The sequence below is a fragment of the Chrysoperla carnea genome, chromosome 1 (assembly GCF_905475395.1).
Source record: "Chrysoperla carnea chromosome 1, inChrCarn1.1, whole genome shotgun sequence".
NCBI lineage: Eukaryota > Metazoa > Arthropoda > Insecta > Neuroptera > Chrysopidae > Chrysoperla > Chrysoperla carnea.
Window position 1 is genome coordinate 110,561,175 of NC_058337.1, and position 288,358 is coordinate 110,849,532.

General features: G+C 29.0%; 2 protein-coding genes across 2 annotated transcripts; both read right to left on the bottom strand.

Annotated features, from left to right (window-relative positions):
* Window positions 1-17,177: 17,177 nt before the first annotated feature.
* LOC123302133 lies at window positions 17,178-238,665 on the bottom strand. The gene is made up of 6 exons (XM_044884939.1): window positions 238,177-238,665; window positions 76,911-77,291; window positions 72,025-72,154; window positions 24,619-24,797; window positions 17,370-17,387; window positions 17,178-17,283 (listed from the first exon to the last, which is right to left on the bottom strand). Exons 1-6 carry the CDS (start codon window positions 238,223-238,225, stop codon window positions 17,186-17,188), a joined length of 855 nt encoding a protein of 284 aa, XP_044740874.1. The 5' UTR covers window positions 238,226-238,665; the 3' UTR covers window positions 17,178-17,185.
* Window positions 238,666-280,239: 41,574 nt separating this feature from the next.
* LOC123293466 (cytochrome P450 6j1-like) lies at window positions 280,240-283,295 on the bottom strand. The gene is made up of 7 exons (XM_044874303.1): window positions 283,265-283,295; window positions 282,981-283,122; window positions 281,934-282,607; window positions 281,114-281,335; window positions 280,794-281,045; window positions 280,625-280,724; window positions 280,240-280,369 (listed from the first exon to the last, which is right to left on the bottom strand). Exons 1-7 carry the CDS (start codon window positions 283,293-283,295, stop codon window positions 280,363-280,365), a joined length of 1,428 nt encoding a protein of 475 aa, XP_044730238.1. The 3' UTR covers window positions 280,240-280,362.
* Between the last annotated feature and the right edge of the window lie 5,063 nt (window positions 283,296-288,358).

The window sequence follows — 288,358 nt, forward strand, 5'->3', positions numbered from 1 at the left end:
ACGTAAAAGATGCATTTCCACGAATTTGGGTGAGATTTCACTTAAATGGCTTTTATAATAATATAAACTATTATTATATTATATATTATTGTTATTTTTGGAGTCGGTGTCAGCCAAAGAAACAACTGTGACATAACAGTTTGCTACATTAACTTGGCTGACACCGACTCCAAAAATAACAATAATTGTAACTACATTGTATTATCGTTACTTTTTAGTGCATATTAATTTGTTGTGGAATAGTTTATTTTTGAAGTCGGTTTTTTTTAAGGTTTTTTATTATTAATAAATTGCAGTTCTTGTACAACTACATTCAAAAATTTTTGTTTATTTATGTTCACAGGCTGTCCAAGTTATACAAGCAGAACTTCATCAAATGATAGCCAACATTAAAATAATGAAATTTTTCAGTACACTTTTAACAAGGTATGTGTCGTTTTATATATACACGGCTCTAAAATTTTGGAAAAAAAAAACATTTTTGTGAGTATTGACAAAAAAGCTGTTTGGAAAAATTGAAAATTGGGCGCACAATAAGAACTAAGGATTCTTCGTGATTTAAAGTTATGGTCATAAATTAAAAAAACCAACAAGTTTTAAATTTCAATTTTGAAAAAATATTATACCACTGGCTTCATTGAAAATTCAATATCCGCTGATTGTCGTAATTAATCCAAGAACCTGAAACCTAGCCGAACCTGGCTGTGAAAAATCATTTTTTTTTCAAAACTTTTCTAATTTATTAAGAATAATGAAATTTACATCTTATAAATATATAGGAGACTTTCTATAGATATAGATAGTCACTCATCACGATATCTCTGGAAGACCTAGAGACTTGAAATTTGGCAGGAATATTCCTTTTGCCAAGTAGAGGTCAGCTAAGAACGGATTTTACGAAATTCCACCCACAAGGGGGGTTGCGGGGGTGTTCATGAATAAAAAATTCATATTTTTCAATTATGGCTTTTAATAGTTCAAAACTTGGTCAGAATGTTTTAAATTACATTTAGAAATTTTTTTAACCTTCGGAGGGTAGAAAGGTGTAGCTAGAATGTGGGAAGGAAATATCGAATATTTACAAATATACCTAAGTGGGGTATAAAATAAAAGAGCATGACGTGTACATTACAAAACTGTTATCCAACGCAAGGAAATGTGGAGGGAGGGGTGCAAGTGGGGATGTTGCCCAGCAAAGCGGGTAGTTCCCAGATAGTATGTACATATATGAGCTTAAACACATATAGTCTGTTTTTTTTTTATTTGATCAATAGGGTAAAAAATAATTTATAATTAATGCACTTACCTGTTTAATCCAAATCATATCTGGAATATAAATTATAAATTGATTTGAAAAGAATTGGGCATACGCATAGTTGTTGGGTTTTTTCAAAATTAACTAAAAGTAACTTCATGGAACCATAAATTTATTTAAGCATTGAATAAAAATCCACCAAACAATTTGACTCGAGTAGGTTTTCGAGTATAGGTTAGAAAATATTGTTTCCTCTAAAAAAAATGAAAAACCACACTGTATGGTTCCTCGGAGTTTAGATAGTTACTAATTACCTTTATATTTTATATTTTTGTTTTAAATGCGTATACCCAAATTCAAATAAAAAACAAACAAATAAAGTTTAATTCAATTTTAAATATTTTTTTTATTTAACATTATATTACATTTACAATAGTAATTTTTTTTTTAATATTTACATTTTTTTTTTTTTTTGTGTGAATTTTGATTCACATATACAATATAATAGAATAATTTATATATAATATATATAAATTGATTAATTCATTTTTTTTTTCTAAATTTTTTTAAAATCATTTCTTTGCAAAAAATACCCTGTTGCGTTTGGCACCAAAATGTGCTCAATTCTTTTTTTTTTTTTGTTATTTTAATTTTTATAAAATCTTAATATTTAATATATATAATTATTTTAACATTAAATTTTTTTTTTAAATGCAACAGAATTTTATTTTATCTTTTTTGCTTTTTAGGTAATTGATTTGAGTGTATAAATTAGGCCTGTAGCTTAGTATTTTACGGGAAATAATATTATTAAAGTGTTTTAAAAAAAATGTTATGAATTCAATTTTGTAATAGAACCGAATTTTTCTACATTTTTATAAAAGAAGACTGACGTTGCACGTTGATTTTAATGCATGATTTTTACAGAGATAGTTTGTAATAGAAATAGATTTCTAATGTGCGTTGAAATTTACAAAAACACACGTTTGGCGCAACGTAAGATTTCAGACTAAAGAGAAAAAGTATTTTATAAAATTATCAAAAGTATACAAACTAAGAAGAAATCTGTTCACTTTCCGTACAGTTTTGAAATTAAAATTTCTCCACTTTCATCTGGTGGGATAATCTTATGTGATCGCTTTTGTTCTTTCATTCCCAAAAGAACAAGAGGGCTTAGAAAATGGACAAAATAAATAGTTCGATACAATACAAATCCATCACCTATACTTGTATAAAAGTATTCGTAAAAGAGCCATTTTATAACAAAGCCTAAATTTATGTTTAGAACCTTATTTCGTGAAACATTTCATTGCATTTTTACTTGCTGTTACATAACCTAGCCTAACCTTCGTGTTGTTAGTTGCAAATAATAGTAATTATTCCACTATACCGCCTTCAATTCTAAGGAAAATAAAAATTTGATTTAATAGAAAAACAATTTCCCTTCGGAAGAAAATTTATTATTTGATTTTTTTGCAAATTAAGTTGCAAACCAGTCTGATAAACAAGAGCTCAAACACATTTTTCAATGAACAATGAGTTGAGGTAATTGTACAAAAAATGAATGGATTATCAAACATGAAACGAATTACACTGGCAAAGTTTTTACCCATCGACCTTCAAACCTGAACTGAACCTGATTCCAGACTGAAAATCGTGTCAGCTGCACTGCATGGCGAAGATTAATAAAGCCCATCCCAATTAATTAACTCAAACTAAAAATAATTAGTATACCGTACTGTCGATCTAGGCTCAATATCAAAGTTAATTCAGAGGATTACAATACATTTTCAATATGCTCCTGCCTGGAAAATATGACATATAATAAAAATCGAATACAACTCAATTTTATATCAATCTAAAATCACTTAAACTATAGTTTAGTGCAAGAAGTAATAAACTATTGTTGAATGTTTAATCTCAATCAAAGAATCGAAGAAAACTTCAAGCATTGAGATAAATAAATAAATAAACTAAAATATTCATGTAAACAACTAGTAAATTGAGTCACGATTTAATTATTTAAAAAAAATAATATAATAAAAACAAACTTTATCGGAAAAATAAGAAAACACGAAGATATTGAACTAGAAAAATAAAAAAATTGCAAATATTTATAGGTAAAAAGTACATTTACAAGCAAGCAAGAAAAAAGTAGAACATTGATAATAAAACAAAATGGGATATAAAAATGTTTACGATTTACGAATACACTTCCACTATATTTGGATGAATTCAATTCAATTTCATGTTTTTATTATTATGTCTTTTTGTATGTTTCTACTGATAAATACTTGTATGAATGAAAAGAATGAACGTATCAAAAAATTTGAAATATAAAAAAATGCTTTTTAAAGTGGACGAATTTAAAAATAGAAAAATAAGTTTTCAATATTTTGGGTTTTACATGGCGTTATGCAGTCTGTGTGCCAATATGTTTTATGGCTCTTAAAATATTTTCAATTACAAGGTGCATATATTAAATACGATCAACTAGATTTTCGTTTCTTTTGGGTTCGAATTTTATTGAAATTGAAGAAAAAAACCTATATTTTATTTATTTTTTAATATTCTTAAAATGTGAAAAATCAAAAGGAAAAACATTTTTATTTATTTATTTTCACAAAAACAATTTTAAGAGTAAATATGATCCAACAATAACAAAAAATTAATTAAAATAGAAATCTGTACGTAGGTAATAATTTAATTGGAATAGAAATCTGTTTTCGCCATGCACACTCCTCAAGTCAATGGAATCTAAGATTTTCAAATTAAAAGAGAATCTATCTAATTTATATGTTGCAAACCGTAATTCTGCCTATATTTTTTACAATATTTTCGTTAATGTTGAGTTCAAATTAGCTTCATAAATGATTTCTATTAAAATTGAAGATTAAATATTTTTCTATTGTTTTTCGTACCTACTTTATAAGAGGCTTAGGAAAATCGTAAAATTGAGAAAAATTTTAGAGAGTTTAGATTGTCAGCCATAAAAATTAAAATCCAATTTAATAAATTTTAGTTTAAGCAAGGTATATGCTCCCCAAGCCGGAATTATATTTTTTCGAAACAAAATGTAATTGATTTCCATCGTTTCTTACGCGGATAGAAAGAATTTTTTTATCTCATGTTTACATTCATGTACGTGATAATACGTGCCAGTAGTTGTTATATTAACACAGATACACGTAGATGGTACACCCAGTTGTTATATAGGCTATATAGGAAAATGAAAATAAATTTTTAATGCAATTTTTTTACTGTTTTATCATCTTCAAACTGAATTCATTTAATTTACATATTTGTGTTTGAGACTAAATAATAATATTAATAATAATAATAATATTATATAATATAATAATAATAAAAAAGAAAATGAAAGACTGAAAAAATTATCATTATATTTTATGAAAAACTTTTGTTTTATATTTCTCTATCTTTTGTTTTTCTTTTTTACTGTTTTTATTAAATAATTCTCTGTGTAGAAAATGTAGGTGAAATAAGTAGGTTTTCTTTTTTCCAAGAAAATATACACTTATAAACTCTCTAAGATCTAAGATATTTCTTTTCTTTTTGAAATTAAGTAGTGATTTAAGCTAACATTAAGATAATTAACTTCCCAGTGGAAGCTCATGTAATGGGGCCGATTTTGAAAATCTCCAGTTTTACATATTTCCGCGGTTTCAGGGCCGCAATATCCAAATCAAACCTTTTCAAGGTGATGTCTGTGTGAGTGTGTGTACGTATGCCTGGGCTTATTCGACGCGTTATCACGTATTTAAGAACTGAAAGAGTTTTCTCAAGAGAACAAGTCCAGCCAATTTTTAAATGGTGAAAAAAAAAACTGTATGAACATTATTTATCTATGAAGATAATGATCGTTCCAGCAAAATCAGTACATGTTCGAAGAATAATCTTTGAATGCTAACATGACTTTTTTAAATGTTTTTTCCCTTTTGGGAAGTTAGTCGTGTGGACTACAGGGGTAGCACTCACAGTACCACACCAACTATATGTACTGCCAATTTATATTTTTTTATATTCAAGAAATATAAATTTTAATTGCCAAACATTTTTTTCGAACAGCGCAAGGTATTCTAATAAATAACAAACTTTGCTCAAATTATTTTATTGTGGCTGTGATTAAAAATTTGGTATTACTATTAAACAATGATTTTTAATTAAGACAGATAAAAATTCCACGAAGTAATGTTTCACCTCTTTCTAAGTTCAAAAAAGAAAGAACTATTCAAAATTTAGCCACCTTAAAATACACTCTCGAATACGTTTCCATCTCTCACACTATTGAGTTAACGGAAATAGATGGGTGTTTGTTTTCAAAACGTTTTATTTGCCTTTTTTTGGTGTGCCAATTTTCCATTTCTCTTCTACCCATTTTTTGTTGAAAATATCATGGGTATACATGATTTTTAAGCTTATTGCATCTCTGCAGCCTCTTCGAATTCAGCTAGACAGTTATAAATCTGTGAGTTAAGTAAGTATCAAGAAAAAACTTTTTAGGGATGCTAATTTTCCTGTATTTTTACCCTCTTTGAGGTCAAACTATCATGCTTACCTGCATGCATTTCTTAAGAGTTTGCCTACCGATATTCCCATACCAAATGGATTTTGAGGATTGACTGTTTGACTGTCAATGTTAAGAAAGTGATTTCAGAAATATGATAAGATAAAAATCCTAAATCAACAAAAAAAGAACACCAAACTATAAAATGCTGGTGTTGAGGGAAAATGTGACTTCAGTGATAGAGCTTTACTGCTCATGAGATTTTTGTTATAGGTAGTACGAAGTTAAACTAAAAAATACTTGTTATGTCTTTCTTATAGTAAAATATGTTATACAATCCTCTTAATGCTCTTCATCTTCCCATTTTTAGTTATATAATTATAAAATAACCAGCTAGAAGGTCTTAAAATTGATTAATTTTATCAGAAAATCTAGAATGAAAGAAAATGGTTGTAATTTATAGAAAAACTGTAAATTCCAACGTTTCTCAATAAAGATTTCAAACGTAACTAAATATTTTGTCTTGTTCGTACATTTTCGACACACATTTTGATACCTGTATTCAAAAATATTCTGGCAATATTGATGCGTTTCGTAAGAAATTTATTTGTTTATCCTTTTCACTCACAAATACTCCGTTTGTTGGAAATCTAACTTGAAACTTTACTTCATGTTCATAATATTAATTTAATAAGTATACATGCATTTGTTATTCAAAAGATATGTTAAACTTTGGATCATTGGGGCGTTCAAAAAGGTTTACCGGAAGTCCGCAATCCATTCACAAATATACAGGTCAATAAGTCAATCTATCTCCATAGCCTCAAGATCATTTTTTTACCCTCAAGATCAAGAGATCAAAACAAACGCTTTTCTTCGTTAAAAGAGTAGCAGACTTAAAATAACCAACATAATGAAGATTTAATCCATATTGTTTTTATAATTAGTGTAGAATAAAATTTAAGGCTTCTATTTTTGGATAAACATTATTTAGTATTCAAAAGTTTTGTTAATTTATACGAAAATTTTAGTAAATAGTATAATTGAATGAAATTTTTTTTTTTTTTTTTTTTTTTTTTTTTCAATTATGAAATAGTTAAATTAAAACACGAAATATTATCGAATCGACAATATGAAAGTTAGAATTATGAAAAATGTCAAACAATATTATACGAACAATGGAAATAAATTAAAAATTATTTTTCATTATACGAAACAAAAAACAAAAAAATCTATAAACTTTAATTAAAAATTATAAACAAAAAGTTTTTTAAATTAAAACTAATTAAATTTAATATTTGAACTGTATTCGTTTTTTTTTTATATAACTGAAGAAATAAAAACATCACTTGACAGTTTTGGAAAATTAACCTTTTTTATAAAATAAATATTTTCCAGAAAAAATTTCAGTTGTTATAGTGTGAATAATTTAACGTGATCTGCGGTGATACCTCCTTACTAACGTACTTTAGCAAACAATCGGGTAGGGAACCGTAAACAAAAATTTACTTTACCGAATTGAAAAGTTCCAATTTAACCCAAGGAAACTGTTTTCTCATGAGGTAAAACGAAAAGTTGGAAAAATCTGGTAATTAAAATTTAATAACGTCTAGACAACTCATAGTACCAATGACATAGACTACGTACAATACGTAGGCCGACGCCTAAAGCACATGCTTTATAAATATCGATGAGACTTTCATAATTTGCCAGTATCCAGACTGTCATGTAGAACTACCGTTTTTTAGAATGTGGGACAAATGCGGGATGTTCTTCCTGTTAGAATTACAAAATAACAGAAAAGCCTTCAATTATAAGTTTGGATATTGGAAAATAGTATATTACACGCGTAGGGAGGAAAAGTAAAGAATGTCTCAGATTTCATGTTCATTTTCATGTTTCAGATTTAATGTGAAAAACATGAGATCTGAGACATTCTTTACTTGCTTCCGTGGTGTGTATACTATTTGTCACCCTGACGAAGGCAGATAGCGGCAACTTCAGTTTGCAAAGCGGGACGAAGGCTGACACTTTCGGCAGGGTAGTGAGAAAAAACTTTTCGATCCTCGTAAAAGAGAACATTGCACCCTGGTGCCGAGAACTGTCTTATGTATGTAAGAAGTTGTCCAGCAGTTTCTGTAATTAGTAGGTTTCAACGTTGATGTAATTTGTAGGTCAGTTTTTTAGACGTGGGTCTGTCAACTTTCATAAAACTTTTTAAATTCAATAGTGTAAAAAGTTAAATTTATTGTAAATTTTTTCTAAAATGATCCAATTCAGGTAAAATGAGAATCCACTTTCTTACAGAATGAAATAAAATTTTGAGTAGATGATTAGAAAAAATGTACCAGTTATGAAAACTGACTCATTTTAAATCGTAACTTAAAATCTTTCCCTAGAGACTTTTTATAAATATGCAGCTGTGTGTGTATTATTTGTATATGTGTACATACGTTGTCTAAGTATTAAATACAATAACACGTCTGATATGACAAACAGTGTACGTAGTATATAAGAGCATATTTGAATTACCTAAGCTATACCGGACATAATTCTCCTTTTAAAAAATTTTTTTTTATACCATGCATATCTGTAATATGCAAGGTATATTAAGTTTATTATACCATGCATTTATGTAATATGAAAGGTATATTAAGTTTAGTCCCAAGTTTGTAACGCTTAAAAATATTGACGCTAAGCAAAAAATTTTGGTATAGGTGTTCATAAATTCACCTAATTAGTCCATTTCCGGTTGTCTGTCTGTCCGTCTGTCATCACGATTACTCAAAAATGAAAAGAGATTTTTATATCGTACTGAGTAAAAATTGAGGTTAAGTTGAGGTCTTGGGTCCGTAGGACCCATCTTGTAAACCGTTTGAGATAGAATAAAAGTTTAAGTATAAAAAATATTCCTTATAAAAAAATAACCGGCTTCTGTTTGAAACATTTTTTCGTAAATATCACTGTTTATCCGTGAGGGTGCAAATTAGGCGTAAATTATATAGTTATAATTATGGGAATATCAGTTATGTATATGTGACATGAATGTATGTGTAATGTGATAGAGTCATCAACACTGTCTATGCTTGGTATTTCAACAATTAACTCAGTCAATTGTTTGTTTTCACTTGTTTTTTTAAACAGTGTCTGTTTTTAACTAGACAAATAAAAAATAAGCATTAGGGTGCCCTATAAAATATCCTGTGTAATAAATTTCAGTAGTGAAATTTTATACATAATACGACCTTCAATTATAATCATAAACACACAAAAAAGAAGAATTTTTCCCATTAACCTCCCATGTGTACTTTAATGTTCTTGAATAAATAAAATATTCTTTATACTTTTTAACTTTGGTATCACATAGTTTCTTTTTTTTATGTACTTTCCTCTCTCATTGTTTTACTTAAATATGCTTGAGCTTTGTATGAAAAAAAAAAAACATTGTAATACACACGCAATCAACAATATAGCAGTGTACACTTTTGATTAAAAAAATTGATTATATGAGAACAAAGTTCGATCTTGTAGAAGTTCGTATTCATGTACACAACTACGATTTATTTCTTATGTGAGATCTTTCAAGCCGCAAACTTTTTGATGTTTTCGAGGCACAATCAGACTTTGTTTTTACATGCCTCTGATATATCTTTAATCTCAGATCAGTCATAAGCCAAGTAAACACGTGAAAGAGACAAAAAATCCGAGTTTCAATCGGCTTACGATTGGATTTGTTTCATTAAGTAAAGGTAATGTAATGCCAAAACATTAAATGCTTCATCTACTAACGTGGTTGAAAATGTAATTAGCTGATTTTCCTGAAATTTTCAGGGCTTTGTATTAATAAAGAAACGGTCTTTTAAATGTAAAAGTAACGTAAGTTACCTTTTTAGCTGGAAAATCTATAAAGTACACATTTTCTTTCCTATATGAAAAGTTCTAAATTTGCTATGTGTTCATTTCCAATTTTGCTATTTGGTTTCGTTGGCGGTGTATTAAAAAATTACCCGAATTAAGTGGACCAAAATTTGTCCTTATAAATTTCTCTATCGAAGCAGGCATACTTAGCAATAAACCCCCGTTCTAAATTAAATGAGTATACATTCTGATGCATCAACGATTTCAACGTGGGGTTATTAAAAAGATAGTTCCTGTTACTTATATTGACACTCTAAATATTTTAATGACATCTTTGAGATTTAACAATCCGATCCAAAAAATAGAAACGATTTTTTACCCGGCTGAGTCAGTAGGAGGATTGTGCTTTCCAATTTCGTGTGTGTATGCATATTACTTTGGCACATTATATCGCCTAAGCCGTTTGATGGATTTTAGCTTGAAAAGGTGCTTGAGAGGTGTTAGATTCGATTTAAATGAGAGATGACATTTAATAAGAGTGCGACACTACTTATATAAAAATAAGGAGAACTACCCGACTGCGATAGAAGGAGGGGTCTCATTAAATACTAAGCTTAGCGGGGTCATCATTGAACAAGTATTTGTAGTAAATCTTAACTAAAAAGTGTTAAATAAAAAAAAATAAAATAAAAAATACATTGCGAATTTAAAAGTCGGCATTCATTAAAATCTAGACGAAATCAAATCTTTTCGATTTTAATTTGCCTCGGCAGTTAAAGTCGTTATGTAAACTACTGGACTTGCATTTTCTTCCTTTTAAATATTATTTTTTATTTCATTACTTCTCACTTTGTTTTTATTCGAGATTTTCGTCTCAATCCTACAAATAAATTGTTTAAATTTTATGAATCCAATTTTTATATTAAAAATTTTAATAGACAAAATACATTCAAGTAAATTTTATTCATTTCGGATAAATGCGTATTTCGATCAATAGTCTTACTAAGTATTTTTCACTATTTCCGCGTCGTACTCTTTGAAATAGCAAGAAAGTTTAGTTATACTCAATCATTATATACCTATTAATACATCTTTAACATTCAATCTTTGTTTATAAATAATAACCAATAATAAAAGTGTATTAAAAATATAAGTTTGTCGATCACATATCAATCTAAATTGGTCCAAGTTTTTCTCAACATGTGTATCCAAACAAATACACAAGTAACGTGTACTATATTTTTTTTATAACTTTCATATTTTGACAAACAAAATGAACACAGAAAAAGAAAACTTTTTAGTTATATACACACACGAATTTCATCATTTTCATCTCTTTTTATTCCTTTTATTATATCATACTAAAAAAAAAAGAAAAAACTTCTTTTTTGCACATACATAATATTGCCCCTTTTTATGATACATAAAATGTGGCATAACAATGATAACAAAAAAATAAAAATACAACAAACACATGTCGTTTTGGTAACAAACATTGTCAAAAAAAAGACGAAATAACCTTTGTTATTGTTATGATTATTAGTATGAAGCTTTTATATATTATGCACGTGAAGTACACCGTTCTTACTGTTAGAGGTGAGTAACTTGCCTAGTATGGTCCAATTTGACTTTGAATACGGTGAATAATTAATTTTAATAAATTTGAATGAATAAAATAGTACCTATATGAGGATCGTTTGGCATTATGTTTGGTACTTCTAAGCTTATTGAGGTCAGTTCTAATGTTGGGTGAGTAAAAAAACTTTTTATTACGCTTAAATAAGCTTATGAATGTATAAAACAAAGACAGGACAAGCATCGAATACCCTAATAAACTAGGGCAAATATAATTCGCTTTTTCTAATTCGCTTTCTTTTAATAAAAAAAAGCATGTTCATGTTGCTCACATTTAATATATACTCCTATAGTGAACCCCTTTCGAGAAAAACGCAAACGAAAAATCGAGAAAAAAAGCAAAACAAATTTTGTTTTGGAATTTGATGAAACCCAATGGATGGAATATTTTGATCCAAAAATTATAAAACTCAGGTTAATTTAATGATTGGACGCAGAGTTTCTAAGATATCGCAAAATTTGGATCCATTTTAGTCCGTATCTCAAAAACTATTCTACCAGTCATCAAATGCACCCAATTTTTTAACTTTTTATGTCAAAATTACCTTATATACTGAGTTTTATTGAAATTGAAGATAAAAAATGTCTCGATATTTTGCAATTTATTTAAAAGGTACTCATTTGAAGAAATCGAGAAAATCGCAGAAAAATTTTGTTTTGGAATTTGATGAAACTCAGTGGATGGGTTAATTTTGATCCAAAAAGTATAAAAATCAGGTTAATTTATTTATCTATGGACCTATAGAAAGTATCATAGGCAAAACTTCATTTTCAAAAAGCGTTCCCCACCAAAAATTAAAATCCGTAAAATTGTCAACAAAAAGAAGGATAAGTGAGGGCTGTAGCGTGATAGTCTTTGTTTTTAAAGGAGCAATTGTCCAGCAAAGTGGGCGGGTATCTGCTAGTCATTTATAAAATTATCTTCTTTTAATGTATACAAAATAATTTGACTGGTGACCATCTCAGATGGCTATAATAAGTCGACAAAAAAACAGTTTACTTTTAATTATTTTTTGTATTTTTGCAATAAAATAACAAATACTGGATTTAGGTTATCCATCAAAAAGATATTTGTTGCATACCTAAGCACTCATTTACTAAAGATATTCAAGAGGCAGTTAAAACAGTGCCGCCATTTTTAGGCAAATAGCTATGAGTAGGAAGTATAGTAAGTAATAAACTTATATTTTTTTAACTATCTCTTGCGCAATTCTAACATTTAATAATTTGTTATTTCGTCAGACCGCCAACCTATCCAAACCTTTTTCAATCATGTGACAACAGCAAAGAAAACTTTGTTCCAGTTTTGAATTATATTAGACGCGAATAAAACTAAAACATATTCTTTCTCTATAAATAAACAATTTTTATTCAAATAATTTATTTAAACAAAATTTTCTAATTTCATTTGTTTGCTAATGTTATTCATGCGGAACAAATGTAATGAAATATATATATATAAAGGAGTACAACGAAAGAAAACAGAAATTTCTCTTATATATGAATATAGGAAAAAAAGTTTTCGGTATTTTACAAATTGAAAAACAAGAACTACATAGTCATCAAAACATGTGTGGGTCCTGTGTAGCTGAGATCAATTATGATATTGATGATGATGATGATCCAAAAGATAATACATTACAAAAATCAACCTAAAAACTTTATTTTCGACGTATTTTAGAGAAATGCTGATACTCGAATTCAGAAAGAACCTTTCAAAAATGCTCAATACTAGAAATTAAAAACTGATGTAGTAAATTATTTAAAAAATATTAACACCTAGTAACTAGGCTTATTGTTAAAATAATAAAACCTTAAAAAAAGTTGACCCAATACGCTAGTAAAGTAGAGCGCCATCTCGTGTTTTATTTTGTAAACAATGGTTTTGTTTCCTTTTTAATTCTAATTCATGAGAATATCTAGGAAAACGGAAAAATTGCAATTCTGGTGTTTTTACAATTAACAATCCCAATACGCTAGTAAAGTAGAGCGCCATGTCGTGTTTTATTTTGTAAGTAGTTATTTGGTTTTCGCTCTAATTCATAAGAATATCCAGGAAAACAGAAAAATTTTCATTCTGGATTATTACTGGGTGTGTTTTCACAACTCACAATACAACACTTTCGATTCGATCGTTTTTTACTCATTAAATCATTATTAAATTCCACTTGTAACATATGACAGTGACATTTCAGCCCGAGAGCTGGTAGATATTTTTAGGTAAGTGCAAAGATACCGTCCAGCCAGGTCTGCATTTTTGCATTATGAGAGAGATATCTGACGAATTTTCAGAATGCTTCAAACACCTACCCAAAAATGTCTTCAGCTCTCTTGTTATTTCTACTAACAAAAAATAAAATAGGATGGTGCAAAGGTCTTCTGTCAAAATTACTTTTGTTCTCTTCTCTGATTTTCTTCTCGAATGATTCTGAACTTTTCAGTTCGACGAATTAATGTTCACTCATAGAAATTTATTATTGATTATAGCAGAGTGAGTTTCGTTTGAAAAAATTGTCATCAATACTTTGTTGGACAATTATCAAGCGACTCAAACAAGCTGTAAAAAAGTTTCCGGGTGTCATATATGAGACAAAGCTATTGAGAAATGTATATTGTTTACTGAAATAGAGGTAAATATCATGAGAGGTCAGGATTACATCTCCGATGCTTCCAGAAGAGAGGAATCTTTCAATAGAAATTTCGAGGTACAATTTCCAATAGAATACACAGTCATTATTAGAGAATGAATGGGTGTCCCTTCTTGTATTTCATGAAAAAATAATTTTAATTGTCATTGACATTGGAAACATTTTTGAAATGATACTAGCTTTGAGTTATTTTCGCACGTATTATTCGAATTCGAGTATGAACGTTAGTAAGTTTACATAACATTATATACGAACAAAAAGAAAAACGACATACATAGGAAAAAGAAAAAGTTATGTGAAAAATTTTCCAACAAGAGATGTGAAAGTTTTACGAAATGCATTTAACCAGTTGACCTTGTACGTATGTGAGACTTTTACAGTTCAAATATGTTTTGGAAAAGGAACGATTTTCTCCATCATTTTTTTTGTTCGCTTTTGTGTTGGAATATTTTTAGAATAATAAAAAACTTGTTAACCTTGAAAGTATAATAGAAAAAAATCCTACATATTAACATACTTTTGATATTTGACGCGATAAGTTTTCTATATTGTTTTAGATGCCTGGGTTAGTGAAGTGCAAATAATTTTCTGTCCTAATACTAGCTATCCCATTAAATGTTGACTCGCAACAAACGAACCTCAACCGAATCTCCGCAGGACTATTTAAAGTACCGCTAGCTAAAGTTTTTTCTATTTATTTGACTTTGAACAGAATCATTTAATCATTTATGTAATAATACTGACTGTATCTATAAATAAATTTTATAAATTTTTTTTTTTAATTTTAAAATATAGGCAATATTATAACTTTGAAGACACAAATACTGTGTGAAAATTTGATAAATGATGCTTGCGATCATGACTTTTCACAAATAATCCACAAAAGATATTTTTTGTAAAGTTGTCGAAATTATAATTTTATCATTTGAAAAAAATCTAATAAAAAAGTAACGTGAAGTCTCATTTCCAGTCTGAGATTAAGGCCTGTTCAATTTCTAATGGTCGTTGGGATTATTTTTTATGTCCATTTTGTTTATATTTAAATTATAGTTCTTTAAACTTTTTCTTTACCATAGAACTAGTAACGAGCTCCACACTACACTAGCATTTTATCGGTCTTTACAGAGATTCGTAAAACTAGAACTAACAGATTCAAGTTTTTTTTGGAATATAATTTTATGTTTTTCTATAATTTTTATCTTTTTGAATTAGAAAAGAATCTTAGCTATTGATTAGATATTTACAATTATTGTAAACTGATTTAAATAGTTTGATAGTTTAAGCATCTTTAGAAACAATAAAATAAATAAAATTGGCATGAAAATATTGTAAAGTGACCCGATTCTCAGTTTCGCTAGGTGTATTTACATGGTTCAAACATGTGTCAACTGAAAAATGGAAAAAAACAAAATTGAATTCATTCCAAGAACATTATTTCAAATTTTTTTATGATTTTTTAAAGAAAGGCCTTGTATTTTTATTTACAAAAGATTAAAATTTTTCAATTTTATATGTTTCGATATATACAAAGCTATTTCAGTATGTCAAATTGTAACTTTAACTTGTTAATATTTTTATTTTCTTTTTACAACTCAGTTTGATTTTTGTGTTTAAATTTATGGAATATTCAAAAAATTATATTTTATAAAAAAAAATGTCTAAATTCACGATTTAAATAACTTACAAATAAATATTACAAAAAAATATCATAGAGACATTAAATGTTTCTTTAAAAAAGTATTATTTTAATAAGCTTGGCATGTTAGAAGACATTATTATTTCTTAGAAAAATCTTTTTGAGTTAGTTTGTTCTTTGAAAAATTATTAAATACAATAGAATTACGTACACAGATGTGGATAGTAAACTTAGGTGGCTTGCGGTGATTAAAAAATCATTATCATATTTACAATGAACTATAAAAACTAATTGGTACAGCTGCTCATATTTTGACATGGAGTCAATTCCATTGTATCTTCACGGTGGAAAAGCAGAGAAGTAATAAATTTTAAAATAACAGCATTGTAATTTTAATGTCATTTATTCTAGCATTTCCACTTTTCCCACCAAGCTTCATAATCATGTGCATATGATTTAAAGGCTGTTCGCATTGAAATTGATAAATTTGGGTCTACGATGTCTCAAATACTCATAGCTTTTGAAATTTTTGTCAAGGATTAAAAAGATCGTAAATAAAGAACCAACTTTTCAATGTATACCACACTACCTGTCAAAAATACAGCATATTATTTACATATTTAAGAAAAAACTTTTTGGAGGAAAATTTTACCGTCTATAATAGGTATCAGTTTCCAGTTTTTGAAAAAAATGACATTATTTTAACAGAAAATATAAAAGCGCATGTCACATAAAGAACAGGGTGACTTTCTAGGCGAAATCAAATTCTTTTTTTTTTTTGAGTACCAACATGGAAAGCTCTTTTCATCCGAAAATTTCTGTCTATTTTTCGGAAATTCTTTACCATTCTAATACTTTGAACAGCCAAATATAATACACTGCTATATAATATACTTAATATACTGCTGGGAAGTAACAAAGGATTCAAAATTAGCGAATGCATTTAAAGGAAGATCTCAAAAGAAGCTAACCTAAGAAATATTTCCCAATTTTCCTAGTAAAAAAAAGCTAACCTAAGAAATATTTCCCAATTTTCCTAGTAAAAAAAAGCTAACCTAAGAAATATTTCCCCAGTAGTGTATACTCGATGAAAATCTAAATTGGCCATAAATATTTGTTTTATCCACTGTAGTCATTTTAATAGAAAACTTACCAAAACAATAGATCGTACTGGTTTTTTGAACGTTAAAAATGTAGTTCAAAAAAGAAAATCAATTTAATTATATTTTGTTATAAAAAATTGTTTTCTTCTGCTCACAAAAAAGAGAAAAAAAACTTCAATAAAGAATATTCCTTAAATTTAATTTAAAAAACTTTATTTTTTTAATATTTATACGCATTTTATTTACAAAATATTAATAAATATTTCTGTCCTTTTTGATAAAAATCAAAAATAATTACAAAAAACTTTTATTTTTTTTACTTTATATATCAATTTTCTTATCTACAAATTTCATTTCTTTATATATAATTTTTATTATTAAAAAAATTGTTTTAGGTATATATATATATATTATTTTATTTATTGTACAAATTTTTTGGATTTATATATATCTTTTTTTTTTTGCAAATATATTTTATTTATTTACTTCTTAATAAATTTATTTCTTTTATATAAAAACTAAATTTTAACAGTGGAATGTTTCTGTGAATTTTAATAATTGATAAATGACTAAAGGAACTGCACTTAATATATGATAACCACTTGTTTTCAGTTTTTCACTACCTGCAAAGAAAAATATAAAGGAAAAATTACTTACTTAAAATGTTCATATTTCTGAGAAAATTTGTAAAATTGTTTGGTGTACTTACCACTGTAGTAGTCGCTTCCTGAAACAAATAAGCAAGTTTACTTAGCAAAAAAAAAAGTATTCTAATTTAAAGAAAATACGACAAGAAGGTGTTGACTTCACTAAAATGTAGCGTAAACGTTTAAAATTTTTGAAATGCTTTTTTGAAGAAGTCATTTTGAATTTCAATTAAAATGTTTTCTTATGCAAAAAGTAATTTTGATAGAAAACACAGGCTTTTAATCAAAAGTTCTAAATGTTAATCTGATATATATTAAAATGGTGAAAGTTTGGATGGATGTTTGTTATATTATAGTCTGGAAAAGGCTACTTTTTATCCCCATAAAATGTATGGTTCCCGTGTGATATATTTGTTTTAATTTTTCATAGTGTGGTAGTTTAGGTGTAAAAAAATGACATAGACTAATTTTTATCCAGAAAAATGCGTGGTCCCTCCTATGGGATAGCATACATGAACGGTGTTCTTTAAAGGGTTTTGTCTAAGTTCGTGAAGTAGATTTTTGGCGCATTTTTCTCGAGAAGGCTTGATTAATTTACACTGTAATGATAAAAAGTCTCAAAAAAAAGGTAAATGGGTGTTATAAGTTCGACCGCTATGTGTGTGTGTATCTGTCTGTGTGTCTGTTTGTGGCATCGTAGTGATTAAACGGTAGAACCGATTTTAATTTTTTTGGTTTTGGTTTTCGTTTGGTTTCGTAATTTAACGGAGAGTGTTCTTAGCTATGTTTCAAGTGCGAGTTTGGGGGTGCGTACCCGGAAAATTTGTCAGGGTTTTTTTTTTTAATTTTGTAAATTTCACTTGAGTTTTTTAATTTATATTTTCACAATTGAGAAATTTCTATCCCCAACAAGTTTTTATCCATACCAAAAAGTTTCTTGAAATTAGCGCATTGGATTAATTATGATCGAAATATGTTCAATTACTCTCGAAATAAAAATTAACGAATATTGTCTTTTTCTACTTAAATTTAATCATCCAAAATATAATTAATCGATAAGTTAGTTATTAGACGTAGTTGACCAAATGCTCGATTGTAGTTATACTAACATATTTATAGGTATATTTTCTTTTGTTTTTTTTTATAATGATAAATCACATTCTTTACCACTCGATCAAATATAGGTTAATGTGTGAAACTAAACTGCCAAAATATAAAACATTCATAACTACCCCCTTACATTATCCGCTTTTTATTTATGGTATTATAATTTACGTTGGAATATTTTATTATTCCTCTATATATTATACCTACTAACAAAAAATTTCTTGAAAGACTATGTTTCGGGAATCTTCAGGTGTTAATTTTAAATTTATTTGTTAATCAACGAAATTGGGGTTTGATCATTGCTGAGAGGGTTGAAATTGGAATAATATCTGTGACAGAATGAATAAAATATAGACAATGGCTGGAATTGCAAGTATTAAAAGGATGGAAAATTAGAATTAACTTGACCTAAAAAAAAGGACCTTTTACATGTGACACTCCGTTTGAAATTTCAATTTGCATCATTATCAAGTTAACCTTTATTTATTCTTCATAAAGGGGACAGAAAGAATCTTCGAATATTCACTTAAAAACTTTTTATGAAAAAGATAAAAACTTTAAATAAAAAGAATGCATTTTTAATTAATTTCATGGAACTATTAATTTCTGCAATCACTAGTGATTTCTTAATCATACAATATCTGTTATTTTTAATGTATCAATTTAAGCTTGCCAAAGTGGTCCTAGGTAAAATAAAAATTGTCATTGTTTTATAATAAACAGAAGGAACTTGTTGAAAAACTTATTGCCAAGTCTGTTACCAATTCTTATAACTAAAGATGACTTTGATCTTCACAGTTATACCTATACATGAGTAACATATTTTCTTTGCATATACGAAATAATTCTCTGTAAATGTGGCATAAAAACTTTTCAAATGGTTAGCTATAAACTAACAAAACCTATTCTTACTGTTTCTTCTCATCTGCCTTAAATCTTTGTGGTACTTTATGTCATTTTACGGTGATCTGATTCTATTATTTCAAACTAACCGAACAAACTACAATGTTAACTAAGACATGGAGATTGTGTGGCGTTCACATCAAATTTGTTTTCTTTCTTTGAATAAAAATATAATATCTATGCTACACATTACACTACACTAAGTCAGTGTATATTTCGTTTTGTAATGCTATTATCATTCTCCATAATTGGATTGTTGCATGAAAAATAACTAATTTTTTGTTTATTGTGTATATAACAAAAAAATGTTTTGTAAAAAAATTTAAATATGGACAAAAATTCAATTTTTATGTTTTTTTGTCGAACTTAAACAACAACTCTAAAAGCAGAAATTTACATGTTCATATTATTTTAAAAAACACGAGAAAATTTTCAAATTCAACTACTGAATCCATTTGTTTTAATAGAAAATAATCAGATTATTGAAGCATTTATTTGATTCAATGAACAGGCTACAACGTAGCTATACAGAATTCAAGTGAATTTTAGAAAAGTTAATAAATCCCGATGTAACAGAGTCGTATAGGGCACAAACAGTGTCAAAAATCTTTACCCATCCTTTGGGTATATACTGTATTAGATTACTAACATACTCTTATTTTATTACTAACATACTCAGGATATCCCTAATAGCTGGACCTACTAGAAGCTATGAATTTCTTTCGAATTCTAAGGAGAAAAGTCCTTTGACGTTCGTCTTTCAAACTAAATCTTTCAACTACTGAATTGAACATTTTCTTTTATCGTTTTCATTTACAAGAAATGATCGACAATAGTTTTAGGAAATAAAGCTTACTACAATATATCATTATTAGCTTACGACTATTTATTCGCGAATTTTTAATATTTACAGAAAACTTTACATTGAGAATTTTAAGATACCAAATTCAAACTTTATGTTTTAAAATATTGAACGTAAATTTCTTTTTTTCATAATAAACCAAAAACAAATATTTTCCAAAACTTTACTTACTGTACAAATTAAAGTTATTTTACTAATCGTCTAGCAATTCATAAAATTCACAACGATATTTAATGAAGCTTTAATCGTAACGTTGTATCTAACCTAAAGTCTATGGTAAAGTGATTTTTATCATTCTGTAAATAAAAGTTATTGCGATAACCGAAGTCAGAAATCATTTTTTACTCATTAATCTTGACTTTCTCTATCAAGAGTTGAAAATGCACATTACAAAGTTCCAAAACTAACCGAAGTTAATTGATTAAACAAAGAAATAATTACAAACGAACCTCGGTAGTTGATTATTTTTTGCAATAAATTTTTGATTTCCACACAATCATAGATAATATAATATATTCGTAAAGGTTTAAAAAAATATCACTGTATATCTTCACAATTATTCACAAAAATCAGCAAATTCATTTGCCACACATAAGATGTTGATTAATGGCACCCGCAGGGAGCTTAATTTGATTCAGTAAATATGTATGTATTTTCTAAGTGAAATGTCGAGAATGATTGTAGACATTAGACAATTACATGACTTGATGTAAACTAAAAGCTTGTATAGCATGAAGAATTTAAATCCAAGAGTATTTCCCAGGATACCATGAATGACTGTTAAAAGTTTTTACCGTATGCATCTGTTAAAAATAATCAGAAAATATTTCTCACCTGAGGTATATGTAAAAGGGAATCACATATAAAATAGTTTTGTAAAATAATTTTTATTTAAAAGAATACCAAGAATTGTTTTAACATTATAAAAAAAGATAGAAAAAAATCAGTTTGCATACTTTATTTATTTGTGTATTTGTCATTTAAGCTAAACTCCTGAATCGATTGTAAGCGATTCTTTTTACCTATAAAGGTTGAATTTAAGAAGTTTGTGCTAAAACTATTTTACAGAGTGACAAAAAGGGAAATATACAGGGTGGACGAAAGGAGTGTGTGATTTTAAATTTGTTTTTAGTGCAAGCTTTTATTTATCTTGCAATATGTATGTATTTACAAAACCAAGCGTGTTCAGGAGGATTCTTGCAACTCAATTTTGAAGCTGATATCTTTTATCTGAACAGATCGAGCTGAAATTTTGCATGCACATGAAAATCAAATGACAATGTATTTGTATGGTAAGCATTATGTGATTTTCCCATCGCTTCCACCATATTTAAAATACATATATTTTCTCTAGTTTTAAATTAAAAATTTTAATAAAAAATAATTTTGAAGGGACAAGCTTTTATTATACTAAAAAGTAGCAAATATAATATTTTTTGCCACACTCATAGACCACTGTTCGTAGAAGCCGGGTTTTATACTTTTTAGTGCAATAAAAGGATGTCCCTAAAAATGTACTTTTTATGAAGAATATTTTAAAAATATTTTTTTATAATTTAAAAATATATAAATATCATTTTAAGAAAATTGTACAAATTGAATTTTTATAGTAAATAAAGTAAATTGTAAATTGTAGTACCAAATAAAGTTAATCAAGTAGGTTATGTATAGTCAGGTCTAACTACATGCATTTTTATCTTTCGAAATTAACTGAAAGTGAGTATGAGTGAGAGAAGTGAGAGAAACTGTATCAGCATAATCTACCATCAATATTTCAAGCACTCCAAGAACGGAGTAAACAAAAAATTGAAAAAGAACTATTTATGAAGAATACGCCTGGATGGATGTGATATTACGGGAGTTCTTATTGGAACTCATTTAAATTTAGTTGTGTTCTAGAATGCTTTTTTATGATTTTTAGCAATAAAATTATTTTTCGTAGGTACTTGGATAAATTTTGTTATTTATTTTAAAAAAAATTTCTTAATTTACAACTGGTTTCGGATTTTTTAAAATCCTTTTTCAAGTATTCATTAAAAAATAAAATTTTAACTGGAGCCAACATACATGAAAAAATTATTTTATAAACTGAAATAAAATAAATTAAAAATAAATAAAAGAAAATTAAAAATAATTAATTTTTATTTTAAACTTTATTTAAAAAAATAATTCATGATATTAATAAAAATTTTAATTTTTAACAATGTTGTTAAAAATGCAATTTACTTAATTTAGTTAAAATACAATTTGTTATTCACTTGAAAATACATATATTTTCTTTTTTTATGTATTTGAAGACGATAAAACAAGGTTATAGAAAAATTGATTGGTTTTGCAGCGTTTTTAAAATCGCACACTCCCTTGCTTCATTCTGTACACAGATTCTATAATTTTGAAGCTAAAACAAAATGTTTATATTTTGAATCTGTAAAATAACGACAGAAACTTTAATCTATAAAAGGGAATGTTTGAAGATATCGAGATGCATTTGCTTTAGATGTCATTTAGATGTCAACCGCTAATTCAAACTGATGATGACTATATGGTAGTCGAAATACGCATTTTTAATGTACAAAAATTGATCTAGGAAATTGGGGCAAAATCGAAATCTATTTCGAAATATCCTAGAGTTCTCATTTACTATCTTTGATAATATTTATAAGTAGGTTTAATCTTAAAAGTTATGTATAATATACAATAGGTAGGTACTGCTGTGGGTTGTTTACCAAACTAAACTATGATTCGAAAAACGTAACATTTTTCATTTTGCTTTTAAAGGACAAAGAGATATAAACGTACATATAGCTCGCAAATACATAAATCATTCATTAAAATCGAAAAAAAAGGCTCGAAGCACAACAGAATAAATTAGGTTTTAGGCAGGAGTGGTCGAACAAAATTGAAAAATTATTTTCTGATTTGTATGCCATCATATTTCATCATATTTTTTAGTTCAATCAAATGTCATTTTTATTAAATACCTATATAAAGATTTTTATATCTTAAAAAAAGGTGAATTGCAAATCAATTAATTAAAATTTTTTTTTAAAATACCGATTTCAATTTATTTATAAATTAAGAGCCACTTTTTTTTTATTGAATCAATCAATCATTTTTCATTCATTGATATCTAGAAATACCTACGTCATATATATATAGAAATGTATAAATAAATAATTACTTAACGGATAACGTGAAATAAATGTGAATATAAACGGATACAAAATAAACAAACAGAGGCAGCTATTGAACTCTACACGAAGTCTCATTTGAACATTTAGATTAAAATATTGAATATGCCAAGAGTGGCTCTAACTATAGGTCTGAATTTTCTTAATCAGTGGTTCTATAACTTTTTGTCTCGAACTCTAGTACACATGGGGGAGGGAAGCCATGTAATAGCAGGGACAATTATTGTATACCTGGTCTACCTATGGTTTTTTTAATACTTGCATTTCACTGTTCTAGTCTAGTTATTTACTATTGTCGACCTCAATTTTCTTCTTATTGACTGACCTTATTTGACTAATTTATTTTCAGCTCCGTTTTTCAACGATTTCTTTCGTCTCGATATGACCCACTTTGGGAGATAGCCGTGACTATAATTTTGATTTGTTCAATATACTACTTAACTACACTTGTAGCTCAATCTCTATTACACTATTTCTATCCGCCATGATAAAAAATATGCTAAAAGATTGAAACGACAACGTATATGGCTAAGGTTTCACAAACGTCCATTTTACCATCCATTTCAAACATAATCCGTTGAAATTTTGAACAAAGCGCGGATACAGCCCTCAAAAAAGGTGATGGGCACGGCACAGTCACTCAGCCAAATATAGTATGCATTCCTACAAGGGAGATGTTTGCAAGATTTTGTGCAGTGTATAGTTCCACGGGGAAAAGATGCGGGGCCCGTGTTCCATGAAACACGACCAACACTGGTAGCTCAGTCACTGGTTGTATTATATATATAAAAAGAGACAAAGAGTCGAAAAATTAACAATTAATATTTTTATGCTTATATTAATAGATATATTCAAAGAATTTGACATAATGTCTTGCATAAAATTGCACGTTGAAAAAAAAACTTCTACTGTGTATATCTTTATTCGAAATATTAGATACTTCCTCTATTTTTTAATCGTACAAATAATGTACAAGTAAGAGTTCAAAGTCATCTACTAGGTCAGTTAGAATTCAACATTTTGGCAATCAGTAGAAACCCAGGCAACTTTTGCACTATTAATGCAGCTCAATTGGCAGGGTGAAATACCAACAAGTTTTCAATGGAAAATTAACAAATAAAAATGCTTGATTACATTTCGTTCTTCGAAAGGTCTTGTAATTTCACTCTTTAAATTCATGCCACATTTGGAATTTAACTCCATGTAGCTAATAATGATCTATGAATAAATACAACAAACATTACCTACCTTCTGGATAATAAACACGACTTGTTCTTTTTTTATAATTTGTATTTGGTATTGACATTTCACAGTCAAATACTGACGCTGATGTTAATTCTGTTTCACTAACCGTTGCTGTTACAGTTACATCATATCGTCCATCATTTCGTAATCGTGACGTTACCTCTGCATCGGGAATTGACTTTCTGCAACAAAATTACATATCACATGTCATTAATGATTTTATTTTAACACAAATACACATTTAGTTATATTATGGTATGTGGTGGATATATACAGTGTGATAATCACAGATTCTAATTTATTACATAAATAGACAGGCAACTCTACTGAACATGAAATGTTGTTCAAAAAGCCCCCTAGAGTAAGGCACTTCCAGTGAACTATTTGAAATATTAATCATTAAAAACTTTTATCCAACAGATTTATTCTTAGTGGACAAAAGCCTATTATATACACTTAAATAGTTGTGTATATTAGGTCCAATAATTGAACCTTGCGGTATTCCACAGATCTCATATAAATGCTGAATTTTTCTGAAAATTCTCTAAAACTGAGTTTGATTAAAATTAACGAACTGTATACTATTTATATAATGTATATTATATTTCTTTGTGTTTATGGTGCAGGAACTAAAACGTTAAAGGAACACATACATAAAACGATACGTTTGTAGTATATAGACCGTGAGCCCATAATAACAGTTCTATGATTCTTTCTGCCCCTTACTTAGATACTTTAGATATTATTTATAAGTTTGGTAATTGAGAAATATGAAGATTTAGGTGTGATTTGAGTCTAAAATTTATGGAAATCGAGTTTTTTTTATTTTCGACGATATATGTATACAAATCAAGTACAAGGTATTTGCAAATATCAAAAGAGCTTAAAATAGTATTGAAAATTGCATTTCAATCCTTCGAGATTTGCAAGTATCTTTTACCATAAAAGGCAGGTAAAAAACATCGTGTAAATCGAAAAATGAAATCGACAAACTAAATTTCCATAAATTTGACACTCGAGCCATGATCAAAATTTTATATTCTTTATAACCAAACTTACCTTCAACAGTCATTCATATAGCAGACAAAAACAATCATAGAAATTTTGCTTCATTTTGAATTCACGGTCTTATATGTGTATAGAGCAACAAATACATATATATGTCTCTTGATAATTTTGTGAAAATGTAGGGCACGTCAGAATGTTACTACGTATATGGTTCACATTACGGATAAATTTTCTTCTATATACACATTGAACTAAAAAAAAAAAATGAACATACTGATGTATGTATACATAGTTTGAAATTGTTCATTTTAAATTTAATTAAAGAATTTATTACAATTATTTCATTTATTAAAGTATTTAGATTATGCAGAAAATTTATTTACAGTCAAATCATCCATCTATGAGGTATTTACCAAACGGCGCCGTTCAACTAGCGACGTGAATGATATTCAGTCGTAACGTATAATACAACATTTAATGAACTTTCTGGCTGCTGATTAGGCCATTCATGAAATAATCGATTCAGCATTTGAAAAATAGTCTACTAAGTTCTATTTTATGTACAATTCTTATATCATCAATTTTCCCTGGAATTTTTTTTATGTCCAACGACCCACGATCCATTTTAAGTATGCTTACCAAAACCCTTCAATGTCGGCAAACATCACCGAAAAGTATATTTGACGACCTTGCCTTGATTTTCATGGAGCCTCGAATTTAAATTACGTGGGCATTTTTTCTTCTTGTAATCAAGAAGAATTAAGGGATAGACACTTTTAATTTTACAACTTTAATTAAATACATGAAAATAAACATAATTTTATGTTATAATCACCAATAATTTTTATAAACATTTCTATTCTTTAAAAAAAAAAAGAATAAGATAAGGATATATACAATTTTTTTTATTATTTCCCGGCTAGAAATCATTCCTAGAGTTTTTTGTTTGTTTTTTTTTTTTTGTTTTTGTTTTTTTTGTTTTGTTTTGTTTTTTTTTTTTTTTTTTGTTTAATATTATACTGCGTGTTTAACTATGGTCATATACGCAGTGTCAGTAGGTAATTTATTGTCAATTATTATTTATTGTTATTATTGATATAGTTTTCTTAAGATCTATAGCTGTAAATTATTCCTAGAGTTTGGTGTTATATTTATCTTGGCTTACAAATTAAGGTTACTCTGTTGGCATATTCAGATTTGTATGATGCATGCCTGCATTTGTCGTCATTGTCGAACAGTAAAAAAAATGTGTTATTTTATTTTTTCCAATGTCGTGTAAAAAAATTGATTCTAAAGAAAAGAATACGAATTTTAACATCTTTGTTATATTTTTTACACGATTTTATTTTTTATTTCTGATATAATAAATGTCTTCTATTGATCACATGTTATGGTTGGTTGTACCTCGAAAACACAATACGTCATACGTTCTACCTTCCTTACATATATCCAAAATATATATATATAGAATATAAATCCCAAATGATACTTTTGTATATTTGATATGATTATATAAGACGCTTACGACATGTTTTAAGTTTATTTATTAAAGTTGATCTAAGAAAGCAGGACGGCAGCTCTATATGGAATTCATTTTCATACGGTTTGTTGTGTAGGCATTAGTGATGTGCCAGATCAGGAAAATAATACAGATATGCGGATACCGACATGAACTTTGCTTCATGGCATCAAATTTCAATTGGATGGCCGCTCATAAACTAGCTTAGAATAAAATACGATATTTTAGAATAATGTTTTCGATATGCCTACCTATAGTATGCATATGAACTTAGCTCTTGACTTCTTCTAAAGAGGGAACTTTTTAAAATTATATACACTTTAAAACGAAGTGAAACACATGAAACTACTAATATCCATTGGTATGAAATTGGGTACATTCAAATGCTTATTTTATGTCATTTTTCTCTAAATATGAGGGCCTAAGAAGAAAATGCCTGGCTGGACTAAAGCGTAAAGTCTACATAATGCGAAAACGATACATGGCTTCACTGTTTCTAGTGAGAGTCATTGAATGTGTTAAAGATATTTTGTTTAACATAGCTGAGGCAGAATAACGCGTAGAAAATGTGAAAAATTTCTCCGTAAGTATAATTTTAAACTATGTAGTATTTTCTATGGGATTAAGGAGTCATTAGATTTCCCCGGGATTAAACCAATTATATACGCCCACTTGAAATCCAACATACATATGCTCGATGAAAATTCCAAAGTACAAGTTGGAAAGTTACATGCAAACCAGCCACGGTGATCTCAGAAATTAGTTTGTCAATAAATCTGATAACTTATATTAAATTTAAGCTAACCAATTTCCTTCTGCCCCGGAATCACTAGATCCACTGAAAATTGATAATTCATTCAATATATAATCCCATACTCTTTCTTTTTAGGAACCTTCTTTATATAATAGCAAAAGCAACATTAAAATCGGTTCTCACAAAGAAAAACAGTCGAGCTATTTTTTGTGGGTTAAAAAAGGTCCTTAAAGTATTCGTTAAAAAATAAACGGATGTGGATACGGAGTGCGAGTATTCGGTACATCACTAGACGATGTATATGAGTAATATTTTGTTCTATTTATTGTTATAATAATCGGTGTTTAAATATAATATCAAAATATTACATTTCATTGTTCTGATTTCCTGTCATTTATATGAACTTTAATATGGAAAGTGAAGGTTAGTTAAATTTTATTTTTAGAAAAAAATGAAAAGGAAAATGTATACGTCTTACAATACTTTATCTATCAAACATACAGAAGTTAGAAAGAGGTCATAAAGAAGTTGAATCAGTGATATGTGTGAAATATTCTGATATCCTGACTGTGGAAATCTAAAATATCGAAATAATAAAATGCAAGTTGAAAGTATGAATTTAGTTATATAATAATAATTAATACATTACATGTATCCATGTTATGTAAATACGTATTCCGATTAGCATGTAGTCATCATTAGTATGAATAAGCGTATCATAATTACTCTTATAAACAGTGTATGTTACTCGTTGCTAACTTTGCAAATTTTCGCAAATAAAATAAAAGCCGAAAGCGATTAGTGAAATTGAATTCATCATTTGCACAAACCTGGTAAATCCTGGTTTAAAAAAGAAGAAATTGATCTTAGAAAGAAGACATAACAGATCCAAGTTATAACACCAGGACCAGGACCTAATCAAATGATAGATACCGATTATATAATGACAATTCCTAAATGTACTTATATGCGGGAAAGTGTCTTTTTCTAGCACGGTGTTGAAATTTAAAAAACAGATACTACTGTGACCTTAAACCCAAAAATGACTATCAAGAAAAATGGTTAATTTGGCCTACAAAGCACTAAGCACAACGTTATTGTATTCGCAAAGTCCGTGGCTCTAGATAATTTTTTCTCGAAATGAGGCGAGGCGTGATGATGGGGGGTGACACTCATATTGTTACGGCTGGTTTTCGTAATTTATCGATGTAAGCCTTAAATTATGAATACACTGTGTCTAAAAGGAGAAAGAGGCTTTTTCTCGTACAAGTCCATTGAGAAACGTCATTATTTTAACGTTATACATCATCCCATGAAATCCTGTTGTTATAACTTGGATCATCCTGTATATCATATTCTTCTCAGACAACCCTGAATACATTTAAATTATAAAAATTTCTTCTTTTGAATATTTTATAAATTAAATAAAAATGATATTGATTGTCAAGGGATTGTAAAATACAATTTATTCAATCCTTACTTAAATGGAAGATAAAATTGGTGTTTGGTGGATACCGCCAACCAACCTCCGCCTAATATTTCTCAGCCTATATATTCTCTTTAGCCTTGTATGGAAGCTAGTTTATTCTCCAGTATTGTGCTTGTGGTCCGAGTGGCTGTTCTGGGGGTGTGAACTGTTAAGGTCTAATCATCCTTAATCTCAAGTGACAGAGACATCGTTTTCTTCACCTCTTCAGTAGGGCAGCTTCTCCAATTATCATGATGAATTGGTAAACAAAGTCATTCATTGTGAACTAAGGCAATGTGACCCGTTGTGATTTCAAAAAGTGGGTCAGTCTACCCCTGACCCCTATTCCATGAACCAATCGGAGCTTTTTAAGAACAGTAAGAGCTCTCGCCAACGTACTTTGTATCGGGAAGTTGTTAAGGAAAGAACTCTAAGAACTCATGGTAAGAACTGTACAAAGATAGAGAAAATAAAACATCGTTTCTTCACACCTACTGGCAGCTCATGCAATAATTGTTATGTACTGGTAGGTTCATATTTTGCTTATAGAGGGAGTTACGAGGCCTTTTAAAGTGAGGTAGGACTTCTGCTTCCATCAAATGATGGCTGTTCTTAAAATTTCTTCATTGAGAAGTAACCTCCAGTTTGTACAGGAAACTCCCAGATGACTAGTGATACTTGTGCCCGACAGCCAATACTTAGCAGTTTGCAATCACCAGTTACATTCTTTTCATAAATTACTTTGAAAAAATAATGTTACACATTCTATTTTTAGACGGTCTACAGAATCCACAAAGTGCTTCTGTTTTAATCCCAACAAAAATAAATTAAACCTCTTTTAAACGTATTTTATTGTAGTCTGTTAGTTTGTACATAGAGGTAGATAAAATCGTATGCTTATGTTGATAACATTATAGGGGATTTAAATTTTAATTTCTCAAATACATGTTTGACCTTTTTTTCAGCTTATAATTTTCTAAATGGACATATTTCTTGGCGGAAATAAGTTCATTAAGATTATGAGCTGAAAAAAGAAAAAACTTTATGCATCATATGCAATAGTATACATATAAAAATATTTGAACATTTGAGAAATGCTCAAGGTATAATATGCCATTGCAATTGTGAGTCTTTCCAGCTAAGAGATACTCTATCTAGTGTTCCAGAAAAAATACTTATTTGACATAAATAAATAATATTTTTCAATATTCGTTATTTGGTTTTTATGATTTAAATTTCATTGATTGTTCAAAATATATTTTGACACAAAACAGGTGTTTGATTATAAATTAAATAAATTAGATATAAACGATTTTACTTGACCAGAAGCACAAAAATGGTCAATATAAAATAACAGTTTACATTTCATTTTTCAATTCTGTAAAAAATTATTATATTTTAAGACTTGAGATGACGATTCGATGCATTTTTTGATTGAATTAAATTCACCGGATAAATATGTAGCCAGAGAGTCGCTCGTGTATTACTGACTCATTTCGTTCACGATGTTGGGGGAAAGGCGTTAGTGAATGCTTAATTTCGTTTCGCTTTTGACTAATTTGTAGTCAAAATAGGAATTTATAATACTAATGAAAGCATATCAAGAAGTTGGGAAGTATTGGAAATTTCATTTCGCTCATCGAGATTTTACTTTTGGTTAGATCAACTAATATAAATAATGCAGAGCTTAATTTGTCCATTTAAAAAGAATTCTCAGAATCTATGTCGAATTTAAGTCAATATTTCTCAAACACTGTGTAATTTAACAGTAAAAAGATGAATATTTTAATTCAAACAGAAATGCACATTTAAATTATAAAAGTTCAACTTAACTACAGAGTCAGGCACTTACGGAGTAAGAAATCTGTTAGTTCGTTTTTTACATGAAATATAAATACAAGAAATATTTGCCAATGATTAATACTTTATTTATTCAAGATTAAGCCATTGGGCTAAGAATAAAATAATATTCCGTGCAAATAATTTCCTCAGCTGCAAATTATACCCATTCTAACAAACCAATGTTCAGTTTAATGGTTTGAACCATTAAACTGTTGTTTAACCTGTTGTATTTGAGCATCACTTTAATTGCATCCTAGATATCATTATTCCTGGATGATTAGCATAATAATTGTACTTCACACACCGCAAAATATAGTATGATGGAAAATAATTTTTGGATAGAAACCCTTCCGTGTGTAAAAGAATGCGGAGAAAGGCTTGTGGTGTTTCGCCTTTACTCATCTCCCCCTTGTCCGTTTTCCCTAAAATGATAATTTTTGTACCCGTGTCAAAGGAAACACAAAGCACCGAGACGAGTACAGAAAAGCTTCATATCTGCATTATCGTGATTACTTGTAGTTCAGTAGCTTTTGTGACATATATAAAACATATCTTATTATTAACGATTAATTTCCCTTTTTTGTTGTAATCAACATGAAGATAATTGTTATGCCACTTTGATTTCAGCCACAACAATGGGATACTTGTAAAGTAAGGCGAGAATTGGAAAGTTTTACTTCGGGTAGCTTTGGCGAGTACTCTCGTTTCAGGTTTTACGGGTTTAATAATTTGATAAATTAAATATTTATTAAACATTTTGATACTTTAAATGATAAGTTTTCTATATTTTCCGACACCGAACGTATATTGACCCATTTCTTTCACCAGCAATATGATCACTCAATTTCTGAAATATTGAACTTCAAAAACATGTTACATAGAAAACAGGAAATCTTTGACTCAAGATATATTTGTTTGAACCAAGATTATTTTTACTTGAAATAAGAATTTAAAGGGAAGAAAAAAATTCTTGGTGCGAGAAAAAAACTTTTTTTTCTTGGTGTAATTAAATGTTCCTTGTCTTAAGCAGAGTTTCGTTCTCCTTTTAATATTATTAAGTTAAGAAAATCATTTTATCTAAAAATAAGCCTCACCCTATATTTACTGAATATGAAATAAACTTTCTACCTTCTATTACTACTTTTCCACCTTATTTCATTGTTTACTTTAATTAAATTCAACATGATATTCTGAAATAAAATAGCAGGGAATGAAAATGGAATACTGTGTTTAGGATTACGTAAATTAACTGTATATGATAAAGAATGTACTTCCGCCATTTAGTAAAATGAAAAAAAAGAGTATATTTCCTGAAAATTTAATTTCAACTTTCAAGTTTCTCATACAGTTAATATTTTTAATATTTTGCTGTAATTTTCTCGACTATTGTCGGGAATAAAAAGAAATAAAAATTTTTAATGCAAGGTAATTATATTAAAGCATACAAAATTTGGCATAGTTAAAGAATAATTTTAAAGGATTTATTTACCTCCCAAGAGACATTTAAGCTCTTCATTCATATACTATCGTAGTGCCTCTTAATGGAGAAGGCACACGAAAATATAAAAATGTGATCTTGGAAGGAATCAGCTAATAACTTTATGTAAAATACTAATATTATAGGTGAAGCTGCCGAAGGGTGTAGAATTTAGTAAATGTAATACTTTTGTGAAGTTTATTATAATTTTTAGTTAAACAACGCATGTTATATGCTAATTGAAGCCTAAAAAAATGAAAAATGACAAGTGACTACCATATGAATAGAGTTGGAATGATAACAATGAAAAGAAGAAGATCATTTACTAGATACATCCCTTAAAATTCAGTAGGTACATTCGAAAGGGAATGAAATTTCTCAACAAAGTAGATAAAGTTGGAAAATATATACAGAGAACCTACTGACAACATTAAAAGGTACAAAAATTGAAAATTTCCTGAAAAAAAAAAATCAATGAAAAACAAAAAATAGGCCACAAAAAATTATATTTTTGCACTGAAAAAAGGAAGTTTGAGCTTGTAAAAAAGACCAACGTGGAAATTCCTGCAAAACTGCCATTGGTTATATGAGAAGTATTGTTCACCTATCTTTCTCTAGCATTTCAACATGGTGTCACATATGACGAGCTTACAGAGTAATAACAAAAATGTAATTTGTAGAAACTGTTCATCTCATATATCTAGAGATTCTTACAATGCGGATGCTGCGATAATACTACAAATGATGATTATGATTATAATAACAATGATGATACTACAGGTTATGTAGAAGCTAGTTACACTTGTCCATAATGCACTAAATTACAGGAGTTGTTTTATTATTTAAATAGGTTCAGTATCATGTACTGAATGTAAATGCATATAATCCTTACAAATATAGGCAGGGGAAGTGCCTGCATTTTAAGGAAAAACTTTTTAGGCTATATCTCCATAACTGTCTACTTTGGAACACAAATGGTAATAACCTCTAATTATTGTAGATAATTAAATTACTTATCTTTTTTGTAAACTAATTTGTTTTTTCTATAACTAACCGTTTATGACTTATACGACTTTGACGATTTACTTATTGACTCTTTGACCGATATGTCTTCTAATATTTGTTTAAACAAGAAAATTCTAATAACTTAACTTTTAAATCAACAAATTTCCTAAAACTCTTACTTTAAATTTTTTTCTAAAATAAATATTTAAGAAGTTATAACGCGTTTAATGATGCAACCACCGAGTGCAAGAATAATAAGAAAGAAGTAAACATAACGTAATAATAAAAATGGAATATATATAAGAAAAATCTTAACGTTAGTAAAGCAGCGACCACCCCTTGAAAATTTTTTTAAGGTTAAAAAGAAAATTGACCAAAAAGATAGGAAATTTAATTATCTACAAAAAAGGTTATTACCATTTTTGGCTTAAAGCGCACGGATAGGCCGTAATGGTTTTTACTCAAAATGGCAGCACTTCCCCCTCTTTTACATTCACTATGTAATAAACCAATTTTTAGAAAAAAATTACTCCTGCAAATTTGTGCAAGAAAAAATTCTCAACTATCTGTAGATTTAAAAGTTAAGTTATTATCATTTTCTTTTTTAAACAAATACTAGCTGTTAAACCCGCTTCGCTGGGTTGTTTTTGCACATTTAAATATCAAAATTGTTAAATGAAAGACTTTTTTTTTATTTTCTCTGTGTGTACGGAACAGTAAGATTTTTTTGGCCGATCCCAATATTATGTCTACACTCTCTGTGTGTACGGAAAAGTAAGGGAAAGATCGGTAGAAACCCATGGAACATTCCAGAATATTCGAGAAAGTTCTAGAAAATTCGATAGAAATCCATAGAACATTCCAGAATGTTCGAGAAAATTCTAGAAAATTCGATAGAAATCCATAGAACATTCCAGAATGTTCGAGAAAATTCTGGAAAATTCGACAGAAACCCATGGAACATTCCAGATTGTTCGAGAAAGTTTGATAAAATTCAATAAAATCCATACAACATTCGAGAAATCCATAGGACATAGAAAATTCGATAGAAATCCATAGGACATTCCAGAATGTTCGAGAAAATTCTAGAAAATTCGATAGAAATCCATGGAACATTCCAGAATTTTCGAGAAAAATCGAAAGACATTTGCGCCAGTAGCGCCATCTAGTGAAAATTGTACTATTGACAGTGGCGCCATCTATTGAAAATTATTAGAACTAAATAATCGAAAGACATTTGCGCCAGTAGCGCCATTTAGTGAAAATTGTACTATTGACAGTGGCGCCATCTATTGAAAATTATTAGAACTATTTTTTAATCTATTTTCTATGAATTCCTAGATCATTTTTAATTCCACCCACACCAAACTCCCTTATTCACAATGCACCCCCACCAAACTCCCTTATTCACAATGGGAGCCTAGGGGCTACCCAATGACATAATCCCCTACCGAAGGTCAATGGTTAGTTTTAGGGAAAATCGGGGACATACAAACAAACACTCTCTTTTTATATATATAGATTAGAAAATATATCGGTCAAATAATCAATAAATAAATCGTCCTAGTCGTATAAGTCATAAACGGTTAGTGTTACAAAAAAAAAAAAATTATGTACAAAAAAAATAGGTAGGTAATTTAATTTTCTACAAAAAAGATTCATACCATTTTTTGTGCAAAGTGCACGGTTATGGAGATACAGCCAAAAAAGGTTTTCCTTAAAATGGAGGCACTTACTCCGCCAATTTTTGTGCATTTATATTACAAGGATTTTGCGCATTTACATTCAGTACGTGATACTCAACTCATTTACATAATAAAATAGCTCCTGTTATTTAATGCACAAAATAATTCTCTGTAGTCTGAAGTATGATGATTATTATGATTATAGTGGTGTGGATTTTACAAGAAATAGTTGCAACAATTTAAATTTGTCTACGTGTTTAGTGTAGGTATACGATATGATACGCTACGTAACGTACGTAGAATAACATAACATATTCTACGTATAGACAAGTGGTGTGGCTGTAAAGAACAAATATGCGGTTTAAAACACTGTTTGCTTTAAATTGATTTTAAACATATTGTGTGTATGTATATGTATGAATGTTACTGTTTGTAAGTTGTTAGTTATTGGAGTTAGTAAGTGGTACAAGTACAGAGCTGGGAGCTAGATTAGGTAGATAGTATAAGAGGAAATGACATTTAGAAACAGGAATTGTAAGCAATGGCATTGTCTAACAATCAGTTAAATATTTTATTGGATTTTACAATCAAGTAAGAATATCAGATACATCAATCATCGTTATCTTCGGTAAATCAAAGGTTTTTTTAACAAATTTTTGGCGTCTGACGTACCGCGTACGTCGTTTTAATCGAAATCGTTTCATTCCATCAAATATCAGTTCTTTCAAAACATATTTTTGATACCATAGAAACAACAAAACAAAATTTAAAATTTTTTTTGTTTTTGGAAGTTCAAATTGCCCCTTTTTTATTTTTAACCCCCGAACCAAAAAAATGGGGTGCTATATGTTTGACCGCTATGTCTGTCTGTCTGTTTGTGGCAGGGTTCCGTATCTGGAACAACTTAAAAATAGGCAATGATCCTCAAAGTCGGTTCAGTTTGGAGAAGGCTTTAATGAAAAAGGTAATTTAATGTAGAGTTTTCCTAGATATTTTTCAAGTGCGAGGGTTCTATACTCGAACAAATTCTCGGGTTTTTTAAATCTTGTTGTTGTAAAAAAAATTGTTTCAAGTTTTGGAAAAATATTTAGAAAAAAAAAACAGTTTATTTTTGATAAATAAATAAAAAATATAATAATAATGGGGCTTAACCTCCGTTTTTGTGACGCATGCCTAATCACAGAGGCCACCCACATCATTATTTGTTAATATTTATTTAATCAATTACAAACATATACAATTACATTTTTGATGTGGGTGGAGTCGGTTACTTCGTTCTTATCCAAGCGACGACAATGTGATCAAATCTGCACTCCCATTAATTATAAATTGTTCACACTGCCGCTGCCTGGTTTCGAACCCGCAACCTAAGTCTAAATAATCCTACGTTCTAAAACTAGCGCTTTAAACCGCACGGCCATTTAGACTCTCATACCTTTATTTTTGATACCTTGGAAATAAAAAATGCTTAACATTGAAACATTTTCTTAAGGAATTAATATGCAGTATTCCACGTAAGTCTCTTAAAACTACTGATGTGTATTGATGTTTTTGTGAACAATTCTTGCATTTTTTTGAATTAACAAAGTTTCGTCCCTTTTTGAGAGTATATTCTTTTTAGCATCACCAAAAAATTTTAACGATGCAATTGAGAAACGAAAACTGTGTACATCTATTTACATGGTGCAAAACTTACCTACAGGAGTAGAATGCAGTTAGTATGTTTAAGAGAGGAAGTGTAGTCCCGTTTTGAAAAAATCCGAGGGAGACGATAAGGTTATTTATAACACTCGTCCATCATAGAGCCAATTTCATTTGGACATAAAATATCTCAACGTGGAGTAGAGTATCCAGTTTTTTTAATCGTTTCTTCCTAGACTAAATAGAGCTATTTGACTGCTGATGTTGTTTAGTTTAGAACGGATAAATGCACAAAATCGTTTTGTTACAATATATTGTTAATGTTGTGTGTTCTACTATGCGTCTCAAAAAAAGTGTCTAAAAATTTTAAAACAAGATTAACATTTGTATAAAATTTAGTTCAAAATGATTTGATTTATGAGTATACCAAGAATATTTGTATGTATCACTGATTTAGATTAGTTAAAAAGACCAAGAGCTGTTTTTTTATAGTTAAAGCCGTCTTAATGCCTGAGGTATTTGCTTTATAGGAAATAATAGGATGTCTTAAATCTCCTCCCTCTATATCGATACTATGTACACGCCATTCTTTGTAAACTTTTCTCTATAAACAAATTCTTCGCTTTACTCTTCTTCTCCACATATTGTTGGATTTTTTCGTATCGCATTCATATACAGTAAAAACAAAACTATTTTTGCTTGGAAATATGTTATAAATATTGTGAATAATTTTGACATGATTTTTTTATTCAAAAATCTGTAATTTCCAATGATTCAGTCAATATAGACGAAAAAAAGGCCGGACCTGGAAAAAATTACAATGGTGACTCTGAGGTTATAGATCGTTAGGGGGGCATGTAAATAACTTTAAAAAAAATTAAGAGAATTTTTCGTTCCGCTGTTTTTGAGAAAATCCAAAAAAATGGGAAAAAAAAATTTGGAACGCGTTTTTCTCGGAATCTATTGGTTTAAGGGAAAAGTTTTTCAAATAAAAAATGTAGAAGACACTGTCAGCTACATTTTATGTCATTGGAGCAACGTCATACGAGTTAAATTACAAAAAGTAGGTGACGTTAAAGTATCAAAAAAAGGGTTTTTCACGATTTTACGATTTTCATTAAGAAAAAATGATGTTTTTGTAAAAGTGTAAATGAGAAAGTTGTTTGACTCAAAATTAGCTTCAACTTTTATTTAAACAATTTTTATGAAAAACTTACCGTTTCCGAGCTATAGTAAAACAATGTATGTTTAAAATAAACCAAGAAAATAAAAAGGAAATCAAGTACTCCTTTTCAAAATTTTAAAAAACTTAACTTTCAGATTTTTTAGCAAGCTGTATTTCAAAAACGGTAAGTTTTACAAAAAAATTGTTTAAATAAAAGTTGAAGCTAATTTGGAGTCAAACAACTCTTTTATTTACACTTTTACAAAAAAATCATTTTTTCTTAATGAAAACCGTGGAAAACCCTTTTTTTGATACTTTAACGCCACCTACTTTTTGTAATTTAACTCGTATGACGTTGCTCCAATGACATAAAATGTAGCTGACAGTGTCTCCTACATTTTTTATTTGAAAAACTTTTCCCTTAAATCAATAGATTCCGAGAAAAACGCATTCCAAATTTTTTTCCCCATTTTTTTGGATTTTCTCAAAAACAGCGGAACGAAAAATTCTCTTAATTTTTTTTAAAGTTATTTACATGCCCCCCTAACGATCTATAACCTCAGATCCACCATTGTAATTTTTTCCAGTCAAAATGCCAGATTTACTGTACCACAATAGTGCTAAGGTATTTGGTGATGCTTCCATGGTAACTGAAGTATTTTGAGATGTTTTGAGACATCTTGTACGAATAAACATACAATAAATAAATAGATTTTGTTCGGTCACTATAGAATACAGATTAATTTCGTCGAAAATACTCAAGTGTATTTCTTCTACATCTTGGTATTAATAACATTAAATTAGATATCATTTTATAAATGAGAATTATCTCAAAAATAAAGTGCACTAAGGTAAACTATATGCAAAGTGTGTAATCCATTTTCATTGCGATAACTTTACTTTCTACTAGAAGTGCTTGGAGAAAATAATGGTATTTTGAAAATAGCAGGAAATTCATGTTGAGAGAATTTAAGCATTCAAAGACATTTTGTACGAGAGAGCTTTCGAAATATTACCTGAAAAAAAAACAGATTTCAAAATGGCTGGAATATATTTTCCGATATATAATTTATTTTCGTATTGAAATCAGGTAGGGGGGGAAACAAGCATGGCACATGAAAGGATTTGCGCTCATTGCATTTTTTTAAGACATTCCTAAGAAAAATGTTACAAAAACTGATGAATTTAAAACGCTTTTACAAAAAAATTTTTTTACAAACATTTTTCATATTCTTTTAGTAATAGAAATTATAATTACCCGATAGCTTTACCGTTGGTAAAACCGCGCTACATATAACTCTAATAATTCAAAACACAAATTCATTTTAGTAAGGTTGTAGTTTTAATATGATTTAGTTAACACGATAGTCTTACCGTTGATAACACCTAATAATTCAAAAAACTAGTTTTTACATCATTTTAATAAAGTTGTAGTTTTAATAATTTATTTTAACATAATTAAAGAATGTAACTTTAATTTGCTATGCAGAAATTAAGTTCTTTTACTAGCGCGTATCCCGCTATTTTACTAGCGTCAGGTGCAAAGTTTTAAACACAAGGTTTTGGTGTTTTTATGAGAAACATTTTTGCTATTTCAGCATAGTGCCCGAAAATTCTAAATTTTTGTACACTTATTAAGAATGTTCTAATCGATTACCAAAATTTGAAGTCGATTTCCCGTCTATGTCTCGAGATAAACTTAATTATAATACGATGATGAACACGGAGGGCATTAGAGATGTAGTATTATTAACAAGTAATTTATTCTAAAAAAAGCTGACTGTCAGAACTGCCCAAAAAACTGTATTTGTTCTGAGTTTAAGAAAAAAACTTCTTGAGTTTGCTGAGATATAATAATACAAAGTTAAACAAGTTATGAAAGAATATATAAGCTGAAGAATTGAACAGAAACAACTATAGAAGAGTATTTTATGTTGTAACAGAAAAAACTATAGTATTGTGTGTGTGTGAAGCCTCCTCTTCCACTCGTACAGTATTCAACAAAAAAGTATACCACCTTTGACCGCAAGCTCATCTTTTCTTAACGATTGTGTATCAAGCCCTTCAGATCTAGTTGAATTTTTTTTCAATAGTTATATTACCCTTTTAATTTTTCTCTCATAATCTGTTAAAGATACAGAAAACACTTAAATAGCAAAAAATTTGTTCGAAACAATTTGGCGAAAACACCCAACTTGACAGAAATTATTCAAAGAATCTGACGCCTGCAGCTCCTAAGAATGCCGTTTCCACACACGTGTTCCAAAATTAATGTTTCTGTGTACCCTATCACACCCTTGATTATCGATTATTCCAATGCTCCCGGTATATAATGAGACAAAACTAAGGACATTCTATATCACAGAGGTTAAATTACAGAAATGTTAAAGAGATTTATCTTAATTATTCAGGTTATAACAAACACGTATCCTTATCATAAAAGTACTTACATCTGAAGTAATGTTGACATATAAGAAGATGAATTAGTTTTTTTTTTTTATTCAGTATCTATAGGTATATGCATGCTACTTAAGCTGATAATGAAGACATATTTCTTTGCACTCTTTCATGACGACAAGTGAGTGAATTCTTTAAATCTTTTATTTTTTTCTTTTTTTTTTTTTTTTTTTAAATAGAATTACTGAATAAGTATTATTATAGTAACAGGATGACATTTAAATAATATATTTATGATTAACCTAAATTAAATGTTCATCTGCATTTGAGTTTGATTCTAGGCCAGAGTCAGGACTTAAAAATTTTAATGCTTACAACATCCATTCAAGGTTGATTTTAAAAGAAAATTATGCCGCTGATGAGAATTGAAGTTTAAAAAGAGGGCTACCATGGTGATCAAAAATTGAATATGTATTTCCGTTTTTATAAATTCCTATATTCTGCTTTATCGTCAAAAATAGTGCTAAGCGCGAACTTCGAATTCGAACAAAATTTAAAGGCAAGTTTAAATAGTATATTAATTGATAGGGGTAGTTTCAATTTCATGTCTTTAAGGATCGGCTATTTTAAAGGTATTTAATTGTCATTACTTTTTGTTTTTGTTTACTTTTAATCATGCATACGATATTTATTTACATCATGGTCTCTCGATTATGTTTTTAATATGATACATACAGGCCTAAACTAAATATTGACAAATATCTTGTCTAGTAATCTTAATTAAAGTGAATTGAAAAAAATACACTCGAACCCGGACTTCTTGGATTCATTTTCGTTTTATTGATTGTTTTAAAAAATTTTGAAGTTTGATTAAGTGTCAATTTTAAATATGGAAATTTCCTTTTGAAAAAGCACGGATGTCAAGGAGAAATATAGTCATTAGTAAGAGGCGTGAAGAAAAATAATAATGTGAGATGGGGGTCACCTTCCATGCCTGAGAGAACAATAATGATATTCCAAACTCCTTCCACATAACGACATTCCTAAACTGATATGAAATTTCCCTCTGTCTACCTTTTTATATCTCATATAAAATAAGCCGTTATACATCCGCTACCCTGGGTAATTTCAAATCTATACACCCATTTTATAACCACATTATAGCCTTCACTTCCCTTGCCCTTACTTATCCCCCTTTTTGTTAAAACACAATTTCATGTGTTTTAATTTTTTGGTTGAAAATAAAGATAGCCCTCTTAATAATGTTTCAATGGTAAGTATCGGTGTGAGCGCCATGCTGTGTACTGTATTAAGGGAACAGTAATATTAACAATGGTTATGGCGGACTAGGCAATGCAGTATGGGCGTCAAGCACATACTGGTTGGCGATACCCACAAAACTTCCGGTTGGTAGCCTTTTTAATACTATGATCTTAATTTTGCAATCATAGATACTATAGTGTCTGCCTCTATACTATACCAGCACTGTAGTCAACGCCATGCATTTCTATCAGTATAGTTGATTAAAAACTGATGGATTTCCATGTATCTCAAACTTACATCTCCTTTATCACCACCTTTGAAGTTAAATTCTCAAAAATTCTTCTTTATAGTATACACCAACAGTGTCAACAAAACCGATATGCAAATTGGCACGACCTCAGAAGTGTGGATTCTGCGTTGATATGTCAGACAGTCAGTTAGTCAGTTATTTTTTTTTTTATAGAAAGGCATATTGACAAAAAATGAAGAATAGTAACAAGAAACGTGGTTTATTGGACGCGTGGTCTACTCAAAAAAATATCAAAATTACAAAATGTGACGCAATTTATGACATAATATTAACAATTACACTGTTTTAATTTAGATTTTTTTTTTCGTATCGCTTTCTTGAGATCCATATTAAATGGTTTCAAAATATTTCATTTAAGAGGGTTAGAAAGGTTTAGTTTTTCATCATGGTCGAAACCAAATTTTGCATCTGAAACGAAGAGTCTCGAATGTGGATATAGGAGTAAGAATTTTTAGTTCAAATAAATTTCTTGATTGAGTAAACAGTTTTTATTTCATTTAAAAGATATTTTTCTTATGTTTTCCTTTGATAAAACCCCAAAAATAAAACAATAACATATTTATTTTTTCGTTCGTGTGTTTTCTGTATCTATAAATTATTGTTATAAGAAAATTAAAAACACTTGAAATGAAACACAAGAACACACACAAAACAACAAACGATATAAAACCATTATCACTGAACAACATTCACTTCCGTACCAACAAACATATAGAGATAATCCCTAGATTGTAATTTTATTAAAAGAGGTATATATGTATTTTGTTTGTATATCTATATCTATCTATATGTACGGAAAAAGATACAATGAATATATTCTACGTCAATGTTGTTTGTGCTGGTCATGATCGGAGTGGAGAATGCAAAAATGGTTACTTTTATTTTGAATTGTTAAAGAAGCCTTCGAATTATTGCAATTACTGATGACGCAAGGTAGTCAGTATGAATATGACAGTCATGAGCAGTTTTAAATCTGAGAATTAACAAAATTATTTAAAAAATTAAAAAGCCCGACTGAGTTAAATATAAACTGAAAAGAAAAAAAAAACGAGGCCAGCAGTTAACATAGCGACGTTAACAATCGGGACCCATAAAAATCTACACCGACTCGAATCTTCACAATAATGGGTCCCGATTCTTAAAGTCGTTATATAAACTTTTTTTCTTTTCAGTTTATATTTAGCTCAGTCGTGTCTTTTGTTAGTTTAAATAATTTTTATTTTATTTTACCCTTTTTTGTAAAAATTTAGTAAAGAATTCGTCTGGTGGTCGCCCTATTGATTTTTCATTGCTGCCATATCTTTAGTAGCACTCGCAAGGTCAACACAAATAGATTGACATAAGAATCATCAAAATCGGATGACGCGTTTGGTCTCTAGTGTGCCACATAGAAACACATTTACCATTTTTTCATATTATGGCATCTGGTGGTCGCCAAATTAATTTAACATTACTGTCATATATTCAGTGGCACTCGCAAAGGTATAGAGAAATCGATTGACGTAAGAATCATGAAAATAGGCCGACGCGTTAGTCTTTACTATGCCACATAGGAACAGATATAGACTGATAAACACATTACCACTCCTTTGCATTGCTCAGTTGGGTAATAATAGCAGTAATCTATCGAATGGTTAGACCATTAAAAGAGTGCGCTTGGAATGACAACTAAGTTCGTTTATATTTTTGAATAGTTTTGAAACAAATTACTATGGTTTCCTGACTATTTCTACTTCCTTTACCGACTATTCAATTTCACCGTAATTGTGATTTGATATAAGTTATCAAGTCACCATAACTGCTAAAATTCTCAAACTAATAAAAATATGCATGAATTTTAATGAAAATTGTTAAGGAATTCCACAAGAGAAAAATGGGAAAAGGAACCAACAGACAAGGCAGGGAAACAAGGCTTAACACTTACAGAAATATTTTTTAAATATTAATAGTTTAAATAAAAAATACGCTCATATAAGTAGCTGAGCTGAAACGTAAAAATATTCGTCATAAATTTTTGACCCTTTTGAATCTATCACTTTCCATACTTTGTCAAGTAGGTATAAGTTTTGTTTGAATCATTTTTTTCGAAAACTAAATAGATTCAGCAGAATTTCATTCGTTTTTTGTCACATTTTAATAGATTATCTACACAATTTTGTGAAGGAAATTCTCAAGGAAGGTTCAGGAAGTTCTTAAGGAAGGTATGGACGTGCATTTCCCGAACAAAAATTTACTCACCAGTTTTTACATACTCCACTTCGACCAATACCTCTATAACTTTACAAGATGAAATCAGTTGTTAGAAAATAACAAACATTACGTCGAGTTATGTAAGCGCAACAGTCAAGAGACTAATGTAGAAATTAGAGAAATATATGTGATGATTTTATTTATATATGGAATGTAGTAAGTTTATGGAATGAAATCTATGTTATCTACTATGTATAAATGAAGTCATTTATTCTTCAACTTAAAGGTTTTTTCATGTTTATTTAATAACAGAATTTGTTCTCAAAGAACATTGTTGTTAGTTTCTACTTTATTAATATTATGTAAGTAATAAATATTTCAAACGTAGAGGCATTACAAGAAATTCTTATATACTTTTGTAAATTAATTCGAAAGAGCTAACTTTATTAACTATTTAAGAAATCAGTGTTGTTGCCATGAGTCATCAAAAACTTGAGAAACATCGTTTTAGACGATTAACATCCGTTTTGTCGATTGTAGAGTAAAATGATTTTTCAGTTTTAATTAATCTTTATCTCAGAATTTTCTAATAACTACTATTCATCAATTTTTGTTTCCTAAATAGTGCCCTTGCTTAATGTTGTTGGACCGCCTAAGAACTATGTCTATACAGATTTTTTAATTAGCGAATTGCATAAGTCCATCCATTCTACTTAATAGATGTCAAAAATGCTTATCGTTAAAATTTATATTTGTATGTATGTATGTGTCTATACGTTTATGTGTCTGTAAAGTCTCTAGCGGTTGCAATTTAAGTCCGATTTGAATAAAATTTGGTATCAAGAAGGATTTTCGTATTTGAAAGGTCAAGTACAAAATTTTGATTACTTTTGTATTTTTTGATCAGTTTTAAGCATTAATTTTCGATATAAAAATTCTTGAAAACTTAGAATGCAAAATTTTGATTTTTAGGAAAAAGTGTTATTTTTTTCAATTTCTGAGGAATTCATGCGCTACGAGTTTTTTGTTATTATAGTAAGTTTGAAAGCATTCATCGTTTAACACTATAGTTATTTATAGTATAATTAACGTAGGAGTGATTTTGAAAGAACTAATGACTCGTCACTGTTTATTTTTTGCAATATAATTGGTTGAATGAAAATAGAAGGTAAAAATTTATTAACTTTTTTTTTTAACTTTTCAATTTTATATCTATAGAAAAAGCATGACCTTAAATAAACACCACTTATTCTGCTTTACACTCAGTGATGATGCTTTTTTAAATTGAAAATCATTCGGATGGCGTGTATCTTGATTTCACATATTTTTTTGTGGAAATAATTGGAAAAAATAGTCATAACACAAAAAATAATCATACCACATGCTTCATAATAGCCCAACATTCTTTGGGCTCGTTTTTTATTCATATTTTCCACAAATATATAGATTTATGCACGGTATCGAATAACAACGGAGAGTGGAAAGGGTTTGTTGAATTTCGTTTCGTACCCCCTTGAACAATAAGTAGTCAGGGGCTTTTGGAATGTGTTATAACATAATTTTTTTCTGTTTCTTTTGGAAATCTTCAGCGGTTCCAATAAGTACAGATAAGCGGTTCCAATAAGTCGATTATAGAAATTTGAAGTGGATTACTAAGGTAAAAACTCTTCTTTTAACGTTTATCAAGCTTTGATTGTCTCTAAAATTCCTCCAAATTGAGTTACATGATTAAAAATCTTTGTTTAGGTTCGAACAGCATCAAAAATTGACGGTGTCGACTTTTCATCACCTTCTCCCTTTTATGTCGAAATATCATAAATTTAAGGGGTTTTTAATACATTGCGCACCTTTACATCTCAAAAAGCACGCATCTGATGAGGAAGAAATAAGATCTTAGTAATGGTGTTCTGGTGCTCACGACTTTTTTCCCTATTTTAAAGAATACTCGTAAGATAAAAATTTCATATGTAAAGATGTTGTGGCGACATTTTTTTTCTTTTTTAACTTTCAGTTAGAAGAAAATATATATGTAAGCTTAGGAAAATGGGTAAAATGTCTTTTAAATATTCATATCCTATTTACGCTCATTTCTGTAAGACATACTGAACAACATTTTTTTGCATTACTTATAAAGGTAATGGATTCTCGGTTGCATGTTTATTACTCTAGTTTTTCTTACCTTTTTTATGTTTATAATTTTCTTCAATGCATTATTGCTTAAAATGTTTTTCTCACATATTTTAAATTACCTACAGTTTTATAAATTCTCTATTTACGATCGATATAAACAATTTTCTAATATACCAACCATTTCTTTATTTAGGTTTCATTTTTAAACGTAGCTCATAGTTGCTAGGAGATACAGACATAGTACAAGAGAAAATTTCTTTATTTAAAAACCATCGACAAATTTTTCGGGTACAGAACCCTCAACTCGCACTTGAAACATATATAACAACACTCCTCATTAAATTACCGTTTTCGTTAAAGCATTTTGAAGATCGTCGCCAATTTTTTTGTTTTTTTCGGGTACGGAACCGATGGATGAAAATCGCACTTGAAACATAGCTACGAAAACTCTCCGTTTAATTATCTTTCAAACACAGACAGAAACACACAAAGACAGACACACCACACACATAGCGGTCAAACACCCCCTTTTTTAGTTAGGGGGTTAATAAATAGGAGAGTTGTTCATCTTAACAAGCCCTAAAATTTTAGATCGAATAAAATGAACACAATTTCGAATAAAATAAACACATTCAGCAAAAATCTTAAACAAAATTCGGCTTTTTTGTGTTTTATTGATAGCAAATATTCGAATAAGTGAATACAAATATAGCCTCCCTATTAAAATATGAAAGTTTATCATAAAAGAAAAATACCCTTCGAAGTAAAATATTTTTATAAAGTCCCTTATTGAATAAGAAAATTTGGCTCCAGATTTCGGCCAAATGTATATGGTCTTCGAAAGAATCTTTAGAACAAAAACTTTGCTGCTTGTTAGACGAATGATTTTAACTTTTCCTCTTTCTCTTACCAACAATAAACAAGAGTTGACTCTTAAAATGCCTCGTTTTCCAGTTTAAACTCAAGGTACAAGAAGTTCATTCTCTAAAATTTTTGTGAAACTCTCTCTGTATAAACTGAAGTTATAATAACATTTATAAGTCTTTAGGACCAGGTATAGATATGCTTTTCAATTTCCAACCTGATTTGATATGCTTTTTCAATTTTTTAACTTCTATGCTGGATGACTGGTTTTGCATGATTAATGTTAATGTTTCTTTTAAACCTTAGTTAATAAGCTATAACGTCTCTGATAAGTAAGAGTCGTCTTAAATCCATCTCGATATCCGTACTTTGTACATCTTTCTTCAATCTTTGGGAATGTTTTCAAGAAATTTTCACTAATTTTTAGCTATGCATGCAGAACCTTCAAAATCTACGCTAAATTCATGCTAGTTCAAATTTTATTTTCCTATTATGAATATTTTGTTCGATGTTTTTGGATTAGTTTTCAATATGTTTTTTTTTGGTATGTACTTGTATTAATAAAACAAAAACTATGTATATGAGGAATATTATCCTATTAAAAAAGTTCACATATTATAAATTTCATTTAACAAATGCATACAATTTTTTCTGCTTTTTCTGTTGTTTGAATTTTTTTGTTTGCTTTTGTTTCGTAATACATTTTTTCCAGAACTTCCAAAAAATAAAAAATTACAACTCAAAGTGATTGCTTTTTGTTTTATGTTATGTTATAAATTATTTTAGTTTATTATATGAATGTAAAAAGCTGTACATATATGCATGTATAAAAAATTCCTATTGGGGAGATGTTCGTTTGTTTTATATAGATTGATCCCGAAATTCGATTTACACTTTTTTTGTTTATAATGAAAAAAATAATTCTTTTTTAGTGAATTAACTTTTGACCGTAACGTTATGGTGGACGTTTTACTATGAATTCAAAAGTGAATTTCCGAGATTATTTGATTTACTTTTTGAAAAATTGTAATCTGACAATATTTACTTATAATAGCTATTTATACATGTTACATCTGACATATTTACAAATTTTTTAAAAATAAAAATATATTAGTTAAATAATTTTTATCCACTTGACCTTCAAATGTAAATAAAAATAGTTTTAGTAAAATAATATGTTTTTACAAAATATTGAACAAGTTGTTACTTTGTTTTTGTTACCTGTAATTACGTAATAAGCAACCAGTATATAAACCTGTAAATTTTGTAATTATACCATGTATATATGAAATATACATAGTATTATAAGTTTAGTCCCAAGTTTGTAACGCTTAAAAATATTGATGCTACAAAAAAAAAATTGGTATAGGTGTTCATAAAATCACCTAAATAATCCATTTCCGGGTGTCCGTCCGTCCGTCCGTCCGTCCGGCCGTCCGGCCGTCCGTCTGTGGTCACGATTACTCAAAAACGAAAAGAGATATCAAGCTGCAATTTTTACAGCGTGCTTAGGACGTAAAAAGTGAGGTCAAGTTCGTAAATGAGCAACATGGGTCAATTGGGTCATGGGTCCGTAGTACCCATCTTGTAAACCGTTAGAGATAGAATAAAAGTTTAAATGTAAAAAATGTTCCTTACAAAAAAATAAACAACTTTTGTTTGAAACATTTTTTTGTAAACATCACTGTTTACCCACGAGGGCGTTAATTAGGTACAAATTTTATAGTATGTATTAATATAGGAATATCAAAGTGAATATCTTTTGTTATTTACATGACGTCAAAAAAAACAAACGATTGCGCATCAACACTTGCGCATTATATGAGAATATCAGTTAAATATGTCAGATATGTATGTATGTGAAATGTGACAGAGTTATCAACACTGCCTATACATGGTATTTCAACAATTAACTCAGTCAATTGTTTGTTTTCACTTGTTTTAACTTTATGTTCTGAAGATTCTTTTAAGTGGATTATGCAAAAATGAACAAAAATAAATATAACATTTGTCGTTTTAACAATGAATGATATAGATAAGTTTCTTGTTTCCGTTTCTTGTTAATATATATGAGAAAACAAACTTGTCAAGTACCGCGCTGTCAAGGATTTTCTTTTACTATTATAAATAAAATCATATACCTAAACTGTCCGTCATTACAAAATAAATCCGCAAAACGTTTTTTGTGGATTGATTGAGAAAGATATTGCAAGGATCTAACATTACTGAACATATAAATTAGAAACTACTTATTTTAACTCAAACGAAACTCAAAGAATGGTGTTCAAACACTCAAGAATCCATGAAAATAAAAAAAGCTGGCAAATTACCTAAAATGTGAGCATGTGATCAACTAAACATGCCAAAACCAATTCTTGAGGTTCCGTAAAACACAATTAAATCTCAATTGAAACGAGCACAACTGTGTTCATACTAAAAACTACGATAAATTTAATTACAAAATGCACGAGATCTATCTCACAGGGAACGATCTTAATAGATTTTGTCATGCAGGACTTATTGATAGGTTAGGTTAGAGTGCCCCGACCACTACTCCATGAACCATTTGGAGCTGTTTTAAAACAGTAGCAGAGCTATGACGTCGACGTACTTTACTTCGGAGATGTCGTCAAAGAGAGGCTGGCTCAAGTAAGTTCAGCTCCTCATGACAAGAGCTGGGCAATGACAGAAAAGATGAGACATTGTCTTCTCCTCCTCACCGCTGTGACAGCTCTTGCAGTAGTCGTGATACACTGCCCGGCCCAGGCGTTCAGCATGTCTGCCGCCCAACCAGTGTCCTGTAATTGCCACAACAAATTTGCGAACAGAGGCCCTTGAAAGTGATATAAAATCTTCGGAACGCCTGCGATTGTACTCAGACCATATCTGTCTTGTTGTACCATAAGTACGTTCCTCCCCCCATCTAAGATTGGCCCTTTTTAATATATCCCCTTTCAGTATAGAGTACTTGCAGTTCGCAAACGGAACTTATTGATAATACGAAAGCTTCTCTTTCTTAGACTCTCCTAATTCAAATATTATCTAGCTCACTGCCAGAAAAATTTATTCTGGTCCAACTTGTATGTGTACAAAATTTATTTAGGGGAGATGTTTGTTTTATATATCATATACGAGCCAACACATAACTTCAATAAAATATTGTATACAAATGTAAAAATGTTACATTTTTTTCATTTTTATGTTTTTTTATGCCTGAATATGTTAAGAAAAGTTATTGCCAGACAAATACAATTCAATGCATCATCTAAAATGTTTTATATGGTGTATTCTTGGGACTATTCAAAATGTCTAGACTAAAGGGTTAACAAATTTGAGGCTTAATGCATAAAAATTGTAAAATAAAAATATTTTTTAACACATAAATGTTAAAACAGCAATGCATAAATGCATAAATGTAAGGAACACCAAAATTAGTCATAAATGTCAATCCAAAAATGTTTAAAAATTATTCCTTCAAAAATTTGTCAATAAAAATTTTTTTCGTAAACAAACGGTAGATTCACAGTTATCAACTTGAAAAAAAAAAAAATTTTTTTAAACTGTTGAGTGTTGATAGATTGAAAATTCCTTATTCGAAAATAGATAAAATTATATGAGGATAGAAAAAGTTACAACGACATATTTCATTTGAAAACTGAAGATAAGGTTAGGTTTGATTATATTGGCTGTCCACGAAGGACACACTTAGGCTATAGAGCCCATTGTGATAAATGTAATTTACCACCTTTCCGCTGATAATTTCTCTTACCAGCTCCTCCATTTCAGATGCTGTGCACCTCCTTCATGCATATACCATACACTACACACACCAGCCCATCACAACTATTCATTAAATTAATTTTGTTGCGACGGCGGGAATCGAACTCGCTACCCTAAGCCTACCGCGGACGAAATTACGCCTTAATCAAGTGAGCTAATAGGGCGAAAACTGAAAGTTATTTATCGAGCACGAGCAAAATTCTCATAACGGAAGTGCAGACGGGTTAATTGGAAATGTTTGCCTTTCAAATTCAAAGGTGTCTATTTTGAGCAACATCGAAAGAGTACTTATCGAATTCTAGACTGATAAATACATTACAAAATATTCTCAACAATTTTTTGTTGATGAATTTAAAAAACAAACTTCCTAAAATAAGTTTCATTTTAAATCAAAAAACCTAATCGAAAAAGTACTTAAAAGCAAATAATCATAATATAAAAACAAATAAGCATAAAATCGAAAAAAAAGAAGAATAAACTTCTGCTCTATGTAACAAAATAAATAAAAAAAAAAAATATATCAAAAAGAAATTTTGAAATCGAATATTATCATCATAACTTTTTGTTTGCTGGCTTTAACACAACAAATGATTAGTAAACTTCATTTCCTTTTCATCTTTGTAATACACTTTTGAGACAAAAATAAAATGGGTTGTAGATTTGTTGTACGTACGTATCAAATGTTAAGACAGAAAATCAAATTGAACGTAATTTAATATTACAATTTATTTACATCACAAAACTTTGATTTTTCTTGTTTGTTCCTTTTGATATTCGATTTTTATCTTATTATTATATATAATCATAATTTTTGTATAGATTATTATTATTTCTGATAAAAGAGCTCTTGTTTTCGCCCGAAAAAAAGAAAACTTACGTTTTGAGGTGTCTAAAACTTTTAACAGTATGTTAATAAACTTTATTAACTTGTGTTTGTGTAATAACTATTCTATCATTTTCTGTTTATTAATAATATTAATAAAATGGAAATATTTATCTTAACCAAAATTGTAGAATTTAATTCACTACAATTTATCCGCATAGAACGATATAAATTGATCGAATAGAATAAACACAAGTATTTTAGAAATACGTTAATTGTGGCAAATAGGAATTTTCCATTATAAAATGTATGAGTAGTAATTAATCAAAAGAATTATATATTTTATTATTTTAAGTAAATAATATTTTTACTAAATGTTTCACAAACTACTTAATCTAAAGTGAAGCCTTCTGTGAATTAAAAAGGAATGCTTAAATTATGACTTAACACAACAAAAGATTAGTACCTCTAAACTTTATTTCCTTTTCATCTTTGTAACACACATTTGACACAAATGATATGGTTTGTAGGTTTGTTGAAGGTACCTTTCATATGGAAAGCGAATGGACTGTTATTTAATACTTATTACAATTTATTTACATCACAAAACTTTGATTTTTATGATACTAGATTTTCATCCAGTAATTTTATATAATTTGTAATTTTATATCTGTATAGATTATTATTGTTTCTCATAGAAAGTTATTGTTTTCGCCTCAAAAATAGAAATTTTTGGTCCATTTTTGTTAGACTCCAATTTGAAAAAAAAAACAATGCATTATAACATACCAAAAATTCCAATAAGAAAGGATCAAGATTATTTTATCATAAAAATCGAATTTTTAAACTTTGTGGCGTCATAAAAATCGAAAAAATTTAATTTTGCATCACATGCATCACATGAAAATTTTATCCAATTTATATAAACCAAATATGTAATCCTACTAAGTTTGGGGCATACTTTTCAAATTTGTAATAAAAATTAACGTAGCGTAAATAGTTTTCAAGAATGTGGAGTTCTGGTCCCGGAATTAAGCACATTAGTGATAGCAAGCAAAAAAGAATGACCCATAATTAGTGGATTTCAAAAAAAATTCTGATGAGATCAGATTAGGGTTGCCTGTGTTATATTACTGAAGTTTTTGGTCCATTTTTTTCGGTCTATTTCTCCCGAAACCCATTATGTGGTTCTAATTATGTTTTCTTTTTCTTCTTGTTGCTCTAATATTTACGATATTAATGTTCCAAATCAGGTAAAAATATTTATGGACTTAAATATTTATACAAAATATATAATAATTTAACTTTTGATGTGGTCCCTACTGGTCATATCTACCTGTTGTTATTTTATATGTGTAGATAAATGTGATGGTTTGGCTTTAGGTGCTGAATATCCAACACTCTTGTGATATTATTAGAACTTTGTGAACAAAGTATTACAAAGACAGTTTCTTTTTATGTATAATATATCATTTGTGAAAACATAAAAAAATGGTCACAAGTTAGGTTTTTCATTAGGATACCGTATAATTTTACTGAATTTTTGAAAATCAAGCACATGGATACATGTAATGAATGTTATATCAAGGTTTGAACTTAATTCTTGGTTTCATATTTTATTTGTAGGAAGGATTCAGAAAGGAAACAGGAATCGTTACATTATTTCAAAACGTTTGTATTGTTTAATTTACATCAGAAATAACATTATTTTCGATATTGAATTTTTCAGGCGACCTACTCTTTCATTTTTTTCACTCTCAAAGAAATTCTATTCCGAAGCCATCTTTTCATGAAATCATTTTCGAATGTTTGAAGAAATATACTTCAATGATTCTCTTTACTTTTTATACCCTGTGCATATAACGAAGTATATCAAGGTAGACGAATTTTAGTCTTGTAACTCTTAAAAATGTGGTTGCTACGAAAATTTTGGTAAAGGTGTTCATAAAATCACCGAAAGAGTCCATTTCCGGTTGTCTATTTATACGTCTGAAATTTTTATGCTGTGCTTAGGCCGTAATACAATACAACTTGTAAAACCGTTAGAGATCGAAAAAAAGTTTAAAAGTAAACAATTTTCCTTAACTTAAATATATTGTGTAGTACCAGTATAAAAGAACGTACGCGATATTAAGTTGTAGGCTGTGTTACGAGCTTTATTTAGGTCCATTTTAAGAAGAGCATCCGAGTATGTGTCTAACATTATTTCGATATGAAAATTTGTAATATTTTGCCCTTCCCAAATCTCATAGAGTCCCAGAGAGGTCAGAAAGGCCCGTAGCTGTTTAGTTTACCATACGGTGTAAGTGTAATGGTAACATCAATGTAAAAATTTCAAAAAACAATTTTCGTAATTTCCATGACATTTTTTTCCATTATAGAATTTCTACAAAATCTAGCTAACTTTGTATTATGGAGGGAAATGTTTCATGTTTTCAAGTTGAAAATAGATCAGTTGAACATAAAGTTTCCCGAAGTCAAGAAATTAAACCAAACAAACTAAAACTTTCGAACCCTATTAAGAAGATTGCCATTAAATGTGCAAAAGGCAAATACTCTATAGAGTAGTAGAAGTAGTAGTATAGATGAAGTATATTATTATTTAATCTTTTTGTGTAGAGTATAAAATATAGAATACGTACACTCCCGCCCACCTATATATAATACACACTTTGTGTTGCTTTGTTTTGTGGAAATAATGGGTATTATTTTTCAAACAGTTTTCTCTTCTTCACGAAAAGAGAAGAGAAATATAAAAGTTTTTGAAACAATCAATTGTTCTTTTTAAAAAATATTATAAAAGTGAGTAAGTACTAACAACAGTTTAGAATAGAAAGAAGAAGACGTTTAGTAATATTTCATAGAAAGTTTTCTATGTGTGTGCGCTCATTCATTCAATATTTTATTCTTTGCATAACCATCATACAACAACGGTTAGTATTATTTTACAATATTATAAATTGCTTTTGTGCAATTGTTATTGGAATCTATGATGCACAATTGTAGCAACTAGCGATTTGACCCGAGCGATAATCATGTGAAAAACTGTTAAGGTGATTGTAAACCAACAGTATTGTAAAAAAGGTTTTTTTTATTGCACGGTACATACATAAACCAAATACATGCTTTGTATTCAAATCATGTGTTATTTTTATCTTTACAATACCACGCAACTACAAAAATATAAAATATATTGTGTGCAAGTCATGCTTATAAATTTGATAATATAGATATCGCTCTTCAATCATCAATACTCTAACTATAGCCGCCTCTGTTCATCTTATGATGGATCTTCGATGAACTCATAATTAAATTAAAATTTTGTTTTTATATCATCGTCAACCTTAAAATTTTATGGTGTTATTATAATCTACAAGATTGTCTAAATATTTAAGGTAGTTTTTTATCACACTCTAGATTTTTTGATATAGAAATATCCAATTGAAAATATATATATGATTTATCATTTTCTCAGCTAACTTTGAAGGATAAAATAATAATAAAAAGCCCGATGACCTAAGGATTCTTTGTGATGTTTTGAAACTTTGTTAATCAAAAAAATGTATCTATAAAGTTTTATTGAAATTCCTAGTATTATTCAATCCTTGTATATCTCCTTAAACCATAAATATGAGCTACATGAGAGGAAAGGTATTAGGCCTCTCAATTGTTTAATCTTATTATAAACAGTTAGGTCTAGAATATCCTGGCAAATTACAAAAAAATATTTCAAAAATGATTATTAGTTCAATACAAAAATCCTAAATAAACAAACAAACAAATAACTGAAAAAATATCAAAAATTGATTACATTTTGATAAATAATAATAATAATAATATTTTGTTAATGTATAGAACAAAAAATATCCATAATACAAAAAAAGCAAAAATAAAATTATTGTACTCCATTGAACCAATACCGGTAGCTAATTTTACATGGTACGAGCGAGTAAGACGGATATGTAAGGCAATGAAATGGCGTTTATTTATAATGAGGATCTTACAGGCTAATATGTTCAAATAATGAAATCGAAAACCATTCATTTCTTATGGAAACACTAAAAAAGTGCCACAGAATAGACCATAGAAACTGTCAAAAGTAATTATCCAAATTATATCAGTTTTGACAAAAAAATATCTCCGAATTTCCGAAAATGATAGGTGTTTACGCCGGAATTCGGACTTTGAACTTATCTTCAAATCCGACTCTGGTTTTTGGTGTTTACACAAATTTTGTTTAAAGAGAATTAAATCTATTTTTTTTTTGTTTTGAACGGAGATATTCTGTCTCCTTTTAATTGAGTAATTGCCCTTTTTGCGCAATTTTTGTTACTTATCAAGAGTCAGTCAACGTGAACAGTTCGTTCTCTTTGTGAATTTAAAGCGGACAGTGTGTCCCTCATTTTTGTGCTGTACAACAGTAATGTAATCAGATAGTGCGTCTGTATACCAAGGACAGTGCGTCCTCATCTTCTATATGTGTTATTAGTTCGTACGTATAATTAACGTTCGGTAAACGGTCTACTTATCAAGTTACTACTTCAAACTAGTTCACTATAATATCCTATAATTATCCCTCCTTTTATCCAAATTACGTGGGTGAAACCAGAAGAAGTTTGAAGATTATTACCGGAGTAGGCGTTCAAAAGGTTAGTGCAAAAACCATTTCATTTCATTCACATTTTTCCGTATAAATTTATTCAAGAAGTATTCCGACTTTGGATATTACGTTTATTAGCCAAAGCCACTACATTTTTTGGTCCTTCGAAGCGGATTGTGAGCCTGGGGAATACGTTTTTGCATGATTTATGCGGAAAATTGTCGAATTTTTGAGAAAAAATTGGAGATAAAAAAACGTGTAAAAAACGCGCGAAAAGATATTTTTTATGATATAACTTGTTTTCGCCAGCAAACAAGCTTGCTAGATAGTTTTATCGTGTGCGCATGTCTACAACGTGAGAGTGAGACAACATTACATACCAATGATATGCGCAGTAGTTACTTAAAACACTGTTTTATTGAGTGAATAAACAGATATTTTTGTTTCACAATATTAAAATTTTCGACGGATTCAAGTCGGTGGTTATTGTTTATATTGTTTGAGTATTATTATCATTATCATTTTTCTGTAGATTTGGACATTATTGAGTTTTTGATGGAATAAATACTTTTTACAATATTTATTTCGAAGTAAAGTAAATGGTTATTTAAAATTGGTTACTTGTATTTAAGTTAACACACACTTATTGAGTGCGTATTGTTTGTGTACATGATAATCAAAGTGTTGATCTTTGTGTACGAAATATTTATTTCAAATCAACCATTTAATCGTTTGTTTACAAAATACTATTTAGTCTATTTGTGTATTTCTTGTTTACGTACACCTGCTGTCACTGATTATTGACAATAATGGCTGAAGCTAAATTAAAATCAAAATTAAAGGTTTTAACTTCGAAAAAGCAAACCCTTTTCAAACGAGTACAGCTATTATTTGATAAAAGTCAAAACATTGCAGATGAGACAATTGTGAATGATTTTCTTATCAGATATTCGACTTTGAACGATACCTGTAATGAGTTTAAGCTCCTAGTTGATGATATAAATTTAATAAATTTAGAACTAGATCCTGAATTTGAGCCAAATTGTCAAGAATTGAACGTTATTGATGAATTGTTTTGTCACATTAAATCCGTAGCTGATTCTCTTAAGGTGAAAAAATCCGAGCAAGTAAATGAATCGGTGAAATCGATTGGGGATATAGTTTCTCCTAGGCTACCTAAAATTACGATTCCATCGTTTGATGGCAACCCGTTAAGATGGCCTATATTTTATGCTACTTTCAAATCATTGGTGCATGAAAACATAAAATTAGATAGTATTTCCAAATTACATTATTTATTAGGAAGTTTAACTCACAATGCACTCGCTTTATGTAGTGGGGTACCTCCTACACCTGAAAATTATTCAATTATGTGGGATTCATTAATTGATAAATATCAAGATGCACGGCAGATAGCCTTTATGTATTTGGATCAAATTTTGAAATTCAAACCTTTTTCAGTGGAAAGTGGTCAAAATTTAAACTTATTTGTTGAAAAATTTGATAGTGCCGTTAATGCTTTAAAGGAAGTAAAGGTGGGAGAGTTATCCGATTTTATTTTAATGACAATTGCCTTACAAAAATTAGATGTGCATACACAGAAGTTATTTGAACAGTCATTGGCTAAAGGGGTCATTCCCACTTACAATGAACTTTCCGTTTTTATCAAAACCCAAGCGAAAATACTGAGTCGAACTAGTGGTTCAGCTAATTCCAGTAAGCAAGCAAATTCTAAGGCGGTGATGCATTCATTTGCTATTAGTGCCGATTCAAATTCATCCGATGTTATGAGTAATAATACGTATGAGAAATTAATTTGTCCAAAATGTAAGGGAAATCATAAACTATTCAAGTGTCATAAATTTATGTCTTTAACGCCTACGGAACGAGTCCATGTGGTTAAAGCACATAATTTATGTTTCAACTGTTTGCATTCCAATCACGGTGTAAAGAATTGTAGTTCAAACTCGAGCTGTCGTAAATGTTCAAAACGCCATCATACGCTTTTACATTTTCATCATAAGTCAGATGCCAATGGTAAAGATAATTCAGAAGTTTTAAAGGGTAATCCCTCCACATCGAGTGTGTCAGTTGAATCCAAGCCATCTCCTCCGGTGAGTTTGTGTTCGACATCAGAATTAGTGCAATCGAAATATACTGTATTATTGGCTACAGCTCAAGTACATGTTGTATCTCATTTTGGAGAAAATTTTTTATTTAGATTTTTGATTGACAGTGCAAGTCAATGCAATTTCATAACTCAGAGGTGTTGTCAAAGACTCAAGTTACCAGTGAATCGAGCGTGTCTGACCGTGTCAGGAATTGGTGTTTCCGAAAAACGCGTCAACGGACAAGCTCAATTAAAATTTTATAGTAAATATGATATTCACAATAAATACACGATGGATGTTTTAATAGTTGATAAAATTACGGATCAGTTGCCAACCTGTGTGATTGATAGTGAAGTGTGTGATACATTTAAAAATTTGCGTTTGGCAGATGATGAATTTTATCGACCGAGTGAGATTGATGGAATGATAGGCGCCGAGTTAGTGCCCTACATTCTGAAAGGACTTCGAATCACAGGTCCGGACTCGCCAGTCGCCCTTGATTCGACGTTAGGTTTTATTATTATGGGTAAAGCGAAAGCTGAAGTCACTAATAACATTATTCAATCTTATTGTTGTGTTAACTCTCCCCTTAATATGGATCAACTCATCCAACAATTTTGGGATATAGAGGAAGTGCCAAACGGTACCGTGTTAAACGCAGACGATTTAGAGTGCGAAAAATTATTTGCGGCGTCTGTTAAGCGAGACGTAAGTGGTCGATATGAGGTAGCTTTACCATTTAAAAAGATTTTTTCTGATTTAGGAGACTCTTATACTTCTGCTTTAAGACGATTCCAAAACTTAGAAAAACGATTCGCCTCTATGCCTTTGTTTAAAAAACAATATATGGAAGTTATACGTGACTATTTCGACCAAGGTCATCTGAAGACCATAAGTGGTCTACATCCTAAATCATGTGGCTACTTTATTCCTCATCACGGGGTTTTTAAGGCTAGCTCCAGTTCTACACCATTACGAGTGGTTTTCGATGCGTCCGCGAAAACCGATAATGGAATATCTTTAAACGATGCTTTATATACCGGTCCGAAATTACAAACTGATATTTTTGACATTCTACTTAATTTTCGTTTATTTCAATTTGCTATGACATCAGATGTGAAACAGATGTATAGACAAATTAAATTGTGTCCTCCTCATCAAAAATATCAATGTATTTTGTGGAGGTTTTCTGATGAAGAACCTATTCAAATTTGCCAATTAACCACGGTTGCCTTTGGGGTTAAGAGTTCTCCCTACTTAGCTTTACGCACTTTACGCCAATTAGCTGACGATGAAGCGAAAAAATTTCCTTTAGCGTCCGAGATAATATTACGTGATATCTATATCGATGACATAATTTGTTCTGTGGCCGAAAAGTCGATCGCGCATAACATTTATCGTGAATTAGTCGGTTTATTCCGAGCAGGAGGCATGGAACTAGTAAAATGGGCGACTAATTTACGTGAGTTATCTGATGAAATTCCTGATCATGCTCGTTCAAATCAAACTTTGGAATTCCCTACGGAGTTTTTGAAGGTGCTTGGCTTGCAGTGGCAAGCAAATAGCGACGTTCTAAGCTTTTCTATTAGTGTTGAAAATTTAGAATGTACAAAAAGAAATATTTTGAAAACTGTAATGCGTATCTGGGACCCTTTAGGCTTGCTTGTTCCGGTATCTTTACATATGAAATTACTAATTCAAGAATTGTGGCTACTCAAACTTGAGTGGGATGAACCTATTCCAAATTATTTACAAAATATTTGGAAAGTCTTTCAAAATGAGTTAAACGACTTAAGTCAAATAAAAATTCCACGTCATATTGGATTTAAAACGGGTTCTTCGCTAGAATTGTTGGCATTTTGCGATGCATCGTCCAAAGCATATGCCGCAGTTATATATTCCAGGATTATAGATCCGGACCGTCATATACAACTTCATATATTATGTGCTAAATCCAAAGTGGCTCCAGTTAAAACAATTTTAACTATCCCTCGTTTAGAGTTATGTGCGACATTATTATTAGCAAAACTTTTGAAGTGTGTTATTGCCCAATATTCGAATCGAGTGAATATTACTAATGTGTTTGCGTTTTACGATTCAATGGTAGTGCTTAATTGGATCAATGGTTCCCCCCATAAGTGGAAGACTTTTGTAGCTAACCGTGTATCAAAAATTCAATCTTTAATTGATGTGTCGTCGTGGTATCATATTTCTAGTAGCGATAATCCAGCGGATTGTGCGTCTCGAGGATTATCACCGAAAGAATTTCTTGAACATCCGTTGTGGTTGAGTGGACCATCATGGTGTTCGCGTGATAGGTCAGAGTGGCCTCTAAAACCCTTTACAAAAAATATTGAGCAAGAAGTTGTCTGTGAGGCTAAGACAATTTCGTTACCCGTTTTCGAAGAGGAAGAGCATCCTCTTTATTCATTAATTAATCGTTGCGGTTCTTGGTTAAAATTAATACGATCAACCGTATTTGTGTTGCGATTCGCTAGAATATTGCCAAAACGGGAAAATATTATAGTTACAGATTTAACCAAAGCCGAGAATTACTTAATTTCTAGTGTTCAACGTGTTCATTTTCGAGAAGAGTTTCGTTTATTGAAGAATGACAAACTGTGTTCCGAAAATACGCTTTCTGAATCCTTTCATACAGGATAACATTATTCGGGTAGGAGGTCGTTTAGTCAATGCGGTGATTGCTTACGACCAACAACATCCCATGCTACTCCCCAAAAGAGATCATTTTGTTGATTTATTAATCGATTATAATCATCGATTCAATTTACATGCCGGACCTCATTTATTATTGTCCGTATTGCGTCAAAAATATTGGATTTTAGCCGCGAGAGGAACGGTCCGTTTTCGTGTACAAAAGTGTAATACTTGTTTTAAAACTAAACCGCGTTCACACGCACCAATTATGGCTGATTTACCCAGTGTCAGAGTATCTCAAGCTAAGGCATTTACTCATACCGGTGTCGATTATGGTGGTCCATTCTATATAACGTTAAGTAGGCATCGTGGAGTACGATCCCAAAAGGCTTACATCTGTCTTTTTACATGTTTGACAACCCGAGCGGTTCATTTAGAATTGGCATCAGATTTAAGTACGGATGTTTTTTTAGCTGCGTTCAAGCGTTTTCTATCTAGACGTGGGCCGTGTTCTACAATTTATTCTGACTCAGGTACAAATTTTATTGGTGCTAAACGATATTTAAATGAGTTGTATGAATTTGTTCAATCTAATCTCTACCAATCAGCTATAAATTCAGAGTTGTCTTGTCGACGTATTATTTGGCGATTGAATCCACCCACTGGGAGCCATTTCGGAGGAGCTTGGGAGAGTATGATAAAATCAGTTAAGACTCACTTAACTAGAGTTATTGGGGATCAAATTTTATCATATGAGGAATTTTCAACCGTGCTTATACAAATTGAAGCCTTGTTAAATTCACGCCCATTAGTCTGGCAATCTTCAGATGCGGCCGAGGGTTTGCCGTTAACCCCGGCTCATTTTTTAACGTTAACCCCTTTACAAAGTTTACCCGCATATAATGTACTTGATAAGCCATTAAATAGGTTACAAAGAAAGGAATTGCTTGATAGTTTGGTCCAATCGTATTGGAAACGATGGCACCAAGAATATTTAGGCGAGTTACAAACGCGACAAAAATGGAATACTCCAACCTGTCCTGTAACTCCGGGTACTTTAGTTTTAATTAAAAACGATAATTTACCGCCACTTCAATGGCTTACCGGTGTAATAGAAGAGGTATTTCCGGGAAATGATAACATTATTCGCGTCGCCACGGTCAAAACCAAAAATGGAGTATATAAAAGACCAGTGGTGAAGCTGTGCCCTCTACCGTCCCAATAATTCTTTAAAGATTTTACAAACGGAATCATACGGCTCAATAAGTGTTAAGGACGGATGATCCTAAATTTGAATCTACCAGTTTATTTATTTATTGGTTTTATTTTTTTTATTATTAAGTTACAGAGTTCTTTTTTTTTTACTTAATTTTAAAACAGTGTTTTAAGGTGGGGGGAATGTTTACGCCGGAATTCGGACTTTGAACTTATCTTCAAATCCGACTCTGGTTTTTGGTGTTTACACAAATTTTGTTTAAAGAGAATTAAATCTATTTTTTTTTTGTTTTGAACGGAGATATTCTGTCTCCTTTTAATTGAGTAATTGCCCTTTTTGCGCAATTTTTGTTACTTATCAAGAGTCAGTCAACGTGAACAGTTCGTTCTCTTTGTGAATTTAAAGCGGACAGTGTGTCCCTCATTTTTGTGCTGTACAACAGTAATGTAATCAGATAGTGCGTCTGTATACCAAGGACAGTGCGTCCTCATCTTCTATATGTGTTATTAGTTCGTACGTATAATTAACGTTCGGTAAACGGTCTACTTATCAAGTTACTACTTCAAACTAGTTCACTATAATATCCTATAATTATCCCTCCTTTTATCCAAATTACGTGGGTGAAACCAGAAGAAGTTTGAAGATTATTACCGGAGTAGGCGTTCAAAAGGTTAGTGCAAAAACCATTTCATTTCATTCACATTTTTCCGTATAAATTTATTCAAGAAGTATTCCGACTTTGGATATTACGTTTATTAGCCAAAGCCACTACAATAGGTATAACGATTACAAGTGGAGAAAGCATGAAAACTAAGAATAGTAGTAAGAAAAAAAATTTCCATAATAAATGTTATCAGATTTTGGGTTTTAAAATATATTTGGCGTAACCTAAAAGAAAATGATCCATAACCAGCGACCTGGTCAGGTTTCGCAAGGAAAATATTGGCATTCAAATTCGGAATTCCCAAGTAATAACCCTCTAGTATTCTAACAAAACTCGATTCAAGAAGGCAATTTGCAAATTTTTGTACGTATTTATAGAATTATAGAATTTATAGTTTACAAAATTTACGAAATTGGATGGTGATAACCGTTTCAAAACCCATTGTCCTTCAAAGTTTTTATTATTTAACTGCTTTAACCGATTGCAAACGGTTTAGATTGGTCATTCTGGGCCATTGTGGTGGCACAAAAGTTAGTAAATATTGGAGTTATTAGAGGGAGAGCTAAAATAGAAAGTCGAAAAAAAAAATAAACAGCCTCATCATAAATCTTACGGCTGAGTATGTCTTTTTTACCACCATTGATACCAAAGTTATTTGGTCGAAGATGAATGCATTGTCTTTGCTCTGCCTTAAACCATTTAAGTAACTACAAAACAATATGATTAAACGCGACTGCAAAAAACTTTAAGTGCCACTTTAACGGCGATTGAAGAGGGTATAAACATCTATCCTCATGGTATAAACAAACAAAAAACCATAGATATAATTCTTTTAATTATATTTTCTAAGGTAATGTTTACACCCACCTCCTTAGTTCATATTTAAATCATTAAAGGGCAGTTCAGTGTTTTGTAGCCACGAATAATCAAGGAATTCGCATCACTAATTCTAGTACTAACGTTCCTATATTACAAATATCATTTTAATGAATAGTACCAATTTTTTGAAAAAATTCTTAAAATAATTAAAAGTTAACACTTTTTTGGGATAGAATCTTAACTCTAAGGATCCACTTGAATACTCTTTTCGATTTCTTGAATAATCTTTGCATTAATTAAATACATTTATTTAATAACAAACATTACACGCTAGTCTTGCACGTCCATACATTACTTAAAACTACCTATCATTACCATTCCACTGTTGGACATCGAACCAAAGCCTCTCACATACATATATACAAAATTATAAATGTCATGTAATGTAATTAATGACGGAAATAAATGAATAATAACAGTAAAAACAAAGCAATAACAAATCAACAAATAAATAGAAAAATTGAAAACAAAACATATTTTTTTATGTTGTCATTAAATAAATACTCTGAATTTTACCAATAAATAAAATATATTTTATGTTTATAGAGTGTGTATAGTTTGAGTGTAAAGATTGTGAAAGAATTCATTCAAAAAATGATGAACTATTTAGACATTTTCTTCCAACCGCGGTGTGCTTAGGGTAGGGGGTTCGATTCCCGCCGTCGCAACAAAATTAATTTAATTTGTAGTAGTGATGGGCTGGTGTAATGCATGATATATGCATGAAGGAGGTGCACTCAGCCTCTGAAATTGAGGAGCAAGTTTAGCACATATCATCACAATGGGTTCTATAGCCTAAGTGTGTCCTTCTTGGACAGCCAATATAACCTAACCTAACCTAGACATTTTTTGTTTCGTAGGTTGATTAAGTTATGCTTAGTCTATGATTTGAAGAAATATGATGTATTTTTGCTTAGTCTATGACAGCCCACCGTACATATAATGAAAAAAAAAGTTACAATTAAAATTAAAATAAAAACATGGTACCTACATGAAAATTTTTTAAATTTGTATTTTTGTCTGCTTTTTAGGGCTATGTTTACAATTTTAAGTCTCTAGTTTACCAGGAAGTTAGTTTAAAATCAATTACAAAATTCCATCCGAACCCTAAACACATTTTCATGCATGGTCATCCACTTCTGACCTGTGGGTCAAATTTCAAGTCTTTGGCTCAAGCAACATATTTCTAGGTGCACCCTATATTTAAGTAATGCTTTTGTTTTTGGTAATAATAATTTTGTTGTGTTTTATAAAAACAAAACAGATATAAATTATTTAAAAACAATAAAATGGTTGTTATAATTTACTTTAATAATGGGTACGAACTAATTTTAGAAAATATTTGAATTTTGGTTAAAATGATATTCATTAAAATTGTACGTGTAACATTCAAATTGTTAGTAATAAAACGAAGGAATATTGTGCAGTAAGTACCAAAAGCTGTACATAAGCTCGAGGTTGAGTTGCTTATCCTTTAACAAAACTTTCTACAGCCTAAATATTTTAGTTTGAATTTTTTCTCAAACGTCGAGTACAATGTAGTTGAAAAGTTAATTCTAAATGAAATATAGCTAAATATAGCTCTGGTTTCCTTAAAGAAAAATGACGTATTAAGGTATTTGTTTCCAAACAAGATTGTAAAAAAGTTTTGGTTTATTACGGTACATACATAAACCAAATATATGCTTTGTAGTCCAATAATGTGTTATTTTTAGCCTGACAGTGCCACACAACTACAAAAATATATAATAAATTGTGAGCTTATAAGTTTGATAATATATGTACATATCGCTCCAATCATCAATACTCTAACTAGTCGTCTCTGTTTATCAAAAGATTGATCTTTGATGAAGTCATAATTAAATTAAAATTTTGTTTTTATATCATCGAAAACCTAATATTTTTATGGTATTATTATAAACTACAAGATTGTTTTAATATTTTAGATAGTTTTTTATCACACTCTCTAGAATTTTTTGATATAGAAATATCCAATTGAAAAGGATAACTTATATGATTCATAATTTTTGCAGCCAAATTTGAACGGTAAAATAATAATAAAAAGCCCGATGACCTGGGAATTTGTTGTGATTTTTGAAAACTTTGTTAATCTAAAAAAGTTTTTATAAAGTTTTCTTGAAATCCCTAGTATTATTCAATCCTTGCATATCTCCTTAAATGTTGAAATGCATTGAGCCGTTTGGAAGATACGAGGTAATAAAGAAATTTTCTTACAAATATACATACATACGTACATACATACATACATACATACAAATTGCGCCCGGAAAACATTACCACTCCTTGAAAGTCGAGTAAAAAGTTTCATATGAAAAATTTGCCAAATCTGGAACATCCAGTATAGTGTAAAGTATAATTGCAATGTCATTATTTGAAGATATAAAAGATATCCGTAGATATGAAATTATTGGTAATGTTTAAAACTAATGGTCAACATTATCACACAAATTTTCTTCAAATATGATCCTTTTCGTGAATAATATTATTTTAGATTATCTTTCGAGCAGCAGCATACGTGTTTATTGTAAGTACTGCTCTCTGTTATCTACTTTAGTCCATACTTTACTGGCTTAAAGTATTTGTGTATGAAAATATTATTTGCATATGATGACTAAATTTCAGGACTTTTAGTAAATGGGTCAAATAGAGTCATATCGTTCGATGTTATTAGCTTTTTAGAAAAAGGAATTGATATATTTAGATAAGAGGTCAGTTTCTGAAATATACTACAATCAATAAATCTAGGCTACGTGGAACAAAGAAGTTGCTGATTTTGACAACGCTGTAAAAAAAATATCATCAATTTTGTATTCGTGGAAGGGCGGTTACATTTTTATTTTCATTCTAATAACATGGTGGCTATTTTCAGTTATTTTTAATGCGATTCATACAATTCGATTGCTGGTTTAAACGGGACAGACTTGAAGATCATCTTCATGGAAGTCATTCTTTTGATAGGCAGACATCTGTTAGATTCGAAAATTGAAAATGCACAGTAACAGATTTGCATGCGTTCTAGTAAAATAACATCAAGTGTTGACAGCCTTCTTAAAACAGCCAGGCTATTTTTTTAAATTTTGGCATAATAATTTCAGTTTTCATGAGGAAATCGATTATATTGACCACTCATTGTTTAATTTTTTCAATTTCAAGTCAATTGTTGCATGCTCTCTAAATTTTGTTTTCTTGTAACAAATTTTATCGTTATTCATTCTGTAAATTGTATGAAAATAGATAAATGTTTCTCAAGAAATCTTCAAGCATTTCATCAAGCTTTTATTTCATTTATGAAGATTTTTTATTTCATTTTGATTTCTAGGAATTCCAATTTCCTAGAATGTTGTTATAGAAGCCTTTATACCTTTCATATTTTCTAGGATTTAATAAAAGGCTTTAATAATTTACATCCAATCTGATTTCAAAACATTTTTATGATTTTATTTCAAAACATTTTTATGATATGATTTTTTATGAAGTTAAAATATAAAAAAATATAGCTTAGAAAACTATATAACCTTCTTTCAATAGTTGCTGCACTGCCCAAGACTTCAATCGAACACAGCTAAGGTAAGTATTTTCTATCGGTTATTCTGTTTTCTAGCCACTTTCTGTATTATTTTAGACATAACATAAAAATATTTTAAATTCACAGATAAAAAATTTATTTATGTGAAAATAGATCGTAATCTCTTTTATTATTTTGGAAGCGCTGGGAGTGATGTATCATCTATTTAAGCGGGAAAAGTGCTGATAATCTTCAAACGTCTTATGTCATAAATCGATTTAACAAACATATGGGGAAATACGATGCTATCGCATGCAAAGTGTGCTTGCAAAAGAAATTCACTTTTGTTTGTTGCACAAGATCGATTTAGTTGTTTTACTTTGATATTTCTTGAAGTAGGTTAAAATTAAAATTATTTAGAAATTACAGATTATGAAAACGATAAAAATGTCAGTTAATTGAAGCTGACACGTTTTAAATATTGATTAAAGTTTGAACTTTATACAAAGAAATTTTTTATGAGGTGTGAATGCACTTTTATATGCAATTTATTGTTTCGACCGTAGTAATTAGGGTAATAAAATTTATACTTGAAAGTTAGCTTTAATTTCTTTATTTTATTGCGTTAAAAATAAACTATTTTCAAAAGGATAAATAATTTGGAGAATACATTCCAAACTTGAAATAAATTACTGGATTGCAGTAAAGCCTTAACGAAAATTCACAAAAAACCGTACCTAGCCCAAAGATTGTGAGATTGTTCAAAACATTATCATACATGAAATCCAAAAAGTTCTCAACAACCCAATACCTGGAAAAAAATTTTCTCGAGACAAAGATCACAAAAACGGGTTTTTTGAGATTTTCAGCAAAACAGCAGTTTTATCATGAAACTAGTTCGAAACGAAAATTGTAGATCAGACAATTCAATATAAAAAATGTCGCAATATTTTTTCCCCTAAGAGCCTCCTATTAGCCAAAAAGTTGGAAGAATTGTAATCGTCATAATATGTATAAGTACACCACGTAGGTATTATCACTACAAGCTGCATTTAAAGTAAAAATATTTTTAGATCGGGCAATGTAACTTAGGTTAGGTTAGGGTAATAACTCTTTCAACTTTTTTAATCGTTATATCTCAGAAACGGTGGCTCTTAGGAAAAACAGGATTGATACATTTTTTATATTTAACTAATTGATTTACAATTTTTGTCTGAACTAATTTTATGATAAAACCTACCATTTTGCTTAAAACCGCGGTATACCCGTTTTTGTGACTTTGTTTTATGAGGACTCTTTAAATTTCATTTATCATGGTGTTTTGATCAATCCTACCAACTTAGATCTGAATGCGAATTTTTGTACCTACACTCCTATTTTTTAATTTGACTGGATAATTGGATCAGAATAATAATAGTATCATAGAAACCGATTGTTGTAATTAATTTGTCTTTAAATTAACAATAACAACAATAAATCGTTTGTCTGTGTCCCACTTTCCCTTCCTTATAGTGATTTCAAAGGAAATACAATTATTTATTAAATATAATATGTTTTTGATGTTTGAATGTTTTGATATTCATCAAGTGATATAATTTAAATATAATAAAAATAAAATTGAAAATCATAGTTGCATGAAATAAAATGTTAATAGCATTTTATAATACATAACATAACAATATTATGAAAAAAATGACTGCATATGTGTATATAAATGTTTTTCAAAAAACATGTTCTGTTATTATACCGTGTGTGCGTCATAACGAAGAATTATCCAGGAATTGTTACAGTGGATCTTGAACTCGCAATTATATTATTTGACGAATGTTTTTTTATACCATTCGTCTCTAATTCTTTGCTATTTATGTATACTTATACCATGTATATGAAATATGTCAAGGTATACTAAGTTTAGTCCCAAGTTGGTAACGCTTAAAAATATTGACGCCACGAATAAAATTTTGGTATAGTTGTTCATAAAACCACGAAATTAGTCCATTTTCGGCTGTCTGTCCGTCCGTCTATCCGCCTGTCTGTCTGTCAACACGAGAGTTCAAAAACGAAAAAAATGAGTCTGATTTTGTAAGCCGTTAGAGATAGAACAAAAATTTAAGTGTAAAAAATGTTCCTTATAAAAAAATGAACAACTTTGGTTTGACACATTTTTTCTTAAATAACACTGTTTCTCGTGAGGGAATAAATTAGGCGAAATTATATAGTACTAGCTGTGAACTACAGTGCTGGATTTACACTAGGGGCTTTCGGGGCTAGTGCCCAGGGCGGTAAATTTTCTAGGGCGGCAAAATTTTGAAAGTGAGAAAACATTTTCTATACAATATATAATTAACTAATTCTTTTAAATAAAGATTTTATCTTTCAAGAAATATAATTTATGCATTATGTATCAAATTAAAATTTTGTATATTATAATATATTAAATTTAAGTGAAAACTATGAAAATATAATTAATTTATTTCCATAAAGGTTTGAACAAATAAAATTTGATACTTTTTTTTCTGAAATCGATAAATTAATATAGTTTTTTTTGAAGAATTACAAAAATTTTTTTTCCTCTTGTTTATTGAGAACTCTGGACATAAAGCTGAAGATTTGCTAGTTGCTGTATTATCTGTTCTTCAGTTTTTTGATCTTGATCTCTCAGATTGTCGAAGTCAGTCATATGATAACGCGAATAATGTATCAGGGATTTCATTCTTTCATACAGTACAAACTTTATACAACTTTTTTACTGCATCGACGCATCGCTGGGAAGTCTTACAGTCTCATACTGAAAAAAGAATTGCGTTAAAAACTTTATCTGCAACCAGATGGTCAGCTCGTTATGAACCGGTTCTTTTTTCTGCAATTAATTAGTTACTCTAATTCTTAAAAAATAAGATATCAAAACTATTAAAATAAAATTTCAGTCATAGGGCGGCATTTTCTTCAGTGCCCCAGGGCGGCAGACATTTAAATCCGGCCCTGGTGAACTACCCGCTTTGCTGGGCAACATCCCTACTTGCACCCCTCCCTCCACATTTCCTTGCGTGGGATAACAGTTTTGTAATGTACACGTCATGCTCTTTTATTTGATACCCCACTTAGGTATATTTGTAAATATTCGATAATTCCTTCCCACTTTCTCGCTACACCTTTCTACCCTCCGAAGGTTAAAAGTAGATAAAAACAATAGATCTTTGAAGCTGGTTGTATATCGTGTCAATATTTGAGCTTAATCGATGCACAAGTTTTAGTTTTTGAAGCATATCCCTTTCAACCCCTATTTCAACCCCTTACTCTACTATAATATGGATGTATTATACATAAAAACCTTCCTCTTGAATCACTCTATCTATTAAAAACCGCATCACCGCATCAAAATCCGTTGCGTAGTTTCAAAGATTTAAGCATACAAAGGGACATAGGTACATAGGGACATAGGGACAGAGAAAGCGACTTGTTTTATACTATGTGTATTTTATAAGTGTGTGTGACATATATGTATGTATGTATGTTGGTCTATCTTTCTTTATTTATATGATTAAAAATACAAACGATTGCATAATCAATATTGTCTTTACATGGTATTTCAACAATTAACTCAGCCAATTGTAACATAAATTAAAATCTGTTAAAATCATTATACTAGACTCGTATTTGTATGTGTAACGTTACATTTTAATTTCTTAGAAAAAACTTGATATTTTAAAGAAGCCGAAAAAGTATAAAATACTTCGACTGATGACTTATGAATTAATGCTCTATAAAATTAGTTTACTTATGGCCATCTTCCATATATTAAATATTAAAAATAAATCACTATAGAAACAAAAGAGGGAACATACTGTATATCAGTGACTATATTATTTTTGAAATTGTCAATTTAAAAAATTTGCAGCATCATACAAAGGATCAACAGTACTGAGATAGTTCTTTGAATACATTTTCGATTAAATTACCTCTAAAACAAACATAAATCAAAATCGGTTCATTCGTTTAGACACACAGATACACAGACACACAAATACGTTAATCTTTTTACATCTCTCTTTGTTATATGATTATTTTAATACTTTATACCTATTTTTGAAACTACCACGTAAAAAAATTAAATTAGACTGAAAAATTGTAAGCTCCAAATTTATAAACAAATTAAATTTATTTAAACATCTCACATAAATTTACAGAAAAAAACAAAACAGTATCCAAATGTGTCCCCTAATGATTATACTAATGCATAAAAATTGTTATATTCCATCTCTCTCGATGCCTAAGAAAAGTATCATCCTTCGTAAACACATATTCACAAAATAACGTCCTGTATATAAAGTAATAAAGTAACAAAAAAAAGGCAAAAAAAAAAGATATCATGATATTGCATGCATGTTCTCTGTTTTAGTATAGTAGTAGAATACATATTATATAACAAACTACCTGGACTTTTTGTCAGGATCATTGTAGATGGTAATGTGCGGCTGGGGATACACAGCGGTCGCTCGACAGGAGATATTTACCACCCCTAAAAGTGGTGGACTTTGACGTAGTACGAGCTGCTGTTCTGGTTCTATAACAAACAATACAAAAACACCATCTTTATAAATAGATCCCAATTCTCCTCTATACATATTTATTTACGTATTCTGTGTAATATGCTTTTAATAGTGATGTAACGAAAAAATTTTGTACGCTGTATAATGCTGTTTCAAGCATAGTCTGTTTTAAGTTGAGAAAAATATGTTCCGTAAAGGGGATAATCTTGATGACGAATTGGCCTTATTACCCTTAAAAATGTAAATTATAAGACGCCTATCTCCTTTTGGTAAAACAAAGTTTTATATGTAATCTCTATGGTGATACCCACGTAAGACTTCACTAGTGGGTATCTTCCTCTTTGTTTAATTAGGAATTTTCAACGTTCATATTTTGCATACAAGTAAAGATTTTAAAAAATAAACTTTACTTTTCTATTCATGAAGTGAGAATTCTTCATATGAAGTGATAAAAAAATTTATTCCGATCCCCTTTTGTACAAATAATACTAATTTGTGTAAGTCAGATAGATATTAGCTATACAATTCAAACGGTTGTCAATCTGGAAACTATTTTGATCCCGAGAAGGCATCTCAAAGACCATTTGGCCAACAAAACTAAACACCTTTCTGGAAGTAACTTTTTAAATTTTACGACCAAAAACAAGTAGAAATCCGTAAATATCACTGGATACTGGTTTGTTAAAATTGATGTTTTTTAAATATTTTGATAAAACTCTATAACGTATAATTCGTTATCAAGATAATGTTGAAAACATATTTACGATCTCATTTACAAAAGTTCTCGTTGGAAAATAGACCGTAAGATAATGAGAGTAAAGGAAAAACAAAAATTGACACAAATTTTCAGATTGATTTTCTTAAGAAACGTTGTAACTTCCTGAGTTTTACTAGCGTTATGCAAATAATATATATTTTTGAGCTTGCCAAATGAAAAAGCACTTTTTCAAAATATAGGCCACGAAGAAACTTAAAAATTTCTGCTCATTTTAGTTAAAATTGATTCAATTTTCAGCTTCTCCAAGGTATTCGTTGCGTCGTATCTATTCGTTGTTTACAAAACCGACAATTGCATATGTGTCTAGATTATTTTAAAACGACTGAAATTTTATTTCAAGAACGTTAAAAAATATTACCAGTGTTTTTTTTAAATAATTTCGTTACATCACTATAATTTAAAATGAAAAAAAAACGAATTTAGTATCACACCAAAATGCTCGTTAGAAATAGACCAAAATATATCTTTTATCCTTTATTTTATAAAAACCATACATACTACCTACATTTTGGTATATCATTAAAAACCAATTCCAATTTTAAACGTTATGATTTTTATTACGTCATATTCATTATTTTCTATAATAATCATGCAACCCCCAATAGTTATACAGGGTGGTTTCATTTATTATAGCAGCACTTCATCAAATAATACTATACTTAATCAAATGATGGCTGCTTAGAAAAATTAAAAATTTGACTTTCTGTGCTCTGGTTATACGGCATTGCATGAACTTATTGTATTTGCAATAAAGCTAGTGGGTCTAAAGATTTTTTTTCGAAACGGCGTGATAGCACGCCGCGGGTTTTCATAATTTCGCACCATAAGTTTAAGTTTTAGATGAAGAATCCTTAGCTCTGTATCTAGGAGGATTCTTTCCCAATTTTAAGTTAGAAATTGTCATTATTTTACGATATCTTTTATTTGATGAAGCTCTGCTGCTGTTATATCTTAGACCACCCTGTAGAAGAGAATTTAACTTCAATATAAAATTTACACTTGGAAATGTATTCACAGTTAAAGTATTTTTTTTAAATTGTCGTAGTATGGAAATTTATAATATGAATGTTTAACATCACTGAGCGTATCTAATTTGAATATTGGGTGGCATCAACTCTAATAGACAAGTTTGGAAAAGAAATAAACGATGAGAAAAAAGTGATCAAATTATAAGACTAAACTTTTGTTTTCGAGGTATGTCTCGGAAAATTGAACTTTTTGGATTGATGTTATTTATGAAATTAAAAAAAAAAGTTTACAGGCTAGCCAGTTTTTAGTTTCGTCACCGGAAACCAAAACGGAATACTTTTAGATCATTACCGTGTGTCTTTTTGCTTTTTCATGGCCTATTTTTACATGAATCTATTTTACGAAAGCTTGAATAAAAAAAGTTTGTAGAGTGAATTATGTGCCGTATCAAATAGGTTTTTGAAGGTCTAAAAATAAAAACTCACTATGTAGAGCCTAAGTCATGATTTTCAGAAAACCCTGAACGAAAATTGGATCCCACTTTCAAGGTCTCTGGTTTTACGCAAAATTTATAATTGGGTAAACCTACTGGATTTTGATAATCAATTTGTTAAATTTTGGTAGAAGGCTAATTTTTTTCAGAAAAATTATTTTTCTCAAAACCGAGGTTTTGTTTCAGGTTAAAATATAACGCGCTTTCTTATGATCATAAGTTACATCTTTTTCTAGCATTTCAATTCAATTCCTTCAATTTTTGAAAAATTGTCAGAGAAAGTTAAAAATATGAGGTTACTGCGATTTTTTTAAGATGTTCAGGGTCAAATAGCAAATGTAGAAATTCTAAATTTTTTTTTATTCTACTTAATCCGATCAATAGAAGCAGATATATTCAAGAAAACACCACCAAAGAAAACAATGAAGAGATAAATTGTCCCAAAACCACGTGCAGAAGGTCGTGCCCTTCTCAGATAATTTTCCGAATTAATTATCAAAACCCGGTAGATTTACCCAACTATTAGTTTACATGGTGTATGTCTTTTATTTGTCTTGTCATTAGAATAACAAAAAAATGGATATTTTTGGGTGGTGAATGAACCATTATCAGAATTTTGACAAAAAAAAAAACTCAAAAAAAAAAAACTACTCACAAAAGTAAATTTCTTTCATGCATTGTGTGTATACATTTTTCGACTGGAGTCAATAAAATTCTTGTAGCAAAATAAAATAGTGAAGCGAAAATTATTACGGTTTAGCGAAATGCTTTTTGCTGGACTTTGTACTCAAGAATAAATTACCATAGCCACAATTTAGTTCCCAGAAACTGATTTGAAACTCAATAAAATTATTGGAAAATTTAATAATATGGATAGTAATTAATACGGCTGTGGTATATACATTTTGTGAAGGTTAAATAAACTAGAGGTATAAATTACCATTACCAAAATTATGAGAGATATTATAAATTTTATTATTGACTTTGATAAAATTATTTGATAGTTTAAACAATATAACATTCCATTTCCTATATAATATTTGAAAATATTCGTTAAGTCACGCGATAAATTTTGTACGTTTTAAGCGTACAATAGGTTTATTTATTTAAAAAAAAAAAGTGTATAACGTAGCTATTGTTTGAAATTTTAACTAAAAACCTTGAAAATTGTATATTGTAATGAAACATGAGAACGACATGTGGAAAATAATTGTTTCAAAATAACTTTTTGGTATGAAATAAATATTTTATGTTAGAGAAAGATCATTATTATGACTTACTTTGAGGTTAAGAAATCAGATATGTTTTCAAATCAGAAATATAAAGATTAAATCCCAAATATAAAGTTACAATTGAAGCATTGAATATAAGAGTTAAAATGTTTATCATGTGTAGCAGATAAAAACTTGTTTTTATGAAATCTGATAGTTCAAATCCAAAAGATTTTTCTTAAATTATCTAATTTTTGGTTCGAGTCAATAATATTCTTTCACTTCTCTTGCCATTAATCCTCCAAGAATAACTATTTGACAGTTGTATCCATTGACCAACATAGTTTTCGTTATCATGTTTGCCGTTTTCTGTTTCCGGATTGTCTCCTCATATGTTTTCCCTTCTCTGTTTCTTGACTCCTTGCCTTACACACTGTGACATAAATCCTGTAATACATTAATGTTTGAGACAAGGAATCTAAGGATAAAAATACATAATGACGTACGAAGGATTTGGTCTATACCTTAACGAGGTACTCTTGTTTATGAGAATACTTTCCGTGCGAACTCCCGACAAACTTTCAAATAAATTTTTTTAGTAACTATGACGGCATGCTCAATTAATTTTTCAAAATCGAAACATGGTCTGGAATGAGTTCCTAAGATAGAATTTTTTATTTTTAGTTATGGTTTTCAATTTTGATTTCAAATTGTGAAGAAACTCGACAAAGTAAAATTAAAACTGCAAACAAATTTTTCCGATACATAGCGGAAACAATATAGTTAATAAATGAAATTTTAGAAAATTCGCTATTTTGAATCATTCTAGTAACGTTGTTGAAACGGGTCATCTGGTTTTGTCAATTTTGAAAGGCAGCAATATGTTAAGATAAAATGGCTAATGAAGTACCTTTTTTTAAAAGGAATGAATATTTTTAGATAATATATAGGAAATGGATAGGATATGGAGAATTATATGGCTTAAACTATCAAATAATTTTATCTCTCATCATTTTGGTAATTTAAACCTCAAGTTTATTTGACCTTCACAAAAATTATGTACCTTAGCCATTATGAAACCAAAATTATTAAGTTTTATCTCAATTTTATAAACTAAAGCTTTCCAAAGTAAAGTCTATAGCTAGAAAACATTTTTTTGGACAAAATTTTTGACTTATATTAATTCTTCCCACCCGGGTTTTAACTACTTAATAAAAAGTTCTAAGCTATTAAGATGATCGTAAAAACAGACACTTACTTAAGAATCCTATTTTCAATCAATTCATTCACACTTTTTACATTCAAAAAACATAACTTACCGAATACAATCATATTTCTCGCGCTAAAATCCTCATCATTGAACGTCGATACAAAACATTTATATTCCCCTGATATGTCTGTTGTTGGGTTTAAGATTTTCAACGCTCGATGCATTGTATTTGGATCGTCAGACACTTTATAATTTAAATCTAAACGGCCACGTAATGGACCTAAACTTTGTGGTCGCTTCGGTGGTATCCATTGATAGACTGCAGCTGGTGCACCATTTAAAAACCATTTTATTACTAGACCAGTATCATCTGGTTTTACCGTATAATCACAGTCCAATACCACTGGATGACCAGAATTATTTCGAACAGCAGGTGGTACACGTACATAATTAATTTGAACACCAACAATATTATCAACAACCATTATAACTGTAAACAAAAGAAAATGGAAAATTAATTTTTGATCACATATGTGTTTATTAATTGATAATACAATTTTTCAAGACATTGACTTTATAATTTACAGGATGAATTTAAAATAAAAGCTTGTTGCTTTTCACATGATCTTAAATCTCAATGCTGGTAAGATACGTGTATTGTTAATAGTTTAGTTTCATATATGTATAGGAGAAAACAAAACGGTATGAGATATTAATATGATTTATTTTTGTTTTAAAAATTTAGATATTGGTTCATGCTTTTTTTCGAGAGGTTATTTTACTAGCAATGTATGTATGGAATGTATGTATGTATACTCAATGTCACAAAAAATGCTCGTTTTAAAACATTCTAAGTGTTACTATTATAACATAACATATGATGAGTACGCTTAGAATGTTTTAACTGTGGCACTTTTTTTGACAGTGAGTGTATATGTTTGGGTCAAGGCTTACAACTGAATTTTATAGCAGTTATCCTCAAAGGATTGAGCTGAAATCTAGGACTAGTCGAATTTAGAACACAATGCATGGAAAGATAAGTGACGTTATTCTGAATACAATATGGTTGATCACCCAAGATGGCCAACTTGTCATTTTGTATGCTATGATATGGGTATCAAATGAAAGTGTTTGTAAAAAAAAATACGAATAACAACTTAGGTTAATCGGATGTAGACAATTCATTTTTATGGTAATCATGACCTGATTTTGCCATAGATTCCACCATATTTGATTTGTTGGTTTTTAATAAAAAATACTTTTAAAGAACAAATATATGTAAAAGCTTGAGGTTCTCCGATATCTTCTTTGATATTTAAACTTTGTGCGTCTCCAGCTTTTAAAAATGATCATTTATGGGTGACTCAAAGAAATAATTATTTTCTACTTTTTAGTACAATAAAAGCTTGTGCTTTTGAAAAGTAAGTATGTTTTTTTAAACAATTTCAGCAGAATGTTTTCCATAGTAATAACAATGCTTATTTATTTTTCAAATTAATATAGTTTATTTATTTCAACTTCCATATCACAAAGCACATCAAACTTTTCTGATTGTAAACATGCTTAATGAACAGAATTCTTAACTCCAAATTGGTAATTTTATTTATTCACGAATTCATTTGTTAAAACATAGAAGTTGCTGCTATTGAAGTAAACCAAATTCACATGTTTATAAATCACGTTTAAATCCACAATCATAAGAGTTTGGTGTATATAGGTTTAATTAAATCATATGCTAGAAATTTATTATAGATAGAAAACAAAATTTCATTTCGCAGAACTGTGTCAACCTAGACAGCAGGGACTAAACTGGACCAAATGCATATTAGCATCAGAGATATACCGCCTATTTTTTTAGGCGTTATTTTATTAATCATTATTTATAACTGAGCAAGTAAACTATACCTATATTTATTAGATTACTATTTTGTTAGCTGTGAAATGAACAAGAATTCATAAATACAAACTAATTATTGTTTATCTTTATTTAGTTTTTTAAACCTACACTATTGCTCAACGCATCCCATGTTTACAACACTCTGAAAACGTACAATAGGGAATATTCATGTATTTTTTTACATTTTTAGTTCGTTGTTTACACCGTTATCACATAGTAAAAAATATAAATACTGTTTAAAAATGCGTTAATTCAATGAAAACAAATATTTCAATATACAGAATAATTTTGAGATGTTTAAACGCAGTCTTTGAAACGTGATCTGTCAATTGATGATAGTTCAATGTATAATTTACACTTTAAAAAATGAATTTGCAATACAGAATTTACACTCGCTATTATTAAGTTTTCTAATAAAAATTCGTAGAACAATATAACTCAATATAATACCATACAAAATATGAGTAATTAATATCATAAAGTATGTCAACGTTATGTCCGTTTTAATTTTAAGAAACTAAAAAGATATGAATTACTTAAATAATGATTTAGTTAAAGTGTCCAGCCACTAAGGTTACGGAAAAAAACTTTTGAACCAAATTTAAATTTTATCAATATTCCCTATTTTGTACATTTGATGACCTGGTTATTCATGAAAGCTACACCTACAATATTCAACTGTGTTCTTTTTTACTCACAATATTGTGATCTGTTTTTGTTTTTGTGATTCAAAGACTAATAAAAGTGGATATTTTAAAAACAAAACAAAAAAAAGAATGTTAGCTGTATATGACAGCTAAATGTGATTGATGCTATAATATGTTATACTAAATCAATCATTAGTGAAAATAAATCCACAGATTCAGGAAAAATATAAAGAAACTTTTTTTGTTTTATATATACAGGATATAGAAAAAATATCTGGATAGAATAACTTAGGACTTTAAAATAATAGAAAATTGTGATATAATTAATAAATATTGTATCTTTGGTTAATAAAACCTCTTGTCAAAACTTTTATTTCATCTCTAATGTTAAACAACTTCTTACTTCCAATTTTGCTTAAGTTTTATGTTATCTCTTACTTAATATAAACTTAATAAAACTCCAAGAAATTCAAATAATTTGCGAATCGATAGGTAGTTAATATGACGATTGCAAAGTATCTTTATGGACGATTTTCTATTAAACTTTCTGAAAATATGGGTAATAGAAGCACATGAAGAGTAGAACGAATATCTCTATAGTGAAAAAGCTAAAAATCTCTAACTTAACGAAGAATTTTATCTAGAAGTTGACAAATAAAAATTATATTAATAAATATAATACATATAAAAACCGGTTGTTTTTCTGAACTTCAAGAGAAATTGTACTTCATTACAAAAACTAAAAACTTGAGTCTTGTGATTGGATATTTGTCCAAATTCTGACCGAAAACCATTCATGAAAGTTAAATTTGTAATGCAATAAAAAAGAAAGGAAGATCAAATTATGATAATTATTTTGCGTCACTTTAATGTGCTCAAGAAAGACTTTTCATGATACGAGAAAGAATAGATGAGTATTTTAGAATTAACACATAATAGTAAGTCATTGTTTGAAACCATTTTCAGTAAAGCATGAGACTTAGGAAATAAGCAAAATGTTACTATCTTATTAATATTCAATATTTTATTCCTAATGCCCCACCGTACCCCACCTTTCACCATAAGAATTCAAAAACTATCATAACTTTTTTCGCGCAGTTTAAGAATATTTGCAAACAATCTTGGAACGTGTGAGAACGATTTGAACACCTCTAAGTAGTTTTCTGAGGTGTTCAAATCCAACACCTCTTAGTAGATTTCTATAATCTCAAGAAATACTAAGCATTATGAAACGCATCTTAACTTTATACTCATAAAACATTCTGTATAAATAAAAAAAATATAGAAATAAATAAATGATACGATAGTAAATGCTACGTAAAAATTTATAATCGTCACCATATACACAAAAAAATGGCTTACATAAAAAATAAAAGAATGAAACCAATGAGGCATTGAATTACTTGAGTGTGACAAATGATGTTTGGCTGTTTTACTTCACTGTTTTTAACCTAATATTTTGTTTCGTTTTTTTTTTTTTTTTTTTTTTTTTTTATCTAATGATTTTCAATTATCGATATTTCTGAAAATGTAATACATTTTCATAATAATAGGTTGGCTGATAAGTCCCCGGTCTGACACATAAATGGCGTCGCTAGTATTAAATGCATATTATTTTTATATAGTACCAACCTTCAAATGATTCGTGTCAAAATTTGACGTCTGTAAGTCAATTAGTTTGTGAGATAGAGCGTCTTTTGTGAAGCAACTTTTGTTATTGTGAAAAAAATGGAAAAAATGGAATTTCGTGTTTTGATAAAATACTGTTTTCTGAAGGGAAAAAATACAGTGGAAGCAAAAACTTGGCTTGATAATGAGTTTCCGGACTCTGTATTTTTTCCCTTCAGAAAACAGTATTTTATCAAAACACGAAATTCCATTTTTTCCATTTTTTTCACAATAACAAAAGTTGCTTCACAAAAGACGCTCTATCTCACAAACTAATTGACTTACAGACGTCAAATTTTGACACGAATCATTTGAAGGTTGGTACTATATAAAAATAATATGCATTTAATACTAGCGACGCCATTTATGTGTCAGACCGGGGACTTATCAGCCAATGTTATATAAGTGACATTTTTTTTATGTTTAAAATGACTGCCATTTGACCTAAATGCCTTCGCATATGGTATTTTTATAACATGTTCACTACAGAAACGCATCCCACATTATGAAATATACAAATTTTGGTAATAGTTTAGTTCTGTTTTCAAATTTTATTTACTTAGGTCAGGTCTTAGGTACATTATTACATTATTGCTGATGTGGATGTAGGACTTCGTAAGCAAAAGCTTCAAAAGGTTATAAATTCAGCACAACTAAGAACTCCTTAAAGACTTCCTTGCATTTTTTGGGGATGGCGTCATTGCAGATATGATGATCGCGTTTGTATGAATTATTTGCTCGTTATCGTTTTGGCATGTAAAAACATTTCCGGAAAATTATACAAAACACAACTCCTGGTATAACTGTATTAAATAACGTATCAAAATATTATGAAACTCCATTAAGTGATTCCTTTTATACGTCAAAACACTTTTTCTAAGAAAAATATTGATAATAAACTTTCTCAAGAAATGAAAATATTTTTCTCATACAAACTGTATTTTTTTAAATGAATTTTAATCATTCAATTAATGTCATATTATTTAAGAATTTAAATTTTCTATTCTCTAACAATGATTCGGGAGATGCATGGGAAAATTTCTACTAGGCGTTTCCTCCATCCTATTTGTCGTTTTTTTAATAGAAATTTATCTCGGAACCCTAATCAGCGGATTGGCATAAGATTGAATAAATTTCAGGAATTTTTTCTTGGTATACATGAATTGCGAAAGATATTCAAATCAGTAGCGATGATGAACCTAACTGCCGCTTTGCACCAAATTTCACCAACCTATCTCCAAGAATGATTTTTGGAAAACTGAAGGACTTAAATTTCTTCTCGGATCAATGCCGATTCCCTGATGTGAAGATCCAGCCAAGATCAATTTTTGGTGAAAAATAGCGGACAGGACGATAACATTAACTTATATGAAAATTTATCGATGCAACCACTTCGCACGGATTTTTTCCGTTTTCCTCCTGAACCATAATATAAAATGAACAAATTGAAAGGATTTACATACATAAACTTATGACTGGAAAGGGAAAAATAATATGTACATAAAGGAAAAATTTAAGAAAAATAAACTTGTATTTTATTTTTTTTAAATCCTTCAAACTGTGATGCTTCTGTTCTGATCATCATGAAATTGTTTATTTAATGAATTGCTGTAAATTTATTTAAAATACCCAGAATGATAGAACTTACAGTGCGGAATGAAAGGAAGTGTCCTGATTACTTCGATATAAAATATCGGTAACTTACAAAAATATGTTTAATGAATTTTGTTTCCCAAGATTATGCCAAATTGAGACAAAACAACAATCCCGATCGAGGGTTGCTAGATAGTGCTAGTTATCGAAGAATTAGGCTACTTTCGACAAGCAAGTGCTATGAAATTTTTTTTTTGTGTTACTAGCTATTTTGAAGCATTTGTCATAAAAAAAAAGAACAAAAATTCCTCCATAAAATAAAAAGACAAAATGTAAAAGTAGCACATTAGGCTCTTTTCAAAATACTACTGTGAGGCTACTTGCTGAATATTTTCTGGCAATCCTGCCTGGATCACCTGTTTTGGTAAAACTAAACCTGGTAATGTGCCATGCATTTATTTTCATTCTCTAATAATTTAGGAAATTATTACCAACAATAAATTTCTTTTTTTAGTAAGTCGGAAAATAGAATTATCTATTCTAATTTAAATATCATATTTAGAAAGGAATGGAAAATATGCTTCGTATGTATTAAATTTGTAAAACTTAAGGTTAAGTTGGCTGTCTACGAGGGACACATTTAGGGTATAAAGTCCATTGTGATATCATCGTTCCGCTGATGATTTCAGCTCCTCGATTATTTTGAGAAACTGAGAAGGTGGTTGAGATTCATTTTTTGAACCAAACTGTTTAGTAAGTAGGTATACGTTTGTTTGTTTATAGAATATACTAAAAATTTGTTATTTATCAGAAAAGTGTAGAAGTTGACTGTTGTTTTTCATTATTGTTGTAATAAAAGATATAATATAATGGTGTTTTTTTTAAGGAAAATTCAATTTATACACAAGATGTAACGGAAATAATGAATACTAAAATAATAATATTACATTTTTAAAAAAATCGAATTTCTAAAGAAAATAATCTTGTAAGGTTTTACCTTTTATCATCCATGTTTATGCTATCTCTAAGTTGATATTAGTAAATGAGGGTGAATGATTTTGCCGAATCTGCTGTGTTTTTTTTTTTTCGAAGTATACTTTACATGTACGAATATATCGGTCTTTAAGATTCTTAAAAAAGTATTTTTATTTAAATTTGATAGTAACTATATTCAACCTATTATTTTGTGTAAAAACAAATTGTTTGCTTATAAAAATATTTTGTATAGTAACGTTTCAAAAGTCTGCCTATTAGCTCAGTTGGTTAAAGTTGTGATGGACTGATATAGTGCATGGTATATGCATGAAGGAGGTGCACTCAGCCTCTGAAACTGAAATGCTGATAAATGAAATTGTCAGCGTAAAGGTAGTAAAACACATATAAGGTATCACAATAGGCTCTATAGCGTGAGTGTGTCCTTCGTGGACAGCCAATATAACCTAACCTAACCTAACTTTTAAAAAAAATTTGTTTTATCGGTTTGATAAATCCACGAGCAGCTTTATTTGAGCCAAAAATTTTCCATTTCAATAAAATCATTTGGTTCTGCATTGTTAAGCATTGTTTATTTCTTAAGAAAACTTAATCATTTTCAAAAATAATCTTTTTCCTATTTATAGGGTTAAAGATTATTTTAGACGACGTCAAGGTATTTACCTTACAAAGAATTGGCTGGTACATTTTGTAAAATAAATACAAATGTTTACGAAGAAAAAAAACCCAACGAACTAAAGTGTTTTTCTTATGAAATACTGTGTGTTATTCTAAGTATATTAAAACAGATTTATTTATTCTAAAAAAAGAAAGAAAAAAAATAAAAAAATCTTTGAGAGGCAAAATTTTCTTGGACGTTGATTGATGTGACAGTATGCTTTTGTCGTTATGCATCAAGTATATCGAGAATTAATGTGTAAATAGGAAATAACGTGAATATGATATTTTTTTAACCGTATTTTTTATACACTTTATTTTCTCACAGAATTTCAATTGGTTATTTTAAAATTTTAATCTAGTTTTATACGTGTGGATATAATTTATTGATCATTTTAAATACCAAGCGGCTGTCACACAATTGGAAAAAATGTCTTTGTTTCTTGATAGGAGGACTTAATTATTACCATTATAGTAGCCTTGACCAAAAGTTTGTAACTTCTAAGTCTAATTTTAGTGCTTTCAATAAAAATTTTCTCGAATGAATGATATATTATTATCTTGGAATGCTTAAGAAACTCGAAGCAAATAAATTTAATTCAAATATAATTTGTTTTTTCCTTTGTGCTGTCATGTATTATCTATCTTTCCTTTCCCGAGGAAATGAGATAAGTTTATGGAGCAGAAAGTTGTACACATTTCACATCTCCGCTAACCAACAAACTTTCTGCAATCCAGTTGTGACTTTTATATGTACAAAATTTAAACTCGAAAACAATTAATTCGTAAAAAAATCTCTTTTGAGAGATGATTTTAATGAAGGTAATAGAAATTTACCCAAAAATTTTGTAGTTTAGTTGAAAGTTAGTTAATCAGTGTGCCCCGTTTCAAAATTTGTATCTGCAAAGGACAGTCATAGAGAGTAAAAAAAAAAATTGACACTTTCTAGGAAGAACTTCAAAGGCCTATTGAAGTTTTACAAAATGCAAAAATAGTCAATAGAATGGTATGATTATATAGTATAAGAAAAAAATTACCCGATGAAGTAAGGTCCTTAACCAATGAAGCCCTAATAATAAATAATTAATTTCCGCCGATAATCGAGTTTAATAAATTTCGATTTTCAACACACATACATTATTTGAATACTTTAAATTTTAAATACTTTAAAAGTTATATAAATAAATTTTAATTCGATTCATTAAAATTTCAATTGAACTAAAAAACCATAAATTTTAATAAAATAATAATAATAAATTATATCAATTATTATAATTTTACGATTTATTATTAATTAATAAATTAATAACATAAAATTTTACACAATCGAATGGAAAATAATATCCAGCCAGCCCTTTGTTATACTATAGCAAATTCTAGCAATTTACAATGGTACATTATACAAACCTTATTATTATTATATAATATGCATGATAAATACAAATTAGTTTTAACAATACGCAATAAATAGTCCAGGTGCTGATTGAAATAAAAATGTCTGTTTTGGCGAGAAATTATTAAATCGATAAATGTATAATATAATTAATTATAATTGTAAGCATTCTTTGTCAAAATTTTTTATAAAATATTATACAAATTTATTACACGGTATACCTAGGGTAGCAGGTTCAATTCCCGCCACCACATCAAAAAATTAATTTATAGTTAATGGTTGTGATGGGTTTTAATGATTGCGAGTGCATGATATATGCATGAAGGAGGTGTACTCAGCCTCTCAAAGTAATTGACGAGCTGATAAATGAAATTGTCAGCGTAGCAGGTAGTAAAAAACAAATTTGGTATCACAATGGGCCTATTGCTTAAGCGTCACTCTCATGGACAGCCAATTTAACCTTACCTAGCCTATTGTAATTCATTCACGGGAAATTAACAAAATTTAAAAAACCCTTGACAAATTATTCGGCTAAGAAACCCTTAACTCGCATTTGAAACGTATCTAAGAAGACTCTCCATTAAATCGCTTTTTACTTAAAGCCTTTTCCAAACTGAGCTGATTTAGAAGATCATCGCTAATTTTTAGTACAGAATCCTATATAATTTGCACTTGAAATAGAGCTTAGAACACTCTGCATTAAATTACCTTTCACAAAAAACCAAAAAAGTCAAAATCGGTTTATCCGTTTAGGCGGTACGGTGCCACTGACAGACACACACACACACATAGCGGTCAAACTTATAACAACTCCTTTTTTTAGTTCGGGTGTTAAAACTCAAAAAATTTAAATATTTCTGTAAATATTAGTTTCACAGAAAAAAGTATTACTTTTAATATTGTTCATACTCGCACTATTAAATTAAAGTTCCTAGAACTTACCTTAAAGTATTTGCAATTGTATTCTTTAAATATTAAACCTCAAAGTATTATCAGAAAATTTATTAACACCGACTGCCTACATGTTTAGTTAATAATTAATATTTATAATTTTCTAGCTAGATATAATACAGTTTCTAGTTCACAAATACCTATAACGCAAATTCATTATATAAATAATTGTATAATGTAGAATAATTCGTATATATTAATTAATCAATTCAATATTATTATTGTATAATACCAAGGATTAATTTTATAGAGAGTGCTTGAAACATTGAAGGTTTACATCGAAACTGTGGGCTCAGTATGAAGGGAACATATTAACAATAAAACTTTGTACTGATTTCGATTTCAATACCTTTTTCGTTAAAATTTGAAGATTTATTAAGATAAATTTAACAATACAGAAAAATAATATTTTATTTGTGGGGTAAGTATATAGAACTTATGTAAGATTTTCGTGTTTTTTACGATATTTTTGTCTGCCGCTTATGGAAATAAAAATCCATAATCCAAAATCTGTAAAAACAAATGGCAAAAAGTGTCACTCTATTATGAAAAGTTCATTACAGCAAGTGAAATTTACAACCCCCGAACCCCCGACAAATTTTTCGGGTACAGATCCCTAAACTCAAGAATATCTATGAAGACTCTCCATTCAATTATCGTTTTCCTTAAAGCCTTTTCTAAATTGAACCGATTTTGAACATCATCGCAAAGTGTTTAGTTTTTTTCAGGTAGGGAACCCTAAACGCGTGCTTGAAACCTAGCTACAAACATTCTCCGTTAAATTAAATTTTCAACGAAACCAAAATCCAAATAGGTTCATCCATTTAGGCGCTACGATGCCACAGACACACACACAGCCACACACACATAGCGGTCAAACTTATAACACCCTCTTTATTTTTAGATTGGGGGTTAAAAATGAACAACTTTTTTCATAAATTTTTCAATCAAACATGGGTTGAAACGCCATTTTCCCAAATTGCAGACTAAAAACATCGGTTATGCGACTAGTCCTTCTTTCAGTCCGACTCGAGATTCGGTTACACAGAAAAAAAAAAAATATTTACTTAATTTTATTTCATATTCATAAACTATTTATATTGCTAACGGAATGAAGCTATTTTCAAAAGTGCATTGTAAAAATTCTCATTCTAACTATTATTCATCGAATTGATTGCAATTTCCTTCTAATTTTTCTTTTCATTAACAATTTCCGCCTAATTATCTTCTTGCTATTCCTACGTGAAGAGATTCTGGAAAAAACTCTGAAAAGTGATTTATTAAATCTTGCTTGAATTGCAAGGAATAGTTAGCTCGAATATCGACTCGAGTGACGTAATTAACTTACTCGAGTAATTTGAATCACAATATCAATATCCTACTCGAGTTGCATCACTAAGAAGAATCATAGAAATTCCACTTCATTCTCACGATTTAATACGCCAACGTATAGACGTTCTATTGTAAATTAATTATGTGTACGTTTTCGAACCGTATTGAAAGTAAGTTCTTGAATTATTGTAAAGTTCTTAAATTTATTTTCAAAATGGTGACGATTCTACCGTCGATAATTTATGAACTCTATTTATTAGCTAATCCCAAGGATTTAACAATAATAAACAATAGCAGTCGTATATGGATAGGCATGATATTAATTAGATGAAAAGTGGATCGTATAAATTAATTTCAATTAGTATAAACCATAGTGATGATCTAGGAGATGAACGGGAAAATTTCAGGGGAAATGGCTGCCTCGCGGAACGAAATCACCAAATTAGAGACGAGGTTCATATCATCAGCTGTCATATTAATGAGACATTTAACTGTTTTATGTGGTGGATTTTTGTATTTTTTAAATTTAATTTGTTCGATTCTAATACGAACATAATCTCTCAACAAAAGCTACAATGAACATGGCAGCTGAGTTTCGAATTATTATTTTCCTATTTAACGTAGGTTGACATAAAGGAGAACTTGCATCTGAAAGCTGTTGCTTTAATTAACACGAGATGCACGTTCGTATAGCAACCAAATTTCTCTGTAAGTTTAAAAGAGTTTAAATTTCTTCTATAAGTGAAAAGTACATTTTTCATTTATATACTTAAATCATATTAAAATAGTAGTCACCATTTATATACTTAAATCATATTAAAATAGTAGTCACCCCAAAATGTTTCAATAACGCTTTTAAAACGATTTACAAAAATTGTATTGACATGTATTTAAAATCAGAAATTTTTGCAGCGCATTTCAGATTCGTACTTATCTTTACCTAATTTCAATCAATTTCTAGATTCAATCATCTTAATATCACGATTTTCATCATGAGTTATCAGCCCTTATGTCATTCATTCTAAAATTAGTTTAATTTTAAACACGTCTCTTCATTGTTTTACAATAAGATAAAATCCTATAAGTTAAAAGAATCACCTGCCAATGAATAATTATTAATATTTCTTGGTTGAAAACTCATTTACAGATATTTTTTTCCCTAAGAGTCTCTTTTTAATATAATTTTGAAAATGTTAAATAATTATAAAAAAATAAGAAATAATTTAATTTTCAATTCTTTTTGAGTATAAGTTAATAAAACAATAACATTATAAATATATATTCCAGTAAAAGAATATAATTTAGAAAACTTTTTTAATTAAAATGTAGATTTTTTTGTTTTGTGTTTTTTTATTTTTTTTTTTTTTGCTGTATAATATTTTAACCCACCTTGGTTTTAAGGTTTTCAGTTGTTATTATTTTTTTCATTCCTCTCTAAAACGAGAAGAAATTTTCAATGGTGTTTATAATGGCAAAAAAAAAAATAAATAAATAAATAAATAAAATAACAATAAAATTAAGGTAAAATTTGATTTAATTTTCACTTTCATTAATGACAAAAGTAAGTCAAAGGAAATTTCTTCCTTTCTTGAAACTGTCCAGCAAAGTTATGAAAAATATTTTGCTAAATGCATAGAATGTGAAAATAATTCTATTTCAATAATTTTCCTTTGATATATATTTAGATTGGCTATTAATGTAACACATAGTGAAATGTTTCTTTGATTGATAAACATACTTTTTCGATAGTATTGCATTTGAATTTAGAAGTTGTAATTTTATTCTATTTGAATATAATCTTAAGATCGGTATTTGAGGATTCGATCAAGTGTATATTGAACTTTGCTCAAGTAAATATTTCTTCGTATCTTATATTAATTAGTTGATCAAAATGATTGATTAAAGTGGATAAATGCCATCCATATTCAATAAATGGATGGACGTAAGCTTATAGAAGTAGTAAACGGAACATGGAGCCCATTTGGTATTGGAATAATTCGGAATCTAGGGTCGCTAGTTTGACTCATAAACACGTTTATATAATCAGGTTACTGAAAGTCGTTAGGCTTGAATTTCTTCAGATATTTTACTCAATGTCGAATTAAATAAACGTTAGCCATTACTATTAGCAAAAACATATTAGGGATTCACTTGAATTGAAAAAAATTTTGCAAATTGTTTAATTTTCACACATTAATATGGAAGTAAGATGATGTTCTTTGTATAATAATATAACTCGTTCATGTTATAATTACAATCCTTAACAATAATATTTTTGAAATAAATGAATAATTAACGAAAAAATAAAAAAACCGAGTGAGACTCATTGCTTTATAACAAAAGCATAAAATAATTAGTTTTGTTATTTGAAACAAAAGAGTTTTTCTTAAAAATTTTCATGTTATTTTTCAAACAAACCACCTCTTTTTCTCATACATACTACGTACACTTGTGTGAAGAAGCACTCTCACTACATTTTATAACACATACAAAAAAATTAATTTAATTTAAATTTTGTTTTTGTGATTATTTTGTTTTATTTTAATTTTTTGTTTTTAAATAGAATAGTTGAACTAAAAACATGGTGATAATTATTCAAGTAGCCTCCATATGCATGCATACAAAAAACCTACAAACAATTGTCACAAATGTGCTGTCTTGGTCTCAGAGATTAACAAAAATCCATTTTAAAAGTGCGTCTTATTCCACCAAAACAATCAATCTAAAACTAAGTTAAGAAACAAATGAACTAATTATTATTTACTGTACTTTCTTATTATACTTTATTATTATTACTAGTAGATACCCGCCCGCTTTGCTGGACAATTTCTCCTTTAAAAACAAAGACTATCACGTTATAGCCGCGACTGTTTTTCCATTTTTTCAACGGGGTACCTTTAAAAAAATTGCAAAAACTCGAGAAATTTTTGTTATCTCCAATTTCTATATAACTCAGTATATGGGATAATTTTGACCCAAAAAGTACAAAAATCGGGTGCATTTGATGACTGGTCAAATAGTTTTTGAGATACGGACTAAAATGGATCCAACTATTGCGATATCTCAGAAGCTCTGCATCCAATCATTAAATTAACCTGATTTTTATACTTTTTGGATCAAAATTATTACCCCATTCACTGAGTTTCATCAAATTCCAAAAAATAATTTTATTTGCGTATAGACGTAGTAAATACTCTTTGACTTCGTAAATATATTCTTACCTAATTTTAATATAAAAAGAAATATCCAAAATTCAGCCGTCTTTAAAAAAACATACTTTTCCGTCGCGTTGCTCTTATACAATAAATATTACTTTTGTAGGTGTAGTAAATAAATGGTGGAAGTGCAGTTAACTTAAGTAAAATATATATGATTACAATGTAACACTCATTTACCTGCGCTTCTACCATATTTAAATTTAAAACCCGCAAAATGCTACTGATTACTTGTTTATTGAACATATGGTATCTCGAATCTCACTCAATGTTGGTTCGTTTTACTTAAAGTGGGTTGAATTATATTTAATTGAGATAGATTTCAGACAGTTAGTCGACCAAGAAGTGATATACTCTAAAATTCATTAACAAATAAAACAAGTGAAAACAAACAATTGACTGAGTTAATTGGTGAAATACCATGCATTGACAGTGTTAATTACTCTTATCATATTATACACACATACATGCCACACATAGAAAACTGATATTCCCATATAGAACATATAATTTACGCCTAATAGGGTATTCCACTATTTTTGAAAAAGTACTTCAAATTGTTGATTTTGCTAATAAAAGCCACCAAAAATTTATTTCGGAAAAATACACACGCTTTCTTGCCAAAACTCAAATTAAATTTTAAACCTTCTTTAAACTGTCAAAAACGCGGGCATCCAATTTGATGACGTAATATGGGTATCACTATACGAAATAACACAAATAATTTTGACAGATATATTCATAGACATCTGATTATAATATAAATATAAATACTTATCTATGTATAAATAATATACCCAACTGTCTACACTGAACTAACTGATGGTCCATGACTCATACCGCTATGATATCACAGCAGGACTTACCCGCGTTTTACGTCACGTGACATACAGTTTAAAAATTACGATTTTTAATTTTAATATTTTAAAAGAAAAAAGTGCTTTTATGACTCGAAATCAAAATATTTAAGTATACTTTTACATAAATTTTAACTTTTTCAAAATTTAATGATTTATTTTTGACTAACGATAATACCCTATTTGCGCCCTCAAGGGTAAACAGTGATGTTTACGATAAAATGTTTAAAGCAAAAGTTGGTTATTTTTTTTATAAGAAATATTTTTTACATTTTAACTTTTGTTCTATCTCTAACGGTTTAAAAGACGGGTCCTACGGACGCAATACTCAATTGACCTATATTGATCATTTACGAACTCGACCTCCCTTTTTACGTCCTGAGTACGCTACAAAATTTCAGATTGATATCTTTTTTCGTTTTTTAGTTATCGTGTTGGACTAAATGGACTAATTAGGTGATTCTATGAACACCTATACCAAAATTTTGCTCGTAGCATCAATATTTTTAATCGTTACAAACTTGGGACTAAACTTAGTATACTTTGCATACTACATATATGCATGGTATAAAAATTTATTAGTAATTGACCAGTTTAAGGTTTTAACTGTATATATTACAATCTCGAATATTATACAGAGGTTGAATGTAGAAGAAGTCATGAAATATCTACAAATAATGTGTTTATTTTTATTTTTCCAATTTTTTTTTTTAAATAAATGATAAAAGATTTCTATATGCTTGCTTTCTATTCAATTAAAAAGGAAATCAACCAATTTTCTCACATCAATGGATCAAACAAAACTAAACTCATTGCTGCTTGCTGATGTTTTGTATACAAAATACACAAAAACACATAAAAACAAAAACAAATGAAATAATCAAACAGAAGGTGAAAAAAACGACATTTTTTGTGTGTGAAAGGAAATTAAAATTTTTTCAAAATAAAAAATGTTTTTATAAAAAAAATAATTATTATAGCATGCCAGAAATTTTGTACCTTAAAGCCATTTCAATTATTAAAAATTCTATGGAAAATTCTGTTTGAGAGTTTATTTTTAGGAACGTTTATTTTTTTTTTTAAATACTAATATTTTAAAACGGATTTCGGCTATTAAACACCCGGGAGGCTAATCATTTCAATGAGGCTTATTATTATTTTTAAATGTAATGGAATCATGAGACTATACCAAAAGTAAGGCTTGCCCAATTTAAATCGACTGGAAGACTTTTTGCAGTAATGTGTATCAAAAAAGCAGGCAGTAATATACTCGACCTACGTCTATCTACCCAGAATTACAGAAGGGATATGATGGCTTTCAAATTAAGCTTTCTTTTTCTTGAAAGTTCAATTGATTTTAATTGATGAAAAATTTCTCATATAATTAAACTTAAATTGGCCATATTCCTTTAAATAGCGTTCATATTATTTATAAATTTTTCAAGGTTGAGTTAGAATATAATAAATAAAAATGAAGAGTCAAAATTTAATCCAAAGCAAAACTGAAAATTTCGATATTTCGAAATTCCTATAACTATATTTCTTGACTTCTATGTAAATAAGTCTGGAAAAAATTGTTCGCAGGTCTTGCAATAATCATAATTCTTAAAACGAAAATCCACTTTCTTACTAAATATGATAAATATGACAGGCTCGTATTAAGTTAATATAAATTAGTAGTACATAGTCCGTGTGGTACTGAACTTGTGTGAGTGCGACCCCTGTAGTCCGCACGACTAATTTCCCAGAGAGGAAAAAAACATTAAAAAAGGTCTTGTTAGCCTTCTTAGATTATTCTTCGAACATGTACTGCAGCTTATGCTGGAACAATCATTATCTCCATAGAGAAATGATGTGTTTTATCTACTTTTCAGATTCTGTTTATTCAGTTTTTTCCAGTTTTTTTATTACAATTAAAACACGGCTAAATTAATTCTGCTGAGAGCTCTTTAAGTTCTTAAATACGCGATTACACGTCGGATAAGCCCAGCCATGCGTTAATGTCATAAGTGGTTCGCTAGATGATCGAGGCGAAAGAATACGAAAGAACATACGCACATACGTACACACACACAGACATCACAATGAAAAGGTTTGGTTCGGATATTGCGGCCTTGAAAACGCGAAAAAAGGAAAACTGGAGATTTTCAAAATCGGCCCGTTACATTAACTTCCTCTGGGAATAATAATTCTATTAAATTCTATTATAAGCTTATTCTATTAAAGATAAATTAACTTTTAATAATGTAATAAAACAATAGTGTTTTGTAAAAAAATAGATATATAAACTCATGCCAATATTTTTTAAGTTTCAGCCGGAAAAATAACTACGTAATCATACAGTTATTTGTCTACCGAAAAAACTATCAAAATTAATGAAAATTGACAATTTTCTCTTTCACTCAATATATAGTTCAAAAATAAACCTGCAATTTAATAGAAAAGTTAAACTTTAAAAAAACACATGTCAAAATAAATATTTTACACAACATTTCAAATAAATATTTTTAATAACTACAAACAATTTTTTTCTATACCGAACTACCGAAAAGTGAAAAAAACAAAATGAAAATTGTATATTTTGCTACCCCACATATTTTTCGTGAATTTTCACACGTAAGTTTTGTATTTATGTTAGTACACACATATTTATATTTTTTGTTTTTCCTCTAAGTTAGGTAAAAACAAGTGAAAACAAACAATTGACTGAGTTAATTGTTGAAATACCATGTATAGACAGTGTTGATTACTATGTCACATAACACATATAGCATGTCACACATACATAACTGATATTCCCATGTAATACATACTATAACAATTTACGCCTAATGTGCGCCCTCACGGGTAAACAGTAATGATTACGAAAAAATGTTTCGAACAAAACTTGTTTATTTTTTTATAAGGAACATTTTTTATGATTTAACTTTTTTTCTATCTCTAACGGTTTACAAGATGGGTCCCACGGACTCAAGACCCAATGTTGCTCGTTTACGAAATCAAGCTCACTTTTTACGTTCTAAGCACGCTTGAAAAATTTCATGATTGATATCTCTTTTCGCTTTTGAGTTATCGTGATGACAGACGGACAGACAACAGACAGACGATAGACAGACAAACAGACAACCGGAAATGGACTTATTAGGTGGTTTTATGAATACCAAAATTTTATCAATCAATATTTTTAAGCGTTACAAACTTGGGACTAAACTTAGTATACCTGGATATATTTCATATACATGGTAAAAAAAAATATATATATGTTAGTAGGTATGTTCGTTTTTCGTCATATCTTTTGGATAATTTAATAGAAATATTTGATGTCAAAAAATAAAGGTAAAATATTGTTAAAGATAAGTATACATTTGTGAAAGGAGGCAGTCGTCAGGTGTTTGGTTGCTATATTGGTGTTGTTAGTGATGGTGTAGCTTGCGCTAGTGATGTGGTGCGAGCGCACATTGCTGTATGCAAGAAAATAATGTTAAAAAATGAGTAAAAAGATAGAGAGAAGTATATATATTTATTTCGTATATTTAGGATAGGTACAGTTTTCTTACAAAGTGTGTCAAGAACATTATATAAGTGTGGATCAGCGATGATTAATTTAAATCTAAAACCTCTCTTCAGCTCTAATTTTTCATGAATAACTTATAATACTATGCTTAGCCCGCCCACTCAGCCCAACTACTAGCTCAGTGGTTGGGCTAATGTAGAAAGAGTCCAGTATATCACAAGGATTTTGGTTTCATGAAAAATATCATTACCTTCAAAGACACTATTTGCGAACATTCAATGAAACGCGGGGTAAGAGTTCACAGACTAATATATTGGTATGAAATGATGCCAAAAGTTCAGCTTACGGTCAAAATTTGATAGGTTTGGCTCTGGCTCTATTGAATAGACATAGAGCTCTTTCTGTTTGAATTTGGACTAAAAAAAAGCTGTATTTCAATAAATCTTGACATTTCTGGCTGAAAATGAATGACAAATTTGTTTACGATAGAATATTCTTATATAAGCTATAACTGCACTGAAAAAAAAAAACTTAATACCAACCGATATGAGAGTGTCTCAACCTCATGGCGAGATCAAATATGGCAAATGTTGCCACGAATGTGACACAACTACCGTACGGAGTTGAATGGTGAAGTTGGCACAAACGCATGAGTTGTTTGTATGAAAGTAATATACTGTCTAAGAAATTTAAAATATTCTTGCTTTGAAATGCAACATAGTTTTAAACAATTTTTTTTTTTGATTGGTTCTATCACTTATAACTATTACGACAAAACACTTATGTGATTGTCACAACTACAGAGCAGTTAAAAAAAAAATGAAAGGTGTATCCCTGCTAATAGGTTAATTTAAAAAAAATTATTCGAGTCGGATTTGAACCAGCGTCTTACGTCATTATTTTAATTTTTTTTTCAGTGTACTTGCAATACATTTTTTAAAGAACAATATTATAACGGAATCCATATCGCCTTAATTTATCAAAATGCGTAAAAGGGCGTTTATCTCATTGTTCACTTGATTATATAAAGGTAAAATTAAAATGATACGTATATATATATATATATATATATATATATATATATATATATATATATATATATACTTCACAATTATCAAAAACAAAACAAAAGGACTTTTTTTGACAATCAGGATAAAAGAAAATATTTACCTACAATACCTTTGCTCTTAGTAAGTAAATAATTTTATCTTTTTGTAACACATCCAATATTATATATTACGTTTTATATAATATATAAATTGTTTTACCAACTCTCATATATTTATATATAAACTATAATCATTCTTTTCCTGTCAACCTGAACCCAAGTGTGCATTATATTTTATTATATAATACAAGTTCACATGGAGGTATACGTTTATATGGAACGGTATACATAGGTATACATTTGTATGGCCTAACATTGTGTATGTGTCTTTTGTATCGTCTAGGACTGTGTTGTGTCGAGTAAAATGTTGTATCTATACCAACCTCGAAATACGAAAAAAAAAAATGACTCTAAACAATAATGTGTAGATATGTAAACATATTGTTTGCTATAAAATACACAATGTTCCAAATTTTGCATAACCTCTTGAACTTTTGAACATATTGTCTGCTACGAAATACATAATGTTCCAAATTTTCCATAACCTCTTGGATTTTGATGAATAATGCTACATACTTAAAAAAAGAATGCTACAAACTAATAAAATAATGCTACATACCCTCAATAGTATATTACGACGATATTACTAGGCTAGAAAATTGGATTTCGCCTCGGACTTTATATCAAACACGCCAGGGCATCCATCTTTCTGCCCGTGGATTGTATACTCATTTGCTGTATCCCCTAGCCGAATGTATGGTCGAATAATCGTTTAAATAATGATTAAAATTTGTATAATAAATTAAATACAAATTATTTTATTATACGACAAGTGAAAACAAACAATTGACTGAGTTAATTGATGAAATATCATGTATAGACAGTGTTGATTACTCTGTCACATTACACATACATACATGTCACACATATATAACTGATATTCGCATATAAAACATACTATACATTTGCGTATAATTTCTTTGCGCAAAAGATGTTTATTTTCTTATAAGGAACATTTTTTACATTTAAACTCTTGTTCTATCTTTAACGGTTTACAAGATGAGTCCTACGGACCTAAGACCTAATTGACCTATGTTGCTCATTTACGAACTTGACAGACGACAGACGACAGACAAGAGACGACAGACAGACAAACGGAAATGTACTAATTAGGAGATTTTATGAACACCTATACCAAAATTTTGTTCATAGTATCAATATTTTTCTTGGGACTAAACTTAGTATACCTTGGTATATTTCATATACATGGAATAAAAACATAATATTACGTTTGCTATAATGTTACAAAATTACTATGGATTACAAAATTTTAAGATTGATTTTTATACCATGTATATGAAATATACCAAGGTATACTAAGTTTATACCTTTAGTTCGATAATGATCTTGAGTCAATTATAAAGGAAAAATTGTATGTTACTTTACATCTGCCTTGAAATAAAGATAGATTTTCTTATCAAGAAAACCGAAGGAAAACCAGTTTTTCGGAGTTTAACAGCAGCAAGTTATAGATTATAGAATAGTTAGGAAATGACACATTTGTTAAAAGTTTCGAAAGAACTTTATATCAACAACTTTTCGTACGTATTTTTAAGGAAGGTAAAGATTTTCTTGTAAAATATACAAAAGTCAAAATTGCAACACCACTTTTGGTACATTCGGTATATATATATATACGCAAGTGTTAGCTAAGATATACAGCATAAAAGTTCCTGTTGGAAATAAGGTTATATTATGTAGGTTAAATCTATTGAAGGTATACTTTATATTTTGGAGATTCACGAATGTGTTTGTAGGGCACCAAACTTTATATAGGTACAATTTAGAATAGAATTTTTAAGATACAAAATAGAATATGTGAAATATTTGAAGTGATCGAAAATTTACTGTATTAGAAATATTGAGTTAAAAAGAGTACGTGACTGTCCCAGATAAAAAAATCGTCAATTTCCTGTGGTTTTTGTGTTTCTATAAATATCAATGATGGATACATATAAAATTAAATATAAACTTTATTAGCCTTTTGAAAAAGAACTAAAAGAAGAAGTTGATTGGCGGGATATCAAATTAGTTTTGAGGTTAATCTGAAATAAAATGATAAAAGTATCATCCAGGCATTTCAGTTTTAGTAGTTATAATTTTCAATTAGAAGTTTAGAAAATGATGAAGATAGTATACTAAGACTTTTACAACTTTTTAAACTACATCTGCATTTGAAACGATATAGAAAATAGGAAAGATACGTTTCTTTTGCTTGGATTTTGTAACAGGTTATAGCAAATTCAATTAGATTTAGAAGTATTGCGTTTCGTACACACAGACAGTTTCTTATTATTTATGGTCCTTCAATTTTCGGATTTCCTCAGCTCGAATTTTAAAACGATAAAATCGAGTTTTACGTTTTTTTCGTTACATTATGCAACAATTCGTAGAAAAAAATTAACAGGACCTTTGTAACTGTAACATATCAGAAAAATCGTTTGCGCAAATCAAAAAATGGCAAATCAACTTGGTTTCTATGATCCTATCGGCAACATCAAACTTATTGTAATTTGTTTTATGAACGAATATTAAAACCCGAAAATGAAAAAACTCTATGCCCATAAACTTGGCACTCGAGCCAGATTTAAAAAAAAATTATTTTTCCTTGTTACTAAATTTACTTTCACCAATTTTCCAAATTGTCCAAATTTTCCGGTACAACCTTTAACTCCAAATTGATATTGCAAAAAAAAAAAAACTTAATTAATTAATATATTTGTGTTGAAGCAACAAACACAGAGATATGATATATTTTTATAATTAAAATTAATGATTCTAAATATTACATCGTATATTTTTATTGGTATATCATTTATTCTACGGTGATGCTGCTACGTGCAAGAAAAAAAAGGGCATTACACAATAATTAGATTAATTAATAACCATAATGGTCATTCTTCATTTTCCCGTATGTCTTGTTTTTTATTTTATATGTTGATTATTTCTGTTTGGATTTTGATAAATAATTAAAAGGAAAGAAAAAAGAAATATTTAAAAAAAAAAAATGTAGTAAAATTTTCATTAATACACAAAATCACTTGAAATTGGCAGAGAGGTACTTAAATTTTGCAAGATTTAAAAAAATTCGAAAGCCGCGAAAAAGTTTCATATTAAGGTCTTAACGAAAGCATTCATTTGGAGTGTCTGGAATTCTGAATAGTTTCGGCGTAATTTTGTTTTTTATTTCGTATAATGCTGAGAAACGAACATTTCTCAGAAATTCTCCTATAACTCAGAAATCATTAGTAATAGAATAATGTACGATTTAAAACTTGAGAGATGATGTGATATCTAGTTTTGCAACTCGTTGCCCTTAGAAAACTCTTCCTCGTTTTTTTACTCTTAGAACATTTGCGAAGCATGAACGTACTTTGTGCATACAATAAAAGAATAAAAGCGATTCTTACTTCTTTATGCTGTTTCTTAAATAATATCGTAAACATTTTGTGAAACTAAGTTTTGTAAAATGGTGTCGACACTTTATCTTAATTGTCTTTATTCACAAATAAATAAAATTCTTCTTGATTGTCTTTATAGAAAACAATTTATTTGGCAATGTTTTTTGTTTTGTTTGTAAAGTCACTTCATCGTTGTATGATAGTTAATTTACAGAAAAAATGCTCAAACTGCGTTGAGTCTCCGTGGATCTGTTAACTTTTTGTCAAATAACCGTGAAGTTATTATTATTGACAAAGCCTTTGCCCAAACGCCACTTACATTAATTACAAGAATCCTCCCAAAATATTTTTAAGCAACTCCGACAATTTTCATTTACGTTTACTTCTTAATAAAATTAATTAATTACATGCGCCATTTATAACAGAACAAAAATGAAAAGGCATGATAAATCGTATACGGGTCAGTTATTGAACTTATATTTAAAGAAGGGTCGAGAATATATATATATAAATTATTGCTTAGTAGTCTGTCTCGTCTTAAGATTTGAAAAAATCTAGACGCTATTTTCCAGATTTGTTTAAGTTTTGCATATTTTTTATCGATAGCATTGTTCGTATTTGGTACTGGTATACCATAAAAAATCTGATGATATCCATTGCTTTCAATAATATTTATTTTATTGATTCATAAAAATAATTAGTTAGGCGAGTATATGTTTATAAAAAACGTGTGTGTTTATTTTATTTGCAATTTTAAATTAAAAATGCAAATAAAGTAAAAAATTTACTATATTTTTCTCTTCATAAATAGAATAATATAAATAATTTTATTATATCTATAAATATAAAATATGTCATATAATACAGGTACTCCTGTAACACAGGTCGCGTGCATTCACTATAAAAATATAAAAATTATTAAATTTAAAATATGGCTATATAATTTGATGAATAGATATCTAAAGGGTTTTTTATTAAGAGTGTCCAAAATTAAAATTTTAAATGCATATTTACGAGATATCTATAAAAAAAATTTTTAGTAGAAAGACAAACTTTTATTTCATGCTTTTATGTGTGACATAATTCTTAATAAATGGACACTGAAGTGACAATCAGCACTATTAGCTCATGAGGTAGTGGAATTTGAACCTCACATTTAGGATACATAATTGATGAAAGATCACGATAAAAAGGTGTGGATAAGACATTCCTGAAAGATAAGATAATCCTGACAAGTTAAAAATCAAATTGTATAAGCAGGGATAGATACTGTTACTGATATATTACAAATTCCTTATCATAAATACAAGGAAACTATACAGTAATAAGTCAAACCATGATTTAATTTAATTTTGAATGATGCATTCAAATTATTGAACATTAACAAAAAGAATATTCAATTTGAGCTTCTTAAGCGCATAATTTTCAATAGTTCATATCGTCACTATGAGTTTATTACTTGTCGTGTAGTATGAAATTTGCCTAGCTCCGCTGGGAAACGTAATGTTGTAATTATTGATAAAAACTTGTTCACTAATAATCTATCCAACGCCTTCAAAATACTTTAGCAATCAAAGAATTGAAATTCTAGCATATACGAAAAGCCCAGTGAAGCTGTGATTTTTATTTGGTATTGTTGAAGATCCCATTCAGTGGCATAATATAATTTTCAAAGGAGAGAAATTTTGAATCACATACAGAATTTGTTTATATTTCAGTTTTAATTTCGGCCGCGCTTAATGGAAAATCTTAAATATGACGGTTTCGTTTTAATTAATTATTAGTAAATTACTAATATACTTAATATATGTATTTTTTTTATTAACTATTTTCTTTCATTTGTAATTAAGTTTATAAAATTTAATTTATCATCAATAATTTTATAATAGAGTCGCGGGCGAACAAATTGGGTCATTTAGATAAAATAAAATTTAAAAGAATTTAAGCTTAAGTCTTGTAGCTACATTATATTATCGTCATTTTTTTACTTTTTAGTGCATATTAATTTATTTTAGAATAGTTTTTCTTTTGAAGTCGGTTTTTTTTTCTGTTAAAAACTTCATTTTTTAACTTCCCGCTAAGAAAATAGGGAAGTTATTGTTTTCACCCCGTTTTGCCAAAATCGAGTTTTCACCAGATCTCGACGTTTTAAGACGATAGATTTCGAGAAATCTCAAAAAAACTGCAAAAAAAAATTTTTTTTGAATAACTAATCAGCTCTCAACATCAAAAAACCACGTCGATCACCACCAGTCCGGTCAAAATCGGTTGATTCGTTCGTGAGTTATCGTTGACGAAAGAAAACCCAAAAAAGCGTTTTTTCGGAATAACCTCAAAATTTTTTGTTCTATCAATTGAACTTAAAGATTCTTCATGAAGCTTCAAAAACTGCGTCGAACCTGTCACCAACCGCGTGAAAATCGGTTTATTCATTCTAAAGTTATCGCGATTTGAAAATTTAAAAAATAGTGTTTTATCAAACGTCTATGAAATTTTTGAGCTAGAAGCTCAAAAGCATCGAACATCTTCATTTTTGAGCTCAGAGAACTACCAATCGATTTCAAAAACTAATCAGCTCTCAACGTGTAAAAACTACATTTGGAAATTTTTACCCAAGTAAGACCAAACTCCGTTCAAAAATTTTAGTATGATTGTAAAACTTTAATCAGATTCTAGTCTAAGATCACATCTAATTACAATAAAATGCGAGTGGATATAACATCAGAATAGATAAAATTTTTTACACGTTATGAGTCAATACTTAGCGGGAAGTTACAGGGATGACCTGCAGGGTCAACGGTTTTCCAAAATTTTTTTTTATAGGTTTACTAATCATTCTTTGTAATATTTTTGAAATTTTTTTTGTATGACGAATAAAGACTAGCATGTCTATAAAACTGTTTTTAAAAACATATTATAGTAAAATTGTCATAAAATATTATACATTTATTTATATATATTTATAAATATTATGTAGTATATAATTTATGATATTTACCAAAACGCCATTAATAACTCTGAACTTTAAATTAAATATATAATCTGTTTGTGGGTGAATAAAGGTTTTGACAAAGTTAATATTAGTATATTATTATTAACTTTATAGTATTTCTAAATACAATATGGTTTGTATAGGCAAAGAGGTAAAACTGGGCTGTGTGAACACTGCATGGCCAATTTTATGTAGTTTGTATTTTATAAAACATTACAATGGTCTATCGAGTGATTAGAGAGACAATTTTGTAGAATATGGAATGACCTATAAGTTCATTATATATTTTAACATTTTTGTTACAAAATATTGCGATTTCTGCATATTCATATCTTATTACTTTGTGTGTAAGAGTGGCTGTCTTTCTTTACTTGCATGACATAAAAAAAACAAACGTTGCTTAATCAATCCTGTCTTTACATGGTATTTCAACACTTAGCTCAGTCAATTGTTTGTTTTCACTTGTTTGGCTTTATTGTCAAGTACAAAACATTTAAGCAATTATACCCTGATTTACCCTATTGTAGAAAGATTTCATAGTCAATAAACAAAGTGTTATACAAATGGTACAGAAACTCGTTGTTATATTAACAGCTGGATACAATTTTGCATCAACAGGGGTGCAATATTTATGTAAAATTGTATAATTAAATATGTTTAAATGTGCAATAAGAAATAATTAAAATCTGTCAAAGTGATTATGGTTAAAAAAGGTTTTAATCCGCTTTTGTTTACTTGACCTTAATGCAATGAAATAATTTAAAATAATTTTTCCGTATGTCTGAATGGTTTGATATGTTCAGAACCGCGCTTAAAACCGATTAAAATGCAATAATTTCGTAACCTTCATTACTAAGGCAGAATTTGAATATATGACAAGAAATAGAAACTCATATGATACCTTTAAAAACTCGAATTTTAGCCCCCAACTGTTTTCTCATGATAAGAGCCGAGAAAATAAATGAAAACTGTGCTTCTATTGAATTAAAAGGCAGTCCCATTTTATTTTGCCCCTATACGGTTTTTTTTATATACCTTCCTACGTATCAATTTTTTCCAAAATATTTTTTCTTGAATACTACCAATTTTCTCCATATTATCGCCTTGAAAAATCGTTTTTTGTTAAACTGAGGTCTTTTTTGCTGCACATACTGCGCTAATTGTCACGATTTATTTTTCCGCCTAAGAACTTGTCTATGATGATTCACTTCAAGAAAAATCTACAAGCACTATGCTCTGAATTTACTTTATTTACTTTGTATATCTGACAGAAATAAATATAAAATTTATTACTTGTTTCCATTTAAAATCATTGCTTTTTAATATTTTTAAACATAAAATAAAAAACACTTTACTGTAGCTTGAGCTACTGCAATTATTAATAAATAAATTAACAAATATCATTTTAGTAAATAGTTCTTAAATATTTTATTATGTTTTCCTATTTGTTTTTTATATTTTTAATAAAGTTAATTACTTGTGGACATGAAACAGAACCCACTTATAACATATTATATTATGTTACTATACTTGATAATTATATACTTTTGCATACAAATATTTACAAAATACAGGGTGAATCACTGGTTCATACAAAATTGTAACATTATAACAATATGCCGTTGAAAATTCGGTCTCTCTTTATATAGACTGGATGCTAAACGGAGTTTATCATGCAAAATATGAGGAATGCAATTTTTAAGTATCAGGTCTACTTATTGGTTCATTCGTATGCCAGGCATGAAATGTAACCTCTTAAAATCAAAAAACCTTGTCGTCAATTTGAAATTTGTCCCAGATTCCGCCCACCACGAATTTTGATTATCGAAGTGAAAGGTTCCATGGAGAATCGTTATCCAAATTATATATTTTTTGAGATATTTCACACCAAAGTATGATAATAGATTTTTTTTTTCCTACTTTTAAGCAGTTTAAAATTTTGAATTTGATAAAACTTCAAAGAACCATCTACGTAGGTTTGGCTAGGTTAGGCCAGGCATGAAGGCGAACACCAACCAACGACGAAAATAGGGAAATTTCAAACAATAAATAGTATCCTAAAGTGAATGCCATGCGATGGTATATATTTAATACCTGCCTATTATCGTTGGTGTTTAATATTCGCCTTCGCGCCTAGCCGCACCATTTTAAGTAATAACACACGATTGGAGTATGCAACCTAGACGAAAGGCTCTGAAATTTTTTTCTTGATAACAAAGCTATATGGAAATTTGGGAAGTAGATCAGCAAAAATTAGAAAAGGCTATTAAATGGTTTTTCTATCTGCGAATGGTACACGCTGTACAATTATTAAAATTTTAATAAGTAAAACTCAAATACAAAGTAAATAAAATAGTGTTTTTATAATCTATAAAATTATACATAAGTAGAATTTTTCTCAACACGTTTTTAAATTATTCATATTTCTTTATTCAATTACAATAAACACTCCAAAAAAAAGTTGAATATTATTATGTTTTTATTTAAACCATTTGAAAGAAAGTTAATAATATTTGTAGAGAAGTAAATAGATATAATCAGGGGAGAGAGACGCTTAGCTACCTTTCCTCTAAGGGCTCAAAATAATTGGCAGTACATAGTCGGTGTGGTACTGAAGTCGTGTGAGTGCGATCCCTGAGTTCGCACGGCTAACTTCCCAGGCGGGCCAATTACTTAAAACAAAAGGTCTTGTTAGCTTTTATAGATCATGTTTTGAACACTGTTTTGCAGCTTATGCTGGAACGATCTTAATAGATAAATGATGAGTTTCAACCACTTTTCAAATTCTGTTTATCGAGTATTCAGTTTTTTTATTACCATTAAAAAACGGCTGAACCAATTCTGCTGAAAACTCTTTCAGTTCTTAAATACGCAGTTACGCGTGGAATAAGTCACGTGTTAATGTCAATTGGTTCGGGAGATAATTGAGGCAAAAAAATCCGAACGAACATACTCACATATGTACATACACGCACACACACACAGACATCACATTGAAAAGGTTTGATTCGGATTCCGTCTTGAAACCGCGGAAATATGTAAAACTGGAAATTTTCAAAATCGGCCCCATTACTCTAACTTCCTCTGGGAAGTTAAATAAGGATGAACTCGAACAATGAATTCAAAATTCGTCTATTCTTATAATGTGGCTTCTGAAAATTGAAAACCTTAAAGTCAATATTCATATCTAAGCTTTATTTTTCGTGATTTTTTTGAAAAAAAAAAACGATATTGACATCACTTTCAACTAATAAAATCGGATAGAGTTGGAAATTTTAAAAGTATGCAAAATGAAACTCGTTTTTACATCAACTCTTAGTGACTTTCTGTTAATACCCCAGATGAATAAATATTGCATAGATAATATGAAAACCTTTATTTTCACAAACTGGCTTAAACGTAAATAAGCTTGTTATTTAATTCAACGAGTCGATTTTACTCTACTTCTCTAATCTATTTGAAACTTTGAAATTTCTGGCATAGATAAAAATTATGCTACCAAAAATATTTGTTTCAATTTGAAAAAAGGATAAAAAAATATATGTTTTAATATGAAAATATGATAAAATAACTATTTTATTTATCGATTTCCACAATATTATGAATAACAAACAGCTTTTAAAATAAAAGTGAAAAACTTTTTATAACCATTTTTAACAAAAATACAAACTTAACAAACAAAAAAAAAAAAAAATACACAAGATATATAATTTCCATTGTTATTTTTTTATTAACAATATCAATTCATTTCAATATTGTAAAATGAAAAAAAAAAAAAAAAAATATGCACATAGAAATGCGAAAATGTGATACGATTGTCTGGAAACCTTCTTCTTACTAGTATTGACAAAATGTTTCAAAAAAACTTTTCCTTAGATGATGAGCGAAATTTTCTGATAAATGCTGCCTGTCATACTAGATAGTAGGATATTTAAAGAAGCCCCCGAAATTAAATCGGATCTGATTGATTCTTTTGAGTCATGGTTGCTTCTAAATGGATGAACCAATTTTGATTTTTGTTGTTGTTGTGTAAATTTGATCAAGAGTGCTCTTCGATATGTTTCATGAAACGAAACGAAGTCGTTTGAAGAACACTGCACTTTTCTAGTTGTTTTCAGTAACAAAATCGGTTCAACCGTTTAGGAGCTACGATGCCACAAAATCACGCCTAGTTGATTTGTTTGAAGCATTGCATCTTCCTAACTGATTTTTATTTCCTTTTTGTTTGAAAGTTTGTTTGATCGAAAGTCTTCTAAGCTTCTCTGTTAGAAGATCACCACCTTGCTTCTAGTTGTTATCGGGTACGGACCCTTAGCTCACACTTGAAACATGAATAAGTTAACTCTCCATCAAATTTCCTTCCCGGCAAATTATCAAATCGCTTAATTTGTTTAGAAGCAAAGTTGCTACAGACAGATACACTGGCACGATATATTTATAACGCCCTTCTTTTTGATCAGGCGAAAGCAAAATACGTAAATTCATAAAAATTTTCATTTCAATAGTTTTTTAAACATCAAATTACAACCACTCTTAAAACCAGTGATAGAAAGATAGCTGGAGCATAAAAACAGACATATTTAGCTTTTTAAATTTTAATCGATCGAGATTTATACCTACGACGATGCCTGAGTCATTTACGTGAAGACAGCAAGGTACCGTTTTGATTACAATATTAGTCATGAAATTTCGCCTTGATACGCTGTACTTTTTGCGTTAATATTGTAAGGGCAAACGATTTATATTTACTAGACGGAAATAAGGGATACGCTTTTTTAAGAAGTTTCATCTTACAAAAACATATGTCGAGATACCCAAAACATAAGAAACAATTGTTTCCTGAATTGGGACCGATTTAATGAATTTTTCTTGTTGCAAAAAACAGTAGCCATCTTTTCAGAAATTCTTTGGTTTCATATTTTGAAGACATGCGAGTTAGTCAACGTCATCCAGACATTATTTTCAGGCGGCTGAATTAAGATAGGTATTTAATTGATAATTCAACTAAGGTAGATATGATGTACGTTTAACAGCTGAGAGTGCTTGCGTAACTGAACGCGGAACACGTGCTTGTAAGCAATCGAATTTTTGTCTGACAAATTACGTTCTTTAATTATAAAAGAGACATATATTAAAATTACATCAACAGTAAGACATTACCTCGTTTTGTATACCTATATACTTTGCAAGAAATTCCGCTCACATCCGAATTTTGCAGGTGTGAATTGAAAAGAAACTCTAAGTGAAAATTGAAACATTCTGTATCAATTTGAATATTAGATGAATACACAGAATAAGAAAAGAATGGGAAAAAAGTGCCTCTTTTTTTATTATTTCAGTTCAACTTTAGCAGTTTTAAAATTATTATACAATCAACTTTTTAAATTATTCTTGTTGTTTTTAAAAAGTAATGATTTTCATATTTTGTGATATGTTTTTTCTTTCTTTCTATTTTCGTCGTTTACCCTTTTATATTTTTTTATATTATATTATTCAGATATTATTATATGAATTATTAAATAATATTCTTTGAAATAGGGAAATAGAAAGGATGTACAGAAAATAATTCCTATTGTAGGTTACTTGTAAGTGCGAAATTTTGTTTTAAAACGAAGGTTTGTTGAAGAATTATTATAGATATACTTATATTGGGAAAAATTCATTGTTGGATATTTTGTTTTTAGTTTAAAAGTTGTTTTCGAAGAAGTTGAATATTTAAGCTATCGGTCTGAAAAAACGCAGCAGGGAATTTGTCGGACAATATAACCATAATTAGGAAGCAAAAAATACTTCACCGATGAGCTTGTCTACCACCTCGAACATGGCGTACTGATGTATTTCTATTTTTCAATGCATATACATACTTCAATTTGCTAAATGGTTTAATAATTATTAATGTTATCAAGTGGTCATAGTGGTGTCCAACAAATTCTCAACCGAGTTTTTTCTTACCGATAGCTTAAATATACCGCTATCAAGCTCATTTGAAAACGTAACATTTTCGAAAAAAGTCGTAGAGAGAAAGTTTGGTAGATTTGCCAAAAGGAAGCCATTCACGAAATTTAAAGTATGAACTAATCATGTAACAAAGCACCTTTTCTGGATCACGGTCTATAAGGATTAGGAAAAAGAAAACTTAAATTTGGTTGAATAAGAAGACCTTGAGTTATACATTAGTGGATAATACAATCAGGATCACGTATATAGTCTTCCAAATACGGGACACACACCCCTCCTTTTTCTAAAGAATTGGCTCAAAATTATCCATGTTTTAATTAACTACTATCGAAATTACTGACTTTTCTTATTTCTCTAAAAACTACGTTAAAAATAGTGTTTGAAATTAATTTATCCCGAAAATAATAACATTTTGACATTTATTTGGTGCATTTTACTTAACATCTTAAATAGGAATTATAAAATTTACTTTTATTTCTTTTTTTATGACTATGAACAACTTGGGATAAATAATAGTTATTCAATAATCACAGTCATTCATTTGCGGAGAGATTAAAAAGGCATTCTAAATGTAATTAACCTTAAAACATTTTTTTTTCTACTGTCTAATTTAATTTCGAAAAAATAAATGTGGAGAAACATTTAAAATCATAGAATACAGGATAATATTAGTATAAAAGAACGTATTCATATATGTGTATATATGTGGGTGGGAGATTTGGGAATTCATACCGAACATAGAACAAAAAAAACCAGGAGTACCTAGGAGATATATAGGAATAACTGGAATATATAATATATAACTGAATCACCTCACCAAAAACATATTATTCACGTAATTGTAATTATTTGTATGTTGTAACGCTCTACTAATGTATGTGGTTTTTATACCACTCTAAATACATTTTACATTTAAATACTTTACATTACATTACATAGATAACATAATAAACTTTTTTTGGAAATACACTGGTAAGTAATAAAAATAAGAAGCGAAATGAGATCGATTCTTATACTGAATAACTATCGCGTTTGTCGCCCTATTAGCTCAATTGGTTAAGGCGTAACCAATTCTGTACGCGGTATGCATAGGGTAGCGGGTTCGATTTCCCCCATCGCAACAAAATTAATTTAATTCATTGTTGTGATGGGCTGGTGTTGTTCATGATATGTGCATGAAAGAGGTGCACTCAGCCTCTGAAATTGAAGAGCTGATAAATGAAATTATCAGCGAAAAGGTGATAAAACACATATAAGGTATCACATTGGGCTCTATAGCCTAAGTGTGTCTTTCTTGGACAGCCAATATAACCTAACCTAACCTGCTATCGCGTTTTGATAGCTTCAATCACAATTTGATAAATTAATAGATTTCATCTAACGTAAGCCTATCCTTCCATATCTAAGGGAAATTTTTTGCCCAAATATGCATACTATTAGCATATTGGCAGGATGCTAAAACGATAGTGTAACTCAGGTAACAGCTACGTGGTTCACTGCGGATCTCTGTTTTGTAGCACCGTTAATAATCTAAGTTTAGAAAGTGAGTAAAAAAGAAGAATATCTCGAAGTTTCTTGCATAATTTTCTAACGGACCATTTGACAATTTTATATCTCGTTTTGTGGAACATACCTTGATCTACCTACTCTCTTAAGTTCATGAACTCAAGAAAGTCAATCAATTCAACTGCAATCACTCTTGGACTTAAACTAAGACCACTGATCATAAAGTTTTCTTCCATTTGGAGCTTCTTTTTTTTATATAAAAATCTCTATCCAGCTTGTATCTGATATTTAGATCATCCGAACTGCATTTTTTTATGTAAAATATGAAACGAAACAAGGTAGCGATATAATGACAGTAGGCTATGTAGAAGAACTCTTTGGATTTTCCATTATGTCGGTCGCTCAGTGTACATAGATCCATTACCTTAAATAGTTTGGTATTTTTTTTATAAATTATATTTTCGGAAATATTTCATTATGGTACAGTCAGATTTAACAACGTACAATGAATGAATGTAGCACGTGTTCTCTCTGAATTTTGTTAAACTTGAAATGTTTGTTTTAGGTAATTTAACATAACTAGTTCCATAGACCTACCAAATGAAGACACTTTTTCATCGCTATAAAACCCAATGAGTACACAAATGTTACTAATAGACGTTGCGTTCTAAAGTCTAGGATTAAGGCATACGAGTGACAAATCTAAATGCAAGTTTTCGACATTATTTTTCTCATATGTAATGTTAAATAAGTAACCATTCAACCATTAAAGTTTAATTTGAAGTTTGAATTACTAGAGTTGTCTAACAAATTCGCTCAAAAAGCATAATAATACTTTATGACGTTATACTGTTACATACTTACTTTCCTATTGAAATAAGAATTGCAATCCTTTTAAAATCGAAGTCAAAATTATTTTAGTAGGTAATCATAAAGAATGAAAAACAATGAAGTGCTATCTGTCTATAATATTTCAAGCGATTCATATTTTAAAAAACTATTCGAAAAAATTTCTACATAATTTTTTTATTTTTCTGGTTTCACTTAGAGATTAATTGCCCAGAATCGTACATTTCGAAAATATATATACACTATACAGATTATAAAATCCAACCCCATTCAATGACAGATGAGAGTTGTTTAATAAGAAAAAATAATTTCAAAATCGATATAATCGATATAATATAAATCGAATTAGTACTAAAATGTATCAAAGCTTACGAACGGGGAAAAAACTATTTTTCATCATAATACGTGGTCATTGTTTTCACAAAGTTCTATCGATCTTGTTTTAATATATTTGAAATAATAAATTAAAAAGAGAAAGAGTTAAAAAAAAGGAAATAGAAACAACAAAAAAACAACACGTGGTATTTTCGCGTGTCAGTTTGACATATTACATTGTATTATGGAATACAATAGGTAAAACAATATTTTTCAAGTCTATTATAAAAATTTCATGCTATAAATTTTTACATACAATTTTCTATTTGAGACCTACAACAACAAACAAACTGACTATTTTAACATGGACATTAGTTGCTGGCTGTTTGGCTGGTCGTGTGAGCTTTATGTTATTATTTATACATTTACTTGTATTGTTTTTGCCTTTTTTATTATTTTTATTATTATGTGGTTTTAGATTTCCTATAGAAGGTTTGTGCAATATTGAAAGGGGAACACGAATTTGCAAATTTGTAACATTTGAAAATACAGTGGTTTTGGAAAGTTTTTTTTTTTTGAACCAGAGAAATTTCCTTTTAAAAAATATACTTCGATCAAACTTTTAGAAATTCAATATTTTAGTAGTCTTTAATGAGTGAATCAAGACTCCCAAGTCACAATGACCAAAAATTTCGTCTTTTAAAAGTTCAAGAGAGAGAAGATAGTTTAACTACAAAGCAACCAAAGCCTATTAAACGTTTACAGGCAGATATCTGTAATATTTCCGCCATGATCCGGATGGACTATTTTGTAGGTACATGAGATGAGTTCTTTTTAGCTTATATTTTTCTACATATACATTCATACATAGATAATTGAGATATATGATTTTCTTCTCACCATCACATCCATCCCAAAAAATAAATTGATGTGTTTTTGATGATATATTATTTTTATATGTAATGTGCCACTGCACTGTGCCGTTGTTGTGTCCACCATATAAATACATTTTAGTGAGTGGCATACTATTCTCTACTCGTTGTTGCCTCAAAAACATACAGGGAGATTTATATAAAAAGTTTCCATCTTTGTATTTCGAAAACTATATGAAAACAATGAAACATACAGAAACACATATCAGAACATATTTATATGGAGGTTAGCTAACCCTTTGAACTTCGTTTCACCTATAATTAATTTATTTGATTATAACTTTTGATCAGAGATTATTAGTTATAAATTCACACCTGGAGCTCCAATTTTTTCATTAAAAGCTAATACTATACCGCTAACATTCTTACCATAAGGATAATCTGTACACTGTCAGTTTTGAACCTTTTATTTGAATTTATATATCATTATAACGACTCCAATTTTTCGTTAGAATGATATAATAAAATAAAAAAAAAGTATATTTATTTTCAAATTTTGATTCTTTGATTATTTAAAAGAATATTTATTTTGTATCGTCGCTTATCTGTTGTAGTTCATCTATTAAACTAAGAAACTCCCACTTTACAAGCGTCATACAACTATGTCAACGCATATTGAAGCTTCAACACATGTATATAATACCTCTCACTTAGAAGCATTGCATAACGCATGTATTCTGTCATACTCGTGATATTTATATGCATAGATGTAAATCGAAATCGCCTGCAAATGAATGTGTTTTTATACGTTTTTTTATCATTTTGTTTCCGAAAAACAAGAATGAAAACTTTTTAAAAATTATCCTGTTGTTGGAAATGTTGGCTGGTTTGTATCATCTCTCTACTGTGTAATGTGTTTAATTCTCTAGTGAATACTATGGGCAAATAAAAATATAATATTTATAAATATGATAAAAGAATATAAAAATATATATTACAATGTGTGAATGTATGTGTGTACAGTGTCTTAAATTGGCGTTTGACTAGAATTGCTGGCCGAGACTGGATTAGAGTTGACCGGACTGTGATATATTAAACTGTTATAAATTATATCGTATGAACTGTATGTCGCCCTATTAGCTCAGGTGGTTAATAAATAAAGAAAAGGAGTTTTCCAATTCCAGAATTATCTGCACGTTCTTCTGCACGCGGTTTTTATCTCTTTTTATCGCGGTCTTCATATTGCTTTCCTTGGTGACGTTTTCTTGAATATCTCTGTTTCTATTGACCGGATTGAGACGACTAAAAAACAAAATTGTTTTTTTTTTTAATTTCTGCATCATCCTTGCCTGCTATCAATTATAGCAGACAAGGGCATAAATAAGCTCAAAATTTCAATAAAACCGCTGTAACCTCATATTTTCAACTCTCTCTGATAACTTTTCGATGAAGAAATTGATTTTAATTCTGGAAAAAGATAGTATAATCATAAAAAAGGGATGTAAATTTAGCCTTATATATAACCTACACTTTTTTATCAATTTTTTCCAAATTTGTTGGAATTTTTTATTAGTTTTAAAAAGATCCGACTTTGTAGCTTTTGGATCAAAACTACAACCAAATATAACTTTTCTCTTAATCAGAGACAAAAAATTTGTCTTCAATAAAATTTTACAATCAACGAATATTGAATATACTTATAGAACCTAATTTCATGTCATTTCAAATAAAAGACACTGTATTTTGGGAGTAATATACTTCCAGAATGATAGAATATTTATTGTTATGGTTTATTTGCACTAATTTTTATTTATTGTTTACTTTTTGATGTGCTTCTTTTCTGTTTTATTTAAATAAAATACAAAAAATAAATAAAATAAAAATAACTAACCATCATAAATTTTATGCTGACTAAAGTATAGTCAATACACTAAAGACTAATTAGTATCATGAAGGAATTTAAGTTAATTATTATAATATAATGTATATATTAATTTTAACTTAGTTTATAACAATAACCAATAACTTCCTGGTAATAAATAAGACAACAAAACAAAAAACGACTAGAAACTATTAGTATAAGAAAAACTAGGGTGGTATTACTCCAATAATCGTTTATAGAAATTACGTATAAGGTATTTTCTTTTCTGATGCACGGCAAGTACAGTCATTTCACATTGTTTGCCGCACGGAAAACAGTAGCTACTAACCTGAGTGTGCTGTCACAGCCATTTGTCACAAAATGGCCAATTACCAAGTTGTGTCGAAATAGAATATTATAATTATGCATAATTACGCGGACAAATTCACTCTCTTTTTGTTACTGCGCATAACAAGGCCCATGTGTCTAATTGATAAGTTTTTCACTAGCGTACAATATACTATTCGCATCGTATTACGTTTAAAAAAGGTGGTTGAAGTCGATTATTCGATACTTTCGACATAGAAAAATCCAGGTAATTACAGTTAGTGCGGAATAAAAAGAAGAAAAAATTTGCACAATTATGGTGTAAAACTTTTTATCGCAAATTCCTTAAATAACAAATGAAAAGCAAGAGACATTAAAAAAAAAGTTCAATTTTAGCGTTTGCACGAAACAAACAATCCACGAAAGATTATATGCTAAAATAATTGAAAATTTTTTGAAACGAGTCGTCTCATACGGTCTGATTTACAACCACCGGAATCACGGTGATTGGATTGATTTGTCGATTTTTTCTTCGGTACTCAAACTCTTCTTTTCTAAATAAACATCTGCTTGCTTGGTTACTTCGATTTTTCAAATTTGTCGTGGCTCAAGAGACCTTATATCTACAAGGAAAAAAGTATGCATTAAAAGAAGAACTAGCAAGTGAAGTTATAAAATTTAAAAACCCCCGACTAATTTTCGGATACGGAACCCTAAACTAGTACTTGAAACATATCTAAGAAAACTCTCCATTAAATTATCTTTTTCCTTAAAGCCTTTTCCAAACTGAAGCGATTTTGTAGATCATCGACAATTTTTTTTTTAATTTTTTGGGTACGAAACCTTAAATTAACACTTGAAAAATAGCTAGAATACTCTACATTTAATTATGTTTCAAACGAAACAAAACAAATCAAAATCGGTTCATCCGTTTAGGCGCTTCGATGCCACAGACAGACAGACAGATAAACAGACAGACACAGCGGTCAAGCTTTTAACACCCCTTTTTTCGTTCGGGGGTTAAAAATTAGCAGACATAAACAACTTGTGATGATCTTTAACTACAAAATTAAAGCATATCAAGCACTTTTTATTTGTGATTATAATTTTATTTCATTTTATTTACAAATCAGTATTATGAGCAATTCACCAAAAATCATTCCTTCTCTTTATGATTAAATTCTTAAGTATATTACTTTCGTATACAAACCTGTTTTACATTCGAAGGAATACAGAGAAAAAAATCGTAAAAATTTTGAAAACTACCATAATTTTGGTTGAAGCACACACACATTATGGTTAAAGTTATTAACCCGTAAAGTTTTTTGATCTCATGACCACACCATATTGTACGTACCATTGTATAGATATATAAGTTTGCAATAACTTACCTTATAAAATATATACCTTATTTTGTATAATAAAGAAATGGAGATACCTTTAAATGAGATTAAAGTTAGTAAATATTATGGAAAATAGAAGGTAGAAAAGAATATAGAAAGGAGGTATACACATACATATTCAAAGAGATCCCATATTATTAATGCCCTATTGAACTTTTTATTTATTATATTAAATTAAAGTACGTTTTTATGTATATATAATTTTACCGTATTTATAAGGGGTGTTTCCTGTAATAACATAAATTGAGAACTTTACAAATTCTCAGCATCGGAATTTTAACGCAATGGGTTCCAAAATCAAAATCAAAATTTTTTATATTTTTTTGTTTAATAACCAGGACAAGAAATTAACAGCCCTACTAGATTGTCGTGTATTTGTTTGTTTCGGAAAATGGTAGACCATACCTACCATTATTTATCTAGATTATTAACAGTTAATGGATTTTTGTGTCCATTAAGGTGATTGTAAACCAACAGTATTGTAAAGCAGTTTTGGTTTATTGCACGGTACATACATATAAACCAAATACATGCTTTGCAGTCAAGTAATGAGTTATTTTTAGCTTTAAAATTCCACGAAACTACAAAAATATATAGTGTATTGTGTGTTGTTTTAAAATTTTTTTAATATAGATATCTCCCTTCAATCTTCAATACTCTAACTATAGTCGTCTCTGTTCATCAAATGATGGATCTTCGATAAACTCATAATTAAATAAAAATTTTGTTTTTATATCATCGACAACCTTATATTTTTATGGTACTATTATCTATAAACGGCAACCTTATATTTTTATGGTATTATTATAAACTATAAGTTTGTCTAAATATTTTAGATAGTTTTTTTTTCGCACTCACTAGATTTTTTGATATAGAAGTATTAATTGAAAAGGATAATCCCTATGACTCATCATTCTTTTAGCGAACATTGAACGATAAAATAATGATAAAAAGTCCAATGCCCAAGGAATTTTTTGGTATTTTCTGAAACTTTGTTATTCAAAAAAAGTATTTATAATGTTTGATGGAAATCCTTAGTACTATTAAATCCTTGCAAATCTCCTTCATCTTTGTTATATAAAATTAAATAAGTCAATACAAGCAAGGTGAGATATGGAAAAAATTAGATGACAAAATTCCACGAGGGAATTGGTTCCTATAAAGATTGGAAAAGAATTTTTTATCTTACAAGAGTACAAAACTTAAACATATGCCTAACAAGTACTTGGTAAAAAAGACTATGAGTCAAAAACAATATTTTATATTAATGAATTTTACCATAAACCCTCTATATATCTTCACAATATAAAGTATCAAATATTTCCCTTACTACTATTATAATATTACATTTCACCACGAAGTGTATTCACTATATCTATCTACACACTTTTCATTATTTTATTTTGTCTTTTATCCGCAAATTTACCCTTTAAAAAACAATTTTTATCCCATAAATCCAGGAAACTTTGTCCCTATACATATAATATTATTAGTATGTGTTATTATTATCTAACACAATATATAAAATATATACCTATTACCTACGTTAAAATGAAAAATACTTTTACTGTCATCTTTATTCTTTTGTTTTCCGGGTAAAAAAATGAATGTAGTACCTTTGAAATTACCTACTATATAAACTATATTTGGCGATCATTAGCTAGAATTATTTTATAAAACATTTTTTGACTACTACGATGAAATTTTTATTCATTCTTAAACCAAAATCTTGCGAGTAAATTTTTTTTCGTAAACTTCATCGCCCTTACTTTCAATATAAAACTGCGAAAGGGCTAGAAAAATGTCTAATAGAATGCTCTAGTTGCTCATTTAATCTACCAACCATGATTTTTTTTTTAATCCCGAACTAAAGGAAGGGGTGTTATAAGTTTGACCGCTATGTGTATGTATCTGTCTATCTGTCTTTCTGTGGCAGTGTAGCGCCTAAACGGACGAACCGATTTAAATTTTTTGTTTCGTTTGAAAGGTAATTTAATGGAGAGGGTTCTTAGATATGTTTCAAGCGTGAGCTTAGGGTTCCCTACCCGAAAAATTTGTCGAGGGTTTTATTAATTTTTTAAATTGCACTTGTCTAATGTACGACCCTTAATCTAATAATTTTCATGTACTGTTTTATTCGAGAAAATTCACAAGTCTAATACAGATGAAATCAATCGAAAAGTTTGAACTGGAACTGTTTGGGGTTACTCTTAGCTCGTCGCATGTAGAAAATACGTTGGCATTTTTGAATAAACTACAGAAATATAATAGTCAGATAAAAGTATTATTTGGTAGTTAGGTGGATAACTTGGTTGTAGTTGTCTGTAGTAGCAACCAACAACCTCTTTTCAAGGGAAATTTTATCAAAATTTACGTTTTTCCTTTGTAAAAGTACCTATACTCATATAAATATAGTACGGTTTTTAGTAGAAATATAAAATAAAGGTGTTTTTTTGCATAATAAGAAGAAAAAGGTTCTTTTTAGTTTGAAATGAAAAATTTGTTGAAAATAAATTGTACGATAAATAAGATATACACTGATAAAACTATACAAAATTCTCTTAAACAAATTTGTTTCATAAGGCCTACTAAATATATAATAGAAAACAGTTTTTTCAAAAATGTCGTAGCTCTGTAGTAATAGCCCCGGGTCACACTTATTCACGATCCGCCTATGAACAAATAAAAGTGAATTGTTCGCAAAATTTCTAGAGGCGTATTAATAAATGATTACTCCATCAATTATAATTATTGTTACGAAGTAAAATTCCAGGAAATCCTGTTTTGGTGTAATTATAATTATTAACACTAAGAGTCATTAATAATTAAATTAATTTTCAGTTAAATAAACAAAATATAAGAAGCAATCTCTCTCCCGGTGGATTTAAAGAATATTTAAAGTAAAAGGTATTGTTATATTTATTTCAATGTAAACGAATAAATAATTATATTTGAAAGAATTTTCTAAGAAAGTGGTCATTAAAATTATTCAAAAGAATAAATACTACGTTCTGTTTCATTAGCACATAAAATTTACGTTTAATTGACATAAAAACCAAGGTAAAATATTGATATACACATAAAACAGGGCGAATTTTAATTATAAAATATAGGACAATGACCTGTAATGGGCAGATTAGTAACATTTTGACTAAATAAATTTATAAATTTGTGCACAAAAAATAAAAAATCTACAACCGTTTGTATAATAATACTATAAGAAATAGAGAAGGAAAAAGGTTCAAAAGGTTACTGTGGTCTATGGAACAATATGGCGTTTAAAGGACCAGGCTAAAATGTTCGTATGAGTGTGTAGAACAAAGTCATATTGATTAGAATGTGTGCTTTTACAACGCTAAAAAATGCGCGTGCTTAGACGTTCGCCCAAGATAATTTTGTGGAAACCTTATGAAATTTGAGACAGCAGTCATTGGATATTTTTCTAAACAATAAAACCTTATTTTAATGACAATTTGATATTCTCAAAATTAACGATTGTTCTATAATTTTTGTATCCGGACTCTTTTCTCCTCACCGTTTTTGAGATACAAGCAAGCGTTATAGAAAAATTTCGCAATATTTTGAAAAAATTCAAAATGTTGTACTTTGCGGCCCCCCACCCCTTGTTTATTGGTCGATTTTTCTCAATAACGACCTTGACCTTTCAAATACTAAAACCCTTTTTGATACCAAATTTTATTCAAATCATTCATCAAATCATATATTATATATATATATATATATATATATATATATATATATATATATATATATATATATATATATATATATATATATAGTAGGATCGATGAACATTTGAAGAAATTTTTCCAAATTCCACCATCAGTACAAAAGCAATAGCTCCATTTCCTTCGGCCATTCGCTAAAAATTACTTAATAGTTGTGATGAGCTGGTGTCTAGTGTATGGTATATGCACGAAGAAGATTCAGCCTCTCAGCCTCTGAAAGTAATTGAGGAGTTGATAAATGACATTATCAGCGGAAAGTTGGTAAAAAACATAATGGTATCACAATGGACCCTATTCCCTAAGTATCTCTCTCGTGGACAACGAATATAGCTTAGCCTAACCAAATCTTCCTTTACTTGTATGCAGATGTTACTAATGATAACACTATTTTCCAAACTTCAAATCTTTTATCAAAATATATAAACGTTTTCTTCAGTTTGGTTAAAACATTGCAGGTTTCCTTAAAGACAAAACAAGATAAAGAAATACGCAATTTTAAGAAAACAATAAGAACTTTCTGTAAGTAATGAAATATTGTGAGCATATAAACATAATATTATGTTAATTATAGCCTATCAAATTAAATTGTATTTCTGCATTTATAATAAAAATCTTTAAATATTTAAATTTTCAATACGCGTGCGACAGCGCGCTAGAGCTTTAGTTGGCTACACAATCTAAACAATAATAATATCCGTTTCCTATTGTATAACATTAATTTTCCATACTCCCTGGTTATATTTGAACAGACATAAAAATCATTGAAAAGGAAATTTCAATAATTTTACAATTGTCTACAATATATACATAAAATATATGAAAATCCAACAACTGTGCATTCATACAGAATGTTCCAGGGACTAAAATTTATATTTACAAGTATTTCAATCCGTTATATTAAAATTTGTATTGTATTGGGGATATTTTCATTGTAAAAAACTTTGAAGGGCAGGAATTATTGAAGTTCATTAATACAATGTGACTGCTTGAAGATTAACCTTTAATTTAGAAAACACTTTCCAAATAAAATTATAGCCTTGGAGACATGGATAGTTTGTTAACAGTGTATACGTTGAGAAATTCAATTGATTTTTTTGTCAAGTTTCCTAAACACTTTTTTTAAATCACTGTTCATGGTAGATTTCTGAGGATATCTATAAATTTAAATAAAAAGTACTAATTACAGGACAAGCTTTTACTGAACTAAAATGCAAAAAGTAATTTTTATTCAGTCACTCTTAATGAATATTTTTAAAAACTGGCATGTGGTTCCAGAACATAGCAAATATCTTTTTTTTGGATTCATAAAAATAAGGTCAAAATTTCTTCCATTCAAATCAAACTCGTTTTTAAGAAACATACTAGAAACCAGTTTCGATGAAAATACATTATCTATGAAATGGTGAGCATTATATGTGCACTCTGTACCACGTTACCAAGTATATTTTTCCTATCTCATTGCTTGTGTACGTTGTCATAAACGTTTTTCATTTCGAGTATTGATGTTTAAAAACGATTTTCTACAGTAATTTATATAGAAAATGAATTGCCAGTTAACTATATATGAAAAGTCTAAATCATTTATATATTCTAGAAATATTTTTTAAGCATATTTCCCAATTTTTATTATTGTCTATAATAATTTATGATTTTAAATGTTTTTTACATTTTCACATTTCTTTTACAGCATATTATACAGTGTTTTTCTGGAAATATAGTAGAAAACTGAATCTTCGACCGTGATATACACTTGTTTCAATCGATTACTCCAGAATTCTGAAAAACATCCTTCGTTTAATCTCTCGTCGATCAAGTATTCTTTTAGTCATCTTTGTTTATCTTGCACAACCCAAAATTTATGCCTTCGAGAGAATTCATTTCATACAAAAATAGACCAATTAAAAACAGAAAATGCATGTGTCTAAGGACCCCCGGCAGAAATGAAACTTCACACGCTTTGTATTAACACAAAATTTGTATAATAATTATTATTGATTATATAGAATTTCAATATATTGCCATCTTTGAAAGGGTAAATAGAACTAATGTTAAACAAAACCTGTGAATGGAGAATGGGTAGAAACCGAACGCGAGTTTTGTTGCATTTCATGGTGCTGGTGTCACGTTTTTTTACTGATTCACTCTCTGTAAGTCTGTATATTTTTTTAAGTGATAACCGTAAAGAATTTTCACTTCAAAAAAGGAATTAAAATCAATCAGCTTAAAAAAAATGCTTATGTACGTTTTCCAATAAAATAATTTCAACAACAAAATATTTTTTCATTGAAAGTAATCACATGAAGCTTGTCATTTTGTTAGGTCCACCGTGGTGACAAACGATAACTGACTGTTATGTCGTTTTTTTTAGTGGCGAAAATGATGAGCTCACTATAACTGCAAATCTGCACGAATGAGAAATTTGAAAAGCGATGATGAAGAACATAATCGACAATAATGGACATGTAATATGATTTATTTTTATCCTGTCTGACAAACCATATGCAAATATTAATTACTTGCTAAGCACCACCAATATGTTCAACATTTGAAATGAATTGTTTGTTTCTCGCGGACAAATAGCTGACATAAATATCCGTCTAAAACAGACAGCATAATTATAATTCTCCATCTCATCCTCTCAACGATGGAGTTTCAAAAAGCAATTATTAATTTATCATGAGTCATCTAATAAAAAATGTATAAGCAAAAAGTTTGTAAACTACTGAAGGTTTAATAATTACGATTTTTTCTCTCTTCAAGATGGATGCAGTAAATTAAAGTATCCCTCCAAATTTCTGATCTTGTGGATTCTGATAATTTTTAAAGAGCAGATCATAGGATTCTACAGACACATAGTCTTTAGAGCATATCTTGAGATACTTAGGTTATATCAATAATAATATTCTTTTTGGCACTCTTTCCGTTTGCAAAATAGTTAATTCACAACCTTGTTAAAATTTATTTGTCGTGCTCCAATAGTTAAATAAACGGCCCTTGCCAAATATACCAGAAATCTTGACGCACTAACATATTCTTAGCTATTTGTTATTTAACGGAAAATTGTGTAGAAAAAGAAAAAGCGTATGCATTTTTTTCGAATTTTCTTTTACATTCTCGAGTGGAAATAATATTAATATTCTTCATACATATAATTCCACTCTCGCAATCGACAATTTACCGCAATAGCTGTGTTGATATTTAAAAATGTATTATTTTTCTTCCGTTCTACAATAAAAATTCCTGTGTGGTTGGTTTTATATTTTGCAGCGAGTTCTTATCTTTATAGTCAATATGTCATCACCCTGTATATATAAAATGATGATCTTTTGTATGGTGTGATGTGTAGTCAATGATGTTGAAGGTCTATTAATAATGCTTTTTCAACTGTATATGAACGGTTGGTTCTACGTTATAGTATTTGTGCGTTAAATAATAAAAAGAAGATATAAAGCCATATATTATTAAGTACACATTATTGATATTACTATACAAAAATATCCATACAGATGTATGGGAAACTGTTGTGCCTTGAAAAAAAAAATTTAAGTAATTTTTATTTTTCTAAACATATTCTAAAGCAACATTATTCCAATGTACGATATATTTGATATTAATCTTAATGGTTTTTCAAGCCATCTCTTGTAAAAAAGTTTCTTAGCTTCATTTATTTTGGAACAGTTATTTTTCATTTAAGTACTCACAAACGTTTTTATTTAATTCCCTTGTGCCACTGAAATATAGAGAGACTAGAACGCTCACCTCATAGTGCCCAACGAGCAGTAAGCGAGGCCGGCGTAGCATGATTTGGGCGAGTATACGTGTTTCTTTCTAACTCTTCTGCTCATGCAAATTATTTCTCATCTCATTTGTCAAATATCTGTACAATCATAAAACTTAATAGTCAGTCACTTTCAAACCAGACTGTACGAGAAAGACATGTATACTATTAAGTGCAGCTTACCTTCATTTAATTGCTGTCTCGTACACATTAATTTCGAGATATTGACGAATGATTCTAGATTCAATATCATCAAGGTATAACACTTTAATACTGCAGTATATAGATACTTTGCTGGCGTTTCTACCGACCACAAAAATTGGCCGTTTATTATTATTGTTATATGGTGGGTGTAATAATTCATGTGTAGAAAATACATAAAATTGTATTTATGAGACAAATTTTCAAGAACAGAAACACTTTTTCTTTTATATTGTCGTTTTGTGTATACGAATAAAAGCGAAAAGAATATAGCACCATTTATTTTATATTGTTCTATACAAATGTAGTTAAATTGTGGGCATGGAAAATGGAATTGTGTGAGAGTGTTAGTAAAAAGTCTGTTTTTTATTTTCAGTCGATACATCAAAACCTTATCGCTCAATCGCCAAATTTAAGTTTTTTGAGCCTCTGAAATATTAAGAGATCAATATTCATAAAATTATTTAACTCATTTAATGATTATTTAAGAATCATACTTTGATGGGATTTATAAAATTACAAAAAATCGGGAAATTTTTGCTGTTTCAAATTTGAACAAATATAAACGACCTTTTGACCTAATGAAAATCCTGCCCTCACACAATTGGGTGACTCAGAAACTTTTTGTTTCTTTGGAAAATCATCCATATTTTCGTATTTTTAGAATATTTAACTTTACTAAATAGAATCGACTCGAAATAAAATATTTCGAGCATAGTATGTTGGTAATAGTTAAAAAACAACTAAATATTTTAACTCGGGTTTGAATAATATAATTAAAAGATACAAAAATCATATTTTTTAAACAATCGAAGGAGTAGTTTCTGAGATAACGAGTCAAATCATATGTGAGAGATGATATCCATTGTCATTGATATACTAAGCATAATTTGTGCCTAACTTACTTAAAAACACATCTCATTTGTCGATTAGATGGTCATTTTTCAAAAAAATCTCTAGAACCGCTACGAAATAAAGGCTTTTTGTACAAGATCTTAGACGACATCTTAATAATTACTCAGTTCATCGTTAAATAAACTCGATTTTTGTATTTTCTAGTCATAATTACCCTATGAAACACATTTTTATTCAATTCTAAAAAATTTGTTTTCTTGATTTCCACAATTTGTCGCAAAAGAAAAAAAATTAATAAAAGTTTTTTTGGTGCTTAAGAGACCAAAACGCAAAACGCGTCTTTTTGGTAATTAGTCAAAAAACACGCTCTTTTGGTTATTAGACGAGTAATTTATGCGATATCAACTACACTATCGGATATACCAGAAAGCAAATTCTTCAATCGACACCAAAGGCGTGAATGAATTGATAAGATTAGAAAAATTTCAAAAGACAAAATCATAGTATTTTTGACATTTATTTCCCTATCCACGAAAAAAACTGACATAAAAGATAGCATCTGACATCTAAAACTAAAATAGGCTATTATTTAAAACGATTATTTTAAATTAACAAAAATGAAAGACAATTTTTATTTAATTTAAAAAATCGATTCAAATTAAACATATACAAAATGCATACTTAACAAACAAGATCGCATTTAGATTAAGTACCAAACATAAACCTTTATAAGGTTTTTGGTATGTAAAATAGGTGAAAAACAGAGAAATGGAAGAGAAAATATGTAAATTTAATAGAATAGGAAAATAAAGTAGTGTGTATACACATAAAATAGCTTTACTTCAACATTCATTCATTCACCTACTAAAGTTTTCCGTTTAGTAATCTTTTACACGGAGAATTATTACATGACCATTTGAAGTATATGTGGTCAAACAAAAAGCATTTTCGCCACATCAAATAGCGTGCCCAAAACACAGGCTGTGTAGAGAAGACTGTGTTATGGGTGACTAGAAAGGAAAATTGACTTGCTTAAAAGCGTAGAGTCGACCAACTAGGGCCAAGAAGGCGGTTTTTCCTCCCGGTTGGTTACCGAGATCGTCACAAATCATTTGCAAGTATTTGTTATAACTTCTACAAATTCGTTATAACTCACTTTGTGATTATTTATAAGTTTTTGTCTTATTAAATTTTTTGCGTATCATTAATTTTGATTTGGCGCCAGTTTTGAAATTATACCATGTGGTCTAAGACTTGAAAACAAACCGGAGTTGATACAAGAATTTCCTTCGGGGATATTTGACCGGATTTATGGATCCATGCATAATATACCCGATTTATGGATTCATGCTGGATGGGAATTAAAACCAAAAAAACTGCAATAGACACAAAAAACCGACATCTAGGTTACCTAGGAGAAAATGCAAAAATATTTTCATTACTGTCAATTTGTATTTTTTGTCAATATTTAATGTTTTATCATTTAAAAGTTATCAGAAGTTAAAGAAAACAGAGATAATTTAAAGAATGTGCAATGCAATTTTATGCCATGCCATAATAAATATCCTAATAAAACCAAACGTAATGTACTCACATGTTGGGTTGACTACTAAATCAGAATCAGTATTTTTTAAACTAATACTATATTTATTTCAAACAGTAAAAACTAAAAGTAGCTATAAAATTAAATTCCTTAAAGAATTAAACAAGTAGGTATTTGACTTATATGAAAAATATCTTGTAAATAGAAAAAGTAAGGGCTACATTTTTAATGTACCTACCAAGGAACGAAAGGAATATAGTTCCTACCGAATATCCAACGTCACCTCTCGATAAAAAGGCCATTCAATGAGTTGGCTATGACTGATAATTTATTTCATTAATGTATTTTAACACTTTATTATTTGTATTTGAAGAAATATTTATTCTACACCAGCTGAAACAATCACAATTTTTACTTTAACCATTGGGTTATCGGATGGCAGAATAATTTACTCAAAATAGGCGCATTACTTAAACGTTTTTATTTCCTTCTTTGGCGTCCATGAGCTATCATATATGCACGTGGCATTCATATGCCACACTGCACGTATCTGAACATTTCATAATTCTTATCGCTTAACGAACGTCACGTGAGAATGATGTGGGCACTAAGATTAATATGTAGGTACTGAATATATGAGAACTGCCTTCGATAAATTCTTACCATCATAATTTTTTACTGTCACTCAAGAATAGATGCAATAAGGGAAACAATGTCCCTCAAAATGTGCAAATGAGCCTTTACTGGTAAATACATGTTAGAAGTCAGAAAAAAAATTGTCCGTGTAACACCATTCATCTGCTAAACTTTTTTATATTCTCTTACAAATAAATTTTTCATCATACATTTTTCATTAACGCTTCTTTATTCTGTCAATTCGTCTTCTTATGTTCTATTTGCCTTTCCCCTTACTTATTTCTTCACTGTCGAGGTCTCCGTGTGTATTATGAATGTGTTGATAGCATTCACTTATTTTTCATGTTCATATAAGATATATTGTAGTTTTTTCTACATTATTTGTGTGCAAGGGAAGTGTAATACCAGTTCTGAAAATATCACAATGTCTCCGTGAAAAGTTTTTTCGCGAGACTTAATATTAAACAAATATCGATAAAAAAATTCGATACATGGTACAAAATCGTTATGTACCATGAATCAGACTCTAATGTACCTCGAATCACCCTCAAAGATTAAGGGTGTCTGAAAGTGCTTTCTAAAACATGTAACCTTTATAGCCCACTCTAGGAAACAGCGACATAAAATATACTTAATAGAATCATTAAAAACCCTACAAGTTTCTCGAACAGGCATCCTATTCTCGGAGCGCCTAGTAACAGATCCAACTGACTTTTTTTAATACTCAGAGTGGATGATATCTCTTTTCTTTACTTGCACTAAGATCATCTTAACAAAAGCAAAATTTTGTACTTTGAAACACTAAAAGCTGTTATTTATACTTTACTCGAAAACAATTTCACGTGGATAATCATTGTCTATTTTGCTTGCGTTCTAGTAACTTTGTCTCTATATAGTTGCTACCTCAGAGTATACCAAGAAGCCATAAATATAGCAACATAAATTGTAAACAAATATCGTTGGTACTACATATTACCCCATATAGTGTGGTGACAAATAATACCCGTAGGGTTTTTGCATTTTTTCCCAGTTTCTTTCCTTCTTTTTTCTTTTTTGTGGGTTTTCTTTATTTGTATTTGTGGTTTTTATTCAAGTAAAACTAAATATATTTAGTTATATTATAGTGCCTGTGATCCCTATGGAAATGAATGTTGAATAAAAGTTCGCACATATTTTGACGAAAATAAATTCGTATTTTTATGAAACAAGTGACAATAATTGTTTTTTTTTTATTAATACCGTAATCATACTTTTAACGAACTTGTTTGGTACTACGAAACTAGTCCCTAGCCCGAAAATTGGATTACGACTATGATCCTGACCAAACTATAATAAAATTGTTCAGATTCCTTAAAAAAACATTTCTATCCTATTTCGAAAATGTAAGTTACTTCGAAATATAATTTATTAAGATTTAATTATGGTTGAGAAATATCAAGGTTGAATAGAAATGTATTTCAAGGAATCCTACCAATATTGATCTGAGCTGCACCAGATCAGAGCTACAATCGATTTGCTGGGCAAAGATTCGGGTATGTACGCATTAATCGTTTTTTTTGTTGACGTTTTAGGAAAATTTTGTCAAATTTAAAAGTGGACTTGTTCAATCGGATTTTTTTTTTAAAATAATTGTAGAAAGTAATACAGTAGGTAAAATATTTCGAGGAACAAAAATAAAAACAATAAATATAGGTACTGTTAGAAGCTTAACAAATAAATTTCAAACAAAAATAATTTACCCGGAACAAAAACAAGTACTCATAAATTCATTTAAAAATATTAACTTATAATTTTTCTCATTTCGTCTTTTTATGGTTTTGAAAAATTCATTCTAAACACAATGCAATGTGCAAAATTTTCTGGTGTTGGTAAATAAGAAAATTCTTTTCAATTTTTATTCTAGAAAAGTAAACAGTGGAAAAATATTTGTTTAAATGTTGATAAAACTGAATGTTATACGACATGTATGTGTTTATTTATTAAATTAAATAAAAAGCTATGTAAAGAAATATTCATTACTTATTAATTTATTTTTTCCTTAACAAACGCTAAGGATCTTGACAATTTACTGAAATATCAGTTCACAAAAAAAAGTTGGCGCAAGTATAGACACCTTAAAGACGATGAATTCGATTTGTCCATTTGGATAAATATTCCATTCTTCTGTCATTTTTCTCTACCAGAAATTTCACGTAGTAATATTCGAAAATGATAATTTATTACACTTCCAAGTCATAAAAGTATTTTTATACCATGTATATGAAATATACCAAGGTATACTAAGTTTAGTCGCAAGTTTGTAACGCTTAAAAATATTGATGCTATGAAAAAAATTTTGGTATGGGTGTTAATAAAATCACCTAATTAGTCCATTTCCGGTTGTCTACCTGTCTGTCATCTATCTTCTGTCGCCTGTCTGTCCGTCTATCATCACGATTGCTCAAAAACTAAAAGAGTTATCAAGCTTGAGTTCGAGTTCGTAAATGAGCAACTTAGATCAATTAGGTCTTGAGTACGTAGGACCCATCTTGTAAACCGTTAGAGATAGAACAAAAATTTAATGTAAAATATTTCTTATAAAAAAATAAACAACTTTTGTTTGAAACATTTTTTCGTAAACATCACAGTTTACCCTAGAGAGCGCAAATTATGCAAAATTGTGGTATTATATGGGTATATCAGTTATATGTGTGTGATATGTATGTATGTGTAATGTGACAGAGTAATCAACACTGGCTGTACATGGTATTTCAACAATTAACTCAGTCAATTGTTTGTTTTCACTTGTTTACGTTATGTTCCATTTTTGGATATCAAAACGTCGTAAGTTACGTATTTTTCATTTTTGATCTTGGTCAGAAATTTATACAAGGAAACAGATTAACAGTATTTCGAAGTAATTTGGCGAGAACTTATTTTTACATAGGTTATATACTTCAACAACATCCTCTTTCATTAAATTTTCTATATTTTCAAGTAAATTTATCAAGATTTATCATATTATCAAGATTTCATTTTCTATATACAACAAAATATGAACAAAATTAAAGAAGTCTTCCTTTGATGTGGGTACGTTTAATTATTATAACAACACGCTCTTAACAATTGCTCTAATTACGTTTTATAGTAAAACTTTAACAGCTATCCAGACATCAAAACCTATCCAGATACATTACGTAAAAATATGAATAGAAAATTAATATATAATTATGAATAGAAATTTAAATGAGGTATGAATGTTTGTACTTAATAAGCGATTTTAATACAATAAAATTGAGAAAGAAGAAATTTTTATATCTGTACAAAGTATAAAAATAGTATTATAATTTCTCAAATTTTTTGTAATCTTTTCATATTTCCGTTCCCAAGTCTAAATATTTTTTGCAATTTTAAATTTTATAAATTATTTTTCAATCATAAAAAAACATATTCGCGAATCTACTGTAAATTTACTATTTCAACTTTCAATTTAAAAATAGAAAAAAAGTACTTAGGAAAGTTTACAAGTTTTGAAAAGCTGCTTTCGCAAATATTTAAAAGTTCTATATTTTTGAATTTTTAAGGATATTAATTAATTATTGACAGATGTATTAAGTATCACTACATAGTATAAAACAAAATCGTTTCCCGCTGTCTGTCCCTATGTGTGCTTAGATCTTGATTATTTAGAATTATTCAAGAGGAAGGTTTTAATGTATAATACATACATAATATAGTAGAGAAACACTGATAATTTTAGAGATTTCTTATCGGGTGTCGAAAATATACACATTTTTGTAATTAAAGACATTCTGTAACATAAAGTATAAGCATTGCACCCGTGCGAAGCCAGGGTGAATCGCTAGTTACTACATAAATGATTAAATAATTGTTTGAAAAATCAAAATTAATAATAACATAAACTGACGTAGAATTTCTATGTATTTCCGCAAACAGAGCTATAAACGGTTCTGCTGGCAGCGAGTTCCCATCTATCTGCCTGATAGAAAGTTAATCGCGTTACCTGATAGAAAGTACGTTGAGGAAATATAAATATTATATATATATTTATTACGTGCCTCTCATCGGATACTATGATGTTTAAATTTTCATTAAACAACCAGCTAAAAGGCCGAGCGAGTAAGGGAGCAATCGCTTTGACTGTTTGACTACATAGACTGGGACTTGTAATAAGTGGGGCGGTAAATTGATCACACTGTTGTCACTTGGATAAAAACGAAGTAACCGACTCACTCACATGATAAAAATTTAATTGTACGTATTCGGATGAAGTTTAAATAAATAAAAATTAAAAAATAATGATGTGGGTGGCCTCTGTTATAAATGTGTATCTGAGGAACATAGGTTAAACCCCCTTATTATTATTATTATTATTAAACAAAATTTTCACATAATATGCAGTTCCCACTTCAGTTAACAACAATCTTGCTCTGTATATTTTAAAAATTACTATGTAACTTACGTTTTGCCATGTACAAAACGAAGTATATATGATACAACCCTCCGTTATCCCTTCAAGAAGTAATTGCGTAATAACATACACAGTCACATCCGCCACCCACTTACACCCACCCATCTTCTCACTTATACATCGCATCGCATGTAACAAATGACTCAGTGCAAAATGGACAAGAATGTGTATATAATAGAGAGGCAAGTAAGTCTTCTTCTTCGAGAAGAAAAAAAAGATGATTCTTTAACAATTTCATATGAATCAAAATATATAATATAATTTAAATCAAATAAAAATGTTTCTTTAACACATTTTCTGACTAGTATTGCACAGTTGGTTCCCATATACACACACATAGGAATATATAGAAAATATATTAATACCATCGATGCCCATGTTCCACATAGATTTGTGAACAAATTCGTTAAAGAAAGTTGAAATAAAAAATTAGCTTAGATTAGCAGAAATATATATTAAACATAAATAAAGCCAACATATTGTGGAACAACTCCCGACAGCCAAAAAATATTAAAAATGTATGTACTTCCAACCATATTGGGCTGACTGACTAGCCATGTTCTAACATTTAATTTACTGACTGTCATAACTGTTATTTATATGCAATATATAATCTATATAACAATTTTCAACTTTAGTAAATTCTATTATTTACTTATAAGGCATACATGAGGGCTAACTTACCAGCCCTGTTCTAACATTCAACTGAATAACAATTTTCAGCGTTAGTAAAATCAATTAAATACCACGGCAATCATAACCGTTTCGATAGCACATATTTGACCCCTGTTCTATCGTTTGACTGATCGTAGTATGTGTGTGTACATAGCTATTATAATCAATCCTCAAATTATCAGCTTTATAAATTCAAAGAATTTATTTTTGGCCTGACTCTTCCATTATTTTAAAAGTTTCTGTGCTGAAGATGTTAGGCAATATAATACACAACGGAGAAAAAACTGAAAAGGCTATGAGTGAGTACACATGTATGGTAACTTTTCTAATTTATGTGTAGACGACTTGTTTGAATGTTTTATTGCCATTTTTGACAGGTAGATTCTCAATCTAGATTTCATAAACAAATCTGTGATTACTCCTAACAATTTCACTCTTACATATGTGTATATAAGATTCATGTTTTATATAGTATTATATATATATATATATATACAAGAAATATATGTATATACATATATATGTATTATATGTATATACATTTTATATATATTATAATATATATAAAATTGTATATTTGTGTCACGTAAAAACTTGCTATTACGTGTATAACATTTTCAATAGTACTATGAGTTATATTATATATAATATAATCGTTCAATTGTACGACTATACTCTATGGCTAAGGGTTACGTTAATCAATATTTAAGTATATCCATGGAAATTAGTTTTGTGTCGGATCTTTCTAAAACCCATACCAGAAGTATTAATTTTTGCTTTAAATTATGAAAATTCCAAAAAAGAAAGTATCGGCGACTAGTCCTTCTATTCAATAATGATAGGTTAAACCAAACAGGATTAATTGGCAATAAGCTGTATTTGACAAATTTTGAACACCAAATACGGACGGTTTAAGATTACTGTGATTGCATCAATAAATAATGTATTAAAGTAGAGATTTGAACATATTTCGAATTTGAGATAACATTTTCTTGATTTTTGTCCCATTTTTCAAAATAGAGCATCAAATAGTGACAGGCCAAGAAGTGACGGCTAAAGAAATACGTGTGTTGACTAGTATCAGAGAAATTCCTGAATTACCCGTTAATATATCGCATGGTTAATATATCGAAAAATTCGTTTTTCATTTTTCAAAAAAGCTTTAAAAATCTTCCTCTGACATTCGAAGCGAGTTCTGGAAATATATAAACCTTAGGTTCTTTAACAGATTGATAAGATTGTCAATCTTAGAAATTAACAATACAAATTTTGAATACATCCATGAAATTTACTTGATTTATCGCAATTTTTATATGTATTTGACCTATTTTCGATCTCGAAGAGAAGAGAAAGAGGTACCCAAATATGTCACTATCAATATTCCATTAAAACCTTACTATCAGTTGAATATCAATGAATGTTTCATACAAATTTGATCGAGATTCAATTTCCATGAGGATTCTCCATGGGTTATAACATATCTCTACATTTTAAACTTCCGTTTTCGAAACTGGAACTGTACCCTAACAAAAATAATCTACCCAATGATACACAATAATGTTAGGCACTACATACTGTTATCCTAAATACATTTTATTCTTACATAACGTTCTCTTGATAGGAAGACGGATGTAACAGAACAGCATCCCATGTATTGAGGTGTTAGCTTCACAAGCTAGTAGTAAGGCAAGATGTAGTACCTAGGGTGCAATGTACCTTTAATAATTCTTATTCTCTTAGTTGCTCGACAGAAAGCTATTTATTCTAGCATTTATATTGAAACGAGGGTGTCTTATTAGAGAATGCAGGTAGGCTGAAGACTGATTGTGAATGTAACAGGTTGTAAATAGACTTTATGACTGTCTGTTTACAACTTATTCAAATCCCTATATATTATAAACGTGAAAGTAAGAATGTTTGGTTACTTGTTTTTACGTTTTCACACAAAAAATACCGAATGGTTTGAATGAAACTATACAACAATAAAGCTTCTGCTACATCTATGACCATCATTTCGAACCATAAATTAAATATTTCTGTAAAAATTTGAAATAGTAAATGTATAACAATTCATGACCGTCTTTGCTGATATTATCAATGAATTATGACTATTTGACACTAAAAAAAATTGAAAAATGTGCATACATTTTAACTTTTTAAAACAATCCCTTCGAATGTGATGAAAGGAGGATAAGTATGATCAACAGAGGTGGAGGGTATAAAGCGGTGGAATCTATCAACATATTGTAGCAACGATAAACGTAATGTGTATGCAGGAAATTTTACTTTTTTTTAAGCAAATTACCCATTAAAAATACTAGGTTAAGCTGTTACTTTATGATAAATGATATTTATTGTTCTTTAGAATTATCTCTGAACTAAGTATAAGTTAAAAAAGGCGTCTTTATCTACCATTGATGGGGGTGATCATAGGTACATGAGGATGCGTTCCATACCACATAATGATGTTGTACCACGAATCAATGGTTTTGAGGAGTAACGGATAATATTCATTGTCATATTTTAAAAGACATAAATAAAATTACGATTTTAGGTACAACACCGCCCTCTTCTATTTTCTAATAATATCTATCTTCTTTTATAAATATTACAACACATAGTATCACGATTTACAATGATAAACATATATTTGACTTCTAGAAGATCATCCATCCTTCATTTGTTCCTTATTTTAACGCTACCATAACTATAACTATGTTATATTATTATACACACAATTAAATAATACTTTTCATAATTGATACTTACAAGTAATCATTTATTTTATAACTTAGTTTATAAAGATCAAGTTTCTTGCACTGGAAAAGCAAAAAGGCAATCAACTCCCGGTTTTTGTTCATGCCATAAATATTTTTCATATAAATATTTCTATAAATGGTCTATCATTTTGCAGAATAATATCTTAGCTCCTACCTAATATAATAACGAATGCGGTTTTTTTAATATACAATATAAACAATATTCAAAAAATAATCATTCTTCTCCCAAGCGGTTTGATATGAATGCATCTTTATAAATCAAAAATCTGAAACTCTATTTAAATCTCTATCAAATATTTGACACAATGGTTTTGAAGCTATATACTTAAAGTTCAAACTGAAAAGAATAGTTGAGGGCAAAACCACTGAAGATAGAAAGAATTATTCTTAAACGATTTCTAAAAGAAAACCAATATAAAAGATTTTTTCGTACAAAATCAATTAACTTAGAAAGTATATATTATAATTTCTGTCCATAATAATAAACTTTTTTGGGTACTTTTTACCCCTTTGGAAAAAATCGGAAAAAACGCAAAAAAAATTTTGTTTTGGAATTGAATGAAACTCGGTGGATGGGGTAATTTTGGTCCAAAAATTATAAAATCAGGTTAATTAAATGATTGGATGCAGAGTTTCTGAGATATCACAATATTTGGATCGATTTTAGTCCGTATCTCAAAAATTATTGGACTAGTCAATAAATGCGCCCGATTTTTGTATTTTTATTTGAAAAATGGAGAAAATGCAAAAAAAAAAATTTGGTTTGGAACTGGATGAAACTCTGTGGATTGGATAATTTTGATCCAAAAAGTATAAAAATCTGGTAAATTTAAAGAATGGACCTATAGAAAGTTACAATGTCAACAAGTATTATGGGTATAAGTTTCTTAAGTAAAAAAATTAAAATCCATAAAATTGTGAACAAACGGAAGCGGGCGGGTATCTGTTAGTTTATTATAAAATTTCTTGTATCATAATGCCATACTGCCTTTAAATAAATTTTTTTTTGAAAAGTAAAATAAACTTAGCCGTACACTTACTTCTTAATAATAATAACACTTAATTATTTATATAAAATATTAAAATAAATTTTATTTGGAAAGTAAATTCATAAACATAGACTTACACTTACACCACCGTATAACACTTAAAATTATTTAATGATTATGGTCATTTAAAATCTACTTTATTATTATATAAATGTGTGTATATGAATATTTTAAAAGGAAATATAAAATAACATTTTAAAAGGGAAATCCTGTGTACTTATATGAATGTTGTGATGTTATACGTAGGTATATAAGAAACTTGGAAAACGGAACTTTTAAAAGTCATTTCTTTCCTGTAATGAAAATGGGTGTGTTTTCTACGTATGCGTAAGTATTTATATGTGTTTATAAATAATAGACTTGCAGAAACTGACACAAAGCTGCGAACCATTCTATAGTATGGTGATCTGGTAAAAGGTCAAATAACGTAATCTTTTTAAGTTAAAAGATACTGGTCACGATACTGGTGTTAAAAGCGTAATCGATGGGCGATTAAATAAATGGTTTTAGGGATTGTATACGAAATTTTATTGAACAACCTTCGTAAACATGACTTTTCACCCGTGAGAGCACAAATTAGGTGTAAATTGTTTAGTATGTAATGTATTTTATATGGGAAAATCAGTTATATATGTGTGACATGTATGTATGTATAATGTGATAGAGTAATCAACATTGTCTATGCATGGTATTGAAACAATTTACTCAGTCAATTGTTTGTTTTCACTTGTTTTAAATTTGGTTTAAAAAATTTCAAAAGGTGAAACAGTACCTACAGTCGTTTGAAACTGTCTTTCAAAATCGATCTCTGAAACTACCGACTGCTGGACTGGATAAAGATCAAGTTTGAATCGTAATAACTGAAAAATTTGAGTCGAAAATATAGAAATATATATAGCTACATTTTTGTGGGGGTATTTCAAAGACGGTTTATTTTATTTTCGTGAATGCCAGAAAATCAGTAGTAAAAGAAATAAGCCTATAAGTTAATATCGCCTATAACAAATTACTTTTCGGCGTTTTGATTACGTCTGTGAAACCAGGGTTGTGACAATCATTTTTCTTTCCATAATTAGTTAACTCGACCTTTTAACGAGTCTTCATTATGTAATAATTATTTCTCAACTTTGTGCGAGTATCCCGAAGTCTATAAATGTACGTACAAATACCTGAAAATAAAGATGCTTACTGGACTCAATATGTAGCTTATTTATCATACCGCATTACTTATCAGCAATTAATTGGTATTTAAGTATATGATGTACTAAATTTTTTGTTTCAAGCAAGTTAAGAGAGTTTTTCTATGATTTTGAAAGATTTCCAATTTTTGTATATGCTTCGTGTTCAGTATTATTCTATGAACATCCTCATTTCCTTGCATACATGAAATATATCAAGGTATACTAAGTTTGGTCCCATGCTTGTAAAGCTTAAAAATAGTGATGCTATGAACAAAATATTGGTTTAGGTGTATAAAATTGACTAATTAGCCCGTTTCCGGTTGTCTGCTGTCTGTTTATCCGTCTATCGCCACGATAACTCAAAAACAAAAAGAGATATCAAGCTGAAATTTTTATAGCGTGCTAAGGGTGTCAAAAGTGAGGTCGAGCTCTTAAATGAGCAATATAGGTCAATTGGGTCTTGGGTCCGAAGGACCCATCTTGTAAGCCGTTACAGATAGAACAAAAGATGAAATGTAAAAAATGTTCGTTATCAAAAAATAAACAACTTTTGTTGGCAACATTTTTATCATTAAATCATTTAAAAAAATCGAGTTGAAGTGGCCTTCATGGTCCAGACCAAGGTTACCGTTAGATTATATAGCGAAATTCATTTTCAAAATTCAGGAGGGAGCCGTCTCGAACTTTGAACACCCCATATTTGGATTATACGAGGTGTATTTTTGATAAATGTATCGTCTTTAAAATACATCAGAATCAAATATAATCAATTTTTAAGCTCACTGTTTCCTTTTTCCTACTATATTTCTTATTTTATTGAAAATTAACCGTACCTACTACGATTGCTTAATTCATTAAACAATTTCTTTGTGAGATAAAACGTAATACAGGACTGATATTATTTTGTAACATAAAAGTTTTTTGAATTTATAATGAATGCGTACGAACGTACGTACATAGTAAATAATAACCGTAAATATATATAAAACAAAATTCCTCAAATTCAAAGTATGAAAAAAAAAAAAGAATTTTAAAACATAAAATTAACATACTCTCTACTTTTATACTATATACTTTTTATAAGCAGCTGTAAAATCCCAACATTCAAAGCGTTCATGTAACACTGGTAACCTTGTACTCTATATATTTAAAAGAGCGAGAATGAAAAAATATAGTGTGAATGATACAAGACATCCGTATTTAAAATAAAATAATGGCATACTCGATTAGGGTAGGTTAGGTTAAAGTGGTTGTCCTGGGGTGGGACACACTTAGACCATAGAGTCCGTAGTGATACCGAAAATGGGTTGGCCCATCCGTGGCCACTACTCCATGAACTATTAGGAGCTGTTTAAGAACAGCAGGAAGGCTTTGACGTCGACGGACTTTAGGTCGGAGAGGTCGTCAAAGAGAGGCTGGCTCAAATAAGTCCATCTCCTCATGACGAGAGCTGAGCAGTGATAGAGAAGATGAGACATTGTCTCCTCCTCCTCACTACAGTGACAACTCCTGCAGTAGTCGTGATACATTGCCAGGCCCAGACTTTCAGCATGCCTGCCGCCCAACCAGTGTCCTGTAATAGCCGATTCGATTAGTATGGAAAAAAATGAGTAAAGATTTTGATCTACGTCCGTGAGATAAGAATTACTTTTCTCTTTCAGCATGCGTGAGAAAAATAGTTCATTACCTAGTGCGGTATTTAATTCATTACCGTACTTGTATCGTAATGATTTCATAACTAGATCGCAATAACTAATTATTTCGTTAATTATTTTGTTGCAAATAATTTTGTATTATTTTGTCAAAAACTATTGCTACTGACATCTAGATCATAGAAATAATTACTTTTGTAACCGTTATTTGAACCACCTATTCCTATGGATTTTGGTTTAAACAATGAAAAATGTATGTTGTGGTAACCTGCTGCGTAACCACGAAAATTCTAGCAAAGAAATAAGTTAAGAATTAAAATTATAATTACATTTTTTATATAAATATTTTTGTTAATATCAAACGTGTAATTCTGGTGAAGGTAAAAAATAAATTCTTGCGGATTCCATATTGTGGGGTTTGAATATAGATGTAGAAAACACACATACGCGCAGTGTTACATTTATCTACTGTACAACCTCAATAGTGTTCGTAAAAAGCTCTTTACTCTGTGAATATATAAAATATATGTATGTCAGTGCTTTTAAAAACTTTCAATGAATTTGTTTTAAATGTCGGTCTCGAAGAAAAAAAAAAGTAGTACCATCTACTCGCACTCACTACCTTTATCGTTTATGTTTTGTATGTAAAGAAAAAATCTCATTTCTCAACAAAGAAACTAAATTTATAATGGTACTGAACTAAATAATAATAGGCTTCTGTGTATGTGAGAAAATAATATGTATACTCTGTAACAATAAAAATGAGCTCTTTTCAAGGTTGAAAATATCAAAGCTTCATACTAAAAAACTTTTATAAACTGAAAAACCCAACGCAAAATCAGGCTTAATCAATTTGTTTGTGGCATCCTATAGTTCCTAGTTTTATTTTATTGTTTTTAAAGGTATATGAGGTGCTCAGACGACTTGAGATCACCAAGGTAATTTCCAGTTTCTAACGGAAACGAAAGTATAAACTCAAGCTTGAAACATAGCTTAGAACACTATCAGTCAAATAACCTTTAAAAAACTCAAAATTGGTTCGTTCCTTTAGGAGCTACGGTGTTACACTTCGGTGAGACACAGATGCCCAGACGCGTTAAACCTATAACCTCTCTCTTTGTTAGTCAATGGTTAACGAATGACAGCAATTCAAGAAATCGAAGGAAATTAATTAATGCTCACCAAGAACCTTAACCGTTATTAAGTTTTATGAAACAAAGCTTTTACAGATTATAGTTAGCTGGTAAATAGTGAAGAAAATCAAACAGAAAAAACCAACGATTTGTTCAATCAAGGAAAGAGAATATCGTATAATAAAACCTGCTAGAATTTCCGTTTTGTTGAACATTATTCTTAATTTTTTAATTTCAGGTCATTGAAATGATATACGTCTCATATCTCATGAGATGCATAATAATCCAACGACTAACGATAATTTCTCAACATTCACCAACCAAAAGAGAAAACAATGAAATGTTATATTACCACACACGAAATCTTTTGAACACAATTTAAAACAATATTTTTCAGATTATATTTTTATAGAAATTAAAATATCTCATCATTCCTAATTTATATCTTTTGAAGAGAGTTTTTTTTTTTTTTTTTTTTTTTTTTTAAAATTTCATCCGTTTATCTTTATCCAAAAAAAGGAAGCTTCAACAGGAAAAATCTGCACTTAAACTAAAGTTAAGCATTCTTGATGCAACTATAAAAAAAATTGAAAAAGACAAACTTAAACATTTCTTTGAATAGCATATGTTTACGTCACATAAAAAATGAATAGTTGTATTGAAGCATGTGCGTTTATAAAGCTATCCTTCAGTTTTAACCCCTCTTGTTTATTCAAGGTCATTTACTTATTTTATAGATGGCGTATATAACGGCAAAAAAAATTTAATTCGAATCACATTTCATTTTATTTTATGTGATCCAAATATACAGGATGATTTGAAAGTTCCTTTAAATTTCAACCAAAATTTGTAATTTAAGTCATACACGTGCGAATCAATCGAAAAAAAAAACGTTACTAACTAGTTCCGAAAATTCTCAGACACATAGACACATTTACTTCGAAAAATCACGATTTAACGATTGTCGATTCTTAACGCAAATTGTATCTTAACGCCTTTTGTCTTACCCATAAAAATGCAAAAGAAACAAAATGATAAATGGCGCTAGGATTTCTTACATTTTTTAGTGCGACCAAATCTATCAAAGAAAAATATATGTGTATCAAATTCAGAATCCCTTTACTGAATCTGTTTTGATTTAAGTTAAGACATTTGTATAATCATAAATGGCGCTCAGATTTAGGGCTGGTGTCTCATAGTTGATTAGAATTCAAATTAAAACAAAAAAAACCAAGTTGCGTCACGTGACGTAATTTCTAATTCATTTGAAAGCATTTTATCAATTTGAAAACTTTATTCAGTGGATTTTGTGAACGGTTTTCACAAAATCTTTCCTTCGTACACTGTCGTGTCTAAATATGCATCAGATTCCTAGTATAAGGTTGTAAGTTGAAATAAGTACCTAATCTTAAAATTTAGAAACCAGCTTTTATATGTACTGTATAAGCAAAAAAAAAAAAAAAACCATTAAATTTATCTACAATATATTTTAAGTTTTTTTTATTTTATAGTTTTTGGGAGCTTTAATGCCTACCAACTAACTGCCTATTATTTTATTTATATAATTTATTGCACATATGGTTTACCCTCACTGGTAATTTTTTATTTAAATCTTATCTTTTAGTCTAGATCTCTAAAAATTATATTTTAATATAAACTTTTGTATTTACTTCAAATAATAGTGTTTTATGGAAAGAAACCAACCACCATCTTGATATGTGCATAAAATTTGCATTGATTGAATCATTATGTTCGATTTTGTAGTACAAGAAAATTATATTCTTTGGAAAACGGGTTTAATGTTTGATTTATATCGACAAAATGAAACATTACTTACAAGTGTTACAATAATTTTCATAGCAATCAAAATGAAACATTTCTTACAAGTCAGGGCAGCAAACAATCGGGGCAGGACTGAAACTGCTGCTGCCGCGCCCGATAAACAAATGTTAGGTCGTCATACCTATATTTATTCATAAAAATTATAAGAGCTTTACAATTTTTGAACTGTGGGAAGATTTATTTAAAACTTAAGCTTTATATAACAGGCTACTTCGTGATGTTTCGGGTGATTTCTTAGAATCCAATCTGATCTGATGTTTATATGTTTAAGGAAATATTACCTGATTTATATACTTAATCGAATTCAAAAATATTTCTCGTATCCTTTTTTTCGAATTTTTGACGGGTGATCCTATATCTTACTCAGAATTTGATATTGTCAATATGCCCTAAGAAATATAGAAATCAAGTATACGAAACATGTGGTGAAGTATTTTCCCAAATTTATTTTTAAATCGAAAACATACTATTTCAGTCGTCAAAATGATTCTATTTTTGTGTTTTTCGATCAATATTTATCATCCGATTCTCAAATGACTTTTATCTTTTATATAAAAAATGATAATAGTATTTTTTTGCCATCCTAGGATCGATATTCTTATAAATAACGAAAAATATGACAGTGTCTTCACCTTAAATACGATACACTGTAAGTATGTATTTTTTATAAAAGTTATAATTGTAGATACACAAACCTTCTGGATGGTCTGGATGGATGTAGGTAGTAGTATGAATGTAAATTTGAAATGCGTTTTATACAGATACATACCTAGAACAAAAAAATTAAAACAGATAATGACTTTAATTACTAAATTTATGTTGTTTTAATACAATAATTTATATTATTTAATTAGATATACCACAAACATGGATCCTATGTTTTTATTTGTTTGTTTTTGTAAGCTAATAATGTTTATTTCATACAAAATGTATCAGTATATTATAGCTTTTGTTTTATACAGGGTGTTAAGATACTACTGACCACTTTAAACGAATTGAATCCATTCATCGTTGGATGCAGCACTGATTTTCAGGGTCATGGTATTCTATTCATTAAATTAAACAAGTTAAAATAAAAATAAAAAAAGTTTTTAATGGGCCATGTTTTTATAACGGACTAAAAAGTATAAAATAATAAATATCTTTTAAAATAGGTAATTGAATTGCATTCGCCCTATGTTTTTCGTTTCCAATCCAATAAGTATTTTAATAGCTATTTGTTATATAGTACTAAAAATTTTTTTTCTGCTTTTTATTGTTATTTAAATTTATTGCTATCGACTTCTGAACTATGATACAAATTTCAAGTCTCCAGCTCATCAGGAAATTAATTTAAAATCAATCACAAAATTCCAACCCAGACACAACAGCGAGCTAATAATAAAACATGTTAAAGTAAATAGCATTACATATTTTTCTAAAATAAATAAATGACAAAAGATGAGATAGGCGTAAGAATTCGTTTCTGAAACATTCTGTACACAAATGTACAATGTAACAGTACCAGTCTACATGTAAAGTCATTAATAACACTTTAGTTTTGTAATGTAATGTTGTGTTATGTTTATTTAATGTTGGTTTATTTGGGGGTAATTAAACAGAAAGTCAACATAAAAAAATAAAATATGTAATGATGTTTTGTATTTAAAAAAATTATATGAATAACAAAAAAAATTTATAAATATATAAAATGTAATATTTACTTCCGTAAAGTGTTGAAACACTATTTATGAGGTTCTGTAGTTTCAAGTTTTTCTGATAAAAAAAAAAATAAAAAAATAAATAAAAAATAAAAAAGACATAGTTTTGATAATTTCTAAAACTCAACTCAGATAACTTGTAAAAACAGGCGAAAATAATTATAATTCAAATTATTAGAACTTATTAAGATTAATTTTGCTGTAGTTTTTTATTTCATAAATTTTATTTATTCATTCTTCAAATATTCCATATGAATTCTTAAAAATATATGCACCGAAAAAAGATTTCTTGACTCAACAAATATTTCCTCGAACACTTTTTTTAATACGAATTTGAAAAGGAGAAAAAATGCTCTTGAAGCGAGAAGAAATTTACTTAAACCAAAAAAATTCCTTGGGACAAAAAACTATATTCTTGTCTGAAAATTTTCCTTTTTGATTTTAATATTCTAATGTGAAAACAAGTTTAAATGTTAGTTTATATATTTCAATGAGCTTTGAAAACAAGTAAGCTTCATGTAAAAGAGCACAAATCTATATGAAAAATAATGTTAAAAATTGCTTGAATTTACTTAACATAAAACGAAAGTATGCTTCGAAAAAACGCCTCCCATTCGATAAATTTTCGAATTCATTAAATTTAACTATCGATACTTTTTGTATATATTTATAACCTACCTTACTATAAAAATCAAATATCTCATTTAGTTCAACACAAACGAATCTTCTCGCCGACACAACGACTATACATAATACATATAATAATACTAAAAAGTTGTCCAATCATTGTGTTGATATAAAACACAGTATAATCATATTTTTGTATGTGAGTTCTAACGTCAATTTTGAAAAAAACAGAAAAAAAACCTGAGTTGGATGTGGGCTTTAGAAACAAGATCAATAATTTCAGTTTATAACCGCCGACTAAACTAGAGAAAGAAGTCTATAAGTTTTGTATTTTTTAACCCCCGAAATAAAAAAAGGGATGTTATAAGTGTTATTTTTAGCTTAACAATGCCACGCAACTACAGAAATATATAACATATTGTATACAAGTGCTGCTTATAAATTTGATAATATAGATACCTCTCTTCAATCATCAATACTCGAACTATAGTCGTCTCTGTTCATCAAATGATTGATCTTCGATGAACTCATAATTAAAATAAAATTTTGTTTTTATATAATCGACATTCTTATATTCTTATGGTATTATTATAAACTACAAGATTTTCTAAATATCTTAGTTAGTTTTTTATCACACTCTCTAGATTTTTTGTGTTATTCAATTGAAAAGGATAACCTATATGATTCATCATTTTTTCAGCCAACTGTGAACGATAAGATAATAATAAAAAGCCCGATGGCCTAGGAATTTTTTGTGATTCTTGGAAACTTCGTTTATCAAAAAATGTACTTATAAAGTTATTCAATCCTTGCATATCTCCTTAAATGTCATCATCTGGTTTGATTGCGGAGACTGATACAAAATTCGTTCATCTAACAATCATACTACTATTGTGTTTCAAATAGATGGAATACTCACAGTCAGTGAGATGTCAACACATGGAATGTTCTAGAACTTTATTCATTTTCCTGGCAAAAACAAAAATTTTCCATCAAATATTAAAAAAAAAAAATTCATATAAAAACCAATATGATATGTAGACATTGTTGTAATCATATAATATTATATTATATCAGAATAGAACGACCAACGAATATAACAAACAGTGTTACCCACATAGCACAACGATAGCAAACATAGTCAGAATAAAACGATCATATCAATTTTATGACAAAATTAAATATCGGTCATACTATAAAACTTTTATGATGCATTTTATTTGAAATACATGTTTACAGTGTGTTCATCAAATTACTACTCACACATCATTTAATGTTCTAATATGCAGAAAAACTGTACTAGCTTTATGTGGGGGGTAATATGTTGACATACGGTCATTAAATTATAAAGAACTATACCATTCAATGTTATTATATAATGTGTACTTTGTGAAGGTACATAGTTTTTTGGAACATTATTTTAATCATAATGGTAATGTATAGGGAGTTTGTGAAGCTTTTGATGCCATTTACAGTTTCTTTAGTGCTAAAAACACTAACAGGGGGTCTCTTTAGTGTTAAAAAGAGAAAGTTGGTCAAGTGGGCTCGATGGAAGTAAAAATTTAAAACTTTGGAATGTCTGGGTTTATTTTTTTATTAATTACCACCTTGATTTCACTGAGCTTAAAATCAACAACCACCGCTTTATAGCCTTCAGCTCTCTTGATCTCACTTATCTCCCTTCCATAACACTCGAAGGGATTGTTTTACACAGCTAAAATATACGCACGTTTTCAATTTTGTTAAGTGTAAAATACTCATAATATAATTAGTTACAATGCAGAGTGTCGGAGATATCGCAATGTTTGGTTCGATTTTAGTCAGAATCTCAAAAACTATTCGACCAGTCATCAAATGTACCCGATTTTGTATTTTTTGGATCAAAATTATCTTATATACTGAGTTTTATCGGAATTGGAAATAAAAAAATGTCTCGATTTTTTGCAATTTTTTTAAGGGGTACCCCTTTAAAAAAATCGTGAAAAACCCAAAAAAAATTTTTGTTTTGAAATTTGATGATACTTGGTAGATGGGGTAATTTTGATCCAAAAAATATAGAAATCAGGTTTATTTAATGATTGGATGTAGAGTTTCTGAGATATTGCAATATTTGCATCGATTTTAGTCCGCATCTCAAAAACTATTCGACCAGTCATCAATTGCACCCGATTTTTGTATTTTTTGGGTCAAAACTACCTTATTTACCAAGTTTTATCGAAATTGTAGATTAAAATTTTAGATTTTTTCCTATTTTTTTAAGGAGTCCCTTTGGAAAAATCGAGAAAACGTAAAAAAAAAATTTTTGTTTTGGAATTTGATGAAACTCGGTGGATGGGGTCATTTTGATCCAAAAAGTATAAAAATCAGGTTAATTTAATGATTGGATACGGAGTTTCGGAGATATCGCAATATTTGGATCATCAAATGCACCCGATTTTTGTACTTTTTGGGTTAAAATTATTTCATACATTCAGACTTTTTGCTAGACGTTGGAAAGATTTAATTTGTCTATTTATTAATTGCAGTTTTTGTTTTTCTTAATTTATTTTTATTTTATATTATCGAAATTATTCATTATCCTTATTTATTATATGACATACATGTAAATGTATAAATAATAGATTGTTCGATGATATTTTTGACATATTCTATGCAAAGAATAACTGTATTTTGAATAAAGATTATTATTATTAATCTTTATAAGATCAATAAACACACGGTCTAAAGAAAATCAAAAATTTAAAATAAGTCCTCAATCCAAAGGAAGGAAAACATTTTCTTTTAATATTTTCCCTTTTTTCCATTTTCGCATTATAATATAATAAAATTCATGCATACAATCAGATTTTACTATAGACAACAACTTTTTTTCGTTTCGGATAGGCATATAAAACACATATAACAATAATCTATACGGAAAAAAGGGCCATACGAAGAAAAAACATCTAAGGAGAAAAGATCACTTACAATTTTTGTTTTATGATCATTTTCAAATATATAACACAGACTGATAATAAGATATGTATAAATCCTATACGATACGAGATGTGATGCTAGTACCTACATACACTATTTGAGCTAAGTGTAAGTAAAAAAAGATAGTCGTATAATACTGCTCTATCGCTATCCTTTTCTATTTATTACATGTGCTACACTGAGGAAAAAGATCAAAAGATCATGATATATTTATATATGAGGAAAGAAAAAGAAACAATATCTACCGCCGATGTGTTAAATTGATCGCACACTTTGGAGAAAACAAAGTCTTCTTGGATTTAATGTATCAGAAAAAAAAAGTACTGCTAATTTAAATATTGAGGTTATTCGATCACTTACAATGTAAATGTAGAACAGTGAAATCTAAGTGTTTCAATGTCTTTATTCTCGGATGAAAAATAATCTTTTTTTTTCAATATTGATGGGGAAAAAGGTATGCTAACAAATAGCCCTATTGTCCATTGCAAACATTGCATTTTCATGAGACGAATTGCTAAGCACGCATTATAAGTGATCATTATGTGTCTGTCTTGATAGAAAGAAGAAGGATATTAAAAATTACATTTGCTGGCAATCGAAACCTCACGTTTTATGTTCCAATAATGTTCAAATACTGTTTTTTCAGTGGAGTGTAAGCGTTATCTTGATATACGCTGATTTGCTTGTAAAGCTACTCAAGAATTTCCTGTAAAGAATCTTGTACTTGTTACACGAAAATCTTTTTACAAGCAAGCACTTTGATAATTTTTGTGGCGCTTTGGGTATAAAACATGTTGATTTGAGTGCGTTTACTGGACGGATAGCTTACTTAGCTTCACTCCACCACAGCAGATGTATAAAATTTTCTATCCTGTAGGTTATTATTTCGAGGAAAAAAAATATTTAACTTATAATCGTCAGAGCTGCCATTGAAATAAAAACTTTATTAGTTCTTTCAAATTTCGTATTTATGTTTGTTCGTGACAATAATCTATAAAAGTTTATAGACTTAATTACATTTTGAAAAATGATTTTTGATTAAATTGCGATTAGATTACATTTATTTTACATTATTTTGTATTGTAAAACATAAATATATATTATAAAATCTATAAATGATAAAGTTTTTGAATTCGAGTACAATGTCCTTCAGACAAAATCACTTATCTCTCACCACGAAGTACTTTTACATAAAGTCGTTAAACCAAATCTACTAATAAAATTTCATTTGAAACATAATTCAACGTTTTTAAAATTTTGTTCCATAAAAACTAGATCAGGCTAGTCAAACTCGCTCTTATAAATATATTAGAAAAATATTACTATTAAGAATGTACGGCACCAAGGCTTTAAAATAAAAAGCTTTATTTTTTTTATATGAAGTGTCGAGACTCTAAGACAATTCTGAAAATTGTAGGAGGGGTGGGGATTTTCCGATTACTTTAATAAATAAATGGCTATAAAAGTAGACATCTTTAACATTGCTTTTACCATAGCTGAATGATGAACATTTTTACAGATTTCTCCAAAGCTACTTAATGGATATAAAAAAAAATATTTTTAAATTCGGTTAAAACCTGAATAAATTATTGAAAACAAAAAAAAAAACCGTTTTGACCGAATATTTAAGGATGTATGAACACGGTAAAGAGGGCACAAATAAAAATAAACACATATTTTCAATTTTGATGATGAATTATGTTATAACCTGCCAATATAAGACACAAAGTAAGAATAAAATTTTTCGATACATGAAGAATTTTTAAAATATCGAAAAATGAAATTTTGTTTAATTATTAAGCTTTAGATATTTCGAGAACCAAGGCAAATATCGAAAAATATTATTCTTATTTTTCGTCTACATGCATGAAGTTATAACAAAATTCATCACCAAAGTTGAAAATAAGGTAAAAATAGTTTCAACCTTAAATCTTAAACTGCTTTGGTGCTCGTACTACCTTAATTTACTTATTTAACTTTCAATTTATTTCAATACCAGATTCAATATTTGTCCTCTAAAATATTTTCCTGAAACACACAATATGTGTTTTTTTGAAGAAGGATAATTGAAGGTGAATATGTCTAACAATAAATTAAATAATACGATCCGTGATGTACATGGTACGATTAATTTATTACCAATAATAAAATTAAGGCAATTTTTTTCTATAACATATATATATATATATATATATTAAATTTTTTTCTTCTTTATTGTGTTCATAGAGAGAATGATTTTAATTTTCTATAAATAGTCAAGTATATTGTAGACAACACCTTAATTTATTACAAAAGATGTATATGTACAATAATCACGCGACCTCTATATACAAACTTATAAACAAAATGTATTAAAAGAAGGAGGATTAATCCGTCGATATATTTAATATTATACAAAATCAGGTCTGATTTCATTTTTTCTTTTCTTTAACACATCCAACCGGAGTAAAGAGGTAGTATTAAAATAAAATTATTATAAAAAAAGGTAAAATAATTATAAGTTTCAAAGTTAAAATAACTATAAAAACTGTATATCTATTTCAAACAATTACCAAGTTGAAAGTTGAGCTTTTTAAAAAAATAACAAAAGTAAAAGCTGTTATACTCGAAGGAAAATCCCATTTAGGCCATAAATTTTACTTGGCTTGTAAGTTGTTTTGCAAATCAGCTCAAGTTTGTGATCGATCAGAGATAGAAGAGGAATTTATATTATAAACTTGTCTTTCACAAAATAATTACCAGTTTTTGTTGAAACGTGTCTTTGCCAACCATTTAATTTTGAAGGAAATCAAATAAAACTATATATTGGAAATAACTTTTATCATTTTTTACGGAATCTTACCTACAAACAATGCATTTTTTCCAGAAAAAAATTGTTGGTTTATTATATTAGTTGGTTTAATTGTTGGTTATAAAGACAAACTTTATTATTTAAAGTTGTTCTCAACCTATTAAACAAGCACGCGGAGAGTTCAAATTTAAAGTTTCTGTGAGTTTAAAATGAGACTTCTGGTATAATAGAAAGGAATGTATCCAAAAAAATTATTATGTTTTATTATTTATGTATATTTGAATACCTCGAAAGATTGAGACTGCTAAAACCTTCGAAATATTGATACTTTCTACATGACTTCTGTATCTTCATGGAGGTTTAAATAGAGTTCCAGTTGATAATATCGGTCAGGTTATTATATAGGGTTTTTTTTTTATCATTGCTTTCACTTTTATTAGACACATAAACATTAAAGTTTATACCGAAAAAAAATCCACCAATGGTCAAGAGAAATAATTTATAGACATTCACGTTGTTTAAGAATTTTTTATTTTGCAAACGGTTTGCAAAAAAAGTTTTAATTTTATTTATTGAAATTACAAAATGCTCAAGCATAAATAAATGGTAATAGTAAATTGGCATTATTTTAAAGATAATTTTATGGAAATTTAACAATGTTCGAATATGATTTCGGGTCTGTAAATGTCACGGCTTGCCCGTATTTCGCGCGATACGATTCATTTACTAAATGAAACATTTGATGATTAATTTCACAAAATTGGCCAGTTTCAAGCCAACATTCGGCGCTTTATTTTCTAAAAATAGCCCGATTTACTGCGAAATGAAAGAAGAAGGTTTGAAAATTGGAAATTTGATAACTTTAAATTACGTTATTTACAATCAATAACTACTTATCCAAATAACTACATTCGTAGTTATTTGACGTTTTTTATTTTAATATCTATATCTATTACTTATTCTTTTTTAAATAAAACCTATTGATTTTCTGCCATAAATTTCAAAACACATAAATAAAATTATTAACTTACATTGGAAGAACTTAATTTAACTGCATACATATATATATTCTTTGGAGTTAAGAAAGGCAAAAAAAAAACTATTTTTATTTTGTTTATTCTTACGAAGTATTTTGTTTTTCTTTCTTCTTTATTTATTTATTTATTTTTTTTTTTTGTATATTTTCTACTACTGTACAGAAAATTATATGTTAAGAAAAAATAATGAAAAAAAAAAATGTAACTAAATTTTATATATTAAAGTTGTTGTGTTTAAATAAGCTCCTTTTATAATTTGATTTAAAAAGGATAATTCCGTTACTTTATATATATTGTGTAGCGAACGAAGTATATACCTATACCCATTCATAACAAAGTTTATACAACATTTCACTACTCATTTTGTTAAACCTTTGAAAATATTTTATTCGCACCGTACATGAGTTTTATTGGAGGCGTTTCCATGGTAACGATATACTACTTCTTTATATATATAGAAATGGAAGCTGGCTGATAGATCAACGCGCAGCTGAAACCACTTGGTCTAGAAGCCTGAAATTTTGTACACACGTTCCTTAAGTAATAAAGTGAGCACTAAGAAGAGATTTTTGAAAATTCATCCCCTAAGAGGCTCAAAAAAGGATGCGAATTTTGAAAATCTGGAACTATCGTGGATGGGGTAATTTTGTTTTATCGAAATTGAAGATAAAAAAAATTTTCCGATTTATGGAAATTTTATTAAAGGGTCTCCTTTGAAAAAAACGAGAAAAACGCAAAAAAAAAATTGTTTTGGAATTTGATGAAACTCGGTGGATGGGGTCATATAGATCCAAAAAGTATAAAAATCAGTTTAATTTAATGTTTTAATGCAGAGTTTTTTGAGATATCGCAATATTTGGATCGAGTTTAGTCCGTATCTCAAAAACTATTCGACCAGTCAACAAATGCGATTGTTGTAATTTTTGGGTCAAAATTACCTTATATACTGAGTTTTATCGAAATTGGAGATAAAAAAATTTTTTTCGATTTTTTGAGATTTTTTTAAGGGTACCCCTTTGAAAAAATCGATAAAATCGGGAAAAACTTTAACAAAAAGGTTAATTTAATATAGAAAGTTACAATGTCAGCGACTATTATGGGCAAAACTTCATTTGCAAAAAAGTTAGAGTTCCCCACCGAAAAATTTAAATCCATAAAATTGTGAAAACAAAGGAGAATAAGTAAGGGCTATAACGTGTTAATTTTTGGTTTTAAAAGGAGAAATTTTAACGTTGGGTCTGAATTTAAAGTGGCCAAAGAAAGTAAATGATACTATTAACATAAAATATGAAAAATAATTTTAAAAAATGGCTCAAATAGTTAAAATTATTTTGTGTGTAAGACTCTGTCTTAACTGGAATATCAGTGAAAATGTATTATGAAAATCTCACACTTAAGGAGTAAATAAGGAAAGCCTTTAAATATTTCCAAATTTTTTGATAGTACCACTATAAAGACTTTGTAAATATGTATATTGTAGATTTATTATTCAGTTTTTGAGAAATTTTATTTTTTTAAATATGCCAGACATTTCCCACTGCTTAAATAAATATAGTGGGAGAAATTGGATTACTCAAGTTGATTAGAAGTTTTACATTGACAATTACATACACATATAAATAATATAAACATAAATTCTTGTTTAAATCTATTCGTGTTTCATTCATACTTATTTTTATATGTAAGGGACACTGGGGTAAACACGAACGATGAATAGTTTCGAACAGTGGAGTTTTAAAGTTTTTTATCATGAAATTATTTCAAAAAATGTTATTCTTTTAAATTATTTTTATTATAAAACTTTGACTTCAGGTTTTTGTTTTTTTTTATACGAGAAAATTACTTATTTTTCGGCAAATTTACAATACATTATTTTAATTCAATTTCTATAACTATCCCACGACTTAATTATTCAGTTGGTTACTACTATTATTCAACTGGAAATAGTATCATTGGTATAAATTTTTTATTAAGTCTTTGTGCTTAAATGTTGAATCAATAAAAGGTACATAAATATAGATATTACAACTATTTTCAAAGAAGGTACTTACTTATATTATTAGTTTCATATTTTGGATATATTTGCGAAAGCTAATTAGGTATAATAAAATAAAGTAACTGAAACGGCTCAGTTTTAAGGAGATATACAAGAATTGAATAATACTAGGGATTTTATTAAAACAACTTTATAAATACATTTTTGATTAACAAAGTTTCCAAAAATCACAAAAAATTCCTAGGTCATCGGGCTTTTTATTATTATTTTATCGTTCAAAGTTGGCTGAAAAAATGATTGAATCATATTGGTTATCCTTTTCAATTGGATATTTCTATGTCAAAAAATCTAGAGAGTACAATAAAAAAACTATCTAAAATATTTAAACAATCTCGTAGTTTATAGTAATACCATAAAAATATAAGGTTGTCGATGATATAAAAACAAAATTTTAATTTAATTATGAGTTCATCGAAGACCCATCATTTGATGAACAGAGACGACTATAGTTAGAGTATTGATGATTGAAGAGCCATATCTATATTATTAAATTTATTAAAATCACTTCACACAATAGATTATAAATTTTTGTAGTTTCGTGGTATGGCAAATCCAAAAAATAACTCATTACTTGACTACAAAGCATGTATTTGGTTTATATGAATGTATCGTGCAATAAAGCAAAATTTTTTACAATACTGTAGGTTTACAATTTACCTTAATTAGTTTATACAAGTCTGCTTGTCAACATTTCACCAAATTTGTAATTACCTCACGAGTGCCTATCTGGTTTATGGAAATTTATAAGTCGGGTAACCAATGTGATAATGTAATTAATTTTTTTCAATAGCAGTGGTACAATTACCATTTTTCCTTCAGTTTTCTTAAGTTACCCAATCTCCCCTATCTACATTTTTATAATCCGTAGTACGATTATTATTTGTTATAACTGTGGTATATTTCAAACACTTTTCTATTCTCACCTGGTATTAGTTTCGCAAACTAATCCGTAGTTACTCGTATAGCAGTTCATAAAACTAAACATAACTATAAAAAAAATATAGTTTTTAACTTCTATGTACAGGCTAAAGAAAATACGATTTCAGAGAGGTGGTCTGAATATATTAAATAATTCAAATTTATATATACTATTAGTAGAATGAATCTCGAAAAATGAATCTTGAGCTCTGATAATGATGCCACTCACATCAATTGTTGGGAATTTTTTGAAAATGTATTTCTAACTTACTCTGATAATTCATGTTTACCTACTTCGAAAAATTTATATTTCTTTTCCTTAAATTTATACGCCATTAAAAAAAATTGAAAATGATTCAAAAATGGTGCGTTCATTTGTTCAAAACAAAGATATTATAATAGTTTTTATCATTGGTTTAAAAGTTATTATAACTTTAAACGGCAATCAGATTCAGGCAGAAACGCATCCTTTTTAAGCCCCAAACTAAAAAAAGGGGTGTTATAAGTTTGACCACTATGTGTGTGTGTGTCTGTCTGTTTATGGCACCGTAGCGCAAATTTTGATGAACAAATTTTGATTTTTTTGTTTCGTTTGAAAGATAATTTAAAAAAAAATTCAATATCAGCTCAGTTTAGAAAAGGCTTTAACGAAAAAGATAATTTAGTAGAGAGTGTTCTTAGATTTGTTTCAAGTGCGGGGTAAGGGTTCCGTACCCGAAAAATTAGTCGGTGATTTTTTTAAATTTTGTTAATTTCACTTTTTGGGTAAAGTACCGGTATATTAAAACCAATATAATTTTGTGGCATAGCGCCGAATTTTCTTATCGAATGGAAAACAACTCGGTAATGGCAGGCGTCTAAAATATTTACAAAAATACAACATTCAAACCTATTTATTTTCTTTAAATAATTACTGTATGTTTTGATAAATAGGTCGTGCAATGGAAGAATATATAGATTGTAGTCAGTTTATGGAAGTTGTATAGAGCTCAGAACATATTTTTTATTATTTTAAATTTCATTTTATATAAAGTTTACAAAATATTATGTTATTTTTTAGTGAAAATGTTCCGTATCATAAATGATTATTTTCAAAATTTTAATCATTTTCAAAATTTCTTATACTTAATAATCATTTTTGCTTAAATAACCACTCCTACCTAATTAAAAAGATGTCTACTACAGTCATACCTAATAATTTTGTAGCAAAAAGTAATGTAACTTTTATAGAAAATAATTTTTCGTAAGATAGGTTTGTTAGAATATTGTAATGAGGTTGGCTGAAATGGAAACATGTAGTTTCTCAAAACATGTATACTTATAACTGTTTTGTAAACGTCAAACTTATACATCCACATTTCAGAACTACCTAAAAGATTTATGCTAGTTTTGAAATAAAGTCAATAATGACAAGCAAAGAATGAATTTATGATACTCAAAAAATTTTTTAAAAATTAGCTGGAAGTATAATTTAAAAACCTGGACTGGAATGCTATTAGAAGAAGTGAGTAGAGTAACATCGGAAAAGCGAAAAATATAAACTACACCAGTCACCAACAACCCTTACCTAGATATGGAACCACACATAAATACAATGGAACTAGTACAATTTTCAGTAGATTTGTCGCTAATCGACGATTTCGTCTGTTCAAAAAAAAGAAGAGGATAACTCTTATACATATAAGAGAAACACTAAAAGTCGACCGTCATCAATTTCGAATCGTTCTTTTTTCGATAACCATTCAAGTCCAAAATAAAAAAATTTCAAACGAGCAGGGAGCTATTTGATTTTTAAATGTGATACTCAAGATCATATAAACTAGGGCCAAACCTATTTCCAATATTAATATGTTTCTAACTATTTATCCCCGACTAAAAAGCGAAGGGGGGACTCGTAAGTTAACATGCCTGTGTATTTAAATGTTTGTTTGTGGCAGCGTAGGTTCTAAACGGATGAACCGATTTTGTTAAACGAATTTATCAGGCCTGATTGTTAATTTAATATCATTATTTCATTATTTTTTGATGATTTATTCCCTTACTTAATTACCAGTAGTCAAATGTTTATGTATTTACGTCAAACTACGAATCAACAGTTTAAGTGATAATAATCAGCCTTGACCGATTGCTTGTTTATATTTTATAAATATGAGGTATCATATTTTTTTTATAATCATTGTCATAGAAAGAGCATTAGACATTATATTAGCATTATTAAAAAAATTTTTTACTGCAAATAATTTTTTGTCTGAACACATACTATGATGCATATTAAAAACTTTTAATTTCAATGGTATTAAAACTATGTTATAAAAATTTAACTAGAAAATTTTTACGATTATATTCAAATAAAGGAGGTACAAAAGTTTTTTTTACTATTTCTAACATATGTATGTATTATTATATAGGTATCATAATAAGTCGGGTTTTTTGATTTTTTTATTTTGATCTTTTTAGTTAGTATTTTTAAATATCTTACAATGATACCGTTCTTAAGGTACAAATTTTTTTAATCCCCTCTAATTTCCCTTATTTTAATACCCTAATCAATAGTTTTTTTTCACGTATTACTAAATAAATGTATTTGAATTTTTAAGATGAATAAAACGACACCATTACTTAACAAATGCATCAAGATGTTTGGAAGATACTCGGTAAGAAAGAAATTTACAAACAATATACATACAAACATACATTCGAGATATGCGCGAAAAACATAACCACTCCTTGCAGTCGGGGCAATACTAATAGAATGACCGAAAATACTAAAGTAAACGAGCATGATAAATCTACTTTTAACCTCAAAATTCCATACAAAATATAAAAATATAGGCTCTAATTGTTTTTAAGCCAAAAGAAGTTTCTACTACAGAAAAATTTTTACCATCTAAGAGATTTCTTTTAATAGTAATTACAGATAATAATCAGATTAAATGACGTATTCTACCTAGGGACTATGTTCTTTTTTAATAAAAAATAAAGGTTATTATTGTTAATATTACTTTTGTTATTATTATGTCAGAAATAGTAAAATAACTGCTGTATACTTTTGAACATTGTCATAAAAAAATTTCTACTGAAAGTTTCAACATGACAGTTTTAATTTGAAATTTTATTTCAAATACTTTTTATAAATTATCTTTATAATTTTACGTATGAAAATGATTATTTCAAATACTTTTCTTAAAAGAGGAAAACATTTTTTTCCTTTTAAAGGAAAACATTAGGCTATTTGACAGTAAGAAAAATATTTTCATAAGGTATTAGTGATAGCTGCATAGATATTGGATTTTAAAATCTAATTGCGGCAATCTGACCAAAAAGTAAAGTACTTTTTATGAAAAAACACCCGAAAAACATAAAAATTTTTTAACTATTGTGACGTGATTGAAAAAATGATTTAGATTGGCTGTCTTTGTGACGAAATAATGGATTATCAGCTTGAGCTAAGCCAAGAAAATTTTATTTTTAATTTGTCCACATCAAGCGTGATTATAAGCTACTATTTGATATACTTTGATAGTACTATAGTTTTTTCTAACCCAAGGTACCACTTTGGTTTGATAGAACTCTACCGGAAATTCCAAACCTGTTTGGGTATGTACTTATTTGTTCGTCGATTAGTTTGGATTTGCTTTCTAAGTACTTTTTTAATGAACCCTGTTGTGTGTAAATAATTTCATAATGCTTCAACGAATCTAGTTTCTACAACATTGCCATAACTAAAATATTATATCATGACATTTTGTTTGGAAAATAATATCACATTTATACATTAATGGTTGACTCATTTTGTTGCACTTATTTATATATAAAGGGTGCCCAACAAAAATTTTACAAGTAGCCGAGAAACAGTCCTTTTCAGAGCACGAGGTGATGAAGGAAAGAAAATATTATGAAAAGATGAAAAGTTGTTTGATACAAAATATTCGAAGCATTACCTAACGTTAATGTAATTGTAACAAAGTCAGATGCGCTAGAAAATTTTTTCTAGAACCGTTATGATAGAGCCCCCATAGTCTTAAATTATGAAAGATCTTTAGCTACAATCGTAACATTTCCAATTTTTCCAGAGGGAGACACTATATTTATTAAAACGTGATTTGACCTATTGATGAACTCCTGCTGTTATAACTTAAGCCATCCTGTACATATACAAGTATAATGTTATTCTAACTGTGTGCTTAGAATCACGAAGAGAGTTACGAGTTATTTCTAGAACTTCTCTACACTGTTATACCAGAGTTGTGTGTGGTAATGATTATTCTACAGAGAGATCAAATTACAATTCACTTGAATAAACATTAATTACATACCAACTGGTATAGATACGAAGTACATAGTATAATGAACAAATAACGAGTTGTACAATAAAATGTTGTCATTTGAGTCGAGCAGAGATTTCTCATTCGAGGAGTGTTTTGGTTTAGATTGTGCAATCATATCATAAGCATTTATTATATAAAATAAATAGATATGCAATTAAAATACTATTATAACAGGTAGCTGATTTAAATTGTCAGGAAAGGCTTATGGGACACCACAACTTTATTTTTAAAAAATTCATGAGAATTGACTAGATTTTGGCAAAATAAATACAGTAGATAAATACAGTAGAATCTTGTTATGTATATATGAAATATATCAAGGTATACTCCCAAGTTTAGTCCCAAGTTTGTAACGCTTAAAAACATTGATGGTATAAACAAAATATTGGTATAGGGGGTCATAAAATCACCTCATTAGTCCATTTCCGGATGTCTGTGTGTCCATCTGTATGTCAGTCTCTCAGTTCGTTTGTCTGTTTGTCTGTTAACACGATAACTCAAAAACGAAAAGAGATATACAGCTGAAATTTTTATACGTGCCTCTATTTTTATAAAAATTCCTTTTAAAAAACTAAACATCTTTTGTTTGAAACATTTTTTCGTAAACGTCACTGTTTACCCGTGAAGACGCAAATTAGCCGCCGATTATATAGTATGTATTATATGCTAACATCAGTTATGTATGTGTAGCTATGTAAGAATGTCTATCTTTCTTTACTTACATGACGTAAAAATACTAAATGATTACGTAATCAACGCTGTCTTTACATGATATTTCAATAATTAACTCAATCAATTGTTTGTTTTCAGTAGTTTGATTATACATCTAACATAATATGATTCCATAATACACAACAGCATCCCAATGACAGGTGTTTAATATTGTGTGTACAGTCTTGCTTAAATATATTCATTTCAATGCTGCTTATAATGGATTATTCTATACAAACTGCATAATCGGAAAAAATCCAGTAAGTGGAACACTTATCAGGTTTTTATTCAGTTCCGACTATCGAGACTCTACCGTATTAAATCACTAAAGAATTTACATATTTTATTTTTTCCGACAGTAAACCTTCTTTAAAGCCAGCCTTATTTGCGTCCGGACAAAAATTGGCGTAAACATATACCGTAGATAATGAAACAGCAATTCTTAGTAATTATGATGGAAAACAATTCTTTCAACAAATATTGTATCCATTATTTAATAAATTATTGTTAAAATAAAACTAAAAAAAAAAACGCTTTATTGCACTTTTTTTTATGTTAAATTACTAACCACTTTTTAGTACAAGCGTACCTTTTTAGTTTCCTTATATCTACTACAATTTATTTTCTAAATTTTTAGTCTTCTCTTGTAATTGTTGTGAACTGCTTGGGTTACAAGGCGGAATTTAAAAAAATTTGTAAACGCGCATGGTTTTTGACTTAAATACCTTCCATAACCTTCCGCATGCAGAGTGGGCTCTGTAGCCACCGTAACATCTACTCGTTGAAATTATTAGTATTAATTATTATAGATAACATTATTCAAAAGTATAAGACTTTTCGATCGTCTATCCCGATAACCTTGGCCAGGAGACTACGTATTCAAATCCAAATCCTGTTCACAGAATAATTAGTAGAAGGTTAAAATTGGCTTCTAAAGCTTCACTACATTGTTTATTACAAATGAAGTTAATATAAGTGTACTTAAAACAATAACAATGCGTCTAGAAATAAAATAATTTAAGACGTACGACAACATATCAAAACGTTTATATAACTGGCAAGAAAGTGTTTATGGTTGATAGTGTACTAATTCATCGAAACAAATAGTATTTCACAAGTGTTTATTTATAGCAACAACCATTGGATTATCAAATTTTCTTCGCCTATAAATACATGAAAGTATTTATTTCCAAAATTATATATTCGAGTCAGATATTTTGAAAATATTTACTAGTTGACGGGTAAATGTTTCTCATTTTGGAATTTATGTAAATTTATTTTCATGTGTAGATTTGTATTACATATGTAAAGTTTTCGCAATGTTTTGAATAACTATTAAGCTTTTGTTTATTATTCTATAAAAGCATTCAAAAACTTTATATGGAACATATCAGACTTTCTACCGGATATCAACAAAATCATTATACGTATTTTCGTTTTGTTAGTAATAAATACAAAAAATTGTGAAAACATTTATTTTTCATAATTCTCGGGACACGCTCCTCCAGCTTGGAGAATTCACTTCAAGATATATATTATTATATCTTATTTAAGCTCGAAGGACCCTTAAATTGTTTGTTTAACTTTTACAAAAGTTGCAAAGTGGAGCTTTAATGGAGCACATCATCTTCTGACATCAAATGGGACCTAGTTCTCCGGGATGCTTTAATTGTCAATTTAGATTCTAAAAGGTAAGAAATAGAATAACAATTTAAACAAGAATTATTGTCTTTAATCGAGAAAAAGTACGCTTAAAGTTTATCGATAATTGTAGGTCAAACTCATGAACTCAGGCGAATTTATTCTATTGCCGTTCGCAACTTTCGACTAAACCGTATTTCTGTGCCGCATTTTCTCCGAAAGCTAACGATTTTCGAAAATCTGTTTTGAAAAATGTTAGTTTTTTATGAGGATCAACTTTCTAATTTAAAGTGTTATTCTTTATTACATTATAGGGTCTAAATTGACTATTAAAGCAATCTGGAGAACTAGGTCCAACCTGATATCAGAACATGCCCCATATCAAACTCTGCAACTTTTATTGCTTTTTTTGTTGATTGGTTTATTAGTCATCAGAGATTAAAATGGTCCATCCTGTAAAAGCTACGATGCGATCGATACACACGCACACGAATAGGATTTCTTAAAAAAAATATTTCGTTTTTTTATGCGGAGACGTTTTCACTGTTGAAAATGGGCAACTTTGTTTCTATAAATCTAACAACATATTTATCAAGTTATTTTTTCTCAATCGGATTAATATAGACACACATTTTTCAAATAAAAGTTGCTAGAGTTCAAGAATAAGAACAGGTTAGGAAAAATATGTAGCTTCATTTAAAAAACGGTACGATAGAGAATGTTTTACTATAAATGCTGTACATTCGAAAAGTAACAACGTATACAGAAGACAACAGCTGCAAAATCCAACGTTTCAATAGGATTTGAACTTTTCTTCAAAGAAATTTGTTTCCTTTGATTACAACTGTAATAATATATTTCATTTATGTCCATACAATAATTAATGTTTGTAATATGTATTGGGTATGTTTAAAGCATTTAATAATAATAATTAATCAATAATTTTAATTAACAACTATGTAATTATTTTGATATTTCATGTGGTTTATCCATAGTTGTATTTTATAGTAATTATAATTATAATCATAGACTTACATAATATCAATATTAGGTATACCAATTGAGGCAAAAATGTCTGATTTTGAAAACACTGTAAAATAAAATCCCTTCGTTCATAAGCTTAGAAAATTTTTAAAATTAATTTTAACAGCATTTTTCAAATCCGAAGGAAACTATCAAGTACAGTTTGTATCAAAAACGTCGAATTAAATGCATGACCATGACAAAATATAGCATCAAGTAAGTAACTCCTGCATGTGTTTCGTAAAGAAAGCCGAATATTTTCATCAGCGACATGAAACCGTTTCTATATAGGGTGTATCATTAATATTTCAAAAAAAAATTTATATTTAAATTCCTTGCATAAAAAGAAAAAAAGTAACTTTCTAATTCTTAAATTTCAGATGTTAAAACAATAATCTAAATCGACAATCAAAATGAAAAGCATAAGTTTTATTTTGTTATTTTTAGTGAATCTGAAGTACAGTCTGGCGTGATATTAGGTTCTTTGTCCATTAGTCGCACATACTTAATGCAAATTTAAGACTTATATGGTTTTCTCATGAACTCCATGGTCAGAACTGGAGCAAATTAGAAAAAGAGTAGTCAAAATCGGTTCACCCAGTCGAAAGTTCTGAGGTAACAAACATACAGTCGAATTGAGAAACTTCTTCTTTTTTGAAGTCGGTTAAAAATAACATATTCTATTGGTATCTAAAAATCCAACGTCGTAATAGATACAAAAAAGAAATTGTGATAATATCATCATAAAAAGTACCATTTGCAACGGTATCCTAACAAATATTACGCAATAAATATATATGTATATGTTGGGGGTTATAAATTTGATTAAAGCATTGTTTTGAAGATCAATGGACAGAGGAAATCATGATAATGTATCAAGAACGTAGTACACATCATATCATTTATCTACACATTCAGGGCTGGAGTCCAGCGGCCCCTACATAAAATATGCACTGACCAAATATAACCAATCGACAATTTTTGTTTCGTTATAAAAACACGATATATTTGGACATAAAAATTATGTTATCTTAGATCACCGTTTTAAAAGTCGCTTGAAAATATGTTATTCGAATAAACTCGAAGTGTTGTTATGACAGGAAGAAATTCAACACTATTTTTAATACGAAAAATTTAAAACTTCGTCCACAAGCACTTCACGTGGCTTGCATCCGTTATGCTTTTCATAAAATTGTATAAAAAGGATATGGATATTGCTGTGCGTTAGGATAAACCTTGAAATTTTTTTCCTGTTACAAGCAGCATTGAGTTTCTGATTGCCATGATAACACTTCTAAGCTTTGAATTTGTGCCCTAATTTCAATGACATTCGTATCTAAGATTTTAGAAATGTAGTTTTGAGTACGACGAAGAAGGTATTACGAAATAATTATGTATTATATACGTTGTAGTTGCAGTATTAGTTTTAAAAATTATTACTAAAAATTTATAACTTGCTTGCTTTGAGCTTGATGAAGTCACAATAATCTACCTATTATTTAAATCCAACTCTGTTTCACATAACCTTAACGTTTAAACATTATTAATAGAAAGAGACACATAGATATCCTATCGATGATGTTACATGGTATGGTACATAATGAAGGATGTTGTTATTATCAAGTAAATATGAATTATTATAAAATGATAAACACTAACTACAGTAAAGATCTAACATAACTAGAAAATGTAATGATTGGAAAATTAGTGTATTAAACTTTACTGCATAAAATAAAACTGTATTATATTGAACATCAAAGAGAAAATACTTACGCTTGCTGGGTAATGGGAATTAAAATATATTGGCACGAGAAATGATAGCGTTTACAATAGTTTATTTTAAGACGACTGTATTTGTAATAAATCTTTTCTTATTGAACTTAGGATAGAGATGAAGTAGATCATGAATCTGATAGTGATTGCGTTAATTTACGCTAAATTCACGATAATAACGAAACCTAACTTCGATCTGGAAAATTAAAATTGCATTATATATAAAAATAAATCATATTAAAATCACATCACTAAAATGTGTCACGACCTGGTGAATATTATTTCTTTTTGATCTTCTACAAGATCAATGAGATCCAACGTTATTATCTCGTATATATTACTTTGGTTAGGCTAATAAGCAATTACTCTTGGAAAGTGGCCTTCAAATCATCAATAAAGTTATTTTTATTTTCTCTCTACGATTCATTATTCTTATGTATAAGAGCAACCTCTTACAAATGATTTAAATACAGTTCCTGCGGGTCCATTTTCAAAATTTTATTTTTGTAAACGTTCGAGTTAGTTTAATTTGCCTTCTGAGGTACTGTTACTGTCATAGATAAAACTGATATGAACTAAAAGTTCATATCAAAGATAGGGAGCCGCCATCTTGTTGGTGGTAGAGAGTTTGTCAGTCGCATTGCAATTTGCTTACGATTTATGACTTCAAATGCACAAATTTTTAGTATTTCCTTAGAAAAACTATTATCGTATTTTTTCTGAATAATAAGTTTCTTAGCCGTTATATCATTTGCCTTTATTTTATAGTTTTTATCAAAAATGTATTTTTTTTTCTCTGATAAATGAAAAGATGGGTGTAATATAGACATACCCGAAGGACTTAAAAGCCTATCCTAAAATAATGAAAAATCAATAACATAAAAAAAGGAAAAATACAAAAAATCAGAAAACACTATTTTACTTAGTTAACAAAATAATAGGGTAAGGCTAAGTACCTCGAGTACTTAGCTTTACCCTTAGTAGTACCCGTAGTAGTAGTACCCTTAATACTTTTCGTTTTCAATTAAAATAGATAAAATAGACATCTTTAGTTGAGTAAGGCAAGATACATTCAGGACGTCCTCCATCGATTTTTGCAAATATTTTCTTCTTTATTATGGGCTACCATGCATAGGTTAACGTAGTAAAAGTGTCAAAAATAATTGTCGCTCAGCCCAAGGCATCAAAAATAACAGTTAAAGCTATTACAGGACGCTTTGAGAAGGCAATGTCTGTAGGAGAAACTTGTTTATTTTAATGTTTCATGTTGAATGATTCAATCATATCATGTGGAATAGTGTGCCTTAAGGTACAATCAGGAGCGGTAATTTTTAGTACATTGGGGTATGTTCCATGGTAAATTATCTCAAAAACATTGTTTTAAAAAACAGATAAATGTACATTTTTGATCGCTGGTACTACACCCTGCTACAATTATAAAATATCGGAGGGTAAAAAGTTCAAAATAAATAAAATAAAAATATTTAGATTTATATTTTTTCCCAGATTTAATTTCAGAAAAACAAATGCTTTAATTAGATATATATTTTTGTGTGTAACAAATACTAATTAAATTAATGTTTTTCAAACAAACAATAACGTTATACGAACGAGGAAAAAAATATTTAAATTTATGTCGCTCTTTATGTTGTAAAAAAAAAAAGAACTGGGAAAATTGGATATTGGAAACAGATAAAGGATAAACTTTTAAGAGGATTTGTGACAAGTATCCTTTATTAATATAATATGAGGGTAGAGTAAATATACAATATATATATATAGAGAAAAAAGTGTACAGGATATATAATTTTCATTCAAAACATTTATCTTTATTTAAGACCCCCCAAAAATTTTTCTATCCTATTAAAATTCTCTTCTCACGAATATTTCACAATGCATGTATTTTAAGTTCTCAACTCAATAAACCAAGTGGTCGAGAGTGTTAATGAATCTGAGTTTTAACTTGTTTTAAATGGCCGAAAGCGCTTAGGAACATTTATATCATATTTTAGATTTGGCTTGCTTGTAACTAGGGCAGGATGGATTAAAAAAATCTTGTTGCATACATTATAACTTATTTGAGAGTTTGAAAGTTCAGCTTATTTTGAGTATATTTCAAGTATACTCGGCGAAAATATTCCACGAAAATGTGGATAAGGAGCTAAACCGGAACCAATTTATTTCATCCACTTTTCGTGAAATATTTGTAAATAAATATACACACATATATACAAAGCTCAATGCTGATTATAGAGTCATAAACCACTTAAATAACAGTAAATTGTAAAGAGGGTTATAATTTTGAAAATGAGTTCGAGTTGTGTAGATAAGGGTGTTTTATTTTATTTTATATTTTATTTTTTTTGGATGTATGGCGATATGATTGTAATCAATATTCAGTCCACAAACTCCTTTCTTCTTGTTGTACATACACATAGCATACTGATGGTAAAAATTCTTTTTAAAATGTAACAACAACATGTACAGCGTCACATCATACCAATAAACACAAATTTTGGTGCATTTGAACTTTCTAGTATAGACACATACACTTTTAAATTATGCAAATTTTTGAAACTTACCTAGTCTTAAACCACAAAAGTCCTAAAATATGCAGTACCAAACACTATTGGGATTTTGAAGAAAAAAATTTTTTTTTGACAAATATGGAAAGATCATATATAAGTTTTATAACAAAACTGTTTCTATTTTTTATTTTTTAATGATAATTTCAAAGTTACAGGCAGTTCAAAAGTTGTAAAAAGAGAAACGAAAACGCCCGACAAAAAAAAGTACGTAAAATATCGTGTAACGTCATAATGTTAATTAATAATTCTATACAGTGTATACTTATTCAATTAACAACGATGTTTGACGAACATTTTTTTTTTGTCGAGCGTTTTCATTTCTCCTTTGAAAAGTTCTTTTAATTTTAACTTTAAAATTATCATGAAAAAATAAAGAATAAAATCAGTTTTGTTATAAAAGTTATATATGGTCTCTTAATTTTTGTCAAAAAAAAAAAAATTGGTTGAAACTGCCAATAAAGAATAAACTATGGTGAATTTGAACCATCAAGTACTACCGCAATAATCTTCAAAATCTCAAACAATGCAGTACCTACCAAATACAAATTCAGAAGGAGACTACCTTGGTAAATGCCAAGAAGTCGCCCCTCAACCTGATACATAAAATAGATATATTCCTACCTGGCAGCTAGGCAGGCATTTTCTGAATTTTCATAGTGGGATAAAAATCATTTTCTAGAGTAATTTTGACCCAGGTCAGATTCTTTTTACGAACGAAAGAAGAGGTTGACGATCATACACAAATCGATCAAAATTATATACGAGGAGTGAAATTCCAAAACTATTCGATAGGTAGCTATTCGATAAGAAGATACGATAGGATGATCGTTCATACCGGGTTCCCACTACTCTTTTCGATCCTTTTTAAACTACCCCACAGCTCAAGAGCAAAATTCAAGGTTTCCGTAAGGTGGCCTGCTAATTCAACAAATTTTTACTATAAATTGAATTTTATCTTTACTTAAACGAAAAAAAATTGGCCTTATTAGGCAAAAAACGGACGCAGTACTTTCTCTAATGGTGCGGTAACCCAACATGCCATACTTCAAATTTTAAAGATGTGGTAAAATTCTTAAATTCTTTTTTCGTGGTGAACGCTCTAATTTTCTACTAGAAAGTTCGAAAATTGTGCTTTTTTTTTTTTTAATATATATACAAAATGCAATATTATACGGGAGATATGGAAGAGAATGTATTTGAATTTTTGCCGTCTATTCTTTTGTAACAATATTATAAAATAAAAATAAAAATTCCTATCGGAACTGATTCGTATAATAATCAATGTATGTCAATATGAAATTTAAATTCTATTTGGCTTTTATAACATGCTCAAATATTATTAAAAAGTATTTTAAAATGTATTTTTTTCATGCTTATACATACCATATAGGTTCTCGATTTATTTTCAGAATATAATTTAATTTCCAAAGCGGACGTAAGAAAATGTAGCGTATTTATTAAAAATTAAATTTTTAAAATATGCATGTGAAATTTGAAACTTATCATGATGATAAGCTCTCAACTGCAGGCTATGCTCAAAGCTATCCTCAAAAGCCATTTTATTGTAGCAAAGTAAAGTTAATAAAAAATAATCGAGTGTCTTTCCTCACAATCATTACAATGAATTGAGCCCTGCCTCTGGAGATTTGATTGTTTTGGTTCTATGTTCATATTTAAATACAATAACCAGTATACAAGGTGTTTTATTAAAACATCAACTTATGATTGGTAACCGATAAAATAAGAGCACTTTAAAGTAGAAAGTTGATTTGACTTTTGTCTCCTAAGCTCATTTATGAAAATCCGTAGTTCCCAAAATATCTGACAAGGGTAAAAGGTAAAGAAGTAAGCTGTATCATAAATCCGTATTTTCTTGCAAATTACTTTTCGAAAACCGAATGTTCACAGCAGTAGAAACAAGATACACTATACGGCCGTCACCTTTATAGTAGTAGAAATTTTCTAAATTGAATTGTTCTCCTATTCCTTGTCACCTAAAAACTTTGAAGGTTAAGACTAAATTCAATGATAAATACGTAAACTTTGGACTTCGTAAAATTTGTAAGATTTCTTTCTCGAATTATTATTTTGTTAAACTACAAAATAGATCCACTCATTTCCATTAAATTAAAAAGCGGATGAAAAACGAACACCGCTCTTTAAGCCAACGTTCGTTTACATTGAAACAATTTTTATAGTAGGACTCAATAAATTGCAATATATTAAATAAACAGTTTTGAACAGATTTGTTCCTTGAACATATTTTGAAAACTATTGATTGATAGTACTTCTTGCTACAAAAAATTTCGTTATATAGTATTTTCACGTGTTCCCGTTCTGGGATCGTAATTTAAAAACGGGGTCTCTATTATATCCCCTTTTCTATATTTTTCTACAATGTAAAACTTCTTTCATAATCGCCTAGATAATTTTTGTTTTTACGCACATTAAATGATCTATTTTCTTGATAATTTAAAAAAAAAAAAGTATATTAACTAGGTTTTTAATTTTAAACATTATTCGTTGAATATGAAATTTGAGAGAACAAACACACTGCAAGCATATGCAGATGAGTTTATCTAAATAAATACAGGAGAGCATTTCACATATCCCTCGGGTGCACTAGAAATAAAATCAAGAAGCCATTACACACTCACTACATTAAAGGTCCATTTAATATAATTTTCACTTTGAAACGTTAAGTATAATGAAACTGACTATTTAATTTAAATTTAAATTTACTGGGATGGTTATGATTCCTTTCATATAAAAGTAAAATTAAATAAATTCCCGTTTCCTTTGTGAAAGTTTTATTTCGAATAGAAAAATTCTAAATTATAAAAAATTCTTAATGTAAAATTGAAATTTTCTCGAAAATGCTACTCGATTATTATAATTGTACCTACCCATGCATAAAAATACTTGCTTACAAGTGAACCTTTTCGAAAAACTATTCGATTTTAAAATTATTTGGTTCGCATATTTTTTGTTCACAGAATTTTTTTGAAAAGTTATTTTTCAAGAACGGTAATTTAGAAAGGGTTATGTAGTATAGTAGCGGTGTCTCTACTTGCATTCGATTATCTATATATATATATATATATATATATATATATATATATATATATATATATATATATATATATATGAACCCCTATTTCTTCTGACCACACCATAGCTTGAGAACAGATCAAACAATTTCGCTAGTTCTTTTTTTGTTGTGTAATTACTGTCTAGAAAAAGTTCTTATAAAAGAAAAAATTCAGGAAGTTGAGCGGAATATTAGAAAATTTAAGACACAATTTACATTATATTACCTTACTATGTACTCATGTATTTTTCTGCGTTCCTATCATATTTATCTAGAATTGTAAACAGGTGTTTGAAAAGTATTGAGATAGTATTTATTATCATTGATGTATTGTGAATAGGTATTCTGGCCGAAGGCTTCAACCAGGCAGAAGACCAATAGCTTGAAAAAACTGTAAGAATTTATTCAAAAAACATTTCTGGTTTGATAATACTCATTCACTCATTCTGACTCCGATAATACTTGTTCACGTTTACTGCGAAAGATAACGATTTACAATTGTTAATTCTTATAACTGAGCAATAGAAAACAAGAATCGTTAAATCTTTATTCCCGATCTGAATCCTAACTTAATGTCATCATCCTTAGACCTGTTTTTACGGGTTTATTTCAGTCCCTAAATTCAAGAGGTCCTTGAGTTATAGCCTACCAACCGAATAACTAAAATGAAAAATAGAATATTGATAATACAAACAATAATACCTACAGATACAATGCTTACAATTTTATATGAAAGAAATAAAATATAAAATATACAACATTCTGATATTAAAATGATAAATTTTCTACATTTAAATAATTTTCTATTTTTCTCTTTTCGAAAAGATAACAAACAAACAAACAAAAATTATATAAAAGAACCATTTTAGTTTATTTTACCTTGTCTGTTTCTATACAGTTTAATTTAATATAAAATAAATGTATTCGATTCGTTCATTTTTTCAATTTCAATCTATGATATTTTAGATTTTTGCCCTCCTCCACACTTTCGCAAAGTAGCACAAGGTCAGGTTAGATATGAGAAAGTGGAGGTGATACTGAAAGTGGAGGTGGTGTCTCATCTATTCTTGCCTCGCCTTGACCACCTATGCTAAAAAAAACGGTTCTTTGTACCCTTGTCAAAAGCAAGGAAAGGCATCAAGCGAGCATAGACGAGTATCGTCTTCACATTCTCGCGATTACAGGTGAAGATTTGTTCAAAAATTCAAAAGTTTTATTCTGGCGGGCAGAGAACTACCGCAGCAGCTTCTGCCTCAATGGCAGCTATAGGAATTACATATTTGCGAAGTCATACATGAGTTTGGTGGTGACTGCTTACTTCAGTTAGCTTGGCCGAGAATACTCGGCGAAAGTACTACTCGAGAGTATCGATGGAGGGGTTAGGTTAGGTTAGGTTATATTGGCTGTCCACGATGGACACACTGGACACACGCCTTTTGTGATACAATTATGTGTTTTACCAGCTTTCCACTAAAAATTTCTTTTATCAGTTCCTCAATTCACGATACACCTTCTTCATACATGTACTACACCAGTCCATCACAACTATTAACTAAATAAAATTTTAATGTGACAACGGGAATCGAACCCGTTGCCCCAGGGCATACCGCGTACGTAAGTTGGTTGAGCCAATTGAACACCTAGTGTCGTTATTACTATTGCTGGGTTTTAAATTCAATATTGAAAATCTGGCATTTGGTTTAATTTTTCTTGGGGGAAAAATTCCTCACCCATGGTGATTTCCTTGTTGCCGGAAGCTGTTATTACGAGGACACTCTATATAATACACAACATGCACATATATTTTTTTATATTGTTAATTGAGGTACTTTATGAATTTATAAATAACACTAAAATGTAATTAATTATTATAATAAAATACTGTAGGTGAGGATTGAGTGTCGGTAGGTAGGTTCGGTTAATTAGTTTGACATTAACAAATAATGAGTTTTGAATTTTGATACATTTTATTGAAAACACTCTAAAACAATACAAAACTACCTCCAGCAATAATCAATACCTAACAGTAAAAAATAAATAAAACATTTTTGCTGTATTTATGTTTGTTTTGCAAAAATAAATATAAAAAATATTTCGAATTGTAGGCGAGTCGAATTGGAGTCAAAATCATCGATTTTAAAGATAAAAATGAAGATTACAGTTTATGGACTGTTTTTAAATATATAAATGCGGCGAAAAAGAATTGTTTAACTAATTTTGACTTGGCAAGTTTATTTCTAAAGATTCGTCGTGACCTATGGTGCATCTAGTGCATATGCATTTTAAAAAAATTGAAAACTGTACATACTTTTATCGGTTTAAAACAACCTCTATCTCTATTTCAAATGAAATGGAAGGGGGGTAAGTGAGACAAAGAGAGTTGAAGGCTATAACGCGTTGGTCTTTACTCTTTAACCCAGTTAGGTGGGCGGGTATCAAGCTAGTGCATGATATATTTGATATATGCATATACAGGGTGCACCATAGGTCAAGACGAATCTTTAGAAATAAATTTCTCGAGTCAAAATAAGTCAAACAATTCTTTTTCAGCGAATTTATGATTAAAATCCATGATTTTGACTTCGACTCGCCTACAGTTCCATTTCACTAGAAATAGAGATAGAGATTGTTTTACACCGGTAAAAGTTTGCACAGTTTTCAATTTTTTTTAAATGTAAATTATTTATACTTCATTAAGTGTATTAGAGCCAATGCGATGGCCATAAATTATATCTCGTTCACCATCTTTATCTTTAATTTATACCTTAAAATGATGTTCATAGATAACGCAGTGAAAGATAAAAGAATAAATTTAAATTTCAAATAATAAATTTTGGTGTGTAAGCTAAGTTTCATTCAAATCCGTAGTTTTTTGCGTGAAAACGTAACAAACAAAAAAACAAACAACCTTAATTTCACATTTCTTAAATATGGAGATTGTAGTTGATATTCAACAATTCCACATAAAATCAATTACACAATAGAATCATTGAACTCTTATAATTAATAGAATGATAAATAGCGTAGTATTGTGAGGGTGTCAATTCAACGATTTCCAGTTTATTTATAATACATTTTTTTATTTGATTAATTTTGTTTATAAGGTTTCTCTTGATAACGAGAATTGATAAAAATAATCGGATGGTATTATTTTTTAAAATCAATAATATTTTTTATATTATTTTATAGTTTTATATATTTACAATGAATTTTCTTGATTAAAAATGCAATGAAATGAAACCAGTTTTTTATTCTAGGTATGTTTATTTTTTATATATTTAAAGTTGGAAAATGCATAATTTATTAACACGGGGACCAAAATGGGTAAAATAATATTAATTATGACGTAAAATTTCATATTATTAAGCGTTGGTGGAAGCCTTTTCATGTTTTCTTGAAATTTGTGTATTTAATGGGTATTGACTACCTCACGCTTTATAACATTGAATTTTACCTTCTGTTTTTTTGTTGTTGTTGTTGTATTTTCATTCGTTATGTTATCAGGTAGTTGATATCGCACGATTGTTTTGTCATCGGTTCTTAATACGTCTGCGTAATTTTAGAACATTCAAGCATCCGAATATTTGTACTTTTTGGGTCAAAATTACCTTATATACTGAGTTTTATCAAAATTGGAGATACAAAAAATTTCTCGAATTTTTGCAATTTCTTTAAGGGGTAACAACCCCTTTGAAAAAATCCAGAAAAACGCAAAAAAAAATTTATTATGGAATTTGATGAAACTCGGTGGATAGGGTAATTTTGATCCAAAAAGTATAAAAATCTGATTAATTTCATGATTGGATGCAGAGTTTCTGAGATATCGTAATATTTGGATCGATTTTAGTCCGTACCTCAAAAACTATTCTGGCAGTCATCAAATGCACACGATTTTTGTACTTTTTGGGCCAAAATTACCTGATATACTGAGTTTTATCAAAATTGGAGACACCAAAAATTTCTTGATTTTTTGCAATTTTTTAAGGGGTACGTACCCCTTTGAAAAAATCGATATAGAAACAAAAAAAAAATTTTGTTTTGGAATTTGATGAAACTCGATGGATGGGATAATTTGATCCAAAAAGTATAAAAATCAGGTTAATTTAATGATTGAACCTATAGAAAGTTACTATGTCAGCGAGTATCATGGACAAAACTTCATTTTCAAAAAAGTTAGAGTTCCCTACCAAAAAATTAAAATCCATTAAATTGTGAACAAAAGGATGGATAAGTGTGGGCTATAACGTGATAGTCTAAAGGAGAAATTGCCCAGCAAAGCGGGTGGGTATCTGCTAGTAATACCATATAAGAGGTAGCATTTGATTGAACCACTCTGTGTGTTCCCATGAAGGGTATTAAATTTCATCAAACACTAGAGATACTGATTAGGGTTCACAAATACGCCCTCGTAAAACATACAATAATTATATTTAAGTAGGCTGCATTCAAAAAAAAAAAGGAAACAAGTTGCATTCAAAAAGGAAGATAATTTAGATAATATTTCGTTATGATATGGTCAATAATAAAAATAATAATAATAATATCCTTTGTGATGTATCGATAGCCACTTGTGTGTATAATGAAAATACTACTTGACAAGCACAAAAAACTCAAATAATTTATTTCTCAATTTGTTTATTCTGAGTACTCGTCACAATTTGTTTTTGTAGAATGTATATAATAAATTTATTACGTATAATTATTATAAGAGATGTACTTTATTTATGCATATACTCATAAAAAAATTTTAATGAAATCATTAACCTAATTTCATATGTTTTTATTTCAAATTGTATTTTTCAATTATTATAATAAATATAATTGTTTTGTTAACTTTTAATCAATAACGGACACTGATGTCGACACTTTTTATATATTTTGTTAGAATTTGTTCAAATAAGTAGCCAACTCTATTTTAAGCCCCCTCCACACTCTCGCGAAGTAGAACAAAGTCAGACGAGGAACGAGAATATGGAGATAATACTAGTGAATGGAGGTAATCTCGACTGTTCTCGCCTCGCCTTGTCCATCTCCACTAGAAGAGCGCTAATCAATAAATACAGCAATTACTGTTGTTAATTTTATGAAAAAAACTATAATTTTTATTGAAATAAACATGAAAATAATTATATTAGCTGTACACATAGAGAGCTACCGCAATAGCTGTTGCCACGTCGTAGTCAGCCGTACCAATAAAATACCTGCATAGTAAGACTATAGTGTGATAGCAATAGCTTCACATCGGTAAGCTTTGGTAAGTAAATACTTTGCGAGTGCCTGGATGAGGGTTTACATTCAAGAGTATGTCGTGAAATAACAAACAAACGATATGTTTTTTAATCGATAAATTTTATGCCAACTCTAGTTTCTATATCAATAGAAGAATACCAATCAGAAACCAAACTGAAACATATCGTAATCGTATCGATTTTTTCTTTATAAGAGAAATAGGGTATTATCGTTACTCAAAAATAAATCATGAAATTTGGAAAAAGTTAAAATTTATGTAAAAATATACTTAAATATTCTGATTTCGAGTCATAAAAGCACATTTTTCTTTAAAAATATTAAAATTGAAAATCGGAATTTTTTAACTGTATATCACGTGACCTAAAACGCGGGTAAGCTCTGCTGTGATATCATAGCGGTATGAGTTATAGACCTTCAATTAGTTCAGTGTAGACAGCTGGGTATAATGTATACATAGATGATAAGTATTTATATTTATTATAATCAGATGTCTATTAAACTTATTTGTGTTATTTCGTACAGTGATCAAATTGGATGCCTGCGTTTTTGACAGTTTGAAAAAGGTTCAAAATTTAATTTAAGTTTTTGGCAAGAAAGCATGCGTATTTTTCCGAAATAAATTTTTGGTGGCTTTTTATAAGCAAAATCAACATTTTGAAGTACTTTTTCAAAAATGGTGGAATACCCTAGTCCCATTTAATTTTTTTCCAAACTATTTCAAGAAAACTGACTAAGTTATACGCCAAGTTAATAACTCATTAAACACTTTTAGATTTGCGTTACAAGAAGCGATCAGCAAATTAACAAAAAATTCAAATTCGGATATCTTAAAGTAAACGTGAATGTAACTTCAAGGGAATTATCTATGATTCGTTGCATTTTTTAACAAAATTTGAAAATACTGTTAAAGAGATGACAAAAGGAAAATTTAAAATCGGCCAAGAAATACGGTTGGTATATACATTTTGAATTACCAATTAAATTGATTTTATACGATGATGTTCCCTATTGAGATAGTTTAGAATGGTTGTTTGAAGAAGGATCACCAATGGGTATGACTAGCTTCCAGAATCTTTATCTATTTTCTGACTGAATACCGGTCTATTAATTGGAGAATTTTTTTGGCAATCTTGTGAGAGAGTCAATATTGTAATGAAATTGATTTATGCTCTTTTTGGGTCTATAAATATCCTTGAAAAAAACCAAACCAGGTATTTTTGGATTTTTTTACAAATATTTATCGACACCCATTGACGAAAGGAACGTCTATTCCAAAATTTTGTATTTGAAATCAATATTCATAACTCCACTTTGAGTGGAACAAAAATTTAACACCAAAAAATTTTCTTTAGCTTATTTTTACGTAAGTATCTTTGTTTTTCCTACGAGGTCCAAATTAGGACAAAGCTTAAGTTTCCATTTTCTTAAAAAAATATAATAGATTGGGATGTGAAAATGTATAAAAAGCTTCAATTAGGCTCTTGATTCAAATTGTAAGCTAAATCCATCCGATAATAGACAAGGGGTCAAAAGGGCTAATTTTAGAGGAAAAATTTGTTTGTCTAAAAATTCGTTTTCTTCTAGTCAAACCTTCTAGTCAAACATTTTTTATTTTTTTTAAAATTATTTCTGTTTTAAAAATAATTTAAGCAACTGATATTATCTATATAAGGTATTTCAACCATTAACTCAGTCAATGTATTATTTTCACTTGTTTTAAACAAACCAATACAATATAATTGTACACTATGGGTGTAAAACTAGGTTAATTATTATGACTTATTTGTATTCCAATTAAATAACAGTATTTTATTTTTCTAGTCCATACATGCATGTTTCAAAGTGTTTGTTATTGTTTTTTTTTTTCCAGTATTGAAAAATAAAATAATTAGTGTCAATTGTATTTTGTGTTATATTTGTTGATAGAGCACCCGATAATGTCTTTTTTTAAAAGCATTGTTCATAATTAATTTTATTTATTTTTCCAAGTAGTGTTTTTTGTTACCACCGACATAAAAATCGAAAAACAAAACCAAATTTTTACAGCTGATAGTGGGCTTACTTTGAAGATGTTCTTATATCAAGTAAATATTTTTTGAGTCAACAACCTCAGTAATTAATTCAAGAAAATAAGTAGGTATTTAAGTACTTAAAATATGTATTGCAACGATAAATTATTTACTTGCTAACATAATGTTAAGAACATATTTTTTGGCAACTTGTACTTTATTTTAAGTTTAAGATTTCTTATTATACTGATTGTGGTTGTGTGATCTATTTTCTATCAGATCAGGTGAATGGTAGCGACAAGAAATAATACACAATATTTATACTCACAGATTCAGATAATCAACTTAAAAATGATGCACTTACCTAGAACAAAGAAAAAAAGCGTGATTAGTTATGGCGAAATTAATACTAAAACTAATCATTTTAGCCCGACATAGACAGATTTAAGATTCTTGTTAAAAAAAAAAAAAAAACAAAAAAAAACAAAAAAAAAACAAAAACACTGCGATCAGAAAAAATTATTTGTAGTCTTAAGCCAACTGTATTGTCTTTTAAAGTAAGTTGCGTTGAAAATCAGTAGGGCATATCTTCCTTACGTCAATCACGTTTTTTCTGTCTTTTAATCAGTTAGGATAGAGTGGTGGATACCTTAGAATATCCTTCAAAAACAATTAATCCAAACAGAATTGGAAGCACTGGAGTGGATGAAATGTTCCATATTCCACTAGGAATGCTGTACTAACATAGACTGTCAGATAGTGATAGAAAAAATTTACACAATTTTATACAGTCTGTCAATGAGAGTAATATATACAGCCACAGGTAATTAAAAAATATATAAAATAACAAGCAAAACGCAATTAATGCATAGCTAAAAATTAACATTTTTGCAATCAGTTATTCATTTGAATAAAAGACATGACTGTTCAATATATTAAAAATTTATTGCCAAACGCTTTTCTCCTTTAATACTTTAGAAAACTGCCTGTCAATAAATTTTAGTGTATTGAACAGTTTTGCTTTTTATTCAGCCACACTTTTTTCTGTATGGTATTCATTTGAATGCAAATGAATTAACGCATTATGCTTGTTATTTTACACATTTTTATGGCTTGTGGCTGTACATATGTACCCTATCATTGACACACTGTAGAAAATTGTGTTTTTTTCGGTCATTATCTGATAACCTAAAAGGAATTACAATAGAAACTCGATAAGTTAATAAAGTTATCGTTTAATTTAAGGAGTTTTTATGGTTCATATTTCTAATTAGTGAGGTTAATTTATCTTCTTCTTTGCATATTGCGTTAATGGGCTCTATAGTCCAAGTGTGTCCTTCGTGGACAGCCAATATAACCTAACCTAACCTACATATTGCGTTAAACAAAAATATATTCATATAAGCTTAAAATAAAATTCTGCGAAAGAAAACTATTTTTTTTTAACGAATAGGCTAAATTATGAGTTAAAAATATACATGCTTCAAGTTGCTGAAGTCGTCAAAATATTACTTGAAGCTACTGAAGGCTAATGCTGAAATTATTATTTTTTTTTTTTTAGTATTATTATACTGTGTTTCTAACAACTAGGTCATTTACACAGTGATAGATGAAACATTAGAAGATATATGTACAGATAATATATAAAGGTAATTATAATATTGAAGAAATTAAATAAGTAGGTATAGATAATTATGTTTTAGTTATGATAATGCATGGTAAAATTAATAATATATATGATAGTGTTGATTTTATTTTAGTTTTAAAAATTTTTATATTTGGTTCAGTAATCCTGTTTGCTGGAGGAACGAGAATAGTATATTGATGGTGTCCTGGTCATCTCCGAGTGCAATAGCAATCGTATAAGGGAAGTTTGTTTTTGTTCGAATACGTTCAAGTTTTCTACATCTTATTAGAATATGATTCACTGTTATTGGTTCTTGACATAGTTCACATATCGGTTGAGGAGTTTTATTTAGAATGTATGAATGTGTTATTTTTGTATGTCCGGTCCTTAAACGTGTAAGTGCTATTTCATATTGTCTTTTGTTTTGATAACTTGTTTGCCATTCGGTTGTATTTTCTTTAATATTGCGGAGCTTGTTTTGTTTAATTCGAGACCATTGTTGATCGCGTTTTTCTTTAAGGAGTAGCTTTATTGCATTTATGGCATCTTGGCTTATAGTTGTTTGGAGGGGTGTTCCATTACAGTGAGCGTCCTTAGCTGCTTTGTCTGCTAGTTCGTTTCCTGGAATATTCATGTGGCTTGGTACCCATAGCAGTGTGATTGTTAAATGATAAGTTTGGGTGAGGGTATAAATTTTCTGTTGAATTGTTTGTATAAGTGAGTTTTGTGTATTTTCATTTTGAATCGCTTTTAGTGTGCTCAAAGAGTCAGATGCTATTAGAATTTTATGTAGTTTTTCTTTATTCAACTGTATGTACTTTAATGCTTGATCAATTGCCAGCGCTTCGGCCGTGAAGTTCGTAGCCAGTGAATTCAATTTGAATTTGTGAGTCTCTGCTTCATTATATATGAAGGCACAGGTGGTCGATGTTGCTGTTGATGAACCATCAGTATATATGGTTATGTAGTTGTGGTATTTATTTTGCCTGAGTTCATAAAACATTTGTTTATAGAGTTCACTTGGTGTTGATTGCTTAGTATTTTCATTTAATGTAAGATCTACATTAATTATTAATCGTTGCCATGGTGGTAGTAGGTGGATTGTATTTTTAGGGAGAATGTGATCGGTTAGATTTAGGTTTGTATTTAAGTTTTCTAGTGTCAGATTTTGGTATAAGGCAATTGGTTTAGGAAGGGATTTTTTATTATCAAATATGTGCTTGAGTATGAGAGGAATTTTGAGGGAGCGCTTTAAGATTTCATTTTGTCTTTCGTGGATTTTGATACATATTTTCATCAGCATAAATGTTCTTCTTTCCGCCAGGTTTGGTTCTCCCAATTCTGCGTAGATACTTTCTATCGGAGTTGTCCGGTAAGCTCCAGTAATTATCCTCAATGCAGAGTTATTTATAATATTTAGAGGATTCAGAGTTCTTGGTTTTGCGGATGCGTATAAATGACATCCATAGTCTAGTTTTGATCTGATGAGTGCATAGTAAATTTTTTTTAGAGTTTTGCGGTCTGATCCTGTGTTTTTGTTAGATAGTATTTTAAGGATGTTCATTTTCCGAGTGAGTTCATTTTTGAGGTAAGTCGCATGAAATTATTTGTTTAAGTTAAAGTAGCTTTGACTTTTAATCAAATAAAGGTTTTGGGTTCTGATGGGTGATAGAAAAATTTATTTTCCAGATTTAAGCTGTTGCTGTTTAGGATTAATAGAATTATTGAAAAATGTCATAAGACAAAAAATAACTTTATTGAACTCTTTCTGGATCAGAGACTACATTACTGTTTAATTATAAAATATTTCAATGAACTCATGAATAATGTTGAAATCATGAATATTGAATAATTTCCACTGGAGGGTAGAAATCTTGTTTTTGCACTCATAATGTAAACACAAAATATGTTTTCGTAACTGTAAGTTTCATTGGATTAGTAGATATTATAATAAAAATAAAAAGTTTTAAGCCCACTCAAAATTTATATAAAATTTTAAATTGCAAACAAGAAGACTAATTTTCTGTAGATACCTCCCTTGCGTAGAGAACCTCACTTAGCTTTAGGTATACAATAAAACTTTTTTTATAAAAATAAAATTTCAGTACACAATATTAATACACAAAGTAGGTACAGAATATCCGTAGGCGTTTACAGAATGTGATGGAGGTATTGTAGATAATTGAATACGTATAAATTTTAATATTTACAAAAATCAAAACAAAATCACGATCTAAAAAGTTTAAAACAAGAAAAGATAATCATTTTAAATTGTTATTTTCAGTCTTCAACTTTTCACCTTCATTTAACTTCTGAATATGGTTTTACAGATTTTCCCTAAGAATTTTCATACGTGTGTATAACATCATTCTTGAAACAACCTCAAAAATATATTGCTAACTTCATGTAACGTTTTAAGGGAGCCGTTTATTAGAAAGCCTAAGTGGCAGAGCGGTCAAAGGCATTAGACTTTCACCGTTTGTATAATTAGACTTAAGTGGCGAGTTCGTATCCAGGCAGCAATATAATAAATGTTGGCGGAAGAATTGATCACATTGTCGTTTCTTGGATAAGAACGAAGTAAGCAACTCCATCCACAAAATAAAAATGTAATTGTATATATGGATGTAGTTAAATAAACAAAGATTAACAAATAATGATGTGGGTGGCCTCGACTGTTATAGGCGCATATGTCAGAGAAAAGGAGGTTAAACCCCATTATTATTATGTAAAGTTTTACTTTGGCACTAACAACTAATAAAAAATTGCGTGTGACTCTACAATGTTAATTTAGTAACTAAATTTATTATTACTACCATGCCAATATTTCAAACTGATCTACAAATTTTTATTTGTAAATTAGAGGTTTGACCAATTTGGGTAAGTTCACGGAACCAGTTTGGGTAAGCTCACCTGTAACACAGGCACGGGCGAGTTATTTTAAGTCGAAGTCACCATTGTTTTAACTTTATTGTGTGCCATAGACTTTATTGTGTGTCTCTTTATCTAGGTCCGCATTGCTCATAGAGGTGGAAGCGAGACGGGTATACGACTCTTCTACCTATGTCAGTTTCCCTTATAGTAATGAGATAGGTAGAAAAAAAATGTTGTCTCTCTGTCTTACTCGTATTTTTGGTTGTCACTGTCACATGTTTGGTTGAGGGACTTCTCTAAGCCATGTATGCCCATGCCTGCTGTAACACACTGTAAAATAGTATTTAATATAACAATATAATATATCCATTACACAAAACATTCATCCAATTAAAATATTATTGAAGCAGAATAATAATCATAAAAAGTTTTTTTATACAATTAATATAATATTTTTGGGTCAACAATTTATAATAGATAATAATATAATGTCGTTCGGATTTCATACTATTACTTCTTTTCACATGATGACTATTTTATCCCTACCACTCAATATTATAAGTTGTAATGATAGCTGTATGTCTGTCTGTTTGGATTCCCCACGGTAAAGCGTTCGTGCCTGTCTTGATCAAATTTTGTATGGGAGTCCTGAAGATGAAATTTTTTTCTGATGAAATCGCCAAATATGTAAAATTGTATGAATGGCATGAAAAACGTTTGAAACACAGTAGAGCCTCAATAATTTTAATCCAAACTAATTTGAGGAAACGTCCCCTGCTGCCAGAGCAAATCGAGGGCTTGTGCTTGGATAATTGAGCCTCTACTTTGCTTACATATAAAATTTTTACATTATTACATTCAATTAACTTGAAATGAATGTAAGATTGAAGATCCCCTTATAATAAGAGTAAAAGCTCCAAAGAATTTCTTTAGTATTTGGAACGAGTAGAAAGTTAAATACAGTAGATTCTAGGGCTAAAAATATACAGGCAAGGGTATTAATACTACTAAAAGATCGCAGCAGAAAGCAAATTTTGTTTATAGCGTAGTTTTGTATATCAATTTTTCAATTATTTTGGAATGTTTTATAACGAATTAGAATCGTCGAGCGATGCTGATGGTTAACGTCTAGTATATACATAAAAGCATCATATAATACACTTACATTCATACAAAGGGTACAATTTTAGAGTCCTTCTATTATACGTACATACATACATTCATATCTCATATCGTTCGTTACGCTAAAGTTAATTAAATTGTGGATTATCCTTTCGAATTCATTTTAAAACATGTAGAATAAAACAAAATATAGGATGGCGCTAATTTTAGTAGATGAGATAACAATCATTTTATCGTCATAAAGCTTTAAATGCTTTACGTTTTGAATGTGTCCCTAAAAATTAGTGGTGAAAAAATGAAAACGTATTTTTATCGTCTAAAATTGATTCTTTAAAACAAGAAATATTTATTTAACGAAAATTACAAAATTTTATGAAGTAAGTTGTTTCATATATAAGTACCAAAATCTGTTCAAGTTATCGAAAAGGGTTGATCATGTCAATTCACGATAATAAAATCAATTTATTAGCACTAAAATTCTTTAAATCTCAAGAAGTTTATTTATGCAACTCGATTTTTTAATTGTAAGAAAATTCTTTATATAAAAATTTCTTAACGAATGCCTCCTTAAGGCTTGGCTGTTTATTCGCTGGCAACCTATATATGATATTTCATAAAAGCACCAAAATCTAATATTAAAGGGTATCCAATAATAACTTTTTTTAAAGTTCTGCTATATTCAGAAATTTTTCTTATCAATTTCAAACAGAAAAACCCCTGAAATCTTATAATAAAGTAAGAACCTGCGGCATTTACGGGCAACCTAAATTATCGTTACGATAAAATGCATATAGTTAGAATTAGAAAGAGAAAGTAAACTTTCCTGCATAGTTTATAAATTTTTTTGTAGTGTAATTCACCCTATATAAGGCTTATTAAATCTATTCCAATGTAAAACTCATCCATTGTATTTCACACAGAAGCGGCTCAGTGGTCGAGCGACTACTGACTGGGAGGTTGTGGGTTCTAATCCAGGCAGAGGCAGTTCGATCAATTATAATCAATGGTGCGGTAAATTGATCACACTGTCGACGCTTGGATAAAAACGAAATAACCGACTTCACCCACATCTTTTTAATTTAATAGTCTGATGTAGTTTAAAATAAATAACAATTTAAAAAAAATGATCTGGGTAGCCTATGTAATATATGGATGTATGAAAAACGGAGGTTAACCCCCCTTATTTATTATTTGTATTGCACACAGCATTTCAGATGTTATACCACGATATAAAAAAAAACGGGGATTATAAAACTACACAGTAACCTGTTGCTTTAAATAAGCTTCATCTATCAATGAAAATATGGCATCGCGAGGGTGGCTGCGGGCCAATACCGTAGCGTTTACACCGGCTAAGTGTGTTGTTTGACAGATATAATTCAAATGTTGGCGTTATAACCCTCTGGGTCTCATTTACCTCAGTCACCTTATTAATGATATTTGTAATCACGCTGTATGTAATCATATCACAACTTATTTCATTCCATTTTAAACACAACTTATACAATTTTAAAACCATCACATAATTTATATATGGATGACGTGACATACTTTGCCACATAGTAAACTCCCCTCCTCATCCCCTCAAAAGTTTGAGAGAACTGTAATGGCCACAGTATATTAAGTTTTTGCTCGACAATGACGATTATTGCATTATTCTGTATTACGTTAGAGACAGTCATAGTTGTTTAAATCGATCTCATTGAAACCGTTGACTACTAGTACATTTATCTATGATAGTGTCTCAGAAAAGCCTTCGTTTCTATGAATCCATTAAAAGCACTTAATAATATGAGGATTACTACTACATTGTTAGAAAGAGAAGATAACTTCTGTTAAAATATACCTAGTGCCGTATTTTTAGCAAATAACGCATTTATGGTTCGTTACAGGACATCAACGGTTATTTGTAATAAGTTTTTCAAAAGAAAATTCATTCAAACATTTGAACAGTATTGTTGTAAATTACTTTCTTTCGATTCTTAGGTTTCTTGAAATTCATCTGTTTATTCAACGGAGCTGTCGAAAACCAATTAAATTATTAAAGGTATCGTAGTTCTATTTCCAGACTCCCAATTGTCACATGAAAAAATGATAATGGTATCCTAATAGCACATGTGTACAATTTAGCGAGTAACAAACGGGCATGACTTGATAAAAAAATGCCCCTTTCTTAATATCTTTATGAGACATCTAATTTTCTTTTATTTTTTATTCATCTTTTAATAAAAACAGAAAGCAACCATTTTTAGCATAACATTAAAACCAACAAATTTAAACGAAGATATAAAAAAAAACTTACATATGCTTTTAAGCTAGACAAAATATTACAACATTTTTTACATTTTTTTTTTCTGTTGTTGTTGGGCTCATCTGCGTCAGTATATCACAAAACATAGTAGATAACATAGAAAACATTTCTATAAAAAAATTTGAAATAATTCTCATTTTATGTAAGTATACGTTAATAAAAGTATAATACTTAATCGTACTTATGGAGACAAACAAAAAAACAGAGTTTTATTAATGAATTTTTCATATTCACAGAATTCCAAAACGAATACTAAAAACTAACTTTAATTTGGAGGGTCATAATATTTGCGCCACAAAATAAAAACAGTAGCAGTTCAAGACCCCCCCCCCCAAGTTTTAATTAATAGGCTAATTAATTTTATTATATCAATTGTGCTTTGGAGGTACTAATTGAACAATTTTTTTTTTATATTTTTTATATAGACAATGATAAAAAATTGGATAAATTCGAAACGTCGCGAAGATTTTTTAACCTTCTTTATCAATCAAACATTTTGTTTAACAAATTTTTAGGAAATCTAATATCAAAACAAGATTTCTTACGAATTTATTAAATCTTACAAAAAAAAGTCATACAAAAGTTATTTTTTACTTTATATAGAATAACGTTGTTATAAAAATTATCCCCTATCACCTACCAGTTACGAACGGTAGGAAAATATAACGATACTTGGAAAATATTTATTTGTTTATTTTCAGACACATTATTATCTTTAAGAAGCAGATTCCTATTTTTCTATTATTAAACAGGAATACTATTAGTATAAAAAACCAATTTTACATTTCATTTGTGCTTGTATCAAAGTTATACAGCTTCAAAGCAGTTCTTTACAATGTTCAATACAGCAGTAATTACAGCAGCGTACAACGTACGTTTTCATGGACTTGAATAAATTTTTAATCTTTAAACTCATTTCATATTATGTATTCTTTTGGTATGAATAAAACAACATAAAATATCCACTTAATGATTGCGAACAAACATATTCATGAAAAAGAAAATGTTGGAGAAATTATCTTATCTCTGAAAAAAAATATGAAAAACTTACAAAGTCAGGGTGACGCCTAATTTCACATAAACTTTCAAGAAAATTAACAGTATTATCATTGAAAAGGTTACGCTATTATTTGCAATCTTTTTTCATTCAGCAAATTAGAACTTTCTAAATACCGAATCATAAACATAAACATTTATTTAATTAATTTAGTAAACAATTTGTATTGAATACCTCCAATAAGTTTTACCTCCACATACATGATAATATGGAGGTAATGATGGTGATGTTAAGGTTTCTGATTCCAAACATACTAGCCATTGTGTGGCCAAAAAAAACATTCATTAAATCTCATAATGTTGCTAATTCGAGTTATCTATTTTCGACTTGCATTGGCTTGTTTATCAAGAAAACCGATGTAAATCGGTTACTTCTAATAAAACAGTACATCAATTTTATTTAGAAATTCATTGAATGTGCATTTTTGTGACTATTAATTTGATAAAAAAATTCTCTTTATCTCTTTAATAAAATTTAAAACAAAGTAAAAAATATAAAATTCTTCAGCCATTTTTTTAGAATTTTAATTTGATACAACGAATCTTATTTGTGTACGTGTGTCTTAGTCGTGATATAGGCTCGAGGGAGCCGACTTATTTTAAATTTATAAAATTTCACTTTGAGTTTTCCATCCAATTTAAGAGCGTATATATATATATATATATATATATATATATATATATATATATATATATATATATATATATATATATATATATATATGTTTATACATATCATTTCGAAAAACTCGAAATTCGATAGCTTTCAAATCTATCCAACGTAAAGGAAAAATATATATTTAATGATCTATTAATGCTTCCCTATCTAAATATTTTATCTCGATTCAATATTAAATTTTTTTCACTTTAGATTTTAGACCTACATTCTAAATGGCATATTGACTATTATTATAAAAATCCTGATAACATTTAATTTTTTTTTTTGCCATAAAAATAAATGTTGGAAAATTAAATTTTCCAAGTGAACGAAAAAATTCAGTGTATATATAGAGAGAATTTTAATGAATATTATTCTTCTTTTTATACAATGTAAACAGAATTTTATGTTGTTTAATGTAATATTGAATATCTTTAAATATTTTCCCTAACAAAAATCAAATTAAGCATGTTATTAAAAACGACTTTTTCTAACTTATTTATAGGGTAAGATGTAGTACCAAAATTTTACGTAATTTCTCAATAAAAAAATAAGAATTATATGAAGACAAATGCATTTATATTCGCTTCTACGATTTTTATACCATGTATATGAAATATACCAAGGTATACTAAGTTTAGTCCCAAGGTTGTAACGCTTAAGAATATTGATGCTTACAAAACAAAATTTTGGTATAGGTGATAAAATCACCTAATTAGTCCATTTCCGGTTGTCTGTCTGTCACCACGATTACTCAAAAACGAAAAGAGATATCAGGCTGAAATTTTTATAGCGTGCTTAGGACGTAAAATCTTTTGTAGGACGTAAAATGTGAGGTCGAGTTCGTAAATGAGCAACCTAGGTCAATTAGGTCTTGGGTCCGTAGGCCCCATCTTGTAAGCCGTTAGAAACAGAACAAAAAATTAATTATAAAAAGTGTTCATTTAAAAAAAATTAACAACTCTTGGTTGAAACATTTTTTCGTAAACATCTCTGTTTACCCGCGAGAGCGCATAATATGTGCAAATTGTAGTATTATATGGGTATATCATTTATATGTGTGTGGCATGTATGTATCTGTAATGTGACAGAGTAATCAACACTATCTATACATGGCATTTCAACAATTAAATCAGTCAATTGTTAGTTTTCACTTGTAAAAAATCAAATCAAATTCCTTCCCAATCACTACTTTTTGAGTAGTAGTTTGCAATGAAGTATTTTAGTTTTAATCGAAAAATGTTGAAAGGGTAAAGTTTGAAAAGACGGGATGTGTCCAAGATCAAGCAATGTGCTGTGTCGTTGTAGTTCTTAAACGGATGAACCAATTTTTATTTTTTTGTTCGAAAGGTAATTTAATCAAGACTTTTTTGTTCAAAAAGCTCCTAAGTATGCTTCAAGTATGAGTTTAGGTTCCCGTACCTGATCACAACTAGAAAACAGATCTGATCTCGAACGACTGAGCAGGTATTCTTCAAGCAGGGCTAAGAAACACTATCCATAACTTCAAACAACAAAAAGTAAATAAAAATCGGTTCATCTGTTTAAAGTGGTACAATAAGGTCCTGGACAAATCAATCAGACCTAATTTTGTGATGTTACTTTAAGGTTTTAATTAAGTTATTTTGTCCAATGATTACCAGGGGGCGTAGTAAAAGTGGGAGAAAAGAAGTCCAATCAGGCCTGATTCAATTAAAATATTAGTTGAAACTGTTACTAAACTCTCAGATAAGAGGATGACTTTACGAAACACAAAAATACAAAAATTGTTCCCTGGTACTGTAGACCTTCTTCGATATTATAGGATGTGGAAGAAAATTTTCGTAAAACGAAATTAACAACAGAAATAATGTTTATTATTATTTAAAATAAATTCAGTCATTCTCAATTCGTTAGCTGTTCGTTCATCGTTGTAATACTTACTAGCATTTTGTATTCTACAATATCGTTTTATCATCATATAAAAAAAAATGGAATAATATAATTTTCGCCATAGGACAAAATTGTGTGTACCTATAATATTGTACAGAACGGTATGCTTAATAACTTTTGACAATTATGTAGATCTTGATATGTTAGCCTTAGTGGAAGAGCTCAGTCAACAGTTTTCTGTATGTAAAAACCCATTGACTGATCTAAAGTCCAAATCAATTCTGAAAACTTTAGGAGGGGTGGGGGGTTGTTTAATGAGATGAAAAGTAAGAATAAAATTTTTCGATATCTGAAGTAATTTTCAAAATATCGAAAATTGAAAATTTTGTTTAATTATTTAGCTTTTGATTTTTCGAAAACCAAGGCATGTTTATAAAAATTTTATTCTCATTTTTCGTCTACATTCATGAAATTATAGCAAAATTCATCATCAAAGATGAAAGTAAGGTACAAACAATTTCAATCCTAAATCTAAAATTACAAATTTAAAAACAAGCATGGCAGATATTCAATCAAGACTCCTTCCTCATTATAATCGCTAACTTGTTGCTCCCCAATTTTTTTTGGTTATTCTTTTCGAATTTTCATTAATAATTAGAAAACACCGGCCTCTCTGTACTTTTATATTTTTAAACATAATTATCTTCAATCCCTAACGGTACTTTTCTGCGCATACTGTAACTTCATTAAAAGAAGCGGTATGCACAGACAGGGTGTAACAGAATGTAAATTATTTTTTCGGACATTTGGGCTCCAAAGGCATAAATTTTTTGAATAATTTATATGCTGTTAGACATGATACAAACAAAAATGGAATAAAAAGTCCAATTCTATTCAATCTATAGTGGTCATACGAATAACAACCAGCTGATCTTTTAGCTCTTTTATACTTCAAATCAAACATCCGCGAAACGCAAGTTGATTTAAGAAAGAATCTTCTAACAGTAATAGTTGAACGATACCAATAAAGTCGAATAAGGGCTTTGCGCGCTTAGCAGCAAAAATTAGGAAGTTTATTTTTTTTAGCCAGAGATTGGTTTCAGATTACTCTCTTAGATCAGTCCCTCGCCCGAAAAATGGTTCGGGATTCACAGAATTTCTTGGTTTCCTCCAATAACATTTATTGCCTACTCTGAAAATTTGTATTTAGTTTACTTAGAATAAGTAATTTAGCTTACTTCGAAATAAAATCCCTTAACGATTGTTTTTTTTTTGCTACAAAAATAGGATCTGAACGCCGCGGCCGTTTGTACAACCGATAAAAGATGCAAAGCTGAAACAAACTGTTATCTGGTGTCAGAATTTTTATATTTTTATGGACAAGATAGACTGTTAAGCAAAAGTAATAAATATACGATTTTTCAAGAACTTTCAGTTTTGTTTTGAGCAAAACAAAATTTGACATTATGAGCGCTCAGATTAAAGGAAACAATTGAAATCGTTATATTTCGAAGTAAACTTGAATAAAAATAATCGTGGTGTTCTAACATTTCATGGAAAGGGCGTCGAATCAAGGTGTCTCGATCCATTTTTCGATTTGGGGGCTGGCCTATCATTTATGTTCTAAATAATGGATGAATCGAATGAAGAGAACGTATTTTTAGAAAGTCTGAGACAATATCCTGTCTTCTTATGTGAGTTTTCTATATCTTGCTTGAACTCCTGAATTCTCCTGCAACATTTTGTAAATGTTTATAAGATTGCAAGAAAATCTTTTTACAGTTCACATCACATTTATTTAGAACATTTAATAATGACTAGAGGGTAAATACATAGATAGGTAAAAATTGTGTACTAGATTGGTATAGATAAATATATGTATATATAACAAGTAGGTTTATGGTAGTGGGTAGATATATAGTAGATTCCTATTTTACCTACTATAATATATATAAAAAATATAATATAAATATTATTAAAATTTTATTTTATATTCATTCATTCTAATGGTAGACAAGAGCTAACAACGTTTTCGAGAGTATATTATAAGTCAGTTGGAATTTCGGATGTCTTTCCATTTTAAACTAAGGTAGAAATGAAGTACGTTTTGCGAATGAGAATTGTTTCGTCAAATAACTATCCGCTCTGGTAAATCAAACAAATAACTACCTGAAAAGTTAAAAAAAAAAATATATTTAATTATTATAGAACTAAATTATATTAAAATTACAGCTCAACGTAACTGGCTTAAAGGACCACTATCAGTTTACCCGCCTATTTCGCTCGACAACTGCCATTTAATAAAATACAAAGAGACTATTGCGTTATAAAATTTCCCTTATTTGCTTTCACTTATCCCCGCTCATTTCGCTGGCTTTAATTTTATGGTGCGGAGTTCTAATTTTTTTTAAAATTAAATAAGCTCATGTAACTCGTTGTTACTCGCTTTCATCAAATTTTTCATCACTTTAAGATATAAATTTTCAAAATTCTTCCTGAGCCTAATCTATCGTGTTAAAAAAAAACCCATATGCAAATTTACAAGGTCCTAGTTCTGGGAGTTTTCACTGTGTGTTGGTTTTTGGTCAGTCAGTTATTTTTTTGTATAATGATATACAATAATAAAATAAATCTTCACACCCGCCACACTTTGCATGTGCAGATATTAAAATTTAGTAGTAAGTTAGTAAGAAAATCTTTTATAATGTGGTTCCTTTGAAAATCTGTTAAAAAATTTTTTTGTCTTGGTTTGAATTCGACTTTTTCTGCCTACCTACTGCTTGTGACCAGAATAATTAGAATTCTATTTTGTAAATATTATAAACCACATGAAGTAAAAAAATCCTTTGTAACATGCCATTATAACAAACTTTGATCTATGTTTGTCTATAAAATTATTTACATGGGTTTTCGATACACAAAATTTCATCCCATTTTTAACCCCATAAGGGATGAAATTCGAAAATTCTCATCTTAGTGCGCACATCATTTTAGATACGTGTGAACAAAATTGCAGGCTTCTAGGTCCAGTTTAAGCTGTGCGTTGATCGATCAATCAGTTTATTCTTTTATATATATAGATATATAGATATACATGTAGATATATTTTATATATATAGATATACATGTTCAAAATCCAACTGTATTTAAATAAAATTTTTCGTAACGTTGCCAGCTTTTATACCATGAAAAGTAAAAAAAATAATGATAATAATAATAAATAATAATAATTTACTTCATTCCATAGTGCACATAAAATTGTTTGTTTCGTTTGTTGTTTTAAAATTAAATGCATAAAATTTACATAACAATGTACACAACAATGATGGTGATATTGTTACTTAAACTTAATAAAAATGTTTTGTTTATAATAGTTTTTTACTTGTTTGGGATATCAAAGGTGAGTTTATATCTAATAGGGTAGGAAAGAAAGAGTATTTTCTCTTCACCTTAGGATACATTTTAATTGTTTATTAGCGATTACCCGCAGTTTCGTTCGTGTATAAACATCTATGTTCGTGAAGTAGTACAAGGACTATGCTTCTCTAATGTGATGGTAACCCAAGAGTTAAAATACTCGGACAAAACTTTAATCAACCAAGGTATTTTGCAAAAATTTAAATTTTCAATGACTATGGGAAGGCAGTTTTGTAAGTTTGACGTGTCTGTGTATCTTTGTATCTGTGTGACTGTCTGTGGTTTCTTAGTTTCTTAATGTATGAACCGATTTTAATTTTTTGTTTTGTTTCATAGGTAATTTGATCGAGAGTGTTTATGGCTATTAGTGTCCGACCGAAGGTCGATTTTTGGCCGAAGCCGAAGCCGATTAACCGGCTATCGCCACAAACAACGGCCGAAGCCGAAGCCGAGCCGAAGCCGAAGGTTTAAAAACATGATTTTAAAACTTTAATATTAAAGTTGATTTCTAGAAGTTGATTTAGAGGTTATGATCTTGAGAAGTTGATCTAGAAGTCAATCTAAAGATGATTAAAAAAATTACCTTGCAATTTATTTCAAAATAATAACATTTAGAACAATTCGTTCAATTCCGACGTTTGCTAAGAACCTCCGGCCAAAGCTTCGGCTTCGGCCTGAATTCAGGCCGAAGCCGAATGTTTGACCGAAGGTGGTTTTTTTGGCCGAAGGTGGTCGAAGGCGAAGCCAAAGTCGAAGCTTCGGTCGGACACTATTAGCTATGTTTCAAGTGGAAGTTTAGGGTTCCGTACGTGATAACAACTAAAAACGAAGTGATGATCTTCAAACGACTGAGCAGGTTATCTTCAAACACAGCTATTTCATACAAACAATAAATCAATGTTGGTTTGTTCGTAGAATTTACAATGTCATAATCGAATCAAATAGACCTGATTTAATGTCGGGGATTTCTTTAAACTTTCAATTTATGTGTTATTGTAAAATTAAATACCAAATTAATTAGTTTTAAATAGTTTTTAGCATCGATCGTGACCTCTAGCTCAAACGCCTGTCTTAAAATTATAAATGATTACATTAAAAATACATGAAAACTTTTTATTTAATTAACTATCCGCTTATGTTTATTACTGATAATGTTCAATGTTGAATTTTCGAATAGATTGATTGATTTAATAACATAAATTCCATATTTATGCATTTAATACATACTGAACTATTACTAATTATTTGATGATATGTAGAAATTGACATTATATGTATTATATATTATATTATGCAACATAGTTCATATAATGTTACAAATTTGAATAATACAGCATGAATTAAAAGTTTATATAAGATGTTAAAAATTCCATTAAAATAGTACGAAGTAACTTCTGCCTATGAAAGATGCAAAGTAGTTGAAAATTGGTTCTGGATTTTTGAAGAACAGCTAATGATTTATTTATTTTTCTTCCCTAAAATCTAGAACACCAGTTCTAGACTTTAAAATTATGGCTTATAAAACTTTTTGATTTAAGAATTCAAGGTTAATTTATTGTTTAAAAAATACAACAAAATTATTGAACGTCATTCAAATCGTGAAACACCAATGAATATGGAATTGTGTAATGATTCACATGATCGTGAATAGTTTCTTTCAGTTTTGATATGGAAAGCTAATAAGGGTCGCTCCTGCAAGGAAAAGTGCCTTTTTAGATCATCTTTTAAGAAATTTTGATAATATCAACGATGTTAACTGACTATTTTTCGAACGTCAGACTGGACAAAAGGCGTAAAAAATTATAAATTATGTTTATTAAGCGTTTCCGCAAAAGTCAGTAATGTGATAATCAATAACCAATACCCTATTAAGCTTACGTGTTACGGACGATGGAATCAGCCTGCGATGCATTCCATTTGTCGGACGAAAATGATTTAAATATTTAGACCACTTAATCTTGCATTTAATTGGAACGTTCGTTTAGGCAGCTTATCATAGTGAGCTAACTGGCAAAAAACTGTCACGTAACAAAATAAAAACACGAATTTTGCATTTTTGAACTGATTTTATCCAAAACTTGATTTTGTTTGAAAGGTAATTTAATGGAGAGGGTTCTTAGCTATGTTTCAAGTACGAGTTTAGGGTTTCGTACCCGAAAAAATTGTGGGGGTTTTTTAAATTTTGTAAGCACTTAAGTTAAAGTAATAAAAATAATCCATAATCCATAATAATCCATAAATAATCCATATACGCCTAAATTGATATGCCTCTAGCATCAAGCTCAAAAACCTTTCTGAGAAGGATCACAATTTAAAGTATGGTAGGTTCCATACTTTTCCATTTTCAACTTATTACCAAGTTTGGTAATAGCTAAAAAAATTACTTGATGTACTGAGAGCAAATAGCAGTAGTATCCTAGTAGTATCCTAAGAGCAATATTTCTATAATCCTGTATTATTATGGTACAAAGCTGATAAGTGCATTTATTATTAATCTATTAGTAATGTATATAATAATATACACATATTATTAGATATTACATTTGTGTATTGAGATATTATTGTTATATTATTGTATATAAGATAATGATAATCCATTGTAACAATACGTTTGTAACTAACAATCTATATATAACAACTATATAACTATTAAACTATATTGTTTTGTAAGCGTAATATTCTGTGGTGGTGGTCATATGATGATGATTATATTGTTATTATATACACTTAATATTTAGTGCTGACAATGCAAATCTTACGTTTCTAAGGGATATATAGAACACAGTACTATAGAACTGACAGTATAACAAGAAAAGAATCGAATGATTTTAAGACATTTTATGAATAATTAAAATAAAGTTCGAAAACTAAAACCCCGACAATTACAGATTCGTGCTCTTAAAAGTATGAAAACAAGAAAATATCTTCATCTGAAATTGTAATGATAAGTAAAATCGTTTATAAAGTTGGGGGATCTCTTTTCGGTCCTGTGAAAAACCGTTTAATCTTACAGATCCCCCAACTGTAGTGACGATTTTACCTATCATAACAATTTCAGCGATTCTGTAACTGTCGGGATTTTAGTTTTCGAACTTTGTTTTATTTAAACCATTTTGGGGTTATAACTTCGTGAAAAGTGCTATCATAGCTTTATGTTCTTCTAGCAATATCTCGTTTGTCAAATTGAGTGGTTTAGAAGCTAGGCGGGAACACACGAAAATACATACATTTTAAACTATTTTGCGAATATAATTTCGTGATTAAGTTTGCAATATTTATATTTTTGGAAAGTTTTAATTACGCCATTGAATTTGAAACTAAACACTCTATAATTAAATCGAAATTTGTTTTTCGATCATATATTTATATTCTCAAGAGGCTGTCATATTCAATTTAATGTGAAGCCACATTGCATAAAACTAGCGGGCAATCAAGTCGCTTCTAACGATACCTCATTTGTCAAATTATGATAAGTAGTTTAGAAGCTAGGCCCGAACAGATGAACATACATATCGGTCAAACACATAACCCTCGCCATTGTATAGTCGGGATAAAAACAAATAATGATTTATTCAATTTCAGTTTCCTATGTTTGTAACTGTTTTAATTAGAATGCTGTGAATACTTTCGGTAGATTCAAACGTCAAATGTTAGTTTGTAACATTTTATGTACGATACTCATAGCACTGGTTCTAATTGAAATTCTGTAAAAGCTGTGTTTTGACTTTTACGGGAATTTGTCCAATTTTATTGTCCTAGTGAGCGAACAATTCGCATCATCCGAAAAGTCATAACTGATATAGCACTTCGAACATTTTGAGAAGTTATTTCCTCGAACGAGTGAATACCGCTTGCCTTGTCGATATAAAACTAAAGTAAGATATTCAGATCAGAATGAAAATTTTGTTTTACTTTCTTAAGCAATGGTATTTGAATAAAACATCTAGTGAGATCCCACGTGCTAGTGTCATTGAAGTGTAATTTTTTCGTAATAAAATTTATTTCGCGAACTATATATTGCGAATTAGATGATTATTGGATTACAATATAATTAGAATGTTTATGCAAATTTAATGAACATCTACACTTTACAAGTACATACGCCTACATAATATACCTACGTAGGTACACATAGGGCAATATATTCCATATAACAATAATGTTCTTAGTGCTCATTCAGGTGAAAGTATTTAGGTATCAATTACATGCATGTTACTGCGTTATTATGTTCAGTACATACCTGGATATTTGATACTAGCTGTTACCAACCCGCTTCACTAGGAAATTTAAAACTTTAACAACAAAGACCACCGGAACCCTATTTTTTTCTTAAATAAATACTACTCATGTTACTCGCTAATAATATTTCAATGGGTAAAATAATTTTTCAAATCAGCTTTTTAAAATTTTTGAGTTTATTCATTTCAAGGAAACATACAAACATACAAAATATTCATTCATTTCTCTTTATAATATTAGTTGATATTTTGTGCCTACATACGGGATGTCACCGATAAAGCTAGAAAAAAATATTCCAGTAAAAGCTGAGATGGTCTCAAATTTGCTCTCATCCATCGCATGCTGTATATAAAACTAATGAAAGAGCTCATCAAATCAAAACTTGTATCTTATAAGTAAATTTTCCAAGAAAGTATGTTAGATTCGCTATACTAAAATTCGTTTAGTGCTTAGGAAATCTTTATGTTTTGGTCCTTTTGTTACAAAAATACTATTTTTAGTCATGGACCTATATGAGCATGCTACCAAATTGCATCTAAGCAACAAGTGCTAGATCAATCGAAATTTCTACTTGAGCATAATACTGCTATGTAAAAGTAAGACTTTTTTAGTTCTTACTAAAAAGCCAAGGTCATTGACTGTAAAATGTTTTCGAAAACCAAATTGATTGTGTAAAATTTGAATGAAAAACAACTATACAGAATTGAAAATTTGAAACTGCATTTCATAACTTTAGATATCAGAGGCTTTATAAGCTGCAAGCTAAGCGCAAGTTATTTTAAGAGAGGTGATACTTTAAGACAATAAATTTAATAATTTAAAAAAAAAATTTAATTTTAATTATAGTTGTTATAAATTTCAATTCTTCTACCTTTAATCGAAAATTTTCAAAATTAATTATTATGATTATCGAAAACTCAACTCGTAATTTAGATCAGGCAGAAAAAAGTCTACGAAATTTCAGTCAAATATATTCATATCTCAATAAAATGTTTTTAAAAAACTGTGTTAAAGCAACATTTTTTATAGTTTTTTTTCATCTATTGACCAAGTTGATTTTTAAGTTATCCAGATAGTCAAGGTAAAATTCCAAGTCGTCAGTGATTTACATTTCTTACCTCGTTTTTGACTGTTAATCTTAAAGTTAAAACTCTCCCACACCAAAAATAGCTGAGAAGTTAGCATTAGTACATCATGTACCTGTATGTGTTTACCTTAAGTACATAATGCATGAAGTTACATTATTCAAATGAATTAAATTATTATTAATTATTGGTAATAAATTAGTTATCAGTTAGATAAACTTGTGTGATATGAAATATTAATGTATATTATCATGGTGATAGATATACGATAAATAGATACATTATTTGATGAGCTAGATATGTGTACCTAAGCTAAATACATAATGTAATGCTAATAATCAAAACTTTGAATACTGCTTAGAGTAAACTGAAAACATTTCGAGATATGCTGATCAGATTCTCGAAGGATTTTCATTCAAAATGAAAGTTATACTGACGTTTGACAGTTAAGACACCAATATACCATAAAATTCACCAATGTGTCGTATAATTGGAAGTAATTGGAGCGAATTTATAAAAATATACAGTGAATGTTAGGCTTTTTCGGTGAATATAATCGGTGTTTTACTTTCTGGATTAGACAAAACAAATGCTATGATATGATTTAAAATCTTTTCTATTTGAATTTAAATTGTTATAAATAATACAGGCTTGAAAACAAATTATGTAAAGTGTTCATAAAGGTTGAGTTATCAACAGGCCAAAATTTGTATGTATTAAAAAAATTGCAAAAAATCGAAACGTCTCCAATTTCGATAAAACTCAATATATTAGGTAATTTTGACCCAATAAGTACAAAAATCGGGTGCATTTGATGACTGGTCGAATAGATTTTGAGATACGGACTAAAATCAATGCAAAATATAACGATATCTCAGAAACTTTGCATTCAATCATTAAATTAACCTGATTTTTATATTTTTTGGATCCCATCCACCGAGTTTAATCAAATTCCAAAACAAAAATTTTGTTTGCGATTCCCTCGATTTTTCAAAGGCGTACCCCTTAAAAAAATTGTAAAAAATCGAGAAATTTTTTTATCTCCAATTTCGATAAAACTCAGTATATAAGGTTATTTTTACCAAAAAGTACAAAAATCGGGTGCATTTGATGACTGCGGTCAAAAAGTTTCTGAGATACGGACAAAAATCGTACCAAACATTGCGATATCTCAGAAACTCTGCGCTGAAACTTATTAGAGGTAAAATAATTTTTAAAATCGGTTAAGTAGTTAATTCAAAAATGACAAATTTTCATACAAACTATCGTCAAAAAGTTTCTGAGATACGGACAAAAATCGTACCAAACATTGCGATATCTCAGAAACTCTGCGCTGAAACTTATTAGAGGTAAAATAATTTTTAAAATCGGTTAAGTAGTTAATTCAAAAATGACAAATTTTCATACAAACTATCGTCAAAAAGTTTCTGAGATACGGACAAAAATCGTACCAAACATTGCGATATCTCAGAAACTCTGCGCTGAAACTTATTAGAGGTAAAATAATTTTTAAAATCGGTTAAGTAGTTAATTCAAAAATGACAAATTTTCATACAAACTATCATCCCCTTTTCACCACCAAAATTACAGAGTTTCAAATAAACTTTCATCTACAATTTCATCCTCTTAAAGAATGAATTTTTATGAAAAAAGTAAAATAAACTTTTGTCTTAAACCATGAGTGTTTTTTTGAACTTTCATTGAATTTCAAATTATCTACATTTAACAGTTTTATTGAATTTTCAAATTGAAAAGACTCTTTATTTTCCCATTTTTACATCTAAACATATTCTATCTCACCTTTATTTTAGATTTGTGTCAATATGGTTTTTCCCATATTCACAATAGCACAAATTAAATTCTGTACATAGATACACTATATTTCAATTGTTTTTTTGTTTTTTTTATTAAATAAAATATGTATAGATAACGTGTTTACTTCCAATTAATATTATGAAGTAGAATTCGATCGATTCACATAATGTATTTATACGATTTAATTATATAAATATACAATACATTACACACATAGCTAATATGGATGTATATGTATATTTGTAATCATATATAAAACAAAACAATTATACTAAAATAAATACAAGAATGTATAAAAATGGGGTAAATGTGGTATTGTAGAATCTTTGGTTTTTGAGTTCTCCTTTTTCAGTTTAATAATTAAGAAATATGCAAGGATTAAATAATTCTTCTAATAATTTCTTACTTATCATATATGAGAAAAGAAAATCTGGTTTACTGCACTTATACGATAAATTCAACAAAGTCTTCTACCCTGTACGAAAAATGCCTCAACTAGAATATGGAACGTGTTTTAATGTCCGCTTTAAACCGGTCCGGTTTTTTTTTTGAATTTGTAGTTCAAAACACCAATTTTACTCTAAAACTAATAGAAAAAATAACACAAAACTAAAAATAAAACCAAATAAAATGTAAATTTTATTGTTATTTGGTTTTAATTAAATTTTAATGCATAAATCAATATCAATATGTAGAGAATTAGTTATGTGTTTTTTTTTTTTTTCAATAAAATTTTGTTGGTTTTTTGTTTTGAAATCAATAGCACAACAATATTGTTAGTTCGTTTCTTTGTAAACACATAAATAGGGTAAGTTTTTTTGTTTTTTGTTTTGTGGGACTAATTTTCAATTACTGTTATAAATTATAATTATATAATAAGTAAATTGTGCAGTGAAAATAAAATCTAATCTAATTATTTGTTTTATAAAATAAATTGATTCCGGAAACAAAAAAATTCATCAAATTAAAATTAATTTTTCTCCATTCGATCATAAAAAATTTAAGTTTTATTTAATTCACTTTTTACAACGAGATAATTTGCAAAGAAGAACTTTTATAGCCTTCCAGCTATATTCTTATTGCGGTGACGGCAGCAAGAGTGTGGTCCATGAGATAATTCAGAGCATATTGGAGCACTTTTGCAAACGTTTCCTTCTTCTACGTTTAGAAAAAAGATATTTACAAAAGAGTAGTGTTTATTTTAAGTAGGTGATAGCAATTTATGTCAACCAAATTAGTAAACAACACATTTCCAAAGTCATTTTCAGGCACTATACTTCTAAAAAAATAAAAATATTTTTACTATCAATCTCTCAAATAACAATTTGTTTTACATCGATAAAAATTTCAATTAAAAATGTTTAATGTCCGACTGAATAACTTAACTAAGTTTCATTAATGGAGTTAATATTTTTGAAACTACCACCAATATAGGTAATTCATTTGACAATTTGATATTTCAGTCCATCACTTGCTCCCAGTAAATATACCGACTTGATAACTTCCGCTTCTAAATTAAGACGCTAAAAGGGGCGGAGGTGAATTGATATCACCTATGATAAAAATTTCTGTCAATGTGATTTTTGTGATGATTGCATCATCCAATACAATATTTTGGAAAAAGTAACTCCGAACATGCGTAAAAACTGTTAAAATCGATTCATGGAAAACTCCACTTCAACCTTAAGTTCTTTGTGAAATATTATTCACCTACGCCATGCATTTGTTTAACCTGGTGGCAGCAATCATATCGATATACTTTTTATGGTATCCAAACATTTCCGCCATAAGAAAAATCACCGCCGTATTGACTGCCGGAGGCTCAATTATTATAAAAAACTGTAGTTGGTCTTTGGAATGAATAGCCCATTATAAGAATATGTCATTTGTTATTAGACAGTAAATTCGTACATTTGGACAGTATTGTTTCTTAAAATATATGTACTTTTTAAACGCTGAAACCCAGTATAATCCTTTTGCCGTAGTTCTATTTAAAGTCACCGCTTGTCGCATTGCAAAATTATTTTCCTAAATAGCCATCATTTCGTTTGAAACGCTATGACACCCTGTCTAAAGACAACAACCAGTATGTAAAAAATATATTAAATCCAAAAGCATTCCAACTACTTAACAAATACAATGCATTCGCTGGCTATGTAACAAATTAAACTAGATATGTATTTTAAGTTTTTGACTAAAAGCAGAATTTCCTCTTGAAATATCGCCAAAAAGACAATGTTCACACTTGACTTTTATTATTTCACATAAAGTATTCTTCTTCTTCTTCTCCACTGTAAATAGTTTTTAGTTTTAGTTGTATAGAATAGAGTATTAAATTACATTTATATAATGAAAATAGTATAATATAATATAATACAATAATTTATAAGATTAACTTGGTTGATAAAATATATTTATTATTTCATTTACAAGAGTATAGTTAGATTTCTGATAGAAAGTTGTTGTATTTACTTAGAAAATCTAGTCTCTATTGACCCATGGGACGTGCTAGGTTGATAGCCCACATCTAAAATCCAACTTGATTACATCACCATTTATATATATATTCGAAAAAGCATTCGGTTGTAGACGTTCTCTATTTCAAGGGCTTGAAATTTGTCAATTGTAGCCTAAAACTTCAAATTTATGAACCTATCGGGTTTTTTGTGGTTCTAGCAGGAATGACAAATAAATTATAACTTAAAAATTAAAAAACACGCTTTATTGCTCTAAGTCACCCTATTAGCTCAGTTGGTTAAGGCGGAACCAATTCCGTCCGCGGTATGCTTAATGTAGTGATGAGCTGGTGTAGATGGTATATGCATGAAGGAGGTGCACTCAGCTTCTGAAATTGAGGAGCTGATAAATGAAATTATCAGCAGAACGGTGGTAAAACACATATATGGTATCACAATGGGCTCTATAGCCTACGTGTGTTCTTCGTGGACAGCCAATATAACCTTACCTAACCTTTATTGCTCTAAAAAGTGGATAGGTAAAAATTTCAATTTTAATGTAAAATTCACGCACGCTTTTAATTGTATATTATACTACCTTTTACCCGTGGCTTCGCCCTTTTTATGTCCTGATATAACTGGCAAAGGTCATTTAAAAAAATGAAAAAATATGTAACAAACATGATGAAGGAGATACAATTTATGGATATCCGTAAAAAATTTACCTGCAAATAACCTTGGTCGAACAAATGTCCATAAATTGTATATCCTTCACCTTGTTTCATAAAATATAAAAACAAAAATTTTTTTAAATTTTTTTTAATAAGTCTCTATAAATTCTAGTTAATGTGTTATTCTGATGTATGAGTTATATTATTGTCTAGTTTCATTCAAATCCGTTGAGTACTTTTGCGTGAAAGCGTAACAAAAAAAAAACAAACATCCTTACTTTCACATTTATCATATATAGGAATTTGAAATGATTATTCACTTTTTAATTCCATAGAGCGTGTTTTTGAGTTTTTTTAAACTATAATTTATTTTATTTTATTTTATAGATTCGCTAAGTTAAAAACTTTGTACTCTTTAGGTAAAAAAATAAAAATAAGAAAAGAAAGTTCAAGAGTATGCGTTTCGACGACCAATCGCATGAGTTTTCGTGGTATAACCCTTGTTAGGCTAAAGTTAAGTCAGTTACATAAGTAACCGTGTCTGGGCAATGCTGATTGGTACCCAAATTGAAAAACTTACTTAATCAGGCAGTTATTGATATCGACCTCTAAGAATCGTATCTGCCACAGATTATTTCATTTATAAGAGTATAGTTTAGTTTGAGCTAGTTTAAGTGTTACTTCTCAATTCGTTTTATGTATAGTATGGAAGTATATATGTTATTATAGGCTAGTTAAACTACTTGCGATCATAAATTTTTAGCTAACATTAATTGATACTGAAATCCAACAAGTTCAGTTTTGTGTAAAAAAGATTGAAATATATAATATATGGTTTTTTTTTTTTATATATTATACAAAAAAAAAAAAAAAACTTTATTTGTCTTTTATTTCAATTATGAATTTAATTACTCGACAAAAATAACAGTTTTTTTTTTCTTTCTTTTCATGCGTTATAAAAGGAAGTAACTTGCGTCTGTTTCTTCTATTATAGAAAATTATGTATTTTTTCTAAAAGTTTATGCTCATTCTTTCTTAGCACCAAAAACCACTCAATTAATTGTATGAAATTTGACATAAGAAGTGCACGGTTAAGCAGTGACGCTTACAAAAAAAAAAATTTTCGTCTGTAAATAAGCTTTATACAAAAATAAATTTAATTGATAAATTCAACTAAACAATAAATTTGTCACATTTTTAGTTTCATGATTAAACAATAGATCTATAAACTATGTTTATTAATAAGGACCTCAAAAAAATCAGAGTGAAGCTAAAGACTTTGAGGATCTACTACTATATTGTATTTTGTATGAGAGGCGGGATATCTGTTGACGAATTTGATTATGCCAGTGCAAGGGCTCAAGTTTACAGTGGTCAATAAGTTGACTAGTAGATACCCTCAGCTTATTTTTTCTGGGTTCAAAAACACTCTGATGTCTTCAATAAAAAATTTTATAAGAACCTTTAAATGACCTTGACCTCTTTGTTCACCCAGTCATTAAATAATATACACTAGACAGCAGTAATAAAATATTAAACGATCTCCAGGGCAGGAAATTTTCGATTGTTCTAACGCAAATAAAGCAAGTAAAATCAGTGTTGTCTGCTTGAGATTCTTACTCTAGAAGCGTCTTTAAATCCACATCTTTTGGGGGCCTCCAGAAGCATCTCAATAGCCCTGAATTATGACTTCCGTATAAATAAATGAATTAAAGTAATGTTTTGTGATTATTGTTCAGTTACATAATTTATTTTTTAATGATTTTGAAGATTGAATTTGATCATAATTTACATAAACAGGAGACATTGAAGTTCAAATACTAAATAGGTCTATGAAATTCATATTAGATATAAAGATAATATAACAATTTAACTCGATAAATATATATATATATATATATATATATATATATATATATATATATATATATATCTTTACTCTATATCTCCCTATTTTAATGCTAATCCATTAGTGTAATATATGGAAACCCTTTTAAAGTACTCTACCATTGTACATAATATAACACCAGACATTATTACAAACTCTGGTATTATTTTAGAATATTATTTTGAGCCCTGTGTAATGTATACATATACTGGATGGGCCACTAAAAAGGATAAAATCAATACACAGTAAAAACAAGTGGAAACAAACCATATGCTGACAATAAAGAAATGAAATTTACAAAATTTAAAAAACCCGCGACTAATTTTTCTGGTACGGCACCCTAAACTCGCACTTGAAACATATCCAAGAACACTCTCCATTAAATTACCGTTGGCCTTAAAGTCTTCTCCAAACTGAATCGATTTTGAGGAATATGGCTTATTATTATAATAATAAGCCATATATAAGTTTAGGATTCCGTACCCGGTACAACTTATAAGTTGTACCGGAAACATAGCTGAAAACACTCTCCATTAACTTAACTATCAAATTAAACAAAAAAATCAAAATCGGTCCATCCGTTTAGGCGCTACGATGCCACAGACAGACAGATATAAAAACGCACACATAGCGGTCAAACTTATTATATAATATTCTAAGTAGGTGTTTTGAATATTCACACAAATATCCTTCATCATGGAAAGAAGATTTTCCGACTATAACTAGAAAAATCATATTATTTTAACGGCATCTAACATTTGTCTAAGATGTGCTATTATTACTTGACTCATCCTGTAGAAGTGCAAATAGTATATATTTATTACATATTGTACTTACGATAGATACAATTAACTAAATGTGGAACAAAATGACTTAAAATTCAATATTATCTTTAATCTATATAACATGTATCTGTATCTAGATGTATCTGAATTTGTCTAAATCACATGTTTTAATCACGTGTAAATAATATATTGTTGACTATGTTATTTATCTATGTTTTACCTAAGGGTAGGTTACTACTATAGGGTTGGTAAGGTATATAAGGATGATCTTTAAGCCTTAATATACAATATTGAATTAATTGGATTTCTAGGAGTGAGCAGTTCAATTTAAATGGTTCCAATATTTTGGTACACTTATGTTTAATGTACCAAATCAGAAACTAGATTATCATTAAACGATAAAGAGAGCTTTCTCTCTGTAAGCAAATCGAGCAACGGAGTATTTGGTTTTATATAAATGGATACAGGATGTTTCAGTATTATCATTATTGTTTCCAGTGTGTTTCAAAATGAATGATATAGTTTCGATTGCTGTATTCAACAGAGAATATATAGTTTAAAAAAGCAACTCCTATTTATATCATTTAATATATGAAGGTATATTCATTTTAGTCTCAAGTTTGTAACTCTTAAAAATATTGATGATACGATAAAAAATTTGGTGTAAGTGTACATAAAGTCACCTTATTTGTTCATTTTCGGTTGTCTGAAAGAGTAATCAAAAATTAGTGGGTTTCAAAAATAATGCTATACAAATTGGATAAAATTTGGCTGTGTTATCCAAAAAATTTTTAACTTTATGAAGTCATCAAAATAAAAAAATTTAAACTTTCCCTATAAAATGTAAATTATATCCAATTTTGATAAACGAAGTATATAACCGAACTAAATTTGGGGCATACTTCTCAAATTTCTGGTCAAATTTAACCTCAATATAATACAATTCGAGAATTTTTGGTCCTGGTCCCGACTTATAGCACAAAAGTGAATTTTAACGAAAAACAAACATCAAAACTGCAAAGAGTGGGTTTCAAAAAAGCTTCCAAATAAATTGGATAACATTTGGCTGTGTTATCCAATAAATCGATTTTTATACTTCATCAGAATCAACAAAATTTAATTTTGCTCAATAACCTCCAAGTTATATCCAAAAATTTTGATAAACCAAATATGTAATCCAACTAAATGTGAGTCATACTTTTCAAATTTCGTTCCACAATTAATCTCATTATAATATGTTTCAAAAATGTGGGATCCTGATCCCTACTTTCCGAACAAAGGTGAATTGTGGCGTAAGAATAACATCACACACCTACTCGCGTCCCTAAGTTTAGATTATACTCGTAGGTTTGCCATTTCGTAGATGTACCATAACTTTGCGGTAGGACCGGCCTATCTCTTCTACCGAACACTCTGTACACTACCAGTAGTATTTCATTCCACACTCTGCAAGTATACAAAGTGCACACGACCAAAAAAGAACGATTACTTATTGATTGCATTTGAAGTAACAATAAAATATGGCATTGTACTCAGAACATGTTCTGATACATTTCTGGAATATTGCCAAAATATTGGAAGTGTCCATTTTGAACAGTTTTCTGTATTGATTTGAATCATAACATTACTTATTTTTCAACGAAACTACTAAATCATCTCCTATAAAATATTTTATAATAAAACCAACAACAATTTATGCTCTAAAGTCAAATTTGTCACAATTTTACACACAATATTATTGTATTATTTTGAACAAAATATTCTCCAAGTATAAACAATACGTTTTACATTATTTTGGAAGAAGAATGGAATGTGTTAATTTAGAAATGGAATGTGTTGTTGTTTAGCTGTATATTAGAAAGTTACAAATTGATCTAGGACACGGTGTAGTATTTAACAGTCATTTCAAAACGGTTGGAAATTTGAGATATAGTCGTCAAGGTCGTGCCTACCAACCTAAATATAGAAATAAGGCGAACTGACATTAAAAATTAAGTAATGATTTTAGCGCTTAAAATGAAATGTGATATATGACTTAAGTTGTTATTAGCATGTCGCATCTTGTATGTTATCGTCGTAAAGTTAAAAAATTCCATGCAAATTTGATCCGATCACAAAACACATGATTTGATCCGATCTTATTGGAATTTTTTTTGAAACACACTAATTTGGGTCAATTTCTTCAGCTGTGTTGTCAGTTTTTTGCTAGCTATCTCGTATGTGCTTTATTCCGGGACCAGGACTCCAGATTCTTGAAACCTATTAGACCTAGGCTAACTAACAAATTTGAAAAAAATGATCCAAATTTAGAAGGATTACATACTTGGTTTATCAAAATTGTTTAAAATATGGATGCGATAGAGCAAAATTAAATTTTTTTTTATTCTGATGACGTCATAAAGTTCGATTTTTTTGATAACATAGGCAAATTTGATCCGATCTTACTGGAATGTTTTTTGAAATCCACTGATTTTGGCCCATTCTCTTCCGCTGAGATATCAGTTTTTCTTATTTACTCATGTTCTTATTTACGAGACCAGGACTTCACATTCTTGAAACCTATTAGAGCTAGGTTAATTTTGATCACAAATTTGAAAAGTACGTCCCAAATTAAGTAGGATTACATACTTGGTTTATCAAAATAGTTTAAAATATGAATGCGATAGAGCAAAATTAAATTTTTTTGATTTTGATGACGTCATAAAGTTTAAAAAAATTCGATTTTTTTGATAACATAGGCAAATTTGATCCGATCTCATTGGAATTTATTTTGAAATCCACTAATTTTGGGTCATTTTTATCAGCTGTGTACTTCATTTCGGTACTAGCACTCCACATTTTTGAAGGTATAATACGCTAGGTTAATTTTGATAACAAATTTTAAAATGTTTATTGATTAAATGTACAGACTCTTTAAGGTAAAAAGACACCATTATATGGCTACTTTCCTCAATTTTACCTTTAGTTTAATGTTAAATACTATCAGTTTACATCAAAATCGTTAGAGCCGATCCCGATATATAAAAGGCGCAACCTAAATACTAAACCACCAGCGCTATGTACCTTCGTTACGGTCCTATTAACAACATACTCTCGAATTTTCAGCCATTCTGAAATGTTTGTCAATTACTTCGCATGGTCCTAGACTTATATGAAAGAAACAATGATATTTTACAATAAATAGTTAAATTAAATGAAACTAAAACTTTCATTTACAATTTAATTTAATTGTTGTGTAGTATTGTAATAAGTGTGAAATGTTAATAATAATTATCATTATTATAACAATAAGACATTATTATATTATTATTATTACTATTGTTGTATTTATATTATAATCAAAGTTTTCCAATTTTCTTCATTAATTTTGTAATTTACAAATTGCAAAACAACCATTTGGATGGTTTATTTTAGCTTATAACAATTGAAATAATATAATCAAAGCGTCAATAATGCATCAAAATTATTTTGTTATTAACAATATATAATCCAAAAGCCAGTAGCTGGTAAACTTACAATATTTTATACAAAAAACCACAGGCAAATATCCATTTTCGGGTGCAAAACGCTGTGAGAGACAATACTATTTTCTTTTTCTTTTTAAGGTTTATGAGGGCTGTGACGGTACGCTAACTTGATTAAGTCTATTCAGTTTAGTCTTTTCATCTGCTAAACATGGCATGGGAACTTAATAGTCTGATCACCGATCGGTAGTTATATAATACAAAAATCACCCAGCTTACACGTAATGTAAAAAAACAAGTTTACATGCTGCGGACGCATAGCACACACTTTTGTATATTAAAGAAAGTAAAGAATATATTTAGGACTATTACTTTTATGTTTCATTTGGTACAAAGTCTTACACTTTCTAATTTCAGTGAATTTATATGAACTGCAGAGCCTCCGTCAGACTGACGAGCCCCCATTTTATGAACAGGAAGCATCGCATGATAAGTAAATCTATAGTAATCCAAAGCGTGAATTTATGTCGGTGCTGTTGAAGTAAAGAAGTGTAATCTTTAAAAACAATATCCATAGTTCATCAAATGTATTAATATATATAAATACTAGCTGTAAACTACCTGCTTTGCTGGGCAACATCCCCACTTGCACCCCTCCCTCCACATTTCCTTGCGTTGGATAACAGTTTTGTAATGTACACGTCATGCTCTTTTATTTGATACCCCACTTAGGTATATTTGAAAAATTTCCGTTAATTCCTTCCCACTTTCTCGCTACACCTTTCTACCCTCCGAAGGTTAAAAGTAGATAAAAACAATAGACCTTTGAAGCTGGTTGTATATCGTGTCAATATTTTAGCTTAATCGATGCACAACTTTTTTATTTTTTGAAGCATATCCCTTTCAACCCCTATTTCAACCCCTTACTCTACTATAATATGTATGTATTATACATAAAAACCTTCCTCTTGAATCACTCTATCTATTAAAAAAAAACCCGCATCAAAATCCGTTGCGTAGTTTCAAAGATTTAAGCGTACATAGGGACATAGGGACATAGGGACATAGGGACAGAAAAAGCGACTTTGTTTTATAATATGTAGTGATATATATTTTTTCACAATATCATACAGCCCCTAACAATTTTTATGTAACAACACAACTGGTTTTAACTTTCCCTATAAAAGTTGATTTTCTGAATTATGTTTTCATAAACTTTCGTGAATGTCTAGTCAGTTTAAAAATAGAGCTATAGAAAAATTTTTAGTTAAATTAAACATTGAAAAATGTAAATACCCATAAGCACAATAGAATACATTAGGCTAGTAATACACATGCTTAGATTGACACATGTTTTCTTATAGCAAATTCAAAAATAGTGATAGTTATTTCCGATTTGGAAATAATAATTCAATATTTTTAGGTATTACGATCGCCAAGGAATGTTTAGACTTGTGGTGGAAAGTATTTGTACCTTATTTTCAACTTGTATGATAAATTTTGTGATAACTTCATAAATGTAGACGAAAAATAAGAATAACATTTTTCGATATCTGCCTTGGTTTTATATTAAATATTGAAACCTAAATAATTAAACAAAATTTTCAATTTTCGATATTTTGAAAATATATTGAATATATTTTTATATATATAATTATATTTTGAAGAATATATTTTTTTAAATTTATATCTTCACTACCGTGCTCTTACATTCTTCATTAGTCCAGCGCATGGGTTTTTTTTTTGTTTTCAATAATTTATATAGGTTTTAACTTTAATTTAAATAGTGTTTGTTTTTTCATTTCCACCGACTTGTTTGGACAAATGTATGAAAACATATCCATCTACCGTTTTCTCGAAAGACCATTGAAAAATATGAATTGATTTAAGATAAGTCCAACTTAATATTTCAAAAAATCAAGCCTTGTTTCAAAAATCGCCCTGGCTCTCGTACATCCTCAAGGGTTCAAAAATCTATTAATCTTTTGTAAGCACTTAAGATAAGTACGCTTAATGTAAATCGGCACGCTATAAATGTATGGTATAAGCGTACTTTTGTTAATATTAATAATTGATCTTTTATAAACTTAAGGCTGCTTTTGGCTATTTGACGGTATCAATGATTTTTACATATCAATAGCATCTGTGTTGCTGACCTTAGATATATTTTTTTTTCTAAATTATTTTTTTGATACACAAACGATATGTATAAAACAGTATATGCAAATGAGGTTTATTATTTATATACAATTTTTTTTTGTTAAAATAAAAAATTTCATATTTTGTAGACATTTTTTGCTGTAAATTATTTAACATAAATATACGTTAAATTTTAATCTTCTATATCATAAATAAAATTTTGTTAAGTGTTCAAAAACATACCATAAGGCGTAGAAAATGATCTATAGAGATTAATAAAAGTTTAAGACCCAGTATGTGGACTTCTTGGCAAATCAAAAATACAGAATTTTGAAAACAATTTTGAAGCAGTTTTGTATTTTTGTGAAAATTAATTGTCAGCAATTTTAACAACGATATCATGATAGATTTATTTGAAATAAAACAAAGCGATATCGTTGTACAATATACTACTGCTCTCGAGATATGAGCTGCATAAACCATCAAGCTGAATGTAATATCTGGCAATACGTAGCCCAAAGCCTCTTACAATCAAATGAAGGTCTGAATTTTCGTAAATGATAGAAATATTTAAATTAGAAAATGATCTTCATTCAAGTCAAGAGTAAAATAAATATTTTTGTTACATTTCTAAAAAAAACAACTGCAACAAGTGAAATTTACAAAATTTAAAAAACCCTCGACAAATTTTTCAGGTACGGTACCCTAAACTCGCACTTGAAACATAGCAACGAACACTCTCCGTTAAATCACCTTTCAAACGAAACCAAAAAAACTAAAATCGGTTCATCCGTTTAGGCTCTACGATGCCACAGGCAGACAGACAGACACACACACACATAGCGGTCAAAATTACAAGACCCCTTATTTTTTTAGTTCAGGGGTTACAAATAAATAATTTAAAAAATAAAAAACCCGACTGTATTGAACAAACTGTGTCTGTATTAAAATATTGACTCTCTATTAAACTAAATTTACACAGCGGCATTCCTAAGGGCTAAGATGTCGGTCCATGGGGTACCTTTAAGTGGTATTCACCAAAGTACCTATACTTACTCAATAAGTCGAAGATATTAGAAGTTATCACAGCTACATTCCACTCCACGAAGTTTCGTATTGGTTTTTTAGAGAATATGGAATCCTAGCACTTATATTTTAATTAAAAATACAAATAATATTTAATACTCTTTTTTTGTACTCATACAGCAATAAATATATGGGCTCAAAAATATAATCCTTAACTGACTGGTTAAAAAAATTAATATTCAACATTGTATCCAATTGATGAAAAATAAAAAACCTTAGTAGAGAAAGTTACATTTTTTTTTTATTATATTCCATTAAACATAATACATTATGTTATTATAAAATTTAAATTGCTAATCAGTAACCAAAATATATTTATAGGTATGGTATATTCCTGAGGGATAATGACTATTCACCAGGATTAATTTTAAAATAATTTAAATATTTATTTATGCAATTTTCCTGTTACGTATTTAGTCCAATATTTATCGAAACGTTATATTTTAGTTACGGTTTATAGATGAATTTCATGGATGTTAGGGGATCCGTAACTAAAACTTGTGGTAATAGTGTGCTGAATTGTTATTGAAATAAATATAGGTTCAAAGCTTTAATAGATAGTAAACGTTATACATTTTTATACAGGGTGCCTCTTCAAGATCTGTACAACGCTCTAAATGATTTATTCAATGAAAAAATCTGCAACACTCGGTTACTGGTTTTCTTTGAATATATTGCGAAAGGCTAAATAAGCAATTCAGTTTTTTCCTGTCGACTGTTTAAGATAAAATGAAAAGAGCATATTCAATTGAAAATCAAATTTAAACGGCCTAACCGTAACAAGGGTGTTACAACACCAGCTGTAGGTCTTGAAGGAAGTTTTTATCTTAAGTATAAAGGTAGTTCATGTGTACTGACTTATTTTCAACGAGTAAAAGTTTGTATGGGCATAGTCCATAGGTAATTTAATATTATTATGCAAGACTATTGTCGAGAAAGAAACCATTTTATGGAGAAGTTTGTATTCTAATCCATATTAATGAAATAATTTAAAGAAAAGATAACTAACGCGTGCGTTAATTTTGAATGCCACGGTAGTTACAGCCCATATTATATTATACAGTTTTTTATGAAATAAAAATACATATAATCGCTTTTGGAAATGTCAATTTTGAATACCACGAGCGTAAGTATCGATTTGTCTAATTAGACAGACTGTATGCATCGAGCGAATATACTACCTTAATGAAACGTGCAATAGCTAGATTCTATAAACTTATAGAGCTGAAACATAAAACTTAAGTAATAGTAAACAATTTTGATCACTATGCAATGCCACTATTCTTTCAGTCCTACAATAAGCACTTCGCGAAAAATTCTGCTTTCAAAGTTAATGATGTAATTTTGTTCTCTTATGGTACTAGTAATAAGACTTTAATACTGAGTGCAAGAAGAGTCGCAGCTAAGTGAGGTATTGTAACGAAGTTATTTATAAATGGAGGTCATTGGATAACACAGGTTTATGTATGATGAATTCTGTATAGTTTTCTGTAAAATTAGGGCACGCAGTATGTATGCAATGAGTTTGTATGCACTCACCGTGCATAACCGATATACGTAAGCCACAATACACAATTTTAATCACTGACCTCCATCTGGAGGTCTAAATGATCAAATTTTTTGTTCGAAAAATAATAACCGATATTTATTATTAAATCATTAATTTAATTGAACAAATAAAATTTTATCGTGTATGTTTAATATTTTAGTTTGATTAATTTTTCAACGATCGTTGGTGAAAATAACACATTCATATATTCTTTAAACAGGATGATTTTTTATAAAGTTTCTAAAAAATTTTTTTAATAATAAAAAAAAACTGTAATATTCGGTTATTCTTACTTACGAGAGGAATGAAAAAAAATGTGTTAATTTTATTTTACGAGGGCACGTTAAAGATCAAACAGGAATCATATTCCTCAATTTTTGGAATCTGATTTCAAATTTTTCACTAAAAAATTCTCAAAATAATAATTTCTTTTACAGGCTCTTAATCTGTTATCAAAAAACTAGTTTTTTTACAGAAACAATGTTTTTCCAATTGGGCCTTAAAACCTCGTAAAATAGAGTCTTAGTTGTCTGTCTATGACACCGAAGTGAGTTAACGGACGAACCGGATTTTTTTTTTTTTGTTTGAAAGGTAATTTAATGGAGAGTGTTCTTAGCTAGGTTTGAAGTGAGAGTTTAGGGTTCTGTTCCCGAAAAAAAACTAAAAAATTTGCGATGACTTTCAAAATCAACTTAATTTGGAAAAAGCATTGAGGAAAAGGTAATTTAATGGAGAATGCTCTTAGATGTATTTAAAATGCGAGTTTAGGGTTCCGTACCCGAAAAATTTGTCGAGAGGTTTTTAAATTTTATAAATTTCACAAAAGCATAGATTAGGCAGAATTTCACTTGAAGCATAGATTTGAAAAAATTAGTTCCATTTAGGAAATCTAAAGTTGACAATCGTTTAACACGGCAGGGGCTTTCCAAAAATAAAACTGGACACATTTTTTCACTCCACTCAAAAAATAAGAAGGTTTAAATTTGTCCGTTTTTTGATATTCTGATTCGTTTTTGAAAAACTTCGCTCGAAACTTTTTAAAAATAACCCCTGTATATATATTTTTTAACCTTTTCAATTATTATTACAATTTTAATAATTATCATAATATGGGTTGTTAAATATATGATTTTTAATTAAAAATTAATTAGATGCAATTAGTGACATTTGGCTACGCATGACATATATATTTACGATATTAATTAGTAATCAATAATTTTTTTTGTGTTTTGAAATTTAATTTTATAATATTAGTGGGAAAACGTTAATTATTATTTTATGAGAGACAAAAAATCAATGAATATTTTATTTTTTTATAAGAGAAAATCACTATTAAGGTACAAGTGGGATCTGTAGTTCCAGTTGCTTCAAGATAAAGATGCTCATTTAAAGCAGTGACGTTATCTTCTAGAGCTTCGAAATATACAACACATAAATTCTGACCTAAGGCTAGTCAGACTACTCTATTCACAATGCAAAAAAGTCTAGCTATATATTTTTAAAGCATACAGTTTAATTTAAGTAGTTCGATATTTCAATACTGATTTAAATAACTAAAATTTAGCAAAAATATAAATTCTCATCAATTAAATTTTATTATCAGGCTCGAAAACACACTTTAAAGTTAAAAAAGTCGGCCCCGATAAAACAAGTGCAGTTAGTATAGCAAGTGGTCCAAATTTTATAAAACAGCATGTGTTAAGGAGATATGCAAGGATTGAATAATACTACGAATTTAAATTAAACTTATTTATACATTTTTTTATTAACAAAGTTTCCAGAAATCACAAAAAATTCCTAGGCCGCATTTATTATTATTTTATTGTTCAAAGTTGGCTGAAAAAATGATGAATTATATCTAAAATATTTAGACAATCTTGTATTTTATAATAATACCATAAAAATATAAGGATGATATAAAAAACAAAATTTTAATTTCATTATGTGTTCATCGAAGATCTATCATTTGATAAACAGAGTCGACTATAGTTAGTGTATTGATGATTGAAGAGCGATATTTATATTATCAAATTTATAAGTATCACTTGCACACAATATATTATATATTTTTGTAGTTGCATGATATTGTTAAGCTAAAAATAATATATTACTTGACTACAAAGCATTTATTTGGTTTATATGTATGTACTGTCCAATGAACCAAAACTTTTTTTACAATACTGTAGGTTTACAATTGCTTTTATCATACCGAATACAAATTCAACATACTTAACTCTACAACAATCTGCAGTATTATTTCCGGTAAAACTATCACCGTGTAAAATAGTAAAGTTCTAAATCCCTAAGATATCGATTACATCATGAAGTGTAAACTTTGACCAAAATAAATTTTTTTTTCATCATACCATATTTTGATGTACAAAATCTCGTAATATTATATCCATCCAATATGATGACAATATGTAATTAGTTATTCCAAATATTCAATTAAAACATTATTGTGTACACAAAAGATATAATACAATAGGCAAGGGCAAACTAACACTTGTGTTGTGTGTTATTAAGTCGATATTGAAGGGATTGTGTGTTTCAACATAGATATAGACTGTAAGATAGTGATGATGTTTGGTGGCTTATTTTAAGGGTCCTGAAAACTATTCCTTGTATTTACAAATATGAGTGGCCTTAATCTTAATTGAAGATTCACAAGCCTAGCAATATTTAGACCTCAAAATTTCCACTCACACTTTTGCGTTTGGAAAATGCTAAGCAAAATGGCAAATGATCGTGGTAAGAAACATTCTAACAATTTCTGGAGGAATTGAAAAAATTAGGAGCTGCGTTAGCAAAGCGAGTTCCTTAGAGATTGAAAAAAATAACACATTTTTCTTAAAATCGAATATTGCATTTTTAGTTTTCCAAGAATTTTTATTTCCAAAACTGTCGTTTCTGATGACTATTAGGTAGGAGCGATGAACATTTGAAGAAAATTTTTCAAAATCCATCATCAGTACAAGTTATTAGACAATTCACTAACAGTTATAGAATGATTGGAATAATCTATCAAATTCTCCAATGAAGAACCATGTTTACGTGTCGTTATCTTACGATCCAATAGAATCTATTATTGTACATATAGATAGATATTATAAACTTGGTTTTCATCATATCCGTGTAAAACAGGCAGCTAGTAACAACAACCGTTAACATAAATGACAAGAAAGTTCGGTTTTAATTTATGCCTAAATTGAAATTCCATCTGCTGATGTTTATTTTAATATTATTATTGTAAACATTGTTTTTGTTTAAAAATACCGGGTGATGTTTATTTCTCGAATAAAATAGTTTTAATCGTTTCCTGTTCTTAAAGGTCCGCAATCTACAAGCTAGGTTTTATTTTTAGAAAATTTCGTTTTATCCGTGATTTCAGAAAAAAACAACCTGCAAAATACGACTCTTCCTGACATCTATTGGTGTTTATCTAGTTAACGAATTTAAGTACATTAGCGGGACATTTAAATTGGTATTTGTATGGAAACATTTTAAACAGATCTTATATTATATCAAAAAATACCAAATTTTATAGAAATATCGGTCATCCAAGTAGTTATATTCAAGTGAGTATATAATGACACATTTTTAGTTAACAGTGGTTTATTTTAGTGTCACAAAGGCAGTTTCATGTAAAATGAATGAAAAGCCCCTGTTGTAAATATTGGTTTGCTTCTAAGTATACAAATATATGATTCTCATTATCTTAGACAAATAGTTTTTTCTTTGACTTTATTAAAAATCTTATTTAGCAATGAAAATTTTTATTACAAATTTATTGAGTTTTACACAGGTCTGTGCGCAAGAATTATCCAAGAGGGGATGGGGGTGGGGTAGATTCAGGTCAATAAAAACCAGAAATTCTTTTTCTAATAAGTGAGCATTTATTAAAGTCAAAATGTGATATGAGTCACGATTTTGCAATAAGTTTATTTTGCGAGGTACTCAATCCAAGTTTAAAAAAGAGAACTGCCAAAACGTGAAGCACTTGGTAGACATGCGGAAACGCATCTTTATTGCAAATATCGAGTGTCTCGAGTGAATTTTTGGCACTCAAAACCCCTTCCATGTCCACGGGCCTGGTTTTACATAAATCAACGTCAGTAATTATGACGCCACATATAATAAAATGGCATATCAAGTATTCAATTCGCTAAGAGGACAAACATAAAACGATTAACAAGTCTGTTAAATTTAAAGATATCGAATTGATTCTTTCTTTACTCTTAGTTTTGCTACAAACAACACCAATATCTTACATAATTGAAAACTTCCTAGTTGTAACCCTTGACGTATTCAATTATTAAAATAAATTATCCAAACACAAATAAACTACAATTCAAAGTACCTCCTGTACATAAATGCCTTGAGCCTAAATTATTGTTACAACCTACGCGTTCTTGTATATTCAGAGGGAAATAATCAAATGTTTTGAAACCACCATGTAAATTGTAATATTTCCATCAGGTATAAAAGGCTTATATTAGAATATTATATTTCATTGTTAATATTTTGTTAATGAAAATCGGGTTCATGCCATGATTTTGTGTGTTTGTAATACAACATTAAGAGTATAAGTTTCTTGGTATTACCATTACTGAAGTAGAGCATAATAGCTTTGGTGTTTTATTATAGTTATTTATTAACAAAAGTATGGAATTATTTAATATATAAATAATTTCATTGTGAAAAAGAAAATAAATTCAGAAAAGTTTTACAAAAAATTTACCTATAAAAATTCGTAGCAGCAGAGCTACAAACATAAGGTCATATTTCTTTCTGATAAGCTGCTTTCTATTAACACTGGAACTAAAAAAAAAACGGGTGTTATAAGTTTGCCCGCTTTGTGTGTGTGTGTCTGTCTGTGGCATCGTAGTGCCTAAGCGGATGAATTGATTTTGAATTATTTGGTTTTTGTTTGAAAGGTAGTTTAATGGATTTTGTTCTTAGCTATGTTTCAGGTGCGAATTTAGGGTTCCGTACCCGAAAAAACTAAAAATTGGCGATGATCTTCCAAATCGGCTCAGTTTGGAAAAGACTTTAAGAAAAAAGGCAATTTAATGGAGAGTGTTCTTCGATATGTTTCAAATGCCAGTTTAGAGTTCCGTACGCGAAAAATTTGCCAGCGGTTTTTAAAATTTTGCTAATTTTACTTGTCAACATTGGCTTTTGTTTTTTGAACATAAGAAACATCTTTTAATAGCTAGGTAAACATCAGTATCTTTTTCTATATTTGTCAAACGGTTTTCTTATTTTTAACATGTTATTAACTCTCGTTTTATATGTCCGGGTGGAATTTTGAAATTGATTTTAAACTAACTTTCCGATAAGGTAGAAATTTCGACCATAGTTCAGAAGTAGATGACAAACACTCACATAACCCTAAAAAGCAGAAAATAAAAATTAAAAAAAAATTTTTTATGTGCATGTTTTTGTAACGGATTTAAAAGTATAATAAAAAGCAGTTAACCAAGTGAAAATAGTATCAGAAAAAATATAATACGAAAATAATGCTACAGGCTTGCCTGAAAAAACTCTTCATGGAAAAAATTGCCTAAAATTAATTAAACTCAAAATGGCCATTAAAACTTTTCAATAGAAAATCTATGATAGGAGTATAAGAACCAATAAAATTTTATAAATGATATGTCTCAGCTGGTTATCAGTTGGGTGAAGATCGACCTTATATCTCTTAGACCATTCTGAGTAGGTATTTATAAAAGAAAATAAACGAAAATTTTTACTCTTCAGGATTAATAATCAAAGTAGTTTTGATGAAGCGCCATTAGTTTTATTTGCAAAAAAAAGTATTAATTCTGGTTCAAGAATTTAATTATTAGAAGTGTTTATATTTTGAATTATGTATATGTACACTTTTATAAGAATAAGTTTCTTTCTAAAAGTTTTTTTTTGTGAAGTTAAACAGCTTAGCAAACTTTTCAGACGGTCATGTGATCATTGAGTATTTTTGCTTTTTATAGCTATATTTACTTGTAAAATTTTTTTTAAATTAATTTTCTTTTTCATATTGAAAACCATTATTATTATCTTAAATATTATATTATGATTACTCATATACCTTTTTTTTCGAAATTTTTGCACATTTCTACAATCATTGGAAATTGAGATGTAAGGTAATTTATGTTGTTTGAGTTGGCGTCAAGAAAGTTTTTTTTGGAAGTGTAAATAACCTAATCTTAATCCTTTTATTTTTATGCTGAAAATACATTTTCGCGGTCATCAAGAGTGTTGAAGATAAGTATGTTAATGAGGCGCATTTCAGTATTATCGACTGCTTCGACTTCTTTCGACCTCCCTTCAGCTTTCCAGTGAATGAAAAAAGGACAATCAGATGAATTTGCTTAATTAAAAATTCCTGCAACAGTACTTTAATTTAAATACTATTGCTATCTGAAAATTTATATCTACTAATTCGTTTTGACGGAAAGGAAAAAATTGAGATATTAGGGAATATCGAAGGTTTTTTTCGCATTTCTTAAAAAAACATGAAAATACCGCAAAAAAGAGACGACAGAAAACGAAAATAAAATTAAATCAGCAAAGAAATATGGTCAGATAAGAGGCAGAGAGGTCACACTTTATAGTATTTGGCATCACATACCACGTTTGTTTCTTGTTAATTAAATTTTTATTCAAGCAAAAAGAAAAACCACGATATTTTAAGTTTTAGTGTCGGAGCACATCAATAATATAAATCGTCCTGTATATAATTTTCTATTTTACATAAAGATAATTAGCGTTATCATTAATTTTAACTTTGTGTGTAACGTATAGTAACGTATAACTTTCCGATGTTAAATGATATTAAATGACATTTAATATCAATACAATTAGAGGCTTTTTTATGTATTATTTCAGAAAAAAACTTTTTAGTTTATTAACTCATTATAAAATTTTTTTTTAGTGTTAAAAAAAACTTACTTTACAAAATTGACACATTGTAATTATTTTTTGCCATAGTATATACAAAATATATCAAGCTGAAATTTTTACAGCGTACTCAGGACGTGAAAAGTGAGGTCAAGTTCGTAAATGAGCAACATAGGTCAATTGGGTCTTGACCGTAGAACCCATCTTGTAAACCGTTAGAGATAGAACAAAAGTTTAAATGTAAAAAATATTCCTTATAAAAAAATAAACAACTTTTGTTTGAAACATTTTCTTGTAAACATCACTGTTTACCCGTGAGGGCGCAAATTAGGCGTTAATTGTATAGTATGCATTATATGGGGATATCAGTTACGTATGTGCGACATGTATGTATGTGAAATGTGATAGAGTAATCAACACTATCTATGCATGGTATTTCAACAATTAACTCAGTCAATTGTTTCTTTCACTTGTTTTGTTTAAAAATTAACATCCTACCATCAAAAAACAGACTGGCTTTTAGGCATCTGGTAGAATAAAAAGTTGGTCGGATCTCACAATGAAAAAATCCAAATTTTTTTAAAGAGCAATTATTTTTTTTATTTGTAAGATCTGAAAATTTTACGCCTAATTTTATTCATATTCCTGATTGATAAGTTTTTTGATTTGATGTTCTTTAAAAAGAAATATAATGATTTTCTCAATTTTAATTTCATTATCAATAAAAGAAAATTAAATTTATTCCAATAATAAAAATAATAATATATTGAGAAATCGTGTTATTTTCGGTCATCATTGTCAAGGCATTGTCAGCATTTCTTTCTCATGTTCATAAAAAATATATTAAACAGACACATGATCACATCTTTATCCACATAAATAATAAAATACTCATAAAAGAAGATAACAAAAAAAATAAAAATAATTGAATGTAAAAATAAAAAATTGAATAATAAAGAAGCGGAAAAACACGAAATAAATATTAAAAATAAAATAAAATGTATGTAATAATATATAATAAAAATAAAAAACGAACTCAATATTACCAGCTAAATATGCGTATAACACATCAAAATCTGTACAGGAAAAAGCAAAAAAATGAAAAATGGTAGATAAAAAAAATTATTTGACATATGTATGGTTTTTTCCAACATATGTTGTTAAACATTATACCCGAAAATTATTATTATCAAATACCATTTTTATGCTAAAACTGTATACGTTTTTGCAGGACTATTATCAAAGTACCTCAACAAAATAATTATATCAAAAACTCATATTGAATGTTTTAACCCCCGAACTAAAAAAAAGTGTCTGTCTGTGTGTGTCTGTCTGTGGCATCGTAGCGCCACTTAACGGATGAACCGGTTTTAATTTTTTTGGTTTCATTTGAAAGGTAATTTAAAGTGTTAAGGTTTCCGTACCCGAAAAAAACTAAAAATTGTCGATGGTCTTCAAAATTTATTCAGTTTGGAAAAGGCATGATATATAATTTTAACATATAAATAATTACTATGAAAATAAATGGTCAAATAAACTTGGCTCAATTCAGTTCGAAAAGTGAAATGGTAAAATAATTAGGTAATTCAAAAAATAATACAAAAGAACAAAGTCAACTCAAATATTTCCATTAAAATATTTCCAAAAATTTGTCCCCAAAAAATGATAGCTCTCTGAGTATCCTTTTCATCTCATCTGATGTCCTTGACCGTCACTTTGATATTGATGGAAACGAAAGAACCCTGACTCTGGGAAAGTATGAAACACGTTATGAAATTCTAGAAATTGATTTTGACGAATTTTGTAGAGCGGATCGCTTAAACTATAAAGTGTTTAGATCAAAGTACTGTTAAACCATTTGCTACGAAAACTAACCCCCTTTTTCAATCCACCTTTTAAACGAAATAGTAAATAAAAGTGGTCAAAAACAACCTTTAGAGGTACCGAAGTAACGAAAAGTATAGAAAGATCATAATATTGCATTACTATAACCACTCGCCTTCCACGCCTGCTCTAGAAAACGTCCCACTTATTCGACTTTACATGGCGTTGATGGATATAATTCTGGATCTATGAACATGCTATGCTTCAATTGATCCGGCAGTAAATTATTATAAAGAAGGTGCAAAGTTGTTTATCTCTAATACCCTGTTAACTATATTTACTTTAGTTGAAGCGTTTTAGAATTTCAAACATTTCCAGGTCTGTGCAAACTTCATAATATCTACAGGATCTAGCAAAATTAAACTGTAAACAAAAATAACTAGAATTTCGCTAAAATTATATCAGAGTTAACAAAAATTTGCTTTGTTATCTGTTACCATTTCGTAATTTAATATTTACAAAATAAAACTATTATATTTAACTGTTTTATGGAAGACAATTCGAAATACTCTTACTAGAATTATTGTAATAAACTGGCTTTTATTGTATTACACATACATGTAAAAGATGTATATGAGTGAAATTCTTCTTCTAAATATTCGGCAACGGAGTATTAATACTCTTCTACTGCTTGTCAAGTTGTGTCAAATAACTGTTTTCGAGAAAATGATAATATTTGTACAAGATATATATAACATAAATCTTTTAAAGAAAAATCTGACGATAAACATCACTGAGACTTCCATTTTTCATAATGTGAAAATGAATATATTTTAGGCGAAAAACTTGATTGAGAAAATTTTGTGTTATATTTTAATGAAAATTATTATTATCTAAAAACGTTATCATTTGATTCATTAATTTCGAATTTGTTTTTTAAGGATACGTTTGTATGTTTCCTCAAGTAAGAGGAAAATTTCCAACTATTGATGCTAATAATAACGGAGTAAATCTTCTTAAAACAAAAAAAATTTTATTTGGTTTATAAAGATATTCTTACTGTTATTGCTCTTTTTTTTGCTTGCAGTTAGTTTACAAGTGAAACTTACAAAATTAAAAAACCCTGATAAATTTTACGGGTATGGAACCTGAAACTCACACTTAAAACATATCTAAGAACTCTCTCCATTAAATTACCTTTTTCCTTAAAGCCTTATATAAACTGAGCCGATTTTGAAGATCATCACTAATTTTTTCGTTTTTTCGGCCAAAAAAACAAAACCAATGAAATTGTTTTAAAATATTTAAGTGATGATGGGTTTTTCAAAATGTAATCGTAGGTGTAACTTGATTGACTAAAATAAAAATCCGATTATGAGCCATTACATGAAGAGTCCGATTGCACGCTTGTAAAATGGAAGTTTTTATATAAAGGAAAGTAAAACACGTTTATATATCACATATGAAAAAACGTAAGTATTGTTGACTTTCATTTCGTTACAGAACGAGTTCTATATATGACGTACAAATCAATAGCATGTATAAATATTTCTTGCACAAGCCAAAAAAATAAGAAAAAACGAAATTATTATTGTATACATATATAAGAAAATTTAATGTGTTGTCATTTGATATATTGACAAATTTAATATGAGGGAACAGAAACTCTTTCATACATGTCCACGTACTTATGTACAGAGTGTCAGCGAAACAACGATATCGATAGCGAATATTTTTCTCGTATTTCAGTACTTTTATCAAAAGTTAAATTAATCATTTGATGTAAACACATAAACGTAGATCATTGTTATGCCACTTTGACGATGATCCAAATAGTTTTAAAATGTTAGTAAGCAAAATAAATTTCGACAATAGATCATATTCTTGGCCTAGTTGAGCAAATAGGTATCCAATCTGGGTCTCTATCATGATAGTCTATAGTCTATGTTTTGACCTTGCAATTACAAGATCACTATTTGATAAGTTTTGAAACTTTATCTCCTAAAAATTTAATGTTATGTTTGAAACTAGAATTCATATTACAACTTACTAATCGAAAATCGATTATTTTCGTTGAGTATGAAAAACGTATAACGACTAGCTTGTAAATCGGCAGAAAAATCAAAAAATTTTATTTTTCTCACCAAATAATCTTATTTTTAGTTTATTACAAAAACCACTTTTACAATCAGTCTTCAGCCTACCTAAATTTTGATGAAATATCCTTATTTCTATACAATTGCTGTCTAAAAAGAAAAATATCTGATAATAATGATAAAATACTGAAGGTTTATTTGGTTCGCTAATTTCTCTTACATTCTGTGTACACGAGTTCAAAAAAAGAATATAAATTGTATTTTCACGAAAATAGAAAATTATTTTTTATTGTTATATTTATATTTACTTTTTTCAATTACATTTCTATATTTATACATTTAACTTTTTCTTTTTTTTTTATATATTTCCAGAAAAATGGTTTTTGTAGAACTTAAATAGTCAATGTATAATAATCGGTAATCATTTAATGTCATAAAATGACAAGAATTTGTATACATTTCGTTTTACAGGACATCATGGATACGTATATTGTTTCCAAGATTTTTGCCTTTTTGGACCTTCTTTGTATCAATAAATAAAACTTTTGTTTTCGCATAACTGACAATGAAAATGCGAGATTCAAGTATCAAATGCTTTATATTTATGAGGATGGTGCTCTCATACAAAAATTCTGAAGAAACTAATAATGATCGAAAGAACAAACGATCCGAAGTACTAAGAATTGCATAGTAGTCTATGCAGAATATCATAACCTCTTATATTCAAAGTTGTCTGACTTGTAGAGGTCACTGGTGACCATAGAAACCATCTTTCTATTCAAAGACATTTGTATCTACAAACTTTATACTTATAACCTAAGGTTAGAACTTAGATACGTATGTACCTACTTCATAAAAATTTAATAATAAATTTTCACAGAATTGAATAATGTGTAGAATATGGCAAAGAAAATGTAAAAAAAAAATACATAACTACTATATCATTTGAAAAGTACAACAATAATAGATAAATTTGTAATTGGAAAATACTTGGGCGTGTATATTATGTCTAGGGTGATCCATTTTAATAGAATTGGACGTTTTTCTTCTTAAAGTTGCATTTTTTTAACTAATTTTTTGAACATAATTAATTTATTTATAAAGTTTACAAGAAAACAAGTGAAAACAAACAATTGACTGAGTTAATTGTTGAAATACCATGCATAGTCAGTGTTGATTTCTTTATCACATTACACATACAAACATGTGACACATACATAACTGATAATCAAGTATAGTACATATGTAAATGACTTTATAGGTTTCTGCATTACCGACCGACATTTAGTGTATAGTTTGTACACATATTATAAAATTTCCGCCTAATTGGCGCCCTCACGGGTAAACAGTGATGTTTACAAAAAAATGTTTCAAACAAAATTTGTTTAATTTTTGATAAGGAACATTTTACATTTAAACTTTTGTTCTATCTCTAACGGTTTACAAGATGGGTCCTACGGACCCAAGACCCAATTGACCTATGATGCTAATTTACGAACTTGACCTCACTTTTTACGTCCTGAGTACGCTGTAAAAATTTCAGCTCGATATCTTTTTTCGTTTTTGAGTTATCGTGTCCACAGACGGACGGACGGACGGACGGACAACCGGAAATGGACTAATTAGGTGATTCTATGAACACCTATGACAAAATTTTTTTCCTAGCATCATTATTTTTAAGCGTTACAAACTTGGGACTAAACTTAATATACTATGTATATTTCATATATACATGGTATAAAAAGAGTGTTAAAAACAAAATTTGAAATTTGCTTTTAAGGTATTTCCAGCATGGTATTTGCAGTTTCTATGTTAAAGCAATGGTACAATTTTTTTTTCGACAGAATTTAACGAAAAATTAAATTTAAGAATTTAATAATGCTTACTATTAATTCCCAAAGTTTCAGAAATTTTGACCGTTTAAAATGGGAAATAATTATGCCAACGTCCCAATTTCGATCAATTTACGTCAAAATTAATATCTCGAAAGTGAAAATTAATTTCTAAATTTTTTTTTTAGAATTTTATTGTATAAACATTTTTTTCTACTTTTTCTTCAATATATAATAATATCATAAAAAATAGTTGGAGAGACCGGACATTTTACATGCTTTAAATGGGACATGACCCTCAAAATCGCGAACTTTGTCTTTAAATATCTCGCGATCTAAACGGTCAAAAATTATGAAATTTTAGGAATTCATAAATAAAGCTATTATAAACCCGAGAAAAAAAATTCGGCCAAATCTGTCGAAAAGTGATTTCATGCTGGTACTACCTTAAAAGCAAAAGTTGAAAAAATTGATAAGAAATTATACAAAATTCTGAATTTGTAAAATTCAGAAAAATTGTGTCTCTCCGGAAGTTTTCCATCATTGGACCATAAAAGCGTCTTCTCATAAAAAAACCTGATAACAGGCGATAAAATAGTAAAAAAATTAAAAAACAATGCACCAATTAAAAAAAAAGTCTAAACCGACTAAGTAATGGATCACCCTTTGTATATCTAAAATGAAAAACGTTTCATATATTTACAAGTTTTCTAACAGAAAAAAGAAAACCTTATTTATTGTTTCAATTAAAATGTACTGTTCTTATTTATTTTTGAAAACTGGAGGAAAAAATGAAGCACCTTTTAATGAAACAAAGTAGCTCTTTGAAATTTGAAGTATGTTAAAGTGGAGATGGAGGAAAAAGTGTTCTAGTCATAATTTTTAACTTCCCAGTATAGGAAGTTATTGAAATGGATCCAATTTTCGAACGCAAAATGATTTCGGCTTCGTTCGATCGAAGCGTATGACCGGTAATATGATTCGAAAAGAACTTCATACTGAGAAGTAATTCGTCGATCTCAAAAGTCGCACTAGAACCACCCCACGGCTTGTTTTACGAATCTTTTTCAATGTTTAAAACACACCAGTAACTTTTTTAATTTTCAAAAAATTGAAAGATGATAGAAATATTGTTAATAAAAAGAAAATGTATTATCGATAAAACAACTTTTAGTGCTCGAATTCCACATCCAAACAGGCATCTATTATCAAATAATAGGGCAACTTTAAAAGCCATAGTGCACCCAGCTTGTGAAAAGAGCCTTGTACGGGACTTTATTGATTCTATCATAGCTATATATAATACTCTTTTGCGTTAAAACTTTTCATGAGATTGATGATATATTTATAAACAGTATAAAAGAAAGCTTTTATACTGTTTATAAATTTTAGCGGATATACAGACGCTTTTCGCGTCTTTATATCCGCTACCTCTCTCACAACCATACAATAGATAATGTTCTTCTATCTGGATATAGATAATGTTTCCCGAAATATTTTTCTATATAGAACATCCTAATTAAATTTTGTTAATTGTGTAAATAATAAATTATAAAGTTATGTACTTACAGACATACATATCTTTACATTGCCTTTAAAAGGCTGTGTGCCTATTTAAGGATAAACCAAGTGGGTTGCAGATGCCAACTTTAGGGTACAAAAATGTGCGAAGGCGGAGCATATCCTAAACCAAAATTCGGTACGCAGAATTCACATAATGTTTGGTCATTTCAACACTTTCCAGTTTCCAAAACATACTTCATGTTTATAGTTTACATCTGCAGTCAAAAATCGATAAATTGGTTTGTGTGTAAATTCGTGCTTTTTTTTATATGCCATTTCACTTCGATATATTTGCTAGTCTCTGGAGAAAAATAATACTTTTTCAATACTACACGAAAAAAATTTTTTTTTAATATTAAAAACAAAACACACTTATATAATTCTGTCTAGTCATGTGGTAGATGGTACTACGTTTTTATCGATGAAGATGACAATTTTTTTTTATGACACCATAAAGTGTGTTATAAGATATAACGATATTTTTTAAAAATTTATTTGATGTTCTACAAAAGCGTAGCAAGCAAGATAAGCGACACGTCTCTTTGGTGATAAATAAAAAATTAAATTCATATTTCTTAAATTGAACTATATGTTTTTGATCACAAGTAGGCAATACGCGATTTCAAAAGAAAACATTCAAACTTAAAGTAGCACACATTTTTTTTTCTAAGGTAACTTTTCTTCGGTTTTGATTGTTTGACTGCTAATAACTACGCCAAGTGTTTATGCCTATTAACTATGACTATGTTTATTCCAATTTATTGGGGCTTAAAAACTTAGACTTTGGTGTCGAAGCGGGAAAAATATAAACCTATAATGTTAATGTGTTAATGTTGCCCTCCTTTGCTTCCCAGAAAATGCAAGTTGTCAAACATAGGAGAGGGCGGGAAAGCATAAATGAAGTTTAGATTACTTCGATGTTTCTCTCGAAACCGACACAGTGGTTGTGCCATCTAAATCGTTCGGCTAATGGCAGGGAGGTTGCGGGTTCAAATCTAGGCAGCGGCATTGTGCGCCATTATAATTAATGGTTTACCTGAACACTCTGTCGTCGCTTGGAAAAGAACGAAATAACCGACTTCACCCACATTGTTTTTCTCGACTAGCAGTCCATGGGGAAACACATTCCAATATGTGAAAGAACTATAGATTTACCGTGTTGAGACGGTGTTCAAATCTAACATGCACCTCAAAACAGGAAAATATACTTTTTTTTACAATGTTTTTAAATCTCATCAATGTTTATTCAGAAACTTTAATTATCTCGAAACTTAAATCTCTCATTTTAGAACACAAGAATGTTTATTCTACTTCAGAGGTTATAGGGGGTTTTTTTAGGTTTACAAGACATATATGATTTGCATATGACAACACTATTATTTCATTATACACTTTTCTGTGTTTTTTTCTTACTCTCAGAGACATAAGTTAGAAAATCATCAAGCAAAAATATCAGTGACTAACCTACCTCAGCCAAAAGTGTTATTGAAATTTTAATGCTTGTTATCAGTCACGTTTTTTTTTAATTTTAGCCATATCTAAAAATGATTTGTTTAAAAATAGAATATCAATTTTTTAAAAGTTAAAAATCATAAAACTTAAGGTCTTTAAGATTGCAAGGGTCTAATGAGTTTTGAACCTGAAATTATTTATCGAGTGATAATTTTAATAAAATTAGTTACTTATATTATATTTGAAAAGAGAATAAATGTTCTCAAATTATTAAGAAGGAACTTGAATAAATTCTGGCAAGAATTTCATGGTTCGAATATATTGTATTAACAAATGTGTTACACTAACGATCAAACGATTACAGTCCGTAACAATAAAAAAAAAACCATTCAGTTACAACATTGTGTTATAATGAATACAAAATGAGATGAAATAAAACTTACGTTTAAATAATCGACATACATATTTTCTATATGTGGGACAAATAACTTCTTGTTTTTGTTATAAAAGAATGAAAAAAAAAAGCCGTACGAAAATGAAGTGAACTGGAAAAGTGTTAGATGATTTTATTCAAATTATGAATTTACATATAATACAGATTGTGCCAATTTTTTTTATGTTACGTAAAATTCAAATATATGATAAATCAATGTAATCGTAATGACATTATCATATTGGCACTTACTGGCCATTCACATCAAAATTCAGCAGTGTTTCGGTTCGAAATACAGTTTGAAGTTAGCTTTCGGCTTAAAAAGGGAGTTTAATTGTATTAGGAGTTCAATAAGAGAATGGATTTGTCATATCAGAGACACATTAGAGAGTCATATCAGACACATTAGATACTCATAGCAGAGACACAATATATTCACCGCTTGTAACAGACTTGTACACAAAACATTTGCTTACTTTGATGCTTTCACTAGAAAGTTTTTTAAAAGCGTTAAAATTTTTTATCACACATAACATCATTTCACACATCTTAGCAAGTCGTCTTGCCTTTTCTCACTCGAGCGATAGAGGCACTCACTTCGTTTTAAGATCCATTTTTTTGCACAAATTAAGTAATTTTGGTTATATTGCTATATCATATGACGAAAAATTTCCAATTTTCCTAAGTGAGTATCGGTGTAAACGCCATACTGTATCGTGTGAATGTAATAATGTGTATTTATTGAGGATATAGTAACATTAGCAATAGCTATATGGAGGACGAATCAATGCAGTATACGTGTCAGGCCCGTATTGGTTGGCGATACCGACAATACTTCTGAATACCGTACCAGCATTGTATTAAACTCCATGCATTTGTTACCGTGTATATTCAAGCCTTTGTGTGAATATGTGAGTGTGATCGATTGAAATTACTTTTTTTTCTTCCTTTTTTTTGAATTTAGTATTGAGATCGTACCCCAGAAATATTTACGTTTTATGAACTTTAAACATCAACAGCTCAGTAAACTCGTTTAATACAATCCAGTTATTTTTTAACTGATTTTTTTCATTTCGACTTATAAATGAACTAAGCATGTTTGATCCTGTAGGTATGAGACAATAAGAGAATGAAATTGAAAAAAATGATTCTTGGAAAATAACTGTTGAGTCCATTCTTGTGTAGTATCATAAGTTACACAACATAATTTTAATTGATAACTTTTAATATAAATATAAAATATAAAGGAAAAAGCAGATACTGAAGTCTGGCAGTCTTATATAAGTAATGACGATATGAAAATGAGAAAGTAAAGCGAACCTACATTGATAAAAACTGAAATTTAACTACAAAAATCAAGAATGAAAGATGATGGTAGTCGGGTAGTGAATGCGATGGTGAGCTAGGTATATAAAACTAAAAACTGATAATGTATTCTCCATATAGAATGGAAAATATGAAAGGATGTGTTATTTATAATATTTGACGGTATATATATTAAATATGTTTACCGGGTATCCAAAACTACACATACAACCTATTAAATAAGAATCGTTAAATATAAAACTTGAAATTTCTCATAGACCAGTACTTTGATCTAGGAATCGTTTACATGAACAAACCATTTAGGGCCTATTCCTAATCAAGTTTACTCCGAATAATAATAATTAAAAGATTTTTTTTTTGTTACGCAAATTGACGCCGATTATAATATCCGAAAAAGATGTAACCCTGAAACAAATTAATGGGCGTCAAGATTTTTTACATATTTTAGGACGAGACAGAATGTTAAGCAAAGGTTCATGTGTATCAAATTTTGAGCCTTTTTCGAGTCGGCTTCATTTTAAGTTTAATAACTATTCATAAGAGATTTATGAAGCATTTTCAGTTTTCTATTAGCATGAATGTCGTTCAGATTTATGAAAAAATTGTAACCTCCATATTTCGAAGTAAACGTGAATTTATTGGAGAAGGCTAGTAACATTTTTTGAAAGGTTTCTAACAATTGATTTCGGGCTAGGGCTTTGTCTTTTAATAACAAATCGGCCATGACTGCTTGACATGCATTACGGGACGTATAAAAGTTTGAGACACTGTTGTCAAGAACACATCAAACAATTTTGTCCAGTTCTTCATGGACTGATGACACCTTGAAAATGACCTTAACACCCGGTATATATATTTATAAATTGGGACACATACAAAGATATAATAAATTTGATAACGCCTTTTTTCTGTTTATTTCGTTTCGTATAAAAAAATAAATACATTATGTGATTACATTCTATAAATAGATCTTCAATTTTTTTTTCGGTAAAATTTATCTTAGCAAAACACACAATTGAAAGACATTTAGTAAGGATAATGATATGCTGGTTAAAAAATAAGTAAATATATATAAACATTTAATTTTTTTAAAGAAAAAAAAATTTTATTAATAGGAAAATATTTTGATTTCTGCTTAAAATTTTCAATGAACTATTACGGGTGTTATATTTTTACACAAATAATAGATATATCAAAACAGTATTTAATGTTTTGTGTTCTTGAAACACTAGAGTTGTTCAATCCAACGCAGAAGTCAAAATAAAGTTAAAGTGAAACGAATTTTATAAAATTTGAAATTCTTGAAACTAAGAGTCGATATATGTAAGTTATTCAAATGAAATATGTATTTCTTCGGAATAATCTTCTTTTTTCAGAGATATTTTTATTTCAAACATCTATTATAACAATGGGTAGTTAACTTTGAACCAGCCTTTATAAAATATCTATGCTTTCAATTTATCAAGCTTACATTTTTTGGTATTATTTAAACAAATTTGTAAAAATGTCCTGAGCAAGATGGAGCAAGGGTGTTGCAAATGACGGAAAGCTGTGCTTTTTTGACAAATAATAAAATGAGCAAAGGCCAGTTGTAACATACAAATTGTAGTTTTCTGGCGACGGGCACGCTTTAAAATTGGATGTCGGACAAAACATTTTTGTAATTTTTATTCAATTCTTTTTAATGAATTACAATTTATCGAATAACTGAAAAATGGATTGTATTCTATTTATTTTTTAGCTTAAACTTAAAAATTTGCCCTTATTAGCATCCTTGCTAATTATTGTTCAAGCTATTCAGAAAATTATAGTATTTGTTGCAAATAATTCCAAACAACGCACAGTGGCTTTGTACGCCTAGTTTTTCTAGTTGTTAAACATTCGTTAGAACTGGGCATGTTATTAATGATAGTTCCTAATGCATTTTTTTCAGATATTTTATAGAAAAAATAAAATAAAGATTAGAACAAATCAGTTGCATTTTTTGTCGAAAATTCAAAAGAAATAGTGAATATGATTGAATATTTAGAAAGAACTTCAAACCATTTTTTTTTTCGAAATTTTAAACTAGGAAATAAAAAGGAATTCTGTATAAATTGACTTGTTAAAATTGTTTGATCTAAATAATAAATTTTCAATTTATCAGTACCGTTTTTCACCGGACTACTAATATACATATTTTATCTAAATATAAAAACGGCCATATTTATTTTCATATACATTTTTGAAAGGTATAGATAATAAGATGTATTACAAAGTAAATTGACGTATTTGGTAATAAATTTTAAAATTTCAATATTATATTCTATGTACATATATACCAAAATATTCTTGAATACATAAAATATTTTATAATATATACATATATACAATAAATTTTCAAAATATAATAGGTATACATAAATTTTAAAATTTATTAGAATTTATTTTTATAAACCATATTTGTTCCAATAGAAATATTCGGAAAAAACTTTATTCTATATACATTGATCGATCAAATTCGAATCTTTTATCTTTTATATATTTTTCAAATTTTTATGATTGTAGAACAATTATTGTACTACCTACTAAACCAATTCCTTATATGAAAAATGAATCTTCAATAATTTTAGTCAGTTTAATTAATTATTTTGCCTCAAATTAAAACAGATTTGAAAAAGGACCGAGAATTCTCGAGAACACTCGTCCTAAAATATGTCAAAATACTGACGCCCTTCATCAATTGTGTTTCAATTTCACACGTTTGATCGATACTATAAATGCCGTCAACAGCCAACTTGTGTGGCAAAAAAAAATAAAATAAATCGTTTAATCGTTATCTTTCGAACTAAATGTGAATGACAAGTATGGGAGTAGGTTAGAATATTTTTTGTAGGGGTTACTTTTGATGGGAGTTTTTAAAAAATATTTGCTCACACGACAATGTAAGGGAGGCTCCACCACACTAAATGTGACATTAAATAGTTTTATTTACCATCCCCCCACTTCGATTAACAAAGGAGAGTGTTGTAAGTTTCACGTGTCTATGCATCTAAGTATCTGTATGTTTGCACGTTTCATCGTATCTCCTAAACGGATAAACAGATTTTGATTTTTTTTTCTTGTTTAAAAGGTAATTTGGTCGAAATTTTTCTTAGCTCTGTTTAAAATGCGAAGTTAGGGTTCTGTATCCGATATCAACACTTGATTAAAAAAACCTACGAAAATCAAGGTAAGTTCATCCGTTTAGGAGCTATGATGTCACCAACGAATCGATTTGACCCGAGTATATTACGTAATAAACAAGTGAAATTCTAAAATACAAATCATAAAATTAGATGAAATTAGAAAGGAAAAAAAAGAGAGGATAAAATTAATTGTCAAAAAGCGTAGTTTATGAGTGGCGGTTAATTTTCAAAATTTTGCACTTAATATTATTTTTCGGTATCAAACTAATTATTATTGTTATTTAAAATTATTTACCAAAACAGAAAGGTTTCGAGAAATAAAAGAAAAAAATTGTTAATTTGCTGTCTCTTTCAGAGAGAAGATAGAGAGCATAAATGAATAATATAATTTTGATTAAATATCTGACAAAGATACAAACAACAAGTATAAGGTAAATGGAAATAGATTTTAGTTGAACAGAATTTTATTGTGTATAAAAGCAATATACACAATCTTCTTGGAACAAAGTGTCACATCTAAACGGTTTTCTGTTCTTACTTTTTTTAATAAGAATATAATCTCATTTAAACGCTAAATTGTGAACAAGAGGGAAATACAACAAGAATATTTTTACCTCTGTGTTCAATGTTATACACATAGAAAATATTGGAGATTTTCATTCAAGAAATCGATAAAACGGAGAAACGGAAGAGACACTACTTTCAAAACTTTTTTTTCTGCCTTCAAAAATTTTCCATTCTGACCGAAGGACTTTTAAACATTTCACAAGGCAGTACACAAACGCCCAATTACCTGGTACTTCTCAATCTGGTCTAGTTATTCAGTAAAATATTACTTAATTTAGCAGTTATTTTAAGGTAATATTTATGTCCAATTTACTAAATAATTTCTTATTTATCTTACATAATTTACAAGCATAGATTATTGTTTTGAAACCGGTTGCGTTTTCGACAGTTAGATTTTCTTCTGATAGTGAAAGGTTTATTTTCCTGCATATATCGTTGAACTTTGAAATTGGACTTGTACGAATCCCAAAGGATGATTTTTACACACTTTATCACTTCTTGACATTACGCGAACTTTTACTCCGCCAGCAAAACTTTTATACGGAGGTAAAGTGATGTTCGTACCAGATTTTTTAATAAATGAATATTTAAAATCTTACGAAATGTATTCCGTGATCAGTATACATATAAACTTTTTTTATCAGTCGAAATAGAAAAAGTTTCTTTCAATATTAAAGAATTATTTTGAGATCAATTTAAGTTTTTCGATATAAAATATGCCCTGCAGCATTAAATTGATGTAAAAATGATGAACTTTCTATTTCATATCTATATAGTTGTACAAATATATGAAAAAAGTACTGTGGTAAATATGACCTTCAAAGATAGACCCATAAATTTTTGGTTAAATAATTGTATGCATTGTTATCCTTAATTCACACTCTCGACTGTTTTGGCCTTGACTTGCCTGATGAAGTTAAAAAAACGGTTATTGGCGAGTATAATCACCACCTTATCGTGAATACTGTGTATATTAGTAGCTTTTATGGCTTGAATACAATATTTATGCTCAAAAGTTTCGTTACAACGCACTGACAGCTACCGCAATAGCTGTTGCCATATCGATGTCAGCCACAGCAATGAAATACTTGCGAAGTAAGACAAGAGTGTGCTGGTGAGTGCTTCACTTCGACTATCTTTGGCGAGTATAATCGCAGTATAAGCCCCGCAAGGGTGTGGATAGGGATTAAATTATAGATAAAAAGACTTTCCGAAACGTAAAAAATACAAAAAGGGAGATATGTTTAAGGACACGCAATAGGAACTATGTTAATTACTTATTTTAAAATCTATTGACATGGAAAGGTTTCGATAATCACAAAACCACGTTCCGAGAATACTATTAATATTCCAAGATAATACTGTGGGCACGGAGGCAGAACAACTACAGGCAAAAAGATATCATAAAGTTTGGTGTTTCATGTTTCCGAATGAAAACACTTATTTTCTCTCAGGCATTTAAAAAAAGAAAATGGGATGAAAGTCTTTCTTTATACAACGGAAAAGCAAAATAACCATTTGCTTATTGTTGATAGTTATCTCTTCGTGTTTGTTGTGTACATAGATGTATGCGGGTGTCCAAAGGGGAAATGAATGTGTGCTATTTAGTTTGGTTTTTACTTCTTATATACTTTTATACTATTGGGTATAAAGGATGTTTCAGAAATGCACGGCTCTGCTTTAGCTATGTATTATCTAGCACAAAATATACTAAAAGGTCCATGTAAACTTCTCAAATACATTACCTAGATTTAAGAGTTATAGGTAATAATATAACTTTCAGAATAAACATTGCTACAGCTTTCGATTTCTAAGCTCTTCTTTCCTGCTGATACACGTTGGAGAAGTCAATTGCTTCATCTTCTCCACATAAATAACTTAATGACATTAATTCCGTTCATTCATTTAAAAGGCCCAGAGAAAAGTTAATTTTTTATTTTTGCTAGATATCACACTTAATTAATGCCAAGTAATTCTGAAATTTCCTGTAGAACACTCAATTTTTACATGACATATACACGTTTGTGTACACAAATACCAATCGATGAAAAACTTGTCCAACGCAGTATTTTATGAAAAAGTTTGCTTCTTATATAATGATTGAACTTGAAATTTGAACAATAAATGATAACAAACTAATCATAAAAAATTTTTTTATTAAACTGGAAGAAAACTTACTTTTCAAATAATATTCAGTAGTACTCTGGTAGTCTGGCTTCAACAATAAAAGCAGGCCAGAAAATAGCCACTCGCCCTATCTTCGGAGCTAAGACTAAAGCAATCTATCCCAAACATTGTTTTGAACTTTCGGATTTGTTTGGCTGTTCCACATGGTCACAACTAAAGAAAGTTCCAAAATTTCCAAATAAAACATTATAATCAATGGTCTCCTCCAACAAAGTATGACTTGCATAACTGTTCAATTCTTATAACTTTAATGCAATATTTGTCTTTGCTAATGCAAAATTTGTCATTGAAAAATGCTACCTAATGAATCTTTAGGCCTCTGGGAGGCAATTGTTAGCATAAGGTAAAATATATTGTCACTGTTATTCCAAAAAGTCATATGTCAAATTTACAAGTTCATTTTTAAGTGATAAGCCTTTAATAGAGCCAATTCATATTTTTTAAATTCTTAAACGTGTTTACTTTTTCGGTCTGCGCGAAAGAGAAAGACTAACTTTCAATAGTTTTCGAATATTTCTCGGGCTTAGTGTGAAGTGATTGCTCTCAAAGATTCAAGAGAACCGTAATCACGGGGGCCCGTAACCACCGTTAAATTAGGGTCATTTCTATCGGATTAACGGAACAAGAATGGTTCTTTCATAAAATAATATCCAGATGACAGTTTTTGGTAAATTTTCTTAATACTAGTGAACTTGATATAGAAATGAATAAAATGAGAAAGGAACAATGTTTGTAAATTACACACAAATGATGGTTGCATGACATACTTACCACCTCATTTCCTGTTACAACCTTTTGAATGCGAAGGAACATTACAACAGGTAAATAAGTAGGGTCATTTTTTTATGATCTTTCCATTCGATAACAATAGCATTATCCCTTATGTCAATCTCAATAATATATTTAATATAATAATGACATGAAAAAATCAGCCTTGACCTTTCAATATGATCAGAAAATACCTTTTAAATTACGCAACAACTATATTAGAAGAGCTGGGCCAAAAAAATACGTTGAATTTACTAAGCTGATGATTTGTGGCTTGGTTATAGTAGTTGTGTACACACACATACTGCGATCAATAGAACAGTAGAACAGTAGTCAGATAATTGCTATTGAAAAAAAGTTTTACGTGGTTCTAAAACGAATTCACTAAAGTTAGAACAGGGCTGGTCATTCAGCCTTTATTTATGAACAATAAATATATCAGATTCATTTATGATTTCCGTGGTATGTAAATAAATTTATTAGAGCTGAAAATTGTTATACTGCTTGTATATTGCATATAGATAACAGTTATGACAGTCAGTCAGTTAAACGTTAGAAGAGGGCTGGTCAGTCAGCTTATTTATTAACAATAAATAAATCAGATTCATTTATGATTTCCGTAGTATTTAAATGAATTTACTAAAGCTGAAATTTGTTGCAATTAAAGTTGAATGGAATTCTAATTGTATAAATATGATACCAGAGAGAAATTTAACGGAGACAGCGGATAAAAATAAAGGTATGGTAGTACTGGACCATTACATTATACATAGGTAACCATAATTTTTTTTAAAATTATAGTTATAAAAATTTTATTTTGCATATTATGCTGAAAATTTTTGTATTTTAGATTATTTCTAACATTTGCCACTTAAAATTTTTAAGGTTAGCATTAATAACAACAATTTTGTTGAGTATAAAACAAACTTATAATCACATTTTCCCCCTAAATTTAATCTTAAATAAATAATATAGTAATTTTTTTCACAATTAAATTCAACCACTTGAAAAACCATAATCATATTTTCCTTTCAACCCTCTATAGGGTTATAAAAAAAATTAACATATTTTCCCATAAGACATATTTGGATACTTAAGAAATATAAATTTTTTATAGTATCCACTATTTTATTTTAAACAATAGAGGCGGATTCTGATTAAAATCCGTTTTGAATGATGTTTCTCATAATATCTACTTTAAAGGGTTGTATTTAAAATAAAATGAACGGACAAAAAAATTTTGTCATTTAATTTTTTCCAAGTAGTTTTTCTTGAGAGATTTTTTGAACTTTCGGTCTAGACTAATTTAAACCGGGCGAAAACCATGCCACCGACTAAAATTCATTCCAAATTATGGTTTTCGAGGTTACCAGCTTCACAGAGCTCAAATTCAAAATTCAATGACCTGATATTGTCAATGAAAATATTTTCATTCATAACAGGAACCGAAATTGTTTTATTTTTCCCAAAAGTTTTGGCCCCCTTAAGTAAATTGTAGAAATTTTGTTGTTAAATTTTCAGGCAAAGTTTTAGGATAGTTCGAACTTAGTCAAAATAATTATTTATGTATGAATTCCTTTAGAACTTCTTATTGTACCTACCTATAACAAATACAATTCGTAACCTATGATTTTTTTTATGTCGGAAAATTTCTTGATCCACCCCTGTTTAACGAAATAAGTAAATAAAGAAAACTTTATAGAAACTTACCAGCAAATAATATTCCAATTAACATATCCATTTTAATTTTTGATTTCATAACCAACAATAAACTCCAAAACAGTTCAAATACTTGTGAATTTTTTTTTAAAAAACTACTTTTTTTAAATTACTCTGTTGATACATAACCTCACTATTTTTAATGAGATTTAAACATTCTTTGTAGAGTACTGACATCTGTAGGAATGCACTTTGATAAAAACAATCAACAATACCCCTTAACAAATAGTAATATCCTGTACCCTTTTATTCTATAAAACGGTTATGTAGTGTTTTTTGTTGTGAATAAAAACAAATTGTAAATGTTTGTTTGGAATTTTCCCTTGTGTTTATTAATTTATAGTCACTTGGCTTTAATGTTATTATATTCCAGAAAATAACACATACAACAAATATACAACAATACAACCAACCTAGGAGCTCCTATATAGCTCCACAACAACACAGAAAATACAAAACGAACAAAAACACAAAACTTAATAAAATAACACCGCACACTTGATTAAAAATTTTAATTATAAAAGTTTATTATTTACTGCTTTTTATTTATTTTACAGAAAAAAAATATTATTTTAATTTTTTTGGGGCCGTTTATAAATTGTTTTTAAGTCGGGTATCAAAAAAAAAAAGTTCTATAGATGTTTTTTTTTTGTACACACACACACAGAAAGGAAGTTTTTATCTGTTTAAAATGTTTATTATCAGTAGTAAGAGCTGAATGTTAATGTTTGTGATATTGATAATAATATTTAATAATTTTTTTTTTCTTTAATTTATAATTGAACGTTTGTTATTTCGACCTTTTGATGTTCGCTTCTTTTGTAAACCTATTTAGAATTTGTATTTATAAATAACTTTTGTTGTTGAAATTAAATTAAATTTTACTTCTGGATAAAAATCATTTTTTTTTTTAGAGTAATAAATTATGGAGAGGAATTATTTTTTTTTTGTAAATATAAAAAAAAAAAAAATTCTATAACTTTTATTCAGAGTATTGTCGTTTCTTGGGTAAAAAAATGAATGAAAATTATTTTTCTTTTACATTAAAGGAAAAAATGTTCATTAAGTGTTTATAGTACAGTAGATATTTGAAAGAAAAAAATGGCTTGGACTTTTTATGAACTTTGACCTTTTTTTTTTATTTATTTATATGCGAGAACGTAATTAATTTCTTAAATAACTAGAAAACTGGGAAATATTTTATTATTTAGTCTTGCTTGTTAGAACGCAATGTAAACTTCATTTGTTAAGCAAATTATGTCACCAAGTATGTTTAATAGGACCGTTCCTTCGTGCATTATATATTACACATGAGACTGCTCGGGAGAAAGAGAGTGTAGTTTTGTGTGCATTTTTGTAACGCCTGCACTCTCTTCTTCAGTCTTTATTTGTAATGACCTATAGCTCACCGTCGAGGCGTGGAGAATTGACATGCATAGTTATACATGCAGTGATTATGCATTATTGAAGTCGCAGATGTCAAAATAAAATTTAAAAAAATGAATTTACCAAATACAGAATTATTTCGATTCTTTTCGTTTTTATTTTTTTGCAGTATATTGAAAAATAGTGAATGCATTGAATAGAAATTCAGGCTGAATGTGCGATAAGTGGAATATATAGGTGGTCCACACGATTCCTATTCCCCTGCAGTTTTTCCCTACTGAGGGAAAAATACACGCTGGAAAAGCAAGCGTTTTGGACTATAAAATTTTTTCTACCACAAACAAAACGAAAGAAACTTACTGAAGATGTCAGCGTCGTAAGATAAAAACGATGCTTAATTGACTAATTTTTTGGGAATCGGATGTTAACGAAGCATAAATAGTGTCTTAGTGTTTGGCAAGACACTCGGTGATGTGGTAGATACCTTTCTACTGATAGTTCTCTAACATTCTATCTAAATCTATCCTTAAACTAAACGTTTTGTTTGATCAGTGTTTTTATATAAATAGTTTTTAGAAAAGTTGTTTTATCTTAAAACATTTTCTCGCATCTCTGTGAATTGGCCCCAAAGATGAATTTGAATCGAATTTCCTAGTAAAATTTTTCAACAACAACAAAAAAATTAATAAATACATTATATGGAAAACGGAAGGCGTTTTTAATTTGTTTTTAAGTGTTGTAGCGCATAAACTAATTTATTTATGAAATCTGTTTTGTATCTTAGTTGCTTAAATACAATTTTTATATTTTTATATCAATTTTATTCGTATTTGTCAAAAAATATCAATGACAAAGTAAAAAGAAACGTTTGACAGGCGAACATTTTTTTGAAATTAAAACTGACATTTTCATGCATTGTATCAAATATTAACTTCTGTTGAATTGTATCTAGGTACCATGGAGATTTAATAAAGGAAGAAAATTAATTTGGCCTAGTTCACACACAAAGAAAGGAAATCATGAAAATCGATTAACATTTATGATAACAATTGTTGCTATTATAAAAAATTTTATATTTTTATTAATGAGTTGTGTTTTAGCTCGGCAAGCGGGAAGCGTTTCTGTATCTGAGGAAATAAATAGTTAAATTGTTGCGAAATTGTCGCATCAAGCATGTGATTGGTTCAGATAAAATTTGATTTAATTGGGATTTTAATTGGCTAGGTTTGATTTTCGCGATAAATTAAGTCAATAAATTGTAGTCAGCGTATTCAGGGCATTTTCTTATATAAAGTAGTCGTTCTTTATAAAAAGACTTCTTAAGTTTTCTGACGGAAACTTTGTATATCCGACTCATTTCTAACTAAATTATTTATTTATATTAATTTATCCTTTTTTTTTTTGTAAACGATATTAATTATTATAATAATTAGAAAGCACACAATTTCCAGATATTTATTAAATTAAAACGGTAATTAGTTTATTACAATAAAAATAATAAAAGAATGAAACCTATTGTTTTTGATTAAACTAAAACGATATTTATCATTGTCAATTGTGTACATACCGTTTTCATTTTTTATATTATATACGAAAGTTTACTTTATTAGCTCACAAAACATTTTGTTATTATTAATTTTTTTTTTATACAGTACCGGGTAAACCAATGAATTTTTTATATACAAAATGTATCATCATAACTAACGCCAAATCTATGGAAAATTAAGTCATCAAGACAATATCAGTCGAAAAGTTCTTGGAAGTTATTCTATCCGATGTAACCAACGATACCAATGACGTGTTATGTTATTCGTTATAATTCAGTTAATTGTATAAAACTGTTGTTATTTTGAAGGTCCACTCGGTAATAATAATTTGTTGGGGGGGGGGGGTATATATCACACTGATTTTAAGATGACTGAATTTTTGATATTTCTTTTCTTATTGAAATTATGTAAGGGTAATGTAAGTACTTTCTGATAACTTTGAGTAAGTAGTTGCGTTAACTGCATTTACTAGTGTACATTCCTCAAGAATAAAGAAATTTTTCATACCCTTTTACGAAATATAAAAATCATAATTACCACGCTTTCTACACATGCGTCAAATATAGCGCGCGTTAAATATTCTTATATTCTTAAATAACTTTGTAAATCATAGCCTCAATATAATTTATACAAATTTTTGAGAGTGAAAATATATTTGAGCAGAGAAATAATCTAAATAATAAATATTTCTATCACAAGTTTTCTTATTTACTGAGTACGACTTACATTAAAATAACGAAAGTACAGGCTTAAAAATAAATCTTGAAAAAAGTCAATAAATTTTTTGCTTATATCTTCTTTACTCTCGTGATGAGAGAAATCTTCACGAGTTAAGATGGTTCTGAGAGTTAAGAAGATTTAGTTTTATAATTAAATAATGTAATTTTAATTTTCCAGGCTGAAATTTGGCTGCTTTAATAACCAGCATTCCGCGTTAATTAAGTACTTCCCTTAGTTCGACAAGAAAAGATATTTTCGAAATTCGCCCGTCTCAAAATAAAATCTACTAAACGTTCCCAGCTCTTGTAATTAACAAAGGTAAAATTTATGTAAACAATATTAGATTAAAACTGAATATTAAAATGGTTGTGGTTTTTTTATCTGTCCTGTGTTTTTTTTAATAACTTTTATAATAACATTTGACTTAATTATTTTCACTTCTAGTGTTTTTTATATTATATTTTTTATTATTTATCATAATAATGAGAGGAGCTCATTTCTGGCGTGCTTATGATATAAAGAAAACCATCAAATAAAGGAGAACAAACGGTTTTTTTTCTATTATTTTCCATATGGCAGTATTCGTTTACGTTTTCTCCTTCATTTTTTTACTTTGAATTTTAAAAATGTTCACGTATACAAACGAAGAAGTATTATCACAGATAAGTACAATTCTTTTGATGATTTTAGAGTAAAAGGTTTATCGTCAGTGATTTTTTTGCCACATTGAATGTTTGGTTATTTTAAAAGAGAGAAATTAGAAATATTAAATTTGCTCTGTGGATACGGTACATCGTGTCTGGACTGTTTAAAAGAATTTAAATTATTTTTGAATTGAATCAACCTGGCTAGTTGCGAGAAAGTTTGTTGAAAATATGACATTAATGATGGGCTTAACAATTCACGAGGTATCCGGGTACACCATTTTTAACCCCAGAACTAAAAAAAAGGGTTATTATAAGTTTGACCGCTATGTGTGTCTGTCTGTCTGTAGCAGCATAGCGCCTAGACGGATGAACCGATTTCGATTTATTTTTTTTTTTTGAAAGGTTTTTTAATGGAAAGTGTTCCTAGCTATGTGTCAAGTGCGAGTTTGAGGTTCCGTACCCGGAAAATTAAAAAATAATCTTCAAAAATAGCTCAACTTGGAAAAGGCTGTAAGGAAAACGGTAATTTAATGGAGAATGTTCTTAGATTTGTTTCAAGTACGAAAGTATGTTTTTGGGTTCAGTACCCAAGTTTCCATGGTAGGTAATTACACATAATAAATAAAAAAATTTTGATGGACATATAATGTCGTTGGTTTGTATGTAGACCCGGTAAAATCCGTGATGATGAATAGTTTTGGGATGAATTCGGAAAAATTTAATAACTTTTGATTAGTTTCACCACTTTTCTACAAAATTTGTTATTTGCTAAATTCCGCACGGATCGAGTTGGTACATATAATTCTTCATTAGCGTAAACGAGTCCGTCGTATTAGTCCATTAAAAACAAGTCCATTTAATGCAAAATTCAGTTTTGTTTTATTTGAGGTTAGTTTATTAATTGCATTTGTCCAACATTCAAATTTAAGAGTGCTTAAAAAGTATCTAAAAATATGAGTAGGTAAAGTACAAAAATTCGTTCAAGTTTGGGATTATTTTGAAATTTATGATACAAAACGATGATGATTTTTGTCAAACACATTCGCCAAATATTCGCATCGTTTTTTCCGAAAGCGAATGCGCATGTTAAAAAAACTGCGATTATTCGTGAATGCGAATATTCGTCCCTTCGCTAGTACACATACATATGAGCATTTTTTTTATGAACTTGACTAAAACGGCCCAACTACGTTAAGCGATTTCAACGATAACATACACATCAATGACTTTATATATACATATATTATAATATTTAATTAACGCTCAATATAAAAGTTAAATATTAAATAATATACCAATTAAATACTTTGTTTATTTTGAATAAACACAATAAATATATTACACATAGTAGATATGTATATATGTATATGTTCTTACACTTATATAAAGTATATACCTAGCTTCCTACCTACATAGGTAAAATAAAACATTACATTTAATGTTGTACCGTTTATTTGTGACTTGACCTAAATTCATAGTACGAATCTTTTCATGCTTGTAATACGTTAACATGTTTCAATATTATATATATTTATATAAGGATTACAGGATGGTTGTATAACGGCAGAACTTCATCAAATCAAAGATAATAGACTAAGAAGGACTTACAAGTTTTACTATCGAACAGGTACGTGAATTTTCTCTTACAGAAAATAATGATTTAATGTTACTCTAACAAATACCGGAACATCACCCGGGTAACAGGGGACTGTAGGGCTAGGTGGAGAGACAAACTTGTAAAAAAAAATTTTTTGTAACGAACAGGTACGCGGCTGATGTTTTGTCAGAACGTTAACAAAGATGCTTAACACAGTTTGCCAAAACATTAGCCAGGTAACTGGGGACCAAAAGTCTTGAGTAGAAAGCCAAACATGTAAACAATTTTTTTTTACAACAAACAGGTACGTGGCTGATGTTTTGTAAGAATGTTAACAGAGATGTTAAAAAGAGTTTGCCAAAACATCAGCCAGGTAAGCGGGTACCGTAAATCTGAGTAGAGAGTCAAATCTGTAAAAAAATTTACAGGTTTTTTTGCATGTTTGGCTCTCCATTCATACTTACGGTATCCGGTTGCCTGACTGATGTTTTGGCAAACTGTTTGTAACATTACTTTTAACATTACGACGAAAAATCACCCTCATACCTGCCCGTTACAAAAAACTTTTAGTTGCATGTTTGACTATCCACTCAGACATATGGTCTCCAGTTGCCTGCTGATATTCCGGCATTTGTTAGAGTAACCTTAAATCTTTACTTTCCGCAACAGAAAACTCACATATCTGTTCGATAGTAAAACTGGCATGTCCTTCTTGCTCTATAACGTTAAAATAATGACAATTTCTAAATACAATTAGGTACCCGAGAAGTGTCTCTTTCCACCTGTAGAATTTTCGAGAAAAATGATCTTATTATAAAACGTTACTCTACTTTCAATAAAATCAGTGGAATTTTTTTCTCGAAACAGGTTGCTAGCATACCCATATATTTGGGTTTGAGGTTCAAATTTTTCTAAGCGGGAGTTTTTTCAAGTTTTACAAAACATTATTTTTCTTCCTAAATTTGAACACCCTATATATATAAATAAACTTACATTTCCTTACTGCTTATAGCCGATCGTTATTGGTTCGTAAAAACTTTTTAATAGTTTACCTTTCCGTCTTATACTTCTCTTTTAACTCACTAATATTTGTGAAGTTAAGGTATAAGGTAAAGAAAGTAAAAAAAAAAAGTATAAATTTTTTATTGCCTAAATATATTTAATATATATATATATAGGAAAAAGTGATGTACCTGGGATCAGCATTCAGTTTCTTGAAATTTACTGTTGTAAACGATATATTCACATTGTTTACTTACCAGAAGGCCAATCAATTAAAAGAATGGTCGTCAAGGTACTTTTATTTTCAAGTAAAATAGCAATAAAGTTTTTGTATAAAAACTGCCTTATCATGGGTAGGTTTTATATCATATTTTAATTTTAAACTAAGAAGTGACTTTTTCCTTTGAAATATTTGTAAAATGGTTTCAAGAATGCATATGAATATAAATTGTAATTCAAGGTACAATACTTTCCCATCTATACATTTTTTTTTATTTTCTTTATTAAGAACTTTATCAACAAAAAACGATAAGTACTATAGTTCGATATCAAAAAAAAAAAATTGTGAAATAAAAATTTTTGTCAATATGAAAAATTTGCTACTAATTTTTTATTTGAATTATTAAGTTAACATTTTCCGGTGGATCTATATTAAACGAGCAATTCTTGTATGTACATGTTTGGAATCTCGGAAACGACTCCAACAATTTTCATGAAATATAGTAGACAGGGGGTTTTGAGGCGAAAAATTGATCTAGCTAGGTTTTATTTTTTTAAAAGGTCGTTTTATCTCAGAAACGGCTCTAACGATTTTCATGAAATTTAGTATACAGAGGTTTCGGGGGTGATATATAGATATAGCTTGGTTTCATTTTTTGAAAACGTCGTTTTATCTCTGAAAAAATAGCGAGCAAAGCTCGGCAATCCAGGTACTTGAATTATATGTGAGATTATTGAGGTTATTTCAACAAAAACTTGCAAAAATACTGAATTTATGAATGAAAAAGTGAAAATACTGAATTTATGAATTCTATGAGGGCTTGATACATATTTTTTTTGATGAATTTTTGTGCCTTTCTCGTGAAATTGCTATGACTTTTTAACCCGAGAACAGGCAGTCTTTTATCAACGGTAAAACATTCAATTCACAAATAATGGAATTAAAAAAAAAAGAATTATTAAAGCTTGTCGGAAACAATATTGAAATCAGCGTCTTAAACTTTTTTTGCGTATAGATTTCACTTTTGAAATCAGCGTCCTACAATCTATATGATAATGTCCCTCTGCATGAAGACACAAATTAAAAAGTAAAAATACGTGGGTCTGTGTAATCAACAAATGGGCAGACAATACCGAAACGTCAGCCTATAATCATTTGAATCTTTTGCGACTCTATCTATCTGCCACTTATTTCACAATTTTTTTATCTGCAGCTTTTGTAGGATTTAAAAAATTATCCTTTTTTTTCATTTCTTATAACATAAATGACAGGTTCGACACTTGAGCCACAGTCAAAATCTCATTTTTCATCATCATTATCTATATCAATCCTACGAGCAGCATACAAAAAGAATTATTAAAATTTTCCTTCGTTATGACTCTAAAGCCGTCAAAATGATTATTTTTCACACATATTTTATTTTGTAAATAAAAAAATAAAAATTCATAACATAGGTTTTACTTTCCATGTACGAAAAATGTTAAATATATAATATCAAATACACACTGGGATGGAAAAATGTGTGATTTTGAAAATGCTGAAATAGAAACGCAACAAATTAAAAAAGTACAAATTAAGTAAATTACAAATTGTTTTTAACTACAGTAAGAAATTTTATTTTAAACAACAAAAAGTATTCAAAAGTCAAGAAAATAAACTAAATAAAATCTAGTTCCAAAACTAGCTCCAGGCAGATAAAGCCAACTAAGGCGTTTTCATTCATCCAGGTGACCAAGTTATTCCTCAAATTTCTTGGAATTTAAAACTCATATTGTAAGTACGTCTTTTCAGTGCTTTAATTGGTGGTAAATTACTAAGAAAAAGATCGCTTGACCCAGTCTATTTATAACTTAATTCATTTTATATTTAATCTTAACATGTTTCAAGATAGTAACAAAGTTATTTGGAACAAGTGAAAACAACAATTGATTGAGTTAATTGTTGAAATACCATGCATAGTCAGTGTTGATTTCTTTATCACATTACACATACAAACATGTGACATATACATAACTGATAATCAAGTATAGTACATATTCTAAAATTTCCGCGTAATTGGCGCCCGTGAGGTGTAAACAATGATGTTTACGAAAAAATGTTTCAAACGAAAGTTGTTTAATTTTTGATAAGGAACATTTTTTACATTTAAACTTTTGTTCTATATCTAACGGTTTACAAGATGGGTCCTACGGACCCAAGACCCAATTGACCTATGATGCTCATTTACGAACTTGACCTCACTTATTACGTCCTGAGTACGCTGTAAAAATTTAGCTCGATATCTTTTTTCTTTTTTGAGTTATCGTGTCCACAGACGGACGGACGGACGGACGGACAACCGGAAATAGACTAATTAGGTGATTTTATGAACACCTATGACAAAATTTTTTTCCTAGCATCATTATTTTTAAGCGTTACAAACTTGGGACTAAACTTAATATACTATGTATATTTCATATATGCATGGTATAAAAATGAACAGATTATGTTCTGCAATGTTTTCAAAATCACACATCCCTTTGCCCAGCCCTGTAAGTTGTTTCTAAAATGACAGTGTACTTTATAGTATCGAATATTCTGAATCAAATATTTTGGTTGTTGAATACCAAAATACATAAACGTATATATAGTGGCCATTTACAATCGATAAACAACAATTCATATTCAAGACGTTCAGTCATGAGGAAATAGATCAAATACGGAAGTTATATATATAAATACTATATGCCTTCATATAATTTTGTTTTCATTTCGTTAAACAATATTATTATTATTAAAAAATAACTTTTTGTTTTTTTGGTATAAAAACAAGAGCTATAAATGTCAAATTGTCAAAAATTTTCTGTTGAACATGGATTAAATGGACGGATGACACTTTTATTATAATTTTTAATTTTTTTTTTTTTAAATACATTTATTTCATGTTTTAGCACTGATAGCATTAAACGTTGTTTCATTTTAATTAAAATTATAATTTTCATGGTGATTAAGCCCGTGTTTTCTCTACAAATTTTGCCGTGCAGAAGAGAAAACCAAAATACACATTTTGTGTGAATGCGATAGGATCTCTCTTAAATAACATCAATCAAAAATATACACTGTAAGATTCATGAAGTACCTTTGAAGCAAAAGAGTTTCAATAGATCAAACTGGTGGCAGTACAAGTGAAATTTATAAAATTTAAAAAAACCCCGACAAATTTTTCGGGTACGGAACCCTAAACTGGCATTTGAAACATATCTAAGAACACTCTCCATTAAATTTTTTGTTTTTCGCGTAAGGAACCTTGAATTTGCACTTGAAATATAACTAAGAAGAAATTTCCTTTTAAACAAACCAAAAAAATCAAAATCGTGTTAATCCGTTTAGGCGCAACGATGCCACAGACAGACAGACACACACACATAGCGGTGAAACTAATAACGCCCCTTTTGTTAGTACGGGGGTTAAAAATAGATCTTTTACGACTTACTATTAACTTAAATATAATCCAATGTAATCTAAGAGCGAAATTTTCTGTCGGTAGCAAAATTGGTGGAAAAAAAAACCCTCAATTTGCATTTTCTGTTAGTTAACGTTATCAAATGGCGTTTATGTGGAAGTTTTTCAATTTTTCCGCACATATACCTACTTTATTTTCCACCTATCATATTAAGGATTATACAAACGGTCAGAAGATAAATGAAAATTTGAATATTTCACAATATTTCAACAGGTGGAATTTTCGTATTCAGTGTTTTAAATTGGCAGTACCTAAATAACGGAAAATAAGGATTGTTAGATAATATTTTTAAATATTTCTTAGCAATAAAAATAAAGAAGATATTTTGTATGTTGTAAGTAAATTTTATATCATTGGAATATTTTTACCCTGACGTTATTCCCACAGTTTAAAAGTTATCTCTTTTTCGTAAAATCTAAACAAATTATCAAACTCAATACTTTAAGATTTAACAGATATCATAGCTACTACAATCGTGAATTCCTTTTTAAAGTATCGAAATCATAAATAGTGTGAAGGTAAATTTAATTATTCTCTGGGGAGAATCTGATGTGATACCTACGTAGCTAACGTGATAACTGAATCATCACGTCTCTGGAGAATAATTATAATAGGCATGCTCTGAGTAGTGTTTGTTTTAAAAAAAATAATGTTTAGATTCTTTAATATTTCCTTCTTGTAACGAGGCAAGAGACGAGACGCAGGACGAATATTGGAACTCGGAATAGAACACTGGAATCAGTTTACTTTAAATTAAGAATATTTAAAAAATAATCTTAGACTGTAAAAACAAGCCAAGATGACACGATGGAAAAATTTCATATATCCGTATAATAGAATAGATAATGCTACTCTTCTCGTCTGATGCCATCTTTGGACTAGACCTTCACACCCCGTACATACGACGTGCATCTTGGGTTTAAATATATTCGGTAATAAACACTAAAAGAAAAATTGAGAAAAGAATTTTAACATCGATTTCTAAATTGCGTAATATCCGTTCATTTTTTTTTTCTTTTAAATTACTTTGGTACACGTAATAATAATGTAACCGAAAAAATATACTCGATATTTTATTATTATCTATCAAATAAATATAATATCTATAATATTACATACATGTTTAATAATATATTTTCGAAATGTAATATTTATTGAATTTTTTTTCTAATATCGAAAATTGATATTTTTTTTTTTTTTTATTAAAATATTTCGAATAGAAAATATTATATGTATTATTGATATTTACAAGGACACATGAAAAAGATACCCTGAAGTGATAATTCAGCCACAATGTAAATATTGTACGGCATCGAAAATGTAATCTAATATATTCGAACTTAGAAAATCATTTACAATATTATTCTCCGGTCTTTTTCCTTTTTTCTGTCTTTGAAGGACTTTTTATTCTATAATGAACAGGAAAGATAATTTGTCTTATATAAACCTCTTTTTTCGATCGCATTATGCTTTCGAATCATTTACGTATAGTTATTTCGATTAAAATAATAAAAAAGAAAACATTAGCCAAACTTAAGGTTAAGTTGGTTAAAAAAATTCGAATATTTATTTAAAAAATGTTATTATTCAGATATGGATGCGAGATCTATCAATTAGCCTTGTGGGCCCCCTAACATAGGCTCGTATTCATATGATGCAATGATTAATTAGCCTATTTATTTATAGTTAAAATTTTTTTTAACTAAATGTATCGTATTTAGAGTATCATATTCAAATGAATTAAATATTTATAGATCAAAATCTCCCTTCTTAATAAAAAATTTTGCTTAAACTTCAACTATTTCTCATCTTTTCCAATAGAATATCAACTTTTTCAAAGAAGTAAGACATTTTTAATGGATTATGGATTTTTAGCGTCATTTCCATTTCTGACGTAGCTTCTTATATATACTTCTTCTAAAGGTATTTTTAAATTGACTTATGTTTACCATACTCATGAAAATGGACCGCTAAATAGCATTTTTTAAAACAATACAGATTTAAATTAAAGTTTAATACGATTTACTTTTGGTGGAGGCATTTCAACCCAATAGCCAGAGCATAAATAGTCGGTTCATAATGCAATTTAATGCAGAAATTTTTTTCTTGTTGGAATATGTTCCCCGAATGTGAACCCAAATGGGCGCGACGAGCTTCAGCTGGTGTCTTGGAAAACACGCTTTATCAAATATCTCGAGAACTCTGCATCGTACGACAAAAAAAAGCAGAGACAATTTTTGTACAAAATAACATTTTCTATAACTTTTAATCGGAACTTTTTTTTGTAAAGTGCATAGGTTTGTATTTATAGCGCTCCAAACTTTTGATACTTTAATGTATCATGAAGCGTTACATACATATTTTACAATAACTAAGTATATTGTAAAAAGTAAACTTGGGTTTACATTCAAGGTAAATTGCAAAAAAAAAGTGCCCGGCATTGGATATATACAAATTTTTATGGATATATTGGTAACGAATGCTTCATCCACCTCCTAAGACTCTAACAAATTAAAAAATATTTCATATTATAATTGGATATTGCGAAAACTTGAAACCCGGAGACAAATGAACTGTTTCCGGTGTCTGGTTACTTGATGACCAATTTGACGCGTTAATACACCACAAAATTTATGTATGACTTTGAAATTTTTTTGCACTTCAAAATATTGTGAATGTGAAAGAAAATCCCTGAAATCCATTGGGATCATTATGGGAGCTTTATCGGAGGAGGTCAATTATTTCAATATAAATAATAGTTTTTACTTTCCGAATGACTCTCCGAAGATTTAAGCATTGAGTATTATGCCTCGTTGGTTAATATCGTTACTATTGTGGTACATTAACCAGTGATTTGTATCTCGAAAACTTCATATTATAGGGATTTATAAACCCCGAAGTTCAGTCTCAGAGCCTCAGAGTTCAATCTAAAAATCTCTAAACCTCTAAACTCGCAATCTCAATAAATTTTATTTAAAAATAAAAAATTAAAAATAATTGGATCGATGCAACACGAAAATCCTTAATAAATTTCGAAATAAAACAATATGTTACAAACTTTCGTTATAAATATTTTATATGTGATAATAGTTTCGAAAACAAAGTTTCTTAAAAAAAAAAAAAGAGAAAAAAATAATGACGAAATCGGTATTATTAAAAAAAAGTTTTTTAGAACTATTGAAGATATTTCTAGCTATAATTTCAATTATATTGTAATTTTAGTTTCAATATATCAGGTTGTACTGGTACCCTCTAGTAATAGTGGTCAAAGTGATGTATTCAAAAATTTTAAGGTAAAGGTATTCTGTTCTCATTAAAGTGGTTGCCCGAAGACCACTTTGTAGATAAATCACACTTGATTCCACCTATTTCGATTTACCAAAGATACTAAATAGGGAGTAGACTTAAACTTACAGTCATTTTTTTTTTAATTATACTGTTTTTGCATCATTTTGGTCATAAAATTATTTAAATTCCATCACGTTTGGGTTTTCTGCAAAATAATTAACTCTATCTACATTCGGTTGTTACCTACTTTAATGAAAATGCGCTACTTAAACACTAAATGAAAGAACGTTAAACTTTTTCGATATATACCATACTTTCGAAATATTAAAGCCTTAATTAAGGCATGCAACATGTACATCACGCAAATCAAGAAACTGATAGTAAAGCCCCAACAAATCCGAGTTTTTTATGGTCTTTTTAAAAATGATAAACAGCAAAAATGAAAACGTTCACTTTAAATATATTTTATGGATAGACGAACTCCGATTGTAATAATTTTCATTTTAGAATGAACACAAGGTTTACAAATTTTTCCGTAAGATAACCTTATTAAATCCATTTTAAAAACGCTTCAATAAGAGGATTGATATTTTAAAATTATAAGTTTATATAGTTAAATTAAACTGTACCTGTTCATAAATGACATTAACAAAAATGTATGCACACATTTTAAAGATGAAATCCTAAGAAAACCGACTTTAAGAGGAACTCCAAATAAATTACCAAATTTATTCAGGTGACTATAAAAATATAAAAAATCTTCGTTAAAGCTATATAAACACCGTTCTATATTTTTTTAACAATAAAAACGATTAAAAAACACAATTTATGTTTTGGTTGATTTAATTTTTTAAAAGACGAAAAATTGACTGAAAGAAGCAAACGATAATATTTATATATGAAAAAAAAATCATTCTTTCTTCTCATCTCCTATCCCAAAACAGAAAATGATTACAATCTCTTTTCAGGTGTGATGAGTATATAAAATTTACATTATATGCTTCAAGTACATCGAAGCGGAGTCAGCATACCGAAGTTTATTCAGTTAAACGAGATCAAATTCTCTGTTCATTGTTATTTGAATTTATGATTTCTTTTCTTATATAACAGGGTGTCCCAGATAACTACCGACAAAAAAATACCAATAATCCAATATCGAATTTTCATTCAAAAAGTAATTTTTTAGTTTTTGGATCCGGTGTATCATTTACGCGATAGGACTTTGTACTGATTATAATTCTGAGAGTTTCTTGATTAATGTTAGTCAATATGAGAACTCTTTCTTTTGAGAAAGTTTTCAATGGGTTGAATGTAAATATCTGCGTAAATATTAAGCCAAAACCATGAAGAATAAAATGTAGTAAATATAACTAGCTACAAATTTTTTATTAGAAAAATTTCCTTTTGATTAATATTAACCGAGATTTCAAAATTAAAACATATAAATAACGAAGCCATATCTTGATAATCATATCAAATTCCAAAAATTGTAATGATACTTTTGGATTTAAATTCAATGAAGGAATAATTTTTTACTGCCTATACTTATCTGAGACATTCTGTATATTTCCTTGTGTATGTGTGAATTAAATGAAGTGAAATTTTACAACAATTTACCTGTTTTATGTTTTAAAAATTTGCAAAAACAAATGTTTTATTTCACATAAAACCTACGAGCCAAAGAAAAAAAATCATTAAAACCTGGTTTTATTTTTATTTATATATTTTATGATTTTTTTTTTTTTTTTATATAGACGCAGGAGAAAACACAATAAAAAATATTTTCACAATTTCTTATTTTTTCACGTGAAAAATTATGCACAAAATTTTCACCGAATTATTTAAAATATATTAAAAACTCACGAAATATTCGTATATAGAATCGAAACGGAATATGTAGCATACATACAATGTGATGTAGCAGGAGAGCGTAAGAACAAACACGTTCGAGTTAGATGAAGCTTTCGAACAAACTGACATTCAGATACATAGAATGTAACGTTTGTAGTATGGTATATATCATTACGTTTGAGTCTCGTAATGTTATAACGAATGGAACGGCCGTTATGTATATATGTTGGTTTTTGTGATATCAAAATATTATATGTGTATTATAAACTATATGTATGCGATATAGAAAATCTTGTACACATTGCGCATGCGTAGAAATTAAAAGTTTCCATATGGATGATTAGTATTATTTTGTGTTATTCATATATCAAATATTATTAATGCATATCTATGCTGTGGGAAATCTTTTTATAAGTATACATGACGAGTTGCTTCTGGAATTTCTTTGATATTGGACTGATTTTGGCGCCATAATGCGAAGAAATATCATCGTCCAAAAAGTTTTTTTATAGTAACAAAATTTTGTGAGCCAAACCAAGCTCATTATTTAGGTACATCGATTTTATGTAAAGCGCGAAATACAAAATTCTGAATCAAGTTTATCAAAAAATTAAGTTTTAAGCAAAAGAGTACTCTTGTGATTTTTTCTCTAGGTACTTAGTTTTCGAAATAAAAAATTATTGAGAACTTAAAAATATTAAAATATTTCAAGCATATATGTCATCTTTTCAATCTTTTAAAAGCGAATTCGCTTAAGAAACATAGCTCCTACGCTATGAATTTTTTTACTTTACAATTGTTTACGCAATTTTTATTCCTTATTTACATTTAAACTTTTTATTTATTTACTTTTAAACTGAACATTATTTACATTTAAACTTTTGTTCTATCTCTAACGGTTTACAAGAAGGGTCCTACGCACCCAAGACCCAATTGACCTATGATGCTCATTTACGAACTTGACCTCACTTTTTACGTCCTGAGTACCCTGTAAAAATCAATATCTCGATATCTTTTTTCGTTTTTGAGTTATCGTTATTCATATTTTACAATTATGAATAATAATAAAATCATGTACATAATTTGACATAGTAATTACATACCTAATATAATTTCTAACGAATCACTGCCATAATTTGGTAGCTGATCCCCTTCAAACCATTTGAAATGGTATTGGTTATTTTCTTGTACCCAACCATTATTTTCTGGCTTATATATGGTTGGACTCCTTAGGTGAGCATTGTTCCAAATACAACATATATGATTTGCTCGTAAACATTGTTGTAACAGTTCGCTTTTAGATGGTGGTAGATTGCTGGCGTCGAAATTCCGCAATTTTTTTCGGTCAAAAGCTTCGTCCACATCAGAGACCGTATATGAATCAATGAACATTTGAAGGCGCGCAGCATCAACATCAATTATGCTACCGACATTGTATATGTTGCATATGAATTTCTGGACAATATTAAAAACGTTTCGTTGTCTCACCATCTCACTCAAACCCGCCTGAATATGACGGCGGACTCTCAAGGCCTCTAGCAAGATGGAAAAAACCTTGAAAACTGTCCGGCTACTGGGGTAACTTCTTTTCATAGCCCACCAAAAAACATATATAAAATTCAGCTTTTATACTATAATGTAAGTGTAATCACAATTTTTTAGAGTTTGGGGGTGTCCGGCAGGGGGTTGAAACTATACTAAGTGTCCGGCAATGGATGACGTCATTTTAAATATTATTCTGAAGAAAATGTAAAAAAATAGAGCTTTATGTCTTAATGCACTTGAGGTGCTGTTTTTTACACCTTTGTTACCTGTTACCTGTCAAGGTAACCACTACCTAAACTTCATAGTCGCTCATCGTTCTTACCTGTGTTGGTGACGTGCGCAGATAAACTTTAGAGTTTTATGAAATGATGTGCGTCTGGCCGAAGCGGGCTCTTGCTCTATTACAAACAAAACATTAAAAATATTTTCAATAGAATCATAATGGAACTCATTATCATGTAATTGTCTAAAAACTGTTGATGGTTTCTGATGCTGTTATAAACAACAAATGGTTTAGTAACGATGGGTCTCCTTATAAAAACGCTAGCTGAAGTGTCTTTTTGCTGAAACACCCAATATAAGCTAGAAATTTGATCCGAATGCAACGAATATAACAGCAATTTTCAGAAAAACTAGCAGAAAATATTACCATTTTGCGGTTCCAAATGATACCTCTAGATCCAATCTCAAATGATATACTTCCCTATTCAAAATATTCGAAGAAATTGATATCACTATATGTGGACCATATTTGAAGAAATATTTTATTTGAATTTTGAAGTGTTTTGAGAGTGTTCTTAGATATGTTTCAAATGCGAATTTATTGTTCCGTACCCAAAAAACGGGCGTTTTTAAAATTTTTTAAATTTCAATGGTTTCGATGGTTTTTGAAATTTGAATTCACTTTTGTTTTAATTTTATTGTTTATCACGTTACCAAATGTTTACTTAGTTCGGGATTCGTGCCAATGATAATATATTCAAATAGTACTTACGTTAAAGTTTGATAATTTAAAAATTAGTCCGGATTAAAAACGCCTAGAAAGGATAACGCTAACATATCATTTCCAGATTAGTATATTTGTATTATTTAAGTATTGATAAACATAAATTAGAAAACTTATTTGTAAAATAGGTATATTTCCCTTTATAGTGTTATTTTAATTAATAAATAAACAACGTAAAAAAAAAGTTAAACGAATTTAAATTGTATACAAGAGATTATCAATTCATTTCACCTCTTCCAAATAACATGAAAGCGTGTGTTATTTTGTTGTTGTTGTTCGTTTTTCCCAAATGTTAAATGGTTAACGATAGACGATGATGGCACATTGCCAATGAATGAAGACGGTTTTACTGTAGTATTTGTATTCACCATACAGTACCTATACAGACCGTGCACCCATAATGAAACGAATGGTTTATGAACTAAATTCTTAAGTCTAACTTTTGGAGAATGGATGAAAGATAGCTTTGGTTGTGAAAAAAATATAACGGCTTAATCATAGTCCCAATAGTCTTCCAGTTTTGCAAATCGAATTACTCTATTTTCATGTTTGATGAGTTTGTCAAATGATAATTATTGATTTGATGATAAGTGCAAATGGTAGATATTTTGGGACTGGGAAAAGTTTTAAGCAGACGTCAACTGTTTGAAGGACACATTTTTTTAATTTTTGAGGCTAATTTGAGTTTTCAATTCTTTTTTCACTTTGACAGTTTCAACTTTTCCATAATCTGTTTTTAATCCTTACTTACGTCACGGTTAAGTTTAGAAAATCACTTATGAAAAATTACAGAAATGTTGCTTGATTATGGAGACACGGTCTAAAATACCACTCTAAAATAGTAAACTAGTGCACATGCTATAATAGCTTTATATTAGACAGAATGAAATATATGAACAACCAAACAACCAACCATTCAAAGAGAGGTAGGTAAGTGCACAAGCTGCTTCAATTACATTACAAAGTGTTTGAGAAACATTTTTCCACCAAAGAATTATTTTTCCTTTGATTAAATTGAGACCTTACATGTCTCACAACAATATCAACTGTTTCCACTACAAAAGTCAGTTTTACTGTGAGCAAGCGAGAAATACACGGTTCATAAAAAACGGCCAAAATAACATTTAAAGTGAAGAAGCCAATAAAATAGTTTTATATTGCGAAGGTTGTACATAGCAGACATTTCTGTAGTAAGTTTTTCGCTTTAACAAATGTAACCAGGAATTCCAATTCACTGGCTTCATCTAAAGTTTCAATTCATAAATATCACAAAAATTAATCGCGGACAAATAATATATTTTTTAATATGATTACCTATTTCACTTGTAACTAACAAACAAGGTATTGAAATTTTCAATGTTAATCTACTTCAAGCTGTCAACTTAACTTGAAAATTTGCTCACATGTCAAGGTTTATTGACAATACATTAATTAAGTAATTTTATCCCAGTATTCTAGCCAGGATCATCGCAATAAACGAACAATGTAATTTAATTTTAGAAGTCAATTTTAACCCTACTTCTAACTGTCTAAATAACTTCAAAATTAACGCCCGGACAAACGATTGATACTTTTAGCTATAGGTATTACTTTAGTAATATTATGAGTAGTCTCAACGATGAGATGGTGTAGTGCTGACGGTGCCCGCTGCTCATCAAGGTCGTCAAGTCGAAATCCAGCCACGTACATAGGTTTTTTAAGTTAACAGTTGTAAATTGTAGCTTGGTGAGACAAAAAATTAGAAAATTAATTATAGTTGAAAAAAAAAACACGCTTTATTGCTCTTAGAAGTGTCATTTTAGTTTTTTATGTATTTTTTGATAGATACATCCCAAAAAATAAATCCCAGGAAATAAAAAAATTAAAAATTAACTCAATTAAAAATTAAAATTTCAATAAAAATTAAAATTATACTAGTAAAAAAAAAGCAAAATCTCTTACCCCACTCAACTACTAATAACCGATTTCTGATATTTCCAGAAATGTTATCTATTTAAATGAAATCCTTTTTTTTTATTTGTTTCCTTCTTTTTATAAGACAAACATTCTATTTTCATTATTAATCATCTCACAAACTGTTCCTTAATATATCCAATATACATTAAATTTACTCTTCCCGCCGCGTGCCATTAAGTATTCTCTAGCGATGTACATAATCTTATTCTATAGCCATTTTAAACATTCAAAATAAATATTTAAATCCACTAACGGTTTATCGAAGAAAAAATTCTTAAAAAATCCTTCGTAGTAAGTTTAAAATGTAAAACAAAATTTCAATTATATTAAATGTGGAATTTGTTTTTGTAACACTTAGTTAAATAAAATTTCAAAATGAATACATTGATTTAGATAGATTATATTTATTATATTGAAAATGTAATAAATCTATCGATTCCATTTTCCTCTATATAGGCAATATAGGTAACAAACATGTACATTTATACTACAACTACACCTATTGGTACCTATACTACTTACTTCTATAACCATATTAAATACATATTTAAGTTTTATGCAGAATATGGAAATTCCGTCCGCAACTTAATAAAAAACTATTCAAAATTTTACCTTAATCAATTTTTTTGTTCAATTTAATTACTTTTTCACCTAGCGCAAGTAAAACTTCAGCTCCAACTATTCAAAATTTTACCTTAATCAATTTTTTTGTCCAATTTAATTAATTTTTCATCTAGCGCAAGTAAAACTTTAGCTCCGGTATTCTAAGCAACTTTATTGTAATGAATTTCGTTGTCAAAAACAAACTCCATAAAAATAGCAAGCGAAAAGTTCAATCACTAACCAATTTAAGGACAATTTGAGTTGATAAATTTGAGAATGAGAGATGGCGCCCATTATTTGTAACAGCTAGTGTATTTCAGGACTCATTTGATTGTGTCGTAGCTCGAAACTTATGGCCGAAGATTGATAGCCGTAGGATGAAACGACATTGAATCACAGAAAACTTTAAAAATACATGGATTACAAATGAAAACTACTGCGAAACACGTGCTAAGGAAGAAACCGATGGTTGAAAATGCTTGGTCAGTAAAATGGGTCACAAGCTTCCGAGTGAATTGCATCATATTCCATTAACCTTCAACCCAGTCTAATATGCCATATTTCTAATCTTATAAGTCACCCCTACCTATGCATAATTCTGTAAACCATTCAACATCTCATTAAAAACTTTTCTGTTGAAAATTTGTTTTCTACTTTAATTTATTGTTTTTCGTCCCAATACAGTCATTTCGAAAATTATTAAAACGGAAGAGATATCATATGTTAAGTGCAATGCTTTCCACGGCTAGAAATATCGAATATAGATAAAGTAATTTAATAGTTTACTGCTGGACGTCAAATTGTAACTGAAGTATTTTATGAATCTGTAGAACCTCTTCGTTATGGGACGGAACTATCGTCATACTCGATAGTTATAGAGGTTAGTACTCCAATAACCAACCATATTAAATACATATTTAAGTTGTATGACCTATTATATTAGTATTAGTGACATTATTCTATTGATTTATATATTATTATTATCATATATTGAAAACAATACCATATATTATAAACCGTTCGCCTTTATTTTTTTAACTCCCATATCAAAAGAGTTTTGAGATCTTTTATTAGATGGGGGCGAAGTGATTTCTGAAACCAGGCAGTGGTTGTGTTTACTGCATTTACTAGTGACCATTTCCGAAAAAAACTACAAAACTTGGTTTTAAAAGCATTCTAAGACATTTTTTTTTTTAAATCACATCTCATGCTCCTGAATGTTATGAAAACCGACATTTAAAAATAATTTTATTGTGTATGTAACAAACGAGTATTACTTCATTAACATTACTTTCATACCTTCATTAACAAAAAAAATGTCCAAAATTTAACCATTCTTATAAGGGTTTCTGGTTTTTTGACCTCTTCTATTTCTCGAGGTACGAGAATTAACGACCAATTTTGAAATTTATAATAAAACACGACATTATATATTGACGACTTTTGTGGCTAGATTTTTTTTTTTTGTAACAAAGCAACAATTTGTTAAATTCGGAGACCGATTTAAAAAAAAAAAAAACTTTAAATTTCTTACTTTTGGTATGTTGGGATTACTTTTGCAGACCTTACTGTTTATTGGCAAGAACTGAGCCATCACTTCACAAAATTATTTATAGATAAAAAAATCGCCGTTAATATTAAAAATAATGCGAAACCGTGCTGGTGGCGGATAAGGGATATCAGAAGCTATTGTATAGTATTTTTATCACACAAACCAGGAAATTCAACTTTCTGGCCTTGAATCGTACTACACTGTTTATTTATTTATTTTTTTAAACATCCTCTTTGTTAAATAATTAAAATAATACCGTATCAATGTTTTCATATCAACTATTTCCGCTTTATATAATATTTTTTACCACATAATTAATCTGTTATTAATTTATTTACGTCTATACACAGAGGTAGTGTGGCATGACAGCACTATTTTTAAAAAATTAGTTCAACTTATCTAGCTATTGAATATTTCACGATGCATTCTGCTAAATATTTTTCACTTGACAAAATAAAAAAGTATTTATAGGTCAGGTCATAATAAAGCGAAATTTTATAATTGCCTACTTATTTTTATCTGCTTGTTAACGTAATGGTCAGTTTGATTATTAAGAAATTTAGAAAATCGAGATTTAAACTGTTAATTCGAATGTCCTTTTTTTCGAAAATACCTGCGAAAAAAAATCATTGAACACTTATAAAACTCAAAAAATATATGAATATATATATATTTTTTATATCAAAATTTTTTAGTAAATCGAAAGCAAAATATATTTTAAATATAAATTCTTTGTGACAGTATAATTTGAAAAAATATCAATCGCATTTCTAGAAACGAATGATTAACTTTTTGAAGTCAGTTTCAAAACGGTACATTAATATATTTTTCCCAAAAATTACTTTTTTATGAATATAAAGTATTTTATGAATTGTTAAGTATCAATAATTTAGAAATAAAAGAATAAGTAGTGATATTTAAAAAGCATAATTGACATATTATGAATAAATCTCGTGAATAAAAGAACTCTATCACTAAGATTAAATTTTTTCTCAGTTTTATAGAAGTTTGATTTTTGTCTTATAAAAATAACTTGTCTTTTAAAACTGGAAGGAGTGACGAAATTTACAACCAAAAGACATATTATGAACATTAAAACTCAATTAAAAAGCCTATTTTAAACCTCGAATTTAATTTGGCAGCATTTAAGAGGTGCAGAAAGCCTTTCGAACCTCGAAATAACCTATAATTTGCTATAAGAGGGTGATGGTTCTTGAAATAGGGCACACCCAAAAGGCACTAATTGAATTCACATGAATTTAAAAAGACAAAGTAGTTTATACCCTCAAAAGGAATACCTGGCATTAACTGAAACTCACCGCCAACACGATGAACGGCCGCTCAACGAAGTTCAGCTTATCGCCGAAATACCTATAAGACATTCCTAAAATCCCGTAAATCATACTCTAGGTGCTATGAAACGGATTTATAACATATCGCCATCCCTCTTCGTTGATCTTCGATACAATACATCAGTCTATATTTTTGACATATTTATAAAATATTATTGGTATATTTATAAAATAAAAATGTCCATACTTCGAAGAAAAAATTTATCATTATAATAACACAAATGAATGTTTAAAAAGCTGCATACTAAATAATTTCTTTCAAAAATTAAATATTCAATCTTTAAAGCACGCATAAGCACTATATATCACGAGAGCAACGAAGAAAAATACTAAAAGAAAACAGATTATGTGAATACTTTATACTCAGTATATTTATAGTATTTGTCAAATAAATTTCAGTAAAAAGAATCGAGATTCAGGATTATTATTACGTTAATAACTCAGATATTGATTGATAAATACTAAATATAGAGGGTTGTTCAGTGATATACTACCTTGTAAAAGGAAGAATGGTGTTCCAAAAATATGTTACCCCTTAAATCGTTGAGACGTAGGTATTCCAATACAGGCATACATTTAAAGAATATAATATTACTTCCGTAATTACCGTAACCCCTGGCTACCCTGTACCCGTGGCTAAAAACAACAAACAAAAAACTAATTTCGTCGAAAAGTGGTGAAAAAAAAACAAAAGTTCCTAAATTAATATTAAGAGAACATGTATTAAAAATAGTAATTATATGTCTAGAGTATTAGGAGAGCATCTGTAAAAACTAACATGTTTGCCTTATAATGTTTAAACTATTTAAATTTATGATATTCTTACCATTTTAAACCGAGAGTATATTTTTTGTCAAACCTAGACATAATAAGTTTGAAAATGAGGGGAATCAGGGAATTTGATAAAGGAATAAGGAAGATAAGGATAGGATTGCAAAAAAATTTGCTAGAGTAATAATATATAGGATAAATAAGTTATACCTGGAATATATTATTACTATAATCTTACCTTCGCGAAGTAGACGTCTCGCTCATTTAATAGGCATGTTAACTAAATTTTTTATCACTTCAGATGAATAATTCTCACTGGATGGGAAGAAATGTGAGGTCAGTTTTGAAAACCTTTTGTAGTTTGCAAGATATGAACGATTAAAATTCCTAATTAAAGAAAGAGGGAGATATAGTTTTGTGATGTGTTTGACCGGCATCACCATAGAGATTACAAATAAAACTTTTTTTTAAAACGAGATGTGACATTAATCTTTGAATGCTTATAACGTCTTCGTTTTCCTACCAATTTTAATTTCACTTTCAAATTTTGTTATGGAATTAAGTCTAGTTTTTTTTTATGGGTTATATGGACAGTCAACCTACAATCTATGTGAATTTTGAATTGGGAAAACACTACATATTATTATTATAGAATAAATAATATACTAGAAACACAACAATATAAAAAAAATATAAAAAACAGATGAAGGATGGTTGAATAAATAAAAAATGAATTTGTTACCAAATCACATGTACCTCTTTTATTTTTTTTTTCTAGGTTAGGTTAGAGGTAGCACAACCAAACAAGCCTCACACACAATATAAACTATGGTAACATTTATGTATGTATGTGTGTGTGTGTGTGTCAGAGGTACGTATAGCACTACGTACGTACGTACAAGAGCTACGACTTTTTATACAATAATAATATATTTGTCACAATTGTATTCAAAAAACTAAATTTAAATTGAGAATAAATGTTTAATCTACCGTATAAGCTATTATTAAAGATTCAAAATGGATGAATAAGATTTTCTTTTTGTTACTATAAAAAAAAAAAAAAATAAACCTAAAAATGTATACAAATACTTATCCCTCTGTGATTTTTTTTTCTTTAAATGTTCAATTTTGCGTATATATAGCTTGTGCTTGCGTTTTTTTTTTGCTTTTGTAATAAATAAAACATTTATCTGCTTTTGTTTTTAATATTGTTTGTCATATTTTGTTTTTGTTTTTGATGTTTTGTCTGACAACTTGTAGAATTCTTTCGATTTTGTTTCTTGTTTCAGGAGCACGCAACATACAATTCACTGTATTTTTTTAATATGTCGATGAATACTTATAGTTTTTTACTGGTATTAGACAACTAAGCCCTGTCCCGCAATGGGACGATCCTCGCATCAATTGTCAAAAACCCTCTTAAACTTTTTTTACTTCAATAATTTTTATAAACAATTTTCATATGCGAAACTTAACTTTCATTTAAATTTAAATCCGATTTAAAAAAACTGCCGATATAATTTGATATACGTAGACTTTAATAGTCTGTCCATCTTCTTCTCAATATAAAAATAATGATTAAATAATTATAAAAATTATGGACTACTGAAAATGCTTAAAAAACTCAATTCTACCTTTTTTTAACTTCCAAATGTATAAAGTTATTGTATGGGTCCGATTTTCGAATCCGGAATTTTTAACATATTTTTACGTTTCATGGTTAGTGTGTGTGGCTACGCACGGACGTCCGTAGACATTGTTTTCGTCGTTGATATCGCGCGAATAAAACATGATATCTTGTTTCGGACTCGATTGAAGCGTATTAAGGACAATATGAACCGAAAAGAATTTCATAGCATTCGATCGAGTCTGTTCCAGTCGGTCGAGTTTTTTTTTATAACTATTTATTATACTGAGAAGTTATTCGAGTGCACCTCAGGAGTCGCTCCAGAACTTACCCACAGCTTGTTTGATTTGAAATAGCCCAAAATATATCCAAAATTCTCTAAATTTCAAACATGGGAAAGTAATTTTTACTGACTTTTCCTGCATTTTCTTTCATTGAGAGACAGAATAAACAAATTCATCACTCTGGATCTGCTTAAGCTAACCAAATTACTTCAAGATAATAAATAATTAAAGCCAAGTTCTTTTTTGTAAACAAGGGTCAGATTTACCACTTGAGAACAGTAGATAATTACATGTTGACCCTATATTGCTTAGACATCACTGGCCAAGAATATAAGTAGCTTCTTTCAAGGCATAATTTTCAAGATCTAAGACTATATTTCGTCGATAAAAACGGGAATGTTTTCACCAATTTGTTTTAAAATCATTTGAATTTTGATATTTCTGTTGAAAAACTACTTTTATCACAAAAAACAAATTGATTCCGTTCAATTGATAATAAAAAAAATCATAATAGTTGATTTGTCGATTCGATACCGATTAAAACCAGAATATGTAATACCATCTAGACAACGGTATTTAATTAATTGACTGCACAAAAAGCCACTGATTTGAATGAATACTTTCACCAAATCATTGGTAGGGTTTAATATTTCATTTGAATTCGTGTTTTAGAGTTTTATTTGTTTTGAGACATCTATATACAGAAAAAATTGTACTTGAGACTTTTACTTGGAATTTCTTAGTAAGGACTTTTAAGGACTTTTTTGTTTTGAAACTAAAGGGGTCGTAGTTAATCCTCGTAGCTCAGTTGGTTAAGGCGTAACCAATTCCGTTCGCGGTATGCCTAGGGTAGTGGGTTCGATTCCCGCCGTCACAACAAAAATTAATTTAATAAATAGTTGTGATGGGCTGGTGTAGGGCATGGTATATGCATGAAGGAGGTGCACTGAGCCTCTGAAAATAATTGAGGAGCTGATAAATAAAATTATCAGGGAAAAAGGTAAAACACTTATATGGCATCACAATGGACTCTATAGCCTAAGTGTGTCCTTCGTCGACACACTATATAACCTAACCTAAGGGATCGTAAAAATGAAATCTTATAATTTTAGTTCCTTTGGCATGGTTCAACAGATGCATAGAGAAATCACAATCTTATGTAAAAATTGGTTTCCTTCACAACTTCTTGTGTGACATAGGTATTGCGTTATTGTATACACAGGTAAACAACCTTGCATTTTGGGTGTGCTTTTCGTTCAAAATGAGTGTAAAACCAACTAACCATGGTTTAATAAAGATTCATTGACCCAACAATAAATACTAGAACTCCGTAAGTGAATACTGTGCTTGTTCAATCAATGTTTGATAAGCGGCAAAATGTTTCTCTTTTACATATCTGACATCTTTTAAAGCCTATGGCGCGGAACAAAGCAATGCAGCGTCTCTTCGAACATATTGTGCCAAATTTTATAAATTGTATCATGGAAGTCGCAAAAACTATCAAGAATCGTCCTGTTGCTGTAAAGTACAAAAGAAACATTGATTCATAATGCTGAATGTCTCATTGAACAAATGCATGACTACTTTGAACACTTATTTTAAATGAATGTATTATTAAATAAATATTTTTTTGCTCCAATATCTCAGCAATAACTTTTATATGCTTTTTTTGAGCTAGAGACAACGCATTTACACATTTACGTCCATACAAAAAACATTGTATATAGAGGTACAGAGGTCTGAATAGATTTTTTATATTTTTTAAATAGTTTCGTGTTTTCATCATGCAAAGATGATGTACACAGATAATTCGACAAGTTTAAATAAAACATTTTTTTAAGCGGTGAGTCGAACACCGAGGCTAAAAAAATTGGACTAACCAAAACAAATTAAGTGATTGGATATTCGTTATTTTATCAATCGAAAGTTATGGTCTGATCAATAAAAAATTTTGAAAAAAAGAATAATATGCCTTATAATATCTGACCTAGAGTCGTTATATGTTTAACATATAACGACTCTAGGTCAGAAAATTGGGTTTCTTACCGTATATGGTATAAAGATCGAGGCGAACCTCACGCTTTATAATCTAACTCCAACTAAAGTTTTATGTGGCTACCAAACTTTCGGTTAGGGGATCAAAAATAATTATTTTCATGAAATTTTTTAGCCACAATTGTTGTTCAAAGAGTCCAAAGTTAAAAGTTATTCCATATTGGTACAATATTTGTTAATTCATACCATACCTAAAGGACCATAAATATATTTCAATTGAAGTGAAATAACGTAGTTCTTTTATTTTTATGGTGTTTATCTTTTATTTTTTATGTGTTCAATTATTTTATGAAAGCAGCAGTTGACACTTAACATCCGTCATATTTTTTTAAATAAATGAACAAAGTTTTTTTTTAATACCGTATTTTGTTTGACATTAAAAGAAGTGTAGATTATTTTTAAATGGCAGTAACATCGTTTTAATTTTTTTTTCCTAAAGTAGATAAAAGTATTATTTTTAAATTAAAAGTTACACATAAACTTTTATTCAATTTTTTTTAATTAAAAACTTTAATGCAACATGATTTACGTCAATGAAAGCTGAAATTTTATTTAATTGCATTTAAATTATGACTAAATATTTTATAAAGAATATCTGATTTGATATAAAAAAGATATCAGATCCTCATATAACCTTCGTGTAATTTGTAAGATATCATAAGCTAAGTAACGTTAGAAAAATATTTTTATTTATTACTTCACCTTAGGTGAAGGTTTATTCATCTTAACACGAGACACGAATCTTTAAATTATTTAGTGGCCGAAATCGAAAAATTCATTTCTTCGAATTTACTTTGCTATTTATTGTTTGAGATAGATAACTTTTTTGAAAATGTATTTTTTTAAATTCTTCCTAAAATCTCACATTTAATTGTATAAAGTCGTCGTACATGAAAGTTGACAGTAATAACCGTTTTCGCATAATTTTCAATTCAATAGATAAATTAATAAAAACGTGTCTAGAAGTAATTTTTTTTATCCACGCATAATGACATCGGCTAAGTGGAATTATTTTATTATCAAGAATTTTAATTTTATAGCATAGTCAAATAGGCACACATCATTATAACTATTCTGATGTTTATCGAAAATTTTCATTTAAAGCTTTTCCTTCCTACTCATACTGGAAAAGTAGGCTTTTTCTGTTTTTTTCTTTTTCATAACAACTCTAATGCCATAGTAGTAGAGTGAAATTACGCCTTGTGTATGGATTAAAAGTTCGAGCAGTGAAACTTTGGGGTTTTTCTTTTCACATCAAAATAAGTATTTTTTGAAATTTTTTACTTTCCCGGAGTGGTGCAACATGTTTAAAAAACAAAATGGCGTCAAAAATGAAATTTTTTTCAGAAATTTTATCATTTTTATTTTATATTCGCAAAAGGAGGCATCGGTGCATATCCAAATTTGGTAGGTTTGTAGTCCATGTTAAGAACTACTCCTCATAATTTTTTGGTGGGGTTTCGTCCCTTCCCCTCCCAGTTATATATGTATGTATACATACATATGGTAAAACAGTTCATTTGACTATAACTTGAAAAATATTCGATTGATTTTAATGAAACTAATATCAATAGTAGGTGTTATTACTTACAACTTTCGGTTAAAATTTTAGCGAAATCCGTTAAATAGTTCGGCCAAAATTTCCAATTTAGGGAATTTTTTAAAATGGCTGCCATTTTATGCCATTTGGTCCTACGAGGTTAAATTTTTTTTTAAATTGTAGCATTTTTTATTATTTTTCGATTTTATAATAAGTGGCTTACCCGTAAAATGACTCCTTGATCCATATTTTTGCGAAAAACGGAAAATTTAACACTTTCTGGAAATAATTGTTTGGGGGGTGTATGGACTGGCTTTGGGGGGTGTTTTTTGCTTTGGCATGAGAAAACTATTTTTAAAAGAGGTCTATATGGTTTAAAGCAAAATTTTTAAGTTTTAACCCCCGCGCTGTAAGGGGAAAGGGGTGTATGAAATAAATGTATCTTAGAAGATTTTAAAAAGAGGTCAAAATAGCTTAAAATGCTAAAGTAACCCAAAATTTTAGATGCTTTTATTAATGTAGCACTTTTTACAACATCCACCCCTTCCCCTCCCGCTTTCATATTTTTTGCAAATTCAAAATTTTTATGACGTATAAAGGGGTTTTTGGGGTCGCTGATCTCGAACTTTTGGCCCAAATAAGTACACCCCCAAAAAATATTACAATTGTTTTTGATAATCTATTGCAAAATTCGAGATCAGCGACCCCAAAAACCCCTTTATACGTCATAAAAATTTTGAATTTGCAAAAAATATGAAAGCGGGAGGGGAAGGGGTGGATGTTGTAAAAAGTGCTATATTAATAAAAGCATCTAAAATTTTGGGTTACTTTAGCATTTTAAGCTATTTTGACCTCTTTTTAAAATCTTTTAAGATACATTGATTTCATACACCCCTTTCCCCTTACAGCGCGGGGGTTAAATCTTAAAAATTTTGCTTTAAACCATATAGACCTCTTTTAAAAATAGTTTTCTCATGCCAAAGCAAAAAACACCCCCCAAAGCCAGTCCATACACCCCCCAAACAATTATTTCCAGAAAGTGTTAAATTTTCCGTTTTTCGCAAAAATATGGATCAAGGAGTCATTTTACGGGTAAGCCACTTATTATAAAATCGAAAAATAATAAAAAATGCTACAATTTAAAAAAAAATTTAACCTCGTAGGACCAAATGGCATAAAATGGCAGCCATTTTAAAAAATTCCCTAAATTGGAAATTTTGGCCGAACTATTTAACGGATTTCGCTAAAATTTTAACCGAAAGTTGTAAGTAATAACACCTACTATTGATATTAGTTTCATTAAAATCAATCGAATATTTTTCAAGTTATAGTCAAATGAACTGTTTTACCATATGTATGTATACATACATATATAACTGGGAGGGGAAGGGACGAAACCCCACCAAAAAATTATGAGGAGTAGTTCTTAACATGGACTACAAACCTACCAAATTTGGATATGCACCGATGCCTCCTTTTGCGAATATAAAATAAAAATGATAAAATTTCTGAAAAAAATTTCATTTTTGACGCCATTTTGTTTTTTAAACATGTTGCACCACTCCGGGAAAGTAAAAAATTTCAAAAAATACTTATTTTGATGTGAAAAGAAAAACCCCAAAGTTTCACTGCTCGAACTTTTAATCCATATAACAGCCTTTTTTTGCTTAGATTTACTCCAGTATAGTAATATATTAGCGGGTGGCAAGTAACTTTGGCACATTAAGATGGTTTAGGCATTTGTAAAATTTTGGATTACTCAATATCAAAACTAAAAATGTTTTCAATTGTAGGCAAAGTTTGGACCTGTGAACGATAGTATATTATATCATCTATCTTTTGTTGCCGCTATCTTAGTTTAGGGCAAAATCTTAAGACTCATCTTGATGCTCAACAAATTTTAGGATCCGTCCAATATAAGCAATGTTGATGCTTACAGTTTATAGATGTCAAAAATTAAACTTGATACAGTAAAATAAAAAAAATTTGATTGGAGTAGATGCTTTTACTTGGCTGTTGGTATAATACCGACATATATACCTACATATTTCTTGAGTGAAACATCGCGATACTCGAGGCAAGAGAATAAGTGTTTTTTTTTCTCGTAGCTAGTATTTGTTCATTGTAGGATTCATTCAAAATCTCGAATCTCATCTCAAGTATTCTAACTGTCAACTGTGTAATCTCAAAATTCAATATAATAAAAATTGAGGCACAATTTCTTCTTGAACATTTCATTAACATTCTGTACTTTCACCAAACATAATTCATTCTAGTTTTTCAGTTTATAAATACAATGCCATAATTTTGAAGTTGTAGTTTTTTATTTGATTTCGAATTAATAATGAAAATGTCTAGACTTGAAATAAATCGACAAGCGACTGATTGATATTTATTGGACATTTTAGGTAAAAAATAAAAATCAACCAATAAAATGTATAGTCGAATCGTGTGAGAATACAATATCCCCTGTGGATACTGCACAACATATGAGTATAAAAGAATTCGTTTTAGCTGTACATAGTGTTAGTTGCTCGTTTTATTTTTCTTTTTTCAATCAAATGATATATTTTTTACCTGAAAAGTTACTTAGAAATTTATTGAATATCGAACTTTAAAAATATTTCTTATATATGTAAAAAAGACTACCAACATACATGTTATTCTTTTTCTTAGCATAAAATCGGTGAATGCAACGTTAGACAAATCAGGATTTAAATCTCTTTATCCCTTTTCTATCTAAGAGGACACTGAAGTTTGTCGACTAATGGGAAAATCGCTTAGTATCTCAAGCAGTCAGTTATCGCTTATTATCTCAAGTAGTCATAAACAGATATTATCAAAGATAATAAATGAGATCTCTAGGTAATCGTAATTACTCTCTCTAATTGTCTATATTACTCGTTGCTCATTTGGTAGCGGACTGCATATTGATAGTTACAGTTGAAAATTATTTGTTAATATCGTCCAGTTTACAATGTTAAATTGCAATAAATCTCAGAATTTATAGTTCCTAGCCTAAGCTTTACCTATCATACATCATCTTATTAAATAAATATATAGAAATATTTAAACATTTCACATCGTTTCTTGAATGGAAATTTTTTTTATAAAAAACCATTGATATCTAAAATTAATTAGTTGGACGGATAAGCCGTCTCTAAAACTGAACCTAAAAGAAAAATATTTACAATTTATTACACCGAATCAGTTGTAATCGGCATTATGTGGCATGCGGTATCGTTTCCTGAAAAGCAATGTACGCGAATCAAATTTGCCCAGTTCATTGATTTCCGGGAAAGGACTTTTGCGGGATGATTGGAAATAGAATTTCGAAATAGTTTGGGTTAAGGTTTTGATTGTGGGGTGTCTAGTTTCTCTGTGGATAGCTTCAGCTGAATTTTTAATTTTAAGTTTGGTATTTTCTAGTTTTTATTACAATAAAAGCTAGTCTTTTTTTGTAAAAAGTATTTTTAATTTAAATTTTTATTTACTCTTAAAGATTAGAAAATGAAGACATACATATAATATCAACAACAACATATAAAACTATTGACAAATGATTATAGTTAAATAATTACACATCAAATAATATTCAACATAATATTTACCTATTCTGTGTATCCGTATTATTATAATATTTATTATATAATGCAAAAGGTGTAACATTATATATTCATCATTATAATTATTACAAACTATTGATGATGATAGTATGAATGAAGATGAAGATGATGTTTTTGTTGTTATCACAAGAAATATTATCACTTGTAAATGTACCTAATACCAAATGTTTCAAAAATATTACTTCTAATAAATAATTAAAATAATAAAAAATAATTTTATTATAAGTGTATGACTACGTAGTTTTTTTATTTGATTTTATTGTTCAGCTTGCCATAAATTTTGAGCAAATGCAATAATATTTTTGTGATGCTTTGTATTTTTTGTCAAAAAAAAAAAAATTTTTTTGCATTGAAAAACATTGGGTTAAGAAGGAAGAATATAGCTGATTGTAGTCGGTTTCAGTCTTATATAGAATTTGATTATGCCAATATTCGACCCAATTTAAGTAAACGGGTAAGAAAACAGAATTTAAGTTCTGTAATTATTTTGCATGTTTTGAAATACTCTGTTGTATATTAAATAAATAATGATATAATAAAACAAACAAGCAAATAAACGACTTTATCTTGTAAATGAGTGAGTGTTTGTTCTTACCAAGATGTTGTTTCTTAGTAATAGTACTAGAAAATAACAAAACAACAAACGTAACAAACACACAAATAGGTACACGAGCAACTCTGCTCCTATCATATCTAATATCGACAAAATAAGGCAGAATATCTATACAAAACTGAACAGATAGAGAACATTAGAAGCATTTAGGTATTATTATTATTTATATATAAAACAAACTTTGATGGGTATGATGTTTCGAGACAATACCAATAACTTTTGATTAAAATCAAATAATTTTTTTTTACTCTTAGACAAAACGCTAGAATTCTTCCAAAAAAGATTTCTTGTCTACTCTCTAGATGCCCATTCATGCTTACTTTGAACTATAACGATTGTTAATTGCTTATGGGCCTGATATTAAATTTTACTTTAAAATCGATTTGAAACGGAGCTGGAGTCAACAAATTGATATGTGTACATAAAATTTTACTATACAGTCTGTATCGTTCTAAAATTTGCCCGAACCTTTGCTCAAATAGTTAGTTTTGCATCTTCTATCGATGTTATATATCGATATTAGATATAAATTATTTAAAGAATTCTAAAAATTAATAGTTAGACTTGCGTTCATATCGAAATCTGAACCAGTTTTGAAGATTGAAACTGGTCTATGATTACACGCTTTTGTTCAGACATTTATATCAAGTAGAATAAAGAAGGCACTATGGAAAATATTTATTGTTCTATTATCGAGTAATCAAGGAATTCATGAGCTGCAACTAACTAAAGTTAAATATGATTAGATACTTTTTCGCGGAGGGGATGACTTAACGAAGATGTGATTTATTAATTGAGTATATTAAAAGATATATTAAGAAAATGTTCTAAGGTCTGGTTCCAATGTTCTAAGGTCTGGTACCAGGTACCAATATTGATGTATTTTTATTTGTGGTGTTGAATACATCCCTTTTTGTTACTCTCAGAAGCTGAAATTCGATTTTTTCATGCTCAAAAAAACGCTCCTTAGCTGCCTTTGTGCGATGCATTTTGGCCCTATAATAATTGAAGATGTAGCTCTCAGAACAGCAACTGATTGGTATTGGTGCCATATCCAACAAAATTTTTTTTAAAGCGCAATGCGCTGCACACCTGTTTCTTAGTTTTTATTTAAAAGTGAAAGACAAATTTATTTTACAGGACACTCTATATAAACGAGTTATAAAAATTCCAAAGTGTAATATTTCCATTACGATTTACGAGGTGAAAACAATAATCGTCTATCATAAAATTAATAATAATAATGATATACAATATTATTTTGAGTGAAATTTTCTTCTATGTTTCACGATATGAAATAAATATAATTTAGTAATTTAATACTATTTGGTTTTGTATTATGTTGTTTGATGTGTGTTGTGTTTTGTGTACTAGAAAATAGAGATAGAAAACTATTAGTGAGAGATCGTTGTGTTTGTATCTTAAAAAGACGATTGTCTCTTAATGTACAAGTAAGATCTTGTATTTCCTTGTTTTAAAAGATATATAATTTCGTTTATCTACACACACTAATAAAAGGAAACTATTTGAGTATATTTGAGATATTTATGCCATCAATGATAAGGCAGAGTGTTTTTGTGTTATTATTTTATATCATTATTTACTTAGAGAGTGACAATTCTGGTTATTCTTTGTATTATTGCCGATATATAGGAATATTATCGGAATATAATAATATTATTGGCGTTAGCTCTTACATACAAAAGTTTTTGATGCTATTTGTCTATGTAAACCGAAACAAAGTTTTTTTAAAGTTTTAAATTCTTATGTGCAGGTTAAGAAGTGCTGTGAACGTAAAGCGGTGCGCATGTTTGACGCGGGACACATGATCAAGATCAAGATCATTATTGTGCTCCCATTAGTTTTTGCTGTTCTATCCTTGGATGATTCTATAAAATAAGACACAATCAAACGTAGTACATTTCGAAACAAGTTACTGTATATTTGGTGGAAGATGTTAAAATTCTAGAAATACTATAGCCAGCAATTTTAATCTTTCTAATTGCAGAATATGCACTTCGGAAGAATGCAACAAAAGAATTCGAAAATTTTGTTTAATCATTTTTTTTACTTTTCACGCCATCTTTAATCATTTGAACAATTTTGACTTAGTGATGTTTTTCTCTAAGCATTTCAGCCAACATATTTGAACTACCCAGTTTTCTCTTTCCAAAGAGTGATCAACGTTGAAGATTGCCGAGCTTTCTTAATATGACGTACTAAGTAGTTTATCATACAACATTACAAATTCTCTTTTCTAAAAACATATATTTTAGACAATGTATCGCAAATGAAATCATGTTTGACGTACTAAAATGTCAAGTTCATTTCTTCGTTATAATAAAATAAATAATTAAAGCCCGACTGTGTAAAAAAGACTCTAAAAGGATGAAGCAAGTCCAATAGTTTACATAACGACTTTAACAGTCGGGGCCCATTATTGGGAAGATTTGATTCGGTCTAGGTTTGAATGAGCTTTTTCTTTTCAAATTTTATTTTACACAGTCGGGTTTTTTATTTTTTACTAAAATTTGAGTTATATATATATTTTTGTAACCTCCTTTTAATTTTCTTTATTTTGTTACCCAACTCGTGGCTTTTGATTTATTTTTATTAACGTATTACTATTTTGCTCCAAAATTTCGCCATTTTGTTTTGTTTTTTCAGAAACCTATCTGAGACTACTTGGATTTTCGAGACAAATATAATGATATAAATATTGAAATATATTGCGCAATTTGGAAATACGAGGAACCTAATAAAGAAATTTACAAACAAATATACATACATACAAGAAACGCGCGAAAAACATAACCTCTCCTTGACAGTCGGGTAACCTTAATTTTGTCACAATGGACGATTTGATTTTAAGTAAACAACATCGTCGACCTGCTTACATTCTAAAATGGCCATGAACATGTTTATTATTCTCTAAAAAGTATTATTTCGAATCTTAGATCTGAGAATTTTCATAGTCTTTATTTTCAGGACAGATTGTTTCACCCTAGACTGTCCATAATACTCTCATATTCGAAAAATAATTATTTTGTAGTATAATAACTTTAAGGGAAATTTCAATGAAACTTTTATAATATTTGGAAAACTCGGCGACTTTTTGAATATTTCTTCCCCATTAACTTTCATAAATAATCTATCATATCACAATCATCAATTTCACTGTCAGAGCATTATGTAATAACATCGATAATCATGAACACATATTAAAAATACACAATTTGTCCATTTCATCAAAAAAAATTATAATGGGTACAAAGAAAAATATATGAAAAATATTTTATTTGAAAATATCAAATCTCATTTCGTTTTGTAGATACTAAAAATTTTGATTCCAATTTCCTCTTTTAAAGCATACACAATTTTTATTATATTCGATATTTTTACAGTTGTATTATTTGGCTAGACGTACAGTTGAAACTATTCAAAGTTCATGGATAACAGACTCGCTTGAATGTACAATACGATTGAAAAAAAATGAATTCCCAATCTAAACTTGAGAATACCTAAGTGTCATAAAACTTTTACAATAAGTTATTCGACTGGTAACTGGAAACGTCTCATATTATTAAATGGTATTTGTAAAACCCATTAAAAGTATTCACAAGGAGAGTTACCTTTTTTATGTATGTGTATGTATGAATGAACCTATATTTCTTTGGCATGCTCTTTGGAGAAGATTCGTTAGATTCGTCTTAGTTATTATAATTATTAACATAAAAAATGTATTAATATTAGCAAAACATCCGCCTGCGTTAAATAAAAACTGAAAACAAAAGTTCAGTGGGTTACATTGCACCTTAATAGTCGGGGTCCACTTTAACGGAAGACTTGAGCTGTTAAAAATTTCTAATGGGTCCTGACGCTACATTCGCTATAAACAACATAACTTTTTCCCTTTGAAAAAATCGAGAAAATCGCAAGAAAAATTTTGCTTTGGAATTTTATGAAACTCGGTCGATAGAGTAATTTTGATCCAAATATTAGGAAAATCAGGTTAATTTAATGATTGGATGCGGAGTTTCTGAGATATCGCAATATTTGGATCGATATTAGTCCGTATCTCAAAAACTATTCGACCACTCATCAATTGCACCCGATTTTTGTACTTTTTGGGTCAAAATTACCTTATATACTGAGTTTTATCAAAATTGGAGATAACAAAATTTTTTCGATTTTTTACAATTTTCCTTTAAAAAAATCGTAAAAAAATTTTTGCTTTGGAATTTGATGAAACTCGATGGATAGGGTAATACCCCTTTAATTATTTTAGATGAAAAAAATCGAGAAAATCGTAAAAAAAATTTGGAATTTGGTGGATGGGGTAATTTTGATCCAAAAAGTATAAAAATCAGGTGAATTTAATGATTATACCTATAGAAAGTTACAATGTCAGCCACTATCATGGGCAAACCTTCATTTTCAAAAAAGTTTGAGTTCCACACCCAAAAATTCAAATCCATAAAATTGTGAACAAAATTAGAAATTGTCCAGCAAAGCGTGTGGATATCTGCTAGCGGTAGTATAAAAACTATAGCCTTATAATTAGGTTGTATTTTGTCGAATAAAAAATTTAATTATAGTGGATTTACTCTCCCTTGACCAAATCTAGCATTTATTAATTTCGTTCCTCGTTATAAAATTCAGCCATCGTTTTAAAACAAAGTCAGTTAAATTTAGCCATTAGCCATTATTTACAAAAATTACGAAAACTTAAGGCGTTTCAGACAGACTGAAGGATTTTCGTTTCTAGACAATTTCTAATACGATGACGTATCGGGAAAACTCTTTTCTGTATATTGTAATATCAAAAGAAATAGAAGTTTGAACGACGTGGGGAGCAAAAACTAAATTTTATCTTTTGCGTTTCTATATTATCTAATGCTCAATTTCCACCAACTCTGTAATTTCATCGATTCTTCGGTGTTAATTTTAAAAATAATATTAACTGAAGACGCTTAGATATTCAATTTTTTGAACAAAACGTTACGAAATATCCAAGTTTGTATTTCAAAAAAGGCGGATATATTTGTACCAACTACATGAATTCATATATACTTTTACTGATATACAAATTCCTCTAGTATATGCACATTGTGTGTAATAGAAAATCACTATACAAAGATTTTTCCAATAGCTACTCGGTATCACAGGCGAAAAAAGCAGTAGCATATATGATATTTTATATATAATAAATGGGCAAAGAGTCGACAAGGTCCTTCTACATAACAAAAGTATAAAAAGGAAAAAATACTAGCATTTACAGGATGTGTCAAAAAGGTATGTTAAATAAATCAGAAATATCAATTTTTTGTAAAGCAAACATAAAAAAGCTTTTATGGATACTTTGTCTGCAAGTGAAGAGAGCCATTGAATTGATGTTTTGTTAAAAATATGACAATTTCCCAATTGTTTACTTGAAATTGGTATAGTTAATGTTGATATAATGTTGTTAATATTTTTTAAATGTAAATTAACATAATAAAATACTTTAATTTATTAAAAATAATATTAAATATTTAAGATAAGCCATATGTACATACCATAGACTTATATACCCATCTATAAAATTTCATGAATAAAGTATGTGTTGTTAAAAATTCTAGAAATCGCGTGCAGGTGCTAATTAACAGTTGTAAAATTTTAATAAAAAAAAAAGGGGCACCTTACAAGTCTATAGCTTTCACTTACCTAAAATTTTGATATAACAATTTCTTGTAAATCTAGTTTAAATAATAGATCAATCTCTTGCCCAGTTATAAAAGAAAAATGCAAGAATATAATACCACTACTTAATCTCAAAAAAAAGTTGCGGCTTTGATCTGACCGCTCCTCACATAACTCGTTATAAAAATAACGCGAAGATCCAATTTGTGCAACAAAAAAACAATCTTGGAACGGTTTTTTTTTATACCATATATATGTGAAATATACATAGTATATTAAGTTTAGTCACAAGTTTGTAACGCTTAAAAATAATGATGCTAGGAAAAAAATTTTGTCATAGGTGTTCATAAAATCACCTAATTAGTCCATTTCCGGCTGTCCGTCTATCCGTCCGTCCGTCCGTCCGTCTGTGGACACGATAACTCAAAAACAAAAAAAGATATCGAGCTGAAATTTTTACAGCGTACTCAGGACGTAAAAAGTGAGGTCAAGTTCGTAAATGAGCATCATAGGTCAATTGGGTCTTCCTACGGACCCATCTTATAAACCGTTAGAGATAGAACAAAAGTTTAAATGTAAAAAATGTCCCTTATCAAAAATTAAACTTTTGTTTGAAACATTTTTTCGTAAACATCACTGTTTACCCGTGAGGGCGCCAATTAGGCGGAAATTTTATAATATGTACTATACTTGATTAACAGTTATGTATGTGTCACATGTTTGTATGTGTAATGTGATAAAGAAATCGACACTGACTATGCCGGTATTTCAACAATTAACTCAGTCAATTGTTTGTTTTCACCTTTTTTTTTTTTTAAGTAGTTTGAATGAATTCTAATAATTGATGTGAGTGTCATTCAAATCAGAGTTCATATCCAATTTTTGGACTAGAGCCTTGACTATTAGTTTATTACAAGATTCATGTTGAGTGAGGAGCATCTTAATCTAATGTTTTGTTTCAATGTCCAAAGACTAATATTTATCATATGTATTACACTCCTGCTATATTTCGAGCACTCTATTTAGACACATTAGACAAACAGTAACGGGAAGAGTAGAATGTAAATAGATAAACAACACATATTAATAGTGAACAATCATTAACCTATCATAAGAATATAGTTTTAGTCAATTTCAGCGCTTACTTATGCATAAAAAATCTTATTCAGCTTGTCGTTGGTGAGTTCACATAATACCATTTCACAGTTTTGTTTCAATTATGGACAGGAAAATAAAATTTGAAACATTCTGTAAATCAATAATATTTCGAAGAAAAACTTCAATGGACATCACTGGTAAGTATATGCTTTTTATTAAAGTCGACTGACTTGTAAGTAGTAGTTAGTACAATCCCATGAGTATTCGATTTAGTTTCGAAAAGATATCTTATCTTTCTATCTTTGTGGTTTGGTACAAATCGTAGAAAACTATATCACATAATTTTTAACACCTTTATTGAGAGCATTGTTAAAGTATGTATGAAAGTAGATTATTCGGATATCAGAGATTATTCGGACCTATTTTTGTATTAATGCTGTGAAAACAATCGTCTGACGCAAAATTACATGAACAAATACAGATTCCACAAAAATTGGGCCAGATTTTTGAAATTTTTGAGTACCTACCTTTATTTTTTTCACTACTGAAGTACATTTTATATTTACCATAAAATGATTGATAACATTAAATCAATAACAAATTCTCGATACACTTGTAGTCGAGACAGTATTCTTTTCCAGATGCAAGGTCATTGAAATTAAAAAAAAAAAAAAAAAAAATATTGAGAATTTTTTCAAAAAAAGCTGCTTAAAAATTTTTTTATTTACTACACAATTTCCCAAGTATTTGACATTGCATAGCTTTATTGAGATAACATAAGCCCTAAGCCATGCAGGAACTTTTTGCTTTAGTTTCCAAATTTCTAATTTTTATGAGCAGTTGTTTGGAAATATTTGCAATAATATCTTTTGTCTTCTAAAATTTCAATACTCTCTATCTAAAAAAGTACGCTTTAAAGTGAACTAAGAAATTGTCAAGAATTTTACGCTATCTATCATTTGATGAAGTTCTGTTGTTACAACTGACCGCATAAACAAAATATGTAGAGCAAGAACGGAAGGAAGGTGGATATTAAGTATTGCAGAGTTCTTTGTCAATTTTGCAAAAAGTTCATCGAAAAATCGAAAAAAAAAAGATAATTAATTCTCACCGTCTGAAACATTAAATGAAACAAATAAAAATCTGCAATTCGCTGCCGGAATACGTATTTTAATTCCTACTTTGAGTCCAGGCTGAACCAGTCATACCCACCTTAGTAAATATTTTATTAAGGAGAGTTTTGGAATGGAAGTGGACAGAAAGGGTTGTTTTAAACTGTCTTATAGTTAAAAATCCATAATCTTAGAGTTTTTCAAACACTACTTTTAGAGGGACTTCAGGAGAACTTGCAACTGACTTAACGTTATACCTTGATATTGTTTTTGGGGTTTCGTCACATTCAGAAACTTGGAATTTATTGAGCAGCGAAGCAATTCCCATTTTACTTTGTAACATACCGAATCTTTCACCTTTAAGCAAAAACCAATTAAATTATATTACAACTGAGTAAAACGAAATAATAAGAATTGTAAAATTACCTATACAATTCTTCGGTCCTTCACCGAATGCTAAAAATGTACATTTGTCACGTTTTTGGATATTTTCTTGAGAAAAATTTTCAGGATTAAATTGTTTTGGATTTGGATAATATTTTGGATCCATATGTATGCTGGAAGCAGATATAAATATTTTTGTACCAGGATCAATTTTAATTTCCGTTCCGGGAAGTTGATATTCTTTTACACATATACGATCCAAAAATGACAGCGGTGGATACATTCGTAATGTTTCTAGAATAATTGCAGTAAATTTTTTAATTATCAAATATCAATATCATCAGAAAACTCATACGACCTACCTTTTAAAACTTGTTCCACATAAATCATGTCAGAAATACATTCATAGGTCATTTCCATGTTATATTTTTTAAGGCATTCGCGAACTTCTTTTCTTGCCCGCTCCTGAATTTCTGAATTTTTTGCCAATTCATATACTGCAAAAGACATCAAAGACGATGAGGTTTCATATCCGGCGAGAATAAAAACAAAAGCTTGGGCCACAAGATTATCTCCGTCGATTACTGAAAAAAAAATTTACTAATTTTTTATTTGCAGGCAATTATAGACAAAATAATAATTAATGTGCCATAGGATAAGAATATGAAAAGTATCAAAGCTAGTTGATTATTTGTCGGAAATAGTTTGGTGAACTGCGTTTGTTTTTGCCTCTTGAATGGCTAAGTAAAATCTAATTCGCGATTAAGATCGTTATATGAGACACTGCTTCCCATATCGATCTCGAGCCAAAGGAAAGACGATCAGCCTATCTTTTTTGTTTCGATCTATCCTCAACCAATCGTAGTTTTTATACTATTACCATAGATAACAAACGTAATTTGCTGAAAATGGCGGCATTGTTTTCGTTCTCTTTTGAATAACTCCCCATTGTTATCTCACTTCAATCACGAATATTGCTGCATATTTTATCGTGTACAATTTGTTTAGCTTAATTGAAACACTCTCTTATCGACTGTTAAACTATCGACACATACGATTGTTAAACGGCAATGGAGCGTTGAACATTGTATTGAGCGGCCAACTAGTGATGACATTTTCTTGTGGAAATGTTCTAGCCAGACTCAGCAGAAGAAGCATCAATTTAATAGAAACAATTCATACCATTTTTATCTCTTAATTGCCGCAATGCATCCATAAAATCATCCTGAAAAATATTATTTGCCTCTCGATAATGAATTGTTTTCCATACGGCATTTCGACAAATTTTGTATATAGCTTCTTTATTTTGTCTAATTGGTAACATTTTAAGAAACCGATTTGTTGGTCCAAGAATTGCAAAGTAAACTTTCAATGCTCTTAAAGACGACGGATTAAACATTACCGATCCCATTTTATAGAAGCCATCGGATTCAGGATTAGTTAATGCAGAGCCTTCTATACCAAAAATACAATTCGATATTACGTCACTTGTATACTGTGACATTATTTGTTTTAATATCAATGGATTTTTTGGCTCCATTTGAATACGTTGCTCAATAACATTTTCTAATTGTTTAACACACGTCAGCATAAAGTGTGTCATATTTTTCATTTTTCCTCTCGTAAAACATGATGTTAATTTGGGACGTATTTCTTTCCAAGGTGGACCTTTTAAACTAAATAATGTATATAAATATATTGGTTCACGTATATAGTTTGTTTCTTCACAGAAATTTCTGCCTGGAAAGACGTGGAAATCTTTGATCAAAATTGCTTTGATCAAATCTAAATCACGTACAAATAATACGGGAGTAGTAATTGAGAATAATCCAATAAATGGTAGATTGTTATATTTACTGAAACAAAAATTTTTCATTAATCAATGTTATTTATTCAATTTTGTAAAGAGTTTTTGGCTTAGGTATGTGCCTGCAACAGGAAAATTCGGGCAAGTTGAATTGTATATAGATCAGAAAACATGAGTTTGTATCTAAATTGAAGGATTGGAAGCATTTAAGATGAAAACAAGGTAAAACTAATAATTGAATTGGTCTAAAAATTGAATACTAAACGAGAACTAATATTGAAAATGATTACACGACACAAACAGTGCTACAATCATGCACGAGTCAAAATTCAATTTATGTACGTTTCTGTAAATTCCATTCATTTTAAAAGAACTGTTGCAAGACACAATATTACCCAACATTAATAAATTTTTTAACTTACTCATAAATTTCTTGTAAATATTCACTGATATGTTTTTGTAAAGTAAATATAGGTGCAAAATTCCCAAAGAAAACTGAAGGTGGTATGAATGGTACATTTCGTTTCTCCCAATAGCGAAAATTTCGTGTTAAATATAAATAAACTGTAAAAATTAAACAAATAGCTAACACAAAAAACCACATCTTTAATAATTTAAACTAACAGGCAAACTAAACAATTTTAATTAACTTACATGCACACTTTGAAAAAAATAAACCCAACTTGTAAAGGTCTTGGTCACATACCTTCACGTTTTTTTATCGGATAACACTTCATAAACAATTTTAATTTCTTGAAATATTCAAAATAACTATAAAATTCTATTTACTATTTCTCTTCAATAAATAATACTAACGAAAGGTATTGAGTGGAATACAATTATAAGCGATACACACCGTCCGATAAAAGAATTATTGATACTGTGAGTTAAAAAATAGCATGCCGACTCTAAAACTTTTGTTTCTTAAAGTACGAAAATCTGGTTTATTGCGCTACCCAAATGTGAAGTCGATGAATTCTATTAAATGGGGTATCATTTAATAGGTATTTAAAAATCCTAAGTAAAAAGTAGGTATCAAATTGAAAAAGAAATGTAATAAAAACAAAAACTCGACTGCGGAGTCGTTTTTGAAATATTACCTAAAATAACATTCAAAAAGCTTATATTTAGGAGCTATTCTTATCTCGAAAAATACTCTGCTAGGCGTGAAATTGTCTTCTAGATTTTTATGTTTTTTTTTAAGAACTAATCCGGTTGATTCTGTGATTAAACAAGTTTCTGAAGTGTCTTGTATATTATTTAAGTCAATATCTCAGAAACTACTCGTCTAATCGTCAACGGACACAATTTTTTAATTGTATGGTCAACGTTCCTATGAAAAATAAGTATTATCTAAATTGGAAACAAACATTTTCCAAAAGTTTCCTTACTGTATATAATGACAAGCGGCTATAATTTCTATCCTAACTACTTAAAATAGTTGACTGTTTGTTATATTTTGGGGGCTAATGGCCCCGTTTCTCCTTGTGCAAATTCGTGCTTTTCGTGATGTTTTCATTTTTTTTTTTTTTTTTATAACAGTAAAAAATCTTTTGTTTAAAACAATTATTTTAAGACATGATTATATTTATTCTCCAAAGCGGAACTTAGCATCTGATCGAAATCTTGCCGCATAGTTATATGAATGACTATTAGATTTGAATAATAATTTTATTAGACATATAGAAAATCATTTATTATATTACAATATAATTAATATGTACATGAAACAATATTACATCATAGTGAATAGATTCAATATGAAAAGTTATATTTATTCCGATGCAATTCTCCCAGACATTTCATGGCATTCAGACTTTTTTTAACAATATTTCGTCTAACTATGCGTTAGACAAAATCTTTGTCGATTACACACGCAAGCGGAGTTATGTGTCCTAAAAAAGTAAAATGGTGAGTTCACTTCGTTTTTCTTACTGATTCTGGATGAAACCGCTCTCCGTTCCTTTTTCCCCAAGTGTCAAAAAGTTTATTACCCACTGTTAATGCAAATTATTGCGGCAATCGCCGAGGTAGTAAGAAAATGAACCATTTATCGGGTCTCTAGCTGATTATTTCCATTAAATAAAAAGATTTTAAAGCGATTATAGAATGCGTTGATATATATTTATTTATTTTGTAGAAATTTTTTATTATATTGTTTAGAGCATGCTTTTGACAGCTGATTCCTTTCGTTTTTTAAGAAGATTGCTCTCCTGTGTTGTTGATATTTGTAATTGTTGATGAGCACTTTTGTAAATTTTGTATTTTATCGTGTTTTCTTTTTCTTGCATAATGAATTTCCGCTCCTAATGTGAATTTTATTGCTGAAATTCCAGTTTTGCCACCAAATTTCCCTTCGGGTCATTTATTTCCCATTCCTTTGTACTATTTGTTTTTAAGAAAATTCATGTAAAATAACATTCAGCTACAGAGAAATATATCTGAATATAGCCAATCTAAATTTTTTAATCGTAGGTTGTCACTATAAATAGCATATAATTGACAATCATAATTATGGCGTAACCGTACATTTAAAGTAATATGTAATATGGTTCCCATTAAAATCGATTGACAGAGTCTTCCTTAGTAGGGTTGTCGAATAAGATTACACTTAATTTCAACTGATCGAAGTTACGAAACTAAACGGGTAAGAATTTTTGTAATAGGGCGTAGTTGATGTGATCTATTTTATATTATTTTCACTTATATTAAGGAGATAAAATTTGTTTGTAAGTAGGTATATCTCGATCTATCGAACCGTTTTTTAAATATTTGCATGTCATTGGATTTGTCTAGTGACTGGAAAAACATATGTTATACAGGCTCCAGAAAATTATAAAAAATTAAGATATGGCTATACTATAAAAATGTTATAAATACTTCGAGCTCGTGGCTAAAAGTTTCTGCGGAAAATTAATTTACCTACAAGTGAGGGCACGATAATTTTATTTGAGCGAAATTCAGGCCATATTTGTCGATACTACACCATATTGTGAATTTGAAGTCGATGAATTCTATTAAATGGGGTATCATTTAATAGGTATTTAAAAATCCTACGTAAAAAGTAGATATCAAATTAAAAAAGAAATGTAATAAAAACAAAAACTCGACTGCGGAGTCGTTTTTGAAATATTACCTAAAATAACATTCAAAAAGCTTATATTTAGGAGCTATTCTTATCTCGAAAAATACTCTGCTAGCCGTAAAATTGCCTTCTAGATTTTTATGTTTTTTTTAAGAACTAATCTGGTTGATTCTGTGATTAAACAAGTTTCTGAAGTGTCTTTAATATTATTTAAGTCAATATCTCAGAAACTACTCGTCTAATCGTCAACGGACACAATTTTTTAATTGTATGGTCAACGTTCCTATGAAAAATAAGTATTATCTAAATTGGAAACAAACATTTTCCAAAAGTTTCCTTGCTGTATTTCCTTGCGGCACGATAATTTTATTTGAGCGAAATTCAGGCCATATTTGTCGAATTTCGCTCAAATAAAATAGGGTTGTGAAGGGATAAAAGGGTATGAAAAGAATCAAAGAGAGATCAATGAGTTTTGTATAAAATGCCTGAATTTCATGAAGCGTCTAGGTCTGTGATACAATATATTTAGTGATAAGTTTTATAAATGTATGTATAATGTTTATTCATATAATATTATAATTTATATACAATATTTATTTCAAGCATGAAATTATTTACGAATCATTAATAACTTTATATATGTACACATAATAATTTTATTTTATAATTAATAACTGACAAACTGTTGAATATTTCCATTACAAAGTATAACAATTATAAATAAATATAAATATCGAAAACTAAAAAAATTGTTAGCGAAATAAACTAACTTCCATTAATATCGAAACGTAATAATTATAATTTTGTAAAATATGCCAACTATTTAGAAATTCCAACATACAATAAGTGACTGCTTAATAATTTGACATGTTTATTATTTTAATTATTATGAATTATTTTAATTTTTTTACAGAAAAATGTGACACAGTTTGTATACAAAAAATTTACAAGGTAGAAATATGCCACTATGTATATTCAACTTTGTATGTTGGCATTTTCTGTAAAATATAGCGAATTATTAACAAATTATTTCTAAGCAAACAATTTGTTCTAAATATTTTTTAAATAGAAAATGTATTTATTTATTTATAAATATGTTGATTGTTGTCCTTCTGGTGTACTATCTAGAAGGCCACTAAAGCAAGTGCAAATAGTTTAAGATTTAATAGTTTTCCCAAAGTTTCGTTGCAAAACACATTTAGGGGAAATATACCTATATAGATAAAATATAATATATTCTAATTCACACAGCTGCAGGCTTATGAATTATTAAACTATATAAAAACGCCAAAAAAAATATTTTATTGTCCGATTAATGACGCCTGTCAGTATATTTATTTAACAGTAACCCATGTGTAAAATAGATAACTGATTAAGTGAACATCCCACTATTGCATAATTGACCCCTGATTGAAAAAATTCCTGTTTAAATTATCCTGTTCATGTATATAAACCTGTAAATTATTCGATGAAATTTTGTATTTTCATAATCATTTTTTATTTTATTTCTTTGCTTGGATATAATTTATAATAATTCAAACCCATCGACCAGTAAGTAACCATTTCTATTTATCCAAAGGCTGCCTGCTATATAACGACATGTCTCGTATAGGGACTGGAGACGACGTATTGTTTCTACAATTTTTTGAACAAAAAATGATATAAATAGTAAAAACTTAATCAACTTTAGTTTATACATATATTTTTTACAATTTTTTTAAATATATAATAGACATACTAAAATTTTTCAAAGAAATGAAAAACTTTTGAAATATAATTTTCAAATATAATTTAATAATTATAATAAATTAAAACAAATTCGTTTTGAAATTATTCTTGTTTTAAGTGTAATGAAGTACAAGAAATTGTTTGAACTATTTACTAAATGAGTCAAAAGGAACGCACACAGCAATGTAAGTACATACATACATTATTTATATTTCTCTTACCTAAGGAAAATGTCTAATGATTGCTAAATTTACAGAGAAAGAGAGTCCGCAGAACACTTTTCAGTCAATTAACTATTCTGGCATTAAATTTAAATGAAAGAAAAAACATCAGCTACACAGAGATCGTTAGGGTAAAATTCTTCAAAAACTTTGCGAAGGTTATGCATTTGTGTAATTTACATTGACCTTGATTTTTTTTTCAATTTGTAAGGTTATTTTCTTTGGCTTAAATTATTTCAAGGTTGATTTTTATCTCACATTTCCACCGAATGTATTCGACCTTCAAAAAAGCTTAAATATCTAAGCTATTAATTTGTTTTCAATAATTAAGTCTTTTAACTACAAAGCCGGATAAAGATGGATATTTTTGCTTGTGTAGGATATTTTTGAAAGTATCGATTAGAATGACTCGCCTTGTAAATGATTAAAACCTTGTTTTTGATGTTAAAAAGAAAAACTTTTTTGGTTTTAAGTGTTGGAGGTAGTACTAAATGTATATAATGTATAATAATACTCTTGACTCAACAGGATGACTTTAAAAAGTATCCATCTTCGTTTTTCGAAACCGAGATGAAAAATCAAAAACACTAACCGACTGTGGTAGGGAGTGAAAATACAGTATTTAGGTTTTTATGCGGGGACGTCTTCTTGGTCAAACTGGAAACAACTTAGTATTTTTAAATTGAATTATGTAAATATTTTTATGGTAGATTCTTTAACTTTGCTGGCAATCAAGCAACTTTAGTGCCAAATTCATTTTTTTCTT

Coding starts and splice junctions, on each gene's coding strand:
- LOC123293466 (XM_044874303.1), bottom strand. CDS start 283,295: ATGAAGTGTTATCCGATAAAAAAACGTGAAG. Junction 283,123..283,264: donor TCCGATAAAAAAACGTGAAG/GTATGTGACCAA, acceptor TAATTTTTACAG/TTTATTTATATTTAACACGA. Junction 282,608..282,980: donor TATTTACAAGAAATTTATGA/GTAAGTTAAAAA, acceptor TTTTTGTTTCAG/TAAATATAACAATCTACCAT.
- LOC123302133 (XM_044884939.1), bottom strand. CDS start 238,225: ATGAAATCAAAAATTAAAATGGATATGTTAATTGGAATATTATTTGCT. Junction 77,292..238,176: donor AATTGGAATATTATTTGCTG/GTAAGTTTCTAT, acceptor TTTTGTTTACAG/TTATAATGGTTGTTGATAAT. Junction 72,155..76,910: donor GAGAAATATGATTGTATTCG/GTAAGTTATGTT, acceptor TGTTTGTTATAG/AACCAGAACAGCAGCTCGTA.